Source organism: Mobula birostris, chromosome 17 (genome assembly GCF_030028105.1).
Source record: "Mobula birostris isolate sMobBir1 chromosome 17, sMobBir1.hap1, whole genome shotgun sequence".
Lineage (NCBI taxonomy): Eukaryota > Metazoa > Chordata > Chondrichthyes > Myliobatiformes > Myliobatidae > Mobula > Mobula birostris.
The window spans coordinates 55612347-55879335 of record NC_092386.1 but is presented as its reverse complement, the minus strand read 5'-3'; the positions used below and the strand labels follow the sequence as shown (position 1 = coordinate 55879335).

The 266989-nt window shown below is 40.3% G+C and overlaps 3 protein-coding genes across 7 annotated transcripts; all 3 read right to left on the bottom strand.

The window, feature by feature from the left end:
• Positions 1–5951: 5951 nt before the first annotated feature.
• On the bottom strand, positions 5952–55699 carry LOC140211690 (very low-density lipoprotein receptor-like). The gene is made up of 29 exons (XM_072281749.1): positions 55630–55699; positions 49423–49545; positions 48409–48777; positions 45003–45125; positions 44799–44921; positions 44085–44201; positions 43871–43996; positions 40554–40725; positions 39902–40126; positions 37409–37527; positions 37190–37329; positions 36510–36651; positions 35099–35245; positions 31151–31273; positions 30344–30466; positions 21079–21453; positions 17949–18071; positions 17749–17871; positions 16283–16399; positions 16076–16205; positions 13415–13582; positions 12449–12670; positions 11803–11921; positions 11594–11733; positions 11166–11307; positions 8665–8811; positions 6742–6849; positions 6437–6511; positions 5952–6212 (listed from the first exon to the last, which is right to left on the bottom strand). Exons 2-29 carry the CDS (start codon positions 49526–49528, stop codon positions 6106–6108), a joined length of 4251 nt encoding a protein of 1416 aa, XP_072137850.1. The 5' UTR covers positions 49529–49545; positions 55630–55699; the 3' UTR covers positions 5952–6105.
• LOC140211443 (low-density lipoprotein receptor-related protein 2-like) lies at positions 54638–122711 on the bottom strand. Its single transcript, XM_072281152.1, has 39 exons — positions 122558–122711; positions 116004–116375; positions 115318–115434; positions 115113–115235; positions 114143–114262; positions 113940–114065; positions 112935–113106; positions 109875–110099; positions 109241–109359; positions 109031–109170; positions 107802–107943; positions 107231–107377; positions 103122–103247; positions 101427–101549; positions 99973–100341; positions 98405–98527; positions 98213–98329; positions 96459–96578; positions 93708–93845; positions 87984–88155; positions 87553–87774; positions 86732–86850; positions 86521–86660; positions 81119–81260; positions 80616–80759; positions 77701–77823; positions 76718–76840; positions 73803–74174; positions 69433–69555; positions 69235–69351; positions 66014–66130; positions 65811–65936; positions 64895–65066; positions 64353–64565; positions 59144–59262; positions 58921–59060; positions 57064–57209; positions 56529–56671; positions 54638–54663 (listed from the first exon to the last, which is right to left on the bottom strand). The coding sequence occupies exons 1-39, from the start codon at positions 122709–122711 to the stop codon at positions 54638–54640; spliced, it is 6072 nt and encodes a 2023-aa protein (XP_072137253.1).
• Positions 122712–136288: 13577 nt separating this feature from the next.
• On the bottom strand, positions 136289–264295 carry smarca2 (SWI/SNF related BAF chromatin remodeling complex subunit ATPase 2). 5 transcript variants are annotated; one of them, XM_072281744.1, is made up of 35 exons: positions 264089–264295; positions 250764–251031; positions 236541–236670; positions 231003–231332; positions 223691–223783; positions 222085–222331; positions 219535–219661; positions 217097–217270; positions 213959–214132; positions 210836–211003; positions 210013–210066; positions 208718–208848; positions 205323–205383; positions 201894–201997; positions 199324–199471; positions 195629–195792; positions 190498–190564; positions 189417–189527; positions 188722–188964; positions 186557–186670; positions 185951–186058; positions 184003–184089; positions 183006–183052; positions 182343–182509; positions 178605–178768; positions 177498–177725; positions 174276–174314; positions 169458–169535; positions 166217–166435; positions 158010–158227; positions 153154–153259; positions 148374–148475; positions 142224–142350; positions 139179–139324; positions 136289–137605 (listed from the first exon to the last, which is right to left on the bottom strand). In XM_072281744.1, exons 2-35 carry the CDS (start codon positions 250995–250997, stop codon positions 137570–137572), a joined length of 4746 nt encoding a protein of 1581 aa, XP_072137845.1. In that variant the 5' UTR covers positions 250998–251031; positions 264089–264295; the 3' UTR covers positions 136289–137569. The 5 variants fall into 5 exon arrangements, with proteins under 5 accessions (XP_072137845.1, XP_072137847.1, XP_072137846.1 ...); XM_072281746.1 differs by lacking the exon at positions 264089–264295 and adding an exon at positions 263690–263836; XM_072281745.1 differs by lacking the exon at positions 264089–264295 and adding an exon at positions 263299–263660.
• Positions 264296–266989: the final 2694 nt, after the last annotated feature.

Sequence of the window (266989 nt, the reverse complement as noted above, 5' to 3'; positions counted from 1 at the left end):
AAGAAGCTTCCTCTAGGTTTTCACTACTGTCAGTCATGCAAATGGGAGGGAGGAGAAGATGGCGGCGCGACGCAGCTCGCAGCAGCCACTCCGGTGGTGATGTCTGTTATTTGTCAAGTAGCGTGCCGTAAACAATCCTGATTTGATACAGACGGACGTGAGAGCACGAAGGAACATCTGGTGAAACTTCTGAAATACTTGCTTCACTGCTGCTGCTACTGTGTGGTCCAGAATCTCCAGAGGAGAAGGCCCCGAGTCCTCAGCTTTGCTTGTTGCTTGGCGGCCGGGGCAGGGTCGAAGCGCTCGGCAGAGGATGGTGCTCGGAGAGGCTGTGTCGGAGGGGCCGGTCGGAGGCTCGAAGTTTTCGGATGGACTCAGAGTCCACTGTGGTCGGGTGCTTCCAATGGTGCTGCATCTGCAAGTTTGTGACGCTTGGAGGTTCATGCCAGGGAGGGCTTCTCCCTTCTGCCGCCTGTGTGAGATGATGAGGCTTTCAGGACTTTGAGGCTTTTTTTTACCGTGCCCATGGTCTGCTGTTTATCAAATTATGGTATTGCTTTGCACTGTTGTAACTATATGTTATAATTATGTGGTTTTGTAACTTTTAGTCTTGGTTTTTCCTGTGTTTTCTTGTGAAATCATTTTGGAGGAACCTTGTATTATTTTTTAATGCATGCATTTCTAAATGACAATAAACGAGGACTGAGTGTCCTCATAACCTAATCTAATTCCGAGACTCAGGAATACTGTTGCACACAGATATAGGATTCTTCATTGCTGTTTCTGTAACAATTTTTTTGGACCAGTTAGAGTTATTAGACCTGAGCTAAAACCCTGTACCTGGAGACCAAGAGTTAAAACACAAGGCCCTGACTCCAGCCCACGTAACTCTTTGGGTTATTGAGGTACACAAGCCTCCAAACCCTACGGCAAGGTTGTAGTCCTCTTGTAGGACTTGGGGATTGAATGTTCACTACATATGCAAGCTTTTAGTCACAGTGCTGAACATTCAGTAGAGTATAAAGAGATTATTGATAAATTAGTTTATTTTCACATGAGGCAATACATGGGAAAAATAACAGTGTAGGATAAAGTGTTACAGTTACAGAGAAGACAATAAAATCATTATGCGCAGAATCGTATAATGTGGGCAATCATGTTCTTTCTAAGACCATGATTGTTCTTGGCAAATTTTTCTACAGAAGTGGGTTGCCATTGCCTTCTGAGTAGTGTCTTTACAAGACGGGTGACCCCAGCTATTATCAATGCTCTTTAGAGATTATCTGCCTGGCGTCAGTGGTCACATAACCAGGACTTGTGATATGCACCAGCTGCTCGTATGACCATCCAGCCCCAGCTCCCATGGCTTCAAATGACCCTGATTGGGGGTCTAAACAGGTGCTACACCTTGCCCAAGGGTGACCTGCAGGCTAGTGGAGGGAAGGAGATCCTTACACCTCCTTTGGTAGAGACGCATCTTGACCCTGCCACCCAAAAATAAGGTGCAAGGTCATAATGAGGTAAATTATGAAGAATACACAGTAACATGGGCTTCCGATTGCTCATAAGGGATGGTGAGTGTGATTTATTTCATGAAGCAAATAATGTGTTCCAATTATCAGAATCAAGTTTATTATCACCGGCACGTGACGCGAAATTTGTTAACTTAGCAGCAGTGGTTCAATGCAATACATAATCTAGCAGAGAAAAAACAATAAATGAAATAAAAATAATAAACAATTAAATCAATTACGTATATTGAATAGATTTTTTAAAATGTGCAAAAACAGAAATACTGTATATTAAAAAAAAGTGAGGTAGTGCCCAAAAATTCAACGTCCATTTAGGAATTGGATGACAGAGGGGAAGAAGCTGTTCCTGAATCACTGAGTGTGTGTCTTCAGGCTTCTGTACCTCCTGCCTGATGGTAACAGTGAGAAAAGGGCATGCCCTGGGTGCTGGAGATCCTTAATAATGGACGCTGCCTTTCTGAGACACTGCTCCCTAAAGAGGCTAGTGCCCAAGATGGAGCCGACTCGATTTACAACCTTCTGCAGCTTCTTTTACAAATTATATTTGTATCATGGCATTTAATATTCACTTTCAGCCTTAATACCATTGTTCACATAGAAAGTACATTCCTTGTTTATCATCAACCACAATTGGGATCCTCAGAAAGATGATACAGTAAAGCATCATAGCTAGATTTATCTCCAGATGTTACGTCAGCCAATGGTCATTGGCGCAGGAGGCAGAGCTGCTGTCTTGTTGCCCCTGTGACCAGGGTTCAATCTTGATATCTGGTGCCATCTGTGCAGAGTTTGCACACACTCTTGTGGCTTAGGCACTCGGTTTCCCCTCAAATCTTAGAAGAGAATGTGTAGGTGGAAGATTAATTAGCTAGTGTCAATTCTCCCTAGTTGAAAGAAATAAGGGGAGGATAAAATGGCTTTGGGTTGGATTAGGGTGCATGGGCAGTCGATGGTTGGCATGGAAGCGTCTAGTTCCTTGCTCTGTCTCTATAGATCCATCTGTCCTACAGATTTCATCACAGCAAAGGAGGTGGTCATTTTGGATGCGGACTCACTGGGCAATCCCACTCTCACTGAAACAGAAAGCATTTGCTTCCATGGTTGTCCCTAGGTGCCACTGGTCCCAATCCACACAGCAGCTGTCAGGAATGGAAGTGGTTTGTACTTCTTGCTATTCCCAGATAATATGGTGGCAGAACGCAGAGGTAGTACGTTGTTGAAAAAATCCAAAGACAAGATCTGCTGGCTCTCTCCCCCCATCTAACCAAAACACCTTTGCAGTTTATTATCTGCAAGGCATCCTTTTTACCCCACTGATTAAGTCTGCCCAGACTGGGTATTTGGCTAAATGGCTTGTTTTAACAACAGGTCAAGGAGTAACAATTATAATAACCAGGGTGAGATACCCTTGCAGGATAAGCATGTTGTCATTACCTGTGAAATAACCAACTATCTAGGTGCAGGTCAGTCAGGCAGGATGATCTGTTGACATCTGGCAATAGCAGCAAGATGGTTGAAGAGTCTCCTGTTCTGGGAAGGGTACAAATGCTCTGGGTTAGGTCATGGATTTAGAGAATTTGGAAGTATTCAGTAGGAAACGGAGCAGGGTGGGGTATATTGGTGAATGGAGGATGATAAATCAGCAGTTGGAAGGCAGGTGGGGAAGGACAGGGCCTCTCTGGGGCAGAGTGAGCAGCTAAAGATTGGGAAATGGTGGTTCATGGGATAGGGACAAGGGCAAAGATGAGACAGGTGAAGACTTATATTCTTGCGTCCACATGTGTGGCTTATGGCTAATCATCAGCAGCTGGTTCCAATCACCTTCATTTAACGCCATTGGCTCAAGTCTTTGCTTAGTTAAATGCTGGACTGTGCATAGTGGTGACATCACATTAAAAGAATACACAGATGAAAGTATCGTCACTTGAAGGAAGGTTTGATCATCAAATTATATAAACCGGAAATTAGATTGGACAAAAGATTTTTAAATTAGTAGACCCATCAAGGTGCAAGAAGGGAAATCAATGTCAAGTAAACAAATTACGGAAAATGGAACCCCGCAGGGAAGTATTATTAGTCCATTATTATTGGCCACAATGATAAATGATATATTTTCTAATATAAATAGTAGTATCGGAGTATCAGTATTTGTGGATGATGGTGTCATGTGGAAAAGGGGTGGGAATGATGAATGTATAATACAGAGACTTCAGGAGGCAATAATTAAGGTGGAAGATTGGGCAGTAAAATGGGGGTTCAGATTTTCAGCAGAGAAATCTAAAATAATGTTTCTCACTAGTAAGAGGATAGAACAACACTTAAAATTAAAACTTTATGGTATAGAATTTGAAAGTGTAGATACCTTTAAATTTTCAGGAATATAATTCCTAAATACAGGATATAATTCAAAGTCAAGCACCAAGGTTAATCAATGGGGCAATCAGGACAACACCAGTGGTGGCAATGCAGGTGGAGTTGGGAGAGACACCTCTGGAACTGAGAAGAACACAGCTTGTGTTAACATATTGAGTAAATCTACAAGAGGCTGGAGAAAATAATCTAACCAAACAGCTTTCTGATCCGAGCTGGGAAAAGGAAAGAAAAGAACTCAAAGGTTTGCATGGATAATGGAAGGAAAAGCAGAAAGGACAGGAATTAGTAATAAGGCAGTGAATGTTCCAATGCATTTTCCTAGGACATCTCCATGGCTGTGTGAAGCACCGGAGGTGGATCTTAAATTATTCAAAAGGAGACAGAAAAGTAAAGTAGCAAGTGATTTTAAAATCCAGATATGGTTGAATTTTATGTAAATAGTAATTAATATGGATATTTACAAATATACACAGATGCTTCAGAAATGGTAATAGTAGATGAGGGGTAGGATTGGTAGTGCCTGATTTTAACATTGAAAAGCAGGTGAGGATAAATGATGATTTCTCAGTGGATATGGGTGAAATGACAGCTGGACTATTCGCTTTCCAGGGGGTGGAGGAAGCGAGACTGATGGGAGTTGTAATATTGACTGATTCAAGCACAACAATCAGGATCTAAATGATTTACGTTCCGAGGCAAAGACCAGACATTATGTGTGAGATTATATAAACCTTATTTACTCTTAAAATGATGGGACTCTATTTTTGTTTTCTGTGGATCCCAGCAGATTTTGGTATGAGAGGGAATGAGCAAGTGGGTAAATTAGCAAAGGAGGCAACTAGACGAGCGTAGGTGGACATTCAAATAAATTACAGTAAAGGAGAAATGAAAAACATCATTAAAAGTGAAATCCAAAAATTGTGGAGAAAACAATGAGATGAGGAGAGAATAGGAAGACATCTTTATAATATCCAGAAAGAAGTGGGATGGTCAAGGAATACAGGAGGGAGCAGGATGTAATATCAAGATTGAGGTGTGGGCATAGGTTTAAATAGTATATTGTTTTAAAGAAGAAACACAATAATGGGAGGTGTGAGTACTGTAATCAACAAGATATGGTCGAGCATGTACTGATGCGGACATAAATCGAGACAGGGATGGTTGATTTTAAAGTTAATATTACGACAAATATAGATATATAGGATTTAGATATCTTGACCCACACTCTAGTTCAGAAGATGGTGGTAATGCACCTTAAAGCTCTTTGCCAACCACCATAAAACCTCAGAAGATCATCACTCAGAACCAGTGATGAAGTCAGTCAGTCAGAGGACAACTCAAGGAGGAGCACAAAGGTCTGACTGCCAAATTTTCCACCACTTCTGGATTTGCTTTGTAATTTTACAACCAAGGAATGTTTAGGTCAGTCAAATCCTGATCCTGGCCCTTGTGCACTTAGGGAAATTGCACGGGTAGAGAACAATTATTGCGCATAATACTGGTAGTCTGTTTAGCAGTTGTTACAGTCCCTTTCCTCTTCAAGTCGTGACTAAGTAACTAAGAGAGGTGAAATTGTGTTCTAATATTCCTATAACTATGGAGCTATGTCATCAACTACCTTAAACCATGCTCCCAAACTGTTTCTCTTTAATTAGACCTGCTGACATGCTTTTCACCAAGATTTTTCCCTTCAAAAGCTGCTCTTTCCACAAAGGTATTATTGAGTGCATTTTCACCACTTAAACTCACTTTTACCCAGGAATACAATCTCCAGTTATCATCACAGCTGAAAAATAAAGTGAGGCATGCTCCAGAAAGCAGAATATTCAATTGGGTGTAATCAGTTAAATTGCCCCTCCATCTCACTTGGGATAAAGGAACAGTCAATGTAAATGGAATAAGTGAGACAAATGACAAATAGAGGCATATGCAGTTTTATTCTGTTTCAAAGTATTAAAATATACTTTTTGACCAGATAGCAGCATTTCAATGCAATGATCATCTCAATGCAATTTTGAATAAATCAGAAAAGTGTAGGTTATTTTGTTAAGAGTACAAGAGCAATTTTGAAGATTCCACCTTGTTGATTAAGAAACCAACCAGCTTTGGTTGCACTTAAAACATGTTCTGTTTCACTAGCCATTATGCCAGTAATTAAATACTGATAAAACACATTGAACTGAATTTATGGCTTCTGCAATCAATCATTTTGGAAGGTTGGATTCTCAAAATTCATGACCTGCTGGGTCTTCTTTTGCCAATCCCGCCACTTAAAGTAGCCAGTCGCAACAGCCATGGTTACCAACACTGGAAAAAAAAGTAAAGAGTCACTATAAGTTAATGGAATATATTCACCGATTGAGATGGTTAAATTCATTCTTCAGTTATGGGTACCCCTAAAACTATGCTATGTACTTTTTCGGCTAATTAACTGTTGTCGAAAATTGGATTTAAAAACTGCAGTGCCTTTTCACACAATAGAAGACACTGGGTGACTAGGATTAGATGTTTTCCCCTCTTGAAATACTTACGAATAACAAGTACAATCCAACCGACGTCAGAGCCATTCGTGGGTCTGTGCTTGAGGATAGCACTTGAATTTTTACCTGTAATGAATAGATAGGACAACTGAAATTTTGGTAATTCAGCAAGTCATCGACTATAAAAGGCCCACTGGTCATTTGGAGTGAAAGGTGCACATAAAATGAAGTTTTAATGCTAGAGTATTGTACAGCTTAGAGCTCTAAACTTTAAAAACTGATTTAAAGCCTTAATCATATCAGCTTCTCATTACAAGTACAAATGCTCTCAAAAGAGCAAGTTCAATTAGCATTACCTTCAGGCCATGTCACTGCCGTATGAAAATTAGAAGGCAACTGTTCTGAAGCAACAGAGGACAAGGCTGGCAGTGTTGAAGTTTCTGCAACCGTTACATTTTGTTTTGCTGTAAAGAAACAAACATTCAAATCATCTGAATCCATTAGTAGATACTGAAGCCGTGGCCAGGCTGTCACAGCTGGAAAGAAAATAAAACAAATGTGAGTAATTCTCATATGGCCAGGCAGCATCTAGAGGTGTTTGTGCAGTAAGGGTGGTAATAAAAATTGGTTAATCTTTCAATAATATTAAGGAAAGGTTTACAAAAATGTGATAAGTGGGAAAAATAAGCCGAACGATGCAAATTCTGCATGTGGCTGAAAGCTCCGTCAACCAAAATAAAACTGAAATTATAGAGGAAAGGACAAGTATTGGATTAGTGAAGTCCTAGAAAAAAAGTGGAAAGCAAGAAAGACAAGGGAAATGGAATTCTTGATGAAAGCGGAGATGCTGGTCAACACCCTAGTGAAATATTGGTTTGTAATTTAGATCAGTCTAACCAATTTGGGCTGGAGAGAGAAAAGACTTGGAGAAGACTGAACAGGCCAAATGGCCTAATTCTGCTCCTACGTCCTTTGGTCTAAGACCTACAGAGGTGTTCTGCCTCTTGTTTGAGGGGAGTCAAGGGACCAGATAGAAATGAAAATGGGCAGCAAGGTGCAGGGAAACCAGGTTCTGCAGGGCTGGAAACACAACGTATTTAGTGGATGTAGGGACGAGTCGAAAAACTGCCAACAATAAGGAGTGTTTCCTTGCCTCTCCCCTCAATTGCCACTTTAAACAGATCTTCTGCATTTCCATCATCTTCAAAGTGATGCTCCCTTTCTTTCTGGCATTCCAAAGGGAATGGCCCCTCCACCCTTCCATCTTGGCCAACATCCAGGGATCTGCATGAAGCAGCCATTCACTTGCACTTTATTGTACTTCATTCAGTGCTCAGTGGTTTCTTCTACACATGAGGAAGCAAGTGCTAAATGAGAACTCACTTGTAAGTCACCTACATTCAAGGCAGCCTGGTTTGCACCAGTGCCGGCATTTCCCCGTTTATCCATCTCCTTTTATACAGTATGGCCCCTCTAAACAGGTCGGCCAAAATCAACAAACTTTCACTATACCCTGGGAGCATTTGTGGACACCACATCATAAACCTTGTTTTCTACCCTCTTCCTCCTCTGCAACTTAGCATTTTCAAGTTGTAATGGAAGTTAATTGACTAGTATTTAGTTGCCTGACCATCATTGCTTCCTTTTTTTAAAAAATTGGATGTACAGTATCTGACATTTCTTTGTTTATCAACAGCTTCTATTTTGTAACTATTAGGGAATATTCTGGAGTTGTGTGAATATAGGAGATATCAAACAAGAATCAGTCTTCAGCTCTTAATGTAAATAGTAAATTGCAAGCATTAAACTGAAGTTAGAAACACATATTTGGAAAGAACAATACTGTCTGTGGAGCATAGGCAAATTCCATTACCATTCACAGGCATTAAAAAGGTTTGTATTGGTGTCATACCTAGGAACTATACTCCGACATGCCCTATTGACACAAATGTTGACACATTCCAATACTATCTAACGAGTACTAGGACAAATAGGAACATATTTGGTTTTTTGCCAATTTTAAGCTGAAACTGTCCCTTCACTTTTTTCTAACTGTACATTATTTAAATATTATCCTCTGCATTTGTTTTATTGAAGCGAACATTATTTACCTTTTTCCTGTGAATATATTTAATTTCCTGTTTAATAAATGGCAGACGCATTAGTTAACTAATTCAATTTGAAAGACTGAACTCCTGAAGTTGAGTACTGAACACAGACTTAACATATAATGAATTTATATTACAGAGTCATTAATATGAACAATATACATTTCATACCTATTCTACACAGCCGTCCATTCAGCTCCAGCTCTTTTCCAACTGGACACACGCATGTATATTTCTGTGACCAGCTATTAAACCAAGGAGCAGGAAGGCACATGAATTCACAGCCCCCCTTCTTTTTTATGCCACACCAATTTTTACCTATGAGCAAAAAATACAAGCCCTTATGTACAAAGTGAACTATAATCAAAGCAACATTTGCGTGCACCTGCTCTTGTCAGATCAGCAGTTAACACCTCATACATTAGAAATGTGAGGCAAACCATGCCATTTTTTACTAGGTTCCATTTGCAATCACGACATTCACCTAGTCAAAGCACCTAATTTCCAAAGGATTAGAGGATTCTTCAACTTGCTTTGGACCCTATCCCAAGCAACAATTGCTTTAGGATCAATGTTTATGGGCATTACATTAAGAGGCAAGAATTATGGCCTGAAACGACAGTTTGTTGTTTAAAAACCAATCATTTACAACTGGCAGCACACCAATACTTTAGGCTCAGAGATGTTTTGGGCCAAGGCACCTACGTTACTAGGCCAAGGCTGGCTATTCCATTCAGACTGGATAAATGCAGGCCCCAAATAAAAAGGTAGTACAACATAACTCACCACTGACCTTTTCCAATGTTCAATATCCTTCACACATTTAATACTCAAAAGCTAAAGTTGCATAAATTCAGTTTTTAATACCAGTTTAAGATAAATAGATATAATCCCATGAGCAAGACCTATGGCACAGGATGGATACCGTCAGGGCTAGAGCTGGATTAGCAAGATAGTGGATTACACTTGCTTTCTCAGCACAAAGGTTTGGTTATTTGATTAAAACATCACAAACGAGAGAAAACCTGCAGAAGCTGGAAATCCAAGCAACACACACAAAATGCTGGAGGAACTCAGCAGGCCAGGGTGCATCTATGGAAAAAAAAGAGTACAGACGACGTTTCAGGCTGAGAACCTGCAGCAGTATCCTTGCCTCCCTCTGGTGCTCCTCCCCCCTTTACTTTCTTTCAGGCCTTCTGTCCTCTACTATCAGGCTACGTCCACGCTACGCCGGATAATTTTGAAAACGAAGCTTTTTCTCTTTGTTTTGACCCTCTGTCCACACTAAAACGGCGTTTTCATCCCCCGAAAATGGAGATTTTCAGAAACGGTCTCCAGAGTGAATAAATTTGAAAACGCCTAATATCCGTTGCAGTGTGTACGGGGTAACCGGAGCATTTTAAAACCGCTGTCATGACGTGCCAGAACAGATGGCGACAGCACGGCATTTCATTGTTTTATTATTATTACTACTTTATTGTCGCCAAACAATTGATGCTAGAGCATACAATCATCACAGCGATATTTAATTCTGCGCTTCGCAGAACCTAACAATTTCAGAACAGACGGCAACGAGACTAAAGCCAGAAGAGTTAGAAATGTACTCACCAAATATTTTGACCCATAGCTTACTGAATAAATAAATATACTCACTTTGCCCAGTTTTCTGTCCTTGCTTGTATGAAGGTGGTTTACCTATTTATGCAAGTATTTCTCTGACAATAGATGTGTAACAGCCTAATGTAACATTGTATGGAAATACAAGATAACACTGATGCAGACGTGTTTTATACATTTAACAAGGTGCTTTATTAATGCAACAGAGTTAGTCAGTTTTTCAATGTTCATCGTCAGCCGGGTCATACTGTCCCTGAACTCCCCGTCGGTTGCCTCCATACGCTCCAGTATTTGTTGTTTTTTTTAGTTTTAAGTCCTCCTGCGCGAGAGCCAAGAGCAATTCCTTTTAAGTTTTTCTACTCCGTAACTCGACAAATGCGCACTAAGTATACCATTTCCTCTTTGCTTGTTTTCTGTGTGTCCTGCGCGTGCCAGTAGAGGAGATTCGCCCAAATATCCATGTTAGTGTGGACAGAGATATTTTGAAAAACGCTTAGTGTGTACGTAGCATCAGACTCCCTTTCTCCAGCCCTGTATCTCTTTCACCAATCAACCTCCCAGCTCTTTACTTCACCCAACCCCACTCCCACCAGTTTCACCTATACCTGTTTCTCCCTCCCCTCCCCTCCCCCCACCTTTTAAATCTACCCATCTTTTTTTCTCTGGTCCTGCCAAAGGGTTTCAGCCGGAAACATCAACTGTGCACATTTCCATAGATGTTGCTTGGCCTGCTGAGTACCTCCAGCATTTTGTGTGTGTTAATTAAAACATTAACTGCTGGCTATTTTGGTGCCCTCATAGAAAGTCCAACACCAGCAATTCTTGATGCAATTCTGAAACTCATTACCAAATAGACATTCAAATTAATTTAGCAAAAAAAAAACCCATTATGGCATTGAGATGGAAGAGTGCATTGTAGGTGTTCAGCTGTAATATTACCCAAATGTAGATCATGTTTGCACCCTGTGAGACAACTCCATCGTAATAAAATAGGTAAATAATTGGCAGAAATTAATTTTCTGAAACACAAAACCATGATAAAGATTAAATCATACCAAGTGGTTGTAACAGCTCACTGTAGACAATAATGTCCCGAGGTTCATGAAGGTTGGAAACCAGAACCACCACATTATCCCTTGCGTACTTGTCAAATTTATAGACTGCTTTAGTCTCCTTATCAGTCCAGAAGACAGTATCCTAGAACAGATCATTTATACTCATACAGTAGCCTATGATTTAATTTTATCACTACATAGAATGTGCATTGATTTTATTCAGGAAGCAAATTATAATGTGCAATTTAAATATCATCTTTCACTGGTTTATCAAATAATTGTCATTGGTCTATTTAAATATTGAAATTACATCATTTAATATACTGAACCTGTGGAAATCTTGAAATTAAATTATTGTGCTATGAGTGAAGTCAGTCTAAACTGGAACCTTGTGAATATTAATTATTCAAAGAAATAAAAAGTTTTACCTCAAATGCAGCAATAGCAGTAGGATGAATGAGGAACTCTAGTGACCAGAGCACTGTTCTTCTATCCTGACCATTTAGGTCTACACTTGATAACATGTGCATCTTTGAATCAACCCAATACAAACGGCTTTTCCCAAGATCTGTGGACAAAAGTTGAATGACTAAACTATTCTAGCACAGGGCACGCGTTTCCTGAAAGTCATTCTTACCAAGTGTAATGCCAGTTGGCCACTGAATCTTTGCGGTCACAAGTTGCTGGCGGTCAGCACCATTCATTCCTGCTTTTTCAATCATGGCTGGTTCACCGCAGTCTGACCAATAAACAAACCTTAAAGGACCAAAACCAAGTCAAAAGGCTTGAACTTTGAATGTCAAATGTGAATATTAACACTAACTTCAGTTTTGCACAAGATACTGGGAATTCTGATCATGCAAACATTTCCTTCTTAATACAGCAAATCTACAATTGGTAAAACACTACAAACATGAAGTCAATGTGGTATCACAGCCCTAGAAATATGCCATATTCAAATTCTGTCAAAAGTTTTCTTTCTCCCCTCAAATGTTAATGATACTTCCTTTAAATCAGTTAGAAGAAAATCTACAGCTAGAGATCATCTCATTTGCTCAGAATGATTAAATTCTATAGCATAGCTAAAGCAATTTGAATACTCAGACGTGAACATGTCAAACTACAGGAAAAGTTCCAATCCAAGTTTAGAGTGGAAATACTGCAGTGCCATAGGCTAAACTATAATAGAAAAGCACAGTCCTTCAAGCCTGCTATGCCATTTTTCTACATTAATTTTAAAATCCCTCCATTCCCTTATACAGTTGCATAAAAATATTCCATACCCAGTTAGTGGATTAACAGCTATAGAAGCTGGCTCCTTCAAATCTGTGTCAAAAAGAACTTTCTTTTTGCTTCCATCAAATGTAGCCACAGACAGCGTCCTGTCACCTCGATCAGTCCAATAGATATGCTTGTAGATCCAGTCCACTGCAATTCCTCCAGGGGATCCAGAAACCTTAATTCGGGAAATCAAAGTTGCATGTTCCCATTCATCCAAGGACACACTGCACAAAGAATGCAAATTGTAGTCTCATTAATTTTGTGTATACATCCCATTACTTTGAACTAATTTGTACAACTACAAACAAATGAGAAGCTAGATTTTAGTAGCTCTAGTCGAAGAATGAATACTTACTGAATCTATTAAATCACATTGACAATCCATTGAAATAATAAAATGGGGCCTCATCTAACATCATATCACTAAGATAATGTTAATTTAATATCAAAGATTTTAATAGTTCATATCAGGAAATGGAATTTGAACCCATCTTTAAACCAAGGCAAGTTGATTTATGGACTTAAAATTAATTTCCAAGTCATTCACAAAGTTAGCAAAACCAGTAGCCAAGAAACTCTTTGAGTCAATTGGTCAATTAGAAGGTGGGAGTTTACTGTGTGCATTTCAATCTACTTTCATTATCAGACATTAGACTGAATTGATGACTAGCTTTTCACATCAGTTACATCTAGTGATTTTTTGTTAAGGATTGTCTTGTAACCAGGTAGAAAGACTAATACATTCCATATTTGAAAGGCATCATAACAGGCAGGAAATAAGTAAATTTAACAATGTAAACAATTTAAATTTAAAAGAAAAAAATAATTAATTTAAATTAAAACAATTTAAAGCAAAGTTTTATTCAAAATCGACTTACTGCAGACTTTTAGGAGGTTAAGTTTTCCTGCAGTTAACAAACGTGCAAACATTTAAGCAAAATTTTTTGAAATCAATGCAAAATAGTTACCCAAAAATAGTTTGCTGTGCCAGGTCAACCCAAAAGATTCTCTGCTCTGCAACATCAGCATCCACCGCTATAGCATTTCTTGGCTGCAGAGGTAAGTGGGTGTACTCCTGGTGATGTAGTCCAAGCCTCCGGATATCATGGTGATTAGTGAAGATCAAGAAAGGCTCCCTTCCTGTAAGATTTAGAAGAAATCACCTGCAACTGCAAGCAGTCATCAAATTCCAAAGACAGTTTCTTTTCATTATTACATTGTTATGCAGGTCTAGTGTGCAGTACACAAATGGACCTAATTTTTGAAATGGAATGAAACTTAAATACATTTCTTATACCAAGATGAATTTGTACAGCTTTAGCAAACAGAGGTCAATGAAAACTCCACTGACATTTGCAGGCCTCTATTCACCCAACCCCCAACAGATTTCTTCTTGGAAATTAACAGAAGGAAAGGGTCAATGGAAAATTAGCACAGGTTTTTCGGACACAAGACCATAAAACATAGGAGCAGAATTATTCCATTCAGCCCATTGAGTCTGCTTTGCCGTTCCATTGTGGCTGATCCTGGATCCCACTCAACCCCATACAACCTACCTTCTCACCATATCCTTTGATGCCTTGACTGATCAGGAAACAATCAACTTCCACCTTAAATATACACACGAACTTGGCTTCCACCACAGTCTGTGGCACAGCATGCCACAGATTTACTACTCTCTGGCTAAAAAAAATTCCTCCTTACCTCTGTTCTAAAGGGTCACCCCTCAATTTTGAGGCTGCGCCCTCTAGTTCTGGATACCCCCACCATAGGAAACATCCTCTCCACATCCACCCTATCTAGTCCTTTCAACATTCAGTAGGTTCCCCCCCACCCCCCGCATTCTTCTAAATTCCAGTGAATACAGGCCCAAAGCTGCCAAACGCTCCTCATATGTTAACCCCTTCATTCCTGGAATCATCCTTGTAACCTCTTCTGGACTCTCTGTAATAGTAACACATCCTTTCTGAAATATGGGACCCAAAACTGTTGACAATACTCCAAGTGCGGCCTGACTGGTGTCTTGTAAAGACTCAGCATTATCTCCTTGTTTTTATATTCTATTCCCCTTGAAATATATGCCAACATTGCATTTGTCTTCTTTATCACAGACTCAACCTGTAAATTAATTTTCTGGGATTCTTGCACGAGAATTCCCAAGTCCCTCTGCACCTCTGATGTTTGAACCTTCCCCATCTAGACAATAGTCCATACTACTGTTCCTTTTATCAAAATGCATTATCATATATCTTGCAACACTATATTCCACCTGCCACATTTTTGCCCATTCTTCCAATTTGTCTAAGTCCTGCTGCAATCATATTGCTTCCTTAGCACTACTTGCACTTCACCTATCTTCGTATCATCCACAAACTTTGCCATAATGCCATCAATTCCATTATCTAAATCACTGGCAAACAATCGGAAAAGTAGTGGTCCCAATACTGACCCCTGAGGAACACCACTAGTCACTGGCAGTCAACCAGAAAAAGCCCCTTTTATTCCCACTCACTGCCTCCTGCCTGTCACCCATTTTGCTAACCATGCCAGTATCTTTCCTGTAATGCCATAGGATTTTATCTTGTTACGTAGCCTCATGTGTGGCACCTTATCAAATGCCTTCTGAAAATCCAAGTAAATGACATCCACTACCTCTCCTTTGTCCACCCTGCTTATTACTTCTCCGAAGAACTCTAACAGATTTGTCAGACAAGATTTCCCTTTACAGAAACCTTGCTGACTTTGACTTATTTTATCATTAGTCTCCAGGTACCTCAAAACCTCATCCTTAGTAATAGACTCTAACAATTTTCCAACCACTGTGGTTAGGTTAACTGGCCTATAATTTCCTTTCTTTTGCCTTCCTCCCGTCTTAAAGAGTGGAGTGACATTTGCAATCTTCCAATCCTCCAGGACCACACCAGAATCAGGTGATTCTTGAAAGATCATGACCAATGCCACCATTATCTCTTCCTCTCAGGACTCTGGGATGTAGTCCGTCTGGCCCAGGTGACATCCACCTTAATTCCTATCAGTTTGCCTAGCACTTTTCCTCTTTCCCTTTCTCCCAAGGTCCACTCTCCTCTCCTATCAGTCCTCTTCTTCAGACCTTTACCTTTTCTGTCACTTCATCTCCCCCTTCCCTACCCACCTGGCTTCACTTATCACCTGACAACTTGTACTCCTTCCTCTCCCCATACCTTATTCTGGCTTCTCTTCCTTCCTCTTCAGTCCCGATGATGGGTCTCAGCCTGAAATGTTGACAGCCTGACCAGCTGAGTTCCTCCAGCATTGTCTAGCATTCCCTGTCTCCCCCCTCCCCACCCCCCACCCCCCGGAATTTACAGCACATGCAGAATCTTTTATTATGTCAGATATTAATCAACCTTGTGATCCTGGAAAGCCTCAACATTTCAACATGACTCAGGCACAAATAGAATGGTGATGCCTGATTAATGGGACAAATGATACTCACGCCAAAACCTGGACTGGAGACATATGACAATTTTTACCTTCGGAATTAACAGATTCATGAATCCAAATATGTTGCTTGATAATCTGTAACCAATCATCTATGGCAGGGGTCAGTCAAAACATCTATATCCAGCTATGCCATTTAAAAAGTAAACTTACCTATTGACTTGCAAACCAAATTAGTTGAATCCATATAATATCCTTCATAACATTCACACTTGTAGCTTCCTTCCCAGTTAATACAAAGTTGACTGCAGGTTTCAGGATACTTGCATTCATCAATATCTAAAAATAAATGACTTTATCTTAATTACCTTCTTTTACGTACTACGGCCTACTCATAAACAAACAGTGTAACTTACCTTTACACGTCTTACCAACCAATTCAAAACCAAAAGGGCAATCACATTCATAGCCAAAGACAAGGTCTTGACAGATGTGTGAACAACCTCCATTGTTTGACAAGCACTCATTCACATCTGGAGGGGATAAAAAGTGGGAACTCCATTTAGGATTACTCCCAATCCAGAATTGCAAGAATGGATGAACTTTGGATGCAAAAATATTGTATCTGTATAAGTAACATTATTCTAGTTGATTCTCAGACAACATCAAAACTACTGTTTAACCGCTATGCACCTTTCAAAATTCGATCCACAGAATATTTGGAAGGAATTTCCCAAAGTTTTCAAAGATGTGCTCAAGTTCAACTTACACATTAGCCAACTATGTTATTCTCAGATTTTATTTTCAATTAACTATTCCTAAAATTTGAAAAGAACATCAAAATGCAAAATCATTAATGGCCATTAACACTAAAGACCATCATTTAATAGAATTTAACATTTTGTATATTGATATCCTTGTAGCTAAGAATTTAGTATCAACTGAAAGTGGTTTAGTGCAAGCACTTTCCCTCAAAACTGATTTGATGCTACCCTGTTCATTTCATGTGGGACTCAAACCTGGTAAGACTGCAGAAAACCAAGCTAGAGCTGGATTAAAAGTACTTCATCCACATAGGTACTCTAACAAGAACTATTCAGTTGGAGGGAAGGAAAAAAGTGAAATTTTAGCTGTTGGGTAAAGTACTAATTATGGCATGTTAGCCATTTGGCAATGGTTCATCCACAGGATTAAGTCAGCTGAAATACATTTTGTTTACATGTGAAGACTAGAACATTTTCCAATATTCCCCTATGCTCTCACTCAATTTTAAACTTATTCCAAGAGTTTCATAAACAACATGCAGAACAACCTCAAGTAATCTTCGGACAATTTGATGCAAGCATCAAGTACTTACACAAGGTATAATCCTTTAAAGTACTACTTAGTACTCGGTAATACCAATAATGGACATTATTTAATCAGATATGAAGCTCAAGCAGGATGTGATTTGCTGAAAAACAATGCTCATTTCTCATTTTTAAATTAGTTTGTGATTAAAACAATACAATATTTGAAGGTCATTACTGAAGTTAATGTTGATAAATCCTGAAGGGCAATTGTTGGCATTATTGATCTTCCTTCAGGGATGAAAGCTAATAAGTACTGAAGGCCACTAAATATTGGCTATATTGCGACATAATCCAATTAGGAAACAGAATTTCCAATTTCTCCATACAGACATAATGATTGGATTAGTCACTTCGCTACAACAGTAGAGCCAAATGCAATCCTCTCCAAGACACCATGAAAACAATACAACTGACAAGTTGTTTTATTTGATTCCAGTTAAGGGAGAAGGTTAAAAACTCCTAACTCTATTTAAATAAAAAGACCAAATTTGAGTCAGATTAACCCCCAGCATTCTGCCAAATGTACTTACTGCATTTTCCCAAGAGTTCGTCGCTCCAGTCTTTGCAGTCTTGTTGTTGATCGCAGACTTGCACAATTTTTATGCATTCCCCACTTTGACACTTGAAGTCCATGGGCCCTGCACACTCCTCAGCTATCAAAACAAAAATACATGCAGTTTGAATGCATCAAGTTCCTGAGGTCAGTGCTACAATATAATTATGCACTCACCCTTTTCACATCTGAGTTCATCACCACCATCAGCACAATCAGTAATTCCATTATATCGACTACTTCCAGTGATACATTTACCATCGCTACATTCAAAGTGATCTGGTCTACAGGTCCGAGGAGCTGGAGAAAGAGGAAACCATAATTATGTATTACAACCATAAGTCTGCTCTTCCAATTTATCAAAGCTATTTGCCATGCCATCCAATCAACACTTTTGCTCAAACTGCAGAATTGCTTACTTTATGATTATATGGGCAAAATAAAAAAAATCCGTATAAGTTCATTTTATTTCTTTTTATTTATTTAGAGATACAGCACGGTAACAGGTCCTTCCAGCCCAACGAGCCTGCATCGCCCAATTACACCCATGTGATCAATTAACCTATCCCACACGTCTTTGTAATGTGGAAGGAAACCTATGTGGTACTGGGGAGGATGTACAGATTCCGTACAGACAGTGGTGAAATGAAATCTGGGTCACTGGCACAATAGTAGTGTTATAACTCCTATTGTTAGCCAGAAAGAACTAAAATCGACAAATAGTGAACAGGAATGAGGCAGTGGCTGTGGAAACAGCCAAAGCAAAAGTCTTTGTTCTTGCCATGTGATTGCAGGAATGGAGGCAGCCATTTTGACAGACTGTTCTTGCAGCTGCCATTTTGTGATACGTTTGCTGAACTAATTCTTGCTCAGGGATAATTTAATCAGAGCAATTGAATATGGACACAGGAGTTTCTGCTGATGATCTGCTAAATCTAAGACCATTTTCAGATAAGAAGCTCTTTATTATGTAAAACTGCAAGCTTGTTGAAAGGATAGCCTGTGAGCTGCTCAACTGGGCTGGTGTTTGGATAACCTGGTTGATTGGCGTCAACCATTCTGAGATGGGAAGAACCAATAACATTACCTAGGCTGAAGGAATGAGCCATAAAGCAACACTGCTAGTACCCTTGGACCACATCCAATGAGAAGTTGATGTAGGCCAGTCAGATGAGCTTGAGACAACAAAATGGAAAGGCAGCAGATCGATTTGATAAGGAAAAGAACAAGAGTGGAGGATTTTTGGGTGCAAAGACAACAACTACTCTGTGGAGAGCAACTATCACAGAAGTGGATCACCCTATGTCAGAAATGTGGAGTTTACACTGCGATCAAGAAGAACACTTTGCCAGCATAGACTCCTTTTCCTGGCAACTACCTTTTCTATTCTTTGTTCATGGAGGGCCAGGGAAACATAGTGGGTGTGCACACAGGTAACATAGTTTTGTAAGTTCATGTGCTTTTTAAACTGAGCCAATGAAGATACTTGTCAGTAAATATAGATTCTCCATGTGCTTAACTAATTGTTGAAGCTTAACACTTATAATACTACGCTACCATGCCACCCAGTATCTAGAATTTTCTTCAGGTAAACCTAACTTATGGCTTTCTGGAGTCAAAATTTAAATCCACTGTAGCTAATGAGACACTTAGCTCATTCTACCAGAAGCTCTGAATGCCATTCCCTTCCTGACATTAACAGCTTGCAGTTGTCATGATTTCTAAATAGTATTAGACTTTGTGTACAATTGCAAGTAGCAACACGTTAAGAGGTCCCATACAAGGGAAACTCAATCCAATTTTCTCATAGCATTTGCTATCATTTATATCAGCCTACTGCCTTTCAGTTATACCTCTCCTCAACATAGTGTTCTGCTGCAGACTGCTAAATGGGCCCCGAGGACCTCTGGTAGTATAGTGCACAGGGCCTGTCCCAGAACACTAAATTGTCTGAAGGCAATCTGGGGATGGAACTTCACTTCCAGCCAAAGTTTTTTTAAAATTTAATATATTACAGTATCTACCATTTCTATATCAGAGCTGTGAAACTGAAGTGATTGTCCCAATTTTATCTAAACTTGCCTTCCAATCCACTAGCCAGGAATCCCCACATTTCAGTGGGATCTCAAGTCTAGGCTATGACTGTGAGCTTAAGGACCTGTTCCTCTGTGTACTGTTTGATGTTTATATTTGGCTTCCACCTGGAGTCCAACAACAGAGAAATGTGAGTTATGTTGCAAGCTTAGACTTCCCTGCAAATGGCTGAGCACAAGCACTTTAAGAATAATGGTAACCACCAGCAAGATTCAGGCTAGTATTGCATTGAAGCCATGGCCCACACAAATTGATAATACAAGGAAAAGATGCCCATGTTTGCTTTCAGGCATAGTTAAAACATAGAACCTCACAGCACAGGAATAGGCCAATTTGCTCACAATGTTGAGCCTAATTAGAAATCAAATGCCCAACTAAACTAATTCCTTCTGCCTGCATAATGTCCATATCTCTCCTTTTCCAACGCAATCGTGTGTCTAAGAGCATCTTGAATGCTATCCTATCAGCCACCAGACAGTGCATTCCAGACACCCACCACCATGTAAAATATACATGCACCACACATCTTAGACCTTCTCCCCTCTCAACGAACTGCATTCCCTCTGGTGCTAGACATATACATCTATCATTCTCATTTCTGCTCTTATACATCATGTATTGACCATTTACAAATGGAATCGGGAGGCCCACAACCCTGTGATATTTTCCATAGAGGGCTACTGAACAACACTGTCTATGGCTGCAATTCAAGAGTCTACAAGGACTGGAAGTCGTCCACTAAGACTTGCCAAACAATGTACAGTACATGGATATGCAATTACATCACATGGCATTTTGAGTAAACTTGGTTCCTCTAAAGCAGGTCAAAACGCTACTGAATAATCAATTTGCTAATTAGAGACAAGTGAAAAATTTTAATGACCCTTTCCTGGAAATGGAGCAAAAACTAGACATCATGGACACCCCCGCTTTCCAAATTGGGAGCTTTTCTTTTTCCAAGTACCTTACTGACATTTCTTTGTATGATCTCTAGGACGGCACAGAATCTCACCTGCAGAAAGTCTTGACCCTGTGTAACCATCTGATAAAGAACGGAAGATTGGCATAGTGCAAGGCTTGCACACTTGAAATGAGTTTTACATATGACTGTTCCACACATAATCCAGGTGTACATATTAGGTGATAATTTTTAATATTTCCACTTAATGGCAAAGGCAATATGCATCAGGACAAATGTAGAAAAGTCACTTACGACAGCTGGCTTCATCACTTCCATCCTTGCAGTCAGTATCCCCATCACAGTACCATTGGAAATGGATGCATTCATGCGAACCACACTGGAATTCATTTGGAGGACAGGTGACAAATGGAGCTTCTGTGTGACCACAGGTAGCTGGAGATTCATCAGATTGGTCAATACAATCAACACTGTGGTCACATACCCAATTCAGGGATATACACTCTGAAGAATTAAGGCACCGGAACTTATGTGGGCCACAGACTGGTGGAGTGCAGCCTTCTTCATCACTCCTGTCACCACAGTCATCTTCACCATTACATACAAATTCCTTGGAAATGCATCTGTGATTAGCACAAGTGAACTCTGATGGACTACAATTAACTTCATCTGGAAAAAGAGGTTGAAGTCACACTTAAGGACTGCAGACTACAAATATACTTCACAATTCTAGCCAAACCCATTCCTTCATTTACATACTACTTCATCTCCAAGCTGCTTTGCTGGCAAGATCTCAAATCAACGAATGAATATCTACAGCTTCGGAGATAGAGGCATCAACAATTCCATTCTAATTCCAGTCACAACAGCTTGCCTTTTTAAAAAAAACATGACTAGGCTCCTATCCCAGACCATAGGCTAAGTTGACAAATTTTGCCAAATACTTATGAGTTTTTTCCTAATTTTTGCATCCCAGGAAGATCAACATTCCAAACTTAGAGGTAGAAGGAGCCTCCCCTCATACTAAGAATCAAATTTATGTTCTGCTAACTCAAAGGAAAGAACATTGTTTATTAGATTTTAAAGGTATAAAGGCAGGGATTGCAAACCTATGGCACACACAAAAATTTTGTTGGCACTCAGAATGCACAGTGCTGCCTCTCGATTCTTTATAAACCTCACTCATAATAAAATGTCCTCATAATGTCCTCATTCAAGAGTTTTCCTCATTTTCTTAAACTAGGCAGATAGGCAACTCCACTCTCGGCGTAGCTGCAGTCAAAGGTGGTTTCATTATTCCCAAAGTGTTACAGCGTGTAAGGAGCCGGTGTGAAGAGTACTTCACAGCATTCTTATAAAATGCAGATTCAAATATTGATTGAAATTCCTTCGACTTCTAACAAGTGCTTCTAATTACTAAATGAAATGTACAAAGTTATAAAATGGCCGACCTGATGATGGAGCTAATTGCTTAACAACACGATAATGAGCAAACAACAGCTGTGACCCCACAAATAAGTAGTGAGATTTGGTAACTAGAAATGTATCAGGAAAGGCATAACAGATACATTATTATCTTTACTGCCAAATGAAGCAGTAAATGATTTATTTAAACAACCTGAGAGCTGTGAGATGTTTTCACAGGAAATGTCTCACATCAAATTGGCTCAAGCTAGATGGCTGGGAGAAAATGTTGGATGATACGTTTTGAAATCCTCTCAGACCTGGTGTACACATCAGTATTGGGAAAATAAATATTTGCGATAACAATACTATTTAGAAATGTTATGTTTCATTTGCTTTATTAAAAGATTATTGATAATTTTTGAACAGGTTTTCTAAAATGCTTCAATTATTTCAATCTGTCTCCGTTCTAAAACAGAAAGGTACAGCAAAGGAAAAGGCCCTGTGGCCCACAACGTTGTGCTGTTTCATTTAAATTAGTAATTATACGGATTTAACCTAAATAACCCCTCTGCCTACACAATATCTATATCCTTCCATATTCCTCACATTCATGTACCTATCTAAAACACATCTCTTAAAAGTCTCTAATTTATCTGCCTCCACCACCACCACAGTCAGCACAGCCCAGGCACCCGCCTTTCCGTAAAAACTTGCCCCTCACACCTCCTTTGAAATTACCCTGTCTCATCTTAAATGCATGTCTTCTGGGATTAGGCATTTCAGCCCTGGGAACAAAATACTGTCTGTCTACTCTATCTATGCTTCTTATGACCTTATAAATCTCTATCAGATCTCCCCTCAGCCTCCTCTGTTCCAGAGAAAACAACACGTTTGTCTAACTTCTCGTCATTCTCCCTGTTCTAAGCAGGATTCTGATAAGCTTCCTCTGCACCCTCGCCAAACCCTTGACATCCTTCCTATAATGTGGCAACCAAAACTGCAATTCTCCCATTGCAGCCTAACTAAAGTTTTAAGTTGCCACAAGTTCTTGAGTTTTGAATTCAATGTCTTGAGTCATAAAGGCAAGCATGCCATGTGCCTTCTTACCCATCTTAGCATCCCGTGTAGCACCTTTAGGGAGCTATGAACTTGGGCTTCAAGATCCCTCTGTTCTTCAAAACTGTTAAAAGAGTCCTTGCCATTAACAGTGTACTATCTCTTCACATTTCACCTAATAAAGTCAAATTGGTCTGAGTTAAATTTCATCTGCCATTTTTCTGCCCACAGCTGCAACTGATCTATATCCCATTCTATACATTGCCAGTCTTCTATGGTATCCCTTCCACCAACAATCTTTGTATCATGTGCAGACTTACTAACCCAGTCATCTACATTTTCATTCAGGTCAATATATCTATATCACAAACAGCAGAGGTCCCAGTACAGATCCCTGCAGAACATCACTAATCACAGACCTCCAGCTAGAATAAGTCTCTTTGACCACCACCCTCTATCTTCTATGGGCAAGCCGATTCTGAATTCAAATGGCCAATTCCCCATAGACTCCATGTACCTTAATTTTCTGGATAAGCCTCCTATGAGGGATCTTGTCAAATGCCAAACATCCATGTAAATAACATCCACCGCTCTACCTTCCATCACGCTCGTCAAAAAACTCAAACAAGCTGGTAAGACACTACTTGCCCCACACACTGCTGTGCTGGCTCTCCCTAATTAGGTCATGGTTCTCCAAAAGCAAATAATCCCCGTCCCTGATAATTCTCTCCAGTAACTTCTCTACCACTGATGTGAGACTCACTAGTCTATAGTTTCCCTAGTTCCCTTTATGAATAATGGAATAACATTAGCCACTTGCCAGTCGTCCTGGACCTCGCCTGTGGCTAGAAAGGACACAAGAAAATGATCAAGGCCCCAGCAATCTCTTCTCTTGCCACTGGCAATAATGGGGGTATATCCCATCAGGCCCTAGGGATTGAGCCACCTTAATGCTCCTTAAAAGACCCAACACTACCTCCTCCTTTACTTTGAACTGCCCAAGCATATTAATACGCTCAGCACTGATCTCCCCATCCTCCACTTCCTTCTCCTTGGTAAATATTGATGTAAAGTACTCAATAGAGACCTCCTCTGCATCCAAGCAAATGTACACCCTTTTATCCTTGAGTAGTCCTATCCTCTCCCTAGTTATCCTCTTCATTTATCTTTCTAATGCTTTAGACCCACTTGCCAACTAATTTTCATGGCCCCTCCTACTTTCCCAATTCCCTTCTTGAATTATTTTCCGGCTTTTTTTGTTGATATAATCCTCAAGGGCTCTGTTTGATTCTAGTTTAAGTTTTATCCTTTTTCTTCTCGACTAAATTCATCACCTCTCTCAGCATCCAACATTCTCTGACCTTGCCATTCTTGTCCTTCCTTCTGGCTGGAAGATATCTATCTTGTACTTTATGCAGTGGTCCTTAAACACCTTCCATGTGTTGGATGTGGACGTGTGTAAAACAGCTGTTCCCAATTCACCCTCCCTAGTTCCTGCCTAATGATCTTGTAATTAGTCCCTAGTCCCTGCTCCAATTTAATAGTTTCCTGAAAGGTTCATACTTATCCTTATTTTTAGCTTTCTTAAAACTTAAGGAATTGAGGTCACTGTTCCCTAACTGCTCACCCACTGACAGGTTGGTCACCCGGCCAGGCTCATTACCCAACACCAGGTCCAGTACAGCCTCTCCTCTTGTTGGACTATCTACATACCGAATTAAGGAACCCTCCTGGATGCCCCTAAAAAACCTGACCTATCTGAACCTCTTGCAGTCAGAAGGCCCCAATTTATATTAGGGATGTTGAAGTCCCCCATGACAACAACCCTATTGTTTTTACAGCACTCTTTAATCTGTCTGCATAACTGCTTATTAGTTATTGGGGGAGGGGCTGTAGTGCAGTCCCATCAGAATGATTACATCCTTCCTATTTTTGAGTTCTACCCATATAGGTTCAAGTAGACAAGCCCTAAATTATGTCCTCTTTATGTGCAGCTGTGATATTGTCCCTGATTAGTGCAACTTAGAATGATGTTTAATAACACTGGACTATATCGTGAAATTTGTTGTTTTGTGGCAGCAGTAAACAGCAATACATAATAATGACTATAAATTACAGTAAGTATATATTTAAATTAAATGAATAGTGCAAAAGGAGGGCAAAATACTGAGATCGTGTTCATTGTCCATTTAGAAATCTGACGGTGGAGAAATTCGGTAGGGAGCAGGCACCCGGCGCTCGGCCGGGGGCAGGGGGGGAGTGGTCAGCGACTTGGGCCGGCTCCCCCACCGGACTTAGTCTGGTGAGGAGGGGATGAGGACATCCAGCAGGAATAAAAAAAACAAGACCTGACAAAGGGCGGATGAGCTCCTTGTGAGCCAATGGCCATCTTCCGTGGAAGCGATTAAAGCCTCACCACATATCTACGAATCGTACGCGATGCACCTAGTTAGAGGAGATCTGATGAACTTGGGTGCTGCACCGTGAGCCTGGACCTGCCCAAGGCTTCCGCTTAAGGAAGGGCTGAGCTTGACGAAGCGGCCGTGGCTGGAGGCCAACATGGCCTCAGACTTGAGTTCAGCGGGGACGGGGGCGGGCAGTGTCAAGGCGGCCAGCGAGAATAAACTGGAGGAGAGGCTGTACTTGGTGCTGTGACAAGACCGAAGAAGATGGAGGTACATAGTCGCCAACCCCGGATTCGGGACGGCATCCACTGACTGACTGACTGGAGGGGAAGAAGCTGTCCCTGAAATGTTACGTGTTTGTCTTCAAGCTTCTGTACCTCCTCGATAGTAGCCATAAGAAGGCGTGTCTTGGGTGATGGGGGGTCCTTAATGAAGGATGCTATGTTTCTGAAGGAATTGCCTTTTGAAGATGTCTTGGATGCTAGGGAGGCTAGTGCCCATGACGGAGCTGGCTGAGTTTACATCTTTCTGCAGCTTTTTTGGATCCTGTGCAGTGGGCTCTCCGTACCAGATGGTCATGCAACCAGTTAGAATACTCTCCATGGTATATCTGTAGGAATTTGTGAGTGCCTTTGATGATATACCAATTCTTCTCAAACTCCTAATGAAATATAGCTAATATTGTACCTTCTTTGTAATTGCATCAATATGTTGGGCCCAGGATACATCCTCAAAGATGTTGACACCAACTCCTCGACTGGTGTGTGTTCTCTTCCTTTTCCGTTGCTGAAGTCCACTATCAATTCCCTTGTCTACTGACTTTTGCTGCAACACCAACCAGCTGATCTATCATGCTCCTGTATGCCTCATCGTTACCATCTGAAATTCTGCCGACAATAGTTGCATCATCAGCAAATTTATAGATGGCTTTTGAACTATGCCTAACCACACAAGCCGGGATGTAGAGAGAGTAGAACAGTGGGCTAAGCATAAATCCTTGAGGTACGACAGTGTTGACTATCAGTGAGGAAGGGAATGTTACTTTCGATCCGCACAGTCTGTGGTCTCCTAGTGAGGAAGTCAAGGATCCAGTTGCAGAAGGAGGTACAGAGTTTTGGAGTTTCTTGACTAGAATTGAAAGTATGATTGTGTTGAACACTGAGCTGTAGTCAATGAACAACAGCCTAACACTAAGCATCCATTCCAAGCATCCATCTCTCAATCAAGTCTCCATAATGGCCACAACATCATAGACCCATGTACCGATCCATGTTCTAAGTTTATCACCTTTATCTCTAGTACTCCCAGAATTAAAATACACACACTTCAAACCAGCTAACCTATCATATCCATTACTTTGGTCCTGCCTGTTTTTACTGGCCCCGATATTTATCTTCCTTTCCATCCCTCCACTTTGACCTGGTGGTCTGGTTCCCATCCTCCTGCCATGCTAGTTTAAACCCTCCCGGGCAGCACCAGCAAACCTCCCAGGCAGGGTATTTGTCCCCCCCCAGTTCAGGTGCAACTCATCCCTCTTGTACAAGTCACCCCTCCCCCGGAAGAGGTTCCAATGATCCAAGAAACTGAAACCCTGTCTCCTGCAACGGTTCCTTAGCCACTCATCTGTACTATCATCTTATTCCTGCCCTGTCTAGCACATGGGAACCGGGAATAATCCAGAGATGCTCCTCAGCCTCTTTCCTAAATCTTTATACTCAATGCACAGGACATCTTCCCCTTTTCCACCCATGTCATTGGTGACAATCCGTAACATGGCCTCTGGCCTGCTCGTCCTCTCCCTTGAGGAGCCACTCTAATACACCCTGGACCCTAGCACCTTGGAGACAACATACTAGCCTGGTTTCTCTGGTGTGGCCACAGACTCTCCTGTCCATTCCCCCAACTACTGAGTTTCCTATCACTATCACTCTGCCTGACTTTACCCTTTCCTGCTGCACCTTCAAGTTGGCCACAGTGCCACTGGCCTGGCTGCTGCTGCTGCTGCTGTGCCCTGTTAGGTTATTACCCCCTGTTAGCAGTATCCAAAGAGGTATGTTTGTTGCTAAGAGGAATGGCCACAGGGAAATCCCACACTAACTGCTTATTCCCCTTACTTCTCTTGATGATCACTCTTCTACTATCTGAAGCCCGCACTCTGGGTGAGAAGTTGCCTCTATGAGGCCTTCAGCCTCCCGGTTGGTCGCGAGTACATCCAACTCCAGCTCCTTGACCTGCTCAGTGAGGAGCTGAAGTCATGTGCACTTCCCACAGATGTAGTCATTAGGGAGACTGTTTGGTAACCTGAAATCCCACATCTTACAGGAGGAACATTCCACCACCCTACCTCCACTGAATTAACTAGAGCCTCACGGACAAGAAAAAAAGCTTACCTGCTCCTACCCAGGCCTTTTCTGAAACCTTTTGAATTTTGCACTCACCAAGTTCACCTACTCAGCTTCTTCTCACCAAGCTTGTTATATCTTTCGCTCCAACTTCTCAAACGCAAGTTCCACAATCAAAGACAATGGTAACAAGTGACTCAGCACCCTTAGTCTCTGCTTGTTACCACCAAAGCCTCCCACTCTTAACAATGGCCACTCTGCTTACAGCTCACTTCTTTTTATTGGCTCAAATAAGACTCACTCTCGACGAGATCTGTTGTTTTCAAATGGCAAAGAACATTGCAAAAATATTGATCTTTCACTCATTTACTTCAAATTCTGACTAGCTTTTGATGAGGTTTGTTCTTTTCAAATGTTCTTATGTTCTGGCCCTGCAACAATATCACTTTTTCACTTGCTACTTCAAATTATACTTACAAATTGTAAAATAATGAATAATACACATCCTTTTTCCTTTAAAAAGGTCCGTAATCATTGTTATCCATTCATTAATCAATGATAATCTGCTCAAAATTACCATGGCATGCCAGAGAATTTTTTTAAGAAGATTATCACAAGTTTGAGCACATGCTCTCAAAAAGTTTGCCACCTCTACATTCAGCCCTTCAGAGGGATGTTACGCAACTCACGTTAGGCAACAGACTAATGTTACATTTAACTGAAGTCTAACAAAGTACATTACACAAGTATCAAATCTACCATCACATCACATGGAATCCACTGGTAAACAGCAAAAAATTTCAGGAAACTAACACCCGTCACACCAAGTGTCAGAATTCTTGACCTCTGCTCTTCAGAAGACATCTCCAATTTGCTATATTTACCAGGGCTGGCAATGGGGAAAGCAGCTTGAACTAATTTGCAGGTGTTGGTCTGATCTGGTCAATTACTGCAGAACAACAGGAGCAGCTTAGGAGAATCAATGGCACCTAACGGCGACTCTTTTGCTTACATCTTCGGAAACAGCTCTCCTTCTATCTTTAATATCTCTATTTTTCCCTTTCAGGGCTCTTTTGAAGACCCTGACCTGGAGTTACACAGCGACTACAGTTCTTTACAGGAATGGGACCAGCTCTTGGGGTTTCACAACTGGCCGTTATTTGGCACACCAAGGGTGCAGCCCAAGAGCTTCGCTGTCCTTTGGAGATCTGAGATTTCGTGGCTCTGGAGACAGGGGGGAATTGAAGGTCAGTGTCCTGGCAGGAGATCAGCGTGTCGTGGGCGTCAGAAGATCTAAGGCAGTGTGCCCGGAGACCAAAGATCTTTGGGCACAGAGTTCGGAAAAAGCGACGCAATAGACTTTTAACATCATAAACCAGCCAGTTGTTTATGTCTCCCCTCTCGCTGTGAAACGGAGACATCTTTCTCCCTTATTAGGAAGAGAGAGAGCCTGTGGTATGTCGAATACCAGGTGAACGAGCAGTCTTTGGAGTACTGCAAGTCTGTGCCTTTGCTGCGCGCTTGAATGACTGATGCTTTTTTTTTGCTGGTGGGGGAAGAAGAGATTATTGCTTGCTGCCGCTTATGTGCGGAAGGGAAGGGAACTGGGGGATAGACTTTGGGGTTCTAACGTTTAACTGTCATTCATTCTTTTTTTCCATGGATGGTTGCAAAGAAAAAGCATTTCAGGGTTTAAACTGTATACATTTCTCCGACGTTAAATGTACCTCCTAAACCTTTGAAACATCTTGGCTTATAAATACTGAACTTAGCCCTTTAGCACCAATTGTCCAAATACAGTTAAAGTTTAGCAGCTTTGCTACAAAGCAAAGCTAGAGAAGGAAGTTATGCATTGGACTGGCAACCCAGCAAGGATGCTTCTTTCTTCCACTGCCCCCATCGACCCTGTCCCACACCCTAATTTTAAGTGAAGCTTTAAAAAAAAGTTTCAAAATTCCCTGACAATCTACCCACCTGGTTTCCGGGACTGTTCTCATACAGACATTAAGGCATTAAGTACTCCAGCAAACTACTAAGCCGAGTAGTTTAAAGGTGGGTAATAAAAGTCAAAAATTGCCAGAAATTCCCACAGCCTCAGAATATATTTAAAGCTATAAAAGGCCATTGTCTATTTATTCCCAAAAGCTCTGGAATGTTAATTTAACAGTTTAATTTCAAGTGGCACCGTGTGGAAACAAGGGCACTTGCAAATAAATTATGCGATAGAAAAACATTGTATTGCATCTATTTTCAACTGCACACCCTGCATTTTCAATAGAACAAACTGAAGGCAATAGGGAGTAAACCCAGTGAAGAGATCTGCACTCAGAATTTCCATTATCAACCTACCACAGCTTTCTTCATCACTGCCATCATCACAGTCTTCTACTCCATTGCATTTCCAGGAAACCGGAATACATTGACGGAAATCAAAGCCACATTTAATTTCATTAGTGGGGCAATTTCTCAGATCTGAAATAAGAAACCAGGTTTCAGTTAAAGTATTTTTGAACAATTTAGTTTAAGCACATTGTACCAATGATACTTTTTCTGACAAATATTGTGTGTATGTGTTTTTTTTTACACAAGAGACTCTGGAATAAATCAGAACCAAAATCCAGCAGCCCAGAATTCTTAGAATAAGCATTTCTGTAATTGAACCAACTGTATGATTCTAATCTGCAAAGCATCATTAAAAAAAGAAAACACGAGGAAATCTGCAGATGCTGGAAATTCAAGCAACACACACAAAAAATGCTGGTGAATGCAGCAGGCCAGGCAGCATTTTTTGTGTGTGTTAATTAAGAAAAGAATAACCATTCCACGTCTTAGCTCAATATTGAGTAGTCAAAAGTTGAAGCTATAGGAGATGAAAATGCACCAAGCTAGTTCTAGTACACAAAGCCAGGCTTCCCAAATTAGATTCTTCATGTAGGTCAGTTTAAAAATGAGAAAACAAGTAACGATAATTGTCAGATATACAGACAGTAGAGGAAAATGTCAAAGGGAACCATCACGAGATCTTTTTTTTGACAAATCTCAAACTTTTAAAAGTCACCTGGTCAACACATACTTAAAATAAATTTGTTTGTAACTATATTAGCAAAGACTTTTAAAACAATGCAGAATCCATACAAAATAAAACAAAGTACTCACAACAAACATCATAACTTTCATCAGATCCATCACCACAATCACTTGTACCATCGCACTGCCACCTGCTTGGTATACATTGCCCATCTTCACACTTGAATTCAGTTGAGCCACAATTAACTTTGGCTGAGATAAATGCAAGCAAATTAAACATTATCCGACAGAACTAGAAGTAAAATCTTAATGTGAATACATTTAATTCAAGTGCTTGGGTCCAAGAAACTATTGGTTAATCTACGTTTGTGCAGTTTCAACCTAGTTAACTACACCCATCCCCATCCCAATGGTTGATTCCACTAGTTGCAGCAATAATTAAATAATCTAAAGCTTAAAGGAAAAATTGTAAATTAGATTTGACTTTATAGTTTTCAATTTCTCAAGCAGTTTTTTTCAGCAAGAGATTTATAAGTACTGGACCAAGGAGAATTTAATAGTGTTTCAGGCAAGAGCGGACCACCAGATTTAATCCAAATCCTTAATTTCATAATGGAATTTCCAGTAAATTAAACGGAATCCTTTCCAGTTTCTCTTTCCCATCACCGAAATGACTACTTTGCGCATAATATAACCTAGCAGAAGATGATGGTCATCAACATAGCTAAATAGGATGGTTATAATTTTACAATACTTAACATTTAAGCATAATTACAACAATATCAAGTGGCCAAGTGGATCATGTGGTGATTAGACCAATGATCTGACTTGCTTCAATCTGGCAGATTAAACTGGTCCATAAAAATTGAGCTAATGTTACTCAGTTAAAATTCAATTTCTCTCTTTGAAACTACTTTACTGTACTTGTGAAATAAACAAATTGTCACACTGGTTCAATTCACACCAAGTAAAAATTAGACAAAATTAAATGACTTACATTGAATGTGGATAAGTTAACTTGCTCAGGTTATGAACATTGGTTCTCCTGCCTTCATGGTGGTGAACAAGTCTAATTCATTCCACCAACAGCTCTCATTTGGGTAAAACAAAAGACCCACCATCCCACCAAGAGATATCCCAGAAAGTTTTGTGACAGTGTTGTTAAGCAGGTTGACAGTATTGTTCAGAAGGCGTATGCTGTGTTGGCCCTCATCAACTGTAGGATTGAGTTCAAGAGCCATAAGGTGATGTTCAGCTATACAAGACCTTGTTCAGACCCCACTTGGAGTACTATGTTCAGTTCTGGTCACCTCATTACAGGAAGGATGTGGAAACTATAGAGAGGGTGCAGAGGAGATTTACAAGGATGTTGCCTGGATTGGAGAGCATGCCTTATGAGAATAGGTTCAGTAAACTTGGCTTTTTCTCCTTGGAGTGACCCAGGATGAGAGGTGAACTGATAGAGGTGTATAAAATGATGAGACGAATTGATTGTGTGGATAGGCAGAGGCTTTCCCAGGGTTGAAATGGCTAACATGAGGGGGCATAGTTTTAAGGTGCTTAGAAGTAGGTACAAGGGAGATGTCAGAAGTAAGTATTTCACACAGAGTGGTGGGTGCATGGAATGCACTACCAGTGAAGGTGGTAGAGGCAGATACAATAGGGTTTTTAAAGACACTTTTAGATAGGTACATGGAGATTAGAAAAATAGAGGGTTATGCGGTAGGGAAATTCTAGGGAACTTCTAGAGAAGGTTAGATGGTCAGCACAACATTGTGGGCTAAAGGGCCTGTAATGTGATGTAGATTTTCTATGTTTCTATGTTCTATCTATCTAGTGACCTCAGACATCACTGCTGAGATCCATTGCAAAAGCCTCAACAGAAATCAAAACTAGGGGTAGTATTTTCATCTTCTATCAAACCATGACCATCTAAAAACTGAAGATTACTGTTGCAAAAAAAAAGGACACTACTTGCTGCTAACAACAGGAATTCTGCAGATGCTGGAAATTCAAGCAACACACATCAAAGTTGCTGGTGAACGCAGCAGGCCAGGCAGCATCTCTAGGAAGAGGTACAGTTGACTTTTCAGGCCGAGACCCTTCGTCAGGACTAACTGAAGGAAGAGTGAGTAAGGGATTTGAAAGTGGGAGGGGGAGGGGGAGATCCAAAATGATAGGAGAAGACAGGAGGGGGAGGGATGGAGCCAAGTGCTGGACAGGTGATTGGCAAAAGGGATATGAGAGGATCATGGGACAGGAGGTCCGGGAAGAAAGACGGGGGGGGTGGGGGGGGAGGGACCCAGAGGATGGGCAAGGGGTATGGACAGAGGGAGAAAAAGGAGAGTGAGAGAAAGAATGTGTGTATAAAAATAAGTAACGGACGGGGTACGAGGGGGAGGTGAGGCATTAGCGGAAGTTAGAGAAGTCAATGTTCATGCCATCAGGTTGGAGGCTACCCAGACGGAATATAAGGTGTTGTTCCTCCAACCTGAGTGTGGCTTCATTTTTACAGTAGAGGAGGCCGTGGATAGACATGTCAGAATGGGAATGGGATGTGGAATTAAAATGTGTGGCCGCTGGGAGATCCTGCTTTCTCTGGCGGACAGAGCGTAGGTGTTCAGCAAAGCGGTCTCCCAGTCTGCGTCGGGTCTCGCCGATATATAAAAGGCCTCATAGGGAGCACCGGACGCAGTATATCAGCCCAGCCAACTCACAGGTGAAGTGTTGCCTCACCTGGAAGGACTGTTTGGGGTTCACCTGTGAGTCGGCTGGGGTGATATACTGCGTCCGGTGCTCCCAATGTGGCCCTTTATATGTCGGCGAGATCCGACGCAGACTGGGAGACCGCTTTGCTGAACACCTACGCTCTGTCTGCCAGAGAAAGCAGGATCTCCCAGTGGCCACACATTTTAATTCCACATCCCATTCCCATTCTGACATGTCTATCCACGGCCTCCTCTACTGTAAAAATGAAGCCACACTCAGGTTGGAGGAACAACACCTTATATTTCGTCTGGGTAGCCTCCAACCTGATGGCATGAACATCAACTTCTCTAAATTCCACTAATGCCCCACCTCCCCCTCGTACCCCATCTGTTACTTATTTTTATACACACATTCTTTCTCTCACTCTCCTTTTTCTCCCTCTGTCCCTCTGAATATACCCCTTGCCCATCCTCTGGGTCCCCCCCCCCTTGTCTTTCTTCCCAAACCTCCTGTCCCATGATTCTCTCGTATCCCTTTTGCCTATCACCTGTCCAGCTCTTGGCTCCATCCCTCCCCCTCCTGTCTTCTCCTATCATTTTGGATCTCCCCCTCTCCCTCCAACTTTCAAATCCCTTACTCACTCTTCCTTCAGTTAGTCCTGACGAAGGGTCTCGGCCTGAAACGTCGACTGTACCTCTTCCTAGAGATGCTGCCCGGCCTGCTGCGTTCACCAGCAACTTTTATATGTACTACTTGCTATTTCCTGATGATTCCAGGAAGGGAATATCCATTCCAATCCCATTGCCAGGTCTTACAGGTGATTCACCAGAGATGGATTCACCCGTGCAACTCTGGAATTCCAGCTCCACTTCCAAACTCAAAACAGAACCCAAACATAGATACATGTTCCAGGGTTCCAGAAGGTCCACAAATTGAGGGCTTGTTACTTTGGAGTGGCTAAGCACAGACTGCTCCCCCTAGAACTATCAACCACAGCTAGCATAACTCGAAACCCCATTAGGAGAACCTTCCACTGCTTCCATCTCACCAAAGTAGGGGCCACAAACTGTGCATTCAAAAATTCATTTTAAGTGGAAAAGTTTTCTATCACCAGCCCTGTTATAAACAGCATTTAGGAAGCTGATGATAACTTGTTATTTGACAATTCCACAATCACTCTTGGACTGGAAAGGCCTTTATGAAAGGTTTGAAAGCCATTTTATCACGCTTGTAACTTGATTTTTTTCAGAATTCACAAAGAGTGGTTGAGGACAGTATGCCTTTTAAAATCAGTTTTGTTTCTAGGTACACTGAGCAGTGAAAGAAGGGTTCCACAGGCAGTTGCAGAAGACCAAACTAATTTCATACCTGTTCTGCAGTGCTGTCCGTCCTGCAACTCCATCCCAAATGGACACACACAGGTATACTTTGGAGAGTGTTTGTCTATCTGAGGAGCTGGCAGACACATATATTTGCATCCTCCATTCTTCAAGTCTACATTACACCAATCTCTACCTGCAATATTTACAAAGGTCAACTGGAAACTTCGTAGTAGTGATTTTAGTCTGCAATTGGAATTAAATATTTGTTTGCCATGCAATGGACAAAATATTCCTTAAAAGCAACTACTATAGATATGGCCAGCAGACTTCAGGGTAAAAGTACGACGGCTTCAGACCCAAAGCTGAGCAGAACACTGTATTTAGATAATGTGAACTTCATGGAATAGACCACCTGTAACAAAAAGCATATTCTATTCATGTGGAAGAGTAGCCAATAGTTGAGGTTTATTTTACAAGCTAGCTGAATTCAAAGAACCTGTGCTCATGAAAGCATCCAGGTGGAAGGCATCACAGCACTTCTGCAATCATTTTGCCAATTCTGGTTGCAGTGGAACATAGCAAAGTGCTGGATAGTCCAGTGGGACAGTACAAAGGGAGGGGAAGCCTGCAGAGGTGCCTCGAATTCAGCACCAGTACAGAGGCCCAGAATACGGCAGGTCAGGGAGTGGATGTTTGACTGGACATACACCAGAACTTCTGGTTTATACTAATTTCTCTCAAGAAATAAAATTCTCAGGGTGGAAATGCTGCCCCTGTACTCCAAGCAGGATTGCCTTCATACTTGACCATTAAACTGCCAGTAATTACCCCCAGTGTTAGATTAGGTTGGCTGCTGCATTAGAAGATAACATAATGGATTAACATTTTCCAGTAACAAGCATATTGTGGCTACAAATTCAGCACCTGTTTCCTACAAGTTTGATTTCACATTTCACGCTAGATTGGTTGCAACTGGAAGATTAGAAGCAGGAATTCAAGATCATTTTCTCCTCAAATGGCAAGTATTTGTATTAAAGAAAAATGTCCAGGTGGCCCAGGGGTTTAACATTTAGTATGAAGTCATATTTGAGAGGGAAGGAATAGGCATTTACAGAGTTTTTTTGTATAAAAGTGACTGGACCAGGGCAACCCAAACGACCTTATTCTGGTGATTAACGAGTTTATTCTGTATTTTAATAATAACCAGTTGGGTACCCTGAATAAATCTTTGATTCTGTCAAAATACTACAGAATCAAAGGATTTATTGATTTGACCAGTTTACCTTTAGAGACACAGAATTTGAGATATAATTTGTGCTTTACAAGGCGAACACATTTTAAAGAAGTCAGAAGATTTCTAATCTATGACTGCTAAACTATAAATGATCTGTGGAAAGCAACTTGAGAATTAGCATTGGTTTTGCTTTGTAGAAGTCTTCATTTGTTAGACATCCTACCTGTCGGCTGTGCTAGTTCATGATAGACAATTATATCATGAGCTTCCTTAAGGTTGGAGATTAAAGTCATTAGATCCTCTCCTGTAAATTTGTTAGCTCCATAAACAGCATTATTCTCCCAATTAGTCCAGAAGACTGAGTCCTGAAATGTGATTTGAAAGTTAAGATTAGCCTAATGCAATGAATATTCATGATGCTTCACCTTTTCTAATGGTTTTCTGCACTTTGTACTAAAGCTATGGAAAAATTTTGAATGGGAACCTCAAAATTCTTATGGACTTGCTGGGTATCCCCAACTTGCCTTACTTAAGATGAAATCCATCAATTACTCAAGTGAGAAACTACAGTCACAGGCAATCTAAAACAACCAATGGCTTGAACTGCAGGTTAGGCAGCAGCTGTGGAAAAACTTAGCAACTTAATTCGAAGACTGACCAAGTATTTTCAGATTTCCTTTTTTTGAATTTCAAGCTGCAAATAATGCACCTAAAAGACTAAGGATTATTGTCTCTCCACTGTATTAGAAGAGTTTCATTAATATATGACCATACACATGCTCTTGTATCAAAATACTAGTTTCTACTAGAGTCTGTTGCTTCCAATACAAGCTACTCAATTTACTATACCACCCCTGCTCCAGCCAACTCTGTTTGCAAAGCTTTATTTTAGTTTTTACATACCTCAAACAAGGACACACCAAAAGGATAACCAAGAGATTCATGTGAAGACAAGACAGTTCTTCTATCTTCTCCAACCACATCTATACTTGACAGTGCACGCAGCTTGGAGTCAACCCAATAGAGTCGGTTTTTCACACGATCTGTGGGTGTTGAATTGAACAAACCAGGCTCCAACTTTTGTAAACTCAAGTCTACATTCACACAGACAAATTTACTCACCGAGTGTAATGGCATTTGGCCAGTGGATATCTGTGGTCACGAGGAGCTTGCGATCAACACCATTCATTCCTGCTTTTTCAATTACTGCTGGTTCACCCCGGTCTGACCAATACATATACCTTCATGTTTAAAGTGCCAAAAAGAGCTCATCAAGTCATTCTTGACAACTGAACACATTAGTAGAAAGTACTAATTGTGGTATCCAGAATAGCAATTTTTTCCCCACACCTCCAGTAGACTTGGCAACAAGCCCCTTTCAATCACTCATTGTCACCTGCACTTCAAAATGTCTAAAGGTTGCAAAATCAAATCAACACTTGCAAGCTTATAATGTAAAACGTCTCAGCTCAATCTTTCTAAAAAAAGACATTCCGATCTGAATCAAGATTACATTCCCTAGCTCAGCATGACTTGAATAGAATGGAATCAATTTGGCTTTTATTCAAAACATGTCAAGATGTGTCTTGATAGAATCAGCAGTGGAAAACTCAAAATGCTGTCCTTTCAACTGTACTTCAATAAGTATCGAAAGAGGCAGTGCTATGGAAAAGGGAATAATTTGTTTGGTTGAAGTTGGGAATGCATGCATTCTTGTTAAAGGGGTAATTAGAATCAATAGTTAAAGCACAGGCAACCATTTGGTGAATCATGCTTATACCAGTGGGAGCAAAACAATTAGTTCCTCTCAACCTTACACTGTTCTGCAAAGTCTCATATACTCTACCAGCTTAATTGATAGAACCAAACCTGCCTCCAGTACTACCCCAGCAGTGCACTGCATCACAAAGATTCAGTGCACAAGTTTTTGCCAATCAGCTTCATTCTATCTCCTGAGTGTCTTTCACCATATTCTACAATTAACCACCTCAAATCACCTTCTAACCTCCTGTTCCAGGAGGAGTTAGTTAGTCCGCTGCTGACTGTTACGCCACTGGCACACAGGACAGCAATGAAGGTCCTCTATCTCTGTCTGTCCTTGGCCACCTTCTCTATTGTGCCCCAGGAGTGGTTCAGGGTCCTCATTCCTGTCTCTGTGGTATGACACCAAGGTGTCTGGTCTCCTGCATTACCTCCATCCTTCAGGGGTCCAATGAAGTGCCGTCTTGATAATGGAGTTGGCCTCTCTTCTCAAAATTTGCCCAATCCATCTCCAACATTTCCTCATGATAACTGTAGCCGTGTCCTCTTTGTGACACTGAGGGAGTAGGGTGTGGTTGGAGATCTTCCTTGGCCAGAAAACACAGAGGACTTTTTGGAGGCTCATGGTGTGGAATGCGCCAGTATTTTGACCTGTACAAGGGCGCGGGCAGAACACAGCTCCGGTACAGCTTCGCCTTTGTGTAATCAGTGTACTTGGTTGATCTCCATATGTTGCTCATCGACCTGAAGACAATTCTAGCTTTGCTGAGTCTGCACTAGATGTCATCCTTGGTCCCACCATCCTACCGAATGATGCTGCCCAGGTAGGTGAATCTGCCAGTGCTGGGTAATTTGATGCCATTTGTCTTGACAGGAGGAGACGACTCATGAGGATCATGGTCTCAATCTTTCTCTAGCAGACTCTAAGTCCAACCTGTCCAGCAAAGGTACACAGGTGCTGAGTTTTCTCTTGTATATGCTGGTGTGTATGTGAAAATAATGCGAGGTCATCTGCAAAGCCAAGGTTTTCTAAAGCAGAGAACAGAGTCCACCTAAAGTACCTGTGCTTATCTTTCGTATTTTGCCTCATAACCCAGTTAATCGCTAGGTTAAATAATATCACCGACATCACACAGCTTTGCCTGACCCCTGTCTCGACTTCAAAGCTCAAATTGCAGTCCCCAACTGTGCAGGTGAAGTTAGCGTGGAGCCAGGCAAGGGTTAACAGGAAGATGGAGGATGGAAGAGTGGAAAAAAGCAGAGACTGAGAGATTATAGGTGGAGGGAATCGGCAGCAGATGGAATCTGATCGGAATGTGGAGCATGCATCCAAAAGGAGGTGGGTAGGGGAGTGAGAAGAGTGGGTGAGGCAGATGGGGGCCAAAAAAATTAGCTGATAGATGTCAGAAAGGAGGAATGGGTAGATCATGAGGAGAGAGGAAAAGGGACAGAGCAGAAGTAAGTTATCCTAAATTAGGGAATTCAGTGTATTATGTCTAGTTTTGACAGGTGGAATATGAGATGCCGTTCCTCTTAGAATACTTATAATAAACATTTTGTTGTAGGGCAAGGGTTACAGGGAAATTAAAATGGACATGGTAAAATTCTTCACCTTAGTGACAAAAATGTATCCAGAAATTGGGGCATAAAGTGTGCTAGAAAGTGAGAATTGCAGTGGACAATAACTTCTGTTATAAACATAACAATCCAAGTGTGGAAAAACAATTGTAGATGTCAACTGTAAAGAATTAGCATCTATGTTTATCAAATTAAAAACGTTCCAGGTTAAAATTGGACCAGATGACTATTCAAGTGTGCAGATGGGTTACAGTACGTTAAAAGTAAGCTTCATACCCAGACAGTGGATCAACTGCTATAGAGGCTGGCTCCCTCAAGTTACTGTCAAACAGAATCTTCATTCGTCTTCCATCATAGCTTGCTACGGATATAGTCCTGGCACCCATATCAGTCCAGTATACGTTGTTGTAAATCCAGTCCACTGCAATTCCCACATGAATGCGTATGTTGTTAATAATTCTGGAAATATCAGGGTTGCCTTTGTTGTTATCCATTAGCATACTGCAAAAGTAAATGATTAGATAGTCATTTTGTGCCAAACAAAAAAAAAATTACAAAATATTCAAGATGTCATTCATCTACCAATTTTGCTTCATCATTAACGCACAAAGTTAGTGGATTAGTAAAACCAAATTGTTTGCTTCACTGTGCAGTAAGCACCACTGAAAATTGTCCCAAGTTCAGTTTACATAATAAGAAAGATCAAAACACGTTATAGTCAAACACAGAACTTCACCAATTGATCTCATTGAAAATCCTATCAAAACAATTTCACTACAATCATAAAAGGTGAAACATCAAAATGCCAAATCCAAAATAAACTCTCAACAATTTCAGTCACAGAGTATTCAATACCAGATCAGAATTTGTTCAATCAGCTCAAGTAATTTGGACAGCTACATGAAGATAAAACTAGCATTGATTTTACCTAAAGATTGCACGCTCTCCCAAGTCAGCCCAGAAGATTCTCTTCTCTGCAATATCAACATCGAGTGCAATAACATTTCTCAGGTGTGCAAGCACCGGCTCATACTCCTTGTGATGCAGACCAAGTTTCCTGATATCATGGCGATTGGTGAAGATTAAGTAAGGTTCTCCTCCTACAAAGGAACAGTGGCTCTTTGAAAGATGGAAAAATATCCTATTGCGAGCTTCAATGCATGATACTCCTCTTCAGACCAAAATGTTTCCTCCTTTGAGAATATAGAGCAAACCAACTCAAATAAAAATCAGTGAAATGACTAATAAAGATGTCATTAGGCTCTTCAAGCAACATACATCAAAGTTGCTGGTGAACGCAGCAGGCCAGGCAGCATCTCTAGGAAGAGGTACAGTCGACGTTTCAGGCCGAGACCCTTCGTCAGAACTAACTGAAGGAAGAGTGAGTAAGGGATTTGAAAGTTGGAGGGGGAGGGGGAGATCCAAAATGATAGGAGAAGACAGGAGGGGGAGGGATGGAGCCAAGAGCTGGACAGGTGATTGGCAAAAGGGATATATGAGAGAATCATGGGACAGGAGGCCCAGGGAGAAGGAAAGGGGAGGGGGGAGGCCTCCCTGGGCCTCGCTCACCAGCAACTTTGATGTGTGTTGCTTGAATTTCCAGCATCTGCGGAATTCCTCATGTTTACGTCCTTAGGCTCTTCGTCCATTTTACTCCAAATCAGATGATGAAAATGCAAACTAACCACATATTACTGTGAATAGTGCCCAGGGTTTTCATGCACATTATTCTTTTGCTATTATGGACTAAAGTACCCATCAAGCAATTGAATAATGTCACACATCCCTCAAAAGCCACTTTGGTGGATAAAAGCTCAAATGCAAACAGCTTAGGCACATTTGCAAAGGAAGCCAGTTCTTGTTTTGACAGTCTTTCAAATTCAATGTACTGGAGTGTCAATCCCTGCTTAACTGAATCAGAATACAATGGCTGAATAAAACATGTATAAATGAATTGGCCATTTAAAGTCAAACCTAATTAGATCAATATTGACTTTATTGGAGGCATACTAGATGCTAAGTACATTCTCAGTAGAGATGCCTATTTGTACAAATTTGCATAGCAAATTCAAAGAGGCAACAGATAAATTACTGCAACTTGGTCAGAAATGTCACTAGTAGGCCAAGAAGACTAGTTATTGTAGGAGGCTACAATTCAGTTTCCAACTATGGATTGACCAGTTTTGTTTCTAGAGATAGCTCTAGATTACACTACGGGAATGAAATGGATTTGCTGCTAGTTAACGAGCACCTTCTCCCAGATCAGTGCATTAAGGCTGTACATGAATCCAGAGAAAGTAATGGCTGAGCACAATAGTTTTAAGTGTAGTAGATCACTCAGTCTCACCATTGGATTGTATACTATTCTGAATCGGGGAGGGGAGATTTCCATGCAATGTTCAGACAAAGGCAAATGAATCCTCTTGCCCACTGAGAATCATTCATCAAGGACTACATAAACTGACATATTAGAGATTAATAAATGATGTGCAAAAAGGATCAGAAGCAATGACTTCTGAACACTGGAATAAACAACAGATCACTGGGCATTTGCTACCACATGTCCCATTTCAAAAGTTGAATAGGATTGAGGAAACGAAACCTACTTAATGTTCCTACATATGTTGTCAATTAATTCAAGTGACTGGCTTACAAATACAATTAGGGAATAAAGATTATTCAATATATGACTAATGCAATGAAATAAGTTAAAGCAAAATTTTGTTTGGGCTGCAATAGAACTAGTGCAAATTCTCAACTGATAAAAATTTTCCTTGGAGGAATGAAACTGCATCCCAGGAACAGTCTAAAGTAAGGGATAATACTTTAGAATTCAGATAGATGTTAACTTTGATTTAGGATGTGTGGACTATATTCAAGGCCAAGATATGATGATGGGAACAGGAGAATAAATACAAAAATAAAACAGAATCAGTCATCGACTTAATGAATGGGCACCGGCTTTCTACATGTTATAGAAACGGATCCCACTATACACCACTTTTGCCACCAAATTCATTCTGTAGGTGAAACATGAAATACATATTGAATGAATCACTCAAGAATGTCCTGTTATAAAAGGAGAAATTGCACAATTATCCAATGCTGCTGGTGTAGCCTCCTGCATATTGGCGAGACCCGACGTAGACTGGGAGACTGCTTCGCTGAGTTCCATCCGCCACAAAAAGCAGGATCTCCCAGTGGCCTCCCATTTTAATTCCACTTCCCATTCTGATAAGTCAGCCCATGGCCTCCTCTACTGTTGTGATGAGGCCACACTCAGGTTGGAGAAGCAATACCTTATATTCCAGCAGGGTAGCTTCCAGCCTGATGGAATGAGAGCACTTTCTCAAACTTCCGGTAATGAACCCCCACCCCCCTGCAGCATTCCCCATTCCCCCTCTCTCCTTATCTCCTTCTCTATCCATCACCTCCATCTGGGGCTCCTCCTTCCTTTTCTTCCTTCTATGGCCTTTTGTCCTCTATCAGATTAACCCTTCTCCTGCCCTTTATCCCTTTCACCAAACGACTTCCCAGCTCTTTACTAGACCCCTCTTCCCCCTACTTCTGGTTTCACTGATCATCTTGTGGTTCTTCCTCCCCTCCCCCACCTTCTAACTCCAACTCCTCATCTTTTTTTCTCCAGTCCTGCTGAAGGGTCTCAGCCCAAAACGTCGACTGTACTCTTTTCTGTAGGTGCTGCCTGACCTGCTGAGTTCCTCCAGCATTGCGTGTGTGTTCCAATCAAATAGATTTGGAGCTGGGGTGAAGGGAAAAAAAAAATCAGTCAATTGATGCTCTGGCCATCAGAAGCCAGAAAAGAGGTTGGAACTTAGTTCATGTGAATTTATTTGGTACTGAAGGGTGTAAATAACAAGTGTATTTGTGCCAAGTTGATCAGAATTGATAGTTTTCCATCAAAACAGAACAAATGAAGGTTAGGAGAGCCCTTCTGGAATGGATTTTCAACTTGTGGCTTTCAGCAGAGTTACATAATATATAAAACTGCCTGAGGAACTCTGTGAGTAAGGTGCAAAATGTCAACAATTCCATTACCTCTACAGATGCTACTAACCCACTGAGTTCCTCCAGTAATCTGACTCCGCTCCAGATATCCATCATCTGCAGAAACTTGTTACCAAACCTACCAAGTCTGAGTTGTGAGAAATACGGTTAGAACAAAACTGTGAACTTCAGTGAAGAGCAATACACTGCACAGTCTTCAGGTTTTCAATGAACACTTACCCACAGCTTTGCAAGTTCCACTCACTGGATCAGCACGATATCCACTTTGGCATTCACACAGGAAGCTTCCTTCCAAGTTGATGCAGGTTTGACTGCAGGCTCCAAGATTTCTACACTCATCAACATCTACAAGTAAAACATCAATTACCTTGAACTTTTACAAAACAAGCCATGGATCAATCAGCTTGTGGAAAAGAAATCAGAGTCAACTTACCAACACAGGTTTTCTCACTTAACTCAAAACCTGCAGGACAATCACATTCATAGCCAATAACCAGGTCCTTGCAGATATGAGAGCAGCCACCTTGGTTCACTAGGCATTCATTCACATCTGGAATAAAAAATCATCACTCTGTATCTCCCAGTTAAATAGCGCCTAAAAATATCTCTTTCAAGTCCTGACAAAATTCATAATATCTACTCAACATGGAATCACAGGTAAACCTCAAATGTGATGAAGGATCTCCAAGAGATTCTAATTTCCATCACCCCCAATGTTTTTTCTTACAATACCAGTGCAGGGCTGGGCACCAAAATATAAGTGGGAAGAATCGATTAAGTGGTCAAATGTGGTGCTTAGCCACAATTCACATTCTGGCTAAAAAGCTGTTGCAAAGATGCTCTAATGGTGCTTTGTGATGCCCACCCAATGATGACTTTAACGTTAGTAACATGGTGCACCTGATTGTTGATCATTTGAAACTCTATAGACTTAACATCATTAAGTCACTAATATCCACTTGTTTCAAGGATAAGACTGAAGATTTTTGAAATCAAAATAATAAAGCACAAATTAGTTGATTATATAAAACATTTAAAATTCTGAATGTCAAAACACAAGTTGTTTGTTGTGTTTCAAGCATGTTAAGCTTGAGGAATATTTAAAAGCAGAAGTGATTAAACTCTACATAACACGTTCACTACATACTACATTTCTGGGCAGGTTCATCACTCCAGTCTTTGCAGTCCTGACGATGATTGCACACTTCTGTTATATGAATACATTCTCCACTTCCACATCTGAAGTCAGCAGGTCCACTGCACACTGCAGCTGGAAGGGGGGAAAGAGAATGCTTAATGTAGAATACAAAAGATATTTTTTTTAAAAAAACACAGAACATTCAGCACTTACCACTTCCACAATCAACTTCATCGCTCCCGTCAAGACAGTCTCTTTGTCCATTACATTTCCTGTCATTCTGAATGCAGGCACCAACACCACATCTGAACTGATCTGGTCTACATGTCCAAGCAGCTGCAGAAAATAAAACTACCTCAATAATGGAATACCCACATTTAAAATACAGTATCCAAAAAGCAGCTGTGTACATACATCCACTGATGCTTCTGAACACATCTTAGTGATGTTCCTGGAATCATCGGGTGTTTCGGGTCTTTCAACATCATACACCCTCCTCCAGGTGACCCAGCCGGGGCTGATCAGACCCCAGCTTGTGTCCAGATGGCTAGCTACTTATGACTCCATGGCTCCCCTCTTTTGAGCCACAGCCATCTTGAGGCTCCCTCTGCCACATCGGTGGTACTGCAGATGGCTCCCCTCTTCCTCTCTCCCTCGATGCCCAAATTGCTGAAGGTTCTCACTAAGGAACGGGCTGCAAATCCCCTACAACCAACCTCCACTGGGAGACACCTCGCTCTCCATGCAGCCTGCTGACAGTTGCTGACCAGTCCTGCGTACTTGGAGAGCTTCCTTTCAAAGGCCTCCTCCAAGCTATCTTCCCATGGGACTGTCAGCTCCAGCAGCACCGCTTGCTTAGTAGACTCAGACACTAGGACAATGTCTGGTTGCAGGGTGGTGGCTGCGATATGGTTGGGGAACTTCAGCTGCCCTTCGAGGTCCACCAACAGCTGCCAGTCCCTTGCAGAGGTCAGGATGCCTGCAGATGTTCTTTTGGCAGGTATTGGCTGCTCCCCAGTTCTGACAAAGGCAATGATCTGCTTGGAGGGTCGGGACCGCTTCGCCCACTCAACTCCTGCGCTGCACTGCTTAGCTCCAACATCATCCAAATCAAACTAAAGTTTCTGCTCTCTTTGGGAAATACTGCACAAGCAGCATTTCAATAACCGTTAATCTCTAGCAGCGACATTATCTCAGTGCTCAGTAATTACATTCAAAGCTGAGCAAGTCAACACTGAATGAAAAATAGCAAAGTTTTCATTAGTTGACTGGATTGATGTTTGGAGAGCATGTGTGTAACATTTGTGCACGAGATGCATGCAACACATGTGAGTTGCAGGTGCCATAGCACAAGCCAGCAAATGTCAGGGAGACAGAAGAGAAATGTCTAGGTCCGTTAGCAGGCTGTAACGCTCAAGGATTTGCATGGCTACCTCAGATTTCTAAAATTTCACCTCACTGATTTGCAAATTGTACATCAAGCTTGCAGAGGACAGTCAGTGAGCAGACACATTTAGTTAGCGTTTCAGTAGGCAAATATGATTAAAGTGCAATACCAGTGAAATTGGAATCAGCATTAAAATTATTAAAACTCAGTGCCTGTTAGGTAGTAAATCCTCCAACCTATGCGACAATGTATTGTGGATTCTTTAATGAGACTGGTTCTCAAACGCCTGAAACTTGATTCCATCGTTGATAAAGCTTCAGAAAAGAAAGCTCGTGGAGCTATGGTGAAATTTTGAAAGCAACTTCTGAATTTAAATTTCAAATTATGCAAATCCCAGTGTTGCTCAGTTTTATGTTACAATTGTAAAGTTGCCAACGTTTTGTCATCATTACCACCTCAATGAGTCAGAGGTGGTACAAACAAAATGAGGGGAAAATACCAACTGAACTTCACTGTTGGGGAAGTGCAAGATCATCTAGCTGGAAATCAAGTATAGGCCAATCAAACCATCAATATAAATCAACTCTTGAAGAACAATCCAATTAGTTCATGTATGGCCCATTTATGCAAAGGTATCCAAGGACCTGAGGCTACTACACTATTAGGCACTACGCTCCAAACCCAAACAATGACTTGTTGTTTATCAATCATACAGAACATGAACCTGACCTTTCAGTCAAACCAAGCATCCTATTTACCAACAGCCAAGCAACAACTCATCTATTCATATGCTCATCTGGATACTATTTGAATGGCAAGTACCTGCCTCAGTTACATTCAGGGATTCAAGGTTCCAGCCAGTCTCCAGATGATTAAAACATATTTTCCTCAGATCTCCCCAAACCTTTCCCCCCTCCCCCTCCCCACCCTCACATACTTACTGCAAAGACACTCTATAGTTTGAGGACTTGTTTCGGGGAACGATTCCTATTCTACCATGTCCAAGTACTTCAATTTTGTATACTTAAAAGGGACCTCTGGTCCTTTCCATCACCTTAAAATCGCATCCTGTTGATTGGGGGTGGGGGGGGGGATATGTGGGGGATTTGGGCAGAGTGCTACCAACTCAATTTGCAAGTTAGCCTTTGGGGAATCCAGCACCAGCACTCCCAAGTCCCAATTTGCCTCTGATTTCTGAACTTCCTCCCCCTTTACAAAATAGCCTACACCTTCTTTCCTTCTATCAAAGTGCATTACCATACACTCCCCGATAATGTACTTCTTTGCCCATTTTCCTAATCTGTCCAAATCCTTCTGCAGACCAGCTTCTTCCTCAACACCACCTATCACTGTATCATCTGCAAACTTAGCCACAAAGCCACCAATTCTGTCATCTGGATCATTGACATAATGTGAAAAGAAGCTGTCCCAACAACACCTTCAGAACACAACTAGTCACCTGCAGCCAACCAGAAAAGGCACCTTTTATTCCCACTCTTTGTCTCCTGCCAGTCAGCCAATCTTCTATCCACGCCAGTATCTTTCCTGTAATGCTATGGGCTCTTAGGTAATGCAGTCTCATTGCAGCACCTTATCAAAGGCCTCCTGAAAAACTAAGTAAACAACATCCACTGCCTCTCCTTTGCCTATCCTGCCTGTTATTTCCTCAAAGAATTTTCAACAGACTTGTCAGGCAAGATTTCCATATGCTGACCAGCCTATTTTATGATGTGTCTCCAAGCAACCTTGGAAGGATGCATATTGCTGACTCACTAGAACAAAGGCAAAATAAAATTGAGCTAATTTTCTTTTAGAAATCCAGGTTAAAATACTGACAGTGGCTAGGCAGAGATAAAACGGGAATCTTCTGGTGGTGGAATCTTGAACTAAAACTGGAACTATGTCTTTTGAATCAATTTGAGGCACGAATGGAAACCAGAAAACCTCTATTCAAAAAAGACATATAGAATGATTTTAAAAGAGAATATGCTATTGGAATAAAGATTAAATAAAGTTGGTGTACAAATGAGATGATGTAATTGATTATGAAAGTTCTCAAGGGTCAACTGCTATTCCTGTTTCTATATTTGTTGGGTCTAATTAAATGGTGGCCAGTTTACATTAACGTGCATCCCTCACCCATATTTCTTTCTTCCCACCAGTCCTAAGTTAGTAGCTTCTTATGAACTGGTGTTTTTAAAAACTAGTAGTGTAAGAAGGTAAATGACTTACGGCAATTAATTTCATCACTTCCATCTTTGCAGTCAGTATCTCCATCACAAAACCAATGATCATGGATGCATTCGCCTGATCCACATTGAATTTCATTTGAAGGACAAGTCAATGGAGGATGAATGTGTTTGCACTGGTCCAGAGATTCATCGGAATGATCAGCACAATCAGCATTAGTATCACATACCCAACTCAGTGGGATACATTCTGAACTATTGCAGTGAAATTCGTGTGGGCCACAGGAATGTGGAGCACAGCCTTTTTCATCACTTCCATCACCACAGTCATCTTCACCATTACATACAAATGTCTTGGATATGCATCTGCCATCAGGGCAGATAAACTCTGTTGGACTGCAGGTGAGAATGCCTAGGATGATTTTTAAAAGTCCCATTTTATCCTGGAGTAATTCACAATTAGAACAAAGAGTACAACAAAGCTGTTTACATTGCTAATCAGAGAAATAAGAGATTCAGCTGATGCTGGAAATCTTGATCAATACACACAAAGTACTGGAGGAACTTAGTAAATCAGGCAGTATCTACGGAGGAAAATGAACAGTCTTAGTTTTGGGCCAAGACTCTTTATTTGCTTGCTATCTTGATTCATGTGCCATGTTTTACACCTTGGCACTAGCAGAACACTGCTTCGTTCTGTTGTATTCATGTACAGCAAAATGATAATTAAATTTGAACTTGATTTTGATCAGGACTTCTATAGATGCTGTCTGGCCCGCTGAATTTCTCCAGCATTGAGTGTAATATTGCTAATCCCTTCCCCACCTTCTCTTCTACTAAAACTTTGCAACTCTTTCCCAGTTCTGGGAACGTCAAAGGGCCAAATCATCGACTCCTTCCTTTTCCAGCAATATTGCCTCACTCCATTTTTTTGTTACAGATTTCCAGAATCTGCATTTGCTTTACCACTTACATTGCTCAAGATCTTCAATGGGATATTTATACAATTCTGAAGACACTATTAGATGCCAAACATGGTTTTATTCCAAGTCCTTACCACAGTTCTCTTCATCACTGCCATTACTACAGTCCTTCTGTCCATCACATTTCCAAGAGCTAGGAATACATTGATGTGATCCAGGGCCACAGCTGATTTCATGCATTTGGCAAAGTTCTGCATCTAAAATAAAGTCAGTGTGCATGAACAGGTACCTTAGAAAGATAAAGCAATTTGCTTTATACAACTGTGCTAATGGCTGAAGGAAGCTTCCAAGTGAGTAAAGAAGCCAATCCATTACCTCTTGCAGAAAAAAAACTGAACATTTGATGAAAGCTGATTTCTGGTTTGAAAATCTTATTCCAATACTTGTGGAATATTATTCTCCACCCACATCCATATCTGGCCATCTTTCCTTAGTCATTTCCTGAAGATAGTAGTTTACGCACATGCTGTGCACACTGGACTCAACACTTCAATATTTTCAATGTTCAACAACACCCTGCTATCTATTCATGGAAACAAGTCCTTCCCCCCACCCACAAGCAATTATTACTTCCATTTCCAAAATGAGCCTCATTTTTGCCTCTAAAGTAACTTCACTCTAAAACTGCGGAATACAAGTCTGAATGAACAACCACAGTTGTTAACCCCAGATCCGGTGGGCTGCATTTGTCTAGGGAAAGCCACTTTCCAGCCCGCCAAACTTATGAAAGCTCATTTATGTGGATGCTGCGTGATGTTTTCATGTTACAAATCAGTACCATGAAATAACAAACAGTAAACCATATGCAATTAAACGATTTAGCTTTATACTTCTTAATTTGACTAGAGGGTTAGTAAAGAGAACAAACAGAAAAGGGCCCATTTTAATGTAACAGTCTAATGCGCACGTTGGAGCTCACAACTTTCCTGTCCGTTCGTTCTCTATCAATTTCCCCCAGGCCTAGTTGACTCCCGACCCCATTCCAAGTCCATTCCGTCCTGCAGTCTACGACCTCTCCATTCTGGCATCTTCTCTCCATCTTCCGCTGAACAAAAGCCCCCAAATACCTTCTCTCAGACCCACAAGAAAGAAACTACACGCCTCTCATTAGATAGCGCACATTCCAAAGCCCCGTTATCTCTAGTCATCACCCAAACATTGATGCTACAGAGAAACCATTACATTAGGAGTGAGACCTTACAGAGAAACCATTACATTAGGAGTGAAACCTTACAGAGTGTTACACTCTTCCCCCACCAAATTTAGTCATGTCCTCATGACGTTGAGATAATCTGCCAACCCTTCCTGTAAAACACAAAGTCCAACCCAGGTGTAAAAGGCAGTGACATAGCTCCCCAAAGCAGTAGGGATCACACTCTGTTCCCCCAGTGCTACACAGGCCAGCCTATCCGGTGGTCGTCTCCTGATTCTGTGAGACCTCCATACCCCCTCATCTACCTGTAACACGCTGTAAGGTTTCACTGCTATTGTAATGGCTTCTCTGTAATGCTTCACTACTAATGTAATAGTTTCTCTGTAGCAGCAATGTTTGGGTTATAACTAGAGATAACAGGATTTTGGAATGCGGGGGCTATCCCATGAGAGAAATTTTATTCTTTCTTGTGAGTCTGGAAGAGAGATTTTCGCGGCCTTTTGCCAGGGAGGGATGAGGAGAGAAGACGCGAATGGAGAGAGTTGGTAGACCACCGGACAGAGTGGACTTGGAGCAAGGGTCCGAAGGTTAGCAACAATCGGAGAAGGTCGATGGTAGACAACCAACCGGCTTATCAGTGAGCTCCAACATTTCGCACTAGACTGTTTCATAAGAATGGGCCCTTTTTCTTTTTTTGTTTTCTTTACTGACCATATAGTCAAATTAAGAATTTTAGAGCTCAATCGTTTAATCGCATATTGAGTACTGTTTGTTATTTCGGGGTACTGATTTGTAACAGGGGACACATCGCATAGCATCCACCTAAACGAGAGTTCTTAAGTTTGGCTGGGCCAGGGGCTATTACCCTCTATATTAAGCCGCTAGCCGAAGCAAGAGTTACATACCTCTTAATGTTCTGACACTACTGGGGATACTTCTGGTCTACCTGGCGAGGCCGCCCCAGCCTATCACTCGTACCCATCTGCACATCTGACCCCTATGTCCCTTGGCTAAGCCCAGCTTCATCCCTTGCAGGGTCCCACTGCAACCCAGACTGTCCACCCATAGCTCCCCCCCACCCCACCTCCCCCGATTTCACCTGAGTCAGCGGTTGGGAGTCTCTTCCTCAGTCAGTGGGGAGTTAGCAAAAGGCAGCATATACCACCCCTCCATGTCCTCATCCTCCAAATCAGTATCCCTCTCAGTGGTGGGGGCCGGCCTAACCTCTCCTACTGTTAGTACTGCAGTCGCCCTGCTTCGCTACAGAGTCCTCTTACGAGGTGTAGGCTCCAGGTTGGGCTCTGGATCAACCTGCACCTCTTGTCCCAGAGGCAGAAGGTGATACCAGTGGAGAACCCTGACAGGCCCATTCCCATCCTCTGGTTTCACCCAGAAAACTGGTAGGTTTGGCATCTGACTCTCCACCACATGGGGCACAGCCGCCCAGTGGATAGCCAACCTATGCTTCCCAGGTAGCCCCAAATTACTTATGAGGACTCGGTCTCCCAGCAGGAGTCAGGAGAACCTCACTTTTTGATCATACCTCCTCTTATTTCCTTGATTCTGCTTGGCAGCCACAACCCCAGCTAATTCATAAGCCCTTTTCAGCTCCCTTCTCATATCAGGCACAGACTTCAGATAAGTCTTCGGCGATACATTGTCCTCGTCAGTCCCAAAACAAAAGTCAATGGGCAACCTCACCTCGCGCCCAAACATCAGATAGTACAGCGAGTATCCGGTAGCTTCATTTCAGGTACAGTTGTAACTGTGCAACAGATGTCCAATATATTGACTCCACCAGCTCTTGTTGCTGATCTCCAAGGTCCCAAACGTGTCTAGCAAGGTCCGATTAAACCTCTCAGGCTGGGGATCACCCTGTGAATAATAGGGAATGGTCCTTTTCTCCAAGCATGCCCATTAACTCATGGATGAGTCTACTCTCAAAATCCCATCCCTGATCACTATGTATCCATCTGGGAAGGCCATAATAAATGAAATACTTCTCCCATAACACTTTGGCCAGCGTGGGCGCCCTCTGATCCTTGGTAGGGAAAGCCTGTGCATATCTGGTGTAGTGATCTGTGATGACTAAGACATTCGCCGCCTTGCTAGCATCCGAAAGCTCCAGCTTCACCAGCACTAAGACCCCAGATCTCCAGTGCATAGAATGGTGTCAATGGAATCTGCGTCAGATAACGGTTGTAAAACAAACAGTATAGCAACATGACCTGCGACCTGGTGTCGAGTATGGATTTAACATAATTACTTTCTATCCATAGTGATACACTGGAGCATGGCCCCACTGAGCCTACAGGAATAGGGCCTTTCGCTTTGGGGGTTCCTTGGTATATTGCTGGGTACGGGTTCCGCAAGAGACACCAGGCCGTTCCCTCACTGGGTCTCCTCTAAGTTTTCCCAATGACTCTCTCTGCATAGGTGCCCGGGGGCTCACTCTCCTTCTCGCATGACACCGGCTACCCGCAGCCCTCCGCATTGTTCATCCCCTTAGAAGCTCTGCAACCACCGCCCCCCCCCATCAGCTCCATCATATGGGAAGTCACCCCTGCTAATAACAGCCGAGACATCTAAGTTCTCAACTCGGCCGCAATCTCCTCGACCACTCCCTGGGGCTGGCGATACTTGGTCACTTCACTGCAGGGGACCAGTACCAAGGACTGTACCCTGCTGACTGAGGCTTCCCGCGCCTCCGACGCAATCTCCTCCTCTCGAACTTCTCTGATCAATTGAACAAAAAGGGGGGAGGCATCTCACGAGACAGTCAGAGACCAAGCAATCAGGTCCTGGGACTAGGCGTCCTTTGCTATCTGGTCCATTTTTAACTGATCCACCTCAGATGCCTGAATGACTCCTCTGCGCCACAAGCAATTTAGCTGCCTCTCTAGCCGAAAAACTTAGGCAGAAAGCTTCTTCTTCCTACATGTTCTGAAACCCCATTATGAGCTCCCTGTCATGTCAAATGCCTTTTCCAATGCCCCCATATAAGCTTTAGCTACGGGGTACTGGAACTTCATGGCTCTCACCATGTCAGCAGACCACCCACTCAAACTCTCAACCAATTTCTGTCGCTTTACGTCATCAGAGCACTGCCACTCATCTAGCAACTGAGAAGTCTGCTCCACCCACATCTCATACTCCTCTTCCCCTTTAGGGGTGAGTGTTATTCCAGAGAATAGGCGGAGTCTACCATAGCTGGGACTTTGGACCTGGGCATTTTTCCATTTATTCACCAGAGAGGCAAGGGCAGTTACTAACTCAGAATTCTCACTCTTCCCTGGGGGACGGGGACTAATCAGACATTCCGAATCCAACCACTCCTTCCCCTCACGCCTCAGAAACCCGACTTGTGATTCCGCCTGCTCCACTCCCGTTACGTCAGCGCTAGTCTGCAGTAAAACGAGGTCTGTGCCCGCTATTTTATCAAACCGCCCCGCAATTTTAACAGTACTTAATAGGCGAATTAACAATTCATCCGGAGCACGAATATCTACCTGACTTAACACACACGCTTAGTTACCGGTAACCCTCGTGGATGAACACTCCGACAGCATCCATACTAGCACAGATTTAAAGCACACAACCCTCTGGTTCAATGCTCAGGGCAATCACACAGCATCCAATGAAATCAATCTCAGAACGATACCCCCACAATTGTAACCCCCAGGTTCGGTGGGCTTCTCGCTCCAACCCCTCTCCAGTTTGAGCCTTTGTTCAGTCACCCAACTGGAAAATACACCAAAATGCTCCCCAGATTTCTCCAACAAAACTTTTTAAACCTATTTCTGAACAAGCTTGGTCACTGTCTGAAATTCCTTGTGGCCATTTGCCCCAGCGTCAGGATGTTACACTGGAGTGCCAAGGGAATGTTTTACTAACACTTGAATTTTGAACTTTACCATTTTTAATGTAAAACAGTAGCTTGCACACAATGTGCTGGAGGAGCTCAGCAGTCAGGGGACATCTATGATAGGGAATAAAGTGTCGACAGTTCAGGCCAAGACTTTTCATCAGGTGCACAATATTTCCAGGTACGAAATCTAATTAGTTTAACATGGCAGTGCCAAATGTTTTGACTAATCATTGGAAACCATTAACATGTTACAGCTGCAGTTATCACTTCATTGGCTGGATGAGAGATTCCCTTCTTTGTATTGTGGACAGAACTAGGCAGCACAAGAACAGATCTTTTGACAAATGAAGTCTTTGCCATGATGCAAATTTAAACTAATCCCATTTTCCTGAACATTGTCTGTACTGCTCCATTCCCATAACTGCTAGTGTTCTTGTCCGGTTCCATTTTTAACATGGTTATTATATCTGCTTCAACCACTTTCCCTGGTGGCAAGTTCCAGGCACTTAACATGAAAATAAAACCTGCCATACACATCCTTACAACTTTCTATCCTCTCACCCCTAATCTGAACTACTGGTATTTGACATTTTTTATCCTCAGAAAAAGACCATCTAAACAATGCATCTCAATTTTACATCCTCTCAGCTCATCCTTCAGCCCTGACCCTCCAGAGAAAGTGATCAAAAGGCACATACCAAGGTACTGTACCACTGACTACAATGATCAATACTTTGCAGTTAGCAGCAATGTGGCCTTCACTACTGAAAGAAGTCTTCCCCACATTATGGCTTTGTACATTATAATACCACCAGGGTTTTCTTTGAGGGGAGAAAAGCTTATAAATTTAAAGTTATATTGTGCCAAAAATTCTACAAAACTGTGCTAGGGCACTGACAGCCAATACTGATTACCATATTTAACCACACATGCAGCAAATCACTGTCAAATTGCTCTTAAGACCATCAAAAATAAACCTAAAATTTTCCAAAGTATAACATACAGCTCAAAGTACATTTATTATCAAAGTATGTATACATTATACAATCTTGAGATTTGTTTCCTAACAGGTGGCCACAAAACAAGACACCCAAAAGAACCCATAAAAAAAGTCAAAGAACGCAATTTGCAGAGGAAAAAAAACATCATGCAAACAATAAACACAAGTAAATAGTGTTCCAAACTGAACCGTACAAAGAGCACAAACCAAGCATCAAGCATTTCAATTACAGGAAGGACTACACTTAGAAAAATACTCACAACAGATTTCTGAATTTTCATCAGATCCATCTTCACAATCAGCTTTGCCATCACATTTCCACTTCTTGGGCACACATTGTCCACTAAGGCACACAAAGTCAGATGAACTGCAATTCACAATAGCTGGAGAGAAAGTAGGATGTTAAATCCACCTTCAATAACACCCATTACAGTCAAAGGGGGTTCTTTTGCTATAGGTTCAAGTAAATGTAATAGGTATGTCACAAGTAAATGGAATAGGTATGTCACCTAAGCTTTGCTCACTGCCCATTTTGAAAGATGTTAAGATTACAATCTAGTCAAAGCCAAAATATTTCATACAAATTTAGCTATGGATATGGATAGGACATTCTCATTACAGTGAAGAAACAAAGTAATATACGTAATAGTAACAGGGCCATTGCCTGATGCAAGGTAACAAGGGGTGATTTGATAGGAGGTTTTCAAAGTTATGAACATAGATAGGAAAGATAGCCAGGATCTTTTGCTCTAGGTACGGAGGTATGTCAAGTACCAGAAGTTACGCTTCATGTTTGGTTGGGTGGGGGGAGCAGAAGTTTTTAAGGTGATGTGAGTGGATTTTTTTTAGGAAACTCAGAGTGGTAGGTGCCTGGAGTAAGTTACTAGTGGTAGTAGTGGAAGCAAGCAGTTTGCTTGGAATTCAAGCGGCTCCTAGATAAACAAGTGAATACAAAAATGAGGAATTCTGATGATACACAGGAAGAGGACATTTAGTATAAATTAGCAACAAGAACGGCAAAACGTGAGCCTGTTAAACAAGACGTGGATAAGAGTTCTAATTATCACAAGTAGATATCATACCAACAACCTCTTGGTAAGGAACAAGTACCCTCTAAGGTCAGGTTAAATCTTCAGTTGTCAATAAATTACTGATATACCTTTTCTACAGTATCGTCCATTTTCCAGCTTCATTCCAGAAGGACACATACAGGTTGATTTTTCTGAATTACTGCTAATTTGAGGTGCAGGCATGCACATGTATCCACAAGGGGTATTTTTTGACTCCACTTTACACCAGTTTCTTCCTGTAAAGCAAGATCAATCGATCACTTAGATTTACAATATATAGCAAACTGAATCTTACATTTTCAATCTTCAATATTATTAGCTGCTGATACCAGCATTTCAGGAAGCTTATTGTTGGTTGTAACAGATGATATGTAATATTTGACTAACTCAAGTCAATTCATTTCCAATTCAACACTATATTAGCAAATGATATTGCACATGCTTATTGTTGTTATATAACCAGTACTAAAATAAAAAGGAACATGTACTCTTGCAAATCCATATTTAAGAAGCAATAAAATTTGACAAATTAGGACAGCAATATTATGTGGGCCAAAAGATGACTTCCCTAAACTACTCAAAAATCAAAGTATCAATTCCCATTTTGGGTACGAAATTAAAAACTTGCCTGATGGTTGCATTAATTCATGATAGACAGTAAGATCTTGAGGTCTATCCAGATTAGAGATCACAGTTGTAAGATCTTCTCCACTGAACTTGTTGGCTTTATAGATGGCTTCATTCATCCCGTCAATCCAAAACACACTATCCTGGAGCAGAAATTTTGGAATTGGATCACTGTCACATGTATTAGGGTACAGTGAACAATTACTCTCATACCACCCATACAGATCATTTGATTACAACAGTGCCTTGAGGTAGTAAAAGGGAAAATAACAACGTGGCATAAAGTGTTGTAGTGACAGAGACAGTGCAGTGCAGGCAGACAATAAGATGCAAGGTCATAAGGAGGTAGACTAGGAGGTCAAGGGTCACCTTATCATACTAGGGAACCATTCAATAGTATCATAACAGTGCTGTCCTTGAGCCTGGGTACTTGCTTTCTGGTTCTTGCCTTTGCTGTCTGATGGGAGAGGGGAGAAGAGAAAATGTCTGGGATAGGTGGGGCCATTGGCTACTTTCCTGGGGCAGTGAGAAGTGTAGACATAGTCCATGGAGAGGAGGCTAGTCTGTTTGATGTGGTGTGTCCACAACTCTGCAATTTCTTGTGGTCTCAGGCAGAGCAGTTGCCATACCAAGCCACGATACATCCAGATGGGATGCTTTATCAGTCATGTTAAAATGCATTATTTAAGATATCGGGTGACCCCTAATAACCACACATTTTTGTGGGCAACAGGTATAAATTCATGCAATCATGTAAATATGCAGATCAATATCAGAACACTCAGGTCTCAAAATAGTAGAGTGGCCACCAATTAATAAAAAGTGTTCACATCTGGTGGAACCAAGCTGCCGTACAAGTCTAGGGAGATTTCATCCAAATAAGAATGTGGTACTGGTGTTTCTTGTATAACAGATAATCCAACAGCTTTAAGCACCATGCAGTCACATATTTCTGCCTAGAAACTACAAAATGCAAATATCTTCACCTAGAAATAGTTTTCAAACCTGAAGTCAAAATCGCACGTTCTTGAAAAGACTAAAATTAGCCTTTGAAACAAATCTTGCAAGATCTAGAACTGAAACACTGGGCTCTGGTTATCTCAGTTCAGTAATCATGCTTTCTCTGTAAAAGAATGTAACATTAGCAATGTTACTGTAAAGTCTTGACCCCGGTCTGGAAAAGTGTGAAATATTCCAACTTAGCATCCAAAATATGGCATTTCCTGGCTTTGGGATTTTGAAAGCAACGTTCTACCAACCAAATACCACAATGTCAACGCACACATTGACATGGAAGAGCAGCACAGTAGCGTAGTGGTTAGCACAATGCTTTACAGTACAGGTGACTCAGGTTCAATTCCTGTCGCTGCCAGCAAGGAATTTGTACAATCTCCCCATGACTGTGTGGGTTTCCTCCAGGTGCTCCAGTTTCCTCCCACAGTCCAAAGTCATACCTGTTGGTAGGTTAATTGGTCATTGTAAATTGCTGATGATTAGGCTAGGATTATATCAGGGGATTGCTGGGTGGCATAGCTCGAAGGGCCTGTTCCACACTGTATCTCAATAAATAAATAAAATAAACATCTTCACCAACGGAAAGCTAACCAGCCAGTGTGATTACAGCAATGTAACCCAATCAAACTTAGTTTGCTATTGTTCCATCTATAGAACAAAAGCACTTCCATAGTTTGCAGAAAGATGATTCACACATCACGTAGAGATGTTGCTTCAATTGCACAGCTAGGTTTGAGGTTCAGAAGCTTTCTAAAAGTTGTACATAGACATTTTGTACACGTTACAAAATTATGCCTCTCAAACCATTTTTTTCTGCAGATTTCTAACATTCAAACTTACTTGAAAAACGGAAAGTGCCAAAGGATGAACAAGGAATTCATGCGAATGCAGCACCGTGATTCTGTCCTGACCTCTCAGGTCAATGCTTGACAACGTATGAAGCTTGGAGTCAACCCAATAAAGGCGACCTTTCACAAGATCTGGGGTCGGGGGAACAAGAGCACATCAGTTGAGATTCACTGCCATGTTTCAAAACTCAAAATGGTTTCATAGAGGTACTTACCAAGTGCAATGTCATTTGGCCGCTCAATCTCTTTGGTAACCAGGAGCTGTCGATTATCACCATTCATCCCTGCTCTTTCTATCTTTGCTGATTCACCACAGTCTGACCAGTAAACAAACCTAGAAAACAGCAAGCGGTTGGAGCTACATTGAAACACCAAGCCATCAAATTCGGAAAGGCTCACCTCACTTCGACTCACTTGCGTACACCACATTAGGAGCTGGCTACTCCACCACTGGTGCGTTCTAATAAGATCATTTTTCATACTAACCAAGTACCTACTGTACATTCAAAGCGTAAAAATACTGCTTCTACCACCAGAGAAAGTGGAATTTAAACAGTTACAAAGAATTGCCTTTTAAATTTGTGACTTTTTTTTTAAAACGCCACAGGACTGTAAGACCAGTTGAAGATGGCACTGGTGATGCCCAGCAACTACTCATCAGTGGCAAAATACAAAACAAAGAAACCTATTAAACACCTTATTAATGACACTTTATTAATAATAATCACCACTAACAATGGAGAGGTGTGCAGAGACAAGGCTGGCAAGCGGAGGCAAAGGCAACAGCGAGGAAAGCCCTAATGTCTGATCATTTTAAGCACCGGGCCGAATTTGGAAGGTTGGGAACAGGCTGAACCATGGCAGCAGAGTCCAGGCCCCAGGGCTGTCTGAGAGTGAGGAATGACGTGATGTTTGGGTGATTTAAGCACCGGGCAGATTGAAAAGGTCAGGGTGTCAGGAATGGAAGTGAGAAATGGGCTGGCTCTGCTCGCTGCTCCGCGATATTTACTCAGCTCTGCGCTGAACTGAGGCTGCAGCCTGCTCTGTGCGCAGTGAAGCCTAGCGCACGCGTCTGTGGTACCACGATGTTTACTCAGGTTTACGATGAACTGAGGCTGCGGCCTGCTCTGTGCGCAGTGAAGCCTAGCGCACGCGTCTGTGGTACCGTGATGCTTACTCAGGTTTACGATGAACTGAGGCTGCGGCCTGCTCTGTGCGCAGTGAAGCCTGGTGCACACGTCTGTGGTACCACGATGTTTACTCAGGTTTACGATGAACTGAGTCTGTGGCCTGCTCCAGCTGCAATCGATGCCCGGCTTTGTGTTTTCTTGCAAAAACTCAGTTCTGAATGCTATCTACTTACAGTTATTGTTTGTACAATTTTCCTTCTCTCTGCACAATAGAAGTTTGATAGTGGATCTTTTGATCTTTTTTTAATGGGTTCTTTTCGGATTTCTTTGTTTTGTGACTGTCTGTAAGATGATTCTCAAAGTTGTAGTGTGTACACATACTTTGAACTTTGAAAGGACCACAAGTCAGAGGAGCACAATTAGGCCATCCAGCCTATTGAGTATGGTCTGCCATTCAATGATGGCTGATTTATTTTCCGCTCAATGTCATTATCCTGCTTCCCCTTGTAATCTTTGAAACCCTTACTAATCAAGAACTTATCAACCTTTGCTTTAAGTAACACCCAATGACTTGGCTTCCACAGCCATCTGTGGCAATGAATTCTACAGATTCATCACCCTCCAGCAGAATCCCTCTGTCGTCGCCCCTCCGGGTGGGCCGTTTGGGTGAAGAGCAAGGCTTATATGTGGACTGCGTGGTGGAGGGCGTCGGATGTCATGCGCTGGTGGACACAGGGTCAACCATCACCATCATCAGTCCCGGTGTTCTCCCCAGCACGGACCAGCCTGGGAGGACGACGAAGGTGGTCCAGCTGGCTACGGTCACCGGCGACTGTGCAGCGATGCGAGGGAAGAGGAGGCTGCGCATCACTGTGGGGGCGCACGAGGTGTGGCTCGCCGACATCCGAGAGTCTTGCATCCTTGGGCTGGGCCTGTCCCGCTGGGGGCCTGTGTGGATGTGTCTGGAGCAACACTCCACCTCGGTGCCGAAGCCATGGCTCTCCAGCAGGGCAGTTCCAGGAAGCAGATCCAGCAGGGGGTAGCAACCACTGCCGGTTTCGCAGAGGCCCGCGGCAGTGCAGCACACCCGGCAGCGGCCCAACATAACTCAGCTGAACCACGGGCAAGCGACGGCAACAGCGTTTCAGGTGACAGCCGGTGACGACCTCCCCACCACGGACCAGCAGCCGCACAGTGAACAGGTGAGCGATCCCGTGCTGGCCCGGTTGAGGGGATGGCTGACTGTGGGACGATGGCCGGAGTGGGCAGAGGTCTCCGCCCTGGATCCAGAGACCAAGGTCCTATACTCGCAGTGGGAAATGCTGGAGGTGCGTGACGGGTTGCTGTTCGGGCAGTAGCATTTGTCCGATGGTGACAGATCTTGCAGCTGGTGGCCCCCCGGGGCCCAGGGGCTCCATGCCACGGTGCTGCAGTTGGTGCTTGGGCAGGTGGAGGCTCGTCCATTTCAGGGTAGCAAAGGCATTGGGCAGGCTGTGCAAATGCTTCTATTGGCCTGGGCACTGGCAGGACCCCGAGCTGTCCGTGCATTGCTGCCCTACTTGCATGTCCCGGAAGGGGACAGGCCCCCAGTCTAGGGTGGCGATGCAGCAGTACATGGTGGGGGCCCCAGCAAGGACCTACTGCCCCTCCCGGAAGAAAAGACTATCCCCCAGGATTGGAAACCATTGGAAGGTGCTTGACCACATCTCCGATGTGGTATATCGGGTGCGGTTGCCTGAGCGGCTGAAGGCAGTCATGCTACACCGGGACCAGCTGGCACTGTGTCAGCCCTTGGCCACCACTATCCCAGCAAGGCTGAGGGAAGGAGATGACACTCCGGGTGCCCTGCCTCTTGCCTCACACAAACAGGTGGCACTGTCGACACCCACCAGGACATTTGGACTTTGCTATGGACTCTGGGATTGCCGGGGACGGCTGACTCCTTGGGTGGGGGCATTGTGACTCTGGGGGGCTCTGGGGGTGGTGGTTGACAGCCTGCCCCTGCATTTCTAATCTCTAATGACTAGCACTGTTTATTGTTCTTGTATTGAAATGCTTTTGTGGGATTATGGGGGTGGGGGAGCGTTATCTCCAACAACGCTATGATAGTAAGGGACATTGATAATCGACTCACCAGAGCCAGCAGTGCCTTCAGAAACCTCCAGAAACACATGTGGAAGGACCAGCAGCTGTGCCAGTCCACAAAAATCCAGGTATACAGGGCAGCTGTCATCACAACCCCGCTATACAGCTCTGAAGCCTGGGTCTTGTACCGTGAGCAAATCTGGCTGCTCGCGCACTTCCATCAGCACCGGTTCAGCTCCATCATGGGTATCATCTGGCAGGATCGTGTCTCCAACAGTGAGGTCCTGGAGAAGGCTCAACTTCCAACCACTGAAGCCACTTTGCTGCTCAGGCAGCTCCGCTGGCCAGGTCATGTGCTAGCATGGACATCCCCAGGTTATCGAAAGGCGTACTCTCTCAGGCCAGGAGAGATCATGGTGCCCCGCACAAGAGGCACAAAAACCAATTTAAGCATCAACTCTCTCAGGCAGATATCGAGGTCAATGAGTGGGAGCAGCTGGTTTGAGACAGAGACCACTGGAGAACAACGATTCACAGAGCAGCCAAGAATATTGAGGAATTCTGAAGAGAAGAGGAAACGCAAGAAGGATCCTACTACCCAACCGCCCACATCCCAGCTTGTTCCCACGTCCCTACTGCTGAGAATTGGCCTCTACAGTCACCAACGATCATGCTGTTACTTCTGAGGACTCTTCTTCCATCCTGATCTTCACAAGCGAAGAACCAGCCATTAGTCTTCTGGAAACATCTGAGAACCTAGTGATTTTTGCAAAACTGTGGGCAGTAAAACAAACAGATCTGGGAACACAGGTCCATAATTTATTGAAAGTGGTGTTGCAGGTTGAAAGGGTCATAAAGGTTTTGGCGAATTGGCCTTCATAAATCAAACTATTGAGTACAGGAGATGGGATGTTATGTTGAAGTTGTATAAGGCATTGATGAGGCCTAATTTGGAGTTTTGTGTGCAATTTTGGTCACCTGCCTACCAGAAGGATGTCGATAAGTTTGAAAGAGTACAGAGAAAATTTACAAAGATGTTGCTGGGTCTGAAATACCCGAGTTACATGGAAAGATGGAATAGGTTAGGAATTTTATCCTTAGAATGTACATAGATTGAGAAGAGATTTGATAGGGATATATAAAAATTGAGGGGTACAGATAGGGTAAATGCAAGTAGGCTTTTTCCACTGAGGTTGGGTTGGAGTATATTAAGAGGTCATGGGTTAAGGGTGAAAGGTGAAAACTTTAACTATGGTCCCAGTGCTGGTCGATGGGAGTAGGCAGTTTAAATGGTTCATCATGGACTAGATGGGCCAAAGGGCCTATTTCTGTCTTGTACTTTTCAATGACTATCACTGCTAATGCCTCCACAATCTCTTCAGTTTTTTTCTTTTAAAACCTGGGGTGCAGTCCATCTGGTCCAGGTGACATCTACCTTCAGAACTTTCAGCATCTGAAGCACCTCCTTGGTAATAGTGACTACACTCACCATTTCCCCCAGACGCTCAACTTCCAGCATACTGAGTGTAGAATGATCCAAAACATTATTCAGTTCATCCACCATTTCCTATTCCCCCATTACTAGGTCTCCAGTGTCATTTTTACACTGATCCAGTGTCTACTCTTCCCTTTCTTTTACTTGTATCTGAAAATAAACATTTTGATACCCTCTTATATGTTATTGGCTGTCTTAATTCATTTTAAATCTTTTCTCTCCTTTTTGCTTTAGTTGCAATTTATTGGTTTTTAAAAGCTCTCTAATCATATAGCTTCCCATTATTTTTTTGCTATATGGTGTGAACACTGATTTGTACTGTTGGCAACATCAGTAGGTTTATCCGTCTTGACAAACACTTATGTTACACTATTACTGTGAGCTACAATTTGGAAGTGGAAACACTCAAGTGAAGATATCAGTTAATCGTATGGCTAATGAACAGTAAAAAGCAGGTTAAGCTTTTCAAAAGCCCATTTCAGGCAGATTTGCATTTGAGAAAACAAATTCTGGCTCTATGGTTTCTGACTTTAATATATTTCAGGAGGATATTCACGCCTTCCCCATTTTTGCATGAATCCAGTTCTACACTGATCAATGCAGAGTAGAGGTCGATGTAGTTAAAAAAAATCCAGTAGACAAAAATATTCGTGTATAAACATTACTGCATGTTGTACTGTATGTACAAGCATAAATTGAGGAAAAAGTCTGTACCCTGATAGTGGATCAACTGCAACAGAACCTGGCTCCTTCAAGTCAGTATCAATGAGGGTCAATCTTTTGCTTCCATCAAATGAGGCTGCAGATATTGTCTTTGTACCATGGTCAGTCCAGTACAGGTGCTTGTAAACCCAGTCCACAGCAATTGCTATAGGGAAGTCTATCTCCTTGAGGACCTTGGAAACACCAACTCTGCTGATGGATGCACTAAAACAGCAATAAATGATTTACATACATTGCACCAAATCAGAATATATTCAATACATGAACACAATTGTTTTGTCTACAGCACAAGGTGTCTGATATAATTCAGCAAGTTGTGGATACTTCAAAGTTGATGTTGTGGCTTATACCCAATTTAATTTCTGTACTTGAAAATCAAAACATTAGTGTTAAGGATAAAATTAAATTCATCTGAAATTCAACACCCATTACACATTAAACAGTGTTTCCTTCATTCAGACTGATCCACTTGCCGGTTCTATATTTTGGAAGACAAGTTGCAGTGTTAGTTTTGGATTCAGTGGTTTAGTTACCTGAAGATAGCCCGCTGACCCATGTCAGCCCAGAAAAGTATCTGTCCTGCAATATCAGCATCCAGCGCTACAGCATTTCTCAGCTGCACTGCCAACTGTGTGTACTCTTGGTGATGCAGACCTAGCTTCCTGATGTCATGGTGATTTGTGAAGATCAAATATGGCTCTTTCCCTGTGGATTATTAGAAATAATTGACCCAGAAGAACCAAATCTGGAACCAATACAAGCCAATAACCAGACAAGCCCATTAGGAATAGGTTAAATAGCATTTTGTCTAGTAGTCAAGGCTACTCAGTTTATAGTACACCATCTCAAGTATACCAGACATTGTCCTTACTCCACTCCCAAAATCAGAAATCAATATCTTTCTTGTTTAATAATGTTAATCTACCTTCAGTACAAGGAGTAATTTAAGCTGACACTAAGCTACAAATTTCAGTACAAACCTGAGGTTAATAAGTTTATTTAGTAAGACTGGGTCAGTCCTAGTGAACTACATAATCAAAGTTCAAAACGTGAATGACTTCCTGCAACTTTCTTCTGTTGCAGAAAGTGCATTTAGGCATGTACCATTTCCTGCTCATTCAGATTTCCCTGAAAACCAGTTACCAAAATTTGTCCTTTTCAAGGAAAATTGTTTAAGATAGATTTTGACTCCTCCACGTACACTTATGGGAGGAAATACGAGAATGCCTCGTGGAACATGGCATTACCGATCTGTTACTTTAAGTCTATGGATTTAAACAGCACCAACACAAATTGCACTACACAGAACTGGACTACTGGTGTAAACACATTATTCACATCTGGTTAAGTATCAATAGCTAAAAGCAAATTACAATGATAAATTTACATATTGTTTAAATGTTTTTAAGTTTTAAAGCTACTTAAACGATGGGTTCAAGTTGTACTTGCCAACTGCTTTGCAAATCCCAGTGGCTGGATCCATTTGATATCCTTGGTGACATTCACATTTGTAACTTCCTTCCAAATTGATGCAAATTTGACTACATGTTGCAAGATTTTGACATTCATCAATATCTGAAGAAAAGTAAAAAATCATTTCATTTTTTTTTGCTGGTCGATTCTGCCATAACCTGCTTAGAAACTCAACATACCTACACAGTCCCTTTCAACTAGCTGAAATCCTGCAGGACATCCACATTTGTACCCAATTAGTAGATCGATGCAGATATGAGAACAACCTCCATTGTTCATTAAACATTCATTTACATCTGTAGGAACAAGAAAGCCAAGTAACTATACACTTGCTCCTAACGCGATGTGCATTTACAGTAGACTTTTCACACGTTATTGCATGCGAATTTCAGCATCAGTAGAAATTACATTTATTTTACCATACAGCACAGGGTGGGCCCTTCTGGCCCTTCAAGCCACGCCGCCCCAGCAACCGCTGACAAACCCGATTAACCCTAACCTAATCACGGGAAAATTTACAATGACCAACTAACCTAGCTGGCACGTCTTTGGACTGTGGGAGGAAACCAGAGGACTCAGGAGAAAACCCATGCATTCCACTGGGAGATACAGAGAGACTCCCTACAGAATGGTGCCAGACTGAACTCTGGAATGCCCTGACATATAATAGCGTCGCGTGAACCGCTACGTTATTGTGGTAGAAATTCGTTAAAGTTACATAACTAGTAAGGTAATCAATTCAGCCAAACCAAATATTAGAAGGAGGATGGTGCCTAACGGCAACTCCTTTGCTTGCATCTCTGGAGAGAGTTCTACTTCTATCTTTGATTTCTTTTTCCTTGAAGATCCTGACCTGGATTTGCACGCTGACTTTGGTTCTTTGCAGAAACGGAACCCACTCCCAGGACCTCACAACTATTCGCTTTTCGAAAGGCCAAGGATTCAGCCTGGAAGACTAGCGTGCCTTCAGAGTGCCGGATTTTCATGGCTCTGGAGCTGGGCGGATTCAAGGCCGGTGTCACTGCCAGATGCGTTGTGGGAAGTGGAAGATCATAAGCAGCGAGCTGGCTGGGTGCCCAGAGACCCGAGTTCTTTGGGTACAGAACTCAGAAAAAGCGACACAACAGACTTTTAACATCGTAAATCAGCAAGTTGCTTGTTATGTCTCCACTCTTGCTGTGAAACGGGGACACCTCTTTTTCCATCATTAGGGAGAGCGAGAGCCTGTGGTATGCCAAATTACCAGGTGAACGTGTAGCCTTTGGGGTACTGGAAATCTGTGTCTTTATTGATGCTTTGCTGCACATCTGAGTGCTCGGTGGGGTGTGCCGACGCATTTTTGCTGGTGGGGTAAGTTGGGGGGGGTCGTTGCTTTGCTGCTGCTTGTGCATGGGAGGGGAGAGCTGGGGGGGCTTTGGGGTTCTAATGTTTAACTGTCATTCATTCTTTGGGGAACTCTGTTTTCATAGATGTTGGTGAAGAAAAAGAATTTCAGGATGTATACTGTATACATTTCTCTGATATTAAATGTACCTATTGAAACCTATTGAACTCATTTTCTCCAGATTATATTTTAAAGCCATAAACATGAGGAAAATCTGCAAATGTTGGCAATCCAAGCAGCACACACATAATACCGGAGGGACTCAGCAGGCCAGGGAGTATCTATAGAAAAGAGTACAGTTGGCGTTTCAGGCCGAGACCCTTCTTCAGGACTGGAAAAGAAGGGGAAAGACACCAGCATAAAAAGGTGGGAGGAGGGGAAGGAAGACAAGCTAGAAGGTGATAAGTGAAGCCAGGTGGGTGGGAAAGGTAAAGGGCTGGAGAGGAAGGAATCTGATAGGAGCGGAGAGTGGACTGCAGGAGAAAGAGAAGGAGGAGGGGCATCGGGGGGAGGTTGGAGAGTATCCAACATTGTTCACACAAAGTTCTGGAGGAACTCGGCCGGCTAGGCAGCATCCACGGAAAAGAGTTGACATTTCGGCCGAGACCCTTCACCAGGGCTGGGAGGAGCAAAAAGGCAAATGTCTGAACAGTATGAGGGTGGGGGAGGGGTGGATGTACAAGGCAGATGGTGATAGATGAATCTGGGAGTGGGAGGGGAACGGGTGAAACGAAGAGCTGGGAAAGAGATACTTCTGGTAATTGCCCTACCCTCTCTTTCACCTTTCCCTTTCTTCCATTGTCTTCTACCATTTCCTATCAGATTCCCCCTTCCCTAGCCCATTATCTCTTTCACCAACTGACTTCCTACTCTGTACTTACACCTCCCCCTCCCCGGTTTCACCTATCACCTTTGTGACGCCAAGCAAAGCTATCGGACAATTGATGCTAATGAGAGAAATAAGAAAGACAATGGAGAAACATTCAAAATGCTAATAAGAGAGAAGAGAGGGATTCACAGAAAAGAAACACAATTCAGAATATTGACAGACCGGTTGCTTTGAACCTGAACTGTTTGAAGTCTGATGGACAGGTGATACCCCAGCAGGGGGATAAAAAGAGCAGGTTTGCTAAGGCACGCGACATACCACGAGACCCTGGGAAGAGCAGTGTACCCCCACAAGCTGGTGGGAGGTTGGAGGACCGGTTCGCGGGAACCGACCAGAGGCTCACAGGGTGTAAAGGTACAATTGGTGGGAACCTGGGGTGTGTGTCTGCCCTTGCCTGGGTGCCGGGTTCACCGCAGAAGAACGATCATATCTGGAAAGGAGGGGTCACAGTCGGTGACCACAGTGGGGATTAGAAGACATCAAAGGTCTGCCTGAACCAAATTATGTATGTGTGTGTGTGTGTGTATATGTATGTGTGTGTGTATATATATATAAAATACTATATTACTTATGTCTTTAATAAAACTTTATTAGTTCCTAGCAATCCAGACTCCAACTAGTGTTACATTTCTGCTGGTTTGGCAACCCAGTTACAGGGTAACGTAACACCTTGTACTCCTTCCCCTTCCCCCACTTTATTACTCTGATTTCATTTTTTTCTCGTGCAGAGTCTTGGCCCAAAACACAAAATGTTTAGTCTTTTCCATAGATGCTGCCTAACCTGCTGCGTTCCTCCAGCATTTTGTGTGTGTGTTAATGCTTGGATACTCTGCAACCTCCCCTGGTGCTCTATCTCCTTCCCTTTCTCCTATGATCCACTCTCCACTCCTGTCAGATTGCTTCCTCTCCTTTACCTTTCCCATCCACATGGCTTCACCTATCACCTCCTAGCTATCCTCTTCCCCCTTCCCCCACTTTTTATGCTGGTGCCTTCCCGCTTCCTTTCCAGTCATGAAGAAGGGTCTCGGCCCAAAATGTCAACTATTTACTCTTTTCCATAAATGCTGCCTGGCTTGCTGAGTTCCTCTGACATTTTGTGTGTGTTGCTTAGATTTTAAAGTACTTACTACATCCTTTAGAGGGTTCATCACTCCAGTCCTTGCAGTCTTGATGTCGATCACACACTTGAGACATATCTATGCATTCTCCACTTTGACATCTGAAGTCATTTGATCCTGTGCAATCTAAAGGTAAGAGACTATCTAAATCTCAAGCGATTAATAAACTTAAACATTAGCTGATACTTTAGTGAATTAGCAACCTACCACTCTTGCAGATGGCTTCATCACTACCGTCAGGGCAGTCTCTAAATCCATTACACAGTTTACTTTGATGGACACAGTCACTGCTACCACATCTGAAATCATCTTGTCCGCAAGTGAGCGGAGCTGGAATCAAAATGCAGTGTTTGTAAAATCAATCCCTGCCTAGCATTGGGCTAGCATTTTAGGTACATAATTTGAACAGTTTAATAGCTGGCTGAAAATTTATTTGCAGTAGATCCGAAAAGAATTTAGATTTTGGTCTTAAACTGGATTTCATCTTTGTGGTTTCGAATGGACATGGTACAAGAATGCATGATAATAGGTATAGTCTACCTGGTCTCTCAAAGCCAGCGCTACCATGCAACATTGTCACTACATAGTCTGGCCTCAACTCTTTTGTGCCATTCAAAATAACCCTCAATTCCTTGACCTTTCATACATCTTCACCTTGAATACATCTACAATTCACCACCATCGGGGTAGAGTTCCAAAGATTCACCACTATCCGGTGCTCATTAAGCTTGTGCATCCACAAAACTTGAGAATGAGAAGGTTTTAGTTTAAAAAGTTGATTTAGAAAAATCACTGGTTTAGATTTGATGTATAATTGATCAATTGCAGAGCAGAGACCTGTGTAACATCCCTGTGCATTAGAAACTGCAGCTTAGCTTTGGTATTGATGGACATTAGGAAGATTTTAGTTAAAATCAGACATAAATACAAGGCTGGTATAAGAAAAAGTATCAACTAAATTGTAACTTGTGGCTGGGTGGGATAGCTCCAAACAGTTCACCTCGCTGACTAGGATCAAGTTTACAAAATAAAACCTTACTGGAAAATAAACTTCAAAAGTAAAGTGGTCTAGAGTTACTTGTCCAAGGAGTGCATGAATTTAAACAGTTATTCAGTAACAAGACAATTTTTGCTCCTGGGATATTATTCTCGAAGTAGCCTTAGCAGAAACCAAGAAGTCGTATATCAAAAGTGACTGGGCAATTGAAACAAAAATTTAAAGCATGCAGATACGCAGCCAATACAAAACTACATTAGAATGAGAGATGCGATGTAGAACCGGGAACATGGGACAGTATATCATAGCAGTAGAAGGTCTGGCTCACTACAGTTGTACTGATCATGATGCACATCTAAACTACTCCCATCTGTCTGCATGTGCTATGGTTCCCTCTGTTCCCTAGCTCTTCATATGCCCATCCAAATGATCCTTAAATATTGCTATTTATCTACTTCCACCACCAACTATGGAAGTGTATCAGTACAGATACTACAGAACCCTGCCTTGTAAATCACCTTTAAAGTAAAGTAAAAAGATTAAGGCATCCGTTAGTCTTGCGAGACCATGGATCTGCGCCTGGAAAGTCTTCACTCTCCAGGGCGCAGGCCTGGGCAAGGTTGTATGGAAAACCAGCAGTTGCCCATGCTGCAAGTCTCCCCTCTCCACGACACCAATGTTGTCCAAGGGAAGGGCATTAGGATCCATACAGCTTGGCACTAGTGTCGTCGCAGAGCAATGTGTGATGAAGTGCCTTGCTCAAGGACACAACACGTTCCCTCAGCTGGGGCACAAACTCACAACCTTCAGGTCACTAGTCCAGTGCCTTAACCACTCGGCCACGTGCCCACACAAGTAAAAAGATTAGCTTTATTTGTTACATGCACATTGAAATATGCAGTGAAATGTACTGTTTGCATCAATGACCTACACAGCAAAGTATGCTGGGGGCAGCCCATAGATGTTGCATGCATCCAATGCCAACAAACCATGATCACACCTTGTTAATCCTAACTCGTATGCCTCCTATACGTGAGGGGAAGCTGGAGCACTCAGAGGAAACCTATGCAGTTATGGGGAGAACATGCAAACTCCTCACAGACGGTGAATTAAATCCCAATCTTACAGTTGGTGGTGTAAAACATAACGGTGACTCCTACGCTGCCGTGTCGCCCTGTTAATGACACTTCCAATCCATGCAGATAATCCAGTAGGAAAGAATATGACAAGTGAAATATAATTAAAATCAGAAAGTCATCCAAATATACACAGAAAACGAATGTTGAGAAATGTTGCTCAAGGGGGCATGAGTCACATTGTACACAAGTCACTGAAAACTCACATTCCAAGTGCAGATTACTGACTGTTGGAGCAATTTGTACTGCCATTATATCAGGTTTTGTTCAGAAGGACCTGTGGTTTTGTGCAGTGTTATTCTCCTGGCCCAAGTGATTGCGAGAAGATGGCAGCACGGTGCAGCTCGCAGCGGCCACTCCGGTGGTGATGTCTGTTATTTGTCAAGTAGGGTGCCGTGCACAATCCTGATTTGATGGAGATGGACGTGAGAGCACAGAGGAACATCTGGTGAAACTTCTGAAATGCCTGCTTCGCTGCCGCTGCTACTGTGTGATCCAGAATCTCCGGAGGAGAAGGCCCCGAGTCCCTGGCTTTGCTTATTGCTCGGCGGCCAGGGCGGGGTCGAAGCGCTCGGCAGAGGATGGTGCTCGGAGAGGCTGTGTCGAAGGGGCTGGTCGGAGGCTCGAAGTTTTCGGACAGAGTCGGCTGCGGTCGGGTGCTTCCAATGGTGCTGCAGCGGCAAGTTGGCGGTGCTTGGATGTTCATGGCAGGGAGAGTTCCTCCCTTCTGCCGCCTGCGTGGGATGATGAGTCTATTGGGACTTTGAGACTTTTTTCTTTACCGTGCCCATGGTCTGCTCTTTATCAAATTATGGTATTGCTTTGCACTGTTGTAACTATATGTTATAATTACGTGGTTTTGTCAGTTTTAGTCTTGGTTTGTCCTGTGTTTTCTTGTGATATCATTCTGGAGGAACATTGTATCATTTTTTTAATGCATGCATTTCTAAGTGACAAACTGAACTGAAATCAAACTGAATCAAAAAAATCAAAGTATATACAAACATGAAAAACTGTGATGGATGCTTAACTGTATTCTCTAGGGTTAAAGAAAGAGGGATGATTCCATTGGGAAAAAAAAGAATTCTTACAGGATTCAGAATGGATGTCGGATGTTTCCCCGGTTTTGTTTCTAGAGAGATTTATGGGGGGGGGGGTGATGAGGAGAGGGTAGATTACAGAAACATTTTCTAGAGTGGTTAATTTTTGGAATTCACGTTTGCTGAGGATAGTGATGCCTAAGTCAGAGTTCAGTTTTGGTAGATCTCTGCATGGAAGAGAATTGAGGGCTGTACAGATCATGCAGAAAAATAGAGCCAATCACAACCCTGAAAGGCAGAGCGCAGGCTAAAAAGAAAGACAGCCCACCCCTGCCTTATTTGTTATGTTAGAGATTGAATGAAAATGTCTAATGTAATGCAGAGTACGAAGTATGATGTACAAGGGCTGGAAAGTCACAGGTTCATGAAAGGAGTTCTGACAAGTAATGTGAAAATTGCTCTCCACAGATGTTGCGTGACCTGAGTAATTTGAGCATTGTTTTAATTACAGCAAATTAGAGAGTTTAACAGGAGGGCAAAGAGATAATGCACACGCTGGAAATGAGCCAAGTACATACTAAAATGAATAAATAAACATAATGCAGCTAACTAGTGACAGCAATAACAGCTGTATTTTAAAAGGCAAACATCACAGTACAAATGGAGAATCAGAAATCCAGAGCAACAATTAATGTGTAGGCGTAAATTAATCATTTGAATTGAAAGGTTCTGTAAAATCTCAACTGTTCTAATTTAATCAGACATCACAAACTTGTAGAAGTCCAGATATCATTTCGGGAACTGTAACTGCTGACTGCCATTAAGGGGTACCTGTCAACAATATGTACGTTTGTATATCAAGTTTACTGTTTTAATTTAATTTAGTTTTATATGGAGATACAGCACGAAATACCTTCTGGCCCACCAAGTCATGTTACCCAGCAACCCACTTATTTAACCCCTAGCCTAATTACAGGACAATTTAGAATGACTAATTAACCTATTGACCAGTTATCTTTGGACTGTGGGAGAAAACCCATGCATATATGGGAGGAACGTACGGACTTTTTACAGAGGATGCCGCAACGGAACCCCGAATTCCATTTCCTCGAGCTGTAGTAGTGTCGCGCTAATCACTACGCTACTATAGCACCTTAGGTAGAAAGCTAGCTTTTGCTCATTCCTGACGAGATTAGAGTTAAGCATTCATTACCTCTCCTCACCCCAACAACGACCTACCCTGTAAAGCTTGTTCCCCAGCACCCTCTGCTTTAGGATTATTAACAGATCTCCTCGAACATGTTATTCTCAGCAGTTCAGTCAAAATGACCACATCCTTCTACGCAGAGACAACCACAACCAATTTAAGTCAATGGTACATGGCGCGAAGACAGAGCTACTTACCACAATTGATTTCGTCACTCCCATCTTGACAGTCTGTATCACCATCACAATGCCACTTACTATGAACGCATTGGCCAGAACCACAACGAAATTCACCAGGAGAGCAAACCGTAGGAGGAAGGGTAATATGCCCACAGCGTTCAGGAGATTCATCGGATTGATCACTGCAATCAGCATTTGTATCACATACCCAGCCCATGGGAATACACTGAGAACTATTGCACCGAAACTCATGTGGGCCACACTTGGAAGGAACACAATTCCTTTCATCACTTCCATCACCACAGTCATCTTCACCATTGCACATGAATGATATCGAAATGCATTTGCCAGTGGAGCAAGTAAATTCTTTTTGACTACACGTAAGGTTGCCTGGAACAAGACAAGGTAGATAGTTTAGTTTGTTTGATAGGCTTAAGATCACGGCAAGAAGTCTTTCAAATCTTGCATCTCTTCTTCAAATTTTGACAGTAATTAAATTTGAAGTTTGTCCTTTAGAAGAGATTAAGTGGACAACAGGGAAGAAGTGCTTTTCCCAGTTGCAAAATGTAAAGAGTGGTAACAAAAGCCTGCAGACATTAGAATTTGGAGCAAAAAAAACCCACAAACCACTGGAGGAAAACTGAGGGCCAAGCAGCATCTGTATAGGGAAATGGACAGTCAACATTTCAAGTCTCAAGTATTGTTGGGGCCTAGGACTTAAATTCCTGCAATTTATGAAATTTGCTGATGACAATTACGGGTAGCAGAGTTAGTTGTGAGAGGACATAAGGCTATAAAATAAAAAGGTACCAAGCTATGCAGGTGTTGGATACAATACTGGAAATGCCCAGATCAAGATGTTCAGTATTCTGATTATAGGTTTCCAACATTTTTTTCTAACTACTCAACCAGATGGAATCAATGATAAATTTTAAACAACCATGATATGGCCCCATCACAAAACTTCCCCACACCAGTGAATTTAAGTTCCCTTTCCTCACTTTGATACAAGGGCCATTGAGCTGAAACGTGACCATTTTCTCTCCAGATGCATTCTGACTTGTACAAGTTAGAGAAGGCAACGGCAAAAGGAGTGTGAGATGGAAAAGTAAACATCTTGATTTTGTAATGAATAGAGCAGCATATTATTAAACTGTCAAGATTGCAGCACTTGTGCTGTGCAGAAAGATAAGATGTCAAAGGGCATGGTTTGCAGAAGTTTCTAAATGGGTATACTTAATAAATTTGATGATGGGCAAATGTTATGAGGAGGGAATATAAATAAAAATATAAATTATTTGCTTCTAAAAGCATTTGTGAGAGTACATTCTGCACAGGTCTTATTTGAGGATGGATGCTGACCTATAGGAAGGAGCACAAGAATAGACTAGTAGTTGGAATGTATGGTCATCTTCCATTCACTGAAGATCAAGGCAACTTGACTGAAACAAAATCCCAAAGGAAACTGGCAAATGTGGAGTGCATGCACTATAAACATGGTTACTATTTAAAATGAAAATGTCACCTGTTTAAGACAAGCCAAGCAGTCTCAAGGGTCAGAAGTCTGCTTTATAAAGCACTGGTCACTGGTGAGGATTATTGTGAGCAGCTTGGGGCCCTCATCTTAGAAAGGCCAAGCTGAAACTGGAGAGAGTTCAAAGAAGACTCACAAAAATGATTCCAGGACTGAATGGTTTGTCATATGAAGAGCATTTGATGGCTCTGGGATTGTATCCACTGGAATTCAGAAGAATGAGGGGTGACCTTATTGAAACCTATCGAATGGTGAAAGGCCTTGATAGAGTAGATGTGGAGGGGATGTTTCCTATGGTGGTAGAGTCGAAGACCAGATGACACAGCCTCAGAATAGAGGGCTGTCCTTTTAGAACGGAGGTGAGGAGGAATTTCTTCAGTCAGAGAGTGGTGAATCTGTGGAATTCTTCGCCACAGGCAGTTGTGTTGGCCAAGTCATTACGCATACTTAAGGCAGAGGTTGATAGATACTTGATTGGTCAGGGTGTCAAGAGATATGGAGAGAAGGCAGGAGATTGGGGCTGAGAGGAAAACTGGATCAGCCATGATGAAATGGCGGAGTAGACTCGACAGGCCAAATGGACCAATTCTGCTCCTATATCTTATGGTCTAAGTCTTTGGAACCAGTCTTCAAAATGGATAAGTAAGCAGAGTACAGAAAATTTAAGGCAAACAAAGGTAAATTTTTAATAGGCTGAGGTAGGGTAGAGGGTTGGGGTATCTCTGGAGTAGCAGGAACACATAGTGGAGATCGGTCAGATCAGCCATGTTTTTACAAATGGCAAGACAGACTTGAGGAACTGGGTGGCTCACTCCAACTCCCAATTCATATATTTATGTTCCACATCATCCCCAAGAATGTGCACAAGTTGTAAGGCTACTTTTATTTTGCCCGCAGCCACACTTAGATTAATCTTCCAACTGTTCTCATCTTTTTCCTATCTTTGAACACATTCTTTCTGGTATTCCTTCACAACCAAGTACAAACATTAGCTGAAAGACTCCAATTGTGCATACTTTCTTAAAATGAAAATCTAACAGCAGCAGATCTTTGCAAACCAAAAGTGATCAAGTTAACTTCATCAACTGAATTTGCACTTAATGGATTAATCGATAAACTGATATGCTTCCAAGAGGAAGAAATCTGATTAAATTGATTTCATTTATTGTGGCAATGTACAGCTTAGCAATGCTTTGTCAAAACTATTAGTATTACTTGCGTACATGTTATATATCTACCATTCTTGCCTCTTTAAAAACACAGGATCACTGATTTGATGATCTTCAAAGATTGATATCTTATTAATTTTTTCCCTCCAAGGTGTTTTTCACGAGGACTTGCAGGCCAAGGTTCAATTTGGTGTCAGAGTGAAGATTAAAAGGCAGTGGTTTCGACTTACCACAGTTCTCTTCATCACTGCCTGAAATGCAATCCCTTTCACCATCACATTTCCAGTCAATAGGAATACACTGAAGGGAATCAGTGCCACAACTGATTTCATTCATACGACAGGTTCTTATGTCTAAAACAACAAGGCAGTTAGTTCAGACTCAAACACAGTCTGACCAAGAGATCCAGACCCAAAATATCAACCGTTTCTTTCTCCAGATGCTGCCCAACCTGCTGAGTGTTTCCAATATTTTGTTTTTAATAACACAAATAGCTTGCTGATACTAACCAGAAGACTCACCCAACATTGCCACTATGAGGTTCTTCCATCAGAAGAAAAGACCAACTTAGGGGAAAGACTATAATCTTGGGCAGTTTATCTAATTTCAACTGGACCTGGACAAGGCTGCATTTTGGTAATAATATTTTTAATTTTCATCCTTTTGAAATTAAAAACCTGGTATGTTCATTGCTAGTTTACAACATTATCCAAGTACAACTTGCATTCAGTTTTATTAATTTGTAGTTTTTGTTGTGCTTAAACAACTCAAATCAAAATTTATCCCATTTCACAGCAAACAGAGAAATCTGAAGTTTTCCAAGCGGAACTTTAAACAATTGTTTGAAACTGCAAGATGCTCCCTTTGTTCTAAACCAAGTGAATTTAAAACAATGGCGTCATCCAGAAACATGTTCAATGTTTTTAAAGGGGATAAACTACCTTTAAACCAACCAGGCAAATAGACTATAGGTGCAGGAGTAGGCCATTCGGCCCTTCTCAGTAACCCATTTATCAAGTGGAGAGTTGAGCAGCAGCTGGGAAAATCCAAGTTAAATGCAATTGGCCTAGCGATTTTGTAAAAGAATGATTCCCAGGAGGTTTTAAAGTGGACAATTTGCTCAATGTTGAAAAAAAATGAATTTGGAGTACTGAAGACAAATACAAAGCTATAGAAGTGTGATTACACAATACAGATAAGATCAAAAACTTACGACAGGTTTCAGGGGCCTCATCAATACCGTCTTTGCAGTCAGTACTGCCATCACACTGCCATTTACTGGGTATACATTGCCCATCAAGACAGGTGAAATCAGTCTTATGACAGGTAGCATTAGCTAGGAAAACAAATTTAATTCAAACAGTACTTAATAAGTAGTGTTTACTCAATGCTGCTGGAACTACCAGACCTGATATTGTGAAATCTAATTTTTGATGGCTACAATTACATTTGGCTTCAGTAAGCATTCTACTGAAATTTTACTGATTGCCTTAGGTAATCATTCTCTTTTATTAAGCCAAAGATTTGGGACTGGGGAAGATGAGGATAGAATAAAATAGAACATGCTTCTCATAACAATTACACTAAAAAAAAACCTTTAGATTTGAGTCATTGCTCCATCAGCAACTTTTGAATTTGTCTGGAAGCGAAAAGTCTAAAATTGAGCAAAAAAAAAACAGGTGTGCTGGAACCAGTGAGGCAGCTAATGGTGGCCGACAAGTTCTGCTTTTGCTTCTGGCCAATGCTGGCAACATGAAGTTGAACCTGAGTTTTATCATCTGCAGTCCTGAGTGCCTAGACCAGTGGTCCCCAACCTCCGGGCCGCAGACCAATACATTGCCATGAAGCATGCAGGGGTGCAGCGGTAGCCGGGACGCACCCAGCACATCTTTAGGAAAAAAGCCGAAATAAACAAGCTAATTAATTAGGTGCCGCCCGGCATGTAAATGTCGGCCCAGATCAGAGGCGACAACAACTTAAGATGGTATTGTAAAGTCTTCCCAAGATTTGGAGTTACTCAGCATGGAAAAAGACCCTTCAGCCAGCTCCCCTAAACCAACCAAGTTGCATAACTGAGCTCAATCTTATTTGCCCATACCTGTTCCACATCCCTCTCAGCCTTTCCAAATAATGTACCTCACCAAATGCCTTTTCTCATTATATCTGCCTCTAACATCTTCTCCAGCAGTTCTTTCCATTCTGTGCACCACCACCGGTAAAACAAGTTGGATCTCAAGTGCCCCGATGAATCTTTCCACTCTCACTTTTGCCCGTGTCCTATAGCGTTGGACTACCCTACCCAAGGGAAATGCCTGGGGCATTTAGAAAGTTTACCCCTCAGCCTCTTGCATTCCACAGAACCGAGTCCAAGCCTATCCAGCCTCACAACTCAAAACCTTGTCACAGCAATATCCCCATATCATTTTTTTTGCACCTTTCAGTGTAATGACATCCTTCCTTTGGCAGGGTGACCAGAAATGCACACAGCGCTCCAAATGTGGAGTTAATATCCTGACTACAGAGGGCCAAGTGCCTTTTTCAACACCCTGGCTACCAACGTCATCACTTTCAAAGAACTATGGACATGTTCTACAACTCTCCATTATATTGCAAGTTCTGTCCTGGTTTGTCTTACCAACGCGCCACACCGCACATCGGAATCAAACTCCACTGCCATTCTTCATCACACTGGCCTAGTTGATCAAGATGCTGCATTCATCTCAGATAACCCCCACAGAGGCTCTGTAATTACTTCCTAGACACATTTGAACAAGCCCCAAGGATGAATTGATCTTTATGTATTTTAAGGCCTCCACGCCTCCCCTAATGTATACTCTTTTCAAGATATCACTAACTTGGAGTCCCGTAGTATCACTGACTTCCACGGGAAATACAGACAAATATTTGTTTAGGATCTCAACCCCCATTTCCTGTGGCTCCAAGAAGATGACCTTGCTTATCTCTAAGGAGCCCTATTCTCTCCCGAGTTATTTGCTTGGCTTTAATGCATCGGAAAATCCAAAAAAAAACATTACTTTACATTATCTGCCAAAACCATTTTGTGCTCCTTTTTGCCCTCCCCCAATGATTTTCCTTGCATTCTACTCCTACATTCTAATCTCAAAGGATTCATTTGATCCTCAGCTGCCCATACCAGACACGCACTCAGTGGCCACTTTATTAGGTAGCCCCCCCGTAGGTTCAACGTGTTGTGTGTTCAGAGATGTTCTCAGCACACCATTGCTATAACTGTGGTTATCTGAGTTACTGTCACCTTTCTGTCAGCCTGAACTGGTTTGGCCATTCTCCTCCAACTTCTCATTAACAATATGTTTTTGCCCACAGAACAGCCACTCACTGGATGTCTTTTTGTTTCTCGCACCATTCTCTGTAAACTCTAGAGACTGTTTTGAGTGCAAATACCAGGAGATCAGCAGTTTCTGAGATACACAATCTACCCTGTCTGGCACCAACAATCATTCCGCAGTCAAACTCACTTAGATCACATTTTTCCACATTCTGATGTCTGGTCTGAACAACAACTGAACCTTTTGACCATGTTTTCATGCTTTTATGCATTAAAGTGCTGCCGCATGATTGGATGATTAAATATTTGCATTAACGATAAGATGTACCTAATAAAGTGGCCACTGAATGTATGTCAAAGATTAATCCTGTTCCAAAATTAAATATACTGTGAAACATTACTGCATCCAAAATTTTTCTAGTGACTATTTCAATCACATGCCACTGAGACATTTGCTCAATTGAATTGTGTACCTCTGGAAGTAAAGATATTCAGTGTCTAGCAGGTTTAATAATCAATACAATAGCTGTTGGAATTAAATCGAAAAGGTAATTAAAGATGGAATAAGTGAAATCTTCAACTAAGAATGACTTTGCAGGAATAGTGTCATGGAACTGAAAATATATGATATTAAATCTTAAGAATGAAATCACTCAACTAACACAAATCAGTTTGGTCACACCAAATCTCATTGGGCCAATGACCCATTAATTTACTTCTTACAAATCTTTTCCAATTAAGCTTGATTTTAACATCTAATTCATTGTACCTCTGCACCAAGTTTCTCCAAATGCAACAGTGCGAGTTTCAAAACAGTTTACCTGCTTTACACTCCCTTTCGTTTTCCACATCCACTCCAGACGGACACACACAAGTGAATTTGGGTAACTGATCAATGTGTGGAGCAGGGAGGCACAGGTACTTACAACCTCCACTTTTCAGCTTTTCGTTGCACCAATTTTTGCCTGTACGAGCACGGAGAAATTTCAAAGTCAGTAATTTGGGAAAATTCAGAGTAGACCTTGGTAGAGGCAGCTACTTTTTTATGACAGCACACCATTATAACGGCAAAGATTTTCTCAAATTTACTGATGTCAGGGCGCTCAGTTCCGTTTATTTGACGTGGGGGTTCAAACTTGTCAGCTATTGCTGGGTGATCAAATGGAGTAAAAGAAAGATCATTGCTGTAGAAGTTTTTGTGTTGATTATTAGACATTGTGCTTTGAATAAACCAAGCCTAAGACTACTACAACAGCAGTGCTACGACTCAATGCATCCCAGTTAGTAACTTTATAGAAAAGGTGCCAGTCACACAGTATCTTACCAGATGGCTGCAATAATGGGTGAAATATAAGGACATCTTGAGGTTGATTAAGGTTGGAAACTAGAGTCTCCACATCTTCTCCTGTATATTTATTGGCTCCATAGATGGCAGCGTTCATTTCCTCAGTCCAGAATACACGATCCTGAAACGTGCAAAAAAAACACGACAGGGGAAAGAGTAAATGGAATCAGCTGAGCAACAGAATTCTCAGGAGTTTAAGATAACTTCTCGCAATAATCAAACTTGAGTGAACAAACGTAGGTCAAAGTGCTCCGCTGAAGACAATCTAAAGCACTTACACCAGAGATGAGAGCTAAAGTTTCCATCCAAGGGCAAACTTGCTGATTACACAGGCATGTCATTATAGGCCCTGACCTTTGTAAGACTCTGTGTTTAAAATTATTCTTAACCCAGTTGGGAACCCAGTTGGTATCCACATTATTCATTTATTTTCAATGCTTCCAGTGCAGAGTTTAAAGGGAGACGGTTATTTCTTCAGCGGTTTGACCGGGGCACGACTGCGCAAGTGCGTTGACGTCAGCCAGTGAGAACAGTGAGAAGGGTTTAAAAGGAGACACCTTAAAGAGCGAGCATTGGAGTAGAGGGAGACAGAGTAGAAAGGCTTTGGCTCAACGGGGCTTCAGTGATAACAGGTTGAGGTGAGGTAGGTTGCCTGTGTAGAATACAGACAGGAAGATTGTGTGTGAGGCTGGTGTTGTGTGCTTGTTGTCAGATGTGGGACATCCTGGAGACTCCCAGCCTCCTGGACAGCCACATTTGCACCAGATGCGTTGAGCTGCAGCTCCTTAGGGGCCGTGTTAAGGAACTGGAGATACAGCTCGATGACCTTTGTCTGGTCAGGGAAAGTGAGGAGGTGAGAGGAGCTATAGGCAGGTAATCACCCCGGGACCTGCGGAGACAGAAAAGTGGGTAACAGACAGGAGAGGGAAGGGCAGGAGTCAGATGCTAGAGAGCACCCCTGTGGGCTGTACCCCTTGACAATAAGTACTCCTGTTTGAGTACTGTTGTGGGGGGGGGGAGAGAACTGCCTACCTGGGGGAAAGCAAAAGCAACACTGGACATGCCTCTGGCACAGATTCTGGCCCTGTGGCTTAGAAAGGTAGGGAAAGGAAGAGGATGGCAGCAGTGATAGGGGACTCTATAGTTAGAGGGTCAGACAGGCAATTCTGTGGATGCAGGAAAGAAGCATGGATAGTAGTTTGCCTCTCAGGTGCCAGTGTCCAGGATGTTTCTGATCATGTCCACAATATTCTGAAGTGGGAAGGAGAACACCCAGAGGTCGTGGTACATATTGGTACCAATGGCATAGGCAAGAAAAGGGAGGAGGTCCTGAAAACAGACTACAAGGAGTTAGGAAGGGAGTTGAGAGGCAGGACCACAAAGGTAGTCATCTCTGGATTACTGCCTGTGCCACGTGACAGTGAGTACAGGAATAGAATGAGATGGAATATAAATGCGTGGCTGAGGGATTGGAGCAGGGGGCAGGGATTCAGATTTCTGGATCATTAGGATCTCTTCTGGGGCAGGTGTACAAAAAGGACGGCTTGCACTTGAATCCGAGGGGAATCAATTTCCTGGTAGGGAGGTTTGCTAAGGCTATTGGGGAGAGTTTAAACCAGGATTGCTGGGGGGTGGGAACCAAACTGAAAAGACAGAGGAAGAGGTGGTTAGCTCACGAATAGAGAAAGCTTGGAGACAGTGCAAGAGGGAGGATAGGCAGGTGATAGGGAAGGGACATGCTCAGACCGATGGTTTGAGATGTGTCTATTTTAATGCAAGGAGTATTATGAACAAAGTGGATGAGCTTAGAGCGTGGATCAGTACTTGGAGCTACAATGTTGAGGCCATTACGGAGACTTGGATGGCTCAGGAGAAGGAATGGTTACTTTGAGTGCCAGGCTTTAGACGTTTCAGAAAGGACAGGGAGGGAGACAAAAGAGGTGGGGGCGTGGCACTGTTGATCAGAGATAGAGTCACAGCTGCAGAAAAGGAGGAAGACATGGAGGGATTGTCTACGGAGCCTCTGTGGGAGGAAGTTAGAAACAGAAAGGGGTCAATAACTCTACTGGGTGTTTTTTTATAGACCAGCCAATAGTAACAGGAATATTGAGGAGCAGATAGGGAGACAGATTCTGGAAAGGCTTAATAACAACAGGGTTATTGTGGTGGGAGATTTTAATTTCCCAAATATTGTTTGGCATCTCCCTACAGTGAGGGGTTTAGATGGGGTGGAGTTTGTTAGATGTGTTCAAGAAGGTTTCTTGACACAATATGTAGACTAGCCTACAAGAGGAGAGGCTATACTTGATCTGGAAATGAACCAGGTCAGGCGTCAGATCTCTCAATGGGGAGCATTTTGGAGATAGTGATCACAATTCTATCTCCTTTACCATAGCAATGGAGAGGGATAAGAACAGACAAGTTAGGAAAGCGTTTAATTGGAATAAGGGGAAATATGAGGCTATCAGGCAAGAACTTGGAAGCATAAATTGGGAACAGATGTTCTCAGGGAAATATACGGTAGAAATGTGGCAAATGTTCAGGGGAGATTTGCGTGGAGTTCTGCATTGGTACATTCCAATGAGACAGGGAAAGGATGGTAGGGTACAGGAACCATGGTGTACAAAGGCTGTTGTAAACCTAGTCAAGAATCAAAGAAGATCTTACGAAAGGTTCAAAAACCTAGGTGATGATAGAGATCTAGAAAATTATAAGGCTAGCAGGAAGGAACTTAAGAAAGAAATTAGGAGAGCCAGAAGAGGCCATGAGAAGGTCTTGGCAGATAGAGTTAAGGAAAACCCCAAGGCATTCTACAAGTACGTGAAGAGCAAGAGGATAAGATGTGAGAGAATAGGACAAATTAAGTGTGACAGTGGAAAAATGTGTATGGAACCGGAGGAGATAGCAGAGGTACTTAATGACTACTTTGCTTCAGTATTTACTACCGAAAAGGATCTTGGTAATTGTAGGGATAACTTACAGTGGACTGAAAAGCTTGAGCATGTAGATATTAAGAAAGAGGATGTGCTGGAGCTTTTGGAAAGCATCAAGTTGGATTAGTCACTGGGATCAGATGAAATCTACCCCAGGCTACTGTGGGAGGCAAGGGAAGAGACTGCTGAGCCTCTGGCAATGATCTTTACATCATCAATGGAGACAGGAGAGGTTCCGGAGGACTGGAGGGTTGCGGATGTTGTTCCATTATTCAAGAAACAGAATAGAGATTGCCTAGGAAATCATAGACCAGTGAGTCTTACTTCAGTGGTTGGTAAGTTGATGGAGAAGATCCTGACAGGCAAGATTTATGAACATTTGGAGAGACATAATATGGAATAATCAGCATGGCTTTGTCAAAGGCAGGTCTTACCTAATGAGACTGATTGAATTTTTTTGAGGATGTGACTAAACACATTGATGAAGGTAGAGCAGTAGATGTAGTGTATATGGATTTCAGCAAGGCATTTGATAAGGTACCCCATGCCAGGCTTATTGAGAAAGTAAGGAGGCATGGGATCCAAGAGGACATTGCCTTCTGTGGCAAGCCATTTCTGGATCCACAAAGCAAAGAGTGGTTGTAGACAGGTCTATTCTGTATGGAGGTCGGTCACCAGTGGAGTGCCTCAGTGATCTGTTCTGGGACTCCTACTCTTTGTGATTTTTATAAATGACCTGGATGAGGAAGTGAAGGGATGGGTTAGTAAATTTGCTGATGATACAAAGGTTGGAGGTGTTGTGGATAGTGTGGAGGGCTGTCAGAGGTTACAGTGGGACATTGATAGGATGCAAAACTGGGCTGAGAAGTGGCAGATGGAGTTCAACCCAGATAAGTGTGAGGTGGTTCATTTTGGTAGGTCAAAATGACAGAATATAGTATTAATGTCAAGACTCTCCCGGCAGTGTGGAGGATCAGAGGGATCTTGGGGTCCAAGTCCATAAGATACTCAAAGCTGCTGTGCAGGTTGACTCTGTGGTTAAGAAAGCATATGGTGCATTGGCTTCATCAATCGTGGGATTGAGTTTAGAGCCGAGAGGTAATGTTGCGGCTATATAGGACCCTAGTCAGACCCCACTTGGAGTACTGTGCTCAGTTCTGGTCGCCTCACTATAGGAAGGATGTGGAAACCACAGAAAGGGTACAGAGGAGATTTACAAGGATGTTGCCTGGATTGGGGAGCATGCCTTATGAGAATAGCTTGAGTGAACTCAGCCTTTTTTCCTTGGAGAGGCAGAGGATGAGAGGTGACTTGATAGAGGTGTACAAGATAATGAGAGGCATTGATAGTGTGGATAGTCAGCGGCTTTTTCCCAGGGCTGAAATGGCTAGCACGAGAGGGCATAGTTTTAAGGTGCTTGGAAGTAGGTACGGAGGAGATATCAGGGGTACTTTTTCTTTAAAAAAATGCAGAGAGTGGTGAGTGTGTGGAATGGGCTGCCGGTGATGATGGTGGAGGCGGATATGATAGGGTCACTTAAGAGACTCCAGGACAGATACATGGAGCTCAGTAAAATAGAGGGCTATGGGTAACCCTAGGTAATTTCTAAGGTAAGGACATGTTCAGCACAGCTTTGTGGGCCCAAGGGCCTGTATTGTGCTGTAGGTTTTCTATGTTTCTATGGATTGTATCATCAAGCTCTGCTACTAACTCACCTAGGGTGAGCCTGTGATACCACAAGCAATCATAATTGATTGGATAACACAGCTCAATATCAGGCCTTTCTACTAAATTGTAGTCCTGACCTATGAACTTGAGAGCACAGCTGCAATCTATGGGCTTCTGGTCTATGTTTTACTCCATGATACAAGTTTCATGGAGAGACCCTAAACCACAACTCATATTGCACCAAGCTGCTTGTTTTCAAAGTAATATTTCTAAATTCCTACAGAAAATGTCCTAGACCTCAAAGTGCAGTGATTAACTTATAGCAGGAATTTGATACATTCTTATTGCATCCTCAAATTTTAGTTAATATAAAAATATTGCACTAAATATTTACAGTTGTAGCAGGATAACATTTTGAACTATGTTCCAATTATTCACTTTGGGGTATAAGCAAAGATTAATAACACTTGCTGAACGATTTGCCAATTATTAGATTAGTGGCAAGACTAAAGTTTATTGGCACAAGTAAATAAGCTTAAATCTTAACAGACTGACCAGCTCTGGAGTTCAGGTTCTCAGAGGTGTTGATGCAATCTGAAGTGTCAGTCGTGCAACACAGAAACAGGCCCTTCAGCCCATCATATCCATGCCAACCATCAAATACACATTTACATTAATCTCAGGCTATCAGATGATTTCCCCACCCAAAACTATATTTAAACCTAAACCGTAGACAATGAAAGAAATTAAAATTGCACTATTTGGTCAAGGACTTTTTACCTCAAATACTGCAACAGCAGAAGGATGAGCAAGGAATTCCGAGGAGAAAAGCACTGTTCTTCTGTTTTGTCCATTGAAGTTAATATAGGATAACAAGTGCAGTTTGGAGTCAACCCAATAAAGAGAACTTTTCACAAGATCTGTAGAGAAGCAAATCATTAACCATGTGCCAAAAGGGAAATGCAAGAAAGAAAAGTACAAACTCACTTACCAAGTGCAATACCATTTGGTGATTCAATCTCTGCATCAACCAGAAGCTGCCTGCTAATGCCATTCATACCAGCTTTCTCTATTGTTGCTGGTACTCCTAGATCCGACCAATAAATAAACCTTGCAAAGCAAAATAATGCAAAACAAGTCATCTTTAAAATTAATCAAGACAAATGCATTAAATATGGAACACCAACTGACAGCTCATTGCGCAATTTTCAACATTCCTGGCATCGAGTGAAATTAAATCATTTTGTAGACCGCCCACCACAATTTCAGCCTTGTGGCTTTTTGTTCTTGAAAGCAAGAGTTTAGTTCCATCAGAATCAGAAAAATATTGAAATCTGCGGACCTACACAGCCCAGGGAACTTTTATCTAGTCCAGCTGAACACAAGTTAGTGAGAGCCACTGTAATCAAACCATTAAAACAATGCCACATTGTTTAGCAGGAAAGGAAACATTTGGTTTTGATCTCCAAGGTAGGTCATCATAAAACACACATTTGGATCAACATTTTCTAATAACCTCCTGAATTTGCCATACAAAATTTGGAAAGAAATAAACATCTTTGAAAACAAAGTGATCAAATGTGGACTGGGGAGGGAATGGGTGACAAAAGGGAATTAGAAGTGTTGGACAAACTGTGTTGAATGACCTATATGTTCATCCCCCAAAAATTAAAGGTTAAATTAGTTGCATTGTTGTTTTGTATTCCTTCTTTTCCTACAACCATACCTGCCCATTCCAAAATGGATCCAGTAAGAGATACAAGTGACATTTAAATAAAAGAATAAATAAAAGACAATGTTAAGATTCTGTACCCTGTCAATGGATCAACTGCCACAGACGCTGGCTCCCTCAGGCCAGTGTCAAAGAGGACCTTCCTTCCAGTTCCATTGAAAGTAGCCACAGATACAGTTTTGGCACCATCATCAGTCCAGTAGATATGCTTATATATCCAATCCACTGCAATTCCCTTTGGATTGTTTACATCTTTAAGGATCCTTGAAACATCAAGAACTTTCTTCTCACGCATGGACAAACTGAGGATGGTTTGGAGAAATAACACATGACATTAGGTTGTATTAATTGTGCGAGTATAAAGTTCTGAAATTCCTCAGGATTAGTACCAAACCAGGAAAGTTAAACTATCCACTTTCCAAATGAATACTTTAACAAGTGTGAAGGAAAAACAGCACCTGAGGTTAAATTTGCAGCACAGCAATCTACAGTAGTACTGAGGACTCATTACCTGAAGATAGCCTGCTGGCCCTCATCAGCCCAAAATATTCTCTCCTCTGCAACATCAGCACCCAGGGCCACAGCATTCCTCAGCTGCGCAGCAATTTGGGTGTACTCCTGGTGATGTAGTCCCAGCTTGCGGATGTCATGGTGATTTGTGAAGATCAAATAAGGCTCTTTGCCTAGAAGGGATCACATTTAAATTGCATTTTTTTTTAAAAAAAAGGATAAATGCAAGGGGAATTCAGTACAGCTTCAACGTGTGCACCAAGTCAGAAATTACAAGGTGTCCAATTATAAATAAGAGACTGAAATCTTCCACTGTTTTCACAGTAACCACAAATATTCCATCTACCTAATGATTAAAATGATATTTGACTATACTTGCAGTTAAAAATTCCCTCAACTGCATTTCACTCCCACCCCCCTCACAGCAAAGAGCTTCCCTAGTCCTCATCACAATCTTATTAACCTCCATGTTCTGCAGATCATCCTTTGCAATTTCCACCAAGAAATACCAGCTCATTCAAGCATCCCGTTCCTTCATTCTGCGCAAACAAGAGCAAATCTGCAGATGCTGGAAATCCGAGCAACACCCAAAAATGCTGGAGAAACCCAGTAGGCCAGACAGCATCTATGGAAAAAAGTACAGTTGACGTTTTGGGCCGAAACCCTTCAGCAGGGCTGGAGGAAAAAAAGCAGAGGAGTAGATTTGAAAGGTGGGGGGATGGAAGAAACGCCAGGCGGTAGGTGAAACTTGGAGGGGGAGGGATGAAGCAAAGAGCTAGGAAGTTGATTGGTGAGAGAGACAGAAAGCCATGGAAGAAAGAAGAAGGGGGGGAAGGAGCACCAGAGGGAGGTGATGGATGGGCAAGGAGATAACATGAGAGAGGGACAAGGGGGTGGGAAATGGTGAGGGGGGGGGTTGGAGGCATTACTGGAAGTTCAAGAGATCAATGTTCATGCCACCAGGTTGGAGGCTACCCAAATGGAATACAAGGTGTTGTTCCTCCAACCCAAGTGTGGCCTCATCGCGACAGTAGAGGAGGCCATGAATGAACATATCAGAATGGGAATGGGAAGTGGAATTAAAATGCGTGACCACCGGAAGATCCCGCATCTCCTGGCAGACAGAGCGTAGATGCTCGGCGAAATGATCTCCCAATCTATGTCAGGTCTGACCGATATACAACAGGCCACACCGGGAGCACCGGACACAGTAAAGGACTCACAGGTGAAGTGCCGCCTCACCTGGAAGGACTGTCTGGGGCCCTGAATGGTAGTGAGGGAGGAGGTGTAGGGGCAGGTGAAGCACTTGTTCTGTTTGCCAACAGGGAGATCAGTGCGGAGATCCTTCATTCTGCAAACAACCAATTTAAGGCATTTTCTCAAACATATGCCTTTACATCTCTTCCCAGCACTTAGGGATTTCAAACAATCCTTTATAGTAAAGCATATTTGCACTTCAATGGAATCCAGTACATTCCATTTGGCATTCTTGATTCAGCCTCCACTACATTGGAAAAGCCAAATACATCAGCTGCCAGCTTTTCCAAACCCTTTGGTCAATCTGTAGCAGTAACTAAGCACCCAGATGCTCATCACTAATTCTCCATCTCCCTAGCTGGGGCCTGTGGCCTCCTGTAATGTTCCAGAAGACTGTGGAAGCGCAAGGAATAGTTCCTCATCTTCCATCTGGGCTATTTTCTTGAATCTTGAGTTCAAGAATTTCAGGTAAGTATCAGGAGAAGCCATTTCCATTGCAAGTTTTTCTGTCTTCATCTCTTGACTGGTACTGTCTAGTTTACAGGGCATTTCAGTATTCACCTTTGATCTCAGGAGCAGCCTGACCAGCATTTGCCAGCTTTAACACATCATTTCTCTAACTGACCTCAGCCTATTGACCAGATCACTCCATAAACATCTAGACCACCTTAGTGACCTTGGTCTCGCCCTATCAAAGTTTCTCCTTTGTTCCATCCATCTCAATTTGCTGCAAGCTTGTTTTTTTCCCCCACTTCCCCAGTTCAAGTCAAGTGTCTCTAATCTGAAACACCTTCCACAGACGGTGCCTGACCTGTGGTATGTTTCCAGTGGATGCAGTTTCGATTCCTGTACATGTCTTCAGTGAAAAAACAGACATCAAAAATATATTGCTGACAGAAACAAGGACAATTTGAAGGACATTTTTAAATACCCAGGTTTGACACATTAAACAGCATAGATTGCTTGAGTGGAAAAATCTATCACCTGATTAAATGTACATGATGGTCAAAGAAGTTATCTTAGTATTAACCATATATCCAGGAGTTCAAATCCCTCTTCATCCTTGTCCCTCACCCCTACGCCTCATTCCACTGCCAGCAATCTTCAAACTTCGTTCTATTCAAAGTTATTCCTTAGAATGAAGTTTTTCCCACTTATTCTGGTAGCAAAGAAAATGCTCAACCTTCAAGAATTAGAATCATGTTCTGATAAGGCAACTGGGAAATTTCAGGGACATTTGATTAACAGCTAATTTTATGCCGCTGCCCAAGTGCAGTTCAGCAAGATTTCCTGGAATAAATGCATGAACCAGTGCAACATAGTTTATTACTTTATAGATTAGAACTATTTTCTAACACCCTACAGAAAAAGAAACTACATGCCAAAATTCAATACATTACTAGAATTTCCACTGCATTTGCCTCCAGTACCTGCTGTTTCAAAGTCCCTATTATTTGTCCTCTTCCTTGATTACCAATAGCTACTAACTAAACCAAGATTAAAATGCAATACAACTTTTAGATTCTAGCACAGCTTCAAGTGCTTGAGATGAACTGTTTCTTACACTTCAAGTGCAGCCTGTTGAAGGGCTGTTTTAAATCAGAAGAATCCCAAGTCAGTGATATATCAGTGTGGCAAGTAACAAATGTTACCCAGATAATCACACTGGTTTTACTCTTGCTGCCAAGTTCAATTCAGCTCATTGTATTTCAGTCAAATTCTAATTTTCCAAGTTCATAGTTTGAAGCAAAAACTAGTTGCAGTGATGTATTTGTGAAGTGATTGAACGAGCATCAAAGGCTCTGAACTCCACTTCATGCAGATTGGAACTATCCAAACACGAGAAAATCTGCTGATGCTGGAAATCCAAAGCAACACAAAATGCTGGATGAACTCAGCAGGCGAGGTAGCAACTGTAATAGAAACATAGAAAACCTACAGCACAATACAGGCCCTTCGGCCCACAAAGCTGTGTCGAACATGTCCCTACCTTAGAACTACCTAGGCTTTACCCATAGCCCTCTATTTTTCTAAGCTCCATGTAGCCATCCAGGGGTCTTTTGAAAGACTCTATCGTATCCACCTCCACCACCGCCGCCGGCAGCCCATTCCATGCACTCACCACTCTCTGCATAAAATACTTACCCCTGATATCTCCTCTGTACCTTAATCCTGTCCGCCAATGCCTTCTCATGGCCCCTTCTGGCTCTCCTAATTTCATTCTTAAGCTCCTTCCTGCTAGCCTTATAATCTTCTAGATTTCTATCATTGACAAGTTTTTTGAACCTTTCGAAAAGCTCTTCTTTTCTTCTTAGCGAGATTTACAATAGCCTTTGTACACCATGGATCTTGTACCCTACCATAACTTCCCTGGCTCATTAGAACGTACCTACACAGAGCCCCACGCAAATATCCCCTGAACATTTGCCACATTTCTTCTGTACTTTTCCCTAAGAACATCTGTTTCCAATTTAAGCCTCCAACTTCCTGCCTGATAGCCTCATAATTCCTCTTACTCCAATTAAACGTTTCCCTAACTTGTCTGTTCCTATCCCTCTCCAATGCTATGGTAAAGGAGACAGAATTGTGATCACTATCTCTAAAATGCTCTCCCACCGAGAGACCTGACATCTGACCAGGTTCATTTCCCAATACCAGGTCAGTACAGCCTCTCCTCTTGGAGGCTTATCTACATACTGTGTCAAGAAACCTTCCTGAACACACCTAACAAACTCCACCCCATCTAAACCCCTCACTCTTGGGAAATGCCAATCAATATTTGGGAAATTAAAATCTCCCACCACAACAACTCTGTTATTATTACTCCTTTCCAGAATCTGTCTCCCTATCTGCTCCTCGATGTCCCTGTTACTATTGGCTGGTCAATAAAAAACACCCAGTAGTTGTTGACCCCTTCCTGTTCCTAACTTCCATCCACAGAGACTCCGTAGACAACCCTTCCATGACTTCCTCCTTTTCTGCAGCCGTGACACTATCTCTGATTAACAGTGCCATGCCCCCACCTCTTTTGCCTCCCTCTGAGTGCATCCCTTCTCTATCACCCGCCTATCTTCCCTTTCACACTGTTTCCAAGCTTTCTCTATTTGTGTGCCAACCTCTCTTTCCTCCATCACTTCAGTTCAGTTCCCATCCCCCAGCAATTCTAGATCAAACTCTCCCCAATAGCCTTAGCAAAACTTCCTGCCAGGATATTGGTCCCCCTCAGATTCAAGTGCAACCCTTCCTTTTTGTGCAGGTCACATCTGCCCCAAAAGAGGTCCCAATGATCCAGAAATCTGAATCCCTGCCCCTGCTCCAACCCCTCAGCCACGCATTTATCCTTCACCTCATTCTATTCCTATACTCACTGTCACTTGGCACAGGCAGTAATCCTGAGATTACTACCTTTGAGGTCCTGCTTCTCAACTTCTTTCCTAACTCCCTGTAGTCTGTTTTCAGGACCTCTTCCCTTTTCCTACCTATGTCGTCGGTACCAATATGTACCATGACTTCTGGCCGTTTTCCCTCCCACTGCAGGATATCGTGGACATGATCAGAAACATCCCGGACCCTGGCACCTGGGAGGCAAACTACCATCTGCGTTTCTTTCCTGCATCCACAGAATCGCCTGTCTGACCCCCTAACTATAGAGTCCCCTATCACTGTTGCCATCCTCTTCCTTTCCCTATCCTTCTGAGCCACAGGGCCAGACTTTTGCCAGAGGCATGACCACTGTTTCTTCCCCCAGGTAGGCTGTCCACCCTAACAGTACTCAAGCAGGAGTGCTTATTGTTAAGGGGGACAGTCACTGGGCTACTCTCTAGCACCTGCTTCTTGCCCTTCCCTCTACTGATTGTACCCACTTCTCTGTCTCCTGTGGTCCTAGGGTGACTACCTGCTCCTCTCTATCACCTCCTCACTCTCTCTGACCAGATGAACGTCATCGAGCTGCAGCTCCAGTTCCCTAACGCAGTCTCTAAGGAGCTGCACCTCGACGCACCTGGTGCAGATGAAGTCGTTCGGGAGGCTGGGATTCTCTAGGACTTCCCACATCTGGCACCGAGCACAGAAAACTGGCCTCACATACATACTTTCTGTCTTTATTTTAAACAGATAACCTACTTCGTCTTGACCCGTTGAGCCAAAGCCTTCCTACTCTGTCTCCCTCTACTCCGGCGCCCGTGCTGTAATCTGTCTTCCTTTTAAACTCTTCCCACTGTTTTCACTGGCCGACCTCCACGCATTTGCACAGTCGTGCCCCGTTCAAACCACTGAAGAAATCTGGTGAAGGGTCTCAGCCCGGAAGGTTGACTGTTTACTCTTTTCCATTGGTGCTGTCTGGCCTGCTGAGCTCCTCCAGCATTTTGTGTGTGTTGCTTTGGAACTATCTAAGGCCATTTTCCAAGCTCCAATGACTGCAAAAGTGGGTGACAAGGTTATCAATCACCATTGCTAGTTAAAAGCCAACAGTACTTGCCTCCTACTGCCTTGCAGACTTGATTAATTGGATCCATGCGATAGCCTGCAAAGCATCCACATTTGTAGCTTCCTTTCAAATTAATACAAATTTGACTGCAGATGCCAGGATTTTGACACTCATTAGTATCTGAAAAATTAAACACAAGCTTTAAAATTGTTAGCCTTTGTTTTGAAGCTGACTGTTTAAACCAGACCAGGTTCTTTTGCTAACAATTCCAATCCACAAAGTTCAGATAGTTTTTCAAGATGCTTATTAACTGTCAGACCACTTTAGGTAACTTGCTTCAATCCAATACATAGAAACATATTCAACAAGATAGAATACAAAAATGCATCTTCCAATTGGACCATTCCCATTGTCAGGTGAAAGTGATCGGCTTACAAAAGACTTCAGGACTGTTTTGAATGCATGGACTGGAGCATATTCAAGGAGGCAGTCACCTACAATCATCACATCAACACTGGTAAATATCTGGGATCGGTGACTGTCTATATAGGAAAATGCATAGAGGATGTCGCCATGATTAAACACTACACTGCCAGGGCAAACCAGAACCTACAGCTGACCACACTGTTTAGGAATTGAGACGCGGACTTCAGATTGCGGGATAGGACGACTCTAAGGTCAGCAAGATCCACGCTTTTGTGTGCCATCAAGGCGGCAAAGCGAGACTACTCACAGAAAATTTACAGACACCTTTATGACACCAGGGACATGCAGCACATGCGGGAAGGTATGAATCCCTAACAGACTCTACAAACCCTGCATGTCAACTACAGCGATGCCTCCCTTCCCGATGGGCTGAATGCCTTCTATGCACCAATAGATGCAACAAATGATGTGACAATTGAGGAAATCCCCCTCCCCCAGAGGAATAAGCACCCTGTCTGGTTGCAGTTGAGTGACGAGGATGCTAGCCAGGGTAAACCCACACAAAGCTGCAGGGCCGGACAACGTACCTGGTCAGGTGATTGTGCGGCCCAACTAACAGAGGTCTAAACGGGCATCTCTGATATCTCTTTGCAACAGTCCACCGTTCCTGCAAGCTTCATGCTCTAGAGAGTGACAGTCACTGGCTAAATGATTACCGCCCAGTGACAATGATCTTGACAATCGTGAGGTGCTTTGAGTGGCTGGTAATAGATCCTTTAAAATCCCACCGTCCGGCTACATTGGACCCTTTCTGGTTCACCTACCACTCAAATCGGTGTGTTGTTGATGCCATAGCCTCGGCCCTCCACTCCACCCTGTCCTACCTAGAAAACGATGCCTCATACACCAGAACCTTGGTATTGACTTCAGCTCGGCATTTAACATGATCATCCATCACAGGCTGGTTCATAAACTGTCCTTGTTGGGACTAAACACCTCTCTCTGTAACTGGATCTTGGACTACTTGACAGAAAGACCCTAGTCAGTGCGAGCTGGCAGCAACATCTGAAGGTCCATCTGGTGCCCTCAGTCACTGCTGACTCACGACTGCACTGCCAAATCCAGCTCAAACCACATCCAAGCTTGCTAATGATACAACAGCGGCTGGCTTCATCAGCAGCAAAGAGTCGGCACACAGAGAGGAGGTAGAGAAACCTGTCTAATATGTGAGAACAACTACCAAATCACAAAGTGACCCAAGAGAAAGGAGACGATCGTGGACATCAGTCAGGTGCCGGTTGACCACACTCCATTGCACATCAACGGCTCTGCCGTGGAGAGAGTGAAGAGCACAAAGTTTCTTGGTGTGCACAAAACAGACAATCTAAACTGGACCCACAATGTCTCCTCATTAGTCAAGAAGGCACAGCAGTGTCTACACTTTCTGAGGAGACTGAGGTGTGCAAGGCTCCCCGCCCCCATTCTAGCAACTTTCTATGGGAACACCATCTAGAGTGTCCTGTTGTGTGGTACAGACGCTGCAAGGCATTGGGCCACAAAGGGTAGTAAAAACTGCCAAAAGGATCACTGGGGTCTTGCTAATGCCTATTTGCGATAGTTACCAAATGCAGTGTATATGAAGGGCTGAAGCATTGTTGAGGATCCCAGACCACCCATCCCACAATCTCTTTGACCTACTACTGTCAGGATGGAGGTACAGGAGCATCCAGAACTAGGACAGGCAGACTGGGAAATAACTTCTTCCTTCAGGCTGAGAGGTGAATGAGTACCCTGCCACCACCAAGGACTGTACGCTGTTTATTGCACTGCTTATGTGTACTGGATGTGACACACATTTTATGGGTGCACTGTGGACCAGAGGAATGTTGTTTCAATTGCTTGTATGTACATATAGTCAAATGGCATCAAACTTGCCTCATTTGGTTGGAAATTCAAGAATTTTGACCTCCTGCAACTGCCATTGCCCTCGATGGGACAGCACAAGTTGAGGTGCTACTCAAACCTTTGGCATGTGGCAAAATTGATCCTTCCAGATAATTTCATTATAGCATGTTGGATCAAGAGGCAGGAAATCTGCCACTCTGGCAACATTTGGCTTGTTCTAGTAGATAGAGCTTTATGGCTTCTGTAGTAGCATTTCTGCTCAATAGGAGTCTTCCAATTTTAGTGAAGTTTAATGAACAGCCAAGGTTGTAGCCATTTACTATTGGATTTGAATATTGTCTGGTAATTGAAATACTCAGAGCACCTGCCCGCAGATCACCCCCTAATAACTACATTTGCCAAAAAGTCACATTAAAAATATCATCTTGTGCTGTGAATACAATGTAGAAACTATTAGCACACCTTCACAGATTTTTCCATCAACCAACTCAAAGCCATCAGGGCAGTCACATTCATAGCCAATGACGAGATCTCTGCAGGTATGGGAGCAACCACCATTGTTCATGGAGCATTCATTTAGATCTGCAAAAACATAACGTGTTAACTTCACAGCCCAACTACTTTCACACAGGGAGATCAGTATTTTGCCGAAGAGTTCAAGCACAGGACTACTACTACTACTGTTTCTTTTTGGCAACAATACCAAGCTGTCCTCATGTCAGAGACAAAATATATTCAACACTTGACAGCCAGATAGTTGCTCTTTCTAACTTCACAATCTCAATCAGCCCCCACTAAAATTACATCTCTTTGCCATTATTTCTCCCAGAGAAAGCCACGCTGCCCAAAACCTCTGATTTGACCCCGTATCTTTTACTTCACCTGAGACTCTACTTTTTAGGAATCTTAACTTAATAAAACTCAATAAAATTGAGTGGCAGGGAGGATCTGGAACTTCCAATCATTGCATGCAATTTTTTTTAGCTCAAGAAATTAATTCTATTTATTTATTGAAATACAGCGCAGAATAGACCCTTCCCTCTTCGAACCACACTGCTCAGCAAACGCCGATTTAACGCTAGCCCAATCATGGGACAATTTACAATGCCGATTTATCTACTAACTGCTATGTCTTAGACTGTGGGAGGAAACTGGAGCACATGGAGAAAACTCACAGATTCTACAGGGAGGATTGTACAGACTCCTTAAATATGACATTAGAATTGAACTCTGAACACTGACTCCCCAAGCTGGAACAGAATTGCGCTAACTACTACGCTACCATGGGAAGTCAAAATAAAACAGGGGAAGTCAGGGTAAAATAAAACACCAAAATGCACCAAGGGTGATAAAGCTGCTTCCAAATTCAGTGACAGAACATGAATGTTTTACATATTGCTTTCAATATAAAGTACTAATTACCTGGTAAAATAGTGCAACTTAAAATGGGATTTCATGGCTTTGCGAATTAAGTTTTGTGCTCCAGTACATGGTGTTCGAAGTGCAGTTACCAAAATCAATAGTTTAGTCAAGAAAAATAAATGGTAATGGTATTTCCTACAAGGCAAATGCTAGCAGAGAGTAGGAGTAAACAGTCACCATAGCTGAAACTGCAGCCAGAATTAGGAATAATCAGCATACACGTCATGGTTGAGCTATAATCTACAACTATGTAGAGAGCAAGACAAAGCTAATCTTTTTTGAAGACCAAAATGTTGAAAACAAGAACAATAACAGGACTCAAGAACAGACCTTGAGCCTTGAAAGAACAGCAGTTAAGCAAGCAAGAGTGTTAAGGAGGCAGAGATATACAAAATAGATACTTGAGCAATGTAAATAATGGGATAAGATGAGAGGTGAAGGACAAGTCAACTGTTTTCTTGTATGCTGAATAGATTGTTGGTGGAGCCTAAAGTGATAACTTTTGGTCTTCAGAATTAAGCAGCAAACAAGAAAGTAACAATCAAAAAGGAATGCAGAATCCAAAAACTAAGGGTTACAAAATTCATGGTTAGGCAACCACAAACATTTCAGATCGAAGAATAATTAACCAAGTATTTTCACCAGATAGAGAACTGTAGTAATGTTGAAATGAGGAGAGAGCCAGATATTTTTGCTACAGGGCAACTACAGGAAAGATAGTTTCTGGACTTTTCATGCAGAAGGTGACGTATAGAGATTCTGGGAGAATATGTAACAATTGAATAGATACTCACGGCATAGCTCGAGGGGCTCGTCACTCCAGTCCTTGCAATCAGGATGCCGATTACACACCTTGATTTGATCTATGCACTCGCCACTTTGACATTTGAAATCACTGACTCCTGTGCATTCTTGAGGAAGAAAAGCCGGTCATAAAATGTCTAGTGACGTGCATTAATTCTCACCTATTAGAACTGTATACTTACCATTCTCGCAGTCCAATTCGTCGCTGCCATCAAGGCAGTCTTTAAATCCATTACACTGCTTGCTTTTTGAAATGCAATTGCCACTACCACATTGAATGGAACCTGGTCGACACATCCGAGAAGCTAGAAAGACAACAGCCTGCATTCATGCTGGTTAACAGAAGCCATTTGGCAACCTTGCATCCAATTTTCCCCAATTCTGGGACACAAAAACCTGTTCAATTTCTATTGAAGATGCACTGTTCCTTTTATATTGCCCCCGCCATTAAATCTAGGTCAGACTGACATTTTCCTTATGACAATGAATTGAGACCAGCTGCAACAAATTGTAAATTACTATAGCTCTGCTTATCTTTTATACTGAAAGTGATGAGAGGCTGATCTTCAGAACTAGATTTGATCAGCGAGCATGCGCCATCATTTTAAGACAGATTAGTACTAAATTTGCTTAAAACAACTACAGTACCAGCCCATTAATCTATAAAAGCAAAAGAAAAAGATGAGTAATTCATTCCTACATGCCCTATGGCCTCTTGTACGATTATATCACCCCTCAATCTTTCACTCCAATGCACCCATCCATCCTTTTCACTGTCCAGAGTAGAGGACATCCAATATCTTCAGTAGATTTCTTTAATCCTCATCATCATATCTCTGCAAAACTGCAACCAGAAATCTGCCTTTTATATCTCCTTTGAACCATCAAGACATGCAAATGGATATGATTTTGGAAATGCATAAAACTTTGATTAAGGGCAGGATCCGTCCTTCAGATTTATTCCACCATTATGGTCATGTGGGCCTCACTGTCCACTACTCAATGCAATAACTTTTATCCTTTGTGTCTCAAGGATCTACGCACCTGTGTTTTGAGCTCTGAAGAAACTCAAATCAGTCTTAAGTGGGTGTACTTTCAATTCTGCATCTCTCTAGTTCTAGAGTCTCAAGATGCATCACCCTCCACCCCCAACGACCCTATCAAGATCTCTCAGTTCTGTTTCAAACAAGTCCCCTCTCACATGCTACTCCAGAGAATACAAGCCCTGCCTATACAACCTGTCAAGTTAACCTACCCATCCTAAGCACTGGCCCAGTAAATATTTTCCAAACTGCTTCCAACACATGATTATCTTCCAGAGACCAGAGCTCATTTTGTATTAGATTTCCTCAGGTAATAAGCTGTTTATTACAACACTGAGGAAGCCAGTTGATCCATCAAGTCTAGGTGGGCTCCCAGTCGAACAAATCCCACCAGGAACCAGGGCTGATCCCAAACTTGGACTACGTAGAGTTTGCACACTTCTGCCAGATGCTTAGCTTTCTTCTGACAAATACATGCTAGAATATAAAAAGGGCAATTTATGGTCAGTTAGCATAGAGAACCAAACATAAAAATGCTAGGCATTGCGGAATTACCAAGGGGTACAGGGAGGTGAAACTGTTCTGCTGAGAGTCAGCATGGGTTCCCATCAAATAATGGTATTATACCACAATCTTAAAAAAAAGAGCTTTGATCCTTCATAGTGTGGTCAATTGCAATCAGAACCACTACAAGCTAAAGTACTTACAGCAGCTGACTTCATCACTTCCATCTTTACAGTCTACATCACCATCACAGTACCATCTAATGTGGATGCATTCAGCGGAGGCACAATGGAAGTCATCAGGAGAGCAGGTTTTAAGTGAAGGACTATGTCCACACTGTGCTGGGGATTCATCGGATTGATCAGAGCAATCAACATGGGTGTCACATACCCAACTGAGAGGGATGCATTCTGAACTGTTGCAATGAAACTCATGTGGACCACAGGAAAAGGAAGGACAGTTATTTTCGTCACTGCCATCACCACAGTCATCTTCGCCATTACACACAAATGCCATGGAAGTACATCTGCCAGTGGAGCAAGTAAACTCCTCTGTACTGCAAGACGGAGTGCCTGAAAAATATCGAACATTAACTGTAAATCTTTCTACATCACTAAACTTCTTTACAGAAGTCTTCAAGAAACTTAAAATTTCAAAAGCCAATTTGAAAGCATTTTCAACTGCTGATACCAGCTACAAGAATTCATTTTGAGCTCCATATTAGTAAGGACTGAAAAGATAGCGGAGGATCAGAGACGGACTTTTTTTGAAAATAAGACGACAAAACCCAGTTAGTGCATCGCAAGGGACCTTGGGGTCCAAATCCATAGCTCCCTAATAGAAGTCACAGAGGTATATAAAGTGGTAAAGGCAGTGTTTTCATTGATCAGGGCACTGCATACAAGAGTCAGGAAGTTATGTGCCACTGAACAAAATGTTAGAATGTACTTTGCAATATTGCTTACAGTTCTGGTTGCCCAGTTATAGTGAGGATGGAGGCTTTGGAATGGGTAATGAAGTGGTTTACCAGGATGTTGCCTGGATCTGGGGGCATTAACTGTAATTAAGTTCACAAACTTGTGTTTTTTTCCTTGAGGCTGCAAGGGGGCCGAACAGAAGTTTATAAAATTATGAGTGATGGACTGTTGATAGGTCAGATGAAATCCTTGTTTCACCATGATGGTAATGTCAAATACTAAAGGACATACGGTCAGAGTGGGAAAAATTAAAAGGACACATACAGAGGTATCTATGCACAGGCTGCTAGGAGTAGTGGTGGATGATAGTGGTGTTTAAGAGACTTGGGTAGACAAGTATGCAGGAAGTAGAGGAATAAATATCATGTGCAAGCAGCAGAGGTTTAATTTAATTTGGTATTGTGTTCAGCACAGACCGTGGGCCAAATGGCACATTCCTGAACCGTACTGATCCAAGTTCTATGGCAAAGAAATAATCCAGTGCTATCTTGGGGCAGGGGGCCCAAAATTCATGCCCAATTTTCAAGACTATGGAGAAAGCACAAGCTATGATAAACTTATAGGGAAATCATTTGCCAACAAGAAGAATTAGAGCTGGCGCAATGCACAATTTAGTATCAAAAATAATAAAATTAGGATTTAAATCACTTGACAGAACTTCAAGTGTTCTATTTATTTACCACAGTGCTCCTCATCATATCCAGTTTCACAGTCGTTCGCCCCGTCGCACTTCCAGGATGCTGGGATACACCTAAGTGATTCAGGGCCACAGTGGATTTCATTAATAGCACAGGCACTCATGTCTAAAGAAAGCACAACAAAACATAAATGCGGATTTATCAGCCAAGGATATTCTTAGACAAGCTGTCAGAGAAATTTTAAATTTGATTTTCCTCTTAACCACTACTGAAACCTTCAAAATTTCATCACACCAATCTGTTTTCCTAAGCCTTTTGCTCCCAAGTACTAGTCAAGCAAACTTAAAATTCATACTGAAGATTTCAGACTAATTGAAGAACTTCACTAAATGTCTTTCTCTCATTATAGATACTACGTTGATTAAAGCTTGGTCAGAAATATGAAAGTAGAAGTCATCAGTTGCTACCAAACATTCTTTTGTTTCCCTAGAAAATCTGGTGACCAAGCAAATAACCCCAGGGAGTCAGTCAAAGATGGCACCAAGCTATGACATCTGTTGATTCACAGCTCAGAATTAGTTGTGTTTTTAAAAAATTGTTTAATTTTTAATTTTTTGATTCATAAGGATGGTTTTAGGGACAGATGAGAGTTAGGGGTCAGGTTAGTTTTAGGAAAAGGGATGTGGGGGAATTAAGAGATCAGGCCAAAGTCTAAGTCTCCACTCTGCGCTTGACGAATCCGACATGGTCAAGCTTGTGGTCAGATGGTGGACCAGCAAAGAAGCAGAGAGTAGAGAACCCATCCCCACTGTCAGTGTGTTCCAGAGTTGGAATTCTGTGCAGGCAGGAGCTCTGATGATTCCCTGGATTTATGAATCGGCGAGTTTGGAGTTCGAGGCCTGGTGTTCAGTGATCAGCATGTCCTAGGATCAATGTACAGGACTGAGGCCCAAGAACAAATCAGAAGTCCAGAATCCGAGGACTTTTGGCTGGAGGAATGTCTGTGAATCTCTGCGAGTCTGTCAGGGATGATGAAGTCTGGTGTCTGCAGGTTTGAATCTATGTCCACTGGAGGCTTTTTAAAGGACTATCTATGTGTGTGGGTGGGAGATAGGGATGGGGCTTGTTTTTGCTGTGTTGTTTATTACTTCTTGTGTTCTGTAGTGCTCTGCTGAGCATTTGTGGACGTGCTACGTTGGCACTGGAATTTGTAGCAACACTTGTGAGCTGTGGTTGTGGTCGGATGCACTGGTAGTGAATGTAAATGGCACATTTTACTATGTTTCAATGTGCACTTGACAAATAAATTTAAATCTTGAGTCATGGAGTCCTAGAGCCCAGAAACAGGCTCTTCAGCTCAAACAGCCTATGCCAACCAAGATTCCTGTCTATGCTAGTCACATTTGCCCACATTTGACCCATATCCCTCTAACCATGTACCCTTTCAATGTTGTTCATGTACCTGCCCCAACCACTTTCCAAGGCAGCTCATTCTATATACCCTAATCCCTCAGGTTCCTATTAAATCTCTCCCATCTCCGTGGAGTGGAGTTAGAGTAGGGGCCCCAATAAACATTGGAAGTTAAACCTTAAGGCTCTACTGTCCAAGAGAGCTTGGAAAGGGTTTAAAGCTTATCTAACATCAAATTAGTTACACAATGGACTAATGAAAAGAGTGTATTAATCCACTTAGTGTTCAATTGTGAACCACTACTGAGATATCGAGGGGATACTTGCGGCAAAGTACTGGAAGTTCATCAGAACCATCTTCACAATCGACATCCCCATCACACTTCCATTTACCAGGTAAGCACTGGCCATTATGACATATGAAGTCTGATACTCCACAGGTGAGAGTTGAAGCTAATAAGATGAAACAGTCTATTAAAATAATGCTCTAGATAAGAAACTATTGTGTTTAATTAACTTACAAGTAGGCAGGTTACTGTCCTAGGTACCTTTGCTGGACCAATTTCATCTCAGTTCTTAGTTAGCTGCTATTAGTTAGCCTATTCGTCGCTTCTAAATTTTATGGACAATTTAAGGGTTATTTTCCATCCAGCAATTTATGCTAGGGTAACTCAGTTTTCCTCCCAGCCAACACCCAAACAAAAACAACAGGAATCCTGCAGATGCTGGAAATTCAAGCAACACACATAAAAGTTGCTGGTGAACGCAGCAGGCCAAGCAGCATCTCTAGGAAGAGGTGCAGTCGACGTTTCAGGCCGAGACCCTTCGTCAGGACTAACTGAAGGAAGAGTGAGTAAGGGATTTGAAAGTTGGAGGGGGAGGGGGAGATCCAAAATGATAGGAGAAGACAGGAGGGGGAGGGATGGAGCCAAGAGCTGCACAGGTGATAGGCAAAAGGGGATACGAGAGGATCATGGGACAGGAGGTCCGGGAAGAAAGACGGGGGGGGGGGGACCCAGAGGTTGGGCAAGGGGTATATTCAGAGGGACAGAGGGAGAAAAAGGAGAGTGAGAGAAAGAATGTGTGTATAAAAATAAGTAACAGATGGGGTACGAAGGGGAGGTGAGGCATCAGCGGAAGTTAGAGAAGTCAATGTTCATGCCATCAGGTTGGAGGCTACCCAGACGGAATATAAGGTGTTGTTCCTCCAACCTGAGTGTGGCTTCATCTTTACAGTAGAGGAGGCCGTGGATAGACATGTCAGAATGGGAATGGGATGTGGAATTAAAATGTGTGGTCACTGGGAGATCCTGCTTTCTCTGGCGGATGGAGCGTAGATGTTCAGCAAAGCGGTCTCCCAGTCTGCGTCGGGTCTCGCCAATATATATAAAAGGCCACATCGGGAGCACCGGATGCAGTATATCACCCCAGCCGACTCACAGGTGAAGTGTTGCCTCACCTGGAAGGACTGTTTGGGGCCCTGAATGGTGGTAAGGGAGGAAGTGTAAGGGCATGTGTAGCACTTGTTCCACTTACACGGATAAGTGCCCGGAGGGAGATCAGTGGGGAGGGATAGGGGGGACGAATGGACAAGGGAGTTGCGTAGGGAGCGATCCCTGCGGAATGCAGAGGGGGGGGGGGAGGGAAAGATGTGCTTAGTGGTGGGATCCCGTTGGAGGTGGCGGAATTTACGGAGAATAATATGTTGGACCCGGAGGCTGGTGGGGTGGTAGGTGAGGACCAGGGGAACCCTATTCCTAGTGTATGCCAGGAGGGAGATCAGTGGGGAGGGATGGGGGGGACGAATGGACAAGGGAGTTGCGTAGGGAGCAAACTATAAGCCTACTGACTCTCACAGCTACTATAAGCCTACTGACTCTCACAGCTTAGATCTTTCTGTCTCTGTCTCTGGAGACAGCTTATCCACTGATGTCTACTATAAGCCTACTGACTCTCACAGCTATCTGGACTATTCCTCTTCTCACCCTGTCTCTTGCAAAAACGCCATCCCCTTCTCGCAATTCCTCCTTCTCCGCTGCATCTGCTCTCAGGATGAGGCTTTTCATTCTAGGACGAGGGAGATGTCTTCCTTTTTTAAAGAAAGGGGCTTCCCTTCCTCCACTATCAACTCTGTTCTTAAACGCATCTCCCCCATTTCAAGTACATCTGCTCTCACTCCATCCTCCCGCCACCCCACTAGGAATAGGGTTCCCCTGGTCCTCACCTACCACCCCACCAGCCTCCGGGTCTAACATATTATTCTCCGTAACTTCCGCCACCTCCAACGGGATCCCACCACTAAGCACATCTTTCCCTCCCCCCCTCTCTCTGCATTCCGCAGGGATCGCTCCCTACGCAACTCCCTTGTCCATTCGTCCCCCCCATCTCTCCCCACTGATCTCCCTCCTGGCACTTATCCGTGTAAGCGGAACAAGTGCTACACATGCCCTTACACTTCCTCCCTTACCACCATTCAGGACCCCAAACAGTCCTTCCAGGTGAGGCAACACTTCACCTGTGAGTCGACTGGGGTGATATACTGCGTCTGGTGCTCCCGATGTGGCCTTTTATATATTAGCGAGACCCGACGCAGACTGGGAGACCGCTTTGCTGAACATCTACGCTCTGTCCGCCAGAGAAAGCAGGATCTCCCAGTGGCCACACATTTTAATTCCACATCCCATTCCCATTCTGACATGTCTATCCACGGCCTCCTCTACTGTAAAGATGAAGCCACACTCAGGTTGGAGGAACAACACCTTATATTCCGTCTGGGTAGCCTCCAACCTGATGGCATGAACATCGACTTCTCTAACTTCCGCTAATGCCCCACCTCCCCCTCGTACCCCATCTGTTACTTATTTTTATACACACATTCTTTCTCTCACTCTCCTTTTTCTCCCTCTGTCCCTCTGAATATACCCCTTGCCCATCCTCTGGGTCCCCCCCCCCCCCCGGTCTTTCTTCCCGGACCTCCTGTCCCATGATCCTCTCATATCCCTTTTGCCTATCACCTGTCCAGCTCTTGGCTCCATCCCTCCCCCTCCTGTCTTCTCCTATCATTTTGGATCTCCCCCTCCCCCTCCAACTTTCAAATCCCTTACTCACTCTTCCTTCAGTTAGTCCTGACGAAGGGTCTCGGCCTGAAACGTCGACTGCACCTCTTCCTAGAGATGCTGCCTGGCCTGCTGCGTTCACCAGCAACTTTTATGTGTGTTGCCCAAACAAAAATAGGTTTTAAAGCAGAAATCTGGTAAGAGCTTACCTCCACTTGATAGGCAAGGCAACACAAGATATTTACACTCGAGTCCATGCATTTCAAAGTGCTTGGAATGAATAAATCAATTTTAACATGCACTAATTAATTAAATATGATTTGCTGTATGAATCTGAGTGGCTGAAGTTGAGAACAACAGAATTCACTTTAAACCAACTTCACATATTTTGCAACACTGGAACCACCGTTTAGGATTCCCTGCAAAGTTTTGAGTAGCATCTACAACTATTCAGGATAGATAGCACATATTGAAATGAGATTTGGGCTATTGTTTTCTTCCCCCCACAGATTGTATTCTCTGCACCAATTATACTCAATAGACAAAGATCTCATCAATTAAACTGCCTTTCCCAGAGGTCTTTGACAAGTGCAGTCATCTGATTTCACTTCAAGATTTTGGAACCATTTTGTTCATATACATTAATAAAGTTCTTATAAAAATTCTCTATTTAAAAAAAGCCTTTCCAAACTCCGCAGTGTTTGCAGAGACCAGCATCAAGTAAATTAGGGATATCTACAAAGTAAAGATTCTGCTCCAAAGTGAAGATCATGCAGATTTCAGGCTTGGTCTCATGGTTGATTCCTAACAAGTGGAAATTCTGAAATAATAAAGTAACTAGTGTTAAGTACCCACTAGGTGGAAGTTTGTTCAAAGCATTCTCTCCCTGAAAAAGGATTGGAGCTTTCCCGGCACATGAGGTATAAACTCTTCGCTGGCTTCCAGTTGGGTGCAACTATCGACTATAACCAATGTTTTGATGACAAACTCCGCTGCCTTCATTAGAAAGAAGAGTTTATTCGTCATTCTCTCCCTGTCTACAATCTGACCTGGGACAGTGCCCGACAAATGTGCAGTGTTCACATTGAATTTGAGCTCCAGACATGGTTTGCAATGACCAGCTGTCAATTAAACCTGTAAATTGTGTCAGCTTCTCAGCCAGATATTTGCATTTGCTGAATCAAGTTTGATCATCCTTGATACTGAAAAATAACCAACTATGAAAGCCACTGTTTATTGCACCTGAAAATCTCTTGTTTAAAGGGGCCTGGTTCACATTTCAACTCAATCTTACAGCAATTCTCTATGCATTCCCCTTGCTGTCCAAGTGGAAACCAAATTATAATATCCAATGACATGCACACTAATTGTAGTACTTACCATTGATACACTGTTTTCCATCTTCGATTAATTGCATGCCATCTGGACAAACACAGGTGAATTTAGTCGAATTAATACTGATCTGAGGAGCAGGGAGACACAGATATTCACAGCCTCCATTAACACGGTCATTGCACCAGTTTCTGCCTGTTGAAAACAAAATTTCAATGGACTAATGTTATGAAAGCCACTGATGTATATTGGAATTAAAATCAGTGTAATTGATAGAATTGAAAAAACAAGGCTTCCAATTAAACAAAATTGGAAGTTTACACACTTTACAAAGCCTAAGTTACAAAATATAAATCAGCAATACCAAGATTCTATTTCAATTAGAAACCATATTAGTCCTTTGTCAATATAGGAAGACCCATTGATTATCTTTCAATTTATGGCATGCAGAAAGGGCGGTTCAAGGGAAAAACATTCTAAGTATTATAAATCTGAAGTGTAATACCATGCTATCGACAACTTAATGTCATATTTTAGTTTTATCAAGCAGCAAGCAAGAATTGGAGTATACCACAAACAGCTGACAACATTATTCAAATTCTGAGTTCAAATTTACTACCTGATGGCTGAACTAAATCGTGATAAACAATAATATCATGAGGTTCTTCAAGATTGGAGGCCAAAGATACTATATCAGCTCCTGTGATCTTGTTGGCACTATAGATTTTTTCAGTCTCGCTATCAATCCAAAAGACCCGGTCCTGAAAAGAAATCCCATTTGGAATTAAACCACCTTTGAGTGACCATCACTGAAGCAATAAAAATTATAGCAATACATACTCAGTCAACATCCCTTAGACATCAGAATTAAACAGAACATCTTTGTATGAAATACTTGCAAGTTTCTCATCCACAGTCAAACTCCACTGAAAGAATATCCAACAGCCCCTTACATATTTACTAGATATATTTCAGTTGTCCAGTGATATTTTCAAACATTAGATACATCTCCAAATAATGCACTTAATGGCCCACGGCTTTTAAATACTGCCACTTCCACTGTCACATTGAAAGAGTGAGATCCAGCATTAGCATCACCACATCTCGGTTTTGAGTCTAAACATAGAAGAATGACAAAATTGCACACCAGCTTACCTTTGAATAAGAATTATTCTTGACTCTTCGTGAGACACTAAACGTCAATTTTAAGTGTTTTACAGGCACTGGTTTCAAAGATAGCTAGATCATGCAGGATTTAGCTTGGTGATGGACTTAACAATGAAGTCTTTGCACTGAACATCCCAGAGAAGAAGAGGGTTGCGAGCAGCTGATAGGCTTCAGGCATCATATAGAAGCACCTGCCTCAAATGACCTTAAGTAACTCACTGGTGTCAAAGGTTCTGAACTTGTGTTAATAACTTTGTTAGTAAGATAGTACACATGAATAACTGTTTCCCGGTTATGCACTTAAGCTGCTTAAAATTAAAGCACTACCATAAATCAGCTACACCATTTAACTGAACGCAGCTGCCAGTCAAAAATCACTGTTAGTCAGAGCCAAGGCAAAGGGCTGTATGCACAGTTCTCCACTGCCAGCAGTGAAATGGGCCAGAAACACATCACCTAATCCAGTTTACACAAATGATGAAGACCAACATGAATATACCAGTGCCCGGGCCAGAACAGCAGACAGTTTCATATGGAACTGCCAGTTCTGTCCTATGTAATTATATTCTGTAGGAGTGCTCATATTTATAATCAATGATATGTAGATCAATAATGGTAACCGACTTGGTCACAGCCCGAGGTTTGCTAAAGATCACAGTATACTCCGCGTCACTATCTTACCTCAAACACAGATATGGCAAGAGGATGGCCAAGGAATTCTTCAGACTGCAATATATTTCTTCTATCCTGACCATTTAGATCCACACTTGATAACATGTGCAGTTTCGAATCCACCCAATAGAGGCGCCTTTTCACGAGGTCTAAGGAAGAATTAAGTGATGTATGAGGCTTTATTCACTTCACAGAATGAAAGTTCAGTTATCCACTTACCCAGTGAAATGCCATTTGGCCACTGAATCTCTCTGGTAACCAACAGCTGGCGGGCAGCACCATTCATTCCTGCTTTTTCAATCCTTGCTGGCTCGCCCCAGTCTGACCAGAATATAAACCTTTCAATCCAAAGCAAGGACCAGCTTTTAATGAACAAAGTCTGCTTGGCTGCAGAGACTGTTCTTACGCTGTTACACAGCTACTACATTATAGTAACAAAATAATCTAACATGCATTTGTAGTTTGCCAAGTTACCCATGCATGAAACATGCTCTCGCCCTCATTAAATTTATAAAGCAAGTCTTTATACAAACCAATGTGTTTCTATCCCCAGATAAGATATCCCAGATTGAAGCAATTCCATATCAGTCAGAAACCTCCAAATTTGTTTTATTCAGAAAATATCATAAAAGTTTAGTTACCCACTTACCCAATGCTCTGCCATTTGGCCACTGACTCTCTCTGGTACCAAATCTGTTTGCCCCAATTTAAAGCCTGTGCTGTTCCAGATTCTGACAAGAGCTACTAGTATTGTTACCATCCTAACTACAAGTTATTTAACTATCCTGCATGTTTACTTTCCAACTGATCCTAAACATATTGTACTGGTACGTGAACAATTATTCAAAATTACCCAGTCAGTGGATCAACAACTACGGATGCTGGTTCCTTCAGGTCAGTTCGAAAAAGAATCTTCCTTTTTGTCCCATCAAAGTTGGCCACAGAGAGTGTTTTAGTGCCTACATCTATCCAATAAATGTTCTTGTAGATCCAGTCAATAGCAATTCCCACAGGGATTTTTACATCCTTAATCGCTCTGGAGACTGTATTTTTACCATCATGCTCATCCAATACTTTACTGCAAAAAGAAAAGTGCTTACAGTAACATACTTTAGAAGTATTCAAAATACACAAAACAAGCTAGCTGCTGCATTAACAGCCAAGTTGGAAGCAATAATTATGTTGTAGAAAGCAAGTATAAAATAGGCTGCTAGTTGAAAATAGAGGGGGGAAAGTTCTTCCATTGATAAATAAGGATTTATCCAAGGACAGATTTGTCCTATTTATTTCCATCCATCAGCATAATAGGACTTTCATGAAGTAAACAGCTCCAAGTCTGAAGACTATTAACTAGATTAATTAGATGCATGGCTGAGGAATAAACTGCACGTAGAAAGGGCAATTGCAAATTAAGTAATAGGCATCAATTTGCGCAGGCACAATTCTTTTTGTTAAGAGACACCATGGTAACTTGCCCTTCAGCCTAAAGGGCCCCACCGTCCAATTACACCCATCAGACCAATTAACCTAGCAACCCGTACGTCTGTGGAACGTGAGAGGAAACCCACGTGGTCACATCAGTAACAGAGACTCCTTACAGTCGCAGAATTGAACCCGAACGCATGTGTTGTGACAACACACTATCCACTATGTTAGCCCTTGTTGAGGGGTGGAGAAGGAAAGAGACTGGGTGGGTTGCAAACTATCTATGAGGAATACAGATCACTGTATACATATAGGGGACAACACCAGGTTACAATTTTCCAAAAGGTGCTTATTGAGAATTGGAATATTGGGTACAGTTTTGGTACCTGTCACAGGAAAGACATCATTAAGCTGGAAAGAGTGTACTGATTTATGAGAATGTTCCTGGCATTCAATGGCCTGAGCTATAAGAAACATTTGGGCAGGTTAGGACTTTACTACATTGAGCATAACAGAATAGTGTTCAGTCTTATAGATGTATCCAAAATTATGAGGGCCACAGATAAGGAGAATGACCCCTATAGAGAAAGGAAATTGAAACTAGAGGGCACACATACAAGTTGAGGAAAAAGACATAAAAAGCTCAAAGGAAATTTATCAAAGTCCATATATGTCACCATATACAACCCTGAGATTCATTTTCTCACAGGCATACTCAGTAAATCCAAGAACTATAATAGAATCAATGACTGCACCCAACAAGGTGGACAAACAACCAAAATGCAATAGACAACAAACTGTACAAAGACAATAGAAAAAAAAATTAGTAAATGATAAATAGTCCTTGAAAGGGAGTCCATAGGGTGTGGGAACAGCTTAGTGATGAGGCAAGTGAAGCTAAATGAAGTTATCCTCACTTGTTCAAGAGCCTGATGATTGAGGAGTAATAATTGTTCCTGAACAGGTGATGCGAGTCCTGAAGCTCCTGTATCTTCTTCCTGATGCCAGCAGTGAGAAGACAGTATGGCCTGGGTGGAGGGGGTCCCTGATAACGGATGCTGCTTTCCTGTAACAGCACTCTGTGTAGGTGTGCTCAATGGAGTTGGCGACTTTACTGGTGATGGACTAGGCCATATCCATTACTCTTGTTTTAGGATTTTCCATTTAAGGGCATTGGTGTTTCCATATCAGGCTATGATCAACCAGTCGCTATACTCTCCACCACATATCTGTAAATGTTTGTCAAAGTATTAGATATCATGACGAATCTCCACAAACTTCTAAAGCAGAGGTGCTGCTGTGTTTTCTTCATAATTGCACTTACGTGTTGGACCCAGGACAGATCTACTGAAATGGTAACTCCGAGGAATTTAAAGTTGAAAACCTTTGATCCTCTGATGAGGACTGGCTCATGGACCTCTGGTTTCCTCCCCGATATCAATATTCAGCTCTTTGGTCTTGCTGACACTGAGTGAGAGGTTGTTGTGGCACCGCTCAGTCAGATTTTCAATCTCCCTCCTACACACTGATTCTCACCACCTTTGTTTTGGAAAACGATAGGGATGTCATCGGAAAGTTTAAATATGGCATTGGAGCTATGCTTAGCCACACAATCATAAGTGTAAAGTAAGTAGAGCAAGGGGATAAGCTGATGGAGATTGTTTAGGAGATGTTGTTGCCAATTCGAATTGACTGGGGTCTGCGAGTGAGGAAATTGAGGATCCAATTGCACAAGGGAGTATTGAGGCCAAGGTCTTGAAGCTTATTGATTAGTTTTGAGGGGACAATAATATTGAATGCTGAGCTACAGTCGATATAGAGCACCCTGAAGTATACATCTTTACTGCTCAGATGTTCCAATGAAGAGCCAACGAAATGGCATCTGCTGTGGACCCGTTGTAGGAAACAGGTAGGGAAACCGGAGCGGATCCAAGTTGCTTCTCAGGCAGGAGTTGATGTGTTTCATCACCAACCTCTCAAAGCACTTCATCACAGTGGATATAAGCGCTACTGGACAATACTCTTTGAGGCAGGTTAAAATGTTCTTCTGAGGCACCAGTATGACTGAGGTCTGCTTGAAGCAGATGGGTACCCAAGACTGCCAAATTGAGAAATTAAAGGTATTGGTGAACACTCCAGTCAGTTGATCAGCACAGGTCTTTAGTACTCAGTCAGGTAACAGATCTGGGCCGAATGCTTTCACCCTCCAGAAGGATGCTCGCATGTCAGCCTCAGAGACTGAAATCACAGGGTCATCGGGGGCTGAGGGAGTTAGTGAAGGTCCCTCCATGTATTGATTGTCAAAGCAAGCAGAGGAAAGGCTTAGATGGACATCCTGATAATCATGGACAGGTTGAGCGAGAGTACAGCACAGATACAGGGCCAATGACTCCCTACAGTTATACTTCATGATTCAAACTACAAGTGTAATAGAACCGGACTCCCGCTTAAATCAGGTGTTACTATTTTCTCTTCCAGAAATTTTTACCTGAAAATTGCTTGATATACTAAATCAGCCCAGAAGATTTTCTGAGTTCCAAGGTCAACATCAAGTGCTATAGCGTTTTGTAACTGGTCAACAACTTGAGTGTATTCCAAATGCTCCAATCCAATTTTCCTGATGTCATGGCGGTTGACAAAAATTAAAGCAGGTTCATCCCCTGTTTTAGAAAGAAACAAAAGCTACTCTCTCTGGACTCCACAAGTTTAGAAAACAGATAAAATACAGGAAGTTGCTGGTTTCTACTTTCCGAAGAGACCAATGTTCCTAATAGGATCCCTCATTCTTCCATACCCTACTCATTTTTGAGCGAGGATACAAAAGTGGGAAATTAATTTTATGAAAGGGAACACATGGGAGAAAAAGGAAGTCACTAAAATCTTTTACATAAATATATCCTTTTATGTCTGTCCAAATGGAGCATTAGATCCAGGATATTTTGTTTGTCTGCTATAAGATACAAACTCCAAATTTTGTTCATTGGGTATACTACTTTACAAAGGATTTGTGCACCCAAGGCGGCAAGACATTAACTAAACAGCTCACCAATAATAACATTTCTAATGATGCAGAACCTGTTACCAAATCTACTAACCCACATTAAGTGACTAGATATAATGGGATTTCATTGCCATCAAATTTTTCCTTCAGTTCAAAGGCTTTGGACTATACCCACTTAAGCTCTGATCAGACTGGAGCTGGGAAATAATTCTAGCATTACTTCCTTAGACTAGAAGTGGAGAGGCCAATTTGTAGTAATATGGCTTCAAAACTAAAAGGCTATATAATTAATGAAGAAAAAAATTAAACATTACATTATCTAGGGAAAGTCAAGGCACCACATCGATGCTAGGTGGAAAGTTAGTGGATAATTTGGCATGAAGAAAATAAAAACAGCAGTTCACTGTCCCACTTGGTTAGATATTTGACTGGAGATGTTCTGCAAAATAAGTTCAAAACAGTCATTTAAGTGGCACTTATCATGGTACATACCTTGAGCCTTGCAACCCCCACTGAGTGGATCCAGGTGATATCCTTTGTGACAGTCACATTTATAGCTCCCCTTTAAATTGACACATATTTGACTGCAGATCTCCAGATTCTGACATTCATCAACATCTACAGGACAGAGAAAAACAAATTATTTCATACTTATGCTCATGCTAATTTCCAAGGAGACAGTCAACTTGACTTACCTGCACAAGAGTTTCTGTCAAGCAGTTCAAAGCCAGGAGGACAGCCACATTCATGGCCAATGGGAAGATCTCTGCAGATGTGAGAACAACCACCATTGCTCATCAAGCATTCATTCAAATCTGTAAACAAAAATAGTTTAATAGTTTTACACTATTAAAACTTAACTGGCAAGCTTGAAGCAGAAAATCACACTGTGGTGACAAGGCTGCTCTGAGATCATTTCCAACAGGCAGAACCATACTGGAACAAAGAGTCAGCCAAGAATCTTTACTGAATTTTTGAAGTTCTCTACCATTGCAGTTCTGAGATATGTAAAACTGATTTTATGGATAGTGCAAATATAGGGTTAGTCCTGGATGAAGTGGTCAAGAAACCAAGATCAGCAATTACCCTAATAAACACAGTAGGCAAAAGGGGAAGTATTTCATCCTCCTCCCATTTCTTGTATTCCTAAAATTAGAGTAGACATTGGCCATCTGCATTTCATTAGGGAAAACACACTTCAAATAAATTTAATATTGTGATCATTCAAATAGCATCTTGGCATTCATGTTGAAATTATTGTTGACTGCAGGTACAACACTGCCTTTGTAAGCTGTTTACAATGGGAATTTGTAATAAAATTGGGAAAAGACAAGAGCTTAAACAGAATAACTGAGGAATAGTTCAAAAATAAATGTAACAAATCCAATTTGTTAGTAAAGCAAGCAAACTGACACTCACATGCAATTTCACATTTAAATGAAGAATAGAGTTTCTGACTTAGGAAGTGTCGATAGATAAGAATTACAGAATGGTTGGAAAAGGAATTAGAATTTCGAGGAACACTAGAGATTGAAGGCTTCAGGGCAAGAAAATGTTGATCTTCTAAATACACATTGGTGGAATAGAGCAAGCAGCTGGAGATCTCAACCATTTTCAAAACATGTTGACATTTATTGCAATTTCTCAAATGTAAAAGTCACTTACTACATTTATCACGTGGCTCATCACTCCAGTCCTTGCAATCTTGCTGCCGGTTACACAATTTGGATGAATTTATGCATTCTCCGCTTTGGCATCTGAAATTTAAAGGTCCTGCGCAGTCTGGAACTGGAAGGAGGAAGAAACTTTATTTAAAAATGAGTTGAAGCAAGGAATTAAAAGCTAGTCAGAAAATAAATCACATACTTACTCTTGCAGTCAAATTCATCACTGCCATCCAGACAATCCTTAAAACCATCACATTTCTTGCTTTCAGGAATACAGCTACTGCCACATTTAAAATAATCAGGCTTACAGATCTTAAGTGCTGAAATGAAAATTAAATTTCAAGATTAGGGAAAACCAGATCTCATCTTTAAGATGTCTTTTTTAATACTTAATTTGAATATAATGGACATTACAATACATCTAGAACATTCTCAAACAAAGTCAAAACTGAGGATCTTTTTCAAATAGATACTGTAATTAAAAAAATTAATTTAGAAATAAAATCTATACAATTTAACACATTGTCTCTGGTGTGTCATATCTGAATATACTTCACTATATTAACTTTATCAATTTGTTAAATCCACTGTACACATGTGAAATCCTCCTGAAACAAAAACTACATTTTTAAAAAATGCTGGAGGAACTCATTAGGCAGCATCTATGGAAAAAAGTACAGTCAATGTTTCGGGCCTAGACTCTTCAGTCCTACCAAAGGGTTTCAGCGTGAAATGGTGACTGTATTTTTCCCACAGATGCTGCTTGGCCTGCTGAGTTCCGCCAGCATTTTGCGTGTGTTGCTTGGATTTCCAGCATCTGCAGGTTTTCTCTTGTTTGTGATTTTAAAAATTACTGTATATTTAACTTAAAAGGATCAAGTGCACTTACAACAATTGGCTTCATCACTTCCGTCTTTGCAGTCACTATCACCATCGCAGGACCACAGATGATGAATGCATTCACCAGAATCACACTGGAAGTCTGTAGGAGAACAAGTCACAACTGCAGGCAGCACATGTCCACAGTGGTCTGGGGATTCATCTGACTGGTCAGCACAATCAGTGTGCCTATCACACAACCAGCTGAGGGGGATGCATTCCGAACTACTACACCGAAACTCACGGGAGCCACAAGAGTGTGGAATACAGCTGCCTTCATCACTTCCATCGCCACAGTCATCTACACCATTGCAGACAAATGTTTTGGAAACACATTTGCCACTCGAGCAAGTGAATGTATCTGGATGACAAACCAGGTCACCTGAAAAAATAACAATGAATTACAAGATGTGCAATTTAGAACAACACTTCTGCTTGAAGTCTTGAATCATCACCAATGTTCTGTGGTCTGCAGAAAATTCTTCCAAGAATTCTATTTACCTAGTTCATTCTACTTACCCAAGGAGTGAGTTCTGCTCTGTAATCCTGACTGCAGTTTACATACCAACTGCAGCCAAGTATAATCAAGTGCTCACAATACTGCCAAATGCCATCTCCAAACAAGAAACAGTCCATCGAAGACTTCAACCAAGCTTATTTGAAGAAAACCCTGCTCAATTACCATCAGCATATAACCTGAAGCACCAGAGGCCCTGACATACTAGACCACTGTTATACTAAGATAAGGAATGCCTACCATTCCTTGCCCAGACGGAGACAGGCAGAGGCTAAAGAGCAAAGCTCCTGAGATTAGAACAACAAAGGGGCGGCTGCTGGGATCGGAGGAGTGGTTACAGGATTGCTTTGTCAGTGGACTGAGCCATGATCAAGCACTCCTTTAGAGGTCCGAATGAAATCACCATAGTTGTAATGGACTTTATTAAAACAGCTGTCGACGAGTGTGTCCCCACTAAATCATTCAAAGTTTTCCCCAATCAGAACCCTTAGATGAACCACGCGATTCAATATTTGCTGAGAGCCAGATTAGCAGCATTTAAGTCTAGAGACCAAGAAAGTTACAAGAGGTCCAGGTATGATCTCCAGAAAGCCAACTTATGAGTGAAGTGGAAACTTCAGACTAAACTTGAATCAATAAAGGATGCTCGGCAGTTGTGGCAGGGCTTGAATACTATCACCTCTTATAAAGTTAAATCAAGTTACATGGGAGGCAACTGTTAACCTTGAATCTGAATAAGACTCGGGAGAACAACTTCTTATAGTTACAACAGTTTATTGCGCACCCTCCTGAAGGAGTTTGAGACCTAGTTGTCAGAGGGAAGACACGTAAGTACTGCCACCATCTGACAAGTGGGCCCACTTAGTCAGGTTACAGCTGTATATTTATACATAGTAAGCCCCATACATTACTGTTGCAAGATGTTATTAGAACTGGTACTCCCACCAAGTCCGTTGGTGCAAAACTTAATTACTTAGATAAGAGAGTCAGCTAAATCAAGGTTTAATTACAGATGGATGTACTGTCCAGTCCTTATCAGTTATTCCCTTTGCAAGGCCCTGACTTAATTACAGATGGATGTTCATTCCTGTCCTTATTGGTGAGTCCTCCTCTCCTTACTCAAACGAGGGTATAATGTACAATGTTATCAAACCCTCAATGTCTCTCTGCAAACCAAGTGAGAACTATTATAAGCCAGTTTTTAGCTAACTGTTGAAGACAGAGTTTACTTCAGTTCAAAAATTTCTATTCAGTCCCAATTATTCTTTCAGCCAGAGGTTACATAGGTTCAAAATTATTTTTTTTTATATCTTCAATTCCTCACAACAGGACTTCACTTCGAGATGAACTCAATGCTTTCTATGCTCACTTTGACCGTCAGAGCATGGAGGAACATCATAAATTCCCACATCCACCAATAATATGGTTTCAGTGTCTGAAGCTGACATGCGGGCTGTTTTCAGGAGGGTCACCCATGAAAAGCAATTAGACCTGATGGGGTACCTCGCCACATACTAAAGACCTGTGCAGATCAACTGGTTGGTGCATTCACTGAGATCTTTAACCTCTCAATGCGACAGTGCGTGCTACCCACCTGCTTCAAGCAGACTTCAATTAGACTCGTGCCCAAGAAGAGCATGGTGACCTGCCTCAATGATTATTGTCCAGTAACACTTACATCCACACTGATGAAGTGTTTTGAGAGGTTGGTGATGAAACATGTCAGCCCCTGCCGGAGAGATGACTTGGATCCACTCCAATTTGCCTACCAGAGAAACAGGTCAACAGCAGATGCCATCTCATTGTCTCTTCACTCAACCCTGGAACATCTGAACAGCAAAGGTGCATACAACCAGATGCTCTTTATTGACTACACATCAGCATTCAATACCATCATACCCTCAAAACTAATCAATAAGCTCCAAGACCCTACCTCAATACCTCCTTGTGCAACTGAATCCTGGATTTCCTCATTTGCAAACACCAGTCAGTTCATACTGGCAGCAGCACCTCCTCCATGATCTCGATCAGCATGTGCACCAAAAGGCTGTGTGCTTAGCCCTCTGCTCTACTCATGACTGCCTGGCTAAGCACAGCTCTGACGGCATGTTCAGGTTTGCTGACGACACCACTGTTGTGGGCCAAATTGAAGGTGGTGATGAATCAGCATACAGGAGAGAGACTGAAAACCTGGCTGAGTGGTGTCATAACAACAACCTCTCACTCAATGTCAGCAAAACCAAGGAACTGATTATAGACTTCAGGAGAGGGAAACCAGAGGTCCATGAGCCAGTGATCATCAAAGGATAAGAGGTGGAGAGGGTCAGCAACTTTAAATTGATTGGTGCTACTATTTTGAGGACACATCCTGGGCCCAGCACATAAATGCAATTACAAAGAAAGCACAACAGCGCCTCTTCTTCCTCAGGAGTTTGCGGAGATTTGGCATGGCATCTAAAACTTTGACAAACCTCAATAGATGTGTAGTGGCAAGTATATTGACTGGCCCTGTTACAGTGTGGTATGGAAATACCAATGACCTTGAACAGAAAGCCCTATAAAAAGCAGTATATTCAGTTCAATACATCATGGTAAAGCCCTCTTAACTATTGAGCACATCTACATGAAATGCTGCCGTAGGAAGGCAGCATACATCATCAGGGATCCCCACCACTTAGGACACGCTCTCTTCTCACTAGTGCCATCAGGAAGAAGGCACAAGAGCCTTAAGACCCATACCACCAGGTTCAGAAACAATTACTACCCCTCAGCCACCAGCTTTTGGACAAAAGGGGATAACCACTCACCTTCAATTGCCCCATCATTGAAATATTCCCCAAACCAATGGACTCATTTTCAAGGATTTTTCGTCTTAGATCCTCTATATTTATTACTATTTATATTTCCATTTGCACTGTTTGTTGTCATTGAACACCATAGTTGGTTGATCTTTCATTGATTCTGTTACAATTTCTATTCTATAGATTTAAATATAGAAAACTTGCAGCACAATACAGGCCCTTTGGCCCACAATGCTGTGCTGAACATGTACCTACTTCTGAAATTACCTTGGGTTATCCACAGCCCTCTATTTTTCTAAGCTGCATGTACCTATCCAGGAGTCTCTTAAAAGACCCTATCGTATCTGCCTCCACCACCGTCGCCAGCAGCCCATTCCACATGCTCACTACTCTCTGGGTAAGAAACTTACCTCTGACAACTCCTCTGTACCTACTTCCAATTACCTTAAAACTGTGCCCTCTCGTGTTAGCCATTTCAGCTCTGGAAAAAAGCCTCTGAATACCCACACAATCAATGCCTCTCATCACCTTATACACCTCTATCAGGTCACCTCTCATCCTCCGTCGCCCCAAAGAGAAAAAGCCAAGTTCACTCAACCTATTCTCATAAGGCATGCTCCCCAATCCAGGCAATGTCCTTGTAAATCTCCTCTGCACCCTTTCTATAGTTTCCACATCCTTCCTGTAGTGAGGTAACCAGAACTGAGTACAGTACTCCAAGTGGGGTCTGACCAGGGTCCTATATAGCTTTAACACTACCTCTCGACTCTTAAACTCAATCCCATGGTTGATGAAGGCCAATGCACTGTATGCCTTCTTAACCACAGAGTCAATCTGCGCAGCAGCTTTGAGTGTCCTATTGACTAGGACCCCAAGATCCCTCTGATCCTCCACACTGCCAAGAGTCTTACCATTAATACTATATTCTGCCATCATATTTGACCATATTTGTTGACTACACCCACAAAAAAATGAATCCCAGGGTTGTACACAGTATGGTGACATATATGTACTTTGACAATACAATTTACTTCGAACTTAATCTAAGAATCTTTAATATCTTCTAGCTTGAATTTGAATACAGCAATGTTTTACAAGGGTCGATCGCAGGTACCATCACCAACTTAGAGCACAAAATGAAGAACTATCAACATACAGCAAGCTAGTTACAAATACCTAATCTAGTCCCTCGAGATATAACTGGACTCCCCTCCTATATGCTGATTCGTCACTCTTTTCTATTACAAAATAAGTCTTGAACCAAATATCAAACATATCTACAATCTTTAGCACCATCTCATTTCCATTAGAATGGATTGCACTGTACAGGTCTAGAACAGTGCATTTCAATTAGTAAGTATTTCTCCACAAAGCAGATGCATAACCAAATGAAAAGCAAGCTTCAGAAGGCATCTACTGAGATAAAAGTGATTAGTAATTTAACTGCCCCTTTCAAGATGTAATTACAGGGGATCAAAACTGAAGGAAAATTTAGCTCAAATGGATTACAAAGAAGTGCTTAAATCTATGGAGGAGCAGAGCATACTCAAAGGGAACAAGTGTCCTTGCAAACATATCACAGCCAGACACAGGTGCAAGCAAGCAAATAAGGCAACAAATGATATCTTGGCCTTTACAACAGAATTTGAATGTAGGAGTAAGAGTAAATATGGTAATGACATAGGATCTTGGTGAGACCACACTGGAGCACTATCCTAAGAGAGTAGGCTCGTATACTCCAGATTTTAAAAGAATGGGAGGAAATATTGATAAAACAAATTCCTTATAGGTCTTAAATTGTCTTGAATGTAGGGAAGGCAATACCACAAACTGAAATGATGCGACTGTGATGAAGCTTTAGGAGTCACTGGAGGGTAGTAGAGGCTCAGTTAGCAAGTACATTTAAAAACAGTTTGAGAGATTTCTGGATATGAAGGGAGTCAAGGGATGGGGCCAAGATTTTTGGCCAAAATGTTGAAGGATAAAGTAGGGCCAACAGGCCTAAAGTGTGCACCCATTTCTCATGTTTAGACCCTCCTAGTTGCATCACTCATGTTTCATCAGCTTCCAGGTCAATTAGACTAGGCTATGATTTCTGTTGTGATCCAAACTCCCTTTCACCCATAGTTAATGCTCCCATAAAACAACTTCTATCCAACTTCACTTCTGTAAGGAAAGAGTTAACATTAAATCCCTCCTTGTTATGTGCAAAATGCAACACGAAATGGAGGGTGCAACACAAAATGGTGTCAACTTGAAATGCTTTGAGAACGAACAGAAAGTACTGCTGAGCAACTTTGAGAATAGATAACGGTGTAAAAAAACATGTTGTTCTGCAAAACCTCCTGTTTTTATCTTTAATGCCTTGGCTGAAGGTCATAAGAGATAACTACAGCCTGGTACCGTGGTTACATTAGGTGTTCAAAGGCATAAAAGGGGCAACTTCTTGTGCAAGTTGAAGTCTTGTTGTGGGTTGGATCAGGACCCAGCACTGCGAGAACGAGGAGATTGCAGGAAGCCGTCGGACACATTATATGAATTAGTTCAGTCATAAGTTGATAAGTATTATTTTGTTTATTTCTCTTATTGTATTTTATTCTTTGTATTAATCTAATAAAGTATTTTTTTCTAACAGTTAACACGTGTGATGCCTCCTTTATTGCTGAATTAGTAAGGAAGAAAGAAAATATATTTCAAAATATTTGGTTACTTCAGAAAGAAAATGAGACATGAATCACCTTGCCACTAATTATATACTAATTATATATATATAAGTATAGACTAATTTCCCAGCTACCTATTTTCACTTTCTTTCACTCAACAAGTCAAATTGAGGAATAGATTGGGAGTCTGCTTACCAAGAAGCCGACACCAGTACATGAGGTTGAAGTGCAGGCTGGGTGCATGTATTTCTTCTATCATCAATTGATACGTTCTTTAGATTATGCATCGTGCTGGCACCTATTTATTCTGTTGATTTACTACTTCGGAGTAAAGCGTTTGCAACTTATTTTGAAAAGAAAGGGTAAATTACATTGCCTACAAATAGGATAATATGGTTACCATGGCTATCAAAGTTCATCGAAAAATTATAAGGTGTCCATAAATGCCGTTTGCAAGAAAATGTTACAATCTAATATTCACTTGCGATTCCATTTATGGTTTTTCCTGCCCCCAATATTGTTTAAACTACTTTCCTCTAGGCTGACGCCACTACCATTTAGAAACAAAAATGACACTACTTACCATTTACACGGTTGGACAAATAGGAACAAGCTGCCAAAAGCAATATAACCAACCGAAATGAAATCATGTCGCTGCTTTCACCTGAAGCAGGAATCCAAAAGCGGGAGCCCATAGCCAAGGGCAATATACACCGTTTCTGCCCCCATTTCCCCATTCGGAAACACACCTAAACAGGGGGAAAAAAACAAACCACCGATTTTTATCGATTTTCTTTTTGCTCCTAACAATCATCCATTGGTCGTTGCGCGCCTCAAATCCCGATTTGTTGAGCAATGACTCTGTCACCGATCCTATCCGTATCGTTATTTCCATTGGATACTGTACATGTTGGGAATTTGCTGCAATGATTTGCTGGAGGAACTCGAGCGAGTCAAGCAGCATTGGAGGCGGGAATATTGTTTTCATAACTACTTGATGAAAATTAATGGATTAATTTTTGTAGCTGGTCTCGTCCCTAATTTTAAGAGTTCCTCCGATGCTAAGTGATTTTCATCTTTTACCTATTGGATGGGACCAAAATATTTCTCTCGGTGACTAGGTTTCAGCGTGGGGCTTAACGTTACATGATTGAAAATTTCAGTGTCTCGGTTATAGGTAAGTAAGTTTCCAAATTGCACGTAACTATTTTGTGGAAGTGATTGGGTATGTAGGATCGAATGCTTTGATTCTTTTGAATCATTGTATCATGCTTTATCATGTGCTGTTTGTCGTTAACCAGATAGACAAATGAGTTTTAATAGAGTACAGTAATGGATGTTTAAAGTTAGGTGATATATTATTAGTGAAATGAAGTCTGAAATTTTAAGTATTATGCCTTAGATTTTTTATGAGAGTTATGAAATTAATTAATTATAGTGAAATTTTCAAATTGGACCCTAGATTTACCTAGAAAAATCTATTAACAATTTTAATAAGCATTTCAGCAGAAAACAGGCTGAATAAAGAAGATTCTGATGATGATATAGATGCCAAATCATGAAGACAAAGTGGATCAATGCCACCAAGTGAACGGTCTTCATCAGATCCTGCCCCTCAGCTCCAAATATTTATACATTACAGTTTGTAGTGGGGACCAAACAAAAAAAGTGTGGAAATATATCTCAAACACTGAAGTCTTTATAAATTTGTATTTTTTGTCAAATGTAATGTGACAAAATGGAACCTATGAAATTCCAGGATGATTTGCTGGTTTGGATGGGAGGCTACAACTCTGTGTGTGTGTGTTTTATGACAAGTAATGTGCTTTATGGCTGGGGGGATGTTTTGATAGCAGGAAGAAAAAGGACACAGCTTCCAAAGAGAAATTGAAGAACAAATGTCAGAACAAGATAACAGAGGGATGTTATGGAACGGAGTAATCTGTTTACTGTTCTCTGTTAAAAAAAAGTAGAAAGTGCTTTGTTTGAGATATAAGATCGAAGCTATTTCCAGACAACTCATATGGAATAGTTTCCCTTGCAAGTAAAATAATAAATGCATTAACAATGCGATCCACCCTGAATTTGTTGTCCTTTGTTTCTGTATATTAGAAGACCTAGCTGAACAGTACACAATAAAAGGAATAAACAAAAGACCTATATTTATATAGTGTCATTTCACATTCTCTTATCCACTCCCAAAACACCACAGCCAACTGAGTAATATTGCAATGTGGTGATTTTTGTCCCACAGACTCCTGTCTTCCTAATATTTAGAACATTGAACATGACAGCACAGTGCACTCCCTTCTGCTCACCATGTTGTGCCAACCTTTTCAAAGTTCAAAGTACATATATGTCACTAAATACTACCCTAATATATATTTTCTTGTAGATATTCACAATAGGGCAAAGAATTACAATAAAATCAATGAAAAACTACATGAACTAAGACTGGCAAGCAACCAGTGTGTAAAAGAAGCAAACAGTGCAGATACAATAAATAAATAATACTGAGAACATGAGTTGTAAAGCCCTTTGAAGTGATTTCATAGGCTGTGTTCAGTTGTGAAGTTGTGAAGTTGTCCATGCTGCTTCACTAGCCTGATTTTGAAGAGTAATTACTGCTCCTGATCCGAGTGATAAGTGACCTAGGGCTCCTGTATCTCCTTCCGGATGTTTCCAGCAAGAAGAGATCATGGCCTGGATGGTGGGGGTACTTCATCATGGATGCTGCTTTCTTACAGCAGCGCTATTTGTAGATGTGCTCAATGGTGCGGAGGGCTTTTGCTGTCATGAACTGGGCCACTTTTTGTAGGTTTTTCCATTCTTGGAAACTGGTGTTTCCATAACAGGCCATGATGTAATCACTCCACTGTGCTTCTACTGAAGATCTTTCAACTTGTTCTAATCTAATCATTCCTTCTCTCATAGCTGTCATTTTTCATTGACCCATCTAGCTGGAGGAAATTCTGCCAGAAAAGCAAAGTAATAAATTAGAATGTGCTAACGAAGCAAAAAGCAGTAGGGTGAGACGTCATTTGGATATATGTGAATATTAATGTGTTTTCAAATGGCAATAGTGTTGAGATGTTGGACAGGAATGCAATTGACAAGCATGACAAATGCTGCAGAGGAACTATGAATAATAAAGAATGATAGTTCTCCATAGTCACAGAACACACATGAACACTAGAATATAGGAGCACAAGTAGGACATCTGGCCCATCAAACCTAGCTTGCCATTCAATACGATCTTTGTTGATTATCACTGTGCCAGTTTCCCGTGGCCTTTAAGTTGTCGATCTTTCAAATATTTATCTGACTCCACCTTAAATATATCTAATGATCCGATCTCTATCACACACTGAAGTAGAGAATTGCAGAGACCCATCACCCTCTGTAAGAAGAATTTTCACTACACCTCACTTTTCAACGACCAGCTTCTTGTAACTGTGTCCCTTGGTTCATGGTTCTTCAATTAATTAAAACGTTTGGGACTTGCCCTCTCGAGTTCTCTTAGGATCTGAAAAATAACTCATCCTTTATTCTTTTTATCACCATGGAGTACAGACCCAAAACTGTCTCACTTCTCTTGACTGGACAACCGTCTCATGCCAGGCATTAGCCTGGTGAATCTCCTTTGGATTATCTCCAATGCAATGATATTTTCTTTCAAATAACATTTTTTCAGGTTAATTTCGCTCACATCAGAGGTAGATAAAACTCGAGGCCATTGGTTTAGGGTAAGGAGGAAGGGATCCTTTTTCATCCAAAAATTGGAAGTGCCTGGAATGCCATGTTTGAGAGTTGATTGAAATTGGATTGCTGAGTCTACTTAAGGAATGTCTAGATGAGCCCTTGAATTGTTTAAGTGCAGAGAGCTGTTGACCAAGTACTGAGAAATAGGATTAATACAGAAGGGTGCCCACTCGTTGGCCTTGTTGAGTTGGGTCTAATGCCTTATTTCAATGTTGTACAGTTCTATGATTATATATAGCACCTTGTCAAATGACTTTTTAAAATCAAAATACACTACATCTACAGGTTACCCTTCTATTAAGTTCCCCTGTCATATCCTTAAAGAATTTGAGCAAAAAAAACCTACCTTTCATTACAGTATATTGACCAGGTTTTATTATATACAGATTTTCTAAATGATTATGTATTTTCTCTTTGATTACTGATTCTAGCATTTTGCTAATAAAAGCTGTTAAAGTTTCTAGTCAATAGTTCCCTGCCTTCCGTCATCCCCTCTTTTCCATTCTTCTGGTACTCTCCTGGAAATTAGCGAGTTTTGAAAATTTTCAATGATATGCAGTTTAATTTGAGATTCAGGTGAGTGCTTCAGTATAAAATTGTCCAGAACGCTCTTTTGAAGTTCCTGGACAGAGAGCACAGACTTCATAGAAGTAAAATTTTCAAGGACTTTGGAGTAGAATGGGAGAGTGATATCACATTGAATGAATTTAAATAGCTGAAGATCAGTATTTCTGATGCTGAGGACTTCAAAAGTAAGTAGTGTCTCCCCGGGTCATTTCAAGATAGAGGTGGATGCAAGCACGTTGGTCTTATCAGTTTTATCCTCTGCACACATGCTAAATTCCACCATTATGAAAGATGAGATACCTGTGATGACTTTTCATTCCATTAGTTGTTTAACAGCTAACATTGCTCCAATTTGATGGTCTTTGGGACTGCGTACTTCTTTTTTTATGACTTCAACTCTTCCGCACATTTGTTCTTCATTTGCAATTCGATGGCACCTCAGTTTTGATCCAGATATGCTCATTTACATTTTCCATCATGCATTAGATTGGAATTTGACTGAGCCTGATGTTGGGAGTTGTTCTCAGCTGGAAGGGGAGTAGCGATAGCAGGAAGTGATGAAGAAGATGGAAGTAGTGAACGGGAGGTGGTATTGGGTGATAGGAGTTGTAAGGAGGAAGGCAAATGGCAGCTTTCTGAGAAACAGAAACATAGGTGGTGAATTGGGGATTGTAGTGGCTTATCATTCAGTGATGAAGGCAAGTAGACAGGATTTAGATAAAAGAAGGAAGGAAGCACTTAAGGTTTTGTTGAGTTTTGAATGCGGATCTGTATATGATATCAGTCCAATTAGATTAACTAAGGATTTCAAAATTGCATTAGGAGATATTGTGGGTGCAAGATCTTTAAGAGATTGGACACTCGGTGTTTTGTAAAGATAGTAAGCAATGTGACAAAACTTTGGGGTTAAAAGCTGAGGGAGGAAGGAAAGTAACACTAAGGAACTACATTGAATGACAGTGTCTTTAGGGAGTAATCACAGCATTGTCTCTCGATGTATCCAGGTCAAAAATAATCTAATAGGGGCAAAAGTTTAAAAGGGTTTCATGGTGAACTAAAACAAATAGCTTATTGATGTTGATTAAATTTGATGGGGAAAAATAGGGTTAATTTAGGTTATATGAGTTATATGGTTTGAGACTATGTGCTACCCCCGCTGAGATGTTTTCAGAGCCAGAAGTTTGGTTATATAGCAGTTGTCTGTAGGGGTAAAAAGCAGTGTGGTAGATTGATTCTGGCAATTGTGGAGAAGGTATTGGGCCCAAATGTAGCAATTGTGGAGGGAACATAACTCTGCTTATGCACGGTGTATCCTGCGCATAAGAAAACTGTGAAGTGCAGCATGTTCAGGTGAAAATGGGCATATCATATGCAAAGGCTCTTCAGAAAGTATCGAAGGCTGAGTCAATAGGACTAATAATATCCAGAAAACAGAACACTCATTGTGTAAAGTGCATGATTTTATAACAAAGCATTCTCATGTCAGATGTGGTAAATTGTTCAGCACAAACTAAAAGTAGGACAGAAAAGAATAAAGTTATATTAAAAGCTGCAGAAAAACATCTAAAGATAAAATATTTAACTCTAGAATTATTAATAATACTTTACAAGGAGGAGTAAATAATATTCAGATATCAAAGGCGGGTTAGAAACAGGAGAAATTCCGCAGATGCTGGAGATCCAAAGCAACACACAAAAGTTGCTGGAGAAACTCAGGAGGCCAGGCAGCATCTATGGAAAAGAGTAAAGAGTTGACATTTTGGGCCGAAACCCTTCTTCAAGACTGGAAAGGAAGGGGAGAAGTCAGAGTAAGGAGGTGGGGGGAGAAGGGGAAGAAGTACAAGGTGGCAAGTGATAGGTGAAACCGGAGGAGGGAGAGAAGGTGAAGTAAAGAGCTGGGAAGTTGATTGATGAAATAGATAAATGGCTGGAGGAGGGGGAGGGGGAATCTGATAGAAGAGGATAGAAGACCAAGGAAGAAAGGTGGGGAGAAGCACTAGAGGGAGGTGATGGGTAGATAAGGAGATAAGGTGAGAGAGGGAAACAGGAATGGGGAATGGTGAAGGAGGGGAGAGAGGTCAATTACCGGAATTTCAAGAAATTGAAGTTCATCAGGATGGAGGCTACCCAAATGGGATAAAAGGTATTGCTACAGGGCGATCCCATTTTTCTGATGGACAGAGTGTAGCCGCTCAGTGAAGTGGTCTAGCAATCTTCATCCAGTCTCACTGATATACAGGACACCACATTGGGAGCACTGGACAATAGACCTACAGGAGAAGTGTCGCCTCACCTGGAAGGACTGTTTGGGGCCCTGAATGGTAGTGAGGGAGGAAGTGTAGGGGCGGATGTGGCACTTGTTCTGCTTGCAAGGATAAGTACCAGGAAGGAGGTCAGTGGGGAGGAACGAGTGGACAAGGGCGTCACATAGGAAGTGATCCCAATGGAAAGTGGAAAGTGAGGGAGGGATGGAAAGATGTGCTTTGTGGTGGGGTCCCATTGGAGATGGCGGGAGTTACAGAGAATTATGTGCTGGACGCAAAGGCCAATCATTGGACAAAGTCAGCATGGATTTGTGAAAGGAAAATCGTGTCTGACGAACCTTATAGAATTTTTTGAGGATGTAACTAGTGGAGTGGATAGGGGAGAACCAGTGGATGTGGTATATTTGGATTTTCAAAAGGCTCTTGACAAGGTCCCACACAGGAGATTAGTGTGCAAACTTAAAACACACGGTATTGGGGGTATGGTATTGATGTGGATAGAGAATTGGTTGACAGACAGGAAGCAAAGAGTGGGAATAAAGGGGATCTTTTCAGAATGGCAGGCAGTGACTAGTGGGGTACCGCAAGGTTCAGTGCTGGGACCCCACTTGTTTACAATATATATTAATGACTTAGACGAGGGAATTAAATGCAGCATCTCCAAGTTTGCGGATGACACGAAGCTGGGCAGCCGTGTTAGCTGTGAGGAGGATGCTAAGAGGATGCAGGGTGACTTGGATAGGTTAGGTGAGTGAGCAAATTCATGGCAGATGCAATTTAATGTGGATAAATGTGAGGTTATCCACTTCGGTGGCAAAAACAGGAAAACAGATTATTATCTGAATGGTGGCCGATTAGGAAAAGGGGAGGTGCAACAAGACCTGGGTGTCATTTGTACACTAGTCATTGAAAGTGGGCATGCAGGTACAGCAGGCGGCAAAAAAGGCAAATGGTACGCGGGCATTTATAGCAAGAGAACTCAAGTACAGGAGCAGGGAGATAGTACTGCAGTTGTACAAGGCCTTGGTGAGACCACACCTGGAGTATTGTGTGCAGTTTTCGTCCCCTAATCTGAGGAAAGACATACTTGCCATAGAGGGAGTACAAAGAAGGTTCACCAGATTGATTCCTGGGATGGCAGGACTTTCATATGAGGAAAGACTGGATCGACTAGGCTTATACACCCTGGAATTTAGAAGATTGAGGGGAGATCTTCTTGAAACATATAAAATTCTAAAGGGACTGGACAGGCTAGATGCAGGAAGATTGTTCCCAATATTGGGGAAGTCTAGAACGAGGGGTCACAGTTTAAGGATAAAGGGGAAGTCTTTTAGGACCGAGATGAGGAAAAACTTCTTCACACGGAGAGTGGTGAATCTGTGGAATTCTCTGCCACATGAAACAGTTGAGGCCAGTTCATTGGCTATATTTAAGAGGGAGTTAAATATGGCCCTTGTGGCTAAAGGGATCAGGGGGTATGGAGAGAAGGCTGGTACAGGGTTCTGAGTTGGATGATCAGCCATGATCATACTGAATGGCGGTGCAGGCTTGAAGGGTCGAATGGCCCACTCCTGCACCTATTTTCTATGTTTCTATTGTGATGGGTGATGACAAGAAGAATCCTACCCCTGTTGTGGTGGCGGGATGATAGGGTTAAGGTAAATGTGCACAAAATGGAAGAGATGCAGGTGAGGGCAGCAGTGATAATGGAGGAAGGGAAGCCCTTTTTTTGAAGAAGGAGGACACATCATTAGTTTAGGAATGAAAAGCCTCATCCTGAGAGCAGATGCACAGAGATGGAGGAACTGAGAATAGGGGATGGCATTTTTACAAGTGACAGGGTGGGAAGAGCTATAGTCCAGGTAGCTGTGAGAATTACTGGGTTTATAAAAGATATCAGTAGGTAGACCAATAGCCAGCGATGGAGACGGAAAGATCTAGAAAGGGAGGGAGGTCTCGGAAAGGAGGGCTATTAATGGTTTTTCTAGTGTTACAATGAAATAGAATGCCCTTTACTCCACTGTAATACTGAAACATCTGACATTAGCTTCTCTTACTTAGATTTCAGGGTGAATTCGATCATATTATGATCATGTTCCCTAAGGGTTTTTTAAACCTTAAGTTCTCTAATCAATTCAGTTCATTGCACAACACCCAATCCAGAATAGCTGATCCCCCAGTGGGCTCAACCATGAGCTACTCTAAAAAGCTTTCTTGTCGGCATTCTAGAAAATCCTCCTCCTGGAATCTAGCACCAACCTGTTTTTCCCAATCTACCCGCCTATTGAAATCCCCCATGACCATTGTAACATTGCCCTTTTAGCATGCATTTTCTATCTCCCATTGAAATATATGGACCACATCCTTACCACTGTTTGGGAGTCTGTATACAATTTCCATCAGTGTCTTTTTACTCTTGCAATTCCTTAGTTCTATCCACAGTGATTCAACACTTTATGACCCTATGTCTCTTCTTTCTAATGATTGCATTTCATTTCTTACCAACAGAGCACCACCACCCTCTCTGCCTTCCTGCTTGCCCTTTCGATACAATATGTGCCCTTGGACATTAAGCTCCCAGTTATACTCTTTTAGCCATGATTCAGCAATGCCCACACCATCATACATGTCAATCTGCAACCATGCCAGAAAAGTTCATCTGCTTTATTCCATATACTGTACACATTCAAACATAACTTCTTCAATCCTGTATTCATCCTTTTCAATTTTGCCACCTTTTACATTGCAACTCATCCTGTTAACTGCAATTTTACCCTACCAACAGCCTCTCCTCACTACACATTGCCTCCGTTTGTAACCCAGCTACCTTGTCTTCAGTACTATTATCTGTCTTTCCTACGATACTTCTTGTATTGAAATATATGCAGCTCAGGACACCAGTCACACCATGCTGAACTTTTTAATTCATAACTTTATCTGACGTCTTACCAGCATCTGCCTTCACAACCTCTCCACTAAGTGTTCTGGCACTCTGGTTCCCATCCCCCTGCAACACTAGTTTAAATCCCACCGGAAGAGTCCTTGACCATGAGTTCATAGATTGTGGGAACATTTTAGTGATGGCATAAGTGAAGTTGACTGAAGTTCAAGAGCCTCAAGGTTAAGGAGTAATAATTGTTCCTGAATCTGATGCAGTGGATCATGAGGCTCCTGTATCTTCCTCCTGACGGAAGCAGCAAGAAGAGAGCATGACCTGGTCGTGGGGGTCTCTGATACTGGATGCTGCTTACTTGCGACAACGCTCTGTGTAGATATACTGGACTGGGCTGTATCCACTACTTTTTGTAAGATTTTCCATTCAAGGGCATTGGTGTTCCCATAGTAGGCTACCACTGAAGAAGAATTAGTATTAGGCATTCTCTTTAATATACAAAAAGCTTTTGATAAGTTATGGACACAAGGCTTGTCACTTAAACTTGAAAAGATGGGAAAAAATTCCATTGTTCACCAATTAAAGCAATGAGGGAGATTGAAGCATTGAGGTGAGTTTGGAGGGTGAGCACCATCCACCTGTCTTTTAATCGCTTTGCTACTAGAGAGGGGAGAGCCTGTTGCTGTGCCCAGGGAGTGTTGCCCAAGTTTTCTGTGTTTGGATGTGGGCTTGGACTATAGACTATTTTTCAGTTTTATAGTTTTTTATATTGTGTTTTTTGCCCGATCTTTATTGATTTTTTTGTGTGGGGAGGGAGATTTGGTGGTCGATGTGCCTGTTCCATTCTGTTCCTTTTTTTTGTGCGCAGAGGGATTTTGGGGTTGATGATTGTGCTGCCTTTTTTTTTCTTTCTTCGTTTCAGAGTTGTATACTTTGATAATAAGTGAACCTTTGCACCTTCTGAGGTGAAGAATATTCAATTGAATTTAAGATATTTTGCGACAGTAAGATATGTTAGGGTGGGAACATCAATTACTAAGGAGCATGAAATAGAGAATGGGGCTTCACAGGGGGAGTGTGTGTAGCCCACTCCTCTTTAACATTATGATTAATGATATTTTCTAAAATGTTGCTCAGACATTTCCAAATTGTTATATGCTGATGAAGTTGCATTGTGGAAAAGAGGCAGGAATTTAAACTACATAGTTAGGAAAATAAAGACAGCTATTAATGATGTAAAGGAATGGGGATGTCAGTAGGGGTTTAAATTTTCTTTTGCAAAGACTCAAGTTATTTATCTTCTGAAAGCAACATTACACTCACAATTGATCTCAAGTTATACAGCAAGTCTCCTAAATAAGAGTCGATGGTAAAGTTTCTAGGTATGTGGATGGACACAAGGCTAACATGGAAGGTGTATGTGAATAATATTCTATAGAAGTGTTTAAAAAAACCCATAGTACATTCAGCTGCTTAATTGGGTGTGATTGGGGTGTGAATAGGAGGTCACCTAAATAAATATATCTTGCTACGATCAGATCTATCTTTGATGATGAGCGTGTTGATTATGGGGTCAACTTCACCAGCGGTCTTAAAGCCCCTAGATAAAGTTCAAGCTTAAGCATTGAGATCATGTTGTGCTATTAAATCATTTCCCAATTTTGGCATTATTGGTACAAATGAATGAATTACCTTTACATTTCTGCAGGTTACAGGGTTATAACCAATGATTTATAGGATTAACACAAGAGGACATAAAATTGATCATCCAATGTTGGCAACATTAGTAGAATATTGGGAGCACTGTATTTGTAAGGACTTCAGTTTTGGCTGGATGGGAATAGACACAAAATCTTGTTTTTTTTTAAAGTGTGGAATATGGTCCCAGTATTTTCCTCTCTGCCAGTCATTCACAGTTTTTCCCTTTGCCCGTGGTTGATTTAAGCCTTCAAAAAAAGATCAAGGCGAGGAGTGATCGTTTATCAGTGACATAGGAGGTTCAGCAACATATGCAAGGCAAGTACGGATTTTTACACATCTACACTGATGGTTCAAAGGATCCAATGACAGGTCAATCAGTTGTTTTTGTTTATGTTTCAAGAGACTATTACGAAAAGATTATCAAAGTATCAGTATTCATGTCTGAAATAGTTGCTATCATTTTAGCCTTGGAATGGATCAAAGAATTACGCCCTGATTATATATTTCTGAGCTCTGATTTGTTCTCGGTCTTGACATCTATTAAGACAGGCATTTCAAATTGTAGGCCAGACATTCTACATCTGTTGAGTCTGCAGGGTCTTGGCTTATGTAACCATTTCTTTTGGATGCCCTTGCTGGGATTGAAGGAAACAAGGTGGCAGCTCTCACCAGGCTATCAGTAAAAATTAAGGATGTAAATGTAGTGGTGCCTTTGCATAAAGGGGAGGTGAAAGCCATAATTAAAAAGTTGGGGTAAGGGAAAGAAAGGACCTAATTCATATAACATTCTGAGAATGATGAGAGCACAACTGGGAGATAGACATAACAGGAGGGAAAAAGTCATACTTACACATTGGTCACACTAGGTTGAATAATTCCTTGTTCAGAATTAATATGCATGATACAGGAACTTGTAAGGAGTGCACTTGTCAAGAAATGGTGCAGAACATGTTTGAATGCAGATCCTATGAGATGCAAAGGAAACTTCTAATTGCAAATTGAGACCTTAGGTACAGTTTAACATGGATATTTTGTTTCTCCCAGCCATCACATCCGTGTGGATACTGTACATTAAATTGTTGACCTTTTCTGTCAAGACCCTGCATCAGTTCCGATACAGGTTTTCAACGATTCTTCTCTCCCCCCCCCCCCCCACAAGATGTCAACGTGTCAAGTTCCTCCAGCAGACAGTTGCTTGAGATCCTAGTGTCTACAGTATTGGATCTACAGTAGACAAACTTCACTGTGTGACAACACCCAAGAAAAATTCAGGGAGACATACCAGTCACCAAATATTGCCTTCATCAACCATCCTAAAACTTTGACTTCATCAAATAAGGCGAGACTATGAAATATCCTTCTCAAATTCAACTGCCTTTAGGAATTCCACTCCATCTTGCATTTGTTTCATGATGACATGCAAACTAGAAATCTAATCAATGGGTCTATAACAGTACCAAAATTGGTTAAATCAGCTGTTTTATTACCCCAGCACTTTACTCAATCTTTCCTGAAGCAACATGGTGCCTCACCTTTAACAAGCTTCCCCTGCAGGAGTAGGGATAATTTTCAGAATTAAGGAGAACCTGCTTGATGTTTAGTGACCACAATCCAGAATGAAGGCCGAGCTGCAATATGCAGTTAGTTACTGCCTGTAATGCCGCTAGTGTTTGGGGCAGCAATGAAGGTCCTCCATCTCTGGCAATATACAGATAACCATGTTCAGAGACCAAGCTCCAAGACACAGCTGACTCAAGGCATACTAGAAGATAGATCCTACATATCTGCAAGGCTAACCTGCCTTTGCTGCACTATTCTAATCTCCAACAAAAAAAATTAAGTAAACTTACAAATACAGAAATGAAGGTTGAGGAAAATGAGCCACACTCTACATATTTAAACATATTTTGGAATATTTGCATGATTGGTTGAATTAAATACATTGTCTTGACTGCATAAAACAGGTTCACATTCATAAGACATAGGAGCAAAATTAGGCCATTCAGCCTGTTGAGTCTGCTTCACCATACCATCATGGCTGATCCACTCAATCCCATACCCTTTGATGCCCTGACCGATTAGGAAACAAACTTCTACCTTAAATATAAAAATAGACTTGGTCTCCACTGCAGTCTGCCGCAGAGCATTCCACAGATTCACTGCTCAGTTTAAAAAAATTCCTCCTTACCCATTCTAAAAGGTCATCCCTCAATTTTGAGGCTGTGTCCTCTAGTTCTGTATACCCCCACCACAGGGAACATCCTCTCCCCATCCACCCTATCTAGTCCTTACAACATTTGGTAGGTTTCAATGAGATCTTCTACCCCCACCCCCCCACTATTCTAAATTCCAGTGAGTACAGGCCCAAAGCTGCCAAATGCTCATATGTTAACCCTTTCATTCCCAGAATAATCTCTTGTGAACCTCTTCTGGACCCTGTCTAATAACAGCGCTCCTTTTCTGAGATATGGGCCCCAGAACTGTTGACAATACTCCAAGTGTGGCCTGTGTCTTATAAAGCCTCAGCATTATCTCATTGCTTTTATATTCTATTCCCCTTGAAATAAATGCCAACATTGCATTTGCCTTCTTTACCACAGTCTCAACCTGTAAATTAGCCTCTGGGGGTCTTGTGCAAGGACTCCAAGTCCCTCTGCGCTTGTTCATTTTATCAAAATGCATTATCATACATTTCCTAACACTGTAATCCACCTGCCACTTTTTTGCTGATTCTTCCAATTTGTCTAAGACCTGCTGCAATTGCATTGCTTCCTCAGCACTACCTACCCCTCCACCTATCTTCATATAACCCACAAACTTTGCCACAAGGCCATCAATACCATTATTCAAATCAATGACAATGTGAAAAGTAGTGGTCCCAAAACTGACCCGAGGAACACCACTAGTCACTGGCAGCCAAAATCCATGTATTTGCAGAGATGCTTTTTAGCTTAATACTTGTGATTAATTCCAAGTGAAATTAAAAAAAAATCAGCTAGGTATCAGGTGGTCAAAATTCCTAATGTATAAAAACAAAAGACAGTGGAGTGTATTTGAGACAGATAATTACAATACTGAAAAAACAGTAATATTCTTAAATTATAAATATTAAAAATGCTGCATGACATTTTGTAGATTTATTATTTTTATTGGCAAGTTTAAAATACACTTCTCTGACATATTGATAGATCAAAACTTTCACAAGCAATTACAATGAGAAAATGCAAGGAAACCAATAACAAAATAAAATTATAACCACAATTTGAATTCAAACTATTAAAAAAAATCCCCATAAATGTACCATCACCCTTCATGCATTCAAGCTACATTTAATTTTAGTATCGGCAAGGTTCTTTCCTAAATAACTGTTCAAAGTTGTATTTTAAAAAAGAGGGTCTTTTTAAGTTCAAGTGGAAAAGTGATCTGCTCTATTTTTTTCTGATAATGAAGAACAGGTATCAAGGACTCAAGACAAGTGAAGTTTCCTGTAACTGAGTACATCATAGAGATCAGTGTCATATTTAAGAAAAGCTGAATTTTATTTCCCACAAGTAGAACTGTCACAATGCCATCCATATGTAAGAATGTGGTTGAACTGCCACCCATTTCCACATACTTCAATATGTTACACGATACATTAATTCTGTGTAACTTTTTACACAAAGCCTAAAAATAATTCACAAGGAAGTCACAAAATACATCTTTACAATTTTTTCATAAGATGACCTTTAATCTTGAGCTCAATAGTGGCAATATAAATAACATTTCAGGATTCCTCATGAAGTTTCCTAATCTTGCTAAATTCTTAATTAGTGCTTAAATAAACACAGACAAAAAAAGTTTACTCTTTACAACTGAATTAGATTTTATTTGCCTTGGGCAATCAGTTACACCAAAGACATTGTGCAAAGAAAGCAAGAATTAAGTACACTTAAGGAAAAGCTTATTACCAGCACTGGTTGCAAAACAATATTTTCAAAACAAATTAAACTAGAAAGGGATGTGCATATGAAACAAATTTTCCACTTGAATTATATTTGTCAGAATTTAAAGCTGTGGAGACATTGACCTTCAGGACAACAAAACTGTCATTTTAATGTATATATACTGTATATATAAACTGATACAATTCAAAAGCAATTTTTACTCATTTTTGACAAGCTTAAAGCAAATATATGGTGATGCAAACAGATGTATAGCTATGAAATCATTTACTGCAGTCATGCTTACATAAAACTAAAGATTATATACTGTTTTACTAACAGATTTACTTTTCAGTAAAAGAAGACAATCCGAGGAAGGGAGAAGTAGGGAAGGAGAAATTATAAGTAGCTGTGCAACAAAACAGTTGGTAAAGTTACTGAAACAAAGATTTGTCCATGAAGCAATTCACATTCTTGTTATTAGTTCATTCATCTTCACTTCCACTGATATCAGATTGGTCCTGAGGAAAAAAAAGACTGAGTTTTACATTTTCATAGAATTGAAAACACTTGTATATCAGATTAATCTTGACACATTTGGCATAATATTCATCTGATTAAAAAAAATATATGCAACTTCCGAGATCATCAGAATACCCGCCATCAAGTGCACCCAATTCTTTAAAGTGACCTAGTTAGCAATATAGTTTTCAACCCAAATTATTCATAAAAATGCTTCATTGCTGCTTAAGACAAATTGTAGTAGAATGTTTTAAAAGAATTGAGATGTTAAAATTCATTCCACCTAAGAAAAGCAAATTACTCAATATCTAAATACCAGAATATTTACAGTTCAGAATTATAGGAAAGACAAGCTATTTTCAAAGATGAAACCTTCCACAAAGGTAATAGAATAGGAGGTTTTGATTACTTTAGTTTTGTTGAATTTTAAAAAATAAATGTATATAATACATTTCTTTCATTCAATGTGACTAGATCTTAACCTTGAACTGTAAGTTAATTCCATTTCTTTCTGCACTGATGTTGCCTGATTAGAGAGCATTTTCATCTTGTAGTAGATTAGTACAGTCATTTCCCAAATATGATGTGGAGAAACCTGGATTACTGATAGCACTGTTGATATTTTGCCACTTTATAAGTTGCAATTCATGTCCTTATGACCATGAGTTGGTTCTTAGGTTACCCGTATTACCATCACACTGTTATGCACTACACTTTGGAAATACACAGAGGGAATAAAACATGTACACAGACAAATTATAATATCTGTCCTTTCTAAAATGTTGTGACCTTGAGAGTATTTACAAGCAAATTCTGGCAGAAAATCTGACACATTGTTCTGCTAGGAAGAAGGTCAATCTCAATAGAAGATCCAAAGCTTTCTTGAAACAATTGCTCTTTTACAGCCTAAATTCCAACAGAATGCAAATTCAATTTATGTCACCAATGCCTCATTTGCAGCCTGTGAATCTAGGACCAGTTTAAAAAAATACTGGAAAGGACATTTTGGTATCTATTTCTAAAGCTAATATAAATTTTGCTCACTTTTTATTAATAAGAAAAAATTAAAGCCACTTTATTAAATGTAATCCTCTTATAGCTAATAATCCAAAAAGAGTTATTGTTATAGGATGTGCCATTATTTATTCAAGCCTCCAACGATGGGACTATTAAAAAAAAACTTGATTTTAACAATGCACAACAACGGACTCAGGTCATGTGTCACAGTTCAAGCTGTACAGTATACGTTCATTTTCAAGTCAGAAGTTTCAGTGCAATTGGTAAAAACTGAACCACTTAATTTACAAATTTTGACAATGGACTGTGAATGGGTCGGGGGGGGGGGAGGGAAAGAGCAGGATAACAGAGAAAAAATAAAAATACCAAACAGACAGACACCATCCAAGAAAACTTTCTTTTATGGAGTAAGTGATCTTAATGGTCATTTTGTAATGGCTCAACTCCAGATACCTAGATTATATATAAATAGTTTGCACAGTAAACATTTCTAAATTTCAAAATGCCTTTCAAGCGAAATTCTACAATAATAAATCACCTTAATCGAAAACTTACATTGTTATCTTGGTCATCATCACTGTCATCATCACTAATGACGGGCTTGATTTTAGTACGAACCAGCCGTTTCCTACTTTTTCCTTTCTCACGACTTTTGTCACTGTCCTTTCGACCAAGTTTTATTTTAACTTTGACTGATTTTGCTGCATTATACAGAAAATTATATTTATTCTTGAAATTCAAGTCTATTTTTATTAAAAAGTGTTGAAATGCATCACAAATATGCACACATGAAAGATGTTCTCAGCTTTATTTCCCCAAATAATAACTCAATGAGCTGAGCAAGACAATTTAAATTAAATACTAAAGATTTTTGAAAACATATTGCTCTGTTTTGTATAACAAGGACAAAAGATGCTTTGTAATACAACTCTGGAGCTCTATTCAATGCAGATGTTTGATTTCCACAGCAATCTACATGAAAAGCTATTACTGTTTCAATTAAGTTTACCCTTCCTACCTTGAAAGAGAGACAAATCTAAACTGTCCAATAAGAGAACCTGAAGTACTCTACATTACTGAAATTTCTTGGAACTTGGGGAAATCAGGGTTATGGAGGGATAACGATGACCAAGATGCTTTTTACAGCAATGGGACATTGAGTTATATTCTATTATTGATAACACAGCATTTCTATTAATTTGTAAAATTTCAGTTTTCTGCAAGCTAAAAGCACTCTTTTAGATATTTTGTATAAACATTAATGAATGGGCTACACTGCTTATTTAATAGAACTCTACCCAAGTATAAAACCATGTTGGCTAAACATTTTGGTTTGAGATCAGGCTGTTTTGATGTCAGGATTAGTAGTACTGGAAGTGGATGGCAAACAAGGTGAATAGAAATATCAATGAAAAAGAGCCGACCAACTGCTGTTGGAAATAATATTTGGTTTTTGACCTGACTTCAAATTCACTGTATGATGTTAAAAATAAGTCATATCAACATCACAACCTCAGATTTGAAAATGCAAAACTATGTCTCTCAGATTATTTATCTTGGTCCAGGCTGTTACCAGCCAACAGGTTGCTCAATATATTGAGGCATAATAACCAAGATCCTATGGGATGGAGATAACCGGGAAGAAAGCTTTCAATGTCAAAAGCAACTGCTCACAACCTACTTATCAATGATATACCACCCATAGCTCAGCCATTATCATTAAGGTTAACTTTTAGCCCTTTTCTGCATCACTTCCTAAGCCATAATCATCTGAGATTTCAAACTACTATTAAATTTCTCAATACAGCAAGCAGTATTAATACCTTGAAAACACCCAATTGGTATGTGTCCCCAACTAAGCTTACTTTCCTTTAAACTATTCCCTGGATGCTCATTAAAATTCATCTAGGATAGTTATGGGTGCAAGCTTGTGTGGCAGTCTTTCATGAGTAATTTCAAAGGGTTCGTTGGAAGACTAAGTACCAAGCTGAAAAACCTACAACATGCATCTGATATGGTACTTCCCAAAAATGAAGTTATTCAGGTAGTATCACCCACTTCTGAAATGACGCTGATATCAATTATTAGTTAACACATAGGTATCCAGTATGACATCTAGGTGTTTGGGCCTTTAAAAACTAATATGAATTGTGATCATCACTAGCTGAGATTGGATAATAAAGGATTGATCGAAGCTTGCAACTTTGTATCAGCATTCCTATTCGATGTACCATTCAGGGATGATGTACTATGGAGAGGACAGGGGCAGGTTCTTGAAATGGGCAGCAGGATGACAGATAAAACTTACTGTTGGAAATGTTAAATCATCAATATCAGCTTTTGGTGAGAAGATTGAGAAGAGTCACAATGAATTAGACAGCACAATTCTAAAGGGGCTAAAAAAAAAACTTAATTATCTATGGTTTTATATGTACTGTTGAGGAAAGGCCTGGCAATCTACTTCTATATCTTGGCATGAAAACCCTATGGACAACTATGCTCTCAACAGGGTCGCCATGAGTCAACAACAACTCAATGGCACTCAACAACAATATGTACTATATACTTAATAGAAAATACAGCCAGGAAGACCCTCGTTTATGAACACAGTAAGAGTGAGGTAATCCTAATGAACCTCTATGAACTACTGGTGCAGGCTATGCACGACTATGGGTGCAACACTCTAGGGAAGAAGGCGGCCTGACAGATCAAGCACTAGAGACCCAAAATTAATGTGATGGCAGAAGATCCAAATAAAACAAGAGGATTCCACCCCGCCCCCCCCACCACCCACCATCACATAGGAATTGTTTAGGTTATGGACATTCTGCCCAGGGAGTAGTGAAGACAGATTCAATTGTAGTTTTGGCAGAGGGATGAGCGGTGGCAATAATCTGAATGATCTTAAAGAGATTTGGTGTAGACCTCATGGGCCAAATGGCAGCCTCCGGTATTTTAACCATTCTGTAATTCTATCAACTGATGGTCATTCAGCACCACCACACACCTAATTGCCTCCAGGATTTTCGTCACACCCACCAATGAAATCAACTGGTTGTGAAAAGCAACTGAACCTCATGTGTCCAACCCTGATGACCTTTCAGCAACTTGCTATTGTCAAAGGCCTTTAAACTACTGTTAAATATCTTTTATAAATCAAAAGCATTTAAAAATAATCCAAAGAGATATAAATAATTGAACTAAAAATAATGTTTAACTTAAAAAATGAACACAGGAAATTAATTCAAATCAGAAACTACTTATATTTCTTAAGAAAAGTCTGTGACCCCAGAAAATGTATGGGGCTACAATGCTTTTCTCATTCCTGGCAAAAAGCTGAAGGGCCAGATATCAAATACATCTGGCCCAAAAGATCAGTATACCAGTGTTCTGCTGATGAATTAAGTAACAGAGAGTGAGAGTGAGGCCAGAAGTGTCATCTTCTAACCAACTCATCTGCATTGTAGAGGAGAGAAGCCAACCTGCAAATGAAGTGTAGATGATATTCCTACGGAACAGACAGCCATGGGCAAGCACAATCTGATTGTTGTTGACTAAAAGTAAACCTAACAGCAGTTCAAGATAAAAATTCAGGCTCACTCTCAGATCCTGATTCCTCCTCTTCATCCTCATCATCATTACTTTCCTCCTCACTTTCCTCCTCTTTAGCGATCTTCTGCCTTGCACTTTTAAACACCGATTGAAGAACAATGGAATCTTCATAAATCTGCAATAAGAGAAAAGTTTAAACAGGTGGAGTAACGTTACTCGTCAACAATTACAACTGCTATCATATATTTTGAATTTCAGTAAACCTGTAGTATGACAAGTTTTTAAACAATTCTGCTGAAACAAGATGTGATTTAGTGTTTCAAAAACTGCATGGCATTATACAGTATTTACAATTATGAATTACAAAGCCAGTTTCAAGTTAATTTGTTCAAATATTAATAAAATCCTTGTAGTAATTCTACAAGCGTGAGTTTCCATTACCCAAATGGCCATAAGGCAGGCATTGCCTGATAGCTGGTTTCACTTGACTTAAGAACTTCAACATAACATAAAAGAATCTTGATATGAATTAACATTAAATTTCAATTAGCTTCTGTAATGAAATGTAAGGAATAAATAAGATTCCATTATCTAATGTGCAGTTTCCAGGTTCACTTCCAGTTGTGAGAATGATTTCCAGACATATCTGGGATATAGGAAGTGAAAAAGGTGTATTGCAAAATTGGTAAAACCAGATCATGCTGTATGTAAGTATCTAGCTTTTGATCTTAAGGTTGATTGACATGTCACAATTTCTTGAGTTTGATCTAAATCTGATGTGTGCTTTGTATGCAATGTTTCTCCACTAAACTCTGAAGTGGCATTTCTTAAAGAGCAGTTCTCTCAAACTTTCAATGCATGAACAAATTCTTACAAGTGTGAGCACACAAACTAGGAGTCCGAGGAGAAGTACAAGATCATATTCAAAGAATTAGTTTGCATTGATATAGTACATGACCTTAAAATATAGAAAGTAGGCATTGACCAAACACAGATTTGTATAAAAAGCAGTTCAATAAATGAGCAATATTTTTTGATTTTTAGTTGTTTAAGGAATAAAACAGATCTTGAGGTTGGGGTTGTCTGCAGCGGTATTTTATTTGAAGCAAGGAAGGTGGTGAGGCTGTAGTGTATTGGGTAGGTCATGACAGCTGAGTTTGGCCCCGTGGGTTATTCCTCCTGCAGAATGTGGAAAATCAGGGATATTTCCAGTGTCCCTGACGACTATGTGTGCAGGAAATGTGTCCAGCTGCAGCTTCTGGCAGACCGCACTGAGCGGCTGGAGCTGCGATTGGATTCATACTGGAGCATCCGCGATGCTGAGGAAGTCGTGAATAGAACGTTCAGTGAGTTGGCCACACCGCAGGTAAAGGCTACACAGGCAGAAAGGGAATGGGTGACCACTAGACAGCATAGCAGTAGTGCAGGAGTCCCCTGAGGTCATCTCCCTCCTAAACAGATATACTGTTTTGGATACTGTTGGGGGAGATGTCTCATCAGGGGAAGGCAGTAGTAGCCGAGTTCATGGCACCATGGCTGGTTCTGCGGCACAGGAGAGAAGGAAAAGGAGTGGGAGAGCTATAGTGATAGGGGATTCGATTGTAAGGGGAATAGATAGGCGTTTCTGCGGCCGCAAACCAGACTCCAGGAGGGTATGTTGCCTCCCTGGTGCAAGGGTCAAGGATGTCTCTGAGCGGCTGCAGGACATTCTGGAGTGGGAGGGTGAGCAGCCAGTGGTCGTGGTGCACATAGGTACCAACGATATAGGTAAAAAACGGGATGAGGTCCTACAAGGTGAATTTAGGGAGTTAGGAGATAAACTAAAACATAGAACCACAAAGGTAATAATCTCTGGATTACTACCAGTGCCACGTGCTAGTCAGAGTAGAAATAGGAGGATATTTCAGATGAATACGTGGCTTGAAAAATGGTGCAAGGGGGTGGGATTCAAATTTCTGGGGCGCTGGAACCAGTTCTGGAGAAGGTGGGACCGGTACAAACAGGACGGTCTCAACCTGGACTGGACTGGACCAATGTCCTAGGGGGAGCGTTTGCTACTGTTGGTCAGGAGGATTTAAACCAATGTGGCAGGGGGATGGGAACAAGTGCAGAGAGACAGAGGGGTGTAAAATGAGGGTAGAAGCAAAAAGTAGTAAGGTGAAAAGTAAAAGTGGCAGGCCGGCAAATCCAGGGCAAAAATCAAAAAGGGCCACTTTTCAACATAATTGTATAAGGGCTAAGAGTGTTGTAAAAGCAAGCCTGAAGGCTTTGTGTGTCAATGCAAGGAGCATTCATAACAAGGTGGATGAATTGAATGTGCAGATAGTTATTAATGAATATGATATAGTTGGGATCACAAAGACGTGGCTCCAGGGTGACCAAGGATGGGAGCTCAACATTCAGGGATATTCAATATTCAGGAAGGATAGACATGAAAGAAAAGGAGGTAGGGAGGCACTGCTGGATAGAGCGGAGATTAACGCAATAGAAAGGAAGGACATTAGCCGGGAGGATGCGGAACCGATATGGGTAGAGCTGCATAACACTAAGGGTCAGAAAACGCTGGTGGGAGTTGTGTACAGGCCACCTAACAGTAGTAGTGAGGTTGGGGATGGCATTAAACAGGTAATTAGAAATGCGTGCAATAAAGGAACAGCAGTTATAATGGGCGACTTCAATCTACATATAGATTGGGTGAACCAAATTGATAAGGGTGCTGAGGAAGAGGATTTCTTGGAATGTATGCGGGATGGTTTTCTGAACCAACATGTCAAGGAACCAACTAGAGAGCAGGCCATTCTGGACTGGGTACTGAGCAATGAGGAAGGGTTAGTTAGCAATCTTGTCGTGCGAGGCCCTTTGGGTAAGACTGACCATAATATGGCGGAATTCTTCATTAAGATGGAGCGTGACACAGTTAATTCAGAAACAAAGGTTCTGAACTTAAAGAAGGGTAACTTTGAAGGTATGAGATGTGAATTAGCTAAGATAGACTGGCAAATGACACTTAAAGGGTTGATGGTAGATATGCAATGGCAAGCATTTAAAGATCGCATGGATGAAATGCAACAATTGTTCATCCCAGTTTGGCAAAAGAATAAACCAGGGAAGGTAGTGCACCCGTGGCTGACAAGGGAAATTAGGGATAGTATCAATTCCAAAGAAGAAACATACAAATTAGCCAGAAAAAGCAGCACACCCGGGGACTGGGAGAAATTCAGAGTCCAGCAGAGGAGGACAAAGGGCTTAATTAGGAAAGGGAAAAAAGATTATGAGAGAAAGCTGGCAGGGAACATAAAAGCTGACTGTAAAAGCTTTTATAGATATGTGAAAAGAAAAAGATTGGTTAAGACAAATGTAGGTCCCTTACAGTCAGAAACAGGTGAATTGATCATGGGGAACAAGAACATGGCAGACCAATTGAATAACTACTTTGGTTCTGTCTTCACTAAGGAGGACATAAATAATCTTCCGGAAATAGTAGGGGACCGAGGGTCTAGTGAGATGGAGGAACTGAGGGAAATACATGTTAGCAGGGAAGTGGTGTTAGGTAAATTGAAGGAATTGAAGGCAGATAAATCCCCCGGGCCAGATGGTCTAAATCCCAGAGTGCTTAAGGAAGTAGCACAAGAAATAGTGGATGCATTAGTGATAATCGTTCAAAACTCTTTAGATTCTGGATTAGATCCTAAGGATTGGAGGGTAGCTAATGTAACCTCGCTTTTTAAGAAAGGGAGAGAGAAACCGGGGAATTATAGACCGATTAGCCTGACATCGGTGGTGGGGAAAATGCTAGAGTCAGTTATCAAAGCTGTGATAACAGCACATTTGGAAAGTGGTGAAATCATCAGACGAAGTCAGCATGGATTTGTGAAAGGAAAATCGTGTCTGACGAATCTCATAGAATTTTTTGAGGATGTAACTAGTAGAGTGGATAGGGGAGAACCAGTGGATGTGGTATATTTGGATTTTCAGAAGGCTTTTGACAAGGTCCCACACAGGAGATTAGTGTGAAAACTTAAAGCACACGGTATTGGGGGTATGGTATTGATGTGGATAGAGAATTGGTTGACAGACAGGAAGCAAAGAGTGGGAATAAACAGGACCTTTTCAGAATGGCAGGCAGTGACCAGTAGGGTACCGCAAGGCTCAGTGCTGGGACCCCGGTTGTTTACAATATATATTAATGACTTAGACGAGGGAATTAAATGCAGCATCTCCAAGTTTGCGGATGACACAAAACTGGGCGGCAGTGTTAGCTGTGAGGGGGATGCCAAGAGGATGCAGGGTGACTTGGATAGGTTAGGTGAGTGGGCAAATTCATGGCAGATGCAATTTAATGTGGATAAATGTGAGGTTATCCACTTTGGTGGCAAGAACAGGAAAACAGATTATTATCTGAATGGTGGCCGATTAGGAAAAGGGGAGGTGCAACGAGACCTGGGTGTCATTGTACACCAGTCATTGAAAGTGGGCATGCAGGTACAGCAGGCAGTGAAAAAGGCAAATGGTATGCTGGCATTCATAGCAAGAGGATTCGAGTACAAGAGCAGGGAGGTACTACTGCAGTTTCAGGTTGGTAAAAAGCTTACAGAAATATTCAGTCGATATAGCTCGATTAAGTCCTAGTTAATTCTTTGACATAGGGTAGTTAAAATCTTTATTTAAAAAATTTTGATGTTAGTGGCAAATGAAAAATATAGTAATCATGCCTTCATATAACAGCTTTAATGTAGTAAATTATCCCAGTGTTTTTGCATAACAGTGAACACTGTTACACAATATGAATACTTAGAGCAGCCTGGGTTTCATCCTGAACTCAAGTGCTGTTAGTGTAGAATCTACACGTTATCCCTGTGAGCATGTGCTATTCCACTGCATATCCTAAAAAGTAAAGGGCTACTTGGTTGGTTACTTGGTTACCTGACTACTGTAGGCTGAATGTCAAGAGAATCAGGTGCTGATGGGGATTTAAAAGACAGCATGCTCAGGAAAAAAATAAGAGAAACCCAAAAAAACGGGGATTGTTTTGTTGGGAGTCTAACATTAGCTCAGTAGGTCAAAAGTTCAAAATGGATTATCTTACAAACATTTTCTTACTCTCTCCAAGGACCTCCATTGAAACTTTGTGAACACCCCACCCATGACATTTTATGGACTAGAGACCTACAAATTCATGTTTGTGTTTCAACAGAATCATACTTATTTTTGTCCACATCTATTTTCAAACTAAGAACAGTTAATTAAAACTGATGTCTCTCTAAACTTAGTCACTCTCCTTCCCCCACCCCCTAACCGCATTACAAATTCTGTCCATAAATAAATCCATGAATGGCTTGGCTCTAGTTAGCCATCACATACAGCATGATCTGGATTTGCCACGCATCTTTTCCACTTCCTATATCTCAAGTATGTCTGGTAAGCATTCTCACAACTGGAAATGAAACTGGAGCCTGCACATTATCTAATGGAATCTTATTTATTCCTTACATTACAGAAGCTTATCTAAATTTAATGTTAATTCATACCAAGTCTCTTATGTTGTGTGTTGAAGTTCTTCAATTAAGCAAAACCAGCCATCAGGCAATGCCTGCCTTATGACCATTTAGGTAATGGAAACTCACACTTATAGAATTCATGCACCTCAAATTTTTGGGTGGCGATTCATAATAAAATTTGTTCTCATGAATTTGTGAAAAACATAAATAAATCAACCTCTCCCTGTCCCCACTCGTGTTTCTAGATGCCCAAAAAGATGAAGCCACTTTACATTATAAAAAATCATTACGGATTTTCTAGAAATGAAATCAAACCATCTTGCAGAAGTCACTTGTGTTGATTTGCTGTTCCACACTTATTGTTACCTTCAGTAAATTAAATTCCCAGTTACAAAGACCAAGAGAGTTTATTGCTGCAATTTTAAAATATAGACATGAGGGCAAGTGTGAATCAGTAAATACTCTAGAAAAATATATTCCCAAATGCTTGCAACTAACAACAGTTTTGGAAGAAAATCATAAGATTCAATAATTGCTTAGGTGTCACTTTTATTAATTACTTACACATCTTCCATGGGATGGATTCTAATAACCAACTGTCCCCTCGGAAGTTCTGATCATCACAGAATCATCACATTTTGTACATGTATTTCTTGTCACAAAAGACTCAACAAAATCAACATAAAGTAAATAAACAGACCTGTGATCCTTCTAGATTGTACGTCTGAGCATTATGACATAACAGTGTTACATCCTTCTCCAGATCTCCCAGACTACGGTATTTATGGTTGCGAATACGGTCCTAGACAAATTCAGATTTGATGTACAGTTAAAATTCATATTTACAGTTCAAACTTTCAAAATCCACCTTATTTTCATGGCATAACAAAATTTTCACTAGTCCACAGTCAATTTCTTCTTTTTCATATATTCTTGGAAGCAAAATTTAATGCCAGTTACCACTGATATATGGGGAACCAGACAACTGTAAAACAATGAAGTCAAGGTTTCCCCAGAAGACCTGAATGAATCAGGTTGCCTTTCATTTAAATACATACAATGATCTGGTGGATTTCCCAGTAATGTTTTTAGTAACAATTTACTCAATTTAGTAGATTATTCAATCTTCCAGCTTGTCATGCTAAATCTTAGATTTTGGGTTATAACTACTTTTCATCCCTCATTCTCCAGGGATGTACACATTGAACACAACTATTCATTCATAAAATTTTTTAATTAACTCTGGAAAAAGTGCTTTGAACTGTAGTAGCTAATTTGTTGAGGGCATTCTCAGTGCTATCCGAAATTGAGAACTTAACTTACCAAAAATGCAATTATCAACATTATATTCATGAATCAAAAGCTTGGAGGATTACTTGCAGACTGACCAACACAAAAATGCTGGAGGAACACAGCACATCAGGCAGTATCTATGGGGGGGAATAAACAGTCGATGTTTCTGGCAAAAACCCTTCATCAGGACTGATGAAGGGTGTCGGCCCAAAACATCAACTGTTTATTCCCCTCCATAGATCCCACCTGAGCTGCTGAGCTCCTCTAGGATTTTGTGTTGTTCTGGATTTCCAACATCTGCCTAAGCTTTTGTGTTTATAACTTGTAGACGGAGTTGGTTATTTTATACTGTATATTGAAGTTAAAGAAGTTGAGATGTGTTGTCCAAGAGGCCTAAAGTTGTTGTAGTGCATCCACAGATAGCAACCATGCAATCATGGCTCGCTTGAGGTGGAGGGCGCACATATATAAATTATAAACATGATGCTACTTGAAATAATTATGTCTTGGCAGAGGCCATGTTTCCTTAGCAGTGACCCAAACCCAGGTTAATTGCAGAGTATTCCATTACACCTCTGACTTCCATCAGCCTTTCTGGAACAGAGTCCTTCAATGCCTTTGTAGCTGCAGTATGTACTTTGATGGCCTGGTTAAGCATTTCATCAAAGGGGATTCCCATCTAGGATATTCATGCTGCTGCGTTTTGCCATGGTATCAAAATGTCTTGCGAAGTTAAGACTCTTGTAGCACAAATATTGCTTGTGATTTCACAGCTCAAGACAAAACACTATTTAGATCTTGCTAAATGCTGGCAAGTACTCATCAGGATATGCAAGTGAAATCTATACAATCATGAGAACATGTTCTTCTGATCTATTGATGCAAAGAAAATCACTGCAGCTGAAATTGGACCTTGAATACTGCTGTTTTGAAGAACTCTTGTAGCGAAGGCCTGGTGTTGAAAAGATTCGATTCCAACGCACCCATCATTTTCGCTAATTCACCCCAAATTCAACTGCCTTCAATTTTGAGGACTGCTGCCACACCATCAAGGACAGTCACCACATCCCTGGAGTTCAGTTATTTTGTCCACAATTGGATCAACATTGTAATGAGGTCTATGAGCTGAGTGATTCTGGTGGAACCAAAACTTCAACCTTCAAATAAGTCAGAAGCACATCTGTTGATAATCGTGCAATGCTCAATTCCAGGGTCATGATCAGACATGAGCTGAGAAGTAGAATTCATTCCCATTCAGTGCCTGATAATGGGCAGGTTCAAACAAGAGACAGATTCAAAAGCATTACCATTCTCTACTTCTTGCGATCAAGGATGATTGGCTTCTATTTTAGTTTTGTGAGTTCTGAGACCAATGTGGGAACTGTGTATTCTTTTACAAATGGGTAAGTGAGTTGTTTGTGAGTTTCACTCCTACCATTTAAGGAGGGCTTCTGCACTCTTTCAATGCTCAGGGTCAAAATACCAGTATGAATTGCTCTTTCTTCACTGTGGTTATGGGCAATGCACTCTCCAGAGTCAATGTGGTTATTGCACATTTCCCTCCAAGGAGGCTCTGAGCATATTGTTGCATCTTTTCTTCTGGCTACCTAATAATCTCTTCCTGCAACAAAATCACATCCGTGAATTGAGTTCAGAACGCAATTCAGGAGTGTGGTTTTGGGAGCTGTGAAAAACAAGGCTCGACCAGTGATCAGACTGAATAATTAAGACATCAGTGCTGAGGACATTTAGATGTTGGTTTACCTGCCCTTCTACAGTCACTGACAATCAACATCTTGTGACTCACCATTGACTAGAATTTAAATGGTCAGGTAGGACAGAGACGATGTATTTTGCTGTCTGATAAACTCACTTGCCACTCTATCTGTACAAGCGCAGCCTCAAAGACACTGAATTAATTTAATACCATCCAGGGCTATGACCTCCACATTAGTCATCAACTTAAAAAGACTCATCCTTACAAGGACTTTCCGATAGTTACCTGTACCAACAGACTGAGGAGAAATAAGGTGAAATAGGGTTTTCCCTAACTTTGTTCACTCATTTGTCCTTAATGCCTAATAAATAATCCAGGGACCACATCCTTTGTTTTGGATTCTCCAGCCTGGGAAACACCTCTGCAGATAACTTATCAATTGCTCTCAGAACCCTGAATGCTCCATAAAATAAACTCCAGTGTGTACAAGCTAGTTACTCTCTTGGTCTTCACAGGTATTCATCGTTGTAGGATTTTGTACTTCACTGCCTCCAAATCTAGCATTTCCTTCCTTGGGTATAGAGACCAAAATTGAAAACAGCACTGGAGTTCTGGTGTGACAAAGTGTACCCTAAGCCCTTTATGATAAAGGGTAACACACCATTTTGGTTTAATTGCTCATTTTCATTTGGAGAAATACATAGAACATAGAATAGTACAGCACAGTACAGGCTCTTCGGCCCACATTGTTGTGCCGACCCTCAAACCCTGCCTCCCATATAACCCCCCAACTTAAATTCCTCCATATACCTGTCTAATAGTCTCTTAAATTTCACTAGCGTATCTGCCTCCACCACTGACTCAGGCAGTGCATTCCACACACCAACTACTCTCTGAGTGAAAAACCTTCCTCTAATATCCCCCTTGAACTTCCCACCCCTTACCTTAAAGCCATGTCCCCTTGTATTGAGCAGTGGTGCCCTGGGGAAGAAGCGCTGGCTATCCACTCTATCTATTCCTCTTAATATCTTGTATACCTCTATCATGTTTCCTCTCATCCTCCTTCTCTCCAAAGAGTAAAGCCCTAGCTCCCTTAATCTCTGATCATAATGCATACTCTCTAAACCAGGCAGCATCCTGGTAAATCTCCTCTGTACCCTTTCCAATGCTTCCACATCCTTCCTATAGTGAGGCAACCAGAACTGGACACAGTACTCCAAGTGTGGCCTAACCAGAGTTTTATAGAACTGCATCATTACATCGCGACTCTTAAACTCTATACCTCGACTTACGAAAGCCTACACCCCATAGCTTTCTTAACTACCCCATATACCTATGAGGCAACTTTCAAGGATCTGTGGACATGTACCCCCAGATCCCTCTGCTCCTCTACACTACCAAGTATCCTGCCACTTACTTTGTACTCTGCCTTGCAGTTTGTCCTTCCAAAGTGTACCACCTCACACTTCTCCGGGTTGAATTCCATCTGCCACTTCTCAGCTCACTTCTGCATCCTATCAATGTCTCTCTGCAATCTTTGACAATCCTCTACACTATCTACATCACCACCAACCTTTGTGTCGTCTGCAAACTTGCCAACCCACCCTTCTACCCCCACATCCAGGACGTTAATAAAAATCACGAAAAGTAGAGATCCCAGAACCGATCCTTGTGGGACACCACTAGTCACAACCCTCCAATCCGAATGTACTCCCTCCACCACGACCCCTCTGCCTTCTGCAAGCAAGCCAATTCTGAATCCACCTGGCCAAACTTCCCTGGATCCCATGCCTTCTGACTTTCTGAATAAGCCTACTGTGTGGAACCTTGTCAAATGCCTTACTGAAATCCATATAGATACAGTAGGCATCAAGTCTTCTTGCCCAAATTTGACCTGGTGCCATGACAGCAATGACGGGATTCAATTTTGTAGCTTCCCAGAGCTATACTTTAACCCTGCATTGCGGTGTGGTGGTCTCAAACAAAGTACATCCAAGAAAATCAGTATGAAACTTGCGTTAAGATTTTGATATTGTGACTGAATTAAGCCGGCTGTTAGTTGGCTAGTTTGTGGCAGGTTTGAATTGCTCCTGTTAATATACAACTCTTGAGTGGATAGAAAATGTAACTAATATTATTATCCACCACCAAGTTTTAAAAGATTATCTGGAGTATAAAATATGGTGTTTCAACTTCTTTCCCAAAAAAGCATTTAATTAGCTACTTTGTTTACAGGGACATTCTAAATACTTTTTAAAAATATAGATTGATGTACTCAACTGAGTTTTCATTGATCTACTTATAGGGCATAGGAAGATGAAGAAATGTTCAAAAATTGTATCTTTTAATTCATTAGAGCAAAGTGGCGATTCAAGTCAGTTTAAGTTATGTGGTTATAATTAGTATTTAAAAATCATTTTATTGCAAGATGGAGAATGAAACAGAACAAATTTTACAGATCTGTTTATACCTTGATTTTTTTGAAATCCACAGGTTTTCGAATCAGCTCATAGTATTCAGGCAACTCCTTCCGTGATGGTAACTGGATGAAGACTTCACTCAGTTGTCGGTTCAAGCTATTTCAGGGCAAAGGGAGAACAGGTGATCAGTGCTACATCACCATCATTTTACAAGAAGTTCAAGTCAATTCAAATTCCATATGCCTATTTTTGATATTCATTTATATTTTTATAAAGCTATTACTATATTAAAATATCACTGTAAAAGCGATCCTAAGCTTTCTTTTTGACTGAAAAGAAAATTTGCCACATACCATGCTCCTATTGCAAAAAACAAACTGTACAGTGGATTCCAGTTAATTAAGACATATCGGGACCAATACATTTTGGCCCAATTAAGCGGCTGCCCGAATTAGCAAAAGTTTCATAGAAATAGTTTTTTTTAAAAGAAGTATTAAAAGAAAGAGAAACTATCATTTAATTGAGTAACAAAATTGTGTATTTAAATAAAATATATACAAATTAGAACACTACTACTGTGACTACAGTACTATAAAACTGTGTACTAGTTCCTAATAGTTATTGACAGAGGAATTCATCCAGTGTTTGCTACTGTGTTCTTTTCACTGTAAATAAATAAAATCAGCAGACACCTAGTGTAGATAATAGACTACTTTCATTGCCTTCCTGCATGAAGTAGTGTCAAAAATTACTGCTTTTTGGCGTACGTCAGTCCAAATGAATAACATAACACAAGCACACACAAATAATGCAACTGTTCACTCTAAAGCAGTGTCCCACATATTTTCTCAATTTTAAAGTTGCCCCAGTTAACCATAATCCACTGTATATAGTGAAGACATACATTTTGAGCTTTTTTCGTAATAGTCAACTATGGCTGCAACCTTGGATTATTATAAACAAAGGACCTATTACTGAAATACAACTGCAGTGAATCGTTAAAAAGAACCAATAACCATGGAAAATCTAATGCAAAGAGTCAGGATATTTCTTACTCCTGTCACAACTGGAAAAATTAGCCCAAATTCTATACTAATACTACACATTGATCAACTCCATCATACATTTGTAGAGGCAGCCTGAAAAGAACACAAGCATAATTATTTTAATGTGGTTGTACATTGCAACGATATTCATCCGTCTCTTAACATTTTATAACACAAAAGGAAATGAAAAAAATTATTTGACCATTGACATGAGTGTGCACTATACTTTAAACTGCATATGACACCTGACTTCTGTTCTTTGTTGCTAAGTAGCAAAATATAGTTGAAGATAGTAAGGGGAAACCACAGTTAATAGTGCATATATGGGAAGAGAACTAATTGCTATTAGTTTTCTAGCAATAAATGAATAAAACCAGACAAATGCTGTCTCAAATATTGTTACAATAGCAGCACTTAAACAGGCAAATGAAAAAAAGGATGTGATTCGTTTAAATTGATATCATGGGTGGCATAGACTGCAAGCTGAAGTGCCTGCTATGCTCCAAATTCTACATTCATCAACTTGGACAAAAGAAAGCAATATGATTTAAATACACATAAATGAGAAATGTTGCCAATGCAAATTGGGCTAGCTACAGAGCAACGATTTATCATTCAAGAGTTTGGGGTTTAGTAAACTGGTTCTAAATGGTTCCAATGAGTAAACTTATTGAGGAGACACTCACATCAGGAAGAATCACTGTTAATATAAAATAGGCAGTCAGAATCAAAAAGAATTGCTATTTAATTGACTTGGTACTGGAGAGATGACCAATAACTCAATACCCACCTCACAGGCAAACACCAGGAAATCTGCAGATGCTGGAATTTCAAGCAACACGCATAAAAGTTGCTGGTGAACGCAGCAGGCCAGGCAGCATCTCTAGGAAGAGGTACAGTCGACTTTTTGGGCCGAGACCCTTTGTCAGGATTAACTAAAAGAGCTAGTAAGAGATTTGGAAGTGGGGGGGGGGGGGGGGGGGAGAGATCCACAATGATAGAAGACAGGAGTGGGAGGGATGGAGCCAAGGGCTGAACAGTTGATTGGCAAAAGGGATACGAGAGGATCATGGGACAGGAGGCCCAGGGAGAAAGGAAAGGGGTGGGGAGGGGAAAAGCCCAGAAGATGGGCTTCATCTTTACAGTAGAGGAGGCCGTGGATAGACATATCAGAATGGGAATGGGACGTGGAACTAAAATGTGTGGCCACTGGGAGATTCTGCTTTCTCTGGCGGACAGAGCGTAGGTGTTCAGCGAAACGATCTCCCAGTCTGCGTCGGGTCTCGCCAATATATAGAAGACCACATAGGGAGCACCGGACGCAGTATATCACCCCAGCCGACTCACAGGTGAAGTGTCGCCTCACCTGGAAGGACTGTCTGGGGCCCTGAATGGTAGTGAGGGAGGAAGTGTAAGGGCATGTGTAGCACTTGTTCCGCTTAAGTGCCAGGAGGGAGATCGGTGGGGAGGGATGGGGGGGGACAAATGGACAAGGGAGTTGCGTAGGGAGCGATCCCTGCGGAATGGGGGGGAAAGATGTGCTTAGTGGTGGGATCCCGTTGGAGGTGGCGAAGTTACGGAGAATAATATGTTGGACCCGGAGGCTGGTGGGGTGGTAGGTGAGGACAAGGGGAACCCTATTTCTAGTGGGGTGGTGGGAGGATGGAGTGAGAGCAGATGTGCGTGAAATGGGGGAGATGCGTTTGAGAGCAGAGTTGATGGTGAAGGAAGGGAAGGCCTTTTCTTTAAAACAGGACATCTCCTTCGTCCTGGAATGAAAAGCCTCATCCTGACAGCAGATGCAGCGAAGACTGAGGAATTGCGAGAAGGGGATGGCATTTTTGCAAGAGACAGAGTGAGAAGAGGAATAGTCCAGATAGCTGTGAGAGTCAGTAGGCTTATAGTAGACATCAGTAGATAAGCTGTCTCCAGAGACAGAAAGATCTAGAAAGGGGAGGGAGGTGTCGGAAATGGACCAGGTAAACTTGAGGGCAGGGTGAAAGTTGGCGGCAAAGTTAATGAAGTCAACGAGCTCAGCATGCATGCAGGAAGCAGCGCCAATAAAGGAAAAGTGGGGGATAGATACCAGAATAGGTTTGGAACATAGTCTGTTCCACAAAGCCAACAAAAAGGCAGGCATAGCTAGGACCCATACGGATGTTCGTGGCTACACCTTTAGTTTGGAGGAAGTGGGAGGAGCCAAAGGAGAAATTATTAAGAGTAAGGACTAATTCCACTAGACGGGTGGTAGAGGGGAACTGGTTAGGTCTGGAATCCAAAAAGAAGCGGAGAGCTTTGAGACCTTCCTGATGGGGGATGGAAGTATATAAGGACAGGACATCTATGGTGAAAATAAAGTGGTGGGGGCCAGGGAACTGAAAATCATCGAAAAGTTACAGAGCGTGAGAAGAAAGGGGCTTCCCTTCCTTCACCATCAACTCTGCTCTCAAACGCATCTCCCCCATTTCACGCACATCTGCTCTCACTCCATCCTCCCGCCACCCCACTAGGAATAGGGTTCCCCTTGTCCTCACCTACCACCCCACCAGCCTCCGGGTCCAACATATAATTCTCCATAACTTCGCCACCTCCAACGAGATCCCACCACCAAGCACATCTTTCCCTTCCCACTGATCTCCCTCCTGACACTTATCCTTGTAAGCGGAACAAGTGCTACACATGCCCTTACACTTCCTCCCTCACTACCATTCAGGGCCCCGGACAGTCCTTCCAGGTGAGGCGACATTTCACCTGTGAGTCGGCTGGGGTGATATACTGTGTCCGGTGCTCCCTATGTGGTCTTCTATATATTGGCGAGACCCGACGCAGACTGGGAGATCGTTTCGCTGAACACCTACACTCTGTCCGCCAGAGAAAGCAGGATCTCCCAGTGGCCACACATTTTAGTTTCACGTCCCATTCCCATTCTGATACGTCTATCCACAGCGTCCTCTACTGTAAAGATGAAGCCACACTCAGGTTGGAGGAACAACACTGTATATTCTGCCTGGGTAGCCTCCAACCTGATGGCATGAACATTGACTTCTCAAACTTCCGCTATTGTCCCACCTCCCCCTCGTACCCCATCTGTTATTTATTTATATACACACATTCTTTTTCTCTCTCCCCTTTTTCTCCCTCTGTCCCCCTCACTATACCCCTCGCCCATCCTCTGGGCTTTTCCCCTCCCTCCCCCTCCTGTCTTCTCCTATCATTTTGGATCTCCCCCCCCCTCCCATTTTCAAATCTCTTACTAGCTCTTCTTTCAGTCAGTCCTGACAAAGGATCTTGGCCTGAAACGTCGACTGTACCTCTTCCTAGAGATGCTGCCTGGCCTGCTGCGTTCAGCAGCAACTTTTATGTGTGTTACCCACCTCATAGGAATGGCCTTCAATGTTGAACCTTTTGAACATCTTAAATTGAGTATTACTCTTCTCCCATTAGACACCAGACTAGAACTATCATTGAAATGGATTTGAGTTTTAAACAGTAATTTTAAGTGTGATGTGTTGTGTTGAAAGTTCTCACTGCTTCATCAGTAATTAGGAAGTCAGACATCATTCTATTTCCTCATAGTTAAACCATTCAAGACTGGTTTGCTTAACCAACCTTGTCTCAAGAACAAACCTTACATCTTTATGAAGAAGCTATTATGATTTTATGCATTTCTTTTACAATTCTAATGGTTCTGATGTTGGTTTAACATTTTAAGAGTTTCATCATAACACCTTTGACATTGGACAGTTAGATGAAATTGCTGAAATACGCATCTTAATGTCTAGAGTTCGACTAATGCAATGGAACTGCAAATGAAATACTTGATTTGGAAGGCAAGGAAGAAAATGTCCAAATCATTTTACCTGTCTCTGTAGTTTATAACTGTATCAATGATTGCATTCATCTGTTTGGTTATCCTAGGTGGATTTGGAGACAGTTTTTCTGCTGGGGGTCTGCCTCTCTTTTTCTTCTTTTTTCCATCCTCCTTTGATGAATCTTTATCCACATTTCTTCTGCGTTTCCTAGCTTTCTTCTGACGTATTTCCTCTTCCATTTCTTCTAAATTGCCATCTTCAATTGCCTAAGTTAAATTCCCAGTTTAAAATTTTAGATTTAAGTATATTGAATATCCATTAATATCAAATGACAAATAATATTTGATCTTTTAATGCCTGTTATGAATAGAAATGACAAATTTAATTTACCTACCCTCCATTTATAAACTCCATACCCCTGAACCATCCAGGAAGCATAAATCAGAAATACAGATCCTTCATGCTCTAAATATATAATTACCCAATTCTTCATAAGGCTGCTGATAATTTCAGCTTACAAATTAATTTACTTCTTAAAAAATATTTTTAGTTATTAAGCTATATAGTGGGAAAATTATCAGTTACGCTATACCTCCCAGAGGTCGGTTTTTTGGTTTAAGGTTCATTGAAAACTCCTACATTTCTTCAATTTTTTTTTTTTTAACCCCAAATCAAAGACATTTGATTATCGCACGACCTAAAGCATTTTTTCCCCTTTATTGTTTGAATCCCACACTTGCTAAGAGCTTAAAGCAGATTTGAATCACTCTCAGAAACTAATTTTCGCCTTCAACAATTACCTGGATTACCCCATAGAAAAACTGCATTTGGTCAGCTGAGAAAATTTTGGTGGGATGTTCCAATTTAAAATTTATATTAACACAGATTAATAAATGTGAAAAGCTTCGAAAGTCTTCACAGGAAAGCTCTAAAACAGAACTAGATATAGCCACATACTGATCTAAGAAAAACTGAAAAAGAAATAAGAGTGGAATTGGCATCTTAATGCCATTACAGATATCTGGTCAAGGACTTAGGTCAGGACCATCCCCACAGGGCAAACAACCAATATGCAAAAGGCAAAAAACTACGAATACAAAAGACAAAAAAATGTAATTGCAAATAAATAAGCAATAAACAGTGAGCACATGAGATGAAGAGTTCTTGAAAGTGAGCCCATAGGTTGTGGGAACAGTTCAGTGATGGGGAAAGTGAAATTGAAATTGAATTAAGTTATTCTATTGGTTCAAGAGCCTGATTGTTGAACAATAATTACTGTTCCTGACCTGGCAGTGAGAGTCCTGAGGCTCCTGAACTTTCATCTTGATGGTAACAGCGAGAAGAGAGCAGGGCTTAGGTGTGGGAATCCCTGATTTTGGATGCTGCATTCCTGTAACAGTGCTTGGTGTAGGTGTGTTCAATGGTGAGGAAGGCTTCACCTGTGATGGACTGAGCAGTATCCATACCAAGCTGTGATACAACCAGTCAATATACTCTCCAGCACACATCTATAGAAGTTTGTCAAAATATTAGATTCAGCATGACATCTTCAAAAACTTCTAAGGAAATGAAGGGTCTGCCATGCTTTCTTCATAACTGCATTTACATGCTGGACCCAGGACAAGTCCTCGGATATGATAACACCAAGGAATTTAATATTGCAACCTTCTCCACCAGCTGGCTCATAGACCTCTGGTTTCTTCCTCTTGAAGTAAATAATCACCTCCTTGGTCTTGCTGACATTGAATGAGGTTGGTGCCGTGGCATCACCGAAACAGATTTTCAATCTCCCTCCTACATGCAGATTCATCACCACCTATGATTCAGCCAACGACAGTGGTCGTGTCAGCAAGCTTAAGTATGGCATTGGAGCTGTGCTTAGTCACACAGTTGTAAGTGTAATGCAAGTAGAGCAGTGGAGTAAGCACACAAGACAAACTGCAAATAAAAACAAATAACTAAGTAAATAAAGCTGAGAACATGATTTGAAGAGTTCTTGAAAATGAGTCCATAGGTTGTGAAATCAGTTCAGATGAGGTGAGAGAAGTTATCCCCACTGGTTCAAGAGCCTGATGACTGAAGGGTAATAATAGTTCCCGAACCTGGTGATATGGGACCCAAGGCTCCTGTACCTCTTTCCTGACTCCAGTAGCAAGGAGAGAGCATGGCCTGAATCATGGGGCGGGGGGCGGGGGCAGATCTTGTTGATGGATGCTGTTTTCTTGTTGCAGTACTTCTTATAGATGTGCTCAATAGAGGGAAGGACTTTCCCTGTGATGGACTGGGCTTTGTGCATCATTTTTGTAGGCTTTTCTATTCTTGGGCATTGGTGTTTCCACACCAGGCTCTGATGCGACCAGTCAGGATACTGTCTACTTGCATATGTGGAAGTTTGTCAGAGTTTTACATGGCATGCAGAATTTGCACAAACTTCTGAGAAAGTAGAGGCTCTATCATGCCTTCTTTGTAAGAGCACTTGCATGCTCGAACCAGAAGCGAACCTCTGATATGATAAAGCCAAGGAATTTAAAGTTACTGACCATCTCCGATCCCTTAATTCATCACTATCTTTTGTCATCTGCAAAGTTATACATGGTTTTGGAATTGTACTTAACCACGCAGTCATATCTATAAAGCAAGTAGGCAAGTGAGAAAACCATGGATCCAGTTGCTCAGAGATGTTCCAAGCTGAGTGAAGAGTAAATGAAATGGCATCTGCTTTTGACCTGTTGGGATGGTAGGCAAATTAGAGTGGAGGACATTCCTCAAGCAGGACTTGATATGACTTCTAAAAGCATTTCATCACAGTGGATTCAAGTGCTACTGGATGATATTTATTGAGGCAGGTTATCATGTTCTTCTTGAGCACTGGTATAATTAAAGCCTGCTAGAAGCAAGCCTGCTCAGACTGCCAAAGCAAGGGGTTAAAGATGTCAGTAAACACTCCAGCCAGTTGATTAGCACAGGTCTTCCCTTATCAGCTAGGTACATTGTCTGGGCCAGATGCTTTCTACAAGTTCATCCTCTTGAAGGCTCTCACATCAACCCCAGAGATGTAAGCACTTTCATGAACTCCCACAGTCCCCAACGACCCTGTGACTTCAACGTTCTGTGTCAAAGCAAGCATAAAAGGCAATGAGCTCATCCGGGGTGAAATTGTGTTGTCATCTACATTGCTTGTTTTGCTTTGTAGGAGGTGATGGCATTCAAGCCCTGCTATAGCTGTCGAGCATCCTTTTGTGATTGAAGTTGGAACTACCACTTTGCATGTGAGGTGACTTTCTGGACGTCACACCTGGACCTCTTGTACTTTCCTGGGTCTTCAGTCCTGAACACCAATCCAGCCCTCAGCAGACTGCAGATCTATTAGTCAATTATAGGGCTTCTGAGTGGGAACAACTATGAATGATTCTGTGGGAAGACACATGCCTGTTAGTGTCTCTATAAAATCTGTGACAAATGTGGCACATTCATTCAGGTCCTCTGATTAATCCTTGAAAATGGCCCAGTCCACTGACTCGAAGCAATGCCTTAGTCACTCAGAAGATTCAGGAGTTCATTTATTATCAGAGTATGTATACAATATAACCTGATATTTGCACTCCACAGGACAAGAAACCCCATAGAATGAATGATAGAAACATCGAAGTCCTGAAGACCCCACCCCCTCTTGTCCTTACTTCCGATGACTTGCTCTTTAGTCTCTGCCTGTGTGCAAGTAGGAGGATAGTTGGATGATCAGACTTCCTGAAATGTGGTCTAGGGATGTTGTCCAGCGTGTTAATGGTGAGCCATGTCTTAGTGAAACAGAGAACACAGCAATCTCTCCTTTCCTTCCAAAACAGCAACCTTCCCTTAAGTCTTACATCTTGTTCTCCAGTGACTGTACATTAGCCAGCAATATGCTAGGGTGAGGTTGCTGTGTACTCTGTTGCTTTAGTCTGGCATGAAGTCTTACCTGGCACACTCTCTTTCAGCGACAGCTGACTTTCAATGCATACTTGCATTCCTGAGTCCAGTTCCACAAGTCCTTATGAAATTGTAAAATGCTTGTGTTTAGACTGTTCAAAAGTATGTTTCTTAAAGGGAAACTACAGGCTGCAGATTGTAGTAAAAGCAGTTTAGAAGATGTAGTGTTTTGTGAGCTCCTGCAAAACATCACTGTATACCACTAGTGCCACTTTACTCAACCTTCAGTGAATTAGTCACCACAGGATTCCTAACCCCTTGACCTGCTCTGTAGCCATATTATGTAAATGGCTATTCAAATTAGTTTCTGGTCAATGGTATATTAGTAGTGGGTGATTCAATGATGGTAATGCCATTTACTGTCATGGATTAGTAGCTGAATTTTCTTTTGTTTGATATCATCAGTCTGGCACTTGTGTGATAGGAGTATTACTAGCCACCTATCAGACACGGCTTGGATATTGTCCAGGTCTCGCTGTGACTGAGGCAATAGACAATAGACAGTTGGTACAGGAGTAGGCCATTGAGCCAGCACCACCATTCACTGTGATCATGGCTGATCATCCACAATCAGTATCCAGTTCTTGCCTTATCCCCATAACCTTTGATTCCACTATCTTTAAGAGCTCTATCCATCTCTTTCTTGAAGGCATCCAGAGACTTGGCCTCCACAGCCTTCTGGGGCAGAGCATTCCATACATCCACCACTCTCTGGGTGAAAAAGTTTTTCCTCAACTCCATTCTAAATGGCCTACCCCTTATTCTTAAACTGTGGCCTCTGGTTCTGGACTCACCCTTCAGCGGGAACATGCTTCCTGCCTCCAGCCTGTCCAATCCCTTAATAATCTTACATGTTTCAATAAGATCCCCTCTCAGCCTTCTAAATTCCAGAGTATACAAGCCCAGTCGCTCCAATCTTTCGACATATGACAGTCCCGCCATCCCGGGAATTAACCTTGTGAACCTACGCTGCACTCCCTCAATAGCAAGAATGTCCTTCCTCAAATTTGGAGACCAAAACTGCACACGGTACTCCAGGTGTGGTCTCACCAGGGCCCTGTACAGCTGCACAAGGACCTCTTTGCTCTTATACTCAATTCCCCTTGTTATGAAGGCCAACATGCCATTAGCTTTCTTCACAGCCTGCTGTACTTGCGTGCTTGCTTTCAGTGACTGATGTACAAGAACACCTAGATCTCGCTGTGCTTCCCCTTTTCTTAACTTGACTCCATTTAGATAATAATCTGCCTTCCTGTTCTTACCAGCAAAGTGGATAACCTCACATTTATCCACATTAAACTGCATCTGCCATGCATCTTGCCCACTCAACCAGCCTGTCCAAGTCACCTGCATTCTCATAACATCCTCCTCACATTTCACACTGCCAACCAGCTTTGTGTCATCAGCAAATTTGCTAATGTTACTTTTAATTCCCTCATCTAAATCATTAATATACATTGTAAACAGCTGCGGTCCCAGCACTGAACCCTGCGGTACCCCACTGGTCACTGCCTGCCATTCCGAAAGGGACCCATTCATCGCTACTCTTTGTTTTCTGTCAGCCAGCCAATTTTCAATCCATGTCAGTACTCTGCCCCCAATACCATGTGCCCTAATTTTGCCCACTAATTTCCTATGTGGGACTTTATCAAAGGCTTTCTGAAAGTCCAGGTACACTACATCCACTGGCTCTCCCTTGTCCATTTTCATAGTTACATTCTCAAAAAGTTCCAGAAGATTAGTCAAGCACGATTTCCCCTTCGTAAATCCATGCTGACTCGGACCGATCCTGTTACTGCTATCCAGATGTGTCGTAATTTCATCTTTTATAATTGACTCCAGCATCTTTCCCACCACCGACATCAGGCTAACTGGTCTATAATTCCCTGTTTTCTCTCTTCCCCCCTTCTGGAAGAGAGGGACAACATTAGCCACCCTAAGAGAGGGACAACATTAGCCAAATAGGCATGGACTATTTCATTAATCCGAAGAGTTGAGAAAGGTTGTGTAATCTAACATTTTGCAATCAGCAACAAGCACCACTATTTCTGAACTTATGAATAAAGGTCCTCGATGAAGCAGCTAAAGACACTAGCCCGAGGAACTCCTGCAGACGTGTCCTGTGACTAACATGATTCATTTCAAACTACCTTAACCATCTTTCTTTGTGCTAGTTATGATTCCAAACAGCAGAGGCTTTGTCCCCGATTCCCATCAACTTCAGTTTAGCCAAGGCTCCTTGATGCCATACTGCCTTGATGTCAGGTCAGTTACTCTCAGTCCACTTCCAGAGTTCAACCCTATGGTCCTGTGTGGAGCAAGGCTGTAAATGAAGTCAGGAGCCAAGTAATTTTAGTGGAATTCAAACTGAGCTTCTGTGACAAGATAGTTGCCTAGAAAGTGCCATTTGATAACATCACTGATGATCGTGATGATTGGGAATACTGTAACTGCATTGTTAATTTGCTGGGTTGGATTCGTCATGCTTCTTGCAGGCAGGACAAAACTGTGTAATTTTCCACATTACCAGATAGATGTATTTGTACGGACACAACTTGGTCAACAGCATGTCAAGTTCTGAAGTACAGGTATTCAGTACTATTGCAGGAGCACTATGGCTACGGAATGAGGTTTTTTGGCAGAAATGAAGACAGTGGGTCAATCTTCCCAATATTTGAGTGAATTACTGTTCACCTGGTGCAAGATGCTGGATAAGTGAAAGCCAATATGATGATCATGGAAAACTCAAAGTTAATCCAGGCTTTCAGTTTAATGTTATCAGCTTATATGTGGAATCGAACAAATTTTCCAAGGAGATGCCAAAGAGATCACATAGTTTTACATCTAGAAGGCCAAGGATTATATTTCAAAACTAATGGTTTAGAAATTAGGCAGAGAAATCATTGCAGGAAATGTTTGCTTTAATTTAACTATATGAATTACAAAACATGTTCAAGAAAGTCACCTTTAGAAGTTAACAAACAAGTCCTCAGGGTTAAAATTTAAAATCAAAGTCGGGCAAGCGTAATACAATAGCTGCTTTGGCACAGCAGCATAGAGGCTAGCATAACACTTCGTCCGGGATCTGGGTTCAATTCCTGCCACAGCTTGTAAGGAGTTTGCACGGTCTCCCTGTGATTGAGAGTTCTTCTGGGTGCTCATTTCCTCCCAAATTCCAAAGTAAGTTGTGGCCATGTTAGATTAGCGCTGGAAGCACAGTGACACTTGTGCGCTAGCCCCAGCACATCCTTGGACTGTATTGGTTATTGATGCAAATTATGCATTTCACCATATTTTTCAATTGTTACATGCTCAAGGAGATCTGTTTTTTTTGTGAGAATGATGTAATGGTCTTTTGGAGGTCACCTGATGTGATTTTCCCGCCGATGTGAGGTCACGTGATGGCATGTGCCCCGTGACTATATAAGGGTCGACTCAGGTGACGCAGTAGGGTTTTTGAGTTTGTAGATTTCCATGCAGAACGTGCTGTATCTCTGTTTGTTACGTGTTTGTTTTTGGTGACGCAGTTTCATTTTTAAAACGGTTGTGCGTTCTGTTGAAAGATTTCATATTATTTGGACTGGAAATTTGTGGCTGGATATGCCAATTTACTCAATTCCAACAGTTGAAGGGAGAGTGAAGAATTTATCGAAGGGCCGAGAGAAGTCGGCATCGTTTGGCAGTTTAATAAAGAATCGGCCTTATTGAGTCTTCGTTGGAGGAGTACCTGCATCGAGATAACTCTTGCCAGAAAGAGCAAGGTGTTCATGCAAAAAGGTGCTCTCTCTCTCTCTCTCTCTCTAAAGGAATTTAAGGTCAGTTGCTTTAAACTGTTTATTTTCGGCATCGTGAATCCTGTGGACAGAATCAGCAGTAAAGGTGCATCTGTGAAGAAATCCTTCTCCAGAGAAGTCTCTCCCAATTGAATGTGTAAAACTGTTGGACTTCTGAAGTTATCGCTTTAAGAACTATATCTGACTGTATCGCTTTAAGAACTGTTTTCGCATTTAACGCTTTAAGAACCAGAGCCGAGTGGCGAGTCGGTGAACGGCTGCATATCTGTTAATTTCCGGTTAAAGTTTTCCTTTATTTTTTTTCCCCTTATCGTTTATACGTGTTTAATAAATGTTTGGTTGTTTTCATATAACCTGCCTCAATTGATATTCATTGTTGCCGTTTACGTAACACGATGTATGTGATAAATAAAGCTAATTTTTAATCTTTCTGCTTTACAAACAATGATTCTTTGAACTATACAAATACACCAAGCAGTAATTGTTACCTACCCTTAGCCACTGTTTTTCTGTAAGGGCATCACTGTAGTCCACATCCCTGCGCATGCGTGAACCTCTCCCAAACATCTTCTCCTCCTCCTCTTCACAGGTCAATCTTTCAACTTCTGCATCATCTTTGACAATCCATGATGGCAAATCATCTTCCTCCATCAGTCTTGGCTTGCGTTTTGGATTCCGTGCATCTTCTCTTCGCCGCTCTAGATCCATGCGCTGAGGTAGAAGGTGTTGGCATGGTAATATCATGACTTTATAATCACAGTACATTTATTATGAATTAAATAAAAGCAATTAGTTGATGTATATAATACTTGAGGATGAGGCATCAGTCTTTCAAAAGGATAGTCACTGACAAATAAATTGTGACTTTATTCCTCCTAGCAAATTGTTACTTATTTAAGGACACGAGATTTTACACTAGGTCTAAGTATTAAAATTAGAGCTGTGGTAAATTTGAAGGTAAGAATGAAAAATGAAAAAGAAAATGGCCTACTTTCTCTGTTCCTTGAAACACATACCATATTTGGAGTTAAATATTTCTGCATACATTTTTTGTTCTTCAACATGGGTTTGATTCACATTGACTGGTTAAAACCAATTCTTCTGGACACCAATTTAGAAGCAGCCACACTTTGTTTTGCAGCCACCAAATTGAAATGGCACCACTTTTGGGAGGAAGTAGACTAATTTTTGTTGTGTTGTATGCAAACATGTGAATTTAGTTCAAATGCATCAGTATGTTTTAAGCTGCTTTAAAGATTGATGGGATGCAGACTGGCATTATATTGAGAATAAGCAAAACTGGTTCAGTTGCATCAATTTCACAATAGAATCAAACAGAGCTAAAATAAGAAATTCCAAAAGTATATCAAGGTGTTTTGTTAAAAATATAAGTAAATTATCATGACAGTTCTCTGAACATTGCATTCCATTCATATCTGAATCTATGTAATCTCCCAGCTAATAGACAAGGGAATATTGGATAAGGTGGTTAACAAAATAGCTGCCAGAAACTGAAAAATTAGTGACTCATTGAGGAGATTACAGTGATGTCATCGGCAATTTTCAATGTACAATATTTCACTAGTGCTCTTTAGGGAAGCAGACTGGCCTAATTCTGCTCCTATGTCTTAAGGAATGAAACTTGGCAGCCTTTTCTAATCTCATCCATATGCGATGTCAAGCCCCCCCTACAGTTGTTTCCTAACTGTTTTCTCAAGCGGGGCAATTAGGGATGGATAATAAATGACAACTCTGCTGGGGATACATTTTTCCATTTTTTGAATGCATATTTGGAAATGTCTTTTCCCCCGTTCTATAATATATTAATGCTACAAACTCCAACAAAATTGAAAAAAACATAGCACATTCTAGAACATGAAAATTCTAGGTTCTTCAACAACATGTTTATACTTCTGAACACTACTGACAAAAAGCACACACACATTTTATATATATATATATTACATACACACACACACATATACATATATACACACACACATACATATACATATATATACATACATATATATATATATATATATAGATAGGATTCTGGTTAATTGGGCCATCGGTTTATCAGGGCAGCCACTATTTGGGACAACTCTTAAAGAACTAAAACTAGTTGAGAAAATAGCTGGGATTCCTTTTGGAGATGCAAGAAACAGCTGGGAGTGAAAATGAAATGATTTCACTACTTCAGCAAGTTAGGAATTATGAAAGATTTGAAGCTATCGACAATCACCTTGAACATTCAAATGAAATTGAAGATTTGGAGGATGCAATCGCCGAAAGCATTTTATGAAGGGAGTCCATTATCTGCACTAGTTGCCTGCGCTGATTTTGTTCATTTACAGTCAACCAAAACAACATGGTACTATACAATTCCTCCTTCAATAACTATTGGGAATGAATACAGTTTCATAGTACTGTAGTGTTCTAATTTGTTCTGTATTTCATTTAAATACATAATTTGTTACTCAGCTAAAATTAGTTTGTGTTTTTATACCTATTTAACTATTTTCATGAAACTTCAGCTAACGGGGGCAGCTGCATAATTGCACTAAAATGTACTGGTCCCCATGTGTCCAATGAACTGCAATCCACTGTATCTGCCAATATATTTTGATATGGATGCTATCAATCGCGTGTGCCTCAAAAAGCCTCTGGCAACTATTTCCAGCTCCTGCCCTTCACATGTCTTAGCTACTAAGTCCAGTGGAACAGTTTTTAACTGAAAGGAGAAGGGTCAAAGGCAGGTTACTGGCGCCTTAAAATCAGTCACTTTGGGCTGATGGGGCTCATCAGCCTTGGTGGGTAGCTTGTTTAGGAGAAGGAAAACTTTGATCTCAAATCTCTGCTGCCTTGCAACACTGCTAGTGCCAAACTGTACCAATCTCTGCCATTCCTTATCTGATGCATGGAGGCGGGGAGCTTGCTACATGGGCAACAGCTTGCTTTCCACATTGTACTGCAGTGGCTTGCATATCTAGACAGCTAGGACACAAAATCCATGGTAAACCCTAACCAATGGAGGCCTCATTCTGATATGGAGTCAGAGTCATAGAGGGAATACAGTACGATATCAGGCCACATGGCCTAACTTGTCCATGTCAATGAAGGTGCCCACCTAAGCCAGTCACATTAGCTTATTCTGGACCTGTATCTCCAAACCCTTCCTATCCACATACTTAACAAATGTCTTTTAATATATATTTTTTAAAACTTTTACCCATCTCAACCATTTTCTATGGCAATCCATTCCATATACAGTACATACTACCTACTGTGTGAAGTTGCCACCCCTCAGTTCCCTGTTAAATCCTTCCTTTCTCACCTTAAACCCAAGCCCTAGAGCTTCTGGTTCCCTTTCCCAGGGAGTTGGGGAAGGGGCAGACGACCAAATGCATTCATAGCATCTAAGACTCTTATGATTTTCTACACCTCTATAAGATTATGCCTCAATTTCCTACGCTTCATGGAATAAAGCTGTAGTCTGCCCAATCTCTCCCTAAAACTCGGGTTCTCAAATCCTGACAACATTCTCACAAGTATATTTTTGAGGTTTTTTTCAGCTTAATGATAGCAATTCTATTAGGAGGTGGCCAAAATTGTGCACTATACTCCAAGTATGGCCGCACCAATGTCTTGTACAGTTGCACCATAATGTCCCAACTTCTATGCATGAGAATTAAAAATAATTTTAACTTTAGATGTAATCTTATGCACTTACCATGAATAATTCAAATTCTTCTTCATTACGAGCAATCATCTGATTCAGAGTCTCATCATCTGGAACTTCATCTTCTTCCTGCAAATCAAGAGATCAATATGGCAACTGAATATTGTTTTAGCAATTGCATACCAGAACTAGAATCATTCCAATTTTTGAAAGAACATTTTTAATGGTATAGATGGTCATATCAGCATTTCTCTTCCAAGGTTTTTTTTCCAAAATTGTTTTATTCCCCCCTCCAATTGTACATTAAGTGAAGAAAACATGCAATTTAAGAGGCTAGGGCCACTCCACACTAATGAGTCCAGAAATAGGGATAGGATAAACAAAGACACTGCTGTGCCTTAAATCTCAGAATCTTCAGTACGAATTACGTATAGCACAGAAAATTAGATACCAGAATGCAAATACATTTGAAATCTATGATTTATGAAAAGGTTAAAATAGTGATGCCCATCAAATTTAATGTAATATCTGAACCAATTGCAGCAACAAGATGAATACTGGGAACATTGAATAATTTAGCTGGGTATCAACACTTTAAAACAACTGGATGTTGTCAAATGCAAGTTTTCTTATGCACATGACACAAAAGTATTTTTATACTGGCTTGGTCCAATTGACAACTTCTGATAAATTATACACAACATTCTGAGCACACACTAGGATTCATCGATATCTGAAGACCTGCTGCTGCAACTTTAAAATTACATCATGACATGGACACACATTAGACCACTGAATTGTGGAAATGATTATCTGTATGCCAAGCATGGGAGTTCAGTTTCTGGAAAATTTCTCAATTCTGGTTTGGTGAGTATACTATTAGATTTTCAGAAATTTCCCACAATCCTTCAACACACACACACATCAAATTGGTGGGAATGAGATGTATTGCCAAGCTACAGCAAGAAATCCTGAAACTTTCTTATATGGATATACAGCATGCAGTTTAGGAAGCTTAAAGAGACTGCACTGAGTAAAATTAAAATTATACAGCACGTGAAAAAAGAAGAAAATTGCTGGACAAGACCAGAGATGTGCAAGATTGTGCCTTCTCCTCCATAGCTTCTTCAGTGTTCAACTAGGGCTCCAGGGTGTGTCACTTATGCAGATAGCACCAGATGAGATATTTTAATTTAGGCTTAACAAAGATTACAGACTTTATATTGGGCATATTTTACTCAATAGTCTCACACCAGAAAATAAAGATTATACACCCTTGAAACCAAGTTAAACATTCCTAGAATGTTTCTAGTACCAAGTGATCTCTGTGCAGCTTTAGTTTTCCAGCATGATTATCATAAATATCCCCCCCATTGTGTTAAATACAAGTTTGTCAAAAATTAAGCAAAGAGAACGAGATTGCAAAATCTAAATTGTTATTATAATAGCAATCTGTACAACGTTGAGGCAAAACTTAAAACTTGTTAGAAGGCAAACTGCTGGTAGCAATACAATTCTTCAAACAATCCAAATAACTTGGAAGAAAGGGCTTCAAATTTCACAAAAACTTAGTTTTCAAACTCAATGGATACAATGAAAACAAATTATTTAAGAGGAAATGTAAAACAAAACATACATCATGATATTCAACAGAATTGTTTTGCTAATTAGCGGTATTATTAAAATCAACTTGAGTGAAGTCAAAATTATATCTCAATTCAAAAACAGAATTGTTAAAAGAGCTCTGCCACTCAAGAAGCATCTGTGGAATGACAAACCAATCAACATTTTAGGTCAGTAATCCTTCCTCAGAACCGAGGACCTGAACTGTCGACTGGCTTCTGTTTCCCCTGATGCTGTTTGAATGCTGAAATCTTAAAGCATTTCTACTGTTTCAGATTCCAGCTTCTGCAGTTTTATTTGTTTTCTATTGGTGCTCAATTCCTTTCTTTATCCTACCTTAATATGTCTCTAGTCCACAGAATTAAAATATAGTAGTGTAAGCCTTCATTAAACTATCAATTATGTCAGAAATGAAAGAGTCGACAAATTTATGTCACACAATTAACAGAATTCATCATGTTTTCAAACCAAAGGTCTCAGATCACCCGTGAAACAAATCAGAAGATGGAGTACAAGATCACTCATCTGTATTGGAGAAGACATCTTTTCACACAGAAACTACCAGAGTGCAAAAAAACTAAAATAGGCAGAGTTCAAACTTCTGACAACTCAACTGGTTGCTTTAAGTTAGTTCTATGCAACCTGTACTAGTCAAAATATTGTTTTTAAAGAAAGCTTGATCCTAATGATGCTGTTCCACAAGTCAATTTTACACCACTTATAATACAAGTATCACACAGTCCATATTTTCTTTTATATTTCCAGAAAACAAAAATTAGACATGGCTGAGTGAATGCAAAGTGATCACCTAGAAAGCTCATTACTCACACCTCCATACCACTGTCTTTTCCCCAGCCTTAGCCACTAATATATTCTGAAATTAAAACTTCTTTGGTTGTTAACTGGCTAAGTAGTACCTAGTGGAGTACATAGCCAAACTGATCTGCAGGGGTTCAGCTGATCTATAATGCAGAAAATTTTGATACTATAATCAATCGGCTTTACCCTGGGCAGAGTTGAGGCAAGGTTCCCACTCCAAAGTGCTATCCCACTAGAAATTTTGAATACTGATTGGAGAGAAGAATGGAAAGGCATGGAGGAAAAAACATCACCGTGCTCAAGTAATATTCCCTGTACATTCAATAACTTGTAAACTGCGTCCACATTCACATAGGAAAAGTGGCCACATAAGCAAGATCCCAGAGGGCTGATGATGCAGATGGAACTATAGGCAAGCAACAGTCAGCACATTGAGGATACAGGTGATAACATCAGTTATAATTTAGAACAAAGCTTTTAAATATCATTTTTGGTTAAGTAGAAAGTGAAAATAAAAGGGGAGGAGATGAAGCACGTATCAAATCACACATACATGCAAACACATAGTAATTAGGGCATCCTTGCAGAATTTAACACAATTATTATGTGTGTCAGAGGTTCTTTAAATTTACTGGTCTATTTCATTAGTTACAATGGCACCTCATTAGTGTGGGTGACCTATAAATTTTCTGGATAATTAACATATTTAAAAATTTGTGCAATTCCAATTAATAACAGATAGTCAACTTCATTGGGCATTGTTGGTAAGCATCAAGACTCTTACTAGATCAAGAATTGTGCTGTACCAGAATTTGCCAAGTTTAGATTGAACTGTTGCATTAAAAATTACAATAAAAAATCAACAGCACCATTCAAATGGTTACATGCTTGCATGTTTTTATGTTTTATTTATTTAAAACACCTCAATTCCTCCCAGGATGAAATAAATACAGTGAATTCTGGTTAATTGGGCCATAGATTAATTGGGGCAGCAATCTGTGAAAATTGCTGGGATTCCCCTTGTTTATTTTTCATACTATGCTGTTTAATTGGGACAGGAGACTGTTACTGAACAGCTTCCAACAAGGGTCAATCGCACTTAGTAGCCAGTAGACAAAACACCATGCTTTGAGCGAACAGTTTTTAAACAGCATCAGTTGTGTGTACTGTGTTCAAAAAGCAGTGACTTTTGTGACTGATATTTGGAGAGAAATAATCAGTAAGTCAATTCAGAATGGTTTAGCTCACTGTGGTTTCAAGCATTCAGGCCTGATGTCAGAAACAGCCAGGAGTAAAAATGAAACCATTTTACTACTTCAAGTTAGAAGTTATCTACAAACATCTTGAATGTTACAATGCAAATGAAGATTTGGAAGATGCAATCATCAAAAGCATTGTATGAAGGCAGTCCATTATCTGCACTGATTTTGTTCATCTACAGTCAAAAGAACATGATGTAGATGAACTCCTCTGTTGATAAGCACTAGGAACTAATACAATTTTAGAGTACTGCAGTAGTATTGGTAGAACTTTGTTCTGTATTTCATTTAAATACATAATTTGTTACTCAGTTTTTAAAAAAAAATATACCTTTTTAACTATTTCCATGAATCTTCGGCTAATTGGAACAGCCACTTAATTGGGCCAAAATGTACTGGTTCGGATGTGTCTCAATTAACCGGAATCCACTGTATTTTTTGGAAATTTAAAAAACAGTCAAAAACTCAGTTATTAATTTATGATATAGTGGCCTTTGACTATCTCGATTACAATTTCGTTTCACTAAAGTGCTCACTGCATATTTCTCACTTTGCTGCATCTGGAATTTTCATTTAGGCAGACGCTTCACTTATCCAATTTCCATTATTTCTTTTCTCATCAACTAACGTTAGCTGAGAGAACAGTCGCTAAGCATTACAAAATCCTATTCTTCCCCTCACTCCCCTCAAAAATTCTCAAATGCCCATTATAGGTTATAATTGTAAATAGTGGAACTTTACACTATCATTTTTGACCAATTACATTGCCAAACATCATAAAAGATGGTTCAAGATTTCCAAAAAGCATGAAACAAAGAAGCTAAATTATTGAAATAAGGATTTTACAGTAAACATACTATCTGGTTAAAAGAACCATATGATTAAGCTGTTATGTATCTTGTGCATAGCCATCCATTATTGAAAGTTGAGAGCCTTTCAGATGTTTAATCAGAGATTTAATTACTTGCAAATTTTAGATAGAAGATAGGATTGACTAAACATTTTACTGAAAAACTCCAACCCTGCTAGTTTGCTGTCTATTAATAATAAATCAGCTGATTAAGTATAAAATACAGCGCATAAATAAGACACTGTTTGTAGCATATACTCATTTAAAAGTTATTGAGCACAGCTATAAGTCACAAGCCGGCCAGTAATGTTATCCTACCCAGGCAGTACTGCAGGAAGGAGAAGCATTGGTGTCCCCCTGGTGGTGAAAGAATGCAATGTTACAACACTGATTTCTCCAACAATACACTACTAGATGGTTCAGTACACTTGAGGATTACACATTTGAGAGAAAACTGAAATTTGCCATTTTAAAAGGGGAAATCATTTGTTATGATTGCTTTGCTGAATTCAAGCAACTTTGGGCAATGGAAATGGTCACTCCTCATCAGGTTAATTTAATCAGAATAATCTTGATATATCCTTTGCTTTTCAGGATAGAATTTTAAAATAAAAATGCCAATCACATATGAAAAATATTGATGTTTGTAGAGGAATGTAATCGCCAAGGAATTTAGCAGAATTGTTTCTCGGGCCATTAAATACATATTTGTAGTGTGATTCTCTTAGAAAGAAACAATGAATGTAATGTTTGCTCAAAGTTAGTTAATTAAATTCAGTCTAGCTGTAACAGCTACTCATTAACTGCCACAGATCTGGCAAAAAGATGTCTGATTGATTGTAAACTTTCTACAGACCCTGTAAATTTATTGCATTTCCATAGACACCCTAGTAAAACACCTACATGAATTTGGTGACTTTCTGGCACAGAGGCTGTATTTTCCACACACTGTATTAAGAAATACCTTGGCTGTATTACTAGAAATATCCATGCAACTCCTAAAGTCTGCATTTACAGGGTCCATTGCTTCATACCCCCTCCTCCATAACAAATCAATTAAACTGAAATATTCAGCATATTTAAAATATGGTTTTCTTCATCACTATTGGCTGCACAATATTTTTGTGTTTGTAGCTAATGTGGATGCTAATTAAAATAAATCTGAAACTTGCCATAGGGCGGCAACATTAATTAAGAACACAGGATTTAAAGGCAAGTTACTGCTGGACAAAATGGCTCACCATAAAAATTTAGACTGTAGTCAATCATCCCTCTGCAATCTGAAACTACTTGAATTTTCTAACATCCAATATGTGGACCATGAACTCTGCATTACATTAACATAATCGACAATTAAAGATACAATTGGATGGAAATGGTACAATTCACATTTCTGTTAGCAATTCAGATTATACTTCAAATTCCATGGTAAAATGCATATTCTATAAATATGCAAAAAGTAGACATTTTTAAAGGATTTAAGTATTTTGTTTTTGGAACAAATAGATTGATACTAAAGAAACTGTAGAAGTTAGATTTAATGGCAAGAAAAGTACCCATTATAAGTGATCAAATTGCTATAGTATAATTTATCCATTATAATATAGACAAAAGGGCTGCACTTATTTAGATTTAGATTTTATATTCATCATAAAGAGATGAATACCGAGAACCTATAGGATAATGAGATTCTACAATTAAGCCAATCTAAAAGTACTTAAAAAATACTGCGTCTCATGTCTCACAGCATTTGTTAATGGACACATGCAGTTTATTCCATAAAGCCTAAATGTATGTTTCAGAAATTTTCAATATCCAAATTTCTCTATGGCTACACAGATTAGTGAATGGTCCCTCTAGTGAAGTGAATAATAAAGATATCTGAGTATATTGTAAAACATACCAGTTATCTAAGTTTTAGGATGTGTGTGCATAGAGGATCATGGCTTTTGTTTATGAAAATCTATTGTACACATTTAAACCATGATTTTAATCACTAGAATAATGTAACTAATCTCTTTGTGAAACATTAAGAATTCGTCATTTCAGGTGTGATGTGCGCAAATAATAAAATCAAAACATCTTTATAAGTATACTTCCAAAAATAAATCTTTTTGCTTGAATTTCTTCCACAGTGCCTTTCCTGATGCAGATTTTATTGAATGTAGACCACAATCTATAAATCAATTGAAAAGCACTCCCTTCACTTCAAGTTCTGCAAGTACAATCAAGGCAAACTAACTGCGCTTTTAAAAATAAAAAGAACTAAAGCACATAGATGTTGCATGAAGTTTCTGGAAGTGCTCATAGTAGAGAATCTCACCTGGTTCCTCAACATTATCTCTTTAGTCAAGAAGGCACAGCAACGTCTCCACTTCCTGAGGAGACTCAGGCTTCCCCCCTTCAATTCTAACCAATTTTTTACCATTGAGAATGTCCTGACCAGCCGCACCACTGTCTGATACAGGAACTGCACGGCACTTGACTGCAAGACCTACAAAGAATTGCAAGGGCTGCTGACAGGATTATTGTGGGGGGGCGGGGTCTCTTCTACCCGAGATATTCATCAGGAGTGCTGCATATGCTGGGCCCTTAGCATTGTCAAGAATTCCTCCCATCCATCTCAACTTCTTTGACACCCTATCATCAGGCTGGAGGTATTGTAGCATTAGGAAGAGGACTGTTAGGATGGGCCAGGTCGTGAGACTACTACACTCCTCACCACCACCCAATATTAAGCACCAATAGTTATATTGTTTACCTTTTAAACGTATCATAAATGCTTATTATCTTAATTATCAATCTTCTAGAAACTATTTTACATTTATTTGTGGCAATATTACTTTGTGTTGTGTACTAATTATAAGTACTGTGTTGTGCACCTTGATCCAAAGGAACATAGGTTCATTTGGTAGTATTCAAGTAAATAATAAACTTGAACGATATGGTTTCTGATATAGATTATATATTTTGTTTTTAAAATAGCTCAGTAATTTTGCTATTTGACTACCAAGTACTTGGTCTATTTAATTGATTAACAAACTAAAACTATCTCTGCAGTAAAAAGTACCTATCGGTTATCAATAATTACTGCTCTTTTGGTCAGAGCTATTGATAAAGGCTGAATATAGCAAATGAAGCATGTCAGCTTAGAAATGAGGACTAAATGAACATTTCAGTAAGAGAAAGCAAGATGTAGAAAGGGTAACCAGATAAATTCTCAGTCCTTCAAATTTTCTCCCAAAGTTCATTTGCACCTACAAATGAATCATGCAGTGAACTTTCAAAATTAGACAAATATCTTAGAACTGTGATCATACAGCCTGGATTACAAAACTACGCTAATTTTCTATAAATCCTGATGGCTTTAAAATAAATTCTAATTTACGTACTTTATATACACAAACACTTATTTGTACAAATATTATTCTATATACTCTTAAAGTGATGTGATTTTTTTAAAAACAAAATAAATACTTTTTTTTCCAACATAAATTGCAAAGGATGTTCAGACACCATGGTAATAAAACGCTTACATACCTCATTCTGTTCCTCATGCTCCAATAAAGCTTGCAGGAAAGCTCGGCGCTCATGACTTGAAGATTTTTGATCAAACATACCAGCTTGGATAACCTTTTGGTCCACATTAAGCTTGTATTTGGCAGCAGCGAGAATCTTTTCTTCCACACTGTTGACTGTGCACAGGCGCAAGACTCGAACTTCATTCTGCTGTCCAATACGATGTGCTCTATCTTGGGCTTGTAAATCCTAGGAGATGCACAAGAATAAATACACAAATTCTCAGCAAAAGATGGATGAAATAGTTTTAATCAGAAAGTCTCTAACTAACTTGCAGTTTATTTATATGGTGCAATGTTCAAATTTTGTAATTTTTCTCTTTTTGTAGCCATTTATCTCAAAATGAAAGGATAAGAATTTTTTTTTACTTTATCAGCAAAATAAAATTTTGGTCAGGCCACAGTTGGACAGTGTTGTGACCATTTCAGGTCAGCCCATTGCAAGGAGGACATGGAAGCTTTGGGCTTAAAGAAGTTACCTGGATTAGAGGGCATGAGTTTCAAGGAGAGATTGGACCAACTTAGGCTGTTTTCTATGTAGCATCAAAGGCTGGATGGGGAAGACAGCGGATAGAAATTTATAAAAATTATGAGAGGCATCAATAGGATGGATAGACAGAACCTTTCTCCCAGGAGAGAAATGTCAAATATTAACTAGGAAGCCATCAAGGCAAGAGGGGGATGTTTAAGAAAGATTAGTGAGGTAAGTTGTTCTTTTTGATACAGAGTGGTAGGTGTTGAAATGGGCTGTTAGGGTAATGGTGGATGCAGACACGATAGGTACCTGAATATGTAGGGAATTGAAGCACGTGGATCATGGGCAATTAGAAAAGATCTAGTTTAAGTTGGCATTATGTTCCACATAGACATCATGAGCCAAAGGGCCTAATCCTGTGCTGTACTGGTTTATGTTCAATGCTACACAAGAGATGGCCAAAGTACAAAAAACACTTTACTCTCAATGGAGTAGCAGAAGTTGAGAGTATCACACTGTTGAAGACTGACAAATGAAACAGAAATCAGATCTATCGGTGCTTTAGGATTTTTTTCACCAAAATAAATCTCATACCTGATGTGGATTCCAATCACTGTCAAAAATGATAACAGTATCAGCTGCTTGAAGATTCAAACCAAGGCCGCCAGCACGTGTACTCAGCAAGAATATAAAATATTTTGAGTTTTCTTCATTGAACATTTTCAACAAAGCACCACGGTCTTCTGCTTTAGTTGTTCCTGTGTATGGATAAAAGGTCCTGAGCTCAATAGCAAAATATAGGTATCTCCATTCCAAGTCCATAGATCCTAAAGTGTGCAATTTGATAGAAGTGTTCAGATGGCATATGATGTGCTGGCCTTCATTAGTCAGGAGACTGAGCTCAAGAGCCACGAGGTAATTTAGCAGCTCTATAAAACTCTGGTCATAGGAACAATGTGGAAGTTTTAGAGCGTGCAGAGGAGATTTATCAGGATGGTGCCTAGATTACGGAACATGTTGTTATGAGGAAAAAAAAATGAGTGAGCTAGGGCATTTCTCTGCCAAAAACAGGATAAGAGGTGACTTCATAGAGATGTAAGATTATGAGTGGCACAGACAGAGTGGACAGCTGGCACCTTTTCCCCAGGATAGCAGTGGCCAATACTAGACAAATTCCATTTAAGAGGAATGTAAAAATGTTTAGGGGAGATGTCAAAGAATAGTTTTTGTAGGTGTCTGGAACACAGTGCTCAGGGTGTTAGTGGTGGCTGATACAATAGGGATATTAAGAGACTCAAGCATAGAACTGCAAGACAAAGAAAGGGTTATCGGTTGTGTCAGAGGGAAGGGTTAAATTGTTTGTGGAGTTATAAGTCAGCAAAACATTGTGAGCTGAAGGGACCATGCTGTGCTGTGCTGCTTTTTGTTCTATGTTCTATAAGTGGGAAGTCATTACAATTAGATGCAGGAACACAACGGGAATTCACAATTGTGTATCCACACAAATTGCTTTGAATAAGAAATAAAACTCAAGCCAAGGATGGTTCAAAGTCCATTCGTGAATGTTGTTCCCACTTCCCTAGTTAAACCCACTCCATTACATGAAATTTTTCATTTTCCACAGAAGAGAAATCTACAACTACAGCTGTTAAGTTTCTATTTTCAACAAAGAGCCCTACTTTAAACCAGGTATCCAAGCGCGCTATTAAGCCCTGAATGGATGGTAAATGTTTCACTACAAATTAAAAAAAAACAAATAATCAGTTTGGTCAGGTTATGTTAAAGTCAAAGTAAAAGTATACATGTTACCAATATACTACCTTAATACTGAGTTTCTTTGGGGCATTTTCAGGTAAATGAAGAAACACAAAAGAATTTATCAAAACTATACATAAACAAGATTGACATACAATGTGTAAAAGAAGATAAATTGCACAAATAAAAAATAAATAATACTGAGAAAGTGAGTTGGTAGGCTGGGGAATCAGTTCAGAGTTATCCATGGCAAAGTTATCCATTCCGGTTCAGGAACCTGATGGTTGTAGGGTAATAACTGTTCCTGAGCATTCCATGTAAATGAGCTCAATGATGTCCTGTGATGGACTAGGCCATATCCACCACTTTCTGTAGACTTTTCGTTCCTAGGGATTGATGTTTCCATACCAGGCAATGATGCAATCTGTTAGAATACACACCACTGTGTAGCTACAAGTTTGTCAAAGTTGTAGGTGACATGTCAAATCTACATCAAGCTGCTGTTGACTGACTACAGCTCAATGTTCAACACAATCAACCCCCCCAGTTCTAATCAACATGCTCCTAAACCTGGGCCTTTGAAACTCCATCTGTAACTGACTCCTCGACTTCCTCATTGGGAGACCACGGTCTGTGGAGATTGGAAATAACATCCTCCTCCTCACCCCCCCCATTGACAATTAAGACTAGCGCACCTCAAATGCCATCTATAAATTTGCTTACACAATTATTATTGGCAGAATTTCAGATGGTGTCAAGGAGGAATACAGAAGCGAGATAGATTAGCTGGTAGAGGGGTGTCGCAGCAACAACCTTGCACTCAGCATCAGTAAGATCAAGGAACTGATTGTGGACTTCAGGAAGCGGAAGTCGAGGGAACACATACCAGTCCTCTTCAAGGGATCAGAAGTGGAAAGAGTGAGCAGTTTCAGGTTCCTGGGTGTCAACATCTGAGGATCTATCCTGGGCTCAACATATTGATGCAATTACAACCGCTACTTTTCATTAGGAGATTGAGAATTGATATGTCACTAAAGACACTTGCAAACTTCTACAGATGTACTGTGGAGAGTATTCTAACTGGTTGCATCACTGTCTGGTATGGAGGGGTCACTGCACAGCATTGCAAAAAGCTGCAGAAATGAGTAAACTCAGCCATCTCCATCATGGGCACTATCCTCCCCAGCAATGAAGACACCTTCAAAAGGCAATGTCTGAAAAAAGCAGCATCCATCATTAAGGACCACCCCCCTACCATCATCAAGGAGCTGGTGCAGGAGCCTGAAAACACACACACAATGTTTCAGTAACAGCTTCTTCCCCATCCGCCTTCAGATTTCTTAATGGACAATGAACCCATGAATATTACCACTTTCCCCCTCTTTCTGCACTAATTATTTAATATTTTATAGACACTTCTTATTGCAATTTATAGTTTTTATTAGGTATTGCAATGTACTGCTACTGCAAAACAACAAATTTCATGATATGCAGGTGATATTAAACCTGATTCTACAACTAGAGGCACTGTCATGCCTTCTTTGCAATGGTCGCGGGACAGATCCTTTGATATGATAAAGCCAAGGAATTTTAAAGTTACTGACCCTCTCCTCTTCCACTCCCTTAATGATGATCTCTGGCTACTTCCTGTGGTCAATAATCAGCTCTTTTGTTTTGCTGATATTTAGTGAGAGTTATTGCCGTGGCACCATTCAGCTAACTTTCCCTCCTACATGCAATTTGTCATCACCTTTGATTTGTCCAACAACAGCAATGTAGTCAGCAAACTTAAATGTGGCATTGGAGCTGTACTCAGCCATACTGTCACAAGTATAAAGTAAGTAGAACAGAGGCTAAGCACACAGCCTTGTGGTGCACCTGTGCTGAGGTAACTGGGGAGGAGATGTTGTTGCCAATCTGTACTAACTGGGGTCTGCAAGTGAGGTAATCGAGGATCCAGTTGCATGCAGGGAGTGGGGTATTGAGGCCCAGGTCTTGGAGCTTAGTGACAAATTGAGAGGATGATAAGTGTTGAATGCTAAGCTGGTTAATAAAGAGCATCCTCATGTAAGCACTGTCATTGTCCAGATGTTCCAAAGTTGAAGTAAAGGGCCAATGAAATGGCATCTGCTGTTTACCTGTTGTGAAAGTAGGCAAATTGGAGTGGATCCAGGTCACTGCTCAGGCAGGAGTTGATATGCCTCATGACCAAACTCTCAAAGCACTTTACCACAGTGGGTACAAGTGCTCCGGGATGATATTTATTGAAGCATGTTAGGAAAATATTAGATTTTAATCTGATATTCATAAAAGAATATTCTTCAGATGGAAGAATTGTAGGTATATATGGGAAGATATAATATTTAGTATCAGATTTTCAAAAACTACTTAAATATGCCAATACATGATACCACTAACAACTGAGGAAGCAATATGCACCCCATACATTAACTATTGTATATCACTTCCTACTGAAATAGTTCCACAAATTTCTATTTACAGCGTTTTACAATGGCTTTAATCAGAACAGTAAGAATATTTCGGTAATTACACTCAAGTTACCAAATGCTAACATACCATCAAGTCGCAAATACAAAAAATTTCTGAATGCAAAGTAGTCTTCCATAATAGTCATCAATGAGGTCATCTGGCAAAATAGCAGTACCCTGTGATTTGTAACTCGTAGTTTTGGCAAAATGCGGTCCAGTAATTCAAATTTTCCTGAAGCGCGATATAGGTCAGGACTAGAAAAAGTAATTGCATAGTTAGATAAGTAGCATGTTTTGAACGTCTTTTTAAAACTTAATCAACTAAATGCATACTGTATCAAACATTACACCAGGGGAACAAAATATAATTACTGAAAGCCAATAAACTAGCATAAATTGAAATTGTCATAATTAAATATTCCAACTGCAAATTATCAGGGACAAGTTATAATCTTGTTTTCATTCTGATACAATTCCCAGTTACGGCAATTTTAAGATAAAAACTAGCTTCCTCAATTATTACATAATGCAGGGAATTGTATAGCCATCTGTTGAAGATAGAAATAAAGATCATTGAAATGTTCATATTTTCTACAGTTTAGCTTACTTTACTAACCTTGTTAAATGCTACAATAAAAAATGAAAACAGTCTCAGTTAAAACGTACTAAGTTTGCCACCTTGAATTTAACTTGCAAAACTTGAAATTCCAACACTAGTTTCAAAAGCTGAACAGTAGGTTTTACTACTCACCCAGTAATGAGTCCTCCATTATAACCTAGGTGTTCAGCAAAAGATTCCTACAACAGCAAGACAGAATTAGTTACTAGACTATGCAATTAAGAATTATACAATTCACGCATATTGAGCACCAACTGGAAGGAATTGGGGGTGGGGGTGGGGGAGGGGGAAGAAGTGATCTTTCACTAACCTGTCAGAACAAATTATAATTTGACTATACCCAATTCATTTCCAATTTACAGTATTTAGCAGATAAGCATTCCCAAATACAAATTTCCACCTGTGCATATGCTATACAAACTGCAAGTCAATGTTTAATGCCCATAACCCCCTTTAAATCAAAAAGATTATACTGGCACTTAACAAAGAGTATTTGAAGATCAAAATTTCAGACCAGGCAAAATGGCTCATGGTCTAAATGGCATCAGTAATCTCCGTCCACCCAGAAGCTTTTGAGACCTGCACTATTTACAGCAGAACAAGTCAAGACACTGAGAAAATTATCATCAATACTTTCTCTGTAAAATCCACCCAACTCTTTAGAAGGCTAAGAAAGACAACATCAAAGACCCTCCTGGTCCAACACCCCAGTATTGAAGTTTAAGTTTCAGTCAGTCAGCCAACTTGTTTGAGTGACAGGCAACAGGATCCTGAAAAATGACCTGCTATTCTTCGCAGAAAGAAAAAATAAATCAAAGATTTGTTGAAAGCTTCCTTGAGGGAATTATTTCCTCTGACTTCAAGAAACCTTTGATCTACGATTGTTCAAATTAGAGAAGAAACATTTGCAATGGTACTGAGGACCAAAAGGTCAAGTGTTATGATCACATAACACTCATGTAGGCAGTGGAAGAAACCAATTACACTTTTCCACTGCCCCCCCCCCCAAACAACTGTCCTATCAGTTGCCACTTCTCATCCATCCAAGAATTCGTGCCTCCCACAATATGAAATCATTGATGACCCTGATGGATTATCCAAGAAAAATTCAATGGAATCATGAACTTACCTCTATATGCTGAAACATGAAGGGATGATTGCATATTTTTCTCAGCTGCATGATGGTATTCATGAGAGTTTTAGCACCACCTTTGCCCTGAAGGGGAACACAGGAAATAAAACAAAACAAAAATAAATTGCTACCGTTCCTCTAAATTTCAAGCATACATGCATAGGTTTCATAGATATTATTAAGTGACAAGCACATTTATTTCACTCAGTATTAATTTGACAACGAGCAGGCTAACTTTGTCCACACAGAAATAACAGTTATAGTGTCTTTTGTTTCAATAGCACAATAGAAGAAGAGTACATGTAAAGGAACCCAACAAATATGCAATCAGCTTGTCACTTTATCCATGTAGAAGTAGATAGCAAATATCAATCTGTAGAATTAACTATTATAAAATAATTGTTTGCACACTTTAACTTGAAATCTAAATATATCTGTTCAAGCCACACAGAAATTGAAATGCATGGATCAAGATACTGAGTACATCTTTTTCTCCCTGTTCCAGGCAGAAAGCAACTAAAAAGTTACAACACTCTTGTAATCAATGTTTTATTTGTTTTGTATGTGCATATATTTGACAATAAAAAGTGCACAACTAGAAATGTTAATTAGCCAGCTTGAACTATGGAGCGTGGATGTCAATTCAAACTTATTTTATTGCTACCAACCAGACCTCATTAACATTCCCCCCAATTCCAAATGAAATTTAATATGTTCCTATCTGGATATTCTACAAATTTATCATTGTATTATCCAAAGAAGGAGCACAAATTGGTGAACACCAATTGGTAATCATAACCATTCATACTGTTGCTGAACATGGGATTTTTTAAAAACTTTAAGCCACAATAGTTACACATTGTACTATAATATATATATGGATACATTATGGTATATAATTTAACAAAGTTGCTGTTTCTTTGATCTTTCTCATTAAATTATTTATGTTAGACACTAGCAAGCAGCATCTCTACCTTGATGGTAGATCTGTATTTGACATACACAATTTCAGGTAAGAACTTAGATGTGAATATAGGAGGAACGATAAATTGGTCAGATTGTTAATAACAAAGAGGGTAGTCTTGAGATGCAGAATGATACTATGCAGCTGGTAAATTGTATAGGTGAAGTATAGTTTGATTCCAAAAGGCAACACCTTACACTTATTCAAATTAAGCTCCATTTGCCATTCCTTGGCCCACATCAAGGCGGGGAGGGGAAACGTCGACTCAGACCATGAGAGGCCTGCGTCAGGCATTTTCATGCCTTACAAGGCGCAGACTGGAAGTCTGTGTGGGGCGCCACTCCTCGCACAGACACTAGAGCATTGTGTAGTTAACTGCCTTGCTCAAGGACACAAACACGCTGCCACGGCTGAAGCTCGAACTAGTGACCTTCAGATCACTAGACCAATGCCTTAACCACTTGGCCACGTGCCCAACATCAAAGGTTCCTGTAATTTTTGGTAACCTCTTTTATTATTCACTATACCAGCCATTTTAGGTGTCATCTGCAAACTTACTAACAACGTCTACTGCATTCTAATCCAAATTGTTGATATAGCTGACAAACAATGGGGCTCACGGCCGTCCCCAGGCACATCACTAGTCAATGGGCCTTCAGTCTGAGAAACAACCTTCTACCATCACCTCTGCTTTCTACCGTCAATTCAATTGTGTATCCAATTAGCCAGCTCTCCCTGGATCCCATGTGATCCAACTATTCAGGGCAGTCTACTATGTGGAAATTAAAGTTCTTGCTGACGTCCATATAAATCATGTCAAGAGTCCTACCCTCATCAACTTTCTTGGTCACCTCTTTAAAAAATAACTAAGCCAAATTTGTAGGACACACAAAGCAATACTGACTACCTCGTTCAACAATTGCAAATCATAAGGATTTAAAAATGTGTGTTACTTACTGCTTAAAACAAACTAGCCCCTACCTTTTTATCTTTCTCAGAGCCATCTGTTAGAAGAATACCTTTAGCTTGCATGTGACGATATAGAACCTTCTGCAGCGAGGACATGTCACATTTGATGACATACTCAACCTAGAATTAAATTCAAATTGTTACAAGTAAACAAAGTCTCATTTATTGAAAAAAAATAGCAATTTAGGAACAATTCTCAACCCTAACTGGAATCAGTATACTTCTTAATTTTTTTTTGTGATATGGGCACCGCTAGCCGGGATTTATTGCTCAGCCCAATGTTTGAAACATCCAGAGATTAAGGCTCAGTATCAATGAAGATCTAGTAAAATTTTTCCCAGTAAGGCTGCTGTGAGACTTCAGCAGGAATCCACAGAGAGTGGTATTCTGATGCAGATGCTGCCTTTGTCCTTCTTGGTGGTAGACACTGTGGATTTGAAAGGTGCTACTAAAATAATCCGGACAATTGAGTGCAGTGCATTTCATAGATGGCCCACATTGCAACATATGCGATGGTGGGGGTGGAGAATAGAGGCTGTGCCAATCAAATAGGTTGTTGTTTGAAGCTGATGAACTTCGAGGGATATTTTTCTAAGCTTCTAAAGAAAGTATTAGAACCTTTTCTGGCAACTGGGATTCCACTTCTTTTTTCAGTCTTCGCAGAAGGAAAGGACGCAGCACTTTGTGAAGACGACGAATGATCAAGATTGTTTCCTCTTCATTTAGATCTACCTGCAGATATAAAAACCATGAATAGGAATTTGGCTTACTTGTCCTCCTTGCACAGTATGACATCTGTAAAACAACTTCACTTTTCCCAATGAGGAAAATGTAGACACAACCTAACTGAATGATGTTAATCATTCTAACACATTAGATTTGTATAGAAAAAGAAATGAAAAAAGAAATAACTAAGCCTAACATTTGTTTACATTTTGTAAACACGCCTTTTCATGTTAATAGTACACTCTATTTGAATATTATAAATTCTCTCAAAAAATATTCTGATCTCAATATTTCATCCTAATTCTAAAGAACACTGTAAGAATCCAAAACTGATTCCAGATCCTAGCTACCCTATCTCAGCTGGGTGCAGAAGATATGCAATGTATAAAGTTTGCCATTTCTGATGGCTAATCTTTTGTGAAAATAGGCATTAACAGTTTTAATTTTTCCACATTCCAACCTTGATCAAATCTCCTAGTCCAGAGAGGCTTCAAGGTGACCTAAACAGATTGAATAAGTGGGGAAAACATGGTAAATGCATCATGATGCAGACAAATATGAAGTTATCCACAGCAGGAAAAAGACAAATTTATTTATTTATTTATTTATTTTTAAAAAGGATGACACAGACTCCTAGCTGAGAGGATATTTTCATTGGTGGGGGTAACCACAATGAGGAGTCACAATCTCACAAGACATGCAAGGTCATAATGAAGGAATGTTTCCTCACCTGGAGGAACTCAGAGGCCAAGTTGCTGAATATATTTAAGATAAGATTACCAATTGCAAAAAAGCATTACATGGGGGTGGGGGGGGGGCGGAGTTGGAACATCGTTTTGAAATGTGATTTTACTGAATGGAAAAAAGACTTAGAAGGTTCAACGGTTTAATCCTGCTCCTACCTATATTTTATTTAGACTTTTACATGGTTATTAGAATCATATTTTCAGTATCTACAAAAATGCATTTAAGTTTCAACAAAAGGGAGGTAACAAAACGCACATTAAAAGAGGTGCCAATATAAATTCCATCTGCCTCCTGTTCAAAAGGATTTTATTCTGTTTGAGTTTGTCAAAAATAAAATGACTGCTTTTACACAAATGCTAACATTTTTATTCCTTTAAAGAAATCAAATAGTTTGCATGTACTAAATTAAAGAGAATGTGAAGGATGTTATAGATATTTTTATTAAAGCTCTTTTAATGAGTAAAAATGTCACAAGTCCCCCTTGAGGCCATTATTAAACTAAATCTGTGACATACAAGGAGATATTGAGCAGGCCAACAAAAGTTTGGTCACATTTTTAAGGAACACCTTAAATGGAAGAAAAACCGAAGGAATTAGTGAAAGAGTTTGAACTTGACAGTTGGCAGCACAGACACCAATGAGGCTGTGATTAAGCTCAGGGAGATGAGCAAGGAAAAATAATTGGAGCAATATGGAATTAATAAGGTTGTACAATAGGGTTAATAAGGTTATATGGAAAGGGGCTGGCAAGAGGTATTTAAAAACAAGTATAATATTTTTAAAAACAAAATGTTACCTAACCAGGAATGAATATAGTTCAGTGAGTATAGCAGTGAAAGAGAATTGGACCCAAGGCAAGATTGCAAAACTTCAAAGTTCATTTAACCATTTTTACTTATTGCCCATGCATCCAGATTTTAATTTCAGAGTTTGAATTGCAGCCTCAATTTACTGCTAAAAGACCAAAATGGATTCTACCCAGAAAAACACAAAGAGGAATCTTAAAAAAAAAAGGTAGAATGCAAGAAACAGGAGCAGATGTAGGTCATATTGCTCCACAGGCTTGTTCTCGTCAGAATATGGGCTTCAACTCAATTTTCCTGCTTGATCCCAATAACCTTTCCATCCCTGATCATCCAAAATCCATAGCAATACACAAAGCACCGAAGGAACTTAGCAGGTTAGAAAGCATTTATGGATTGAATGAACAGTCAAATTATCAGATCCCAAAATGAAATGTTAACTGCCCACTTCTTTCCTTAGATGCTCAACTTTAAATGGAACTGCAAAAAATATCAGCATATCTTTACCCGTTCTCCAGTCATGGCAAATGGAGCATTAAACCATTGTTCAAAGGTGCTGCAGCTTTTGAAGATAGTTGGCAAAAGAAAATTTAGAAGTGCCCAGAGTTCAGGAAGTTTGTTTTGCAGAGGTGTCCCAGTCAAGAGGACTCGACGAGGTGCAACATAATGAGTATTCAGCACCTGGGTCAGCTTACAATGGTGGTTTTTCATACGATGGCCTTCATCGACAATCATGTATTTCCATCGAAGCTACAAATAGGGAGAATATCTGGTGAATCCAAACACCTACCCCATAAATTCTATAAGCGAATGAGCCATTCTACTGAAAATCTAAAAAAACTAAAGACAATACCACAAATGAATAGAATTGCAGCACTCACTGATAAAATATTCTAGTTATTTCTATTTCCCCTCTTACAACTAAATCATAAATTATAATTCAAGAAACATTTAATACTTCATTCTGATTTTCTAGCCAAAAACATTTCAAAACTAGGTAAGCTTGGATCTTGTCACTTAAGTCACTAAGTATACCTACTAAATCGGTTACTCTTATTAAATATGATGTGAATTTAGTCGCTTAAGTTCTATTAATCTGATAGTCACTGCTATCATCAATCCAAAAATAACAAGATACCCTACTAGCAATAACAATCAAATTTGGTAAGTAAAGTTTTTCAGATGGATAAAATATGTCTTACTTTAGCAAGCACATGTTTGTCCTTAATGATGTATTCGTATGTGGTTAAAAGAACATTGAATTTTCCACTGCGCAACTGTGGAATAAATGATCGACGAAGTGCAGGAGTACCCTTGGATTTAATGAAAGCAACATCAGAATTGCAAACCAACAAATATTTAATAGTATTTCTAGCACAGGTCATTATGTTTATATAAATAAAAGCAGTGCAAAACTCCATTTGTAATTGCATTAAATTTACATTACCTTGCACTATTACTTGTACAACAATCTGCACAGCTATTTATGCTTCTTTAGATAGAGTTGTTCAGTTAAACTGTTTCATTATGTTTACTCAGCACATATTTAGAATTTCTTCCTTATGACCAGGTTCATCTTGTGCATGCCAAAATATTACAATACTAAAGAAATATTAGGTTTAAAAGGTCAGGCCTAAAAGTGCTTAAACAATTCCAGCTTTCTATAGATTTAAGTAACAAAGCACATCTTGTGAAATTACCATTACTTTGGAAAAGCTGAAAGAGAAATTTTCCAAAAGAAAAAGGGTTGTGCTGACTTATTCCCATTTTTAATACATTTCTAAACCTTAACCTTTTTCTCTTTAATGTGGAAGCAAAAATGTCAGAAGTTATAATGCAAAATTATTGATAAATGCACATCAACACCACACCACAAGAAATGATTATATTAACATCTATAGCTCAACCCAACATACTGTATAACACAATAAAAAAAAAACACCTACTTTGGATATCTAGCCAAAGCAAATTTTACCAAGAATCATTCACTGACTGCTGTCTACCCCACGGCATGCCAATCTTGTTTCACTGCAGACTGACTGGTGTTAGAAATGTGCATTATTAACATTCAAAACTAATTGCATATTAGTATGCAGCTTTCTTTACTTCCTCCTCTCCAATTAACTCATTTTTATTTGCATCAGCAGAAAGCATTTACAATTCAACTGAAATGTATAATGTACACTACTGAATTAAATTAGAATGTAATTACTAGAAATCCAGTTTGAAAACTAGAATAAGTAGTTCTGTACATTTTGAATATAAAGTTTTAAAAAAACCAACCTTATAAGAAATTTTCACAACAGATGGGGCCCACTTATCAAACTCATAAACCCAGTTGGATAAAGTTCTAAAGAGAATAGCAAAAGAGTCAACTTCCAATTTATATATTTAAATATCACAGTTTAAGTTAGAAAGCTTTAATTCAATCACCACTTATTCATTACACTGAAAGCAAATATATTATTCTTCTGGCATTCCAAAAAAGTAGGTGCTGTCAAGTTGTACAAGATCATCAGATCCTGGAACACACATAAAATGCAGCAAGTCAGGTTTGACCAACAAGCAGGAAAGGAAAGGTATGTCGCATCCAGAGTTTCTCCGGTTAGCGGACAATTTCCCTCCACGCCTGTCTGATGTAGTGGGGAAACACGTACGAGGCAAGTTACAGCAGTGGTTTGCCATTGCCTTCTGCCAGGTGAGTTTCCAAAGAGATCACCAGCTTGTAACCCAGCATGGATGGAAAGCGAGCAGGGGTGCTGGCTGGATTCGAACTTGGGACCTTTTGTCCCAAAGTCCGGCACTGATGCCACTACGCCACCAGCCGGGTTGACCAACAAGTACTGATGTTAAAAAAAAAAGCTAGATTGCAAAATGCATGGGGTTTGAATCGGAAATGAAGCAGTTAAATTAAAAATAAGTGAACAAGAATGCAAATAAAACTATAGAAGTATAAATACAGTAAGATCAATATTGAAATTAATTTTCTCCTTAGCAAGAGAACTACAACTCAGCCCAAACACAACCAGCTAAATATCTCCACAATGCAAAAAGACAAAGCTGGAAATACTTGAGAATTCAGGCAGCATCTACAGTGTGATAAGCAGATTTAATATGTCTGTCAATGATCTTCCATCAATTTCACCTACATCTAATGCACAACCATCAATATCAAAATCTGAATGCCCAAAATTTCCATAAATGGCTCTGAAATGGTTCAGCAATTTATATTTTAGAAAATAACTTTCAATAATTGTTTTGTAAGAAGGGAAAACAAGCATTCTCAAATTATTCTGAAGAAACTATTTCAAAACATATAGGCTCTTACAGTGTAGAAATTAGGACAGTGCTTTCACCTAAATTAGATATTTCCACGAAAGACCAATTTTAAGTATTTAATTATTTCTTGTCTTATTTGCATTCTGTACAAGAATATAATTGAAGTTCTTGGGACTGATAATCTTAGATCAGGTCACATACTACTACTATCCAAATACAATGGATCTAGGGTTGAGAGGGTAAACAGCTTTAAGTTTCTCGGCATCCACATCACCGAGGACCTCACATGGTCTGTACACACCAGCTGTGTGGTGAAAAAGTGAAAAAAGCACAATAGCGCCTCTTTCACCTCAGACGGTTGAGGAAGTTTGATATGGGCCCCCAAATCCTAAGAACTTTCTACAGGGGCACAATTGAGAACATCATGACTGGCTGCATCACTGCCAGGTATGGGAAATGTACCTCCCTTACTCGCAGTATTTCACAGTAGTGCAGACAACCCAGCACATCCGTAGTTGTGAACTTCCCATGATTCAGAACATTTACAAAGACAGGTGTGAGAAAAGGGCCCAAAGGATCATTAGGGACGCAAGTCACCCCAACCACAATCTATTCCAGCTGCTGCCATCCGGGAAACGGTATCGCAGCATAAAAGCCAGGACCAACAGGCTCCGGGACAGCTTCTTCCACCAGGCCATCAGACTGATTAACTCACGCTGATTTGAGAGTATTTCTAGGTTACATTGACTGTTCTATTTATTGTAAATCATTATGATTGCACATTTTGACAGAGACATAATGTAAAGATTTTTACTCCTCACGTACATGAAGAATGTAAGAAATAAAGTCAATTTAATTCAAAAAAAAGTATGCTTTTATTGTATTACTCTGTGTAGGATAATCTAATTTCCTTTATATTAAATCTTGTGAAAAGTGCAAATAAGGTGATTCCCAAGGAAGAAAAAAAGTTAAAAGGTTTTGAGGATGCACGGGCTTTTCCTTGCTTAAGATAATCACTAACTGGCACTTCAGTAGTACAAAACATTAAATGGAATTAGGGATCAGCATAGGACACTGTTCAGGAGTTATGGAACTGGGGAGGCAGCTAGTTAATACAAATGAGAACTGGTCTTCAATCTAGGACAAGGCTTGCTGCATAAACACACTGGTTTCTGCAGAGAGCCATCACTCAATGGTAAAGGCAACAAAATGTCTGGATTTTCAAAGCTGTTTGAATATGTATATGTTGTCAGCTGAGATATGCTCCCTCTGTAAATATGTAATTTCACAGAGCCTATTGCCCATACCCAAAAATTTTGAAGTTAAAAGTGTATTTCTTGTTGTCATCTTTGTACTTAAACTGCACAAATCATCACTTCAAGAGAAATTCAAGAGAGTCTGCTTGTTATATTAAATAAAGACCTCTTAAACCTACAGCTCCAGTCTCCATGTTCTTCAGTCACACCATCTTCTGCACTAACCTCCTCACTATCAAGGACATCTTTAATAAGCACTGCCTCAATAAGGTACCATCCATCATTAAGGACCCTCACAATACAAAGACATGCCTTCCTCTCGTTGCTACCAGAAGAGAGGAGGTACAGCAGCCCAAAGACACACAATGCTTTTGGAATAGCTTCTTCCCCTCTGCCATCAGATCTCTGAATAGACTATGAACACTACCTCACATTTTCTTCACTACTTAGTTTTTTACAAAATATATTTCTTATTTTGACTTGTATTTTTGAAAATACAAAACATACTTCACAACATATGTCAGTGATAATAAACATAGAAAATAGGTGCAGGAGTAGGCCATTCGGCCCTTTGAGCCTGCACCCCCATTCAGTATGATCATGGCTGATCATCCAACTCAGAACTTAATTCTGATTCTCCACCCAAGGTTGGAGTGAATGTCAAATGCATTGAGTTCCTTTCAGTCTTGGAACCAGCAAACAATAAGGCATATCCTTGCAGCCAGATACAAAACACTCTCAACATCGCTGAAAACAGATCAAAGAGACATATCAACAGACAGATGGTTATCCTGACCTGGAATTCCTCTGTGATAGTATACAATACAAATATTATCTGTGATCCTCAACATGAGATGAATTAAGCTACTGAGCCTTGTGCTTATTCTTAACGAATCCTATCATGAAAATGCAACACAAACTATTATCGTTATTCCTCAACCCAAGCTAAGTTACTCAGCTTGTGCTCCTTGCCTACAAAGTAGCCACCAACAGCCAGAAATGATAATCTCAAAAGTGATAAACTCACTGAGGCCAAATGGACAAAGATTAGAATGCAATGAACCAGAGGGAAGGAAATCACAAAATGCTATGAATGACATAGCACCATTTTCAATACAGGGCACCCTTAACAGAATTGATCTGATAGGGATTAGACCATGCCTTGAAGCACATCCACAACATGGTGCCTGAAATAATCAGAATTAATGTATGCAGGAAGATCTTCCAGAACAGGACATTGGTCAAATACCCGGAACAGCACATTAACATTATCAATGCTAGATTCAAATTACTCTGCCATATTCTTGAAGGTAATCAGTTATGCAGCTCCATGGATAAGTGTAGATGCACATACTGACAATTTAATGGTAATCTAGGAATTTGAGGAGATTCTCAGATGTGGGCAATTATGGTCTTAATCATGATTGTTCTTGGTAAATTTTTTGACAGAAGTGATATGCCACTGCAATGCCTTTACAAGGTGGGTGATCCAACCCATTATCAATACTCTTCAGAGATTGTTTACCTGAAGCCAGTGGCTGCATAACCAGAACTTGTGATGAGCATCAGCTGCACATATGACCATTCACCACCTGCTCTCATGGCTTCATGTGACCCTGATTGGAGGGGTTGCAAAGGAGGCAGTATACTTTGCCCAAGGGCGACCTGTAGGCTAGCAGAGGGAAGCAGTGCCTTACAGCACCTTTGGTAGAGATGCATCTCCATCCCACCACCCTACATACAAGAAGAATAAGTCTAATTTAAGACAAGGGCAGCTACATGAATACAGATTTCCTGCTGAGAGATCTCTCTCAATAGTGGTAAAAGGAGCAACACACATAAAAGTTGCTGGTGAACGCAGCAGGCCAGGCAGCATCTCTCGGAAGACGACATTTCAGGCCGAGACGTCGACTGTACCTCTTCCTAGAGATGCTGCCTGGCCTGCTGCGTTCATCGGCAACTTTTATGTGTGTTGCTTGAAATTCCAGCATCTGCAGATTTCCTCGTGTTTGAGTGGTAAAAGGAGGCAGTTTTAGGTGTCTGGAGTCCAAGCAAAGGTGCTTGAATATGCAGGTGTGTTCTTGTCAGCTAAAATGGGTTCCCATTGTAAATATGCAGTTGCACAGATCCATTAGTTCACACCCAAACTGTTACCTTTGTGCTTGGAGAATATACACACTCAATATACTTGGAGATTCTTCAAGAGAGGTTCTTCTAGATTGCATGCTTGTTGTGCTCAGTAAAGACTTTTTACAACTACAGCTCCAGTCTCTACATGGCTCATTCCAAGTTACAATAACTGTCTTTTGCACATTCAAGCAGGCTCGAGCCATTTCATCACAGAATTGTAAGTTAACTGTTGATCTTGCATCTATGTATGGATCAAGGCTCTATTAAGTGTGATTATGGTGGAATACAAGCTAGTTCAAAGTGTAAATCATTGCTAGAAAGATGTTACTTGATAACAGTAGTGATTAGATTGATTCTGTGTTTATGGAAAAGACATGTCTGAATGACCTTCAGTACTTTTGAGACCATTGACACAGTGTTCTACAATCCTGGAGGCCATTTATTCCAGGCATAGTGAAATCTGCAATTTCAAGTAGTAGTAACTGAGAATAATTGAAATATTCCTATTATAGAAACATTAGGATTACATCATCAGTATGATCATTTTAATTCCTACTCTCTGCTTTCTCTCCATTTTCCTTTATTTCTTTAGCCAAAACTGTTTTACATCTCTGAAATCATTTATTGATTTGACTTCCATTTCTAGCCATGGTAGAGAATACTGAAACAGTTCCCGATAAGCCAAGTAAAAATACGAAGCAGCTTACAGTAGTGCACAAAATAGAACAGAGGAATTCTAGCAGACTTACGAGAGAGGAACAATAATGAGATACGGTCCATTAAGTCTCTTGTGTTCCATCAGGTATGTAATGAGCCCAATAGTCTGGATTGTCTTTCCAAGTCCCATCTCATCAGCCAAAATTCCATTCAAATTGTTATTGTAGAGGGAAACCAGCCATTCAAGTCCCTGAAGCTGCAGTTTGCAAAGGAGATCCAGTTAGAATTCATTTTTTAAGAAAATTACAAATTCAAAGCTCACTTTTATTTGGATACATTGCACTTTTACACATTTATAGAAATGCTTAAACTTGGGTTATGATCAAACATACACGAATCCTTCTTCAGAGATGAGGCAGGCTTTTTAAAAACAAATGCAAATCTTAACTCCAAAACATTGCAGGTAAATCCAAAGTGGATGGAATGGAATGAAATTACCTTGTGCTCAACCTTTTTGACTGACTGGCAAAATTCCTAGCTCATATATCTTTTAATCACTGCTTGCCTAACAATCAAGTACTGCAAATTTTTGATGTAACAATCAAGATGCAATGCATGGTAAGCTGAATCAAAATATAAACGTGTCGTACAACTTAAAGGAGAATCTCAAGGTAAAACATATTGTGTGTACTAACAGAAGAAACATATGATCTAGAAAATCATACAAGTACTTAAAATTAAAATCACAAACCAAAATTAAATTCACAAAGTTTAAAAAAAAGAAAATATTTGGGATACTACACAGGTCAAGTAGCATCTGTGGAGAGAAAAATAAGAGTTAACATTTCTTATTATTGGTCTTTCAGGAAAAGTAGAAATAAAGCCCACCTTACTTAGAAAATCTTAGCACCTACCCTCTGGTCTATGATGTAGTGCTGAACATTTAACCTATTCTAAGATTAATCTAACCCTTTCCTCCTACAATGTCCTCCATTTTTCTGTCATCTATGTGCCTAAGAGTTTCTTAAATGCCTCTTAATCTATCTGCACCTAGCACTGCCCCATGTAAAAAAAAAACTTAACCGCTGACATCCCCATATGCTTTCCTCCAATTACCTTAAAATTACACCCCCTCATATTAGACATATCCAACCTGGGAAAAAGTCTCTGGCTATCCACTTGATCTATGCCTCTTATCATATTGTACATCTCTATCAAGTCACCTCTCATCCTCCTACATTGCTTCCCTTTCTTGCTCTCACACATTAGTGCTAGTAACTGTTTCGAAATTCCAGTACCTGCACTATTTTGTTTTTGAATACTGCAAATGGAGACAAATGTACAAGATAATATTGATCATCATTCCCTCAATTTCACATCTGCAACAAAACCAACTCTTTCAGCATCATAGATTTGTGATTGCTATTCAAAAGTTAATGGCTTCTAATGACTGACGATGGCCTACTGAAGTGTTGAGGCCACTAACTTTTTTTTTTGAAATGTCTAAATTTCAGTAACGGTACCTCTCCTTCCTTTCAATTTATTTGATTTCATTTGCAAAAAAATTTGGGTAGAGATGTGGGGGTTGGGGGGGCGTTGTAGATGTAGAGAACTGGAAATCAAAATATTCCAGCATGTACACATATAGGGCCTACAGTACTGTGCTAAAGTCTTAGGCATCCTAGATTTTTTTTAATATAAAATTTATTTTAGATTTTTGTCTTCTGCATTAGTGTCTGTAGAAAAGAGCAAATTTTAGATTTAATAAACATTAATTTTTCAAAAATTTAAAATGTTAGAGAAAATTTTGTATTTTGTTAAAAGAAATTACCAAGAGACCACTTTTCAAATAAAAATGTGATTACTTCGTAGGCATATACTATAGCCAAGTGGATGATTAAACAAAGACAACAAGAAGGATGCTAATGATCAATAACAGAATAACATAGTAGGCCTGATGTTGCAGTGTGTGAAGGAATAGAAGTGGGTACAGTTACTGTGGAAGAGAAAAGGTGCTCAAAAAGCTGAAAGATCATAAAGGTACACAAGTCACTCCGACCAGAGGAACTGCACCCTAGGGTTCTCAATGAGCTAACATTAGAGACTGTGGAGGCATTAGAAATCATTGGACTCTGGCATGGTGTCAGAAGACTGGAAAATTGCAAATGTCACTCTACTCTTTAAGGAGGAAGGCAGCAGAAAAGACATGAAAGACCAGTTAGTCTGACCTTAATGGTTGGGAGAATGTTAGGGTCAATTATTAAAGTTGGAGTACTTCATGACACAGGACAAGACAGTACAAAGTCAGCATGGATTCCCTTCAGGGAAAATCCTGCCTGACGAATCTGTTGGAATTCTTTGAGGAGATTACAAGTAGGATAGATAAAGGGGATGCAGTGGATGTTGTAGGTTTGGACTTTCAGAAAGCCTTTGACAAGGTGCCACACGAGGCTGCTTATCGAGTTAAGAGCCCATGGTATTACAGGAAAGTTACTAACATGATTAGAGCATTGGCTGACTGGTAGGAGGCAGCGAGTGGGAATAAAAAGATTTTTTCTGGTTGGCTGCCAGTGACTAGTGGTGTTCTGCAGGGGTCAGTGTTGGGACCACTTATTTTTATGCTGTATATAATTGATTAAGATGATGGAATGGATGGCTTTTTGCCAAATTTGCAGATGATATGAAGATTGGTGGGGGGGGGGGCAAGTAGTGTTGAGGATACAGAAGGACTTGAGACAGATTAGTTGAATGGGCAAGAAAATGGCAAATGAAATACAATGTTGGAAAATGCATGGTCACCCACTTTGGTAGTAGAAATAAATGTGTGGACTATTTTCTAAACGGAGAGAAAATCCAGGAACCTGAGATGCAGAGGGACTTAGGAGTCCTTGTGCAGAACACCCTGAAGGTTAACTTGCAGATCGAGTCGGTGGTAAGGAAGCCAAATGCCATGTTGGAGTTCATTTCAAGAGGTCTAGAATACAAAAGCAAGGATCTGATGCTGAGGCTTTAAAACACACTGGTGAGGCCTCACCTTGAGTACTAGGAACAGTTTTGGGCCCCTCATCTTAGAAAAGATGTCCTGGCATTGAAGAGGGTCCAGGGGAAGTTAACAAGAATGATTCCAGGAATCAAAGGGTTATCATACAAGGAACGTTTGATGGCTCTGGGTCTGTACCCGCTGGAATCAGAAGGATGAGGGGGGGATCTCACTGAAATTTTTTGAATGTTGAAAGGCCTAGACAGAGTAGGATGTTTCCCATGGTGGCAGAGTCTAGGACAAGAGGGCACAGCCTCAGGATAGAGGGGCACCCTTTCAAAACACAGATGCGGAGAAATTTCTTTAGCCAAAGGGTGGTGAATTTGTGGAATTTGTTGCCACATGCAGCTATGGAGGTCAGGTCATTGGGTGCATTTAAGGCAGAGTGGCAGGTTATTGATTGGACGTGGTATCAAAGGATTAGCCATGCTTGAATGGCGGAGCAGACTCAATGGGCCAGATGGCCTAATTCTGCTTCTATGTCTTATGGTCTTATAATGAGTTGAATGAACTGATTAACTGAAACAGAAATGGGTGTAGAAGGAATCAAATTGGGCGAAGACCAACCAAACAAAAAAGTAAGGGATTGGCAGATGTGACCGTTTAACCTTAAAATCATTAATTCTTACACCATGGCAGAAGTAAGCATAGCAACAAGATACAAGGTCTGCATCAACAAGGTCTCTTCCAAGAAGAAATTTTGCAGCTGACAGGAGCTTCAAGCTCTTCTGAAGTATCTACTCTTACCTGATACTGCTTAAGAGTTCCATTGATCAGGAGAGCAGATTGTTTTTCTACCCTCTCTGTTACTGCATGAGCTACTGCATAATATGACTGGGAACCTTTCATTCCTGCTCGCATGCTATATTCATCATCAACATCTTGCTTAGCACACCTAAAAATCAGAAAGAATCAAGCCATTTCAAATTATGAATCATACTAAATATTCAATTATTCAGAACTATTCTCACTCACAATAAGATGCAGCAAATCCCAGAAATGTACAATTGTTAGCTGTAACAATAGTATTATGTTCTTTTACCATTTTCTTACTACTGTTAAGAAGATGCAACTCTCAAAATGCAAGATGGGATTTCACAAATCTACAACTATTTTCTTCTACTAACCTTATTCTAAGGCCATTTCCAAATAATAGTCTGTATGCCAAGAAATCAGTTTGTGAGGTTACAGGGTTCCTATACATCTGTTCTCACATCCCACCAGGATGCAAATCAATGAATGCAAGTAGCACAAATATCACTTAGAGTATTTTATTTCTTGTTTGCTATGCAAAACCTAATTTTTTGAGCTCTGGAAATACACTGATAGACAAGATGTTCAACCAGTTACTAAGATTATTGACTGGACATTTGAAACCATCATGTATGCATCTTAGAAACTTCCAAAAAAAAAAAAAAGCAGCCTTATTCATAATTCTATCCATCTTTCATCTTCTAAGGCACTTCATCAGGCCTTTGACTCTGGTATTACGGGTTCTGAGGCAACTAACTTAAGGGTACTGCAGGATCCACACACTGTTCCATAGTGGAGGTGGTGGTGGGGGCTGCTGAAGTAGGACAATGGGTAATTGTGCAGTGCCTTTGTGTGCTCCAGGTTCATGGCTTCAAAGCTATCTATCTGTACCTTTCTGAATGCTCTATCTGCACATCAAACTGCCATGGAGCAAAGGTTCCCAGGAGTTAGTGTTGTATTTCTTCAAAAAAAGGCTTTCAGCACATTCCTGAAGAATGTTACAAAAAAATGATCTTTTTTTCCAGTATCTTGAGCAACTTCACCTGATAACCTCTTTCCATGACAGAGACCAGTATAGGTTAGCCTTTGAACATACACAAACAAATATCTACTGCATTCTGCACTTCCATAGCTAAGGTTGGAGTGGAGGTGATGTAGGTCAGACAGGTTCCAATTTATCCTGTAGATAAATTCCACTCCAGCAGGAAGCCAGTTGTAGGCAAGATACCGCAGTGAGAAAAATAGTGTTAAGTACTGGGGGTTATAACTCAGCTGTATTTGTTAGCTGCCCAGACTATTAAAAAAACAACAGCAGGGTTTTGATGATTCATTGAACAAGAATCATCAAACATAAGTTGTTGCACGACTTGCTGAACTACTTCAGCATTTAGCGTGTGGTATTCAATAAACTAATAACCCACATATTTGTGATTATAAAAGATAGAACAGCAAAAACACAGTTCTGCTAGAGTTTCAGAAATGAGAAAAATTATCCATTCAAGGCTTACAGTCTTTGATGTCTAAGCCTGTATTTAACTGCCCATCCCTAAATATCTTCAAAAAGGTGGAGAACTGCCTTTGTGAACTGTTGCAGCCCTTGCAGTGTGGATACACCTTCAATGATACTAGTGAGATACTTCCAGGATTGTGACATAGCAACGGTGAAGGGACAGCAACATAATACATTTTCAAGTCAGGATGGTGGGGGCTTTCAGGCAGTGGAGTTCCTTGGCTTTGTGGGCCTTGTCCTAGCTGTTAGAAGTTGTAGGCCGTTACAGTGTCATGTAAATAGTCATAGCAAATTGCTACAGTACATACTGTGGATAGAACAAACTACTACCATTGTGTGTCAGTGGTGGTAAATGGTTCTAGATGGGATGCCTATTGTGGGTTGCTAGTCCTGTTTAGTGTCAAGCTTCTTGTGTACTGTTGAAACTGCAGTCATTTTGGGCATGTGGAGAATAAGCCTTGCAGATGGTGGATGTGCTTTGGGGAGCAAGGAGGCAAGTTACTTGTTACAGGATTCCTAGCCTTTACTCTTATACATAATGTTCTATGTCTACGTGATTACTTCTGTTCGTTGTTACAAAAACACTCAGAAATAATCAGACTAAAGCATTAAAATCTTTACAGATGCACGTATCAGATGTTCAAAAGTCCGCCACCATGTGCTGCTCATGTTAAGATGATTTTCCTTTATTACATTAGGTACAGAAAGAGAAAGGTTAAAAATATCTAAGGTTAAATTTAGCTTCCTCTTATTTATTGTTTTTTTTTTTGACTTTTTCAATTGTTCTTACAAATTGCTTGCAAATTAGAACTTTCTGTTAATATCAAATTACAGTAAATCTAGTGCATGTGACAAAGCAAATGGAACTTTGTTTCTAACAACATGTAAAATAATAAGCAGGAAATGCAAATCATATACTTACATTTATATACTATATATTTACAAGTCAATAAAATGTGCAGTCAGCTAACAGGACAACACGGGACACCAAAAGTGCTCCACTGCAATTTCTTAAAATCCTATATTGTAAAGCAAAACATTTTAAAATACATACTCAATTATCTGCTTAGCAAAAATGTCAGATACATCTTCAATGTTAGAAACAATAATCTTCTTTTCTTCAGTATCAGGTGCAACTGGTGTTTCTTCATCTTCCTCCTTAACATAAAGCAAATTTTGTATTTAGGCTAAAGATTGCATTGATATCATACTTGATAGAACATGCAAAATGAGGGGAAAGGTAATGAAATAAATTAAAGCAGCATAAAATGTTGTCAGCCAATATGAACACTCTTGCAGCATGATCAACCTTAAAGTTGCAAATGAGGAAACATATTCTTACAACATAGTATATGATTTATGAGTCTAGAGATCTAAGTAGTAGACTTCCCTTCCTCCAAAGCATATTTTAGACTTCCCAGATAAAACATGTTGCAATAATATCCAAAATAAAACAATTTTTCAGAGTCACAAATAAACTGCTGTCAGAACTTACCAGGTCGAAAGGAATTGTCGACATTCCGTGTTGAAACCTTACATCAAGTATTTGGTCCTGATGCAGGGTTGAGGTGAAAAGTCGGCAACTCCTTTCCTCCCAGCAGATTTTTAGTTGCTCCAGATCTGTTGTCCATCATCGCAAGATCAAAAAGACCAAACATATACACCGCACACTAGTATATACAATGAAATTTATGAAAGAATGTAGCTTCCCCCAATTTGAGCAACAGACATATTTGCACCACCCCGTTCTGGATTCTGAAGTAATCTTTTCCCCTGCAGGGTGTTCTGCTACACTCCTCCATTTCCATCAATACCTAGCCCCCTTCTCACTTCTTGCAATATGTGCCATTTTAACAGCCCTATTCGATTGTCCAGGGACCTAAATAGTCCTTTCAAAAGAGGCCTCCTTCTTAATATACTGCATGGTGCTCAAACGTATACTCATGACCTTTTGGAAATTATTTCAGAATGAGTGATTACTTTGTAAAACAACTCAAGTTCAGCAGGGAGGATGAATCCCTGCTTTCAGTTACCTATCACCTTAGTTCCCAGCCCACTTCCACTGACTGCTGTCTTTTTGCTTCCTTCACCATCATAGTAAAACTCAATGTAAACACATGGAAAGTTGGTCATTTGACCAGGCATAATACAGGCAGCTGGGCTCAACAGACCAATAAGTTTCATACAACTCCGGCTTCTGTTTCACATTTCCAGCAGTCACTTTTATTTGCGGCCCCCACTGGTATTTTCAAAATTTAATTTTCCTAAATATTCACTGCCTATACCACACACTATCACCCAGCACCAGTAACGTTAATGATTCATTCCCTTGCATTTACCCCCCCAATGATTTTGTTTTCTTCACTCCCTCCCCACACACACTTTTGTCTCCAATGTTAAACTTATTTTAACCCCCTAGTTCTGATGAACTATCAAATTCCTGAAAAGTTAACTAATTCTCAATAATACTAATCAGTAGTAGAAATCAGCAACTTGTGCTGATTTCCAGCACTTTGTTTCTATTAAAATGAAAATATTGCTCCCTCTCCACAAATAATTATCAATACTACAAATCAGTCAGAACAACTGAAAGCACCACATTTCCAACTAGTGTAACAAATTAGGATCTGGTCAACTTGTAAATTTAAACAATAATCCAAATACCTTCAAAAATAGTACTGACATTTTCTATCAACGCGCAAAACGGAGCCAGAGAAACTTGTACAACTGTAACCCTGTCAGAAAGGCAGTAAGTGGGGAGCACTGTTTTGCCACAACATACAGTGACTTCTGGTATTTTTGTCAAGCATATCAAGGTCAATCAAATGTAGGTGAGGCTTAGTCATTTTGCTCCCAAAGTCAAGGGTAACAACACTAATATAAGCAGGAGGCAGCAGTGATAAGTCATTTGGCCTAGTAAGCCTGCTCTGGCATTCAACAAGATATGGCTGGTGTTCAATCTCAAATACCATTCTCAGAACTATGACAAAATTCTCAATTCCTATAATATCCACACATCTATCACTCAGTTTTGCTGGCCAAAAATGCCACAGCCTTACATGATAGTGAATTCTAAATAACTCCATGAGCAACAACATTTCTCAGTTCTATGCCGAACAATCTAAACTCCCAAGTATCTATCTTGTCAAACCTCTAAGAATTTTGAATATGGTTCCTTCTCAACCTTCTAAATCCTAGCCTAATCAAACTTCTCATGAGACAGGACTGCCAATCCAGGAACCTGTCTGGTGAAGCTCTGTAGCACTTGTTTAACAACTAGTATATTTTTTTTATCTGGAGAGGAAAGTGAAGTTGTACACCAATATAACACTTCTGGGATTCATAAACTGCATTTGGACATGGTGTTCAAATCTGACTTTTGAACATATTTCCATATTCTGACCCTACTTGTAACTTGCCTTTGTTTCTGCTTTCTATTTATTTGCTTATGCATTCCAGGATCAACTTGCCTGGTATTTTCTTTTAAATAATTAATCTCTCCTATTCATTCACTTGCACTTGACCTTTAACTCACCAGCATTTCTAGGAAGATTTCTGTACCAAGACGGATAAAAATTCCTCTGCTGTTTTTACACAAATAAGGAAGATCTTGGTCTGCTTTGTGATTTTCAGTTTTCTTGCTTCTCCATTTTCCCTTCATTGATTTCTTGGGCATGATTACATTACCTATTACACACAGCTCTAACATCCTTATTTTCACTACATCCTACATTACGACTGCTATTAAGACTACGAAAATAAACTCCCATTAATATTTTCTGGCCCTTGCTGCTTTTTAAGTTACATCCAAAATTCCTTGCTTGATCCTCCCTCATCAGCAGTGCTCCGCAACTGCCGTTTCGTTTTTTTGTCCTTCCTATATGTCAAATACACCGGAATATTTCAGTTACCAATTTTAGTTACCTTGCAACAAGGTTCCTATAATGGCAATTGATCATGTCCATTTATAACTGTGCCAATATTGCTGATGCAGACTACATTTAAATATAGTGCTTCCAAATTAGGCCTTATAATTTTTTTTCCATTTACTGACTCCAATTGTAGCTTGCTTTAGTTTCTATCATCTATTTACATTTCTAACTTTTACTTTCTGCTTTGTTTCTCACCCACCTGATTTTCCATTCACACTATTAAGCTACGTTTAACTTCCTTCCAAAACTTTTCTATGCACCCCAGGACCCCACAGATATTGCTCTCTGCTCTGTACAAGCATTATCTACCCCAGAAATAGTCTCAGAAATCTAAAGTTCTTTCCTTCTGAATTGCCAGCAACACATTTATATGCTTTAGCCTACCATTGTTCTTGTTAGCACGCAACTCTGGGATTAAAAGTGAATAACAATCATTTACTAGACAATCAAGAGGCAACGGGGCTCCATTCTCCAATATAAAAAGAATGTAGTAAGGCAAGAGCAGTGAAACAGAAGAAAAAAAGCTCTAATATGCCACAAAAATAACAAACCTCCTCTTCGTATTCTGAACCACTTTCTTCTTCACTGTCTGATCGTGGGGCTACTTCATACCTAAAAAGGAGGAAAAAGAAAAACATATACCAAGAGAACACGCCAATGGTTGAAAGATTTAACATAATGTGATGATATTATAAAATCAAAGTACATTGCGCAAAAATGTTTTTTAAAAAACTGAAGGGAGATGTGTTATTTAATCAAAGTGTTTTTCCACAGATTAGATTTCAATAAAGAAACATTCTTGTTAACAAAACCACTACACACATACAGTATTTCCTAAGAGAAAAATAATTTTTGTGCTAATCCACTTCACAATAACCAGGTAATCAATTTAAATATTAAAAAAACAGAAAGTGCCACAAGTGCTTAGCAGAACATGACAAGTAGCATCAAAGGAGAGAGAAAATTGGTTAACATTTCAAGTCAATGAAAAGCCCAAAATGTTAACTGTTACTCTCTCCAAAGATGCTGCTCAACCTCCATTTTTTTTTACAATTATATATACTGTATAATATTTCAGATTCTCAGCATTTGCATTTTTTTGGGTGTTTGAGTTGGTTCAAAGCATGCAATTTATGATCTTAGTCTCCCTGGAAACCCTGGATATGAGCACATAAATAACTAATATTCCAATTTTTCTAACAAGGCCATTGTCTGATTATTTATCATAGGGAATTTATTTGAAATAGCCAAATCTAGGTAATTGTACGTAAAGCACTACACACAAAATGGAACTCAGCAGGTTAAGCAGCATCTATGGGATTAAATACAGTCGGCCTTCCGTATCCGCAAGTTCCACATCCACGGATTCAACCAACCGCAGATCGGGAAAACCCGGTTCTCTCTCCAGCCCTTGTTGTTTGAGCATTTTTCGCCTCGTGTCTCGTTCAATTGTGAAGAAGCAATTACCTTTATATGGGAAAAATTTTTGAGCGTTCCCAGACCCAAAAAAAAAGCTACCAAATAACACATAAAACCTAAAATAACGCTAACATATAGTAAAAGCAAGAATGATATGCTACAAGCAAAACCAATAGTAACATCGGCAGCTTTCAAGATTCTTTTTCTCTGCGTGTAAGTACAGCAGTACGAATGGTGGACGCAGGCAAGTTCAACGTATGCACAATGTCTTTGTTTCGTTCACCACGATCGAAATGCTTAATTAAATCCAGTTTTATGCTAAGCATTACACCCTTACGAGTACTCTTAGGTTTTTCTGCTACCTTAGGACACATCATGCTAACGGATGCACAAAATAAATTGAGATAAAGCACTCACGCTGCTCGGGGTGCGCGCAGCCTCTATAATGGCTCGCTGCAAAACAAACACTGAACGCTATTTAGCTCTCTTAAGGCTTTTATATAAGGGACTTGAGCATCCGCGAATTTTGGTATCTGCGGGGGGGGGGAATGGGGGGGATGGGGAGGGCAGAACCAATCCCCTGCGGATACGGAGGGCTGACTGTAATTAGTCAACATTTCAGTCTGAGACCCTTCTTCAGGACAAGTCAATTGACCTGTCTTTACATACATAATTGTATGTAAAAACATTTCAATTTGATGACAATTGTAACTTTGTTTAAATTTCAGATTATGACCAGAACAATCCATGGTGAAATACTCAATTTAACCAAAAATTTTCAATGATTGTTAGAAAATATTAGTACGGAATATCTAATAGATAACCAATTGTCATTTTGCATCATAAAAAGTTTATCACTGGTGGTCTTTATCAAGCTCTACTTGATGACCAGTCCCCGAAAAAAATCAATGGGGTAAGCACAGCAGTAAATGACTACCTTGCCTAGCCTACTGAATTTCAGTCAATTGCACTGGCATTTCATCACACTCATTCCCCACCTTCCTCCAGATCTACACATCTTTAATGGCGTTTATAGACACTTTTCTGAACCATTCCATGATTGGTTAGCACCAGATCTAACCTTGTCAAGCACACGCTGATTTTATCGATGTTTTCCATCTTCCGGTAATTCCCTCTACTTCTCTCTTCTTCAACTCCCCACTCTGGCTCCCCTCTTACCTCTTCTCCTGGTCTGCCTATCTCCTCCCTCTGGTGCCCCTTCTCCTTCCCTTTCTCCCATGGTGCACTATACTTTCCTATCAGACTTTTTTTTCAACTCTTTACCTTTTCCACTTATCTCCTCCCAGCTTCCAACTTCATCCCCCTCCCCACCCACCCAGCTTTACCCATCAACTTCTAGCTTGTACTCCTTCCCCAACCGCACCTTCTTATTCTACCCTCTTCTCCCTTCCTTTTCAGTCCTGAAACCTCATGAAGGGCCTCAACTCATAACCATGAATGTTTATTCATTTCCATAGATGATGCCCATCTGGAGTTCCTCCAGCTTTTTGTGTGTGTTGCTCTAGACTTCCGGCATCTGCAGAATTTCTTCCATTTACAATTAGATGTTTTCCATGTTACAGGTGCAAGTTGTTAAATAATATTAAATATAACATCATGTCACAGGTTGACTAAATCATTCATGCTCAACACTGAACTGATCCCACAACCCATGAACTCACTTTTAAGAACTCTATAACCCATGTTCTCAGTATTCATTGTTTTATTTTTTATTTGCACAGTTTGCACATTGGTTGTCAGTCTGTGTGCAGTTTTTCATTGACTATTATATTTCTTCATTCTACTGAGAATGCTCACAAAAAAATTAATCGCAGGGTAGTACATGGTGTCATATACGTACTTTGATAATAAATTTACTTTGAACTTTAAAATATATATATTGAATTTTGCATGAATATAATAATCTTGATCAATATATTTTAACTGATTGCTCATTTAAAAAAATGGATGCCAATTTTAAAAAACTGAATGCAAATTAACTCATTACATATGAAGTAATCATTCTGAAACTAATGAGATAAAGATGTGTGTCATTTAGCCATTTTTAAGCCACAATCATTCCTTAAACTGCATCCTATTTATTCAAGAATTTTAAAATATAATGAAATGCTGTAACAACTTCATTTCTTTAATTATTGCAATGCACTACCTTATCTGAGAATTTTAAAATTTATAACATTTAACATCCTTCACAAATATGTATTTTTTTCCTTTTGAAACTCATTCTATGATAACAAAGTACTAATTTTATTTGTCAGCTTACTCCATATGAATGCTAAGCTGAATGGATCATAACTTAATCGCATCTTAAATAAAGATGACATTAATTGTTTGCATTTTTCTAGGTTAACTTTTATATTAAAGGATCGTAATTATAGTGTCTGTTATTTTCCAGAATAACAAAGCTTCAGTGCATTTTGTTTAGTTAGTCAACAACATTGGGATGGTAAGAATGAAAGAAGCACCCCGGCATCTTTAATACTAAGTGTAAATATAACTTACTTACCCAGGATTCATTTCCAACCAAGCATCCAACTGGACAGCTTTTGGAGCCTCAGGTCCTTGCAAAACTTTGCCAGTTTCAACGTGGATAACTTTGACTGGCAAATCACTCATCTGGCTGCTTTCATCCAAAAGCTTGAACAAATGTACATCATGTTTATTTGTACACAAAATTTATAAGACCACACACATCAAGCTGATGCCATCAAAAGAAAATTCCATATACAGTACTGTGCAAAGGTCTTAGGCACATACATTTAGCTAGGATGCCCAAGACTTTTGCACAGTACTGTATATTGGTTAAAATAGGAAGGTGGTTGGAAAACAAGAAATAATAGTACTCAGCTTTGTATTAGCTCAGAAGTATTAAGTGTTATTTAGTAACTGTAAAGTCTGCAAAAGTAACACACACACACACACACACACACACATGACTTTTGCACATACTTTCATCATTAAAAAAAAACTAGTCTGGTGGGAAGTTAAGCATACAAAATCTAAAGAAATGCATTAAATATCAATAAACTTAAAACCTCACAACAAATAAGAACCTTTGGGCTGGTGCTCACATCTTATACAAATTGGCACAGTGAAAATGATCTCAAAGCATGGACCAGGGCCCCAATTTTCAATTCTCCACACCTCATGCAGAACACATTAAGTCATTAACTTGTTCAGGGCACAAGATGTTTAAAATATCTGAAATCAGAAATTTTAGATATTTTGTGCAGAGTGGCAGATGGAATAAATAAGCTAGGAATCATATGAAGTCTAAGGTGAATCCACTTCAGCAAGTCTTTGGCAGTACCATTTCTATATGTTTTGCAGCTTACTGTGAGTTTTCAGAACCAACCCAATCTCCTCACCCATGCACCCAAAACTTAAAAGAATTTTTGGCTTTACAGGAAATTACATACTAGTTTTCTCTAAATCCTTTACTAAACAATCTACAATGGCCCACTACAAGCATGGGGAGATGAGAGAAGTCAAAGAAATCATATGCTTCCCAATTCTCCCAAAGTAACTCATTATATTATGAAATGCCCCAATTATTCAAATTCCAAATGCTTGTTTCAGGCAGGAAAATTATTTTGTGTATGCCATCTAGGTCCATACCATGCTGAATCATTTGTTGACATTAAGGTGACAACATTTCATTTACTGAGCTAAGCATTTCCATTTCTTTTTCCTTACTTCAAGAAAATTTCTACTGGGTACCCAAATTAACTATCACTTTATAACTGTACTTACTCTGGTAGCTAGAAAAACTCATTTGCAATGCATGAAAGAATAACTCACTTCACCATCAGGAGCAAGGCTAGAACTCATTCCTTCGGCAGGTTCCTCAGTTTTCTGTTAATTTTAAAGAGCATGGAAATATTGTTGTTAACCTTAAGATAAGCTTTTTAAGTATGAACACCAATTATCTACCTCAATGAGAAAATTAAGGAAACATAAGCGAGCTCCTCAAAGAACACACCACATCTTCAGATAGTTCTAATGAACCTTTTCCATTCAATTGAGAGAACAAATGTACCTCCAATTAAATGTTTCATTCAAAAGACAGCCCAGATTGTGCTAAAATCTCTGGAAGGTGGTCTGAAACTGCTAAGTTCAACAGAAAGGTATGAATGTCATTAACATGTCAAAGTTGACAGCACTGTGATACTGGTTGAAAGTCCCCACCTTCTGAAATGTTGAAAGAATTCATTTGTGGTAGTTCATAATTATTTTCCCATATCAATTAGTTAACAATATGTATTACATACTTAACGTCCAATTTAAGCAAAAATATTGAAATACTATTAATTCCATCTGATTAATACAAGTTCAATTGAATTGCTTTAGAAAAAGCAGGAAGGAATACAGACTAGAAGGGGAAATACTTAAACCACAGATAGAAAAGAAAAATGAAAATGGAAAGAAGGGCAAATACACCATCAACAATCAATACACTTAAGTAAGAAAAAGTCAAAATTAACCTACATGTCCCAGAAATCATTTCCTATCCATTCATACCCAAAGCAAGACAGGAAAAAAAAGTTTAAAGTAAATCATACTAGGCCACCACAAAATCAAAACACATCTAGATTCTGAAAACATTAATAAACACAACTCAAACCTTCTTTTTCTTCTTCTTCTTCTTTTCCTTAGCAGCTTGGGCAGCTTTATGTTCATAGACCAGTTTAGTAAGGCTAGCTACGTATTCATCTGTTTGTTGAAGCAGATATGCCAGACGTTTATCCTTTTTCTGATCAATTAGTTTACGATAACCTTCTTCATCTTCTGCCTGGTTTCATAAAATTAAAAATGAATTTTAATTGGCAAAGTTTAGATTTTATTTAAGGAATAGAAGTGGGTGACCCTCTAGCCCTGGTTGCTGCACTTCCTTTAAACACAGCCAGTTCTGTTCATTAAAACCTCAAAACCTATTGGGTTCATTAGAAAAAGTATTATTAAAACAGCATCTTGAAAATCCACTAGTCCCACACAAAGTCTTGAGCACACTGGATTAATGGAGTTTTATTTGTTAGATGTGGTCTAACCAAAAGTCCATTGCCACAAATTGTTTATTTAAAATTCTATCAATATAGAATGTAAAATTGTTTTGCTTACATTTTGACTTTATAATTTGATGCCATTACTTTATAAGTAATAGATATACCTCATCCTCAGACGACTCTGCTCCTCTAATACACAAGAACTGTTCTCCAAGAGACATGTAGAACCTTAATTCTTCCTACCAAACTCCACCAGCCTATTCTTATAATTGGAAAATAAATTTGAAGATCCATTCTGAATGATCATTAATACCTTCCAGTGTGTCTAATTTTATTATATGTTCACTCTGGTATCAGTCTTAAATTCTGAAATTGACCAATTCCATCAGACCAAATTGTTTGCAAATAGTGAACAGTGTGGACTCAGAGCAGATTTTAACAGAAACAAATTTCCCAGCTTTATATGAATAAATTAGCTGATTTTGTTTTTGTACCCAAGATGCAAACCATTCACCTACAGGTTTTGCAGAGACAAGCATCTGGGAAGTTATTGGGAAGACTTAAGATTTCAAATATGCTGGGCAAGGTCTTGCTGGCTCAGAGTCCCTTTCTTCTCAACCCCACAAGAGGCACTGAGTGTGGATGGGGGGAGAGGGAAGCAAACTCTGTAGCCTAAAGCATTCTAGACTCCAGTAGAGTGATCCAAGTTGTGACAAGGTTTTTGGTGGCAGTGAGGGAGCCTACCACTACAATTATCTTGTCAGCTGGCAAAAATTTCACCCTCAGCTCAGCTCTTTGGCCTACTCTAAAATGACAATGATATTTAGGTTTAAAAAAAAATCACTTTGAGATACAGAATCCATTAAAGTTAAGAACACTACATCATAAACAGCAGCTAAGGAACAAATCCCTACAAAACAGTAAAGGACAAAACTTTCCTTTTTGCCTTTTAAACGGAATTCCTATAACCCTCTTTAATTAAGATTCTTTAGCAGGTGGAACAGATAGATTCAACCTTTTGAATCTGCAAATCTCAGCCTTCCATGTCTGAAAGTGCACAGGGGTAAAACAATTCAATAAGATTGATCAAATACAGTGCTCACCCAAGTTCCGTGAAAATTATTACATGCATGGTATGGAACATGACATAGTGAATATGACCCAGGCCTTCAGGGGTAAAACTCTCTCCACCCATTGAGCACATCTACACAGAGCATTGTCGCAGGTATGTAGCATCAATTATCAGGGACCCACACCACCCAGGTCATGCTCTCTTCTTACTGCTACCATCAGGAAGGTACAGGAGCCTCAGAACTTACACCACCAGCTTCAGCAACAGTTACTATCCCTCAACTATCAGGCTCTTGATCCAGAGGGGGTAACTTCACTTGCTCCATCATTGAAATGTTCCCACAACCTATGGACTCACTTTCACAGACTCTTCATTTATTGCTTATTTATTATTATTTCTTTCTTTTGGTACTTACATAGTTTGTCATCTTTTGCACACTCATTGAACACCCAGATGGTGCAGCCATTCATTAGTTCTATTATGGTTATTATTGTTATAGATTTATTGAGTATGCACATAAGAAAATTAATCACAGGGTTGAATATGGTGACATATACTTACTTTGATAATTAATAAATTTAATTTGACAAATTTCCTTAATCCCTACGTTAAACTAATTGGTCTATAGACTACTAGACTTGCCATTTCTCACTTTAATGTACATATTATATGTAAATACCTATACCTTATATCAGTAAGTTCAGTATTTTGACTTTAAATTTGCCTAATAATTATGCAAAGGTTCTCAAATCATTAATATTTATAAGTACAGATGCAAGAGGCAGAGAGTCATGAGATATCAAATAGTAAACATTTTAAGTGACTATCAGAAAAAATGCACATTTATAGTGAAAATATACTTAGACTAATACTGAGTACTTCAATACAAATGAACATAAATAGCATGGAATACAATCCTTCTCATTAACACTTGTCTCTCCAAATTTATCTGAATAAGTATAATAGTTGAACAGATATTATTTGCCTATATCTTTACAGTTTAAAATCCACATTAATCCATATTGACTTGACATTTGTTTTAATGAAGGATCCATTTGCTGTTTGCAGTTTTTTTTAAGTTTGAATTGAAAAAACCAACGAGATTCTTATGCAAATAATACAAATCTCTCAGCCCAAAAATCAAAAGATCAATGAAAATAAATCAAAACTTTGTCTGGTACCAAAAAAGAAAGCAGCAAACTGCCTCCAATGCAGAATTATGAAAAAAAAACACCAACAAATACATCTCCAACAGGATTCAAGCTAAATTAGGCAGTGTAAAAACAGGAAGTTGGCTCACAGCCACTGAACAAGCAGCATCCAAATTAAAATACAATCATATAACTCCATACACGCAGATCGAAATTTGCAACAGATTTTACGAATACATCTTCTAATCAAATATTTCATTCTCTACTTTTAAAGAAAGTCATGAATACTAGTAAAGGCACATTTGAAAGAGAAAAGACCAACAATTCAGAACTGCTGCCAGTCATTCCTCATGAAAAACAGTGGTTCCTTGTAGTACTTTCATTCTGGTAACCATCATGTCACCTTCTACACATTTATTTTAAACTTGTATTAAGGGCAAAAAAAAAGGCACTTCATTATCAAAAACCTTCGACAGTGAAGTAGTACAACTAACAAGCATCCAATATGTATTCCAAATTACCATTAGTCTCCTCATTCTTTCTTTCTCAATCCTCTCAGTTTCCTTCTTCTGCTCACGTTCAGTATTGGCATGCCAAGTACCAATTGCCCTGGAAAGCTTCTGAATTTTCCCTGTAACTGAACGATGATATTCCTTGAAGTCTTTTGCATGCTGCAATATGCTGTTGAGATATTCCTAAAACAAGTATCATAAAAAAAAAAGTCAGAAGATTGAGGCAAATGTCAATTGCATCTCAACTAAAATACAAGACTAGCTGCAAAATCCAAGTGGCACCAAATTAAAAATGATCTGCTAATGCAAGCCTCATGCTTCAGAGTAAAAGGAAATTTTGTCAATATCCCCTACTCTTTCAATAATGAACTGGAGTTTCCAGGTTCAATTCCCGCCACAATCTGTAATGAGTTTGTATGTTCTTGACCGCAAGTGGTTTCTCTGGTTTCCTCCCACATTCTAAAGACATGAAGTTAGGGTTAGAGAGCTATGGATACGCTATGTTGGCACCAGAAGCATGGCAACACTTGCGGGCTGCCACACAAACTCTACTAATTTGATTTGATGCAAAACAAGGCATTTCAATGTATGCTTTAAATGTACAGTTCCAGGAAAAAGTTTCCAAACCCTTTACATCTATCTGGTTTTCTGAATTACTCATAAAATGTGGCTTAATCTTCATTTAACTCACAATAACTGACAAACACAATATGTCTAATTGTACTTTTCATGTCTTTATTGAACACATTATTTAATCATTCACAGTCCAGGCTGGAAAAGGTCTGTGAACCCTTGCATTTAATAACTGGTAGAACCTCCTTTAGCAGCAATAACTTCCAAACTTTTCCTGTAGCTACTGATCAGACTTGCACAACGGTGAGGACAAATTTTACACCATTCCTCCATACAAAATTGTTTCAGTTCATCAATATTTCTGGGATACCTTGCATAAGCAGCCATCTTCAGGTCATGCCACAGCATCTTAATTGGATTAAGGTCTGTACTCTGACTTGGCCATTCCAAAACACAAATTTTCTTCTTTTTAAACCACTCTGTTGTTGATTTACTCTGTGTTTCAGATCATGATCTTGTTGTATCATTCAACTTCTATTAAACTTCAGACAACGAACCACCGCCCTGACATTCTCCTGCAAAATGTCTTTTGAATTCATTGTTCCCTCAACAATCGCAAGCTGTCCAGGCCCTGAGGCCACAAAGCAGCTCCAAACCATGATGCTCCTTCCACCATGTTTCACAGCTGGGATGAAGTTTTGGGGTTGGTGTGCATTTTCCCTCCAAACATATCGGTGTGCATTTCTGCCAAAAAGTTCAACTTCTGTCTCATCTGTCCACAGAACATTGTCCCTGAAGCATTGTGGAACATCCAGGTGGTCTTTTGCAAACTTGAGATATGCAGCATGCAGCAATGTGTTTTTTTTTTTGGGGAGCAGTAGTTTTCTCCAAGATGTCCTTCTATGAAAACCACTCTTGTTCAGTGTTTTTCTTAAAGTGGACACCTGAACAGAGTCTTTAGCAAGTTCTAGAGATTTCGACAGGTCTTTGGCTGTTGCCCCTGGGTTCTTTTTCATCACTTTCAGCATTGGACATTGTGCTCTTGGTATGACCTTTGCAGGACTCCCACATCTAGGGAGAGTAGCAGCAGCAGCACTGAATTTCCGCCATTTGTAGACAATTTCTCTTCCTGTGGACTGATGAACACTCAGGTCTTTAGAAATGCTTTTGTAGGCTTTTTAAATGCATCTCTACAATTCTTCTAAGGTTCTTTAAAAGTTGTTTTGATTTAGGCATAGTGCACATAAACAGATCTTTCTTGAGAAGAGCAGGCTCTGTCAGCAATCTGACTGTGTGTCTTTTTCATATGGCAGGGCACCTCTACAACCCACACCTCCAATCTCATCTCATTGATTGGAACACCTGACTCCAAATAGCTTTTCTAGAAGGAATTACTCCAGAGGTTCACAAACTTGTTTTGAATCTAGACTGATTGTTTAAGTGATGTACTCAGTATTGACGAGAAGTAGTACAATTGCTTGTGTATTATTAGCTTAGGGATATTGTGCTCATCTATTATTGTGACTTAGATGAAGATCAGACCACATTTTTTGAGTAATTAGTGCAGAAAACCAGGTAATTGCAAACGGCTCACAAACTTTTTCCTGCAACTGTATATGTGACAAATAAAGGCAATCCTTAAATAAAGAGCAAGTTTTTCTGCCATTCAAGCTACTCTGGCATTTAGTACAGTCATGGCCATTTAACTAGCATCCCCACCAACTCTTGGGATCCTGGCCTCCTGACTCCTTAAAGTGATACTGAGAAACTCTGGTCTATGCATCACGACCACGGAAACCTTGTATAATTGTGAGATGATTCACTTTTTCTGCCAAACTATTTGCTTACTGCCCCATCTGTGGGAACTACAAGCTCCCCCATATTGATCTCATCAGTTACTTTAAAATGCACAATAATGAAATGCATTCAAAGTCATCCTTGACCTGAGAGAATGCTTAAGAAAACCAATGATATTCCTGAAATTTCACTGTGTTGAAATTTATATGACTTGGTTTCTTGGTATTAAGAATAATTAATTTAACAGATTCAGTACTGGATTATTAAATGGAATATTCATCTTTAGTTGGCAAATTTATTATGCACAGCAAATTAATATTACAAAAAAAAGAAAGGCACAAAGAGATAAAGCATTGCCCAAATTATCACCTAAATACCATAGTAAAGCCTAATGCTAACATCAGATCTATTTCAGTAACTTAAATTATTTATTCCTGCAACCTTTCACGTAGAGTTGCACGTCAAACATATTCTGATATTTCTTGATGCATCTTGCATAGACTATAACTACAATTATACGAATTCTTACATCCTGCAAATATTCACGTAAATAAAATTTACAAAGCAGACACATTACATATCATTGCAGTGGTTCACCAAACACAAATTCTATGGGTTTGTGTCAGAGTAGTTATTAATAAATCACAGCAACGCTACTCTGCAAATTTTCTCTTCAATGCAAATCTAGCAGCATAGATCCCACTGAAGTTATTCCACAACTTTTTAATTTTACAAAAATGAATCCAAATTGCACAGCTTTAAAAATTATTTGCATACCTGATGTTTTTGCCTGCGCTTGCGTTCTTGTTCAATCTTTTGCTGCTTCTCCAATTTCTCTGTGATACGAGCCTCTCTTAATGACTGCCTTTTACTTCGTTTATAGGCTTTCACATTCAGTGCTGTCTCCAGAGTTGTATCACGGCGCATGCAAGCAACTACTTCTTGCCTTAGCTGCAGTTTAAAAATGGTAAACAAGTTAAAAATGTTTTCATTGCAAAATTATTAAAGTCCAGTTACAGTTTCATTTACACCTTCTGCAGTTCCAGCATTTAGTCAATAGGAAAATACGAAATGGTTCAAGTTTTTGACATGAAATTGAACAAGAATACAAATATACTTGAATAACAATAATAAAGATATAGGTGAACAATTACTTTTTAAAAAATCCCAATTTTGAAAATAACGATAAATTCTATCTGGAGAAAAAAAAATACATATATAGATGGATCCCTTAACTTTACAAACTGTGAAATAGCACACAAGAGGAAAAGTTCATGAATATAAACAAATACAGAAAGTGAAGGAGCCAACAAAAAAAAAATCATCAGCCAAAAATGTTAATTTGATTCACTTTGGCACAGATCTTGTCCGGAATGAATTTCTAATTTCTAACACTCGCTGTTTTGTTTGTTTTTATTCATCACTAATTTAGGCTGGGTGAGATTGGGTCCAATTCTAGACACAACTTTTCAGGAAGGACGTCTAGCTCTTACTGGGGTTGAAGAAGAGAATTATTAGAATGATACAAGGGATGTGGGAACTTAATTACAAGGACATATTAGAGCATATGGAGCAATACATGCAGTAATACAGAGCCAAGTAATCCCTCAAATGATGGATTCGATTGGAACCCTGGAAGTAAGTGTGTACACATACAAAAAAAAACTAATGGGATCAAAGGCTTTAAATGTTGGGACCCAGCAGATGAGTGCCAAAGATAATTTAGCCTTTCTTTATAAAGACGTTCATGTCTACTGAATTTATCACTCATATTCATTTCTTCATGAGTTCAACTATATCAAAGAACCAGACCAGTCATTTCAACTCAGTCCATGTCAAGTAACAGCTGACAGTACTCGATTCCATGAAAATTATGGGATCAATGTGCATCCTGGCTGTAGAACTGAAGACATTTGCTTCACAACTAGCATTCTCTCTATTCAATCTCTAGTGACTATGATAGTGCTAGCATCTGCAAACAAAAGGCAGAAATGTGACATACTCTCCTTTTGACTGGATGAGTGCAGCTTTTAATACTCAAAAAGTGCATCACCATCCGGATTATTTTCCTGACTGATTTGCGTCCAAGTCACCACCCGTAATATTCATTTTCTTTCCCCAATGGTGCACAGCGGTTACTTTCTTTCTTAATCCTACAAAAATTGTACCATTAATTCCTCACTGGGCTATCTCAACAGCATCCTCATAATCTCCAACCTCTACCAAAATGGCCAAGGCCTTCAGGTGAACGGGAACACCATCATTTGCTTACTCTCCAAGTTGTTCACCATCCTTATTTAAAAATACATTACTGTTTCTTCGTCATCACTGGGTTTAAATTCCAGAACTTGCTTCCCGCCAATACTGTCAAAGCACTTTCATAAAAAAGCACCACAGAAGTTAAAGGTTCAGATCACAATCAACTTCAAGAGTAGAGATGTGCAATTAATGTTGAGTTGCTTGTGATGTCCATATCCCAAATAATTAAAACATTAAGAAACCAGAAATATGGCTTTTAAAAAACATGTATTTTTGTTTATGAAGGGTATTAAAAAGTATTGGATTAATAGCTATATGGACAGGAAAGGAATGGAGGGTAATGGGCTGAGATGAGTTATTAATTTCAAACTTTCTGCATTATCGCTCAAAGATTTGAACTACACATGCACGTAACTAAGGACAGCTGTATAACTCATCTCTTTCTACCTTAGGCCATGAACTTATTAATCACCCCTGCTGTGGACCACTTTCTGGAGGTCCAAGACACCAACTTCTATAAAGAAGGGATCCGTATGCTCCACGACCGCTGGACTAAGTGCGTAAATGTAGGAGGGGACTATGTTGAAAGATAATTGTGAAGTTAACTCCTTCTACCTTAGGCCACAAACTTATCAATCACCCCTCATATAGTCTGCCATGTTGGTGGAAATGTAGCCATCTGTAATTCATGTGACTTCAGTAGATCTCTTCTGAAGAATATGAAAGAAACAATGAATTTTCAAGACAATCTGGTGTTGATTTATTTGTATGATTTAATTATTAACAGTAGCTTTCATTTTATTTGTCCAGATTTATTTGAAGAAAAAAAAACAAGACATAGGTAAATATGGAGGATTATATGATTGAAATCGCCGTGCAGCTAAAGAAATCAGGCGTCATCAGTTGAATAAAATTCCCTTCTGGTTCATCATTCTATAATCCTAACATATACCAACCTGTCTTTGGAAGTTGAGCAGGCGAAGAGCTTTTAATTCAACAGTAGCTTTATTGCGCAAATCCGGTGGTAAAGAACCAGGTAAGTTTTCAAGCTCTTGAATACGATGTGCAATTCGAGCCTGAAGTCTTTGAGACAAGAAATATATCATTGTAATAGCATGCAATTTAAGTGCAAACAGCTCATATTTTCATGATCAAAATCAAAGATTATTTTGAAAAATTATATTCTTGAAGTTATTGTTAATATGATTCAACTGTATAGAATGACTTAATACACAAGCATGCAAACAGGGGTTCAGTCTGAGCTAATGTTTATGCACCAGCTGACTCGTTTCCTATTATATCCACCTTATTATGACTTCCCAGTATATCTTATTACTCCCCTTGGGACTCCCCACTGAACACTCATTTTGTCTGAATCTGAAAACATCAATTTATTTTTAATCGTTTTTTATTCTTCAATCTCTCAATGCTGCTTTCGGAGGTTCCCATTTGCTTCAAAGGACGACAACCATACCAGTGTCCAAGAGCAGAGTGAGCTGCCTCAATGACTATCGTTCAGTTGCACTTACATCTACTGTGAAGTGCTTTGAGAGGTTGGTCATAGCCAGAATCAAATCCTGCCTAAGGACCTGGACCTGCTGCAGTTTGCCTATCAGAACAATAGGCAGATGCAATCTCTCTAGTTCTCCACTTGGCCTTGGATCATCTGGACAATAGTAGTACCTACATCAGGCTATTGTTTATTGATTATAGCTCAGCATTCAACACAATGATACCCCCCAGTTCTAATCAACAAGCTCAAAAATCTCTGCACTTCTTTCTGCAACTAGATCCTTGACTTCCCCACCTGGATAACTCTGTTTGGATCGGAAATAAAATCTTCTCCTCGCTGACCATCAATACTTGCCTAAAGGATGCGTGCTTAGACCACTGCTCTACTCTCTCTACACTCATGACTGTGTGGCTAGGCACAGCTCAAATGCCATCTATAAATTTGCCAATGGCAACTATTGTTGGCAGAATTTCAGATGGTGAGGAAGAGGCATACAGCAGAGAGACTGATTAGCTAGTTGAGCGGTGTTGCAACTACAATCTTGTACTCAACATCATGGACCAAGAAGTTGATTGTGGACTTCAGGAAGGGGAAGTCAAGGGTACACACTCAAGTCCTCAGAAGGATCAGCAGTGTAAGGAGTGAGCAGCTTTAAGTTCTTGGATGTCAACATCCCTGAATATCTAACCTGGGTTCAACACATTGATGGAATTATAAAGAAGGCATATATTTCATCAGGAGTTTCAGGACTCTTGGCATGTTTCTACAGGTGTACCATGGAGAACATTTTAACTGGTTGCATCACTGTCTGGTATGGAGGGGACACCGCAAAGGATCGGAAAAAAGCTGCAGAAAGCTTTAAACTCAGCCAGCTCAATCATAAGCATTAGCATCCTCAGCATCGAGGACACCTTCAAAAGTCTATGCCTCAAGATGGCAGCCCCCATCACCCTCTTCTAAATGCTACCTTCAAGTAGGAAGTACGTGAGCCTGAGGACACACTCAATGTTTCAGAAGCAGCTTCTTCCCCTCTGCTATCAGATTTCTGAATGGACAATGAACACTACCTCACTATTTATGCATGCTCTCTTTTTACTACTTAAGTAGTTATATATATTTATTATTGTTATTTATAGTTTTTTAAATTATGTATTGAAATATACTGCTGCTGTAAAACAACAAATTTCACACAACACGTTAGAGATATTAAACCCGATTCTGATTACAGTGAAAATATAATCAGTGATTTTAAAAAAATCTTATTTTTCCATAGGATTCATTACTAACAAGCTTCTATTGAAGTTTCCTAATTATGACCATCAACTAGAACCACTATGGCCATCCACATCAACCTTGTCTAAATTCATAAAATTAAAAAAACTCTTCCATTACCTCCAAGTTCCCTTTCCTTAAAGAAATTCTGCAATCTACAAACTCAATTGCTACAAGGCCTCATCTGTGGTACATTCCTTCTAAAGCTTTATCTTAGCATGAATTTATCACAATTAATTCTTTATTACAAGCAGAACAATCAAAGATTGATTTTGTCTTCTGAAATTTCAACCATAAATGATGATGACATTGAAGATAAAAGGACTTTGGAAATATAGATAAAAATCAAGAAATCCAAATAATTAGTAAAGCCATTTAAAAAACCAAAAGATATTTTAGCAAGCTTTTTATTTCTGATGTACAGACTAAACTAATATTTCTTCTCTAATCCAGTAAACTCAGCCAGCATTTGACAAAAATTACAAAGTGCTTATTAAGTGTTCAACAGTTATGGAATCTGTAATCAAAACCTTCCCAAGGTATTTGTACCACTATTCATATTAGCAAGGTTTTAACGGCTAATTTTTCAGACCAGCTACGATGAAATATTAAACTTGGAGATGTACAGAATTTGTGCTTTATTCACAAGATACAGCCATAAGAGATTGCTGTTACCGCAGAGTGAGAAAATACAAATTTTAGTATTAACAGTTGACCTCACCTGTACTCTCGTTCTTGAAGAATTTCAACAGGATCCAGCCCTTGTGGTTTCTGGATGGGTGTTATACGGTTTTGCTTCTGATGAAGTTGGATAGTTGGGGAAGGCTGGACAACAGATTGTTGTGGCAATGATGCCCCAGGGCCAGACGGAGTTGTCTGCACAGCTGGTGCAGGAGAAGGTCTTCCACAAGTAGCTTGAGTAGGTATTTTTTGAGAAGCATTTGGAATTCCCATTTCATTAACTTGACCTATAATTTTTCCACAAAGACAAATGAAAAATAGGGTTTATTACTTTGCATTCCTATTTCATTATCATAGTGCAAAGTATAAAATCTATAAATATCAGATTTATATTCAAATTTCTCAGTGAGAGATTAAAACAATGCATTAATTGGCTCTTATGCAGAAGAAGGAAAGTAATGGGGGTGGGGGAGTTTGCACAGCGAGTGTATCAAAGTTATATATGTCATTTAGCATCACAGTATTGGAAATCTGTAGTAGTCAATAGACCAAACATTCAAATCCTTTAACCTAGGATAGCATAAATGTAAAAAGAATGTCTTAATGCACAGGAAGAGTTTAAATTCAACACACCCAAAATGTTAGAACTCAGGTGGTCAGGCAGCACCTATAGAAGTGAATAACCAGTCGACATTTTAGACCAAGACACCTCATCAGGACCAAGAGTTTAGTTTTTTAGTTGAAATTTATAATGCGTGATAATTTGTTTTTATAAATTTAGCAATTTCATTGGACCAGTGAACACTAATGGACTAAGTTAATGGCAAGGTCAATTGTGAAGGTTAGTAGTGGGTAGAAAGAGGAAAGGAAAACAAAAGGAAGGAGTCACCACAATAAAACTTGTGCATTCCAGTTTGTACAGTCCCTCCTGGTTAGTAAAATTCACTTAATGAATATTCACTACAACCAAGGCCAGAACACATTTCGAGATCATCTTTCAAACACAGCTCATGAAAACTAGAAACATTAAACATTTTTGGTTTGACTCTGGCATATGAGCAAGGTATATAAAATGGGGGAGAAAGCTCTTAAGCAATGGTCAATTGATGAACAAAAAATTTCAAAACAAAGATTGGATTTCATTTACTACATCTTTCCTGGGAAAAGACTGTTCACTTTAATCAATTTTTATCTTACTATATCCATGACAACTGGTTCCTGCAAAATAAGTTTAATGTACTTTTTTTTCCATAAAAGGCTTCTTTAGGAACTATAGACCTGCAATCAAGTCATACCAAAGTATACATTCTTATAAAGTTTGAACGTCTCATGATTTTCTAAAGAAATTATGTCAATCTAATCACTAATGTCAAAATCATCTTCAAACAAAAACATGCAACTATTAAGACTTAGTTAACTGTAAATATTTAAATTTCACTTTGATTCAGTGATGGAACAGCTATTCTTCCACCACAAAATCAGTTCATCACCATATACTATAGTTCCTTAAATGCAGTTGTACAATCAGAAATGAGACAAACAGAAGTAAATGGCTGATTTTTAAAACTGAAGCTGTCAACATACCAAGATGGTCTTACAACCAATAGCACAGAAAGTATTAAATCATTAATTTGATGGTTATTTACCTTCTGTCCAGGGCTTATGAACATTAGGCATATGTCCTGGCATCATTTGTGAGGGTCCAACAGCCTGACCAGCCATTGAATGCATGCCTATACCTAAAAGTTAGGAAAATTTAACATCCCTTATCAAATCAAACCAAATGACCAAAATCTACATTTTAAAATACAATTTATGAAAACAAAACATAATCAAAGACTGGCAAACAACTAATGTGCAAAAGATAAATATGCAAATTTAAAAAAAATGTAACACTGAGACCATCAGCTGTAGAATGCTTGAAAGTATGTAGATTGTGAAATCAGTTCAGAGTTGAAATAAGTAAAGTTATCCCCATTTGTTCAGTAGCCTGATTGTTGTAGGGTAATAATTATTTCTGAACCTGGTGGTGTGGGACACAAGGCTCCTATACCCCTTCCAGCTGTCATAGCAAGAAGGAAGCATGGACTGGATGATAGGGGTCCTTGATGGATGCTGCTTTCTGGCAGCGGTCTTTGTAAATATGCTCAATGGTGGGGAGGAGTTTACTCCCCACCATGGACTGGGTTGCATCTACCACTTTCCATGCCTGGGCATTAGTGTTTCCATACCAGATCGTGATGCAATCAATCACGATACTCTCCACTGTACATCTACAGAAGTTTGTCAAAGTTTTAGATGACAAAGTTTTAGTTGAATCTACACAAACTTCTAAGAAAGAAGGGGCACTGTTGTGCCTTCTTTGTGATGGCACTTGTGCTGAACCCAGGACAGATACTCTGAAATGATAACATCAAGAAATTTAAAGTTACTGATCCTTCAACCTCCAGTTCCCTGAATGAGGTGTGGCTCATGAACTTCCAGCTTCTTCCTCCTATAGTCAATAATTAGCTCTTTGGCTTTGCTAATGTTGAGCGAGAGGTGGTTGTTGTGGCCACATTAACCAGGTTTTCAATCTCCTTCCTATATGCAATTTGTCTCCACCTTTGATTTAGCTAACAACAGTTGCGTTGTCACTAAACTTAAATATGACACAACTTAAGTATTAACTATACAATAAAAAGTATAAAGTGAGGAGTGCTAAGCACACAGCTTTGTGGTGCAACTGTGCTGATGGCGATTGTGGTGGAGATCATGTTGCCGATTCATACTGACTGGCGTCTGCAAGTGAGGAAATAGAGGATCCAGCTGCACAAGGAAATATCAAAGCCTAGATATTGGAACTCAGTGATCAGTTTCGAGGGGATGAGCTGTCGTCAATACACCCTGATACATGCATCTTCATTGTCTAGCCGTTCAAAAATTGAGTAAAGAGCCAATAACCTTGCATCTGCTGTTGAACTGTTATTATGATAAGCAAATTGGAGCAGATCCACTTCCCTCCTTAGGCAGGAGTTGATATGCCTCATGACCAACCTCCCAAAGCACTTCACCACTGTGGATGTAAGTGCTACTGGACAATAGTCGTTGAGGCAAGTTACCACCCTCTTCTTGGGCACCGGTATTGTCTGCTTGAAACAGGCAAGCACCTCAGACATCTGAAACACGAGGTTGAAAATGCCTGTAAACACTCCACCCAGTTGATTAGCACAGGTCTTCAGTACTCGGTCAGGTATGGTGTCTAGGCCAGGTGCTTTCCGTGGGTTCATCCTCCTGAAGGATGCTCTCACGTTGACTTGAGAGACTGAATTCACACAGGGTTATCAGGGGCTGTGGGGGTTTATGAAGATGCCTCCACGTTTCTGTTGGTCAAAGTGAGCAGAAAAGACATTGAGCTCATCTGTTGTCATTTACGTTACTTGGTTTTGCTTTGTAAGAGGTGATGGTATTCGAGCCCTGTCACAGCTGTCAATCATCCTTCTGTGATTCAAGTTTGATCTGTGACTGCCACATGGCATACAAGATGGTTTTCTAGAGTTCATACCTGTAATTCTTGTACCTTTTTGGATTGCAAGTCCTGAATTCACCAATCTAGCCCCCAGCAGATTACTGAACTCTTGGTTCATTCAATGCTTCTGGCTAAGAAGATTGAATGATTTTGTGGGGCCACACTTGTCCACAAGTGTCTTTATAAGAACTATGAGAACCAATGCTCTTCTGCCTCCTGTGACCACCTCCTTGTTTGTTGTCCTTACCTCTGGTGCTTTGCTCTTTAGTTTCGGCCAGGAAGACAACAATCTGATGATTAGGTTTCCCAAAATGCAGTTGCGGGATAGAATAGTATGCACCCTTGTTGGTAGGTTAACAGTTGTCAAGTGTCTTGGTACCTCTATTGCTGCATGCGATGTGATGATGGTAACTGGGCAAATTTCCTCGAACTAGCCTGATTGAAGTCCCAGGCATAGATGTGAAAAGTGTCAGGGTAGGTCATTTTTGTTTATTAATCATGGCTCTCAATACACGGAGTGCTTGCTTGATATCTACCTTTGGCGGTATGTAAACTTGCAGTTAGGATCGCAGCAGAGAACTCTCTTGGTAAGTAGGATGTTTGGCACTTAATCATTAGATGCTCCAGGTCAGTAGAACAAGATTGAGAGAAGACCGCTCAATGAATTTATCATGAAGCAGTTGCCACTTCTTTTACCCTTTCCTGATGTTGCCACCTGGCCCATCTGGTGAGTTGAAAACTCCTCGGGCTGCAGTGCTATATAAAGAGTGTGAGGGGTAAGCCACGCCTTATTGAAAGCATAGCAATCCCTCATTTCCATCCAATAAAGCAATCTTGCTGAGATAGTCCTCTCTCTTGTTCTCCAGTGACTGTACATTGGCCAGGAGGGTGTCAGGTACCGATGGTCATTTTGCCTGTTGTTTCAGTCTGGCTTCAAGTCCACTCCATCATGCTCACTTTGTATGGCGTTCATAAGTCTGCTTCCAGGTTCCACTGTGCATTACTGAGAGTCAAGTTTCTTAGAGTTCTTCAGAAGATCATAAAATCACTAATGCATTTAGACAGTTCAAAAATCTGTTTCTTAAAGTGAAATTACAATCTGCAGATTCCAACAACAGCAGTTCAGAAGATGAATAGCTTTGTCTTCAGTTCAGAGGATGTACACTCTGGCCACTTCATTAGGTGCCTCCTATACCTAGTAAGTCGCCACTAAGTTTATGTCTGTGGTCCATCCACTTCGAGATTTGACGTGCTGTGTATTCAGAGATGCTCTTCTGCACATCATTGTTGTAACATGTAGTTATTCAAGTTATTGGCGCCTTCTGTCAGTTTAAGCCAGGCTGGCCATTCTCCTCTGAGCTGTCTCATCAACAAGGTGTTTTCGCTTAAAGAACAGCTGCTCACTCAATGTTCTTTGTTTTTTTGCACCAGTCTCTGTAAACTCTAGAAACTATTCTGTGTGAAATTCCCAGGATATCAGTCGTTTCTGAGATACTCAAACCAACCATTCCATGGTCAAAGTCATTTGATCACATTTCTTCCCATTTTGATGCTTGGTTTCAATAACTGAAACTCCTGACCATGTCTGCATGCTTTTAGGCATTTGAGCTGCTGCCACATGATTGGCTAATTAGATAGCTGCATTAATAAGTAGGTGTACCTAATAAAGTGGCCACTGTGTATATCTAATAGTTTTGTGAGCTGCCTGCAAAATATTGCCAATGCCATCTTATATAATGACAGATAAGGAAAAGTATGCATGTGCAGGACCGTACTGCATAGAGCAGGACATTATTAAACAGGTACTAGGGATAGTTAATTGAGAACAGCTGCTTTTGGGCAGGTACACATCTGAGATGTGGACTGCTTACAGGAAGAGTATGTTCTGGTAAGAAAGAAGGATAAGGATGGCATGGTGAAGGAATCCTGGATGTCAAAAGAGGTGATGAATTTAGTCAAGAAGAAAAAGGAAGCACATTTAAAGTTCAGGAAGTGAAAATCTAGGAAAAAATCAACAGGAGAATTAGGAGATCCTGGAGGGGCCATGAAAAGTCCTTCCCAAGTAGGATTAAAAATAGTCCCAAGGCATTCTATACACATAGTACATCAAGAGCAAGAGGGTAAGTAGGGAAAGGATAGGACCCCGATATTGAAGGAACCTTGCGCTTGGAAGCAGAAGATGTGACAAGGTCCTAAATGGGTACTTTGTGTATTTACCAAACAGAGGATGTGGAGGCTAATGAGATCAACGTACAGAGCGCTATATGCTAGGGCATTTTTCAGATAACAAAAAAAGTAGCATTGGGTCTCATAAAGAACATTGAAGATACATTGTCAAGGCCCAAGTTGTTGGCAGGCAAGATCCTGGAGAACTGGTGAGTTGCTAATCTTGTTCTGTTATTCAAGAAAGGAAACAGGGATAATCCTGAAAACCATAGACTAGTGAGTTTCACATCAGTGGGAGGGAAGTTATCAGAAAGGATTCTTAGAGATAGGATTTACAAGTGTAACCCTCAGGTTTGGCTAGCGGCTTAATCTGGGGGAAGACAGCCTCCGGCCCGGCCAAACTTGAGAAATCTTGTTTGGATGGATGTAGTGTGACGATTCCCCTGTTGAAAATCAGTACCATGAAATAACGAACAGTATACAATACGCAATTGAACAACTGAGCTTTATAATTCTTAATTTGATTATAGGTTTAGTAAAGAAACAAAAGGGCCCATTCTCATGACAGTCTAATGCGCAACAGTGGAGCTCACGGTTCCTTCCATTCGTTCCCCAACAACCTCCTCCAAGCTTCGCCGACCCTCGGACCCCTCGTTCCAAGTCCGCTCCGCCCAGTGGTCTACCAACTCTCTCCACTTGCGTCTTCTCGCTTCACCTCTTGCCGACAAAAGATCACGAATACCTTCTCTCAGACCCCCCCAAAAACAACAACATGCCTCTCATTGGATGGCACACATTCCAAAGTCCCCGTTATCGCTAGTCATAAACCAAACATTGCTGCTACAGAGAAACCATTACATTAGCAGTGAAACCTTACAGCGCGTTACACAAGCATTTAGAAAATCATGGCCTAATTAGAGACAGTCTACACAGCTTATTGTAGGACAAGTCATGTTTTACTAACTTGATTGAGATTTTGATTGAGGTGTTGGAAGCTAGAGCTCTGGATGTTGTCTACATGGATTTAAGAAAGGTAGCTAGCAAGGTCTCTCGTGGTAGGCTCAGGCAGAAAAGTGTACTTCGGCCATTTGAATTTCGAATCAGCTGACATGATCCAAAATAATATACATGCAGGATGTGACAGATGCTCTACTTGCTTTACACCTATGACCGTGTGGCCAAGTACAGCTCTAACACCACGTACAAGTTTGCTGATGACACCACTGGTGTGGGGGTGGGGGGGGGGGGGGAATGAATCAAGATACAGGACCGAGATTGAAAACTTAGTTAAGTGGTGACATAACTTCTCAATATCAGTAAGACCAAGAAACTGATTGTAGACTTCAGGAGAGGGAAGCCAGAGGTCCAGGATCAGAGGATCAAAGGTGGAGAGGGTCAGTAACTTTAAATTCCTGGGTGTCACCATCTCAGAAAACCTGTCCTGGACTCGTCATATAAATATAATTATGAAGAAAGCATGACAGCACCTCTTTTTCCTCAGGAGTCTGTGGAAATTTGGCAAGTCATCAGAAACCTTGGCAAACCTATAGGGGTGTGCTGCATTATGGCCTGGTATGAGAACACCAAAGCCTTTGAGTGGGAAATCCTACAAAAGGTAGTGGATTCGGCCCAGTACATCACAGGTAAAACCCTCTCAACCATCGGGTACATCTACATGAAACATTGTCATTGGAAATCAGCATCCATTATCAAAAATCCTCACCACCCAGGTCATGCTCTTTTTTTTTTATTGCTGCCATCAGGTAGAAAGTACAAGTGCCTCAGGATCTGCACCACCACATTCATGAACAGTTACTACCCCTCAACCATCAGGCTCTTAAACCAGAGGGAATAACTACACTCATTTAAGGACTCTTAATCTTGTAATTCATGCTCGTGAATATTGCTATTTGTTTGTATGTGCATTTACAGTTTGTCGTCCACTGATCCTGTTTACAGTACTGTTCTATAGATTTGCGAAGTAAGTCCGCAGAAAATGAATCTCGAGATTGTATTTTGTGACATACATGTACTCTAATAAAATTTTACTTTGACTTCAAAAAAATGATCCCAATTCCAAGAACCACATAATACAACACCACAAAAACCCAACTGTTGAAGGCTTCAAGGACCATGCTTAGCTTTTTCCTGTGAAACAGTTTATCAACTGAGGAATCCAAATATACAAGATCCAGCCCATTTTGCAAAACCAGATCATTCTGGACTGGGCCTCTACCCAAAATCACCACCTGCAATAACCTAACCAGAAATGCAGGACCAGCCAAATTGACAATCCGTACAAGAGCATTAACAATAAGACCAAGGAACTTAGCAAGGTGCAACTTGGTCTCAAGCAGTCCCACCCTGGAAGACAATTTTGATCGTGCAGCCAATGATCTTTCAACAGGTTATCTGATAATCAGAGATTTAAAAGAGCTCAAATAATGTTGAAAATTAGCACGCAATAGAAAATTAAAAATATTAAGGTAAAAATCTACTACTCATGTGGTCTGGTTTTATACCTGTCATAGCTTCATACAGATAATTTCAGATCAATATCTACCTGTAGTTCTGACTTCCACTTTTCAACAGACAAGCAAAGAAGCCAGAAATAAATTGACCCACAAGGAGAAATCAGCAACTTATCCAACCCCGTGTTTTAAATTATTCAAATTTTACTCCATATTATTTTCTGTAAGAAAAGTGTCCTTTGAATTTGTGCTTGACTGAATAAATGGGAATAGTTACTGCATAAAAGATAGTTAAAGTTAAAGTCTGTCCCAAGCCTTGTGGCCCATCAGGCCGGTGCTTATGCCGGTTTCTGTGGCATGAAGCGACTGAGAGTACGAGACTCCTCCCCCAGATAGGACGCCAGTCTATCACGAGGTTAACTTCCAGCATTTGCCGGTACCCATTTTCAGCTGGGTGGACTGGAGCAGTGTGTGGTTAAGTGCCTTGCTCAAAGACACAACACGCTGCCTTGGCCAAGACTCGAACCCACGACTTCAGATCGTGAACCCAACACCCTAACCACTTGGCCACGCGCCACACTCATAAAAGATAGCCAGTTATCAAATTATAAAATATTTGAATCTCTCAATTATTGGCACAAGATTGCAACTGCTTATTTGCACTTGCCTCTGTTCAGAATTCATAATCAATTTTACTGCCAGAATGCTGAAACAAACCAACTCAAAATTGCTTTTGCCCCGAGTAATGAGAAAATGCATTTTGAATCAGTATTTTTTTTCCCACATGAAAACAAAACTAAATTGCATACTTACTTGGTGGTCTGTTGTAGGCAATAGGTGCTACTTGTTGTTGCATGCTGGGTAGTGACCGCTTCCCTTGAACAGCAAGCTGCAGGTTATCTGGGAGAGGTTGTCCTCTGGCTAGCATTTTATAAGCCAGGATTTGAGCCCTTAATTGGTGAAGCTGAATTGGATTAAAAGGTGAAGGACCTCTGTTTTGCTGACCCATAACCTGAGGATCTCCTTGCAATATAGACGTGGCCTGGGATGGTGGAATCTGAGGAGGAGTGGGACCACCTGCTGACATTGGACTCGGAATATGCTCCGGTGCACTCATAGGAGATGGATGAGGAGACATATAGCCTGCAGAGACAAAGTACATCCATAATCAAATTCCAAACACGACAATGGATTCAAAATAATTGCACTTAGATCATTCAAATAATTCTGTGAAATTATAAAACACTGTAATAAAAGTTTACATATTTATACAGTTCTACCAAAAGAATAGATTAGCTATTACAGGTGGGCCCTGGGCAAGAGAAAGTACAATTTTGTGTTTTCATAAAAGGGGATATTCAGGAAACAATTCTGCAAGTTTTGCTAAGGGGATTGTAGAGGACAGTGTAAAGCAGATATGCTGCTCTCTCTTTTGCATATTTTCTTTCAAGATGGCAACCAATTTATACTTGTAATTTTTGGTTATTAATACATTACTATGTCTGGGGTACCTTCTCCCTCAACTGTTCCTATCCATTTTCTTCTAATTCTTCACAATAAACAACTGTTTGTTATTACTAATTGATATTGAGATATTGAGGGGAGAAGATGGCGGTGCGATGCAGAGCATGCAGCCGCTCCGAAATGATATCGGTATTTGTTAAGTAGGTACCGTGCACAATCCTGATTTGATGGAGATAGACGTGAGAAGCACAGAAGAACATCTGGAGAAACTTCTGAAATGCCTGCTTCGCTGCCGCTGCTACTGTGCGATCGAGAATCTCCGGAGGGGAAGGTCCCAAATCCTCAGCTTTGCATATTGCCTGTTGCCGGGGCCGGGGTCGAAGCGCTCGGCAGAGATGGTGCTCGGTGGTCGGAGGCTCGAAGTTTTTGGATGGACTCAAGAGACGGCTATGGTCGGGTGCTTCCAGGGTGCTGCATGAGCAAGTTTGTGGCGCTGGAGGTTCATGGCAGGGAGAGTTTCTCCCTTCTACCGTCTGCATGAGATGATGGGACTTTCCGGAGACTTCGAGACTTTTTTTTTTACCATGCCCATGGTCTGTTCTTTATTAAATTATGGCACTGTTGTAACTATATGTTATAATTATGTGGTTTTTGTCAGTTTTTTAGCCTTGGTTTGTCTTGTGTTTCTGTGATATCATACTGGAGGAACATTGTATCATTTCTTAATGCATGCAAAACTAAATGACAGTAAAAGAGGACTGCGTGTCCTCATAATCTAATCTAATCTAATATTTATAACTCCAGGACTCAAGTGGCAGAGACTTCCTCCAATGACCAGGCAAATTAAAACCTGAGATGTGAGAATTGGAAAGAATAAGAAATTGAAGGGAGCGAGTAACAACTGGAGTTGTTGTTAAAGGATGAACAGAGAACATGCAGTGTTTGGATTACCTCTGGGCTGAATGGCTGAGCAGAGTAAGTTAGCAACACACAAGTCTTTTGTCTTCTAACCAACCATTTGTTACTATGATTTAAGGCATCAGGTTTAAATCTAGCTGGCATGGACAATGAGAGCAGAGATAATTCTTTACATCAGTGAATCTGTGTTGGTGATTTTGAAAAGATATAGAAAGCAAGGATGATTAGACAAGTTAAATTTGTGCAGCAAAGGTTTTCTTTTGTGAATAAGTTAATTGCAGGGGAACCAACTTAGAATACGTGAATGTGGAATTATTGTGACTATGACACAACATTTGTGATATTGAAGATAACTTGGCAGCTTTCAACTCAGTTTACAATTGCAGGTGATCAAACAGCACAATGTACAGAACAAAAAAAACTTCTCAAATTCCCAATAAAAGATCAACACTGACTCCAATGGAGCCAGAAGTTAACCTGTTAATCAAGCAAAAGCTGAATGAACCGTATCTTGATATGGATGTTAAATTAAAGCTGCAATTCTTAAAGAGCTCTTGGAAAGCGCTAGGTTCTGATACAGCTGGGGGAATGGGTATTAATGTTTTTTCCTCCCCTCTCCCTCCCTCCCCCATCAACTGCTCAGAATGCAGGAATGGCCAACAAAGCCAGCATTTAGTGTTCATCTCTAATTGTTCCTCAAATAGTGGTGTGCCTCTTTCATGAATCCCATGAATACCTATGGTCCTTTTACTGGCAGTTTTCCATCCCAATGGTGCTGCTGAAAGCGAATATCTGATTTAGAGGCAGCAATAAAGATGGACTGACAATATACTTTTAAGTATGGTATGCAACTTGATATGGAACTTGCAGATGGTAGCATTCCATTTCTGTTTCTTCCCTCTCCCTGATGATAAAGGTTGCAGATATGGAGGTGTTGTCAGAGGAGATGATATACACTATTGCTACAACACACAAATGATGGAGGCAGTGATCACACATCATAATGTATAGAGTACCAAACAAGCAAGTTATTGTGTTCTGGGATGTCAAGGTACGTTTGTAGTTAAACATGCTTGGGCATAAGATACCACCTGAATAATTCCTGCAGTGATGTCCTGGGACTGGAATAACTTCTTTCCAACATCAAAAACACTACCCTTTAAAACTGTGTGGCATGTATGTGCCCATAAACTTTTAGAATTCACCACTTTTGTTTCAGCCATGGCTGGTTTTGTTTTGCATAGCTGGTTCCAGAGCGCAAAACACAACAACCAAGTGTTATCTGATCCCATGCTTTGCTATTTCCAGTGCTCACCTATTTCTTGATACAGGGAATAAACCTAATTTGCTCAAGACGTAACTTTTGTAAAGGCAGAGATCCAAGGAAGAAGCTGAGATGGACCCCAGAACTAAGTCTACAGCCTTGTGATTGGCACTCAAGCTCGACCACACCACTACTGAGTTACCGAAAACAAACCCTTCAGCCTAATTCATCCATGCCAACCCTGTTGCTTATCTGAGCTAATCACATTTGCCTCTACTTGGCTCATATCCCCCTAAACCTTTCCTATCCATTGTTGCAATTGTTCCAGCTTCTCAATTCCTTTAGCAGCCCTTTCCACATACCCCACCACCCTCATGCCCCTTTTACAATTTTCCCGTAACATCTTAAGTCTATGCCCGCTAGTTTTAGATTTATCTATTCTGGAAAGAAAGACAGTCATTCACCCTATTATTGCATCTAGATCTTCCTTTCTTCTTCTTAGCAGCTTTATTGTCAGTTACATGTGGCCAGATTCCCATCTGCCAGTACTGGGATCACTGTTTGTCTCGGACTTCTTGTTTCTTAGCTGTTAGCACGCATCTAGTCCTGGATTGCAGCTTCACTAGATTGACAACTCATAATCAGATAAATGTGATGTTGGTCCCAACATGCTAATTATAAAAATAGAATGAAGGATATTATAGGGCCCCAAAGTTAAGAGTGTAAAGGAGTAAATTCCTACTGCTGCTGTTGGGCCAGTGTTTCATGGGTTCCCACTTTTAAACTGCTATTTAACTCAGTGGCATGAAGTTCGAGGAATGAAGACAAGATTTTGCCTCCATATAGACTGTACAGTGGCATTTCTACCAACTGTCAAATGCAGATATATCAAGATAAGTGGAGTTACAAGGATCAGTTGAAAGTTTTTCCCCCTTCGTACTGGTTCACTCACTACCTGTCACAGAATGTTTGTCAGTTGTGTCTTTCAGGACTTGACTAGCTAAGTCAGTTGTGGTAATACCGAGGAACTCTTGATGGTGGCCTTTGAAGTTCCCACACTCAGAATATAAATCAGAGCCCTTGTTACCCTGTCATGCTTTCAGGTATTTTTTCAACATGGTGGTGCATTGATTCATCAGATGAGTGTGGATCTTGGATAGCAATTAAAAAGTAGGCTTCCTAACCCATACATGACCAAATACCATTAGACTTCATGGAGGCTGATAACAATGTTCATGATTCCGAGCTCAACACCCACTCACTTTTATACTATCATACCATTACTTGCGGTGACTCTTCTGTTTGTGGTCAGGATGTATCTATATTTTGTGATTGAAAAGTACAGTACATTGCTGTCAAGGTACAACTCTGTAAGCAGTACATCAAGCGCTTGTTTGGTCCGTGGGACAACTCGCAAATTAAAAGCCAGTCCTTGGGTATATTGAGGATAACTTTACTAGGCCTTTTCAGGCATTCACTTTACTGTGGATGAGAATTCACACAGGCCACAACAGGTATGCACAGCAGATTTCTACCCTTGACAGACATTAATGAAGTGTAGTTTTGAGCTAACCATTATCAACATCATTTCTTCTTTTAAATTCCCGATTACTTACATATATGAATTTTAACTTGTTTTTGGTTTGATAATCTGGGCCTCTGAATAACTGGTCCAATAATGACTATGACATAGTTGCCCACCATACACATGCAAACTTTTTGAATAACTAATCATCCTTTTTAAGTATTCCTCTGTAGACTATTTTTAGTTGCTGCACACTGATTGCGCCCATTTTTTTAAATTTACACTGCTAATTTTTATGCTATCATACCTTCAGTAATGGAGCAGCAGCAGCATGGAGAGAAAAGGGTAAAGAGAAAAATAAAACCATTAAATACTTAAAAATCATCTTATCTAGAAATAACACATGAAGCCAGAACTAAAATGTAAACACATTTAAAAGCAAGGCAGTTCCAACGCTTACAACTCATCAGAATATGATTACAACTACATGTTAATAGCACAACAAAAACAAATCTCCCATGGCCTGTCTTACCATATTGGCAGATATATTGCTAAAATGATTCTTTTAAAAAAAAAAGGGGGGGGCGCATTTATAACAACAACGTAGACCCCTTCTAAGATTATGGCTGATCTGTACTTCGGCCTCGAGACTACAAATCTAAAGTCCAAAACCCTCTCTTTTTGTATGAAAATAATCATGCAACCAGCATCTGCTCAGTCCCATTCTACTGCATTAAAAAAATGTAAGGCTATTAAGTTTGCTTTTAAAAGGCAATGAAATACAAGAAAGAGGTTTTATTTGAAGGTCAATTTCAGTCACTGAGAGTGAAAAGGACAGAAAAATATATTCAAGATTATGGGTGATCAGATTCAGTAATTCAATTGACTTTGGCACTCATTTACAATTGATTGAACTTGCTCAAGATATCTAGCCATTTTTCACATTTTTATTTATAGTTTCTTTCCTCCAGATCCAATTTGCTATCTTATTGTGAGACAAAAATTTATCAGTAGTGCCATGAGAGGAAATTTATGATGGATGCAAGACATTATAGACTAATCAAAGAAGAATCAAATGCCAACTCACCAAATGCAAAGCTAGAAATACATTAGTTGGAAAAATACTAAAAATGAAAAGATATGAAGAAATACAACTTCACAGAATATTTTTCAAGCATACCTTGAGAATGTTGATCCATTGGACTCTGAGGAGGGCCCATTCCAGTATGAGAAGGCCTCATTCCCATACTTTTCATCTGACTATAATGTATTTCATCAGCCATACTCTTGTCATGCATTGCTTCCATGGACTAAGGAGGAAAATAAACTAAATGACACACGTTTATCCTCTGTCAATAAACAGGTTATACCAATTGGTAGTTTTCAGCAATGTGCCCTCAAGTAAAATTAGATTTAGAAATTACTGCAATAGCATTCACTTTTAATGTTTTACACTGAAGTGCACATACCCAAAACAACATTTCACCCTTGAGCAACACACATCAAAGTTGCTGGTGAACGCAGCAGGCCAGGCAGCATCTCTAGGGAGAGGCACAGTCCACATTTCAGGCCGAGACCCTTCGTCAAGACTAACTGAAGGAAGAGTTAGTAAGAGATTTGAAAGTGGGAAGGGGAGGGGGAGATCCAAAATGATAGAAGACAGGAGGGGGAGAGATGGAGCCAAGAGCTGGACAGGTGATTGGCAAAGGGGATATGAGAGGATCATGGGACAGGAGGCCCAAGGAGAAAGACAAAAGGGGGGGGGACCCAGAGGATGGGCAAGGGGTATAGACAGAGGGAGAAAAAGGAGAGTGAGAGAAAGAAGTGTATATAAAAATAAATAACGGATGGGGTACGAGGGGAAGGTGGGGCATTAGCGGAAGTTAGAGAAGTCAATGTTCCTGCCATCAGGTTGGAGGCTACCCATCTTGACATCAACTGTCTCAACTTCACCGTACCTTGTTTCCATTCCAACCTCACTCCTTCTGAACGCTCTGCCCTCCACTCCCTCTGCACTAATCCCAATCTTACTATTAAACCCGTTGATAAGGGGGGTGCTGTTGTAGTCTGGCGTACTCACCTCTACCTTGCCGAGGCACAGCGACAACTCACGGATACCTCCTCTTATTTACCCCTCGAGCGTGACCCCACTAAGGAGCACCAGGCCATTGTCTCCCATACCATCACCGACTTTATCCGCTCAGGGGATCTCCCATACACTGCTACCAACTTTATAGCTCCCACACCTCACACTTCCCGTTTCTACCTCCTACCCAAGATCCACAAACCTGCCTGTCCTGGCAGACCTATTGTCTCAGCTTGCTCCTGTCCCACCGAACTCGTTTCTGCATACCTCGACACGGTTTTATCCCCCCTAGTTCAATCCCTTCCTACCTATGTTTGTGACACTTCTCACGCTCTTAAACTTTTCAATGATTTTAAGTTCCCTGGCCCCCACCGCTTTATTTTCACTACGGATGTCCAGTCCCTATATACTTCCATCCCCCATCAGGAAGCTCTCAAAGCCTTCCGCTTCTTTTTGGATTCCAGATCTAAACAGTTCCCCTCTACCACCACTCTGCTCTGTCTAGCGGAATTAGTCCTTACTCTTAATAATTTCTCTTTTGGCTCCTCCCACTTCCTCCAAACTAAAGGTGTAGCTATGGGCACCCGTATGGGTCCTAGTTATGCCTGCCTTTTTGTTGGCTTTGTGGAACAATCTATGTTCCAAACCTATTCTGGTATCTGTCCCCCACTTTTCCTTCGCTACATCGACGACTGCATTGGCGCTGCTTCCTGCACGCATGCTGAGCTCGTTGACTTTATTAACTTTGCCTCCAACTTTCACCCTGCCCTCAAGTTTACCTGGTCCATTTCCGACACCTCCCTCCCCTTTTTAGATCTTTCTGTCTCTATCTCTGGAGACAGCTTATCTACTGATGTCTACTATAAGCCTACTGACTCTCACAGCTATCTGGACACCTCACCCTCACCTCACCCTGTCTCTTGCAAAAACGCCATCCCCTTCTCGCAATTCCTCCATTTCCGCCACATCTGCTCTCAGGATGAGGTTTTTCATTCCAGGATGAGGGAGATGTCCTTTTTTCAAAGAAAGGGGCTTCCCTTCGTCCACCATCAACTCTGCTCTCAAACGCATCTCCCCCATTTCACGCACATCTGCTCTCACTCTATCCTCCCGCCACCCCGCTAGGAATAGGGTTTCCCTGGTCCTCACCTACCACCCCACCAGCCTCCAGGTTCCAACATATTATTCTCCGCAACGTCCGCCACCTCCAACGGGATCCCACCACTAAGCACATCTTCCCCCCCTCCCCCCGCTTTCCGCAGGGATCGCTCTCTATGCGGCCCCCTTGTCCATTCGTCCCCCCCCCCCATCCCTCCCCACTGATCTCCCTATCTCCTTCCTGGCACTTATCCTAGTAAGCGGAACAAGTGCTACACATGCCCTTACACTTCCTCTCTTACCAACATTCAGGGCCCCAGACAATCCTTCTAGGTGAGGCGACACTTCACCTGTGAGTTGGCTGGGGTGATATACTGCGTCTGGTGCTCCCGATGTGGCCTTTTATATATTGGCGAGACCCGACGCAGACTGGGAGATCGTTTCGCTGAACACCTACGCTCTGTCCGCCAGGGAAAGCAGGATCTCCCAGTGGCCACACATTTTAATTTCACATCCCATTCCCATTCTGACATGTCTATCCACGGCCTCCTCCACTGTAAAGATGAAGCCACACTCAGGTTGGAGGAACAACACCTTATATTCCGTCTGGGTAGCCTCCAACCTGATGGCATGAACACTGACTTCTCTAACTTCCGCTAATGCCCCACCTCCCCCTCATATCCCATCCGTTATTTATTTTTATACACACATTCTTTCTCTCACTCCTTTTTCTCCATCTGTCCCTCTGACTATACCCCTCGCCCATCCTCTAGGTCCACCCCCCCCTTCCTTCTCCCTGGGCCTCCTGTCCCATGATCCTCTCATATCCCCTTTGCCAATCACCTGTCCAGCTCTTGGCTCCATCCCTCCCCCTCTTGTCTTCTCCTATCATTTTGGATCTCCCCTCCCCCTCCCACTTTCAAATCTCTTACTAACTCTTCCTTCAGTTAATCCTGACGAAGGGTCTCGGCCTGAAACGTCGACTGTACCTCTTCCTAGAGATGCTGCCTGGCCTGCTGCGTTCACCAGCAACTTTGATGTGTGTTGCTTGAATTTCCAGCATCTGCAGAATTCCTCTTGTTTGCGTTTCACCCTTGATGTGGAGAAATATTTGTACGTTTGACACAGAGGTCAGCACCACAAAAGTTTTGTAGTAGAAAGCCATTAGGGTAAATGTAAAATTAAAATATGTTAACAATCCATAGTTTTTTCAAGTTTAAAAAAAATCTGAACACTTGCTCAGGTTTTCCAGTGGACAGAGGACCACTATGAGATACTTACAAACCAAAAATATCAGAAACATCTTGGGCAAACCACCTACCGTACAAGAGCATCATGCTAATTTAAATTAAAAGAATTGTGATTACTCTGTAGTCTACATTTAATGAAGTGAAAAAAATACAATCAAAACTAGTTAGAAAACTAAAATTCACTAATCTGCCAAAGTTTTCTTCCACTCCCCTCTTGCCCATTCTTGACACCCTCTCTAATTTAACTACCCTATTAGCAAATCATGTATGAACAAACTCAAAGATTGGGAGGATAAGCAAACAACCCCCATGTTAAATGCTAGGAGTAATGAAGGATTTCACAACTTTAATTTCTTGCTTTCTATTGTTGGTTTGGTGTATGCTAGCAAGTGTTTTGCATCTTAATTATATATTTAATTTGAAAGTTCATCACCTTACCAATGAAAGTACTATACTCAAATACACTATCATTTATCTCACTCTCAATATTCCAAAGAAAAAGATGATACAGTTGTCAGGATATTTGGAAGTACAAATCTACATGAAGTTATAAAATATAGCACAGAAGGCAATCATCAAGCCAACTAGATTATGTTAATGTTTACAGCACGAGTCTTCTCCCATTCAATATGCCACAATTCAGCCAATCAAAATATTTTTCGGTTTTTTTTGTATTTATTCTTTTCTGAAAACATCCATTTAAATCCCTTGTCTTTACACTACCAGACTTTTTTAATTAAATGAGACAACATTCCCACAGAAACTTTTTTAAAATCATTTGAAAGATTATATCCAACAACTGCTGGTAAGCAGCTAATATAATCATGTTTTATCCCACTGGCTTGGAAATACACCAATCTTCAGACTGCAATAAACATTTTAAGACTTGCAATACACTTCAAACAGGAATATTCACACTTCACTAGGGAATCAGGTTTGGCAGTCTCTACCCAGCAAGTTAGAGACTTGTGTACAAGCTGCAATCCCAAATCTCTAAGCTATATTGATACTTCAAGTACTCTACTTAGCATCAGTTGTGTCTGTTTGTGTTCACTCGAAGCATGGTGCAAGTCTACCAGTCACACAATTACTCACGACTGATGCTGGTTAGAACCTGTTCAGCAACAGTCTCTGGTCCCAAATAAGCAGCAGTTTCCCAATTTAAGAAAAAGGAATCCCAGCAACTTTCTCAATTAGTTTCTGTTCTGTAAAAGTTGCACCAAATAAGTGGTTGACCTGATTAACTGGAATCCACTGTATTACATTTCCATGCCTGAAGATGACACAAAGAACATAAGAAATAGGAGCAGGAATGGGCCATTTGGCCCATTGAGCCTGCTCCACCATTCAATAAGATCATGGCTGATCTGGCTATGGACTCATCTCCACCTACCTGCCTTTCCCCCATAGCCCTTACTTCCCCTACTATGCAAAAATCTATCCAATCTTGTCTTAAATATATTTACTGAGGTAGTTCCACTGCTTCATTGGGCAGAGAATTCCACAGATTCACCACTCTCTGGGAAAAGCAATTTCTCCTCATCTCCGTCCTAAATGCACTCCCCTGAATCTTATGTCCCATAGTTCTAGACTCACCTACCAGTGGAAACAACTTTTCTGCCTCTTATAATTTTATGTTTCTACAAGATCTCCTCTCATTCTTCTGAATTCCAGCAAGTACAGTCCCAGGAAACTCAACCTCTCCTCATAGTCTAACCCCCTCATCTCTAAAATCAACCTGGTGAACCTCCTCTGCACCAAAGCCAGTATATCCTTCTTGAAGTAAGGAGATCAGAACTGCATGCAGTATTCCCCATGCAACCTCACCAGTACCCTGTACAATTGCAGCATAACCTCCCTGCTCTTAAATTCAATCCCTCTAGCAATGAAGGTCAATATTCCATTTGCCTTCTTGATAGCCTGCTGCACCTGCAAATAAACCTTTTGTGACTCATGCGCAAGCAATGCCAAGTCCCTAGGCATAGCAGCATGCTGCAATTTTCTACTATTTAAATGATCTGATCTTCCATTTTTCCTTCCAAAGTGGATGACCTCACATTTACCAACATTGTATTCCATCTGCCAGACCCTTGCTCACTCACTTAACCAATCTCTCTGCAGATTCTATGTATTTTCTGTACAATTTGCTAAAGCCAAAGGCTCTAGGTCTCTTTTCCACCCATCAGAGATATTTATCAGCAGTACAGCATTGTCAAGGATCCTTCCCATTTGTCCAACAATCTATGAGCCCCCACCAACAGGCAGGAGGTACCACAGCATTAAGACAAGGACTGTTAGAATGAGAAATAGCTTCATCCCCTAGGCCACAAGACCACAAGACCACTGAACTACACCACCAAGGTCTCATCACTTACGAAGTGCCAGTGTCACATGCTCAAGGAGATCTGTTTTTTGTGAGAATGATGTAATGGTCTTTTGGAGGTCACCTGATGTGATTTTCCCGCCCATGTGAGGTCACATGATGACACATGCCCTGTGACTATATAAGGGTCGACTCGGGTGATGCAGGAGGGTTTTTGAGTTTGTAGGTTTCCAGGTAGAACGTGCTGTGCTTCCATTTCTGTTGTGTTTGTTTTTGTGACGCAGTTTCATTTTTAAAACGGTTGTGCGTTCTGTTGAAAGATTCCATATTATTTGGACTGGAAATTTGTGGCTGGATGTGCCAATTTACTCAATTCCAACAGTTGAAGGGAGAGTGAAGAATTTATCGAAGGGCCGAGAGAAGTCGGCATCGTTTGGCAGTTTAATAAAGAATCGACTTTATTGAGTCTTTGCTGGAGGAGTACCTGCATCGAGATAACTCTTGCCAGAGAGAGCAAGGAGTTCATGCAAAAAGGTGCTCCCTCTCTCACTCTAAAGGAATTTAAGGTCAGTTGATTTAAACTGTTTATTTTCGGCATCGTGAATCCTGTGGACAGAACCAGTAGTAACGGTGCGTCTGTGAAGAAATCCTTCTCCAGAGAAGTCTCTCCCAATTGAATGTATAAAACTGTTGAACTTTTGAAGTTATCGCTTTAAGAATTATATCTGACTGTATCGCTTTAAGAACTGTTTTCGCATTTAACGCTTTAAGAACCAGAGCCGAGTGGCGAGTTGGTGAACGGCTGCATATCTGTTAGCTTCCGGTTAAAGTTTTTCCTTGTTTTTTCTTCCCTTATCGTTTATATGTGTTTACTAAATGTTTGGTTGTTTTTATATAACCTGTCTCGATAGATATTCATTGTTGCCGTTTACGTAACATAATTTGTGGGGGCTTGGCCAGGAGATGTTCCGATTTTGAGTTCATGTACTGGTAATTGCCATTTTGGTTTTGGAAAAGGGAATTATCCAATTTTTTTTTTGGTTTGATTGGTGTGTGTGTTGTATTTGGCAACAATGGATATTGACAATTTTTTGAAGGCGCCTGACTCGGGATTTTTAGAGACTGCGAGAAAACCTGTGGTATTGGAGATTGCTAGGAAGTTGGATATTAAAGGAATTACGAGAAATTCCACCAAGGGTTTCATACAAAGAAAAATTGCTGAACATTATATTAATTTGGAATATTTTGATGAGGAGGTGTTAGATAAGTTTTCAATGAGTAATCTGGAAATGCAGTTGCATCTTGAACAGTTAAAGTTTGAAAGATTTAAAGTGGAAATGAAAGAAAGAGAAGCTGAAAACCAGAGGAAATTTGAGCTAGAGATGGAGAAAATAAGGTCTGGAAATCAGTCTTCTGGTTCTACGAAACAATTTATTGCTAGTCGTGAGGTTGTTTTAGCTCCTCCAATTAATGAAGCTGTTGTGGATGCATATTCCCAACATTTCGAAACAGTTGCTCTGAGTTTAAAGTGGCCGAAAGACCAATGACCAGTGATGTTACAAAGTGTAATTAAAGGCAAGGCACAACAAGTTTATACAGCTTTAAATGCTGAGCAAGCACTGGATTATGATATTGTTAAACAGCAAATATTAAAGGCATATGAGATGGTTCCGGAAGCGTACAGAGAAAGATTTAGAAGTTTGAAGAAATCGGTGGAAAAAACTTATGTAGAATTTGCCTATGAGAAACCTGTGTGTTTTGAGAGATGGGTTTCCTCTAAAAATGTGAATGGGGAGTATAATAAATTAAAAGAGCTGATTTTGCAGGAGGAATTTAAAAGAAGCATTCCTGTTGAAGTGAGACCATACTTAAATGAACCAGACAGTGCTACATTGCAGGAGATTGCTAAATTGGCTGATGAGTATGTTTTAATTCACAAGAATAAATTTTCTCCAGGTAAAACTTTTAAAAGGAAAACTAGCCCGGAGAGTCAAGTTAAATCAGACATTAAATCTGAAGTTAGTGAGAAAAGTAAGGATGAAGGGAGACCTGTGAAGGAAAGACATTTTGGTATTATTTGTAATTATTGTAAGAAACCCGGACATGTAGTGGCTAATTGCTTCCGATTGAAACGGAAAGAGAAAGAAGTGGCCCCAGATGCTTGTGTGCAGCATATTGGAAAACCTGTAAAACCACAGGGTTTAGAAAATATTAATAAAGATGTGTCAGAGTTTGACCAAGTTAAGAAGGGATATGAGGCTTTTATAACAGAGTGATTTGTATCCTTGAAAGAAGGATCCAATGCAGTACCGATAGGATACTTAGAGATACTGGAGCTTCGCAATCACTAATATTAGACAGTGTGCTAAGTTTTAGTGATGAGTCTGAAATTGGTGAGGTAAATTATATAAGAGGAGTAGGGAGTGCCCTTATGCCAGTTCATTTACGTAGAGTAAATTTAAGGTCAGGATTAGTTACAGGGGTTGTTAAAGTAGGACTACAATCCAGTTTACCTGTGAATGATGTTTCTCTTTTGTTAGAGAATGATTTAGCAGGTGGACAGCTTTTTCCTGAAGTGCATTTGACAATAAATTCAAATTCTGAGGAACCACAGAGGGATTCTAACACAGATTCTTCTTGTGTTGTAACAAGAGCTATGGCTAAAAAGACTGATGTAAAGGATGAGGTTGTTACCCATGACAATTCAAATCAAGATTTGAATTTTGAGGATGAATCAGAAACTTTCTTACCTACCTTATTTGATCAGGATTTTGCTGGTTAAGTCTGATCAGGAAGACTTGTCTTTATCTCGGAAGGAGATGATAGCAGAGCAGGGTAGGGATCCTGAGATAGTTAAATTAAAAGAACAAGCTCTTCCAGGTAGTGAAATTGAAAAAGTACCAGTTGGAAATTATTTTGAGAAGGGGGTATTAATGAGAAAGTGGAGATCACCTACAATTCCTGCTAGTGAGGAATGGGACGTTAATCATCAGGTTGTTGTTCCTAAAATTTACCGAAATGAGATTTTGACAATGGCTCAAAGTATTCCTTTGGGTGGTCATTTAGGGGTAAAGAAAACTATGAAGAAAGTTTCTAAACATTTTTATTGGCCTAGTTTAAGACAAGATGTTGCGACATTTTGTAGAACGTGTCATACATGTCAAATTGTTGGTAAACCAAATCAAGTTACTCCAGTGGCCCCACTGCAACCAATTCCAGTATTTGGTGAGCCGTTCTCAAAAATCATTGTAGACTGTGTAGGTCCTTTGCCAAAAACTAAAACTGGACATCAATATTTATTAACTATAATGTGCACAGCGTCTAGGTTTCCAGAGGCAATACCTCTTAGGAATATAACAGCCAAAACTGTGACAAAGGCTCTTATAAAATTCTTCACTTATTTTGGGTTGCCTAAAGAAATACAATCAGATCAAGGTAGTAATTTTATGACTGGGTTGTTTCAGCAGATAGTTTATAAACTGGGAGCAAAGCAGATTATTTCCTCAACCTATCATCCAGAATCACAAGGAGCCTTGAAGAGATTTCATTCTACACTAAAAACTATGATTAGGACATATTGTGTGGAAAATGAAAAGGACTGGGATGAAGGTATACATTTCCTACTTTTTGCAGTAAGGGAGGCAGTACAGGATTCATTAGGTTTTAGTCCTTTTGAACTTGTGTTTGGACATAGAGTTCAAGGACCTCTGGCTTTGTTGAAGGTACAGTGGATTAATAAAGTAGTACACACTAGTTTGCTAGATTATGTTTTGAAATTTAAAGACAGATTGTACAAAGCTTGTAGTTTGGCCAAGGAAAATTTAAAGTTAGCTCAAGAGAAGCTGAAGACGTGGTATGATAAGGAAGCTAGGATGAGGTCATTTAAGCCTGGAGATAAGGTGTTGGTTCTCTTCCCAGTGCAAACAAACCCATTACAAGCCAAATTCCATGGTCCTTATGAGATTAAATCTAAGGTGAATGAGGTGGATTATGTGGTAAAAAACCCAGATCGGAGGAAGACAACACAGCTGTGTCATATAAATATGATAAAACTGTATTATGAGAGAAAAGTTGCTACTATGACTGTTGTGATCAATAATGAGTCTGATCTTGATGAAAACTTACTGGAGGATTCATCTGAAACTCATTTTAAACCCAACATTATTTCAGCCAGGTTACCAAATTCAAAAATTCTGGAAAATACTGATGAAAAATTAGCTCATTTACAGCCAGAGCAGAAAGAGCAGATGAAACAGTTAATTTTTAAGTATAGAGATTTATTTCCAGACGTCCCTAGAAGAACCACTGTAGCTACACATGATCTAGATGTTGAAGATGCAAAACCCCTAAAACAACATCCGTATCGAATGAACAGGGAAAAATGTGAACTTGCTGAACAAGAAATTAAGTATATGTTAGAGAATGATATTATTAGACATTCTAATTCGAATTGGGAGTTCACCGTGTGTTATGGTGCTTAAGCCAGACAATAGTATTAGGTTTTGTACGGATTACAGAAAGGTGAATGCTGTGACAAAGACCGATGCATATCCAATCCCTAGAGATGATTGTGTGGATAAAGTTGGACAGGTCAAATTCCTTACAAAAATTGATTTGTTAAAAGGTTATTGGTGTGTTCCATTGACGAATAGAGGTAGAGAGATTTCAGCATTTGTAACCCCATCTGGGTTATACCAATATAATGTTCTTCCATTTGGGATGAAGAATGCACCAAGTACTTTTCAGAGGACGATTAATGGCATGATTCAGGGATTAAAAGATACAGATGCCTATATTGATGATTTGGTTACAAGGAATAGTACGTGGAAAGGACATATTACGGCGGTGGAGAAATTATTTGAGAGACTTTCAAAAGCTAACAACTATTAACTTAGCTGAAAGTAAATTTGGTCATGCCACTGTGACCGTTAAGGAAATTAGACACCAATTTAATACCACAGTTTAATGTTACAGGAGTACAATATTTTGATCACTCATATTAAGGGTAAAGATAACGTGATTGCTGATTGTTTGTCTAGATGTTAAATGTATAATTAAAATTTGTTTTTTTTTGGAGTGATATTTTATCATTTGTAACACTCCTACTGTGCAGTAGTTTGTAAAGGGCTGAAAGATAGTATATATTGTGTATTTTGTAAATTTTATATGTTTGTATTTTTTTTGTATAAATTGTTAAAATTTTGTTCTTCGAGACAGCAAAATTTTTTTTTGGAGGCAGGTGGTACATGCTCAAGGAGATCTGTTTTTTCTTTAGTGAGAATGATGTAATGGTCTTTTGGAGGTCACCTGATGCGATTTTCCTGCCGATGGGGTCACATGATGACGTGCCCCGTGACTATATAAGGGTCGACTCAGGTGACGCAGGAGGGTTTTTAAGTTTGTAGGTTTCCAGGTAGAACGTGCTGTGCCTCTGTTTCTGTTGCGTTTGGTTTTGTGACGCAGGTTCATTTTTAAAACGGTTGTGCGTTCTGTTGAAAGATTCCATATTATTTGGACTGGAAATTTGTGGCTGGATGTGCCAATTTACTCAATTCCAACAGTTGAAGGGAGAGTGAAGAATTTATCAAAGGATCGAGAGAAGTCGGCATCGTTTAGCAGTTTAATAAAGAATCGACTTTATTGAGTTTTCGTTGGAGGAGTACCTGCATCGAGGTAACTCTTGCCAGAGAGAGCAAGGAGTTCATGCAAAAAGGTGCTCCCTCTCTCACTCTAAAGGAATGTAAGGTCAGTTGATTTAAACTACTTATTTTCGGCATCATGAATCCTGTGGACAGAACCAGCAGTAAAGGTGCGTCTGTGAAGAAATCCTTCTCCAGAGAAGTCTCTCCCAATTGAATGCGTAAAACTGTTGGACTTTTGAAGTTATCGCTTTAAGAACTATATCTGACTGTATCGCTTTAAGAACTGTTTTCGCATTTAACGCTTTAAGAACCAGAGCCGAGTGGCGAGTTGGTGAACGGCTGCATATCTGTTAGCTTCCAGTTAAAGTTTTCCTTTGTTTTTTTTTCCCCCTTATCGTTTATATGTGTTTAATAAATGTTTGGTTGTTTTTATATAACCTGTCTCGATTGATATTCATTGTTGCCGTTTACGTAACACCAGTAGCAGTATACCGTTTACTTTTTAAACTTGTGTTGTAAATTCACCTTATGCTAAATGCCAATCATCCAGAATATATTGTATTATTTGTTAATTTATTTGTGGTAAAAACACACAGAAATGGTTAACACAAGGACCCAAAAGGCATTATTAATCAAAATAGGATGGGAATTAATTTGATGATGTGCAAGTGATTGTGGTGAAACAGGCTTCCAATCATTATCAATCATAAATTGGTCAATAGTTTGCCACAGTAATTATGTTCCAAACAAACTCCAACTATTGTTGTACTATCCTCATCACATTCTCATATTTTTCTCTGACAACAATGTATTTATATAGCCTTCCTTAAAGCATCTGTAATTATTGCCCAAATGACACCTTCCCACTCCTCCAATTTCTCAATTTGCCAACCCATACTGAAGACCCACAGCTTCCATGAGTTCATATACCCTGTTTGCCTCCGCATTTTTATATAATCATAGTAGGTAGTTCTTCATCTTTTCCCAGAAGTAATGAATGGAAGCTCAGTATATCATGACAGCTCAAAGCTCTCCGGTTCTGCTAACATTCTAGTAAATGTTATACGTTTCTAGCGGCTCAGACTTACAACTTAAAGACTTGAACTGTTCACAGCATTTCGAATGTGCTCCAACCAAAGTCTTAAAATACCACTTTCATTTTTCAGTTCTGTCATTCAATAAATGAATCTCAGCTCTGTTCCCTTTCATTGTGCAGTGCTTCACTTGTTATTCATTTCCTCAGATCCCTCAAATCCTCCACCCCATGTAGGTACTCACTTTTTCAAAAAAAAACACACATGCCACCTTATTTTTCCCTATCAAAATCCACCATCTCATGTATCTACTTTGGTATCCATCATTTAGACAGTCATTCTACATGCTTATTAAAGACTTCCTATAGTTTGTTACAACCCAAATCTCTATAAACACAAATAAAACACCCAATGTAGAGACATCAACAAATTTTAAAACTGCAATTTTGAATCCAAAATCCATATGGTTTATATAAATGGTGAACAAATATGTAACTGGAGCTTATTTATACCCATGGAATCTATTTTAACGTTGAGATAATGGCTGATTTGTGATATTAAGTCTTCTTTGCTCATATCCCCTAATAAATTTGATTTAAGATCTATGAAAATCCAATTTAAAAATTAAATTTATCTGGTACAATGTCGGTTGAGGATAGATATTCAAAATCGTGCCTCTCAGAATGTAGGAGTGCTCCACATCCACCAGCCAAAAAGTAATGGTATGATAGTGCAAACTGCTTCCCTTCATTATAAAATTGAAAAAAAAATTAATTCGTTACCCTTCTTAATTACAGACAGTAATTGCAGTCGAATCACTAATCCTTACTCAATACCACCTCAGGACTTTTGCTGGACCATTCATTCTCCTGCTTCAAAACTTGCAATATATTCTGCTACTTGCTTCATGGCTCTATGCTACTTTGACCTGCATCACAACTCTTATGCAATACCATATTATTTGTGAAAATCCAACTGCATTGGCCTTACTTACCCATTTGCCTAACTTCTCAAAGTATTTCAACAAGGTTGGTAACCATGGCCTTCTCTTTAGAATTCCAAGCTGCTGTTTTGTGCTCAGTTTCTAGATGTTTTTCTTTAAAACATATATTACTGTCCTTGTTCATAGAAAACCCACAACTGACTCTAAACTGATTGGGCTCTTGGTTCGCTGGATTTGTTTCTTTCCTTATACACAGAGAATCACACTAGCTGTCTGCTTATTCTCTTTGCTAATGATTTTTTTAATACATATATAACGTTGCTTCTGCTAACTCCCCCCACCTTGTTTTTATACATGCTGTTTCTATGCATCTTGCCTAGGCTTATTTTCCAATTTCCACTGTAAACTACATCCACATTAATTTTTAAATCTGAAGCCAAGTAATTATTTATTATTTTGCCATTTTGTTAGAAACAGCTTGGTATTACCATGTGTAATCGTTAGTGACCACTCCTCATATTTTTCACATTATTTTGTGGCTGTCAATTTTTTGTGTAAAAAAAAATCCGAGATCCTGATCCAATGCTGAATGACATCAGCTTTTTAAATTCCTATTGATTTCATGTTAATTGTCAGGAATTTTCAATGACAATACAGCAGAACAAAGCATTAACTCCAGGCTCAAATGAAATATTTCTTTTACTTTTAAATGCACTGGCTGGGATATCATCATACATTTAACAGTGGATCTTGTGCTGTATTTTGCTATATACAACACAAAAAAAGTAAAACTCAATTGATGAGGAAAACAAATGCTGCAAATCCAAAATAAAAGGAGAATTTTTGAAGAAGATAAATCCATAGGTCCGTCAGAATCAACAAAGGTCAAACTCTTTCAAGAAATACACAGGTCCAATCTATGGCAAGAATTGCACTACTTAAAAAATCTCAGCAAATTTTAAGTTTGCTTGCATTACATACATTATGAGTAAGATTTATGAGTAATACGTTAAGGTAAGATCATTACCTTATGCATCTGATGCATGCTATCCTGCTGGAACTCGCCTGGAGCTTGGGATGGCATTGAATGAGTTACATTTGATGGTCCTGGACTTGGACCCGGACCCATCATACTATGTACAGAGCCTGGTGATGGTCCTGGTCCAGGACTCGGGCCTAGAATTGGTCCAGGAGATGGACCTGGTCCTGGAGATGGTCCGGGATGAGGCATCCCACCAGTGGGATCTGTAGGTGTCGACATCTATGCCAGTGTTGCTTGTTGACTTGAAGAAATTCTACATGGAAATCCAAAAGGTAAACAAAGATGTTCATACATGCAAAGGAACATAAAACTTATAAAACTATTCATAGTTCTTTATGTGCCCAAAGTACTCAACTGAATAACAATTAATACACAACTTCAGATTTTGTCACAAGAAATCTGTTTGTGAAAAATAGGTGGCAAATTGACAAAACCAAGGGCCATTTTACAATAAAACTACGAAATTGTGTTTACAAATGCGATCATTTCCTCTGCATGAATTGCAGAGTATAGAAGACTGCAGTTTTATCTATATTATGCATACCAACATCTGTGCTTTCATGCTAGACTACCCACAATTTCATATTCGGGAAAACAGAAAAATAGTATTGCCAGCAAAAATATGCATAAGACATGAGTGCTGTCATTTTTGAAATGATTTTTTTTTCCTTCGGCAAGCTCTAAAGCAGACCTAGAAATTATCTATTTTATTCCTAATTACTACTACAGCCCCAAGGCTCTTATGATACTTCCAAGGAAAATGCAAAATTGTACATTTGATTAACAAAATTCTACAGAATGAAATAATAAAAATGCTTGCAAAACAGAACCAAAGACTGACATAGATTTTGTTTGCTCATCTACAATATGTAATATTTTCTACAGTAGATATATGGAATGAAAACAACCCCCTCATTACAGTATCCTAGCAATTGCTTGGAGAGGCAATATCATTTTGACAGTTCCGGCTTGCTGTTAAGTTAATACAGTGAAATATCAGCAAAAAAAAAAAAAAAAAATGGAACAAATAAAGAGAATGCAATCTTTTCAACTGAAATCAGCATCTGCCAAATTATTAACAATCCTGAATTTTTGGTTGAATTCTTGGTCTTAGAGTCAAAAAATAATAATGGAGGGAAAAAATTCAAAGGCAAGCCTGCTGGTGATAAAATTTAGCAATACACAGCCTACTTTTGCGTCTATTAAAAAAAACAATATTTGTGAAATGGAGGAACCTTCTTCCAGATACAAATTCATTCATGAAAACACAGGAAATATTAATTTTTACCAACAGTCATAAACAGTAAACAATGTTACAACATGAAGTGAGAAGTTACTTCTCTGCAATTAACTCGTCCTCAAGGATTAGCTACATCGATGGAATACAGAGTATTATTTTTCCCCAGATAGAATGACAAATTGTTTGTCATAAAATGTTCAATTTTACATTTCTATCCTTTAGCTCATCTACCAGTAGGAACAATGGTTATTCTTTCAGAGAAAGCAGATCACATGAAATTAAAGCCAACCTAAATGAACACCACAAAAACAAATTACATGCATCAAGGAGCAGGTAGAACAAACTGTTTTGATCCCTTATCTTCACTCAGTAATTCCACTAGCAAGAAGACTACTTCTTGTAGTGAAATAAATGGATGTGCTAGTTTACTTTTCTGCACAAAATTCTCAACATTATCAAACTGATACCACCAGTGACCAAATCCCACCCCACCCCCCCACCCCCACAACCAATATAGAATGCCAGCTATGCTGATGGGAAATGCCTTGTGCGCAATTGATCAATTTGAGTGGTAATCACTGGTGCACCTCAAATAAGCAACCGTTGTAGCTATTGAAGAATATGCTAAACATGATATCCAGGAATATACAAATCCAAGAAATTTATCAAAACATTTATCGGTTTTACAGTCACAATGGAAGCTCTAAATTTCCAACTTCATCTTCGTTAAAAATTAAACTTTCACAGAAATTTATACTTTCGAAAACCCCGAGTTACAGTTGTAAGTAAAAGTTTGTGAACCCTTTACATTTATCCAGTTTTCTGGATTAATTACTCATAAAATGTGGTCTGATCTTCACTTAAATGACAATAATAGACAAGCACAATCTTCCTAAACTAATAGCACACAAAGAATTGTACTTTCATTTCTTTATTGAACACATTGTTTAATGATTTACAGTCCAGGCTGGAAAACATATGTGAAGCTGTGTATTTAATAACCAGTAGAACCTCCTTCAGCAGCAATAACCTGCAACAAAATCTCCTGTAGCTACTAATCAGACTTGCACAATGGCAAGAAGGAATTTTAGACCATTCCTCCATACAAAACTGTTCCAGTTCATCAATATTTCTGGGATACCTTGCATGAACAGTCCTTGTCAGGTCATGCACAGCATCTCAATTGGGTTAAGGTCTGGACTGACTTGGCTATTCTTAAACAAATTTTCTTCTTTTTAAACCACTCTGTTGTTGATTTACTTTTGTGTTTTAGATTATTATCATTTGCATCATCCAACTTTTATTAAGCTTCAAGTGATGGACTGCTACCTTGACACTCTCCTGTAAAATATTTTTTGAATTCATTGTTCCCTCAATGTTTACAACTGTCCAGTCCCCAAGGCAGCAAAGCAGCCCCAAACCATGATGTTCCTTTCATCATGCCTCACAAATGGGATGAGGTTTTGGTGTTGGTGTGCATTCTGCCAGAAAGTTAAACTTTTTAGAAACATAGAAAAACATATAGCACTATACAGGCCTTTCAGCCCACCAAGCTGTGCCGAACGTGTCCCTTTCTTAGAACTACCTAGGCTTTACTTATAGCCCTCTATTTTTCTAAGCTCCATGTAAACATCCAGGAGTCTCTTAAAAGACCTTATCGTTTCCGCCTCCACCACCGCCGCTGGCAGCCCATTCCACGCACTCACCACACTCTTTGTGTAAAAAAGTTACCTCTGACATCTCCTCTGTACCTACAAACTCCTTACAGGCAGCGGTGGGAATTGAACCCAGGTCACTGATATCGTAAAACATTGTGCTAACCACTATACATTGCCTCATCTGTCCACAGAACATTGTCCCAGAAGTGTGGAGAACATCCAGGTGGTCTTTTGCAAACTTGAGATGTGCACTGGTGTCCTTCTATGAACACCATTCTTGTTAAGTGTTTTCCTTATATTGGACACATGAACAAAGACATTAGCAAGTTCTAGAGATTTCTGCAGGTCTTTTGCTGTTACCCTTTGGATCTTTTTTACCTCCTTCAGCTCGGCACATTGTGCACTTGGTATGATCTTTGTAGGACGCCCAATCCTAGGGAGAGTAGCAACAGTTCTGAATTTCCTCCATTTGTAGACAACCTCTCTTACTGTGGACTGATGAACACTCGTCTTTACAAATGTTTTTGCAGCTTTTTCCAGCTTCATGCATCTCTACAATTCTTTGCCTAAGGTCCTATGAAAGTTGTTTTGATTGAGGCATGATGCACATAAACAGCTCTTTCTTGAGAACAGCAGGCTCTGTCAGTAACCTGAATTGGTCATTTTTATAGGGCAGGGCTCCTCTACAACCCACACCTCCAATGTCATCTCAGTGATTGGATCACCTGACTCCAAATAGCTTTTGTAGAAAGCATTACCCCAGGAGGTTCACGTACTTTTCTGAACCTAGACTGTGATTGTTTCAATAGTGCACTCAATATTGAAGTACAACTGTGTTATTAATTTAGGCAGACTGTGTGTCTATTATTGTGACTTAGATGAAGATCAAACCACATCTTTAATTAATTAATGCAGAAAACCAGGTAATTGCAAAGGGTTCACAAACTTTTTTTTACAACTGTATATTACACCTACCACAATGGTCACAAGAGTATTTTATAACCCTGACATTCAGAAGCAAAGTTCAATGAACAATTTAATAAACAGACAACTACTGCTTGATAAGGGGTTATGAAATTAAAATAGAAAGGCCCTGCTTTAATTATTATTTGTATCTATGCAAATAGAAACAGAAAACTGGTTTAGCATCCATCAGTTCTGGATTGCCAGGCTAGATCAGAAAAGGGTTCAAATCAATGAAATGCTGATTAAGAGGGATGCAACCACAAAACTAAGAACAGAACAAGAGAAAGCAGTAAATGCCACATATATTAAGTATGCTGGTGGCAAGGAACTTTCTAATGAGAGGCTTGGTAATCAGTACTACAACACTATGATCATTAACACAGGAGTTTATTATGCCATTATAATTTCATTTACATAGAATGATAAAAGCCTCAGAAGAAGCATAAAGAGATGCCAAAACAAAAGTAGGTAAAATATAGGGTTTCTCACAGGGTTTGAATAGAATGGATGAAAAGTGAACAAATTCCTGAAAGCATTATCATACAAATAAGGAATGTTAGGGCAAGAGACACACAAGACGTTACAGAATAAATCAAGAGGATAAGCATTTTGGATCTGCGTAACCAGAAGATCAAATCAAATAAAGAATAATAAATAAATAAAATAAAGTAAGCTTGAGAATGAGAGAGGAGAAGTCCTTGAAAGTGAGTCCATATGTTATGGGAATGGGGTGAGTGAAGTTAGACCCTCTGGTTCAAGAGCCTGATGGCTGAGAGGTAATAACTGTTCCTGAACTTGGTGGTGTGGGTCCTGAGGGTCCCGCATCTTCTTTCTGATGGCAGCAGTGAGAAGAAAGCATGGTCTGGGTGTTGAGGGTCCTTGATGATGGATGCCACTTTCCTGCAACAGTGCTCTGTGTAGATGTGCTCAATGCTGGGACAGGCATTACCTCTGATGGACTGGGCTATATCCACTACTTTTTATAGGATTTTCTACTCAATATTACTGGGTGTTTCCATACCAGGACATGATGTAACCAGCCAATAAACTTTCCACCACATATCTACAGAAGTTTGTCAACATTTTAGATGTCATGCTGAATCATCGCAAACTCCTAAGGAAGTAAAGGCGCTGCCGTGCTTTCTACGCAACAGCACTTACAAGCTATGCCCAGGACAGATCCTCTAACATGTAAACAGCATTACTTTAATGTTGCTGACCCTCACTACCTCTCACTGCTGATGAGCGCTGGCTAGTGGACCTTTGGTTACCTCCTCCTGGTCAATAATCAGCTCCTTGGTCTTGCTGCTATTGAGTGCAAGATTGTTGTTGTGGCACCATTCAGTTAGATTTTCAATCTTCCTCTTATGTGCTCACTGATCACCACCTTTGATTTGGCCAACAACAGTGGTGTTATCGGCAAACTTACATATGGCAATGGAGCTGTGCTTAGCCTCACAATCCTAAGTATAAAGCGTATGTTGAGAGGAGGATAGCATTGAATGCTGAGCTGTAGTCAATGAGGAGCATCCTGATGTATGGATCTTCACTGTCCAGATGTTCCAGGATTGAGTGAAGAGCCATTGAAGTGGCATCTGCTGTTGACTTGTGACATTATGCAATTTGGAATGGATCGAAATGGCTTCTCAGACAAGAATTGACATGTTTCATTACCAACCTCTCAAAGCACTTCATGGGAAGTACAGTACTGTTCAAAAGTTAAATATAAATATATATCCCAAGACTTTTGCACAGTACTGTAGCAATTTTATGTATTACACTGTAGTGCTGCTACAAAGAAAAACAAATTTAATTACATATGAATAATAAACCTAATTCAGGTATGGGTCTCTATTGTGTGGACTGACAGTGGGAAGGGAGCGGAGGGTGGGGGGAAAGCATGGTTGGGGAAAAAAAAAAGAGGAAGGGGGAGGCAGCAAGAAGCACCAGAGAGATACCGTATAATGATCAATAAACCAAATTGTTTGGAAACAAATGACCTTGCCTAGTGTCTCAGGGCTGCGTATGTCTGCTCCCACACCACCTCCACTCGACACCTTCTCTGCTGCCTGACCCACACCTCCCATGGTACTTCATCCTTACCATTCCCAACATCCTCTGCTCCTGTCAGATTTACAAACTTGCGCTCCACTCCATGTTGACAAATAAAGTACTGCACAAAAACCTTAAGCTTCCCAGCTCTATATACGTGTCGAAGACTCTTGTACAGTACTGTCAGTGCTACCGGATGATAGTCATTGACGCAGGTCACCACATTCTTCTTAGGCACTGGTATAATTGAAGTCTGCTTAAAGCAGGTGGGTACCTCAGACTGCTGAACCAAGAGGTTAAAGATATCAGTGAACACTCCAGTCAGTTGACCAGCACAGGTCTTCAGTACTCAGCCAGGTATCCTGACTGAGCCGAATGATTTTGTGGGTTCACTCTCCTGAAGGATACACTCCCATTGGCCTCAGAAACTGAAATCAGGGGCTCTGGGAGTTCGTGAAGATCCTTCCATGTTTCGATAGTCAAAGCCAGTACAACAGACATTGAGCTCAGTAGGGTGTGAAACCTTGCTGCCACCTACATTGCCTGCTTCACTTTGCAGGATGTGATAGCCTGTTATAGCTGTCCAGCATCCTTCAGCGATTCAAGTTTGGTCCGGAATTGCCACTTCACAGGTGAGATGGCTTTCTGGAGATCATTACTGAACCTTGTGTATTTAACTTGGTCACAAGACTTGAATGCCACTGACCTGGCCCTCAGCAAATTGCAGAACCCGAGCTGCTGGTTAGGGAAGACTGAATGATTTTGTGGGGACACACTTGTCTATGACCAGCAACACACATCAAAGTTGCTGGTGAACGCAGCAGGCCAGGCAGCATCTCCTAGGAAGAGGTGCAGTCGACGTTTCACTCTTCCTTCAGTTAGTCCTGACGAAGGGTCTCAGCCTGAAACATCCACTGCACCTCTTCCTAGAGATGCTGCCTGGCCTGCTGCGTTCACCAGCAACTTTGATGTGTGTTGCTTGAATTTCCAGCATCTGCAGAATTCTTGTTGTTTGCTTGTCTATGACTATTTTTGTTTATAAAGTCTGTGACAACAATGATGTATTCATTCAGATTCCCTAATGATTCCTTGAACACTGACAGGTCTAACGACTCACAGCAATCCTGTAGCCGCTCTTCAGCCTCCTGCAACCATCTGTGTGCTCATCTTTGAAACTTTGTTCTTTAGCGTCTGCCTGAATGCAGGTAGGACAGCTAAGTGACCTAGGCATGGAATGACAGACATTCCTAAGTGTAGTGGTCAAGTGTGTAGGGATCCCTGGTGCTGCAGATATGATAACTGGACAGATTTCTTCAAACAAGCCTGATTGAAGTTTCTGACAATGATTTGAGAGGGGTTGGGGTAGGCTGTTTGTTTGCCAATCATGGTACTCAATACATCAAGCGCTTATACATCTGCCTTTGGCGGTATGAGAACTCTCTTAGTAGGTAGAACAGTCAGCACAATCATCAGCTGTTCCAGTCTGGGAAACAAGAGTACGACAAGACTGCTGTGTCTGAGCACCAAGAGTTTATCATGAAACAGACCCCCCACCTTTCCCTTCTCCAAATCAGCAGTCCAGTCCATCTGGTGTATCGAGAAGCCCTCGTGCCTTACCAATGTAACTGGCATGCCCAAAGTGATCCATCTCTGACACAGCCACTCATTTCCCTCAGAAACAGCAATCTTATTTATTTAGTGATACAGCCCTTCTGGCTCCTCTAGCCACTCTGCCCCAGCAACCCCAATTAACCCAAACATAATCACAGGACAATTTACAATGACCGATTAACCTACCCAGTACGTCTTGGGACTGCATGAGGAAATTGGAGCACCTGGGAAAACCCATACATTCCATGCGGAATACATACAGGAACTCCTTGCAGAACAGCACCAGAATTGAACTCTATGCTCCAGGACAGCTTGAGCTGTAACAGCATCACGCTAAATGCAACGCTACCATGCTGCCCTTGTTAACCAGCAACTGTACATTTGCTAACAAGATGCTGGGAAGTTTCATTCCCCAGTGTTTCAGACTAGCTTGGAGTCCTGCCCTTCTCCCTCTTTTGGCCACAGCAATGTAGCTTCAAGCTTAAAGGCGCTGTACCTGCATGCCTGGGAGTCAAGTCCGCCAAGTCCTTCAGCAGATCATGAAATCGCTAGTTCATTAAGATGGTTCAAAGATATGTTAAAGGGAACATAAAGGTCCTGACGAAGGGTCTCGGCCTGAAACGTCGACTGCACCTCTTCCTACAGATGCTGCTTGGCCTGCTGCGTTCACCAGCAACTTTGATGTGTTTTGCTTGAATTTCCAGCATCTGCAGAATTCCTGTTGTTTACTTAAAGGGAAATTACAGACTACAGATTGCATTGAGAGTAATTCAGAAGTATACACAGAAGTTTTGGAAGCAGCCCATTAACACATCACTGTGGTTCACCAGTACCATCTTGAACAAAAGATGATTCAACTAAAATATCAAGTAATTTAATAAAACTGGTAAATGAAGAGTTAGAAGAAAACTGCAGTTGGGTGTCATTGGTGTGCAAATGAAAGCTAGTATTTGGATTATAAACTGGATAAAGGATAGACTACAGTGCTCAAACAGTGGACAGGTGCATTCCTACAAGTACAACTGCTATAGATATTAGAACTACGACCAAAACACACGAGCAGAACTTGATAAAGACAGCCCCAGAGAGATGAGCAATGAACAAAAGGAATTTGTAGTCCTGTGTGGAAAAAGTGGAGTTAGTAGCAGTAAGAGGCCAGGTTTCACAGATCTACATCTTCCATCACTACTGCTTCAGTTATTAAAACAAAGTGATTAATGAAGACGACATAGCATTTTTGTCACTACCTAGTAAACATGTTTCCAGTATTGTTTGGTTAGGAGTGTTGGAAAAAGGATGGGCAAAGGTATTATACAGTTAGACAAAAGACGGAATTAGAGTTCCAGTTTGTCAAAAGAAAAAGGTCCCGTAATAGCTGTGTGACAAGAAACTAAGTTAACGTTTCAGGTTAATGAACTTCTATGGGTACTGATAAAAGTTAGATAACTCAAAGAGTATAAAGAAAAAGAACAATGCTGAAACTGTGAGATAAGGACTTTGCAGACCCTTTGAAATCTGGAATAGAATACTCAAAATATTCAGCAGGTGAAGTGTTGTCTAGAGAAAAAGAACTTGTTAAAGGTAACAGACTGAAGATCTTTCACCAAAACTGGCCAATTTTGATAACAATTGCATATGGCCAAATTGCAAGTCCTGACATCTGTACACTGTGCAAGTCGAAGAAATGCTGATCCACAAGCTTAGTTTGGGCTTCATCAGAATAAACAAGAAGCCAAAGTGCTCAGTACAGCATGAAGAATTAAAATGACAGGAACCAGGAAGCTTAGAATCACCCAAAGACTGAACAAAACAGGTTTCTCTAAAGCAGTCACCTAATCTTCATTTAGTTCTCTCAATATTGTATCACCAAATGCAGTATGCTAAAATTGTAAAAGGCAAATTGAACTACACACACAAAATGCTGGAGGAACTTAGCAAGCCAGGCAGCATCTATGTAGGGAAATTTACAGTTGACATTTCATCAGGTCTGGAAAGGAACATAGCAGAAACAAGAAAAAAAATCTGCAGATGCTGGAAAACACACACACACACACATAGAAGAACTCAGCAGGCCAGGCAGCAACTACTGAAAAAGAGTTCAGTCGATGTTTCAAGCCAAGACCCTTCATCAGGATGGAACATGCCAGAAGCCCGAATTAAAACAAAGTAGGTGCGGGGGGGGGGGGGGGGGGGAGCACAAACTGCTGGAAATAGGAAATTCCTGGTAAGAAGAAGCTGAACAAAAGGGAACGATGAGAGAAGTAAGCTGATAGATAGAAGAGGTAAAGGACAGGAGGAGGAATCCGATTGGAGAGGAAGTACACTTATGGAATAAAAAAGGAAGGAGATGGGGAACTAGAGGGAGGTAAATTGAAATGTTGTTTCAGCTGGAAAGCATGTTTGGTGCCCCAGAAGGTTAACGATGCAAGAGGCAAAAGGGTAGGTGTTGAATCTTTAAAACACTTCTACTAACACTTCTGATAAAAAGTTATTAACAGTTTCTCTCTCTACAGATGCTAGATGACTAGCTGCATTTCCTTGGATTTTCTGATATCCAGCATCTTTTATTTTGCTTTCCGAATGTGATTTTTAAGCCAAAAATGTACCTATGTTTTGGATTGACAAGTTTCCAAAGTAATTATTTTCCACTCAGAAGTTTTCAGTTTACAAACTTATTTAAGTACCCACATTGCCAACAGGGATATTTTTCCCTTTTCAATTTGAAATTAGGCATCAGATGTCAAGTTATTACTGAAATTTCTAAAGCTTTGAACAAAACTTCACACATGGTCTCTAACATTGCTTTTAAACTTGACTTTCCTCATACAGCATTTCATTACTTGCAACCTAGACTTTAAAACAAAATTGCCACAGCTTACCACTTTAATTATCCTCCAAAACAGTAAAGTTTTTCTACCAATTTACATAGTTCAGTTGATTTGCAACTATGCTCAAAAGGATAGCTAAGGCACACAGTATTTCCTTTCATTAAATTCTCCAGATGGAAAGTTGTACCGGAACTTTAAAAGCTATGGTTATTTAACCACAACTAGAGACAACATCCAGTACTGGTCAACACAGCAGAAGAATAGCCCAACAATGGATGGGGAGGAGATTTCAGGAGTATGTTCCCAAGATTGCAGCATTTTAATTATGATGAAAACCTGTGTCTGAGCTGGGGATCGAACAAAGGCCAAGGGACGATTTAATCAAATGCTAAGTGTTGCAACATACAAAATTAGGAATCAACAGCTTGCATGCTTAAATAGTAGTTCTCTTCTGTTACATACAATATGGCCAAATTGTCTGTTTATTCATACGTTCAAAGAAATCCTGGGACAGACTTAACCTTTCTGTTATTACTTCAATTGAACTGCTAAAAATATGGGAAAGTACAAACAGATCACCAGGCAGTAAGTAAAATAAAAAGTACATGAGGCAGTAGAGATACATAGTCACATAACACAGAAAGAGGCCCTTTTACTCACTGTCCAACTCAATCATCAAAAATGCAGTTACACCAATCATACTTTATTCCCTTTATTTCTCACTAATTTCCCCAGCTCTGGCAACTCACCTACACGATTTAACTACTGACGATTACGACTGGAATTTGGAAAGAAACACATGCAGTCAACAGAATAAGCAAACTCCACACAGACAGCACCAGAAGTCAAGATGGTGGAGTTATGAGAAATCAGCTGCACTACTGACAGCCCAGATAGTGCAACAGTTTCTATAATTCCTGAATAAACACAGCAGATACTTTTGTTTAAACTACTAATGCTGTACATTAGAGTTAAAAAAAATTAAGCATATTTGTAGCCTGCCAGTTAGTACTAAAAATCACTGAAATATTCTATACTCAATTTCAACGAACAAATTGGTTATTTTAATGACATGATTCTGTATGCATCCTATGCACAAGTAATAACAACTAAAAATAAAACTTACTGCAAGTACCAGTAAGAGCTGTGATATTTAAATTTTATTGGTAGATCAGCCTCAACACCAGTAATAAAAAAAAAGCAGGCTATAATATCCGATAGTTTTTTTGGTGCTCAAAACAGGTTCTGCTTCTAACAAATCTAGCAGTTTTAAAATCAACATTACACCATTATTTCCAAAATCTTGAGTTTCAGGCATGAAATTTAGGATGCTCAACGTTATTTGTACATGCTAACCGCAACTTACAGACCTTTGTTTTCAAGTGTCATCCTCAAGTATTTACTCAAATTTAATCAGAACACAAGAACCTTGCATTAGCATGGAATCTAATGAGAATTAGGATCACAACTTAATATTTAGTCCTCTCTCCCCCCCAAAAAAGATTTGAGAGTAAAGAATTTATCAAGACAAAGTAAGCAGACTCCAGAATGATTTAACAGAAGGGTTACTTCATCTGTATTTCCTTCTGATCCATCAACTTTAACAAAATCTTCAGCAGCACAACACGTTTGCTACAAAAAAAACTCAAATGATTTATGATCAACGCTACTGAAAAAAGAAATTTAAGCTGACATTTTTATTGCATAAAACAGCAGAAATCAATATAACACATTTTTGAAATCCAGTTTTTAGATTTTACTTCCAATATGTTATTAGCATATGTTCGCGTAAAAAGGAGCCACACTATACATAGCTTAAAATGGAAATAAAAATGCAAGGCTAAGTTACACGACACAATTCCTTCAGCTGTTCTATCACCACATTGCATCAGTCCATTTCGCAGCCTAATAGGTATTACATTACGCACTGCTACATTTTCCTCAAAACTTTTGCATTGACTTTTTCCTTAGACTGTCTTTTTTTAGACGTAGAGCGGTTAGGTCATCGGTCACTACCTAAATTATGCTTGCTGGCGACATCTTTTGTATCAGGTTTAAAAGCTTATTTTTAGAATGAAAGTCAAAGTGCTTTTCCTTCTGCTGTACTTGAAAAGCACACACTTGAACCGAAGCGGGTAATCTTCAAAGAGAGAGGAAAAGCAAACCTGAAGCAATCCTCACGGCTTGGCCTCGGGGAGTTCGGTGCATGTTTAACATAACTTCACCCCGTTTTGCTTCAAGCTCTAGGCTCGAGGAGAAATTGATCAGCACAGTCAGGCCTCGAGCAACAAAAAGGCGACGGAATGGCGGAGGCCGGATAACACCGAGCTGGAAGCGGCGACCCGCGCTACTTGGGCCTCAGCAGGCCGCAAACCCGGATCTAACCCACGGCTGGGCCGCGGAGTCTTTCTGCGGCTTGTTAGGCCTTTTTAAAAAAAAACCTCCCCCGAGAATGAAAATACTCGAGAGCAGGCGCCAGCGCCGCGCAGCTAAAATACCAAATCAAATCCCCGGGCTCGGGCCGATGTGCCCTGCGTGGGAGGCGGCTCCACAAACCTGCGACATTAATCAGACAGGGTCCGGGCGAAGCGAGGCGCCTGGAGCCGGACCGCGGGCGGGCGGGCGAGCGAGACGCCGTCGGGGAAGCAGGCGGCGCGGCGCGGCGCGAAGCCAAGCCCAGGCGCGAGGTGAAGCCTCCACCCGCCCCGTGCCCGGGCGGTTCGAGCCGGCTCCCCGGCGGCCTCGCGCTCATTCCTCCCCCCCAACCTCCCGGAGACCCCGCCGTTTCGAAAGCAGGTCCGAGTCGCCAGAGGTAAGAACTCCCCCATCTTCACAAGCGTTCAACACCTCTCCGTCCTCCACTCCACTCCATAAAGTACATAAAGATTCGAACTGCAACAGTTCCAGCTTAAACATGCACTTAAAAATAAACTACGGCTAGCATGGAAATCTTACCCTTCAATCTCGCATTCATTCATTCACTGACTCACTCCAGGGCATCGGAATTTGTGAAAACAGTTGGGGGCGCTTTTACTTATATATTTATTATTTTATATATTGTAACCTTTTTTGAGGAGTTTTTTAATTGAGTGGCCAAGAGGTGATCTCATTGGTGAAGTGACAGCCATCAACTTCCCTTTTCCTGCAATCCTCTTCCTTCTTTTATTTCGCTATGTTCGCTGGCTCAACAACAACTCGCTTGGCAGGAAATCCCGCCTCTACGCTGCAAATTCATTGGGTACTGTACTCACAACGCCCGTAATTTCAGCAAGCAATACAAACCAAGCGTTTGTGCAGAAAATAAGTTTTATATTTAAAAATAAACATGCCAAAATATCAATGTTCTGTTCCCTCCCTTTTAACTGCATTTTCTTCTTGCACCCATTTTTCATGCCTATTTTTATTTCTATCTCCGAAAGAATAACGAATTAAATAGATTTATCAGTAGGTCACATGGTGGTTATGTGCTCTATAGTTATGTGCATTGAGGATTAAGGGATGTTTGCAGACATGGAGGGAAGCTGTCCTAATCAGCGGAGAAACACTGTGAATGAACCTTCTCCGTTATGTCAAAACATGAGTTGAAGCTACTCTATGTTCAACCTGGGGTGCTGATCTTCCAGAATTGGTCTGGATTCAGTGGTAATCTCCAGAACGCTGACGAACTATTACAGAGAGCATTCACAGAAGCTCTGAAAAACGTTCTTTGGGTTTATTTTTGGGAATGCTTTAATTTATTGGCTATAAAATAATATATATGTTTTGCTGTGTAGCAAAGCTTTCTGGAAGAGTAACAGATGTTATAGAATGAAGATGCATAGAAGCAATTGGTAGAACTCAGCCATAACTTAATTAAATGATGAAGCAGTTTCAAGTGGCTGAATAGCCTAAACCTGTCACAACAATCTTCCTAGAAAAAAGTGTTCATGAATTTTCTATTCATTTCAATACTGGATGGGAAGATATCCAGTTACAATGATAAATCTATCAATCAATCAAGGACAGGAGTAACATATATGAAATTGGAATAAACTGCAGGAATTCATTCAACTAAAAATGACAATTATGAAATTGGTTAATGATCCAATTTTCACAATATTCTTCAAGATTAGTAGGATATTTATGCAAATTTTAAAGAGTAGTCATATATAGAAATAAATCCACGATAATTCAAGGGTGGTGGAAGCAAATTCAATAGCTTTCAAAGGAAGATTGAATCTTTAGTAAGAAGAGAAACAACATGGCCATGGGTCAAATAGACAGCGCGGTTGGAGACCAGCGTGGGCTGAACAGCTCTCTAATTAATGAGTAGTATAAAGAATAGACAATGAAATGCTCTGGTGTGAAGCATGTAACAACAATTTACATATGTTGGATTCTAGCGTTTTAATCCAAGGTTCTTTCAGAAGTCAATAAACAGCTACAAAACTTGTTGCTTCATGATCGTTTTATTAAAACTTGGTAGAAAGGGAAGTTGAACAGAACAGTGATAGAGGTCCACTACATAGAAACATAGAAAATTGGTGCAGGAATAGGCCATTCGGCCCTTTGAGCCTGCACCGCAATTCAGTATGATCATGGCTGATCATCCAACTCAGAACCCTGTACCAGCCTTCCCTCCATACCCCCTGATCCCTTTAGCCACAAGGGCCATATCTAACTCCCTCTTAAATATAGCCAATGAACTGGCCTCAACTGTTTCCTGTGGCAGAGAATTCCACAGATTCACCACTCTCTGTGTGAAGAAGTTTTTCCTAATCTCGGTCCTAAAAGGCTTCCTCTTTATCCTCAAACTGTGACCCCTCGTTCTGGACTTCCCCAACATCCGGAGCAATCTTCCTGCATCTAGCCTGTCCAATCCCTTTAGGATTTTATATGTTTCAATAAGATCCCCCCTCAATCTTCTAAATCCTAACGAGTATAAGCCTAGTCAATCCAGTCTTTCATCATATGAAAGTCCTGCCATCCCAGGAATCAATCCGGTGCACCTTCTTTGTACTCCCTCTATGGCAAGGATGTCTTTCCTCAGATTAGGGGACCAAAACTGCACACAATACTCCAGGTGTGGTCTCACCAAGGCCTTGTACAACTGCAGTAGTACCTCCCTGCTCCTGTACTCGAATCCTCTTGCTATGAATGCCAGCATACCATTCGCCTTTTTCACCGCCTGCTGTACTTGCATGCCCACTTTCAATGACTGGTGTATAATGACACCCAGGTCTCGTTGCACCTCCCCTTTTCCTAATCGGCCACCATTCAGATAATAATCTGTTTTCCTGTTTTTGCCACCAAAGTGGATAACCTCACATTTATCCACATTAAATTGCATCTACCATGAATTTGCCCACTCACCTAACCTATCCAAGTCATCCTGCATCTTCTTAGCATCCTCCTCACAGCTAACACTGCCGCCCAGCTTCGTGTCATCCGCAAACTTGGAGATGCTGCATTTAATTCCCTCGTCTAAATCATTAATATATATTGTAAACAACTGGGGTCTTAGCACTGAGCCTTGCGGTACCCCACTTGTCACTGCCTGCCATTCTGAAAAGGTCCCGTTTGTTTCCACTCTTTGCTTCCTGTCTGCCAACCAATTCTCTATCCACATCAAAACCACACTAATCTCCCATGTGGGACCTTGTCAAAAGCCTTCTGAAAATCCAAATATATCACATCCACTGGTTCTCCCCTATCCACTCTACTAGTTACATCCTCAAAAAATTCTATGAGATTCGTCAGACATGATTTTCCTTTCACAAATCCATGCTGACTTTGTCCGATGATTTCACCGCTTTCCAAATGTGCTGTTATCACATCTTTGATAACTGACTCTAGCATTTTCCCCACCACCGATGT

Coding starts and splice junctions, on each gene's coding strand:
- LOC140211443 (XM_072281152.1), bottom strand. CDS start 122,711: ATGGGGAAATGGGGGCAGAAACGGTGTATATTGCCCTTGGCTATGGGC. Junction 107,944..109,030: donor TTGCCATATCTGTGTTTGAG/GTAAGATAGTGA, acceptor ATTTCTTTTCAG/GACCGGGTCTTTTGGATTGA. Junction 69,556..73,802: donor GAGTGACGAAATCAATTGTG/GTAAGTAGCTCT, acceptor TTTTGATTCCAG/CTCCGCTCACTTGCGGACAA.
- smarca2 (XM_072281744.1), bottom strand. CDS start 250,997: ATGTCGACACCTACAGATCCCACTGGTGGGATGCCTCATCCCGGACCA. Junction 182,510..183,005: donor AATGGAGGACTCATTACTGG/GTGAGTAGTAAA, acceptor TACTTTTTCTAG/TCCTGACCTATATCGCGCTT. Junction 139,325..142,223: donor GGAGGAATCAGGATCTGAGA/GTGAGCCTGAAT, acceptor TGTATAATGCAG/CAAAATCAGTCAAAGTTAAA.
- LOC140211690 (XM_072281749.1), bottom strand. CDS start 49,528: ATGCATGAAATCAGCTGTGGCCCTGGATCACATCAATGTATTCCTAGC. Junction 43,997..44,084: donor AAGTGAGAAAACCTGTGTTG/GTAAGTTGACTC, acceptor TTTTACTTGTAG/ATGTTGATGAGTGTAGAAAT. Junction 37,330..37,408: donor GCCAAATGCCATTACACTCG/GTGAGTAAATTT, acceptor CAACACCCACAG/ATCGTGTGAAAAACCGACTC.